This window comes from Lagopus muta, chromosome 4 (genome assembly GCF_023343835.1).
Source record: "Lagopus muta isolate bLagMut1 chromosome 4, bLagMut1 primary, whole genome shotgun sequence".
NCBI lineage: Eukaryota > Metazoa > Chordata > Aves > Galliformes > Phasianidae > Lagopus > Lagopus muta.
In genome coordinates, this window is record NC_064436.1 from 70912426 (window position 1) to 71183129 (window position 270704).

General features: G+C 56.0%; 18 protein-coding genes and 2 long non-coding RNA genes across 46 annotated transcripts; 9 read left to right on the top strand and 11 right to left on the bottom strand.

The window, feature by feature from the left end:
* Positions 1–7888: 7888 nt before the first annotated feature.
* Positions 7889–12211, bottom strand: PCGF1 (polycomb group ring finger 1). 2 transcript variants are annotated; one of them, XM_048941773.1, is made up of 9 exons: positions 11246–12211; positions 10355–10460; positions 10125–10277; positions 9541–9612; positions 9355–9463; positions 8839–8872; positions 8581–8667; positions 8417–8509; positions 7889–8014 (listed from the first exon to the last, which is right to left on the bottom strand). In XM_048941773.1, the coding sequence occupies exons 1-9, from the start codon at positions 11339–11341 to the stop codon at positions 7967–7969; spliced, it is 798 nt and encodes a 265-aa protein (XP_048797730.1). In that variant the 5' UTR covers positions 11342–12211; the 3' UTR covers positions 7889–7966. The 2 variants fall into 2 exon arrangements, with proteins under 2 accessions (XP_048797730.1, XP_048797731.1); XM_048941774.1 differs by having other exon boundaries at positions 8417–8497; positions 11246–11572.
* Positions 12212–19361: 7150 nt separating this feature from the next.
* TLX2 (T cell leukemia homeobox 2) lies at positions 19362–22872 on the top strand. The gene is made up of 3 exons (XM_048943250.1): positions 19362–19764; positions 22139–22376; positions 22521–22872. Exons 1-3 carry the CDS (start codon positions 19362–19364, stop codon positions 22735–22737), a joined length of 858 nt encoding a protein of 285 aa, XP_048799207.1. The 3' UTR covers positions 22738–22872.
* A 1192-nt stretch (positions 22873–24064) lies between these two features.
* Positions 24065–26670, top strand: LOC125692676 (alpha-internexin-like). Its single transcript, XM_048943490.1, has 3 exons — positions 24065–24354; positions 24672–24796; positions 24872–26670. Exons 1-3 carry the CDS (start codon positions 24100–24102, stop codon positions 24921–24923), a joined length of 432 nt encoding a protein of 143 aa, XP_048799447.1. The 5' UTR covers positions 24065–24099; the 3' UTR covers positions 24924–26670.
* LOC125692572 (interleukin-12 subunit beta-like) lies at positions 25707–27620 on the bottom strand. The gene is made up of 6 exons (XM_048943251.1): positions 27551–27620; positions 27146–27367; positions 26710–26818; positions 26463–26644; positions 26213–26361; positions 25707–25865 (listed from the first exon to the last, which is right to left on the bottom strand). The coding sequence occupies exons 1-6, from the start codon at positions 27618–27620 to the stop codon at positions 25707–25709; spliced, it is 891 nt and encodes a 296-aa protein (XP_048799208.1).
* A 1868-nt stretch (positions 27621–29488) lies between these two features.
* Positions 29489–35861, bottom strand: DQX1 (DEAQ-box RNA dependent ATPase 1). Its single transcript, XM_048943482.1, has 12 exons — positions 35744–35861; positions 34927–35218; positions 33123–33316; positions 32557–32932; positions 32031–32270; positions 31732–31831; positions 31466–31624; positions 31128–31319; positions 30912–31037; positions 30537–30727; positions 30262–30452; positions 29489–30022 (listed from the first exon to the last, which is right to left on the bottom strand). The coding sequence occupies exons 2-12, from the start codon at positions 35206–35208 to the stop codon at positions 29842–29844; spliced, it is 2232 nt and encodes a 743-aa protein (XP_048799439.1). The 5' UTR covers positions 35209–35218; positions 35744–35861; the 3' UTR covers positions 29489–29841.
* Positions 35862–37014: 1153 nt separating this feature from the next.
* On the top strand, positions 37015–87937 carry LOC125692664 (dedicator of cytokinesis protein 2-like). Of its 8 annotated transcripts, XM_048943460.1 has the most exons (53): positions 37015–37505; positions 38777–38860; positions 38958–38998; positions 39148–39203; positions 39272–39368; positions 39446–39594; positions 39882–40017; positions 40126–40280; positions 40391–40472; positions 41361–41496; positions 42277–42352; positions 42790–42869; positions 43120–43245; positions 43450–43574; positions 44195–44293; positions 44404–44476; positions 45181–45284; positions 47372–47561; positions 50318–50415; positions 50585–50674; positions 50821–50921; positions 51036–51170; positions 53563–53674; positions 56361–56431; positions 56694–56800; positions 57560–57687; positions 57831–57875; positions 60248–60343; positions 78745–78843; positions 78982–79076; positions 79331–79409; positions 79501–79601; positions 79754–79812; positions 80257–80405; positions 81539–81624; positions 81979–82135; positions 82307–82347; positions 82578–82668; positions 82750–82869; positions 83305–83394; positions 83531–83635; positions 84369–84510; positions 84645–84726; positions 84814–84898; positions 85094–85180; positions 85742–85918; positions 86037–86120; positions 86203–86340; positions 86528–86613; positions 86949–87084; positions 87266–87377; positions 87467–87594; positions 87661–87935. In XM_048943460.1, exons 1-53 carry the CDS (start codon positions 37463–37465, stop codon positions 87745–87747), a joined length of 5451 nt encoding a protein of 1816 aa, XP_048799417.1. In that variant the 5' UTR covers positions 37015–37462; the 3' UTR covers positions 87748–87935. The 8 variants fall into 8 exon arrangements, 5 of the variants coding, with proteins under 5 accessions (XP_048799417.1, XP_048799416.1, XP_048799418.1 ...); XR_007376797.1 differs by lacking the exon at positions 87661–87935 and having other exon boundaries at positions 87274–87377; positions 87467–87578; XM_048943459.1 differs by having other exon boundaries at positions 86528–87084; positions 87274–87377; positions 87661–87937.
* On the bottom strand, positions 60370–68412 carry LOC125692670 (INSYN2B protein-like). The gene is made up of 3 exons (XM_048943484.1): positions 67019–68412; positions 64353–64427; positions 60370–62817 (listed from the first exon to the last, which is right to left on the bottom strand). The coding sequence occupies exons 1-3, from the start codon at positions 68410–68412 to the stop codon at positions 62637–62639; spliced, it is 1650 nt and encodes a 549-aa protein (XP_048799441.1). The 3' UTR covers positions 60370–62636.
* A 389-nt stretch (positions 87938–88326) lies between the features above and the next one.
* Positions 88327–89772, bottom strand: LOC125692675 (BCL2/adenovirus E1B 19 kDa protein-interacting protein 3-like). The gene is made up of 5 exons (XM_048943489.1): positions 89515–89772; positions 89229–89334; positions 88923–89162; positions 88702–88854; positions 88327–88608 (listed from the first exon to the last, which is right to left on the bottom strand). The coding sequence occupies exons 1-5, from the start codon at positions 89534–89536 to the stop codon at positions 88560–88562; spliced, it is 570 nt and encodes a 189-aa protein (XP_048799446.1). The 5' UTR covers positions 89537–89772; the 3' UTR covers positions 88327–88559.
* A 71-nt stretch (positions 89773–89843) lies between these two features.
* AUP1 (AUP1 lipid droplet regulating VLDL assembly factor) lies at positions 89844–100559 on the bottom strand. The gene is made up of 12 exons (XM_048943487.1): positions 100402–100559; positions 100116–100253; positions 99609–99759; positions 98405–98592; positions 98248–98320; positions 95480–95553; positions 94536–94602; positions 93876–93981; positions 93393–93548; positions 93054–93214; positions 92768–92856; positions 89844–89992 (listed from the first exon to the last, which is right to left on the bottom strand). Exons 1-12 carry the CDS (start codon positions 100449–100451, stop codon positions 89944–89946), a joined length of 1302 nt encoding a protein of 433 aa, XP_048799444.1. The 5' UTR covers positions 100452–100559; the 3' UTR covers positions 89844–89943.
* Positions 100560–100585: 26 nt separating this feature from the next.
* On the top strand, positions 100586–107956 carry HTRA2 (HtrA serine peptidase 2). Its single transcript, XM_048943488.1, has 7 exons — positions 100586–101091; positions 101980–102448; positions 102656–102688; positions 102977–103085; positions 103623–103692; positions 107178–107273; positions 107582–107956. Exons 1-7 carry the CDS (start codon positions 100742–100744, stop codon positions 107745–107747), a joined length of 1293 nt encoding a protein of 430 aa, XP_048799445.1. The 5' UTR covers positions 100586–100741; the 3' UTR covers positions 107748–107956.
* A 1665-nt stretch (positions 107957–109621) lies between these two features.
* LOXL3 (lysyl oxidase like 3) lies at positions 109622–124108 on the bottom strand. Of its 7 annotated transcripts, none has more exons than XM_048943475.1 (17): positions 123945–124108; positions 118643–118956; positions 117970–118133; positions 117485–117696; positions 116938–116991; positions 114846–114905; positions 114438–114657; positions 113926–114106; positions 113465–113619; positions 112739–112912; positions 112446–112601; positions 112100–112262; positions 111608–111851; positions 110992–111107; positions 110749–110885; positions 110408–110519; positions 109622–110217 (listed from the first exon to the last, which is right to left on the bottom strand). In XM_048943475.1, the coding sequence occupies exons 2-17, from the start codon at positions 118950–118952 to the stop codon at positions 110144–110146; spliced, it is 2532 nt and encodes an 843-aa protein (XP_048799432.1). In that variant the 5' UTR covers positions 118953–118956; positions 123945–124108; the 3' UTR covers positions 109622–110143. The 7 variants fall into 7 exon arrangements, with proteins under 7 accessions (XP_048799432.1, XP_048799431.1, XP_048799433.1 ...); XM_048943474.1 differs by lacking the exon at positions 123945–124108 and adding an exon at positions 123772–123883 and having other exon boundaries at positions 109623–110217; XM_048943476.1 differs by lacking the exons at positions 116938–116991; positions 123945–124108 and adding an exon at positions 123772–123883 and having other exon boundaries at positions 109624–110217.
* Positions 124109–124243: 135 nt separating this feature from the next.
* Positions 124244–139865, bottom strand: LOC125692665 (protein O-GlcNAcase-like). 9 transcript variants are annotated; one of them, XM_048943473.1, is made up of 17 exons: positions 138240–138494; positions 134752–134803; positions 133305–133402; positions 132865–132995; positions 132328–132499; positions 131967–132065; positions 131565–131849; positions 131168–131293; positions 129497–130326; positions 129251–129425; positions 128923–128979; positions 127887–127972; positions 127558–127662; positions 126397–126488; positions 125841–126021; positions 125599–125770; positions 124244–125399 (listed from the first exon to the last, which is right to left on the bottom strand). In XM_048943473.1, the coding sequence occupies exons 1-17, from the start codon at positions 138277–138279 to the stop codon at positions 125263–125265; spliced, it is 2838 nt and encodes a 945-aa protein (XP_048799430.1). In that variant the 5' UTR covers positions 138280–138494; the 3' UTR covers positions 124244–125262. The 9 variants fall into 9 exon arrangements, with proteins under 9 accessions (XP_048799430.1, XP_048799427.1, XP_048799421.1 ...); XM_048943464.1 differs by lacking the exon at positions 138240–138494 and adding an exon at positions 138758–139865 and having other exon boundaries at positions 124245–125399; positions 133305–134803; XM_048943467.1 differs by having other exon boundaries at positions 124245–125399; positions 127558–127593; positions 133305–134803.
* Positions 139866–139883: 18 nt separating this feature from the next.
* Positions 139884–150601, top strand: DOK1 (docking protein 1). The gene is made up of 5 exons (XM_048943483.1): positions 139884–140134; positions 140353–140652; positions 143906–144017; positions 144114–144286; positions 145816–150601. The coding sequence occupies exons 1-5, from the start codon at positions 140072–140074 to the stop codon at positions 146875–146877; spliced, it is 1710 nt and encodes a 569-aa protein (XP_048799440.1). The 5' UTR covers positions 139884–140071; the 3' UTR covers positions 146878–150601.
* A 126-nt stretch (positions 150602–150727) lies between these two features.
* Positions 150728–171506, bottom strand: LOC125692671 (meiosis 1 associated protein). 2 transcript variants are annotated; one of them, XM_048943486.1, is made up of 10 exons: positions 171393–171506; positions 167972–168264; positions 163156–163338; positions 161644–161821; positions 156276–156449; positions 154803–154953; positions 153564–153705; positions 152867–153073; positions 152190–152345; positions 150728–151895 (listed from the first exon to the last, which is right to left on the bottom strand). In XM_048943486.1, the coding sequence occupies exons 2-10, from the start codon at positions 168218–168220 to the stop codon at positions 151755–151757; spliced, it is 1581 nt and encodes a 526-aa protein (XP_048799443.1). In that variant the 5' UTR covers positions 168221–168264; positions 171393–171506; the 3' UTR covers positions 150728–151754. The 2 variants fall into 2 exon arrangements, with proteins under 2 accessions (XP_048799443.1, XP_048799442.1); XM_048943485.1 differs by having other exon boundaries at positions 151781–152345.
* Positions 171507–179676: 8170 nt separating this feature from the next.
* On the top strand, positions 179677–185528 carry LOC125692254 (uncharacterized). 3 transcript variants are annotated; one of them, XR_007376544.1, is made up of 4 exons: positions 179677–179775; positions 181599–182066; positions 183777–184019; positions 185423–185528. It is a non-coding gene; the product is annotated as an uncharacterized LOC125692254 (long non-coding RNA). The 3 variants fall into 3 exon arrangements; XR_007376545.1 differs by lacking the exon at positions 185423–185528 and having other exon boundaries at positions 181599–181850; positions 181934–182066; positions 183777–185415; XR_007376543.1 differs by lacking the exon at positions 185423–185528 and having other exon boundaries at positions 183777–185415.
* On the bottom strand, positions 185443–193025 carry LOC125692253 (tubulin alpha-3 chain). Its single transcript, XM_048942510.1, has 5 exons — positions 192950–193025; positions 189977–190199; positions 189320–189468; positions 187759–188439; positions 185443–186862 (listed from the first exon to the last, which is right to left on the bottom strand). The coding sequence occupies exons 1-5, from the start codon at positions 192950–192952 to the stop codon at positions 186566–186568; spliced, it is 1353 nt and encodes a 450-aa protein (XP_048798467.1). The 5' UTR covers positions 192953–193025; the 3' UTR covers positions 185443–186565.
* Positions 193026–194124: 1099 nt separating this feature from the next.
* On the bottom strand, positions 194125–206943 carry LOC125692573 (Hermansky-Pudlak syndrome 3 protein-like). The gene is made up of 8 exons (XM_048943252.1): positions 206740–206943; positions 204895–205495; positions 202169–202355; positions 200112–200197; positions 198520–198709; positions 198217–198298; positions 196934–197153; positions 194125–196043 (listed from the first exon to the last, which is right to left on the bottom strand). The coding sequence occupies exons 1-7, from the start codon at positions 206941–206943 to the stop codon at positions 197136–197138; spliced, it is 1368 nt and encodes a 455-aa protein (XP_048799209.1). The 3' UTR covers positions 194125–196043; positions 196934–197135.
* Positions 206944–208844: 1901 nt separating this feature from the next.
* LOC125691896 (ras GTPase-activating-like protein IQGAP1) lies at positions 208845–228042 on the top strand. The gene is given in 19 exon segments (XM_048941837.1): positions 208845–209044; positions 209224–209428; positions 209608–209702; positions 210360–210511; positions 210687–211768; positions 211998–212164; positions 213328–213446; positions 213449–213467; positions 213559–213643; positions 215886–216118; positions 216898–217030; positions 217376–217478; positions 218325–218460; positions 220266–220353; positions 220781–220993; positions 222042–222208; positions 223501–223623; positions 224328–224436; positions 226131–228042. Coding segments are annotated over 15 exon segments (1857 nt in total). The 5' UTR covers positions 208845–209044; positions 209224–209428; positions 209608–209702; positions 210360–210511; positions 210687–211720; the 3' UTR covers positions 226245–228042.
* A 3046-nt stretch (positions 228043–231088) lies between these two features.
* Positions 231089–262293, top strand: LOC125691897 (uncharacterized). 2 transcript variants are annotated; one of them, XR_007376308.1, is made up of 3 exons: positions 231089–231190; positions 261341–261536; positions 261693–262293. It is a non-coding gene; the product is annotated as an uncharacterized LOC125691897 (long non-coding RNA). The 2 variants fall into 2 exon arrangements; XR_007376309.1 differs by having other exon boundaries at positions 261785–262293.
* Positions 231145–250571, top strand: LOC125691895 (ras GTPase-activating-like protein IQGAP1). The gene is given in 20 exon segments (XM_048941836.1): positions 231145–231177; positions 231753–231957; positions 232137–232231; positions 232889–233040; positions 233216–233369; positions 233524–234315; positions 234527–234693; positions 235857–235975; positions 235978–235996; positions 236088–236172; positions 238415–238647; positions 239427–239559; positions 239905–240007; positions 240854–240989; positions 242795–242882; positions 243310–243522; positions 244571–244737; positions 246030–246152; positions 246857–246965; positions 248660–250571. Coding segments are annotated over 15 exon segments (1875 nt in total). The 5' UTR covers positions 231145–231177; positions 231753–231957; positions 232137–232231; positions 232889–233040; positions 233216–233369; positions 233524–234249; the 3' UTR covers positions 248774–250571.
* Positions 262294–270704: the final 8411 nt, after the last annotated feature.

The window sequence follows — 270704 nt, forward strand, 5'->3', positions numbered from 1 at the left end:
GGATCCCCGTCCAGCTGTGGGGCCTGCTGTCACTTCCAGCCCCACCGTGGGGACGGAGGGTGGAGGCAGAGGGGCTCCGTGGGGCTCCCAGCTTCGGCCAGGGGCGTCCCCCACGCTGCGGCAGCCTCGACTGGGGAGCCGGGGGTCCCCCCCGAGGGCTGCGGGGTTGGGAGCCGCGACCCGCGGCCATGCGGATCCAATTAGGGCCGCGCGGGGGGGACGCGATGAGGAAACGCTCCGTCTGAGGCGCTGACAGCCCCGCGCCGCCCGAGATAAGGGAGTGCGGGGTGAGGGCGGGGGGCGATCCGCGGCGGGGCGGGCGGGGGGGGGTCCCGGGCTGCACGTGGGAGGGGGGCCGGCGGCCGCGGGAGGATCCGGGAGCGTCCTCCAGGGCCGGAGAACGGGCGCCGCGTCGGTGCTCAGCGAGGTGCGGGGCTCCCTCTTCCCTGCGGGACGCGGGTGAGCGGGTCGGGCCCCGCAGGCCGCGGGGTCACTTCGGAGCGCCGCTCACGGGCGTAGACGGGGTGTCCTGCGGTTGCCGCGAAAGTCGCGAACACGGCGGGGTTTGGGGGGTTTCTGCCCGCACCACCGGCCGCCCCCCGCCCTGCTGTCCCCCGAGGCCACGCGCAGGTGCCACCCCCGTAGGGTCCCTCCGGTTCTGGGACCGCTCCCCAACGCCGTGACGGTGCTGGGGGAGGGGGCACTGCGGCCGGGACCCAACCCCCGCTTCTCCACGGCCGCGGCACGGTGGGCTCGTTCGCGGGGACGGGGTCGGGAGGTGCAGCCACGCGCCCCCCCGTAGCCCCATCCTCCCCGCCACCCCCCCCCCACCGCAGAGCACCGCCTTCGCCCCGCGGCATTCCCGGTACCCCCGCAACCCCCACGCGCACCGCGGCGCTGCCCCGAGCTGTGGGGCCGGAGAGGAGCGGGGCGCGGCCGGAGGGCGATGCGGGGGAGGCCCCCCCCCCCCCCCCCCCCGGGTGGAGGCAGCGGGGAGAAACGTCCCGGGGAGGGGAACCGTCCTGCGGGGGTGCGGGAGGGGGACGCGTGGCGGCGGAGGGGGTCGCTGGGGGCCGCCACGCCGCGGGTCAGTGATATCATTAACCTCGACGAGGCAGCCGGGCCGCGCCGCCGCGAGGTTAATAAAAAGAAAAGTTCAGGGGAACGCGGCAGCGGTGTCTTGGGGGAGGGGGGGCGGCGCAGCGAGCGGGAGGGGCGCAGTGCCGACGGGGGGGGGGGGGGCGGCCATCGATTGGCCCCCAGCACGGCTGTCATTCAGCTCTGTGGGGGGCGGCGGGGGACGCGGGGCAACGGGGGAGGGAAGGGGAGGCTGCGGGGTGACCCCGTCCCACGGCGCTGCTGATCCGCGGGGGCGAGCGGGGCTGTGCGTGATGGGGCACCCAGCGGGGAGCGGCTCCGGCTGGGGGCTGCGCTGCTGCCTGCCGGCCAGCATCCGCGCCGCATCCCCGTCCCCCATCGCCATCCCCGTCCCCGTCCCCTCCCCATTCCAGTCGCTGCCCCCCAACCCCGACCGCCCCCCAGCCGTGGGGTCACCCGAAGCCGGGCCGAGCCGTGGGGATGTTCTGCACTCAGCTGTGCACAGAGCCCCCCCCGCCCGGTCCGCAGCCCCCAGCCCCGCCTGCTGCGATTCTGTGCTCGGCTGTGAGTTCTGCACGCCGCTGCGCGCACAACGTCGGGCCACGCGTGTGCCGGGCTCGGGGCCGGCTGCGCACCGGGCCCGTGAACGTCTGCGTGAGCGCCGGTCTCCGTGAGCGCCGGTGCGGCGCTGGGTGCGGGCGTCTGAGAAGCGCGTTCTGTCGGTTCTGTGTGCGGAGCCGGGAGCGGATCGCAGCCCCCGGGGATCCCCGCGCCCCCCCGGCCCTGTGCCCCCCCTTCTCCCCCTCCTCAGTGGGGCTCCGCTCCCCGCGCTGCCGCCCCCCGAAATCAATTCTCGGGTTACTGAAACGCCGCGTCTCCGTCTGGCGGCTAATTGCGTGTGAGCCCTAATCATGGCGCGTGGCGGCTGCGCTGCTGCTCCTCCATTGTGCGCCCACCGCGCTGCGGGCATGCGTGGGGCTGCGGGCCGGGGGGGGGGGGGCTGTGGGTTTGCGGGCTGTGGGGTTGTGGGGCCGTCGTGTCCCCCCCCATTTTGTGTGCGGTGACCACACCGCGCCCGGGATGTGGGGTGCGGGGCCGGCCGTCACGCCGCTCTCAACGCCCGCCCGCAGTTCCGCTCTCGAACCCGCGTGTGTCCCGCTCCGCAGCGGCGATTCCAGAGCCGGGGGCTGGGAGTGAGGACGCTGTGACATGAAGAGCTCCGGCCCCGCACTCGGCCACGCCTGTCCCCCTGCTCCATCCCCGCAGTTCCACGGCCCCGTTGTCACCTCTTCCTGCTCACATCCTCCGTGTGGGAGTATGGGGTGGTGTGGGATGGGGATGGGATGGGATGGGATGGAAATGGGGATGGGAATTGAATAGGGATTGAATGGGGATCGAATAGAGATGGGATGGGGGACAGGGCCGGGACAGGTCAGGGTCCACTGGGGTGTGATGGGGGTCTGCAGAGAGGTCAAGGCTGCTGGGCCGGGAGGGTCTGGGGCCGTTTTGGCACAGCAGGGCCCAGCGCAGCGCCCCGGCAGGGTCCCCACGCTCTTTGCCCCCCTTTGGGCAGCACGGGCGGCCCCTGGCTGGGCAAGGAGGATGCAGGACAGACCGGGGCTAAGAATAGAGCCCGGCTGGGAACAGGGAGCGGGAACGGGAGGAAGGATGGGGCTTCCTCTGCGACGGCTCTTCTTCCTCCCTCCCTGCCGCTGCCATGTGGCACAGCCTCGCCCTGCGCCGGGTCGGGGATGTGGGGCAGCCCGGGTGGGCTGCGAGGGGCGGCGGCTCCTGGCCCAGGGGGCCCCCGCTGCGCTGCGCCGCTCCCTGCGTTCTCAGCACCCCCTGCCCAGCGCGGGGCACAGCGCGGCCGGACCCCGTGTGGGGCCGGAGCTGCCCGTGGGAAGAACATCCCGGCGCGATGCCGGGGGTGGGGGAGGCTGGGAGCGGAGCTGCGGGCTCTGTCCCCGCGTCCCCTCACCGCCCGGAGCGCCGTCCTGCTGGGCATGAGCCGTTCCGTTGGGACGGGGCTTCCTGCGGGGAAGGTGGGGACGAGAGGGGCAGACAATAAACCCAGGAAACGCTCTGAATAGCGAAGGTAACCGAGCCGGGAGCCCCCAGCGCTGAGTCACCGCGGAAGCGTCCGGGCCCGGGTCGGGGGGAGCCTGCGGGGCCGCCCCGATCCCACCGCACAGCACCTCGGGGGCTTCCGAGCCCCGCACGGCGCTCACCGCTACCTGCGCTTCCCCAGCGCCTGACCCTCGCGGCCCCTCGTTCAGCGCTGCCCGATTCTTCGCCCCCCCGCCTGCCCCGGGCCGGGCGCTGACAGCCCCTCTCCGTGCCCGCGAGGGGGGGGGACAGGCGGGGTCTCCCCGTGCCCCACTTGGGAGCTGCCCGCGTGTCCCGCAGCTCAGGGCTCCAGACCTCATCCCCGGGGCTCGGACCCCGGCACCGGGCGGCTCGCACGGCAGCGCGGGGCCCGGCGGGTGCCCTCTGCGGGACCGGGGCTCACCGCCCCGACCCCCCCCCCCCCCCGCGTCGAATGATTTACGGGCGAGGGAAGCGCGCGGCGCCAGACAGATCGGGCCATAAAACCTCGGGGGCAGGAAGTCTCGCCAACTTCAAAGGGCCGTGGCCACAACGACGGGGGTCGGCGGGTCCAGCGCCGCGGCGCGGGGCGTTGGGGCGGTGGGTGGCAGCCGACCCTACCGCGCACCCCGCATCTTCCGCGCCTGCGTGCGTCCCGTGTGCGCATCCGTGCGCGCTGCAATGTGCGCAGTGTCGGTGCACCCCGCGTGTCCCCGCTGCGTGCGCGGGGCTGGCGGTGCGGAGCGCAGCGGCGCTCGCTGCCGTCGGAGCCCGGTGAGGCTCTCCGGGGCGGCGGCCCTGCGGCGTCCCCGACGCGTATCCCCCCGCCCCCCCCCCCCCCGCGCCCGGCGGCACGCAGGAAGGCAGGGCGGGGCGGCCGAGCAAACAAAGAGCCGGAGGAAACGCCGCCGTCCAAGATAAACCGGGGAAGGTGAGGGGGTGCCCTCCCGCCCCCCCGGAGCTCCCGCGCGGAGCTGGGAGAGAGCGGCCCGGAGGTGCCGGTCCAGGCGCCCCGTTTCCAGCCCTCCCCCGCCCCCCCCGCCCGCAATTCCGGGGTTCGTTCCCCGCCGGGTCGGGGGGTCCCAGCCCGGGCCGGGGAGGGGGGGGGGAGCCCGGGAGGCTCGGGGTGCCACCACTCCGCGCTGACGCCGCGTGCCGTGAGAGCTCGGAGCCGCATTCCCACGCTCTGCGCCCGCGTCCCACGGGGCTGCGCTGCCCCTCCGTCCGCAGGAAGGTGCCCCCCCGCCCCCCCCGCTCCCCCGGCCCCCCCGCCCCGCATTCCCACGGCGTCCCGGTGCCAACCCCGTGCCCACATCCCGGGGAAGCGGGCGGGAAACTCCGCAGGGCCGGACGGGACCCCCCGGGCCGGGCGCAGCGCGGGGGATCGCGGCACAGCGTGCGGACCCGCCGGAAACCGCTCGGCGTCGTTTAAAAGACGATCAGGCGGTGACAGGAATTAAATTGTGTTTTGATTTTCTCATTAGCCCGATCTGCGGCGCGCCTCGTTACGGGGTAATTTCCCCGCTCCGACGTGACAGCTCATTCCCCCCGTGACAGCCGGGTGCCCGCGGGGGATGTCCGCGCCTCCACGCGTGCGCGCGGGGTGGGCCGCCGTGCGGGATGCGAGAAGGGCGGCCCCCGTTACCCCCCTCCTTTTCTCCCCCCCCCGCGCACCCCGCCGCTTCGCTCTGCCCCCCGTCCGCCCGCAGGAGGCGCCGCCAACCCCGCTGTGTGCGGCGGTGCGTGCGGGCAGCCGGGCCGGCGGTGCGGGGCCGTGCGGGGAGGCGCAGCAGCGAAGCAGCGAAGGGCCCGGTCCTGTAGGATGGGGCGGTGGGACGGGGTCTGAGGGGCTCCCCAGCGCATTGCGTGAGGTCTTTGTTGGAGGCCCCTGCGGCCCCACAGCCGCCCCCGGAGCCCCGCAGGACCCGCTCAGCACCCGGTCAACCGTCTGCCGTGCTGCAGGGAAGGGGCAGCGAGCGCAGAGATGGGGGGAGGGGGGCAGCAGGGGGGGGTGCCCCACAGCCGTGGTACAGAGGGAGCGGTGATGGCACAGAATCAGCGAATATCCCGAGCTGGGAGACCCCCGAGGATCACCGGGTCCAACTCCCGCGCCGCTCAGGACCACCCCAAATCCCTCACCCTCCCTTTGCCCGCAGCACCCCCACGTCCTGCACCCCTCACCCTTAATCCCACACGGTGAGGTGACACCCACAGCCCCGCAGTGGGACACGTGTGGGGACACCCACGTCCGGGTGAACGGACCCCAAAGCTTTTGGGGGCTGCCGTCAGAGCCCCGGGCTGCCCCTAACGAGGCCCAGCCACGCTAACGAAGCAGTGACTGCCACGCAGTGTGGGGGCTGGCTGTGGGCCCAGTTGTGCCCCATCGGTACCGAGGGCAGGGTGCTGCCCCAAAGCTTCTTCAATGCCGCGGGGCGGCGCGGGGCTGTTGGCTCCTGCTTTTGTGGGGGGCACAAAGTGTTGGTGCTGCTGGGTTCTGACTGCGCTGCTCGCGGCTGTTCGCTGGCCCTGGGATCCCTTGGTTTTTCCAAGCCTACCCAGCCTGGATCCTCTGTGATTTGTAGGGATGCCGGGGGGGTCTGTGGGTGCTGCAGCCCCTCCTGCTCGCAGTGCTGGAGGTGGACAGGATGAAGCTGCACCCTCAGCCCGGTCCCGGCGCAGCTGGGGGTGAGGAGGAACGCGAGAGGCTGCTTTAAAAAACAAAGAAACAAAAAAGCCCCTTGAGATCTGTCTCTATACTCGTACATCTCCGTGTATTTCTTTTTCTTTCCCTCGTGTGTCCCCTGTTGCAGGGCGGGGGTTGCAGCGATGATCAGCCCGAACGTGTGAGCAGCTCTGGCAGCGATGGGCCGTGGAGGTGAGCGCTGGGGGGGGTCGCGCACTGCGAGCTCTGAGACAGCGAGGATTCAGCAGAGACCATTAAAAAGCTTCCACAGACCTCACGGGGCTCCGTGCCGCCTTACGGGGGCTCCGTAGTGCTCTTCAGATCACAGATCGAGCCGAACCGCACAGCTTCAGCCTTCCTGCTCCAACAAAGATGCGGGTGGGATCTGTCTGTATCCGCAGGGACCCGGCACTGCTGGGACCCCCCCCCCCGGCTCTGTGTTCCCCCCCCCCCCCCGGCCCAGCCCGGCATCACCGACGGGGGCGGCTGTGGCCACCGACCCCAAATCCCCACCCGGCCCCATCGCCGGCCCCGGCCCCCTCTCGGATCCTCTGGGTTTGGTTCCCCGCCCCCAAGCACCCCGCGCCTTGGGGCGCTGCAGCGGGGTTCGCCTCCCGCCCTGTAACACCGGGGCAGCGCCGGCATCCCCGCGCAGGGCTGCTGGCCCCCGCCGCGCCCCCGGGTTGGGGCCGGGCGGAACGGGGGGCGGGGGGGGTTCAGGTTTCCTCTGTGCCGGGCTGGAGCCGGTGCCATTAAGCCCCCCTCGGAGCATGACGTGCGGGCGGGATATCAAAGCGCCGTGACCGCAGCTCGCAGCCGCCCGACGGCACCGTCCCGGCCCGCGCCCCGTTACTGCGGGGTGCCGTGCGGGGCCTCCCCGTGCAATCCCCGCACCCCCGGGCTCCGCCGCGGCCCCCGCACCCCAACGGGACGGCAGCGCCGCTCCGCAGCCCCCAGCAGCCCTCTCCCCGCCAGCGCGACCCCGCGGCCCCGTTCCCCGTTGGGTGAGACCCCCCCCCCCGCACCCTCCCCACCCTCGGCCGCTTTTTGCCCGCATTTCCCCACGTCCTTCGCGGCGGCCGCGTGAGGGATGGCCGACAGCTGGGGCGGCCGCGCCGGTAACCGGATCCCCCCGCCGCGGCGCGGGGTCAGAGCGGGGCGGGGGCGGCCCCGGCGTTGCGGTGCCCCGACGGGCCGGGACGGGCGGCCGCCCAGCCTCCGTCGCTCTCGGGGCACCGGCACCTGTTCCTCCCGCCCGGCCCCGCGCCGCTCCCCGCCGCCAGCTGAGCACCCCCCCCTTCGCCCCCCACCGGCGGCCGCAGATGGCGGCGAACGCTGCCCCGCCATAGCGGTAATGAGGCGCGATGCGGGGGGGGGGCCGCCCCGCGCGGGCGATCCGAGGGCCCGTGGCTGCATTACGGCTCATTGTGCGCGGGCAGCGGGGGGCAGAGGCGACAGCCGTGCCGCCCCCCCGAACCCCCCCCCCGCCGTTCCTCGGCGGCGTTCTGGCACCGGAGGGGGAGACGGGCCGTGCGCCAGGCGGCCGCGACGGTGATGGATCGGAGCCGCGGCCGAGAGGGGCGGCGGGGGGAGGGAGGGAGGGAAGGGGAGGGGGCTGCGGGCCGTGAGCCCCCCCAGCACCGCCCCGCTTTGCAGCCGCACTATTGACGTCCGAAGCGCGCTGCTGCACCCCGTCCCGCTGCATCACCCCCCACCCCCTGCGGTGCTGCACCCCACCACCGTTCCCTCACCCCCCTGGGCAGAAGCTGCGGTGCATCCTGTGTCTCAGTGCCGTATCCCCCCCTCCACACTGACACTGAGGGGCGCCGACCCCCCCGCAGCCCTACATCCCAAGGTGCGGGTGGAGCGGGGACTCAGTGGGATGCTGCCCCAATTTCCCCCCTGAGGAGCCAGCAGGACCCCCAGCCTCACATGTGCCACCCCCCCTTCCCCACAAAGGAAGCGTGATGGATTTTCAACAGTTTTATTCAAAAAATAAACTTGAGCGGGAGGGGGGCATTAAGTTAAAGAGGGGGAAGGGGGGGCAGGAGCAGGGCTGTGCTGCGGGGGGGGGGGGGCAGCACCCGCCCCCAGCCCCTACCTCCTCTTGTCCTTGATGCTGTAGTGCAGCAGGAGCGGTGCAGGCTGCAGGGCGAGGAAGGGGTGTCAGGGCAGCAGCGACCCCCAGCTCCACTCCCTTCACTCCCTGCCCCCCACCAGCCTCCCCCTCACTCCCTGCCCCCTCGGCATCTCCCCCCCTCACTCCCTGCCCCCCAGCACTCCTGCTGCTCCCCGCCCCTGTGGCCCAGGGCGCTGCGCTCAGTGCTCCATGAACTTGTCCCACCCCTCCTGGGACGCCCCTCTGACCCGCAGCACCGCCGAGCTCCGTCCTGCACAGAGCTGCTGCCCCACCGCGAGCACAACCCGATCGCAGCTACAGCCAGCGGCATCCATCATCCGTGACTGCGCACCTCCCTGCTCCATGGCCTCGGCCCCCGCCCCTCTCCCCCCCTTGCTGCAGGGTGGGGGTCCCCCCCCGACGCCCACCTTGCCAAACCAGCGTGAGAGCCAGAGCTGCTTCATCGTCATGTGGTCAGGGAGCGCCTCGCCGTTGAACAGGATCTGCACCTGTGGGCAGGGCTGCGCCATCATCGGCCTGAGCTCCCGGCCCCCTGCTGCCCCCTGCTGCCCCCCGCCCGGCCCACACTCACGTGCTGCAGCGGCAGCCCCAGGCGGTGGCACAGGACCCTCCGCAGGTGCCGGATCTGCGCCCGCACGGAGCACCTCACGTATTTCTGCTGCAAAGGGCAGAGCCATAGGGGCAGGGTCAGCGCTGTGCGGGGCAGAACTGCTCCCCAAACGTCCAAAGTCTGCAGCAGCCACGGGACGACCCACCAACCCGTGGTCTGGGGGTGCTCCAAAGAACACAGCCAGCCTCAGGGCAGAGCCCGCAGTGCCCAGATGCTTACCTGCAGAACGGCCTTGCTCTTGTCCTTGCTGGAGCTGTGGAGGAAAGAGAAGGGGCAGCCAGGGGGCCATAACCCCGCTGCCATCCCTCTGGGCACAGCCTGGCACACAGCCCTGCTGGCTCTCATCCCACCCTGGAGGCGGGGGCCGCCCTGATCCGAGCGCCCCGTGCTCCCCATGGCGGTCGGGGTGGCAGCAGGGCAGACACGTGGCTGAGCTGGCAGCTGAGCTGCAGCCATCGATCCCAGCACAGCTCCCAGCGCTGCCGCTTATTGACTTTGCTGTCAGGAGTCGGCAGGCAGCTGCTCGGTGCCCTGCACCGCATTTATTAACGCTCAGCCCTCCAGGAAGGGGCGATGGGAAGTGGGGGGGGGGGCAGAGCTTTGCAGGGGGGCTGCGCAGCCCTACAGCCTGGTAACAGCTGGGTAACAAGGGGGGGATACGGGAGCTGCAGTCCCTCTCCTGCTCTCCACTTGTCCCCACAGCGAGGGGCAGCTCAGCAGAACCATAGCACTCACCTCTGCTTCTCCAGGCACAGCGAGACGTGCTCGTCATAGCGGAAGTAGTGGGCACGGGAATGGTCGAAGGTGCTGTAGGGCAGCCCCATGGGGTCACCCCCCACCGTGTCTGGGAGAAGGGAGCAGCAATGAGCCCCCCGCTGCCGTCCCCGTGCCACCCCGCACCCCATCCCCATCCCCACCCACCGTCGCCGCTGGGCTGCGTCACCCGGTCGAGGCCACGGGACTGGTAGAACTCCCGGATCCTCTTCTCTTCACCTGCGGGCGAGAGGAGAGCAGTGCTGAGCCGTGCCCCGAGGCACCCAGGAGTGTTGTGGTGGCCCCTAGCTGCCCTCGCTCATCTCCCAGCTCTGAAGGATGCTTGGCAGAAAACACGAGCTGCCCTGCAGGCCCCCATCCCTGCTCTCAGCATCGCTCACATCCCCTCCTGCGTTCTGGGCTGCAGGGCCCTGGTCCACCCTGTGCACTCCTGTGCTCCCAGCCCAGCACAAGCACGTCCCCATCCTCCGTGACAGCACTCAGAGCCCCTCCGCCCGCACGCTGTGCTGGAATGAGCTGACATTTCCAGACACGTCCCCAGCGCCGTCCCCTTCCCCATCCTGAGTGACGGGGGGCCGATCGGGAGCCCCCCCCCCCTGCATTGCTTTGCATTCATCACAACCACTGCGCTGTCGCTGCGCTGTCACTCAGAGCCCGGCCTGTGGGACGCTGGGCGCAGGGCTGCTCCTGACACCCATCCCTGCAGCACAAACCGTCCTCCAGGCACTCACTCTCCTGCAGGCCGGGCACCAGCTTGTACACGATGTCCTGCATGACGCGGTCCAGCTTCAGGTTGAGCAGCGGCTGCGTCTCGTGGATCTTGGTGTTGCACATGGGGCAGTACTTGCTGGTCTGCAGGTACTTCACGATGCAGCTCTTGCAGACTGAGGGCAGGGAAGGGGAGATGAATGGGGCGGGCCGGGCACAGGGGGACGTCAGCACACGGCCCTGCAGCACTCACAGGTGTGCAGGCACTCGGTGATGGTGGTGGCGTCGATGAAGTACCCGGCGCACAGGCAGCACACGATGTGCTCGTTCAGCTCCTTCATCTTCACCTTCACCTCCTCCTGCAGTCGCACGGCATCATCACCCAGCCACATGCCATGGGTGGCCCGCTGCAGCCCCCAGCCCGCCCCACACCCCCTGCAGCCCACCCTGCAGACTCCAATCTGCCCCACACCTCCTGCAGCCCCCAACCCGCCCCACACCCCCTGCAGTCCCCTGCAGCCCCCAGCCCACCCCACACCCCCTGCAGTCCCCTGCAGCCCCTAGCCCGCCCCACACCTTCTGCAGCCCCCAGCCCACCCTTCAGTCCCCAACCCATCCCACACCCCCTGCAGCCCCCAACCCACCCCACACCTCCTGCAGCCCCCTGCAGCCCCCAGCCTGCCCCACTCCTCCTGCAGCCCCCAGCCTGCCCTGCAACCCCTGATCCGCCCCACACCCCCTGCAGCCCACCCTGCAGACTCGGATCTGCCCCACATCCCCTGCAGCCCCCAGCCTGCCCTTCTGTCCCCAACCTGTCCCACACCCCTGCAGCCCCCAACCCGCCCCACATCCCCTACAGCCCACCCTGCAGACTTGGATCCGCCCCACACCCCCTGCAGCCCCCAGCCCCACCGCGCTGTAGGACTGCCCCCCCCCACGGCCCCATGCCGTCTCGTGCACAGGTGCCGAAGCCCCGCCCCTCTGTGGCCCCGCCCTCACACCTGCTCCAGGCCCCGCCCCCGCCCGAAGCCCCGCCCCCTGCCGCCCGTCCCCACCCGCTGTCCGCATGCGCACAATGCCGAGGACGGCGCCTGCGCGCCTCGCGCCTCCCGCTCCGCCCCCGCGCCCCCCCGCCGCCGCTCGCCTCGTTCCGCAGCGGGTCCATCTTGTAGACGGCCTGCAGCTGGTTCCGTAGCCGCATGGCGATCGCCATCGGGCCCCCCTGAGGAGGCGACGCCATCTTAGAACCTCCTCCGCCCCCGCGCACTTCCGGGTTCGGGCCGGGGGCGGGGCCGGGCGCCGCTCCCTGCGACCACAGCTCCCGGCGTGCCCCGCGCCGCGCCAGGAATGCTGGGACGGGAGGGAACGGCGCCCCCTGCCGGACCCGGCGCGGAGCTACGCAGTGACCGGGCCCAGCCCTCCAATGGCAGCCAATGGGGGCGAGGGGGCGGGGCTTGAGGGCGCAGCCGCTGCCAATAGGTGAGCGCGTAGTGCCGCGGCGGTCGGTCGGTAGGGGGCGCCAGATCACTGCAAGAACGGCGCGGAGGGAAGGGAACGGGGGGGGAGGAATGAATGGGGACCGGGGGGAAAGAACAGAGATTGAGGGGAATTAATGGGGTGAACGGGGCGGAATGAATCTGGGAACAGAGGGGAATGGATGGGGGAATTGGGGGGAATTAATTGGGAAGACGGGCATGGATGGGGTCACTGGGGTGAATGGGATGAAGTGGGGTGAATGGGGGGTAAGTGGGGTGAATGTATGTGTGAGTGAATGAGGGCACTGAATGGGGTGCGAGGGGTAACGGGGACCTGGGGTGAATGGGAGCTGAGGAGGAAAGGATAATGGGGTCCTGGGAAACGGGATATAAGGGGAATATAAGGGGGATATAAGGGTGTCTGAGGGAGTGGGATGGGGGGAAATGGGGAGAGCTGGGATGAGCACGTGAATGAATGGGAGCACTGGGGTGAATGGGGGCTGAGGGGGGATAATGGGGTCCTGGGGAATGGGGTATGAGGGGAATGAGGTGCCTGAGATAATGAGATGGGGGAAAATGAGGGTCTTGGGCATAGGGTGGGTACAGCAGTGTAAGGGCACTGATGGGGGACCACCAGGAATGCCCTGAATGGGATGGGAATGGCCTCAGCGGGGGTGAATGGGGATGGGGAGGGAATGGGGCTGTCAAGGGGGCAGGGAGTGAGGGTTCAGCAGCGTGGTTGCACTGATTGGGCAGGGATGGCCTGAATGCCCAAAGCGACGACCCCCAGGCCCCCCTGCTCTGCCACGTGTGGGGCCGGGGGCTCCGTGGGGCAGCCCTCGTGCTAGCTGTGGGCACGGCAAGCACCTGCCCGGGGCTGCCTGAGGGTTGGGGGGGCAGCGGATGCGAAGGGCCGGGGGTGCGGGGCACGGCGGCTTAGGGGTGGTGTCGAGGAGCGGGGCCGGGGGCGGGGGGCTCTGCCGGGGCCGGGCGGCCTCCTCGGCGCAGCAGCCGGAGCCTGGAGCCGCGCTAATGGGGGTGATTGGATCAGGGCTCTGGAGGGGAAGGAGCGGCCCCGCTAATGCAAAGCAGAAGCTGTTAACGGCCGTAATGGCTCGTTACGGTTACGATTATTGCTGCAATCCCCAGCAACAAGTGCTGCCTGGGGAGCCGCCGGGGCCGGGGCCGGGGGCGGGCAGACGGCGCGGCCCCGTGGGACCCGGAGCGGCGCCCGGCGCTGTTGGGCGGCCCCGGCGCGGTGTGTGGGGTGCAGTCGGGATCGGGGTGCCGTTAAAACTCGAGCAGAGCCGCCGTAACGGCTACCGGGGCCGGGGCTGTGGGGCCGGGCACGGAGCGCACGGGACCTGCAGCGTCTCCGCTTTGTTGCTTCGGTCCGGGCTCGGCTGCGCAGGGCGAGGCTCCGCATCCCCCACGGTGCCCGCAGGAGCCGAGCGAGCTCCGCTCATTGATTGGGCGTGCGGGACCGAGAGCCTTCGGTGGAAGATCCGGACCCCGTCACACCGAGCCCTGCGAGCCGCTGGCCTGGCTGGGTGCTGCTGCTGGTCCTCCCAGCTCCTCCTCATCCCTACCGGATTCCCCGGTCCTGGGCACAGCTCTGGGCTCGGCCTCGGCCACCTCAGCTCCTCCACATCCCAGCCAGCACAATTCGGCCCTATCCCTGGGCTGGATAGAGCTGGCCAGGCTGGCTTGGCTCCTCACATCCGTGTGATGCAGCCCGGCCCTGCCGTGAATCCCCCGCCGTGTCGCTGAGCTGTCAGCCATCCGCCCCCCCCCCCGCCTCCCGCCGTGCTCCATCACCCCCAGCGCAGGAGGGGAATCCGGGCGCTCCAGGGGGCCCATGGGCCCGTGAAAGCCCCTCCACTGCTGGTTGGAGCCTGCCCCATCCCCGACCCCGCCCCATCCCCGACCCCGTCCTTGCTGGGCGGTGAGAAATGAGGCAGGGGCCGGGGTGACCGCCCGTGTCTGGGAGGGCCCGGCCCCATTTGTACTGCCAGGAGCAGTTCCTGGGAGGGACGGCCTGCTGGGGGGCTGCGAGGGTCACAGCTGGGCCAGCACAGCCCTGGGGCCAAGGCAGCATCACTCACTGCCAGCACCGTCCTGCACCACGTGCCGGCACCGGGCTGAGAACCGGCAGCGCACCGACAGCAGCACCGTGCTGAGGATGGGCGCCCAGCACCGAGCGGCGCCGCGGGTCACACGGCCTGGAGCAGCCACGGGCTGAAGGCTGGAACGGGCGATCTCTGTGGTCCTTCCTACCCTACTGACTCCATGAGTGCAGCCTCCTTGCCGTGCAGCTTCCAGCACACGCTCCCTGCACGCTCCCTGGCACATCCAGCCGTGTCTGTAGGGGCCACACGCAGCCTTTCAGCACCGCGACCCAGGCGGTGATGCTGGGGCTGTGGGAGCTCAGCTGGGACAGGACAGGCCCGGAAAGGGGCCGCAGGGTGGGCGCTGAGGGGAGCCCAGCAGCACGTGGGGCGGCTCACCTGGGGATGTGCTGCTCTCTGCCCTCGGGGTGCCCCCTCCCCACACCCTCGTGATGCACTGTGCCGTCTGTGCCCCTGTGTTGCACCCCTCTGTAGCCCGGCATGCTTGGCACCTCACACTGCTCGTGCCCTGGCACAGCAGCAGCGCCACGCCGGGCAGGAACACGGCTGGGGATGGGGATGGGGCCCGGAGGGTCAAGGGCTGCAGTGGGGACCGATGCGCCCCGCAGACCGTTTGCAGCCCGGCACGGCGGGGCCGCGCGGCTCCATCCGCAGATACATAATTAATGCACCCCTGAGCTCCGCGGGGCTGCGGGGCGGGCCGGGGCTTTTAGCGGAGACCTGCTCAAATATTCAGCTCCATTTCCGCCGCGCGGGGCTGGGCGGCTCCTTCTGGTAAGCGCTGCGGGGGCTTTCCCGGCCCTGGGGTGCGGGGCGGGCGGGCCGTGCCCGGCGCGGGGGCACCGTGCTGAGCCCGGAGCAGCTCGGGATGGCACAGAGCAGCAGAGCTCCGGGCCGGGGCCGCCCATCCCGCTGCCGTCCCCGGTGCCATCGGCCCCTTCCCGGCCTCAGCGCGGAGCCCCCAGCCCCACACCAGGACCAACCCCGAGAGTCCCGGTGCTGGGGGGCTCCGGGGATGGCCGGCGCCGGGGGGTTCGTGGCAACGCGGCCGCGGGGCGGGGGGCTGGGGGGGGGCTGGGCACTGGTTATGGACTGAACTCCCTGCCTAATGCACCTGATTGGATTTGCAGAATCCAATTACCTGCCCTCGGCCTTTGATAACGAGGTTCTGAGCGACGGTTTCTGTCAACGGCCCCGCGGCACAGAGAGCTGCGGGCACTCGGCGCCCCCCGGCCCGTTCAGCCCCGGACCGCAGGGCAGAGCCCGCAGCCTCGGGGGAGCGGGGGGACCGAATCCCCCAGAATAACCCGACCCCCGCGGGGATGGGGGCAGCGGGAGCCCGGGATGGGACCCGCGGCACACACTGCAGGGCCGGGGGCCGCGCACCGCCCCCCCCCGCTCTCCCGCTCCTCCAGCACCCCGCACCTTGCTCCACGGCCGCAGCCCCACGCCGTGACCCATCAGCCCCACGGAAGCTTCGGGGCCTCGGCCGTCGACCCCGCTGATTACAGTGGGATCCCCCCGCACCCTTCAGGACAGCGGGGCTGCTCCGCTTCCCCCCCCCGCGCCTCCCGCCTTCCGCTTCCGTCCCATAGAGCGGCCGGAGAGGGACGCGGGGGGACAGCAGCGCCCACGCTGCCCCCGGCCCGGAGTCCCCGCTCCCCAGAGGCCGCCCCGAGCCCCATCTCCGCGTCCCCGCCCCGCTCCGCGGCCGCAGCCCGGCGGGCAGCGCACCGTACAGCACGGGGCCGGCGCACACCGCCGCCCGTGGCGCACAGCTCCTCCCCGAAGGCGCTGCGCAGCCGCCGACGGTCACCGCGGTGACGTCCCGACCGGGGCGGCTTCGGCCGTCGCAGGTCGTCGGGGCGCGGTGTGCGGGGCGCGGTGTGCGGGGCCGTGGCCGCGCGGTGCGGTTGCCCGAGTGCTCGGCCCGGCCCGGCGCTGCCGGTCGTTACCGGGGGGAGCGAAGCGTGCGTGCCACCGCGTCACCCCCGCACCCAGCGGCTGCCAGCGCCCGGCCCGGGGCCGGCGGGTGCGGGGCACCGGGAGTGTTTCATGCGGTTAAGAAGTGTCTGATTGAGGCAGGAGGCGCCAGCAGCTCCCACGGGAGCCGCAAGTCAAGGACTGGAGGACCAAATGCAGGCTAAAGTAATCCAATCTGGGCTGGCTTCATCTAATTAGCCCAGAATTAACCCAGCAGCCAGAGAGGAGCTGACTGTCCCTACAGTTTGCCAGCGGGTTTGGGGGGGAAGCGGGAGGAAGAAGGGGACGTCCAGCGATAATGAGATTAGAGGGGGAGCGGGCGGGAGAGGGCGGCTTGGCAGCAGCTCCCGGTGGTAACGTGGGGCCCGGCCAGGCCTCCGCCGCTTAATTGCCGCGCGCTGGAGCGGCTGGCAGCGGCGAGGGGCGGGCAGCGACCCGCGGTACTCCGTCCTGCCCCCCGGCAGAGCGCCCGAGCCCGGCAGGGAGCCGTGCGGGGCACGGGGACGCCGGCGCGGGGCTGCGGGGCTCCGTGAGCTGCAGAGCGGCAGCTCGGGGGGGGAGGGGACACGCGGGGGTCGGCTGCGGTGATGGAAGAGCCGTGCGAAGGCCGTGGGATCTGTGCATCCATCGTCACGGCTGTGCCGCGGGTTGGGCGCCCTGCGGGGCAGCGGGATGCTGGGGTGCAGCTCTGCTCAGCTCACGGCCCCTGTGCGACCGCTGCGGCTCCGGCAGCAGCAGGGCCTGGTGCTGCGCTCACTGCGGGCAGCGCCGTGGGACTGAAGGCTGATTTTCCACCCTCTGCCCCATCGTTTTGCAGCTGTCAGCGGCAGCGGGTGCTAGCCCACAGGGCAGATCGGTGGGGCCGCGCGTTGGAGACCACAGGGGTGTGAGCTGCGGGGGGGGAACGAGGTGCAGAGTTGTGTCTGAGTGCCGCTGCTCCCAGCCCTGTCTCATCGCAGGTGTGTGCGAGGGTCCCTCAGCGGAGCCCCGCGGTGCCGGGCAGAGCCGTGAGAGGCTCACGGGGCACGGAAGCAGCGAAACTGGGAGATGCCGGTGGGGAGGCTTTGGGGCCTGTGAGGATTCCTGGAAAGAGAACCCCGAGCCGCCGTGGCGCCGGTCTCACCGAGCGCCCTCTGTTCCAGCACTGCCCGAGGCTCGGGCTTCTCCTGGTCCCCCCAGCCCGGGCTGAGCTCCCCGCTCCGTGTGCCCCACCGTCACCAGACCCCGCACGGCCCCCAGCTCTGCCTCCCACCCCGAGTGGGTCGGTGAGCACCGCAGCGGGGCCGGGACGCGCTTTGCAGCTCCCGCGGGCGCGGGGCGGAGGTGGCGGTGACACGGGCGGGTGCCGCGGGGCTCATCCCCTGCCCCCCAATCCATCTCCCGGACCGCGCGGCATTCCAGCCCCTGGGCGCTTGCACACAGCTGCCTCCCGCTTTCGGTTTAATTAACCCGCTGCCGCCCGCTCCCGCCCCCCCCCCGGCGCGAGGAGTTTCCTCCCCCCACCTGAGGGCTGCAGTGCTGCGGGTCGGGCCGCATTTGATGCGTGTCCACGCACGGGACCCGCACCGTTGGCACCGGGGAGCTCCGGGTGCGGGGGGCAGCTCCTGTGTCGGCGCGGGGGGGTCCAGGCTGTGCCGTGTAGGGTGGGGTGAGCCCGGCGTGGGCCAGTGGTGTGTGTGTGTTGTGTGCTGTGTGTTGTGTGCTGTGTGTTGTGTGTTGTGTGTTGTGTGTTGTGTGCTGTGTGTTGTGTGTTGTGTTGCTGTGTGTGTGTACACAGGGAGCTGTGTGGGCACGGGGAGGGGAGCGTGGGGTGCGTGTGCGCACAGGGGGGGGTGGGCGCAGCTGCGGACGGTCCGACTGGGTCCCCCCCCCCCCCCCGCCCCCCGTGTGCACGGTCGCACTGCGCCGTGTGTGGCTGCTCGTGTGCGCAGTGCAGGCGGTGCGGGTGGCTCCGTGGATGCGTGTGCAGCCGTGCTGAGCCGTGGGCTGCGCGTGCCCGCGTGCCGCGGTGGGTGTGCACGCGTGGGGCGGTGCTGCGGAGCTGGGTGTGAGCACCTCCGTGTGTGCGCGTGTGTATCGGCGCTGCATTCTCTGTGCTGCTCTGCAGGGTGTGCAAACGCACGTGTGTGCAGCTGAGTCCCCCCTCGGTGTGTGTGCGTGTGTTTGTGTGTGCGTGTGTTTGTGCCCCCCACGCGGCACCCAATGCGGCCCCACACCGCATGGAGCAGCGCGTCCCGCCGGGCCCGGCTCCGCCCGGTGCCCCCGAGCCCTGCAAAGCCCCCGGGCCGTGCCGTGCCCCCGGGCCGCAGCAGCTGCTGCTCCCGGTGCCGCCGTGATTTACAGGCGCAGCCCCGGTAATGTCATTTGCCCCAGACCGGTGGCGCCAGGGCGGACGGGCGGCCCCTCCCGCTCCGGCCCTCGCCCCGGGGACGTGACCCGCCGCCCTCGCCCTGAACCGGGACCCGGCACCCATCGGCCCTGACCCACCGAACCCGAGGCCGCGGCCAGGCGCTATCGCGACAGTCGTCAAGGGCCCAGTCAGGACCGCACTGCCCCGCTTTGGCCGCGACCTCCCGATGCGTGCCCGGTGTGCGGGTGGGCGCCGAGCCCGGGCCACCCTCCGTGCCAGATCCGAGCCTCGCGGAGGGGCCCGGCTCTGGGCTCCGTGTCACCGAAGCAGACCGGCCGTGGGAGGCGGGTGCGCGCTGTCGGTAACGGCGTATCAGCGGTAACCGGGTCCACGCCGCCGGGAGCGGCGGGTGGGAGCAAACGCAGATCCGTGCTCCGGGAGCGGCGGGCGCCGGATCTGTTTGCTGCGGGGTCGGAGTGGCCGCGGTCGGTACGTGCGGACAGCGGCGGCCGCGGGGAACGAGGCACCGGAGCGCCCCGGGCTCGGGGAGCGGCCCCGCGCGAACGCATAACGGCACCGGGGCCGCTCTGTGCGCCCTGAAACGCGCGGAGGTCTCCGCCCGGAGAACGGGGCGGCTCCGACACGGCGGGGGAAAGCGGGTGGCGGCCCCGGTGCTGCGCTCCGAGCGCCCCGACGGCCCCGGACGGGGCAGGGCGGTGCGAGGAGGTGCGCCGCGTCGCGGCCCGATGTCACGCTGGGACCCCTCCGCCGTTCCACCGCTCCGAGCCCGGCGGCTCTCCGGTCTGCGGGGACCGCGACGCGCCTCCTCCCCCACCGCCGCGCTTCCGACGGACCCCGACAGGAGACCCCGGAGACGCGCTGCCCGCGCCGAGCCGCGGTGGTCCGGGGGATCCCGGCGGGCCGAGGGCCGGGCGGGGGGTGGGGTGGAAGGCCCGGTGCCGAGGCCGGGGAGGGGGCCGGTGCTGGGGCGTGGCCCCGGGATGCGCGAGCCCCCGCCCCAGAGGGCGCGGGCTGTCCATCACGGGGCGCGGCCGCCAATCAGCGGGCGGGCGGCCGAGATTTTGGCAGCTCCAGATGGAGCGGGGCAGAAAAGCGCGTGCAGCCGGGGGGCCCCGCCGCGCCCCGCAGCCCGCAGCCCGCGGCCGCCAGCAGCCGCCTCCGCCGCGGGCCATGCCCCATTCCCTGCCCCGGCCTCGGCCACCGCCCGCTGCCCGCCGCCCCCCCCGCAGCGCCCCGCAGCCCGCGGCCGCCCCCCGCGCCTAGGCGGCCCCGCGATGCCCCGACTCTGAGCGCGGCGGGGCCATGGAGGCGGCGGCGGCGGCGCTGGCGCGGGAGGGCGGCGGCGCGGCTCCCGCTCCCCACGAGCCCATCAGCTTCGGCATCGACCAGATCCTCAGCGGCCCGGAGCCCCCGGGCGGCGCGGGGCCGGCGCGGGCTGCCGGAGAGCCCGACTACCCCGGGCTGTACGGCGGCGGCTACGGCCCCGCCTGCTCGCTCGGGTCCTACAACCTCAACATGAGCATGAACGTGAGCGTGAACGTGACCCCCGCGCCCGCCGCGCCGCCCGCCGGGGTCATCCGCGTCCCCGCGCACCGACCCGCGCCGCCCGCACCTCCCGCCGCGCCGCCGCCGGTGCCGGGGCTGTCGGGGCTCACCTTCCCCTGGATGGAGACGACGCGGCGCATCGCCAAGGATCGGCTCTCAGGTGAGCGCTCCGCTCCGACGGCTCTCGGAGGCACCGACGGCGCGCGGCGCGGAGCGGCGGCTGAACGGGAGCGGGAGCGGAGCGGGGGCAGCGGCTCGGAGCGGGGAACCGTCCGCGCCGGGGAGCTGTGCCGGAACCGGCCGCGCTCCGCCCGTGCCGTGCGTGCGGCTGCTTCCACGGTGCGCCGGAGGCCGCCGATCGCTGCCGTGCCGGGGCCGGGCTCCCTCCGAACCGCCCCGCCCGCCGCAGCACCGCGCACCGGGACACGGCCGCCGTCGGGGACCGCGCGCTGCGGCTCCGAGTGGGCGCTGCCCCCGGCGGCCCCGGGTCCCGGTTCCCGTTGGAGCCGGAGCTTCGCCGCAGCCGCTCCCTGCGAAGTGCCCGGAGGTCCCGCTGTGCTTCGGCCGCGGGCTCCGCAGCACCGACCTGTTACAACCGCGGGGCTGCGGCCCCGGGCCGGCGGGAGGAGGGATGCCGTGCGCGGGAATGGGGAGCGAGGACCCTGTGTGCGGCGCACAGTGATACCCAGCTGTGTGTGGGAGAGGGGCGGTGTGGGGAGAAAACAGCACGCGGTGTCTGCGGGGCTGGAATCCTGGCAGCGGGGCTGTGAGCCCACGTTGTGCAGTGTGTGTGGAACTGGGGCCTGTGCTGCGGGGTGTCTGCATGACTGGGGATGCGGTGGGGACAGTTGTGGGGCTGGGGACGTGACGGGGAGGTGCTGGCGCGGCTGTGAGCCCGTGCTGTGCTGTGGTCGTTGTGCTGGGTTGTGGGATGTGTTGGGAGGAGGACGGGGCTGTGCGGGGTGTGCAGATCCGTGTGTGTGTGTATGGGGATGGATGCGGGGCTGCTGGATGCCGGGTTTGGGGCGAAGCCAGGGCTGGGTTGTGAGGGAGCACTGGGGAGAGCGGTGGGGTGCAGCTGATGGAGCTGTGTGTGGGGTGCGTGCCTGGAGCAGCTCAGGGTGGTTGGTGGGGGTTCTGATCCCCTTTGTGGAGGGTGTGGGGTGCTGGTGCCCGGTGCTGGGGGCCGGTGGGGTGAGCGAGGGGCTGTGAGCTGCGGCTCCTTCCCAAGATGGCGGCTCTGCCACGTCTGCAGCACGGCCCTGTGCGGGGACGAGGGCGGCGGACGAGGCTGCGGGGGCTGTGGGGGCTATGGAGGCTGCAAGGGCTGGGCCCTGTGGGTTGGGAGGTCTGGGGGTATGGGAGCCCATCCCGGCACCATCAGAGCCGGGTTCGCCTCCCGGCCCACCCGTGGGTGATGGAGCGCCGTCCCCGCGCATGGCCGTTGGTGACGTCCCCGTCTCCTGCCTGGCGCCAGCGGTGGGGGGACACGGCGGCCCCTCCCCGGCACGGGGTCTCCCAGCCGTAGCCATCACTCAGCGTTGGAGCCTTGGGGTGATGTTGGGGCTGTCGGCATCTGTTTGCAGTGAGGGGCCGCCCCGCGTGGGGAGGGGGCACGGGGGCGTCCGTCCATCCCCCCGACTGTGCAGCTCCACCTGCGCCGAGCTCTTCCGCCCCCGCCGCGGGCAGACGCCTTCCCACCACACTGCTGGGGTGTGGGGCACGGATGATCCGTCCCTGGGGCCTGCCATAGGGTCTGCCCCATGCCCCACAGCTGTGGGGTGCTGGAGCCCCATGGCAGCCCCGTGGCGGCGCGTTGGCGCAGCGCTGCCCATGTGGTGCAGTGTTGGCGATGGCCGTGGTGTCGCCTACACTGCAAACACACGGCCCGGCTCCGTCCTCCTCCCGGCCCTTTGCTGCCCTGATGCTCCCGTGGCCTCGTCCCCGTGTCCCTATGGGAGGTGGCAGCCCTCTCCCTGCCCCCAGCGGCTGCAGGGCGGTCAACCCAGAGGCTGCTGCGTGCGAAGGGAAGGAGACATCAGCTGCCTCCGATGGCCTCCGGGTCCCATTCCCTCCGCAGGGAGTGCTGGGAGGCGGCGGGGCTTCGGCGCAGCGCGGTGCTGGGAACAGGGCCGGGTTTGTGCTGCCTGGAGCCCTCCATGACCCTGGCGGTGGGACCACTGTGCTCCTTGGTGAGGCCGGGGGTCCTGGCTGCTGGGTCCCCCTGGGGTTCAGGCGCACTCAGAGCCACGGTAGGAGGTGCCATGAGCCCCCTGACCACATTTAGCAGCGCCGCGTCCTCTTAGGATCAGGATGGGGGGAATCCCTCCTCGCCCCCTCCCCACAGCTCCCACAGAGCTCCATTCTGCTCGGCCCACATCCCCCTCTGCGCTCAGTGCTGCCCGAGGGCCGTGCCGTCCCGGCAGCTCCCTGCAGGATGCTCTTGGCCCCATTCCCCGCCGGTGGCTGAAGCGAGGGATGGGGCTGTGCCATGCCGTGCTCCCCACACGCCGCTCGCCCCCTTCTGCCCACAGCCGCGCTTTCGCCCTTCGCGGCAACCCGGCGCATCGGGCACCCCTACCAGAACCGCACGCCGCCCAAGCGGAAGAAGCCGCGCACCTCCTTCAGCCGCGTGCAGATCTGCGAGCTGGAGAAACGCTTCCACCGCCAGAAATACCTGGCGTCGGCCGAGAGAGCCACGCTGGCCAAAGCCCTCAAGATGACGGACGCGCAGGTCAAAACCTGGTTCCAGAACCGCCGCACCAAGTGGAGGTAATGGAGGGGGGGGGGGGGTTCACCTGCGGCTCCTCCCGGTGCTGCTCGGCTGCTTTGCCCGCATCCCGGGGGGGGGGGAGGTGCCGTCCCTGTGCATCCCGCAGCCCAACCCTCACCCTGCGCCCGGGGCCGTGTGTGCAGGAGGCAGACGGCGGAGGAGCGCGAGGCGGAGCGGCAGCAGGCCAACCGGCTGATGCTGCACCTGCAGCAGGAGGCTTTCCAGAAGAGCCTGAGCCAGCCGCTGCCACAGGACCCGCTCTGCATGCACAACTCCTCGCTGTACGCCCTGCAGAACCTGCAGCCCTGGGCCGAGGACAATAAGGTGACGTCCGTCTCGGGGGTGGCCTCCGTGGTCTGAGGGCGCTGTGTGGCGGATGGGAGCCCCTGTGCCCCCGGGGGCCCCGAACTGATGGGAGCTTTGGCCTGGAGGGATGCGAGGCCACCCCGATGCCCAGCGAAGGGGAGGGGAGGGGGCTGCTGCTTCCCGGTGCCACCCTGAGCGGCAGCCCCCTCCCCACACCACATCCGGGCCCCCTCACTGCCCCGGTGGAGCAGCAGCCTTGGGCAGGTGGACTCTGAGCGGGTGGACCCCCCCACCCCCCCAGCTTTCATCCCATGTGCCTCTGCCAGCCCGGAGCCTTTGGGGGGGCCGCCCACCCTGTGCAGCTCCTCGGGGCCCAAACCCCTCCAGCAGCCCCGTGTGCTGGGACAGCCCCTAGGCGCCCATCCTGCCCAGGGAGGGCAGAGCCGGGGGGTGGCATCCCCTGGACTCACACATTCCCGGTGCTGGAAACTCACTGCTGCCCCCGTTCGTTGTGGGGCAGCGTCCCTCTCAAGCGTCCTGGTATCCGGACGAGTCAGAGTCCATCAGCTTTGGCTTCCAGCTGGGGGGTCCCATCGCTGGCCCAGCGTTTCCCGCACACCGGACAGATGGAATTTGTCGGCCACACGGGGGGCTCCCGGTGCTCCCGGCCCCTGTCTGCAGCTCTGGGCCTGGACGATGGGCGCAGGGTCCCCCCACGTGGTGGTGGGCAGCAGCAGCCCCCCAGAAGCTGCTCCCGGGGCCACCTCTGCTTCCTCCCCTCTCTGTGTCTCAGTGTGGGGCTGAACTTTTGGTCTGGCACGATGCAGACAATGGGGGCAGTGGCTCTTCTGGGTCACCCAGTGAACTTCCACCCCCCCGTGTGACCCAGCAGTGGGGTGCAGCCAGGCCGGGACTCAGACAGTGCAGGGCTGGGCCACAGGACCCTCACAGCCAGCTGCAGCCGGGGTCCTGCTGCTAACGGGGCTGAGGCCCCGACCCCAACCCTAATAGCGACCCCGATTTTGACCTTGACCTCCCCGCTGACCCCAACCCGGCCCCGGTTCGTGGTGCTGCCGGGACGCGATGCAGTGGACAGAAAACGGCCCGGGAACGGAGGTCGCACACCGGCATTCACGGGGACCGCGGGGACGGCAGCCCGAACCGGGACCCCTCGGGGCGCACCGGGAGCCTGCGGTGCCGGCGGGACGCTGCCCGCCCCCGTCGGTTCTCGCAGCTCATTGGGTTACGGACCGGGGGGGCGGGCAGCGTCCCGCCGCTCCCGCAACGCTCCCGGGAGGAGGCGGGGCCGCCGGTGCCCGTTTCCCGACGGCGGGATTGGCTGCGACTCGGTGACGCGGCCCGTCGGACCGGGAGGGGGGGAAGCCGCCGCCGCCGCGCCGCCGCAGAGCCGCCGGGATGAGCGCGGGCGGCCCCGGCGGGGGGGAGGACGGCCCGGAAGGCTGCGCGCTGGGCTGGTCCGGGCCCCGCTGCTCTCCCCGCTCCCGGGGCGGCGAGGCCGTGCTCCGCGCCCGCGCAGAGGCTGCGGGGTACCGGCGGCTGCTCCGCGCCCGCGCGGCGGAGGTGGAGGCGCTGCGCGGGGCCGTGGGAGCGCTGCATCGGCAGCTGGAGGGGCTCCGCGACCGGCGCAGCGGGGAGCTCGCCAAGTATCAGGTAATGCGGGAGGGTGTTGGGGGTGCTCGGGGGGCCGGCCGGGAGGTGTGAGCCAGGGGGTGGTGCGCGATGGGGCTGGAACGGCGGGTCCCGGCGGTGTGGGGTCTCAGAGGAAGGGGAGTGGACGCTGGGGTTGGGGGCAGATGAGTGCGAGGATTGGGGGCGCCTCGTTACGGGGGGCGCGGAGTCTGGATGTGGGGAGCGCTGCCGCGGGGTGCGGCCGCAGCTGGGGGACAACGGCGGCCGGGGGGCGGCTGGGCTGGGGGTGTCGGGGTCCGGGTCGGGGTGCCGGGTTGGCGCTGACGGCCCGACCGCAGGAGCGGGTGGCGGAGCTGGAGCGGCAGATCGGCGAAGCGGAACAGGAGATGGCGCGGTGCCTCCGGGAGTACCCCGCGCTGCTGCGGCTGCGGATGGCGCTGGACGCGGAGATCGCCGCGTATCGGTACGGGGAGGGGGCGCGGGTGGGGGCGGGGGGAACGCGGCGGTCGCGGGGCTCAGAGGAACCCCTTTCTTGCAGGGAGATGCTGGAAGGGGAGGAGCTGCGCCTGGGTGCCGTGGTACCGCCGTGACGGGGCGCAAACCCCTTCGCTGCGGACCGGGGACCGCCGGAACCCCCCGGGCTCCCGGCACCGGGCTGCTGCTCTGCGGGGCCCTCCGTGCCCCCCGCCCCCCTGCAGCGCCCTCCATTCCCGAGCCACGGGACCCCCGGACTCCTGGAACCCGGTCCTTCCGGACCCCTTTGCCACGGGAGCCCTGGGCTCCGTCGACGTCCCCGGGAGGCCCCCACTCCCCGGCGGGGCAGCGCCCCGGGCCGCACATCAGTCTCACCAGCCTCTCCAGAGCGGCAGCAGGGCTGCAGTCCCGGCCCTGGTCCACGCGGGTGCGCCTCAATAAACGCCCCGTGGCATTACCCAGCGCCCAGCGCTCCGCGTGATGGGGCCGCGACCCCCGGCAGCTCCGTGTGCGTGGGGCTGCGGCTGAGGCCGTGCCCGGCGCTGCTCCACGGCTGCGTGGTCTGTGGGCCATTTCCTGCCAACGAGGCCTGGCTGCGGGGTCTGTGCTCGTTCTCACCCGCCGCAGCCCCCAGCTGGAGCTGCCGGCTGGATGTCCTGCAGGATGCTGGCAGGATGCTGCAGGCAAAGCGGAGCTGGGAGCTCCAGGGCACAGAGCCCCGCTCTGCCCCACGCGCCCCGACTGAGGTTTTTCACAGAAAAGCCAAGCTCAGCTCTTTTACAGAGGTTAAGAAAAGGCGCCTCAATATAACAGAAGTGGATGGGAATGTCGGCACCGGGCGGCTTTGGGTGCCTCACCCCGGGCTGCTGCCCCTCAGCCCCCTCAACCCCGCGCGCCCCTCAGCCCCGCTGCAGCCAGGCTGCGTCCACCTCCCGCCATCCGCTCCAGGGGCTCCAGGAGCTGTTGGTGTAGCTGTAGGGGTCCTGGCAGCTGATGCGCACCCGTCGCACGCGCTCCTGCAGGCTCGTCTTCTCCGTGCCCTCCACGAAAGCATCAACCTGCAAAGGGGGGTTTGGTCACGGCTTGGGGACGGGCGCCGCGACCACTGGAGGAGGTGGAGGCGCAGCGCCTGAAGCTGGGGGCACAGCAATGGGGAGCCTCAGTTCTTCCCCATCCCAGGCAGTGATGCTGCATCACTTGGGCAGTGCTGGGGGGAAGCAGAGGTGACAGCTGGGAGTGACAATTTCCCAACCCCCCTCCTCCCCACCCCCGGGGGTCACCAAGCACTGCTCCTAACGATGCTGCTGCGCTGAGGGAGAGGCGGGGGGAGGTTTTGGTCGTGTGGGCAGAGGGAAGCTGAGCGCACAGCGGGGCAGGAGGGTGCAGGCACAGCCTGCCCCGTTACCTTGGTGCCGTTGGGGAGCTCGTACTGCAGCCGGTAGAGGAGGGCGAAGTAGGACTTGGGGAGTGGCCAGGAGGCCGGGGGGGCCCAGGCCAGGTGGAGCCGCCCCTCCTGAAGGTGGGCGGTCAGCGCCTGCGGGGGGTCGGGCCGCACTGCGGGCAGCACAGCACAGCGGGGCTCAGCGTGGGGCTGCGGCCCGCCGGGCTTCCCGGCACCCTGACCCCCACCGGGGCCGTCTGTGGGCTGAGCTCACCAATATCACGGACAAAGAAGTGGATGGAGAAGTTGAGGAAGGAGGTGTCTGAGATCCCCTCGAAGCGCAGCTGCAGAGGGCGCAGCTCCTCTGCGAAGGGGCAGAAGGAGGGGTCCGTGAAGTTGGCGTTGAACTGCCCGCCGTGCCCCGCTGCTGGCACCCAGTCCCCGACGGAGCCGTCGCTGTGCAGGAAGGCAGTGTGAGCGTGGGGAGCCCGCGGGGCCGGGCTGGGGGCTGCGATACCCACCTGTGTGTGAGGCGGGCGCGGAAGACGGCAGAGTGGGGCCCCGTCCAGGAGCAGCGGAAGGAGCCGCGGTAGGAGTCGGCCTGGCAGGAGGCGTCCCTGCCCTCCTCTCCTGACAGGACCGGGGACAAAGGGTTGGGGTCTGGGGGCTGAGCTGTGTGTCCCTTCCCCAAACCGTCCCGCACAGCCCTGCCCGCGTGCATCCTCTGTCCTGCAGGCAGCAGCACGGTCTTCCCCATCCCTGTACCGTGTGTCAGTCCCCTGCCTGCCCCCACACTCGTTCCATCCATCCCCACCCTTCCCCATCACTCCACGTCTGTCTCCACCCCATCCCATCACCCCACGTCTGCCCATCCTGCCCCACGTCGCACATCCCTCCCCACTGCTCTCTCCTGTCGCCGTGCCCCCATCATCCCACGTCCCCCCCCTCCCCAGGTACCGCTGTCCCCGACCACCACGTAGGTGCTGTCCAGCAGGACGCCGCCAGCCCAGCAGCTGTAGTTGCCGGTGGCCGGCAGGTCCAAGCCGATGATGGTGAGAGTCTGTCCCTCGGCCACGAGCTCAGCCATGGGCTCCGGCTCCCCGTTCTGCATCCAGGTCACCCGCGGCTTCGAGGTGTTGCATTTCACCACCACGTCCTTGTTCAGGTTCCCCACCAGAACTGGAGGTGAAGTGCAGAGGCTGCGGTCACTCTGTCACCTGTGCTGTGGTGGGTCTGGGTGCCCCCCACCCCAGGTACGATCCACCCGCGGCCCCCAGCCTGCTCCGTCGCCCCCTATCCGCTCCCCATCCCTCCCTGCGCCGTGTCCCTCTCTGAAGCCCCCCCGGCCCCTCTCGCACTCACACTTCGGGGGGAAGGCAGTCAGGGCGTCCGTAAGGGCGATGCACAGCGCCAGGAGCACCGGGACCGGCATCTGTGGGGAGAGGGGCAGCGCGAGGGAACGCGGCGTTGGATCCCGGGAGGAGCGGAGCCGGGGCGCAGCCGTTCCGGGGCGCAGCGGGGGTGGGCAGAGCGAGAGGAGCCGGGGGCAGCGGCTGGGAAAGCACCGCTCGGTGGGCGGTGGGCGCAGCTCCCAGCCCTTCCCGGCACGGCCCCGGGCAGGGAGTGCCCGAGTGGGGCAGCGCCTTTCCGGCTCCCCGTCGCCCCCCAGAGACGCCCCTGCCTACCTCTGCGTGCGCTGCTCCCGCTGGTTCTGAGGGCCGGCAGCTGCCGCGTTTATAGCGAGCCGCGACCCCGCGGGGCTGCCCCAAGGTGAAGGCAAACCGCAGCAGCATCACAGTTCTCAGAAGAGGAGAAAGCGGCGCAGGGCGGAGCTGAGGACCGGCACCCGCCATCGGCTCCAGCCCTGCCGGCCTCGGTGCGAGCCCTGCTTGGAGCGGGGACGCCGCGAGCGCCACGCTGTGCCCTGGGCCGAGCGGCAGTGCGAGGCCGCCCGAGGCGGTGCTGGAGCTCCTCCGGTCCCGGCTCCCACGGGGTGCCCTCCAACACTGGGATCCATAGGGGAGGATTTTAGGGAGGCACGTCCAGGGGAGCGGGGAAGGGACGGCAGAGCCTGCGGCAGAGCCCAGCTCGGGGGTGTGCAACCAGACAACGGCCTGACGATGGCCCCAGCCAACGGGAAAGGGGCAGGGGCACCCCTGGGTGGGAGCATCCCCCACCCTGCCCTGCTCCCCCCCACAAGTGACGGGGAGCCCTGTAGCCCAGGGTGAATGGTCCCCATTCTGACAGCACAGGATGGAGGATGGGTTGGAGCTGCCATCCCCAGACAGGAGCAGGGACGGCTTTCACCACACAAACTGGCTCCAGCTCTGAAAGGGAGGCAGATGTGGGGCAGGAACAGGGGTGGATGGAGACGAGGGGCAGCAGGTGGTGGGGATGGGGATGAGGGGCAGCAGCCCCAGGCAGGGGGTCTCTGCAAGTCCCCATCCTCCATCCTAGGGGCAGAGCAGTGCCAGACTGGGGACAGGGGCAGGGGGCATAGGCTGTCCTCATCACTCCTGGTCACGTACTTTCTGGGGTTCCTAGAAAGTAAGAGGGAAGTCCAGGCACTGATGTGGCTGTGGGGAGGCTCAGTCACCACCCTTCTGCTCAGCCTTCGAGGTGCTGTGATGGAAGATGGAATCCCTGGGCCCCTTCCTGGGAACAGCAGAGCCCCACGCGTGGGCTACAGGCAGGCAGGGGGGCAGACCTGCCTGCTGCTGGGCCACTCAGCCTTTGCTTGCCAGCCCTTTCACTCGGTCCTGTGAAGTGATGCAGGATTTGGACCAGCTGGGGGGCTGGAGAACCCTCAGGGGCAGGAAGGGGGACCTTGAGGACAGGGAAGGAGTGCAGCAGCTCCCCCCAGAGCATCGCCCCATCCTTCCCGAGGGGGAGCAGGGAGCTGGAATAGGGAGCCAACTGCCCGCCTCCCCCACCCACCGCAGCTTCCCCTTCACTTCTGTAGAAGAAGAACTGCAGAGGGGGAACATCTGATGCAAATGCCAGGGCTGCCCCTCACCGTGACCGGGACGGCAGCACGGTACCCAGAATTGGAGGCACGAGGTGAGCAAGGGCACCATGCATCGCGCTTCCAAGCACAGGGCAGGGTGAGTGCTGGGCTCACAGGACGGCCCTCGGGGGCTCACAGCAGTCGTGGTGGGATCCATCGTGGGCAGCCATCCTGGTGGGACAGCAGGGTGCTGGGGAGGGGGAACGGAGCCCACCCTGCTCCAAGCCCTTTGCAGGCAAACGCTACACGAAGCCAGGAGTAAAGGTCACAAAACTTTATACAGGAAAAATTCACAAGCGGCTCCATCGCTCCTGAGGAGCCGCCCCTGCATTCGGGGAGCGAGGCAGGCAGGATCTGCCATCTCAGCCCTGCAGCCCACGGCTCCATCCAGCCTGGCCTTGACCCCCCCCAGGGTCGGGACACCCACAGGCGCTCCGGGCCGCCAATTCCAGCACCTCGCCCCCCTCTCAGGGAGAAGCCCGCAGCTTCGTCCCCGGGGAAAGCAGCAGGGGCCGCTCCTGCAGGCGATGGCAGGGCAGCCCCCGGGCAGGGCTCGGCCCTCGGAGCAGCGCAGCGTCTCCCGGTCACCCCGCCGTCCCGGCCCAACCCGGGCAGCCCCGCGGCGGGGCGCTCCGGCGCCTCCCGTTCATTGCAGAGCGCAGACGTCCCGGTTCTCATCCTCCCCCCCGGCCGCCTCCTCCAGCGGCTCGGCCGCCTCAGGGACGTCCTCTGCCGCCACCACCTTCTCCCGCAGCTCCGTGAGCAGATCGCGGCTCTCGCTGGGCGGCAGGTTGCTCAGGTAGTACTGGGGCGCCAGCTCCACCAGCCTGCGGGGACAAGGGACGGGGGATCAGGGAGGGGAGGCCGGCCCCCGGGGTGGGAGCTGGGGGCCAGACGCCGCAGGGGCAACGCCGGGAGCAGCCTCCACAGATGGGAACCCCACAGATGGGAACCCCTCGTGAACGGGAACGGCCCCCATCTGCCCCCCCCCCCCCAGGCCAGGCGTCGTCCCGGGGCTCCGCCGCAGTGCTGGAGCTGCACACGGGCACGGCTCCCAGATCCTCACATTTGGGGCTGGATCTCCGATGCCACGCGGAGGCAGTTGTCCTGCGAGATGGTGAACTCGTGGTAGAGGACCCAGGGGGGCAGGCGCTGGGGGGGCTGTCGCAGCAGGTAGCAGCAGGAGGAGGGCAGGTGGGCCACGTGTTTGTGCGTCAGCATCACGTAGTTGCCGGAGCCGTCGATGTCCCGGGCCACCTGGGAACGAGAGCGAGGCGGGCGGCGCTGCCGGGCCGTGCCGCTCCCCCCACGCGGCCGGGCCCCTCGCAGCCCCCCGCCCACCTTGAGGAAGTAGCCTGAGATGAGCGCCCTCTGGATGTTGAGCACGTTGGCGTCGGTGCCGAAGGCTGGCGGTGAGACGGGGAGCTCGATGCGCCGCATCACCTCCAGCAGCTCCGCTCGCACGACGCCCGCCAGGCGCAGCGCCTCGCTGCTCAGCGCGTGTTTGCGGCACCAGCCCTCATCCATGTCGTCTGCGGGGAGAGAAGGGTCGGCAATGAGGGATGGGGAGTGCTGAGAGCCCCGTGCTGGGGCTGGGACCCCTCAGAGCCAGGCCGAGGCTCCGGGGTGCTGCGCTGAGCACAGGAGATGCAAAGGAGCTGTGGGATGTGCGCGGGGTTCTGCCCGGCCCCAGTCGCGCCCCTGCCCGGCACTCACGCTGCTGGAAGGCATTGAAGATGTTGATGAGGGTGAAGTGGTCTCCATCCGGGTGCAGCAGGGCCCGTCGGCGTGCGGTCACAGCCTCCTCGAGGCGCGTGGAAGGAGTCACAAAGCAGGGGGGAGCTGGGGACGCACAGACAGGTCCCCACACGGGCTGGATGCCGGGGGCTGCATCGCTCCCCTGGGCAGCAGCAGAGCGGCGCCCACCCCCACCTGTGAGCATGGCAGCCAGGCTGACCATCTCGTCCACGCAGTCGAACTCGCAGGAGGCGATGAGCGCTTTGGCCAGCTGAGGGTCCAGGGGGAACTCCGACATGATGATCCCCACCTCTGACAGGTTCCCGTCATCATCCAGGGCAGCCAGGTAGTCCAGGTCCTCCAGCGCTTGCATCAGCGACTCGGGGGCTGGGGCGGGAGGTCAGACGGCTGGCAGCGCCACCGAGGGCGGGCGCCCCGCTGCTGTGGGCGCTTCCACCCTATCTGGAGGGAGCGTGGACCGCAGCTGGCCCCGGCTCTCCTCCCAGCCCCGCCGCACTCTGTCTCAGCCCCACCTGGCCTGTCAAGGAAGTCGCACTGGCCCATGTCAGCGATGTCCAGGCGCTTCAGCAGCAGCACGAGGCGGCTGAGGCTCGTCTCGCTGACGTGGGGCGCAGGGCTGGGAGGCAGGCGCTGCTCATAGAAGGCCTCCGAGTACAGGCGCAGGCAGGTGCCTGCAGGAGAGGGGCTGTGAGCAGGGGCAGGGCGGCACATCGCCCCGCTGGAGGCACGCACCAGCACCCGTTGCTCCCTGTGTGCCCTGGGGGGGGGGGGGGCTCACCTTGGGGGCTGCCAGCCGCTCGCTGCATGCGTGACTCTGCCTGGCTCCTGCTGATGGGCCGCAGCACCTGGGACTCTGCACGGATCCGGGGGTTGTAGACCTGCAGGGTGAGCCCACGAGAAGGGACCACAGGTCAGCCCCTGCCTGCGCCAAAGCTCCCCCATCCCCGATGGTGCAGAGCGGGGTCTGGGCTGTGTCCCGGGCAGGCAATAGGATGAGCGGATGATCTTGAGCCCAGACCCTCTTCCCACGCTCTCAGCTTGCCTCAGGGCAGAGCCAAGCTCCCCATCCCCACTCACACTGCGCAGCTCCAGCCCCGTGTCGATGACAAAGCCCACAGATCCCAGAGAGAAGGACGAGTCCCCGAGCCAGTGGGTGACGACGACCCGCCGCTCCCAGCCACCCTCCTCCGGTGCCTCATAAACCTTCTGTGCCGCACGACCCACACCGGGGTGCAGGGGCAGCACCAGCAGTGGACCCAGCCCCGGGTTCAGCGCCACGGCTTCGGTCTGGATGGCCCTGCAGCACTCAGTGATCTCCTGCAGGAAGGACGGGGCCGTGAGTGATGTCGCAGCAGTGCCCAGAGGGTCTCCACAGACCCTAAACAGGGCCGTGCCCACCTGGCTGCCCTGAGGAAAGACCTTGGGCCCTACCGTGCCCACAGCTGAGCTGCCCCAGCCCAGGGGACACCCTGAGCTCCCATCTCAGTCAGGGCTTCCCTAAGAACTACAGACAGGGAGCCCCTCCAGCCCTCCTGTCCCCAGCCCCATGCCGGTGGCACCGGGAGGCCCCGAAAGCCCAAGGCAAGGGGTGGTGCAGCCCCACCTGCTCGCTGGCCAGGAAGAGGAGGATGTGGCCGGGCTCCTGCCGCCGGTGGATGTCCAGCACAGCCTGGCAGGCTGCCGCGACGCGGCCGTGGGTTGGGACATCCCTGTAGAGCAGCTGTGGGGGCGGCCCAGCTCCAGGCACCCTCACCACGGGGGGATCCCCGCAGAAGGCGCGCAGCCGCTCCTCCATGGCCGGGGAGGTCACCACCACCACCTTCAGCTCCGGGCGCTGGTGCAGGACGTCCTTCAGCAGCCCCAGCAGCACATCCGTGGGCACCGTGCGCTCCTGGGCCTCGTCCAGCACCACCACCCCGTACTGCCGCAGCAGGGGGTCCGACGTCATCTCCCGCAGCAGCATCTCGTCCGAGCAGAACCTGCGCGGCCCGGGCCCATCAGGGGGTGGCCGTGCCTGCAGACGTCCCCAGGGGAGCGAGCCTCTCCCACCCAGCGCTCGCCCTGCCCGGCTGCCTTAATGAGGCCACGGGGGATTAAACGATTACGCCACGGCCGGGGAGCCGAGCGGGATTAGAACGGCACGGCGGCACGGGGCCCCCATCCCCGCACCTCAGGACGGTCTCCGCCGTGCAGCAGTCCTCGTGGGGGACGCAGTAGCCAACCTCGTGGCCCAGGTTCAGGTCCATCTCATCGGCCACGCGCAGCGACAGGCTGAGGGCGGCCAGGCTGTGGGGCTGGGTGCAGGCCACCAGGCCGTGTGCAAACTGCAGGGACAGGGCGTAATCGGCGCACCACTGCGGGACCTGCAAGGGGACGGCGCTGGTCGGCGGCCTGGGCGCTCCACAGCCATCAGCCAGGGCTCTGCACAAAGCAGGGGCACCCGGCGCCTCTCACAGCCGCTCCTGCCCTGGTGATGCTGCACCCGAACCCACCATGGCCTTTGCAGGGAGCTGCAAGGCCTCACCACCCTCTGCCCAGAGCTTTCTGCCCTGATCCTCGCATTAAAGACACGGGACAACCACCCTCTCCACCTCTACCTCGTCGCTTCTTACTCCCACTCGAGTCTTGGCTGCTCACCTCCTTCCTAGCAGGGAAATCATTCCTCCCCTCATCGCTCCCCATTGCCTGTTTCCACATGTTTCCAGTCCTGCTATGCTCAGTTTGTGACTGGAGAGCACGTGCCCCAGTGCACGTTAGATGGGGCTCCTCCAAACCAGCCCCTTACTCCCCTGCTGTAGCCAGACACGCCTGCCATTTAACTGCAACACAGCAGGCTCCTTGCCCACATCCTGCAGCACGCAGTACCTGCAGTCGGGTGCCCTCGAGCGGCAGGGATCTGCCCCAAAGCCATTTGCAGAGACCCACACACAGCCCTGCAGGGGCCGCAGCCCCCAGCCCTGTGCCTGGCTGTGCCCCCTAGCATCACCGCTGTGCACAGCTCAATGCCCCCTCCTCATAAGGACCGGCACAGAGCGCAGTCAGCCACAGAAACAGCAAAGGGATGCAGCCTGAGCATCAGCTCTTCCCCCTTTGGGCAGCACACCAATCTGCAGTGTGCTGCACACCAAGGCATGGGATCAGACGCTCCGTGTCTCCCCATCTGCTGGAGGTGTGGTGGATCCAGGACCCACATGGTGCCTGCACCCGAGGGCAGCCCAGCCCCAGGGCTACCAAGCACTGGGTGAGGCCCCTAAAGGGGGCTCCTCGCTGGCTGTGCCTCACGCTGAACCTCAGCTGAGCGCTGCCACGGCTGCACCCAGAGCCCTGCAGCCAACGCCCTGATAAACCCAGCGACCGGCAGCTGCTGAGCTTTGATCCAAACAACAGCCGGCCCTGTGGAGGCTCATGGTTACCCCTGCAGCTTCCAGGCGATACCTTCACAGGTCAAAGTCTGCGTGACGACATCCTCAGGTGTTGTGTCAGAGGAGCACAGATGGGACGCGCTACCCCTGCTCCATGGGGAGGCCCGGTCCTGGCACCGTGTGCCAGCTATCGCCCAGACTGACCATCCCTGACCATCGCACCAAGCCAGCAAGAGTCCCAGCCCTCTCCCAACACACGGGTGGCAGTGCCTCCCCAGCTCATGCAAAGGCACTGCCTGAAGCCAGCACTCCTGCCCTGGCACATCCAGCACTGCACTCAGTGCTGTTTGCCCGCCGCAGTGGGGCTGGCAATGCCACCCAGGGGGCCATCCGCTGCATCAAGGCCAAAGCAGAGCCCAGGGCTGCAGGATGTTCATGCAGCAACAGGATCAGTGTGTGGGAAGGCTGCTGCCCCGGCACGGGACGCGGCGTCTCCTGACAGCAGCACCACAGTTGCTCCGTGTAAGGACGGCGCTGTTGAGGGAGCACTGCAGCACAGCACAGCCCTGTGCCCATCTCAGCAGCAGCACAGCCCCAGCCCTCCCGCTCACCTGTGTACTCTTTCCTGTGCCGGGTGGCCCAGACACCAACACAATGCCGCTGCTGCCCTCCAGGTGCTCCATGAAGCTGTACTTGGTGGTCCAGACTGGCAGCTCCCGCCGCTGCCGCAGCAGCTCGTAGTAACGTGAGGAGAAGGGCAGGCCATCGTACGGATTCACCTCCAGGTCCCCGTCGCAGCCCAGGGCTGGGTCCTCATCCTCCTCCTCATCCTCCAGCACTGAACCGGAGCCGTTCTGCTGTGGCGGGGAACTCGAGGCCCCGCCGGTGGCCATGGCGCTTCCACTACAAGGGGCAGGTGGGAGGTGGCACAGGGACACCCTGATGCCTGCAGGGTGTGGGGACATGGGGGACAGCCTGGGGCTGAGCCACCCTCAATGGGACGTGAGGGGGTGGGAGGGCCCAGGACAGGGACCGGCATGGACTGGGTACGGGGACAGATGGGGCCAGGTTGGGACAGAGGGGGGCAGGGGCACGTGGGGATGGGGGCACACAGGATGGGGGCACACCAGATTAGGGCACATGGGATAGGGGCACACGGGGATGGGGTACATGGGATTGGGGGCACACAGGGATGGGGGCACATGGGATTGGGGCGCGGGATGGGGGCACGCGGGGGCGGAGGGCTGAGGAGCTCAGGCCGGGCCAAGCGACCCGGAGCGCAGTGCACGAATGAGGCCGGGGACAGCCGGGGGTCAGCGGACCGCACCGGAGGGGGACGTGGGCAGCGGGTCGGCCCGAAGGAAAGGGGGCACCGCGGGTCCGTTCGGTTCCGGTTCCGGTTCCGGTTCCGGCCCGGCCGCCGCTCACCTGCGCGCGCCGCCGCCACCTCGGCCCTGCCTGGAGCAGGCGTCAGGTGACCGCGGCGTCGTCACGTGGCCTTCGGCAGTCGCCAATCAGCGCCGCCCCTGCCGCCCGGCGGCGCGCGGTCCGTTACTAAGGGCGGCGTCTGCGTGGCAACGGGCGGCTCCGGGGCGGACGGCCAGCACGGAGCGCGGGGCGCGGCGAGAGCCCGTCCCGTCCCGTCCCGTCCCGTCCCGTCCCGTCCCGTCCCGTCCCGCTCCGCTCCGCTCCGCTCCGCTCCGGTGCAGCGTCCCGAGCCCGGCGCCCAGACCGGAGCCCTCGGTTCCCGGCTCGGGGCCGCCAGGTGGGGCTGCGGGGCCGCCGGTCCCCTCCGAGCGGCGGCCGTGGGAACGGCTCGGCCCGGCCGTGCTCGTTTGTGGCGCGGTTCGCCCGCGAGCCGTTCGATTGCGATTAAAGGCCAAAGGTGTTCAGAGCCGCTTTCATTCCGCTCGGCCGCGCCGTACGAACGCGCCGGGTGTTTCGTGGCGAATCTGCGGATGCGTTTCGTGCCGCAGCGGACGGGGCGGGGCGAGAGCGGGGATCCGAGCGGCCGGGATGGCGGGGCTGCGGGGCTGCGGGGAGCCCGGCGTCGGTCTGCCGGGCGCTGCCAGCCTGGGCGGCGCCGGCTGCTGGGTGGGAAACCCTAGGTGCGGCCGGAGGGCAGCGCGGAGCCGCGGGGTGCTGGCAGGCAGGGACGGGGCGATGAGCGATTGTCCTGCGCTGCGCTGCTCCGCGCTGCTCTTGTCCGTCCGTCTGCAGCACTGCATCCAGGTCTGGGCCCTTCGGTACAGGAAGGACAGGAGGGGGTCCAGAGGAGCCACAGAGATGATCGGGGCTGCAGCACCTCCCTGTAAAGCCAGGCTGAGGGAGCTGGGCTCGTTCAGCACGGAGAAGAGAAACTGCGGGGTGACCTCAGTGCAGCCTGCAGCCAGGAGGGGAGGCAGCTCTGTGCAAGGGGAGATGGCAGCAGGACGAGGGGAAACGGCTGGGAGCTGAGGGAGGGCAGCTTGGGGTTGGGTGTGAGGGGAAGTTGTGTGCTGTGAGAGCGGGGAGGGGCTGGAACAGCTGCAGAGAGGCTGTGATGCCCCGTCCATCCGTGGAGGTGTTGGAGGTTGGGTGGGGCCCTGGGCAGCCTGGGCTGCTGTGCAATGGGGAGATTGGTGGCCCTGCGTGTGGCGGGGGTTGGAGCTTCGTGATCCCTGCCGTCCCTTCCAACCCGGGCCGTTCCGTCATTCTGTGAGCTCCCCCGAGCCGGGCAGGCGGGCACCGAGAGCGGAAGGCAGGCGGCGGTGCTGAGCTGTTGCTGCCCCGGCCGCTGGGTGCTGCAGGAGAGCAGCGCCGGGCTCGGTCCTGGGCGCTGCGCTGAGGTTCGGGGGCGGGTTGGCCGCAGCCGGGGGCGCGGAAGGCCCCGTGCTGCTCGCTGTGCCCCGGGCTCCGGCCCGCCGTCCCCGCTCCGGGCACCGCGGCGTCGCTGGGGTTGGGAGGCTCCGAGTCCTGGCGTAGGCGGCGCGGGAGCCGTTGTCCGGTGGGTGCCGGGCTGCGGTTGGGCCCCGAGGCGCCCGGCGGGGTGTTGAGGAAGCAGAGGTTTGCACAAGCCGGTGGGGTGCACGTGACCCGGGGAGCGAGGCGGGAGGAACCGGCAGCGCCCCGCGCAGCGCCTCGGGTCCCGGTGCTGCACGGCTGGCCATGGCCCCCTGGCTGCCCACCAAGGAGGAGAAGTATGGCGTGGGTGAGTGGGGCCTCGGTGGCTGAGCAGGGAGCCGGGGCTGCGGGGTGAGCAGCGCTGGGGCGGGGCGGAGGCGATGCTCGGTAGTGAGAGTTGGGGGCCGGGTCCCCACGGCGCTGCCGCTGGTTTTGGAAGGTCAGGGGCTGCGGGATGAAGCGTGGAGTGGATGGGGGCTGCAGGGCCGGTGGTGGGATGGGTTGGGAGTCGTGGAGCCGGGGGCCGAGCGGCAGGGCAGCGTTGAGGCTGCGCCTTGCCGAGGCTCGGTGCAGGATCTGTCCTCTCCTCTGTGCTGGGCTCAGCCTGGATGTTGAACCATGCTCGGCTCCAGGGCTCTTCAGCTCGTTAGTGACCGGTGCCATGGACTGTGCTCATTTCTGATCTGCCTGTGGGGAGGTGCCTGTGCAGCCCAGAGTCAGCCCTGCCATTTGCCCCTGGGCCGACTTGGGGCTCTGCTCCCAGTCCCTGCTCCTGGTCCCTGCGGCGGCTGTGGCAGAGCCCTGGCAGCCTCAATCCCTGCCCTGGCCCCACTCAGCCTCCCTGCAGCACCATGAGGAACTTCTCTTTACGCCACTCCCGCCCTCCCTGCTCTGTGCCTCTTCCCCTTTCTGGAGGGGCCGTTTCCCAAGCCCCTGTGCTGCAGGGGGGGTCTGCCAGGGACCCTCTGGGCTGCTCTGTGGGAGGGCTGGGCCCGGAAGGGGGGCGAACAGGACTGGGACCAGGGGCTGTGCAGGGTCCTCGTGCAGAGAGCAGGAAGGGTCTGTGGGAAGCTGAGGGCCTTGGAGCTGCGAGGAGCCAGCACGGCCATGGGGCTCCAGCTGGGGGTCCCGGATGAGCCACGCAGGTCTGTGAGCGCTGCAGTCCCTGGGATGCAGGCTGGAGGGCTGAGTGAATGGGGTGAGGTGTGAGCAGGGTCCCAGCAGGGCGCCACCAGCTGCAGGCACATCTGTGGGGACGGTCCCCTGTGCAGGGTGCCGCCCGTCCTGCGGTCAGGGCTGCCCCCTCCCGGAGCCGCAGAGGAGCCGTCGCTGTGCAGAAATAGCAGCAGGAGCAGCGCGGCCGCTGCTGCAGCAGGAAGCACCCCGTGCTGCTGCTCATCCTGCGCAGGGCTGGGACTCTGTGCCGCGACCCCCAAAGCTCAGGGCTGAGCGATGCCCGGAGAGGTGGCTGTACCCCTATGTGGGGGTCGAGTGAGAGGGACATGGCTGCAGGGCCTCCGCTGGGCGGGGGCAGGACGAGGAGCCCCTGCTCACAGCTCCTGGCCCCTGTCTCTGCAGCCGTGTGGAACTTCCCCAGTGCCAACGAGCATCACCTCCCACTGGAGATTGGGGAGACGGTGCACATCCTGCAGGCGTCCGAGGGTAAGGGGTCCCGGCTGGGCTGGGGCTGAGCTGCACTCGGCCGGGGGTTGCCTGGCCCCAAGCCTGGCTCACGGTGAGCTCCTCCCTTCTCTGGCAGGCTGGTACCGCGGGTACTCGCTCAGGAACAGGGCTGCTCGGGTAGGTGAGGGGCACGGGGGGGCTCAGCCAGCCCCGGCTGTGTGGGTACCCGCTGGGGACGCCGAGGGGACGGGGACCCCTGCGGGGCGCTCACTCCTCGGGAAGCCCCCGGCCCGTGCCTACCGACACCGCTGATTGCTGCTCCCCAGGGCATCTTCCCGGCCTCACTGATCCGCCTGAAGGGCGCGGTGGTGGAGCGCAGGGGGTAGGTATGGGGCGGGGGGGCAGCCGCGTGCCGGCAGCGGGCGCTGCAGGGCTCTGTGCCCTCCCCAGGGCGGAGGAGAGCGTGGTGCCCGCCGAGATGCCCATGGTGCAGGAGATCACCACCACGCTGCGGGAGTGGGCCGCCATCTGGAAGCAGCTCTATGTGGTGAGGGGAGGTGAGGGTGGGGGAGAACGGGACGAGGTTGGGGCTGGGGGTGACCCTGCGCACGGCGCTGCCCACAGACGGGGCAGGAGGAGCGGTACTGCAGGGTGAAGCAGATGATGTACGAGCTGATGGAGCAGCGCTCGCAGCTGCTCTCGGGTACGCTGCCCAAGGACGAGCTTCTGCAGCTCAAGAAGGAGGTGACCAGCAAGATCGACTACGGCAACAAGTGAGAGGGGAATGGGGCTGTCCTCATGTCCCCGCTGAGCTGGGGTGGCGGGGACAATGCTGTGCAACCCACCTCGCCAAGAGCTATTGCTGAGGGCCCTGGGTTGGGGCAGAACGCATCCCTGGTGCTGCTGCTGTTCCCGCCCGGCTGCTCTGCTGCTGGCTGTGATCTCCAGGACTGTCCTGCCCCGTGCCGTGCTCACGGCCCCCGCCTGCAGGTCCCGGAGGGACACACAGCCCCACATACAGCCCAGCCGGGCTCTGGGTCCCACCTCACCCCCTCTGCAGGATCCTGGCGCTGGACCTGGTGGTGCGGGACGAGGATGAGAACATCCTGGACCCCGACAGGACCAGCATCATCAGCTTGTTCCAGGCACACAGGAGGGCAGCACAGACCGTCACGCAGCGCATCCAGGAGGAGACGGTGAGGGTGGCGCCGATCCCAACCTGCCACGTGCCCACGGCGCTGCACACAGCCCGTGCCCCACAGCCCTGAGCTGCGTGTGGGGCTGAGCAGCCTCGTGCCCCGCAGAGCTCGCAGCAGAGCCAGCCGGGCTGCAGCGCACGCCTGGCGGCTTCGCCCTCGCACAGCCTCTACCTCTGCGTGCGCAACTTCGTCTGCAATATCGGCGAGGAGGCGCAGCTTTTCATGGCTCTGTACGACCCGGGAGAGCAGCGCATGATCAGGTGCGGTGCTCCCCTGCCCTGTGGGGCCGGGCTCCCGTCCCTCTGTGCCCTCCGTGTCCGTGCGGGGCGCCCCGGCCCCTCTGCGGGCTGCTCACACCGTTCCCTCCCAGCGAGAGCTACGTGATCCACTGGGCCAGTACGGGCGTCCCGCGGGACATCGAGCTGCTCAACAACCTCCGGGCCATCTTCACGGTGAGCCCCGGCCCTCGCCCACCCGCTCTGGGTCTGTGCCTGGGGGATGGCGCACATCCTCCCCACCTTGCTGCGTTGCAACACCCCCTCGATGCGGTGCTTGGGATGCACTGGGGCGCTGTGCGTGCAGGGATCCCCAAGCCTGTCACGGTCCGCATCCCCCCCATGCATCCCACTCCCAGTTCTGCCCCTCTGCACGCTCTCTCCCGCCCCCCTGCGCCCCACTCCATGCCCTCCCCCGGCCCCGTGCCCACCCTCACCCCGCAGTCAGGCTCGTCCCGGTTTCGGTTGCTTGCAGTGAGCCGGGCGAGGAGCAGCTCCTGCTGACTGCGCAGGTTTCTGCTGCTCGAGCGAAGCTGCGCTGACCCTCAGGACGGCCCGAGCCATCGATATGCAGATGAGCCGGGAAATCAATGTAAATGAGCAGCATCAGCACTTCCAGCCGCGCGGTCCAACTCCCCCAGCGCTCGCTCCCCTCCGATCCCTGCCTGCGGCTGGCGCTGCGTCCCTGAGCCGCGTTCCCGTGCCGCAGCCCCGCAGGAGCAGAGCCCATGGGATCTGGCCTGGCCGCGGTGCCTGGGGTTGGGGTGGATGGCTGCTTCCCAGGCCCAGCAACGCGTCAGATCTGTCCCACCTCGAGGTGCTGTCAGTGCCATGGGGACTCCCTGAGGCCATCGTCTCCATCAGCCCATGCTGTGTTGTGCACACAATCCACGGAGCAGCTCTGTGCCCTCTGTGGGGCACAGCAGCAATCCCTGGCCCCAAAAGCAGAGCTCTGCAGCAGCTCTGCACCCCATGAACTGCACCCCCAGTTATCCTCGCAGCTCGCCGTGCCCTCCTGGCAGCAGAGCATCCTCACTCAATTCTCACACCCTGCTGTGCTCCCAGGACCTGGGCAGCAAGGACCTGAAGCGGGAGAGGCTTTTCCTGGTGTGTCAGATCATCCGGGTGGGCCGCATGGACCTGCGTGAGACCCTCAGCCGCAAGCTCAGCACCGGGCTGCGGCGGCCCTTTGGCATCTCGGGTGAGGGGGGCTCAGGGTGGACCCTGACACCACACCAACCCCATGGGCAGCTCCCAGACCCTCACCGCTCTGCCCTGTTCCCTCCATGCTCACTTTTCCCCATCGCCATCACTGCAGTGGCTGGGTCACGCAGGTGGTGCCAGCAGAGCCCCCCCAGAGCAGGGAACCCCATGGAGAGGGGAGTGCAGGAGCTCCCCGCACCCCACCCTGCCCTAACAAATGCTGCTGCTCTGGGTATTGATCCTCTTTGGATGGGCTTGGTAGGAAATTATCGATTTTAATGGGCCAATTAGCGTGCACTAGGATCTTGGCCACGAAGCAATTACCAGGTGAATTATTAACATACCGGCGGCTAATTGCGCTCTGAGCCGAGCGTGTCTCTGGGGAGGGAGCAGATGGATGGTCCTGGTGCAGCGGTGCAGCTCTCTGTCCCTGCTGCCTGTGGCTGCCACAGGGCTGGGGGTGCCACCAGTGTGGCCACACAGACCCCATGGCAGCCCTCCCTGACACGGCATTGGGTCCAACCCCAACAGAACTGCGGGCACAGCATGAGTCCCTGCCCAGAGCCCCGTGTGTCTCAGTGCCACCCAGCACCAGGGGGCAGAGGGGTCCTTGTGGGACATGGTGACATCCCTGGGAGCAGGATCCGTGCTGGGATCCAGGGCAGGGTTGTGGCTGCAGAAGGGGCAAAGCAGTCCCTGGGTGCATGCAGGAGGGTTTGGCACAGGGGTCTGTGGTACCGGGGTTGCATCCATGGCTGCTGTGTCTGTACCACTGCAGTGATGGACATCACTGACATCACCAAGGGGAAGTGCGAGAGTGACGAGGACAAACAGCACTTCATCCCTGTGCACCTGTGAGTCCTGGGGCTGAGGGCAGGCAGCGCTCCGGTGGCTGGGCTGGCGTGGGGACAGTGGTGGCACAGGGACAGCAGGAGTGCCAGAAACAGAGAGCAGATACTGCTGGGAACTTGGGCTTTGCAAAGAGATTGCGCTTCCCTGGAGCACTGTGTAATCAGGATCAGGAGCTCTGTGGGGTTAGGAGAAAGGGCACTGGTATGGCCTGTGGGATACTGAGGGATACGGACCTTCCTGGAGCCCCACTGCAGGCTCCACTTTGTGGGTGTGAGTGCTGTGGTTCACCCCAAACCAGCCCAGGTGCTCTCCTGCACCTCCCTATGGGGGGCCTTTGCAGCAGGTGGGTGGGGAGCCATGGGGTCCGGCTTGTTTTGCTGTGGTGGTGGAGAGCAGCAGTGCTGTGTGAGCCCTCCCAGCTCCTCCTGCTGTCTGGCAGGGCGACCGCCGAAAACGACTTCCTTCACAACATGATCAGGAAAGCAGTGGAGGGGAAGGACATCAACCACAAAGGACAAGGTAGCAGACCCCCCCACACACATACAACCCAGTAAACCTGCAGCAGCCACAGGTCGTGATCACGCTCCTGCATGGAGCAGGGCTGAGCTTGGAGCTGTCCTGGCAGTTGGGATCAGCCCTGTGGGGGCAGGGGGGGATCACTCACCCCAGCACACCTCAGGGCTGTGCCCCGTGGGAGCAGCTCTGGCTGCAGCTTGGGTCGAGCTGGCACCAGCCATGGGGCTGACAGTCCTCACTCTGCTCCCCACAGGGTTCTGGTTGTCCCTGAAGATGCTGTGGGGAGACCTGAACCAGGTGCGCAAGGACCACCCGCACCTCGTGGACCGCAGCACGGTGGTGGCACGCAAGCTGGGCTTCCCGGAGGTCATCATGCCAGGCAAGCAGGGAACAGCAGCGTCCTGCTCCATCCTGCAGCACATCACTGGCTCGGGAGATGGGCGCAGCAGCAGCGCTGTGCAGGGGGAGGGGACGGCAGTGAGCCCGGCGCGCTGTTGGTGCCGACCCCGAGGCAAAGCAGCGCAGGGGGGGCTGGCGGTGCTGGCTGCAGCGGGACCCGGCTCACTGAGTGCATTGCTTCCAGGGGACGTCCGGAACGACATCTACCTGACGTTGGTGCAGGGAGAGTTTGACAAGGGGAACAAGAAGACACAGAAGAACGTGGAGGTGACGGTGTGCGTCTGCGACGAGTCGGGCAGCGTGGTGCAGGTATGGTGAGCAGCGACTGCCCCACGCATCCCTGAGCAGGGGCAGGGCAGCAGCTCTGTGCCTGGAGTGGCCCTGGTGGCAAAGCGGTGCTCCTGAGGTTGTCCTTCAGGATAAAGCCTTGCGAAGGTGGTGGGAAGGGACAGACCCAGCCTCTCCCACCTCCGTGCGCCCGCTGCCTCGTCCCTTTTGCAGGGTGTTTGCTTTCATTGCAAACTGCTCTTATCTGGCCCGTGGGAACAGGTTGTTAATTAGCGAGGCGCCCGCTGGGCTCCTGCAGAGATGCAGTCCCCATCTCTTTCTGCCTGTGATAACGAATTTCCTATGGGGAGGAGGAATTCCAGCCCTGAGCGCTACCGGAGGCGTGTTGTCCCTTCGCACCGCCTCCTGGAGGCTGCGGCAGCGCCGCTGTGGGGCTGTGGCAGATGGGGACGGGGCAGCGTTTGGCTGGGAAGGGATGCTCCAAAGCAGGTCCCCGCACTGCCTGGGCTGCGTGGGAGCAAGGCGGCTGTGGGGGTTCTGGACCCCTCTGGTGCTGTCTGTACTGGGCTGTGCCTTTGCATCCTTTGCTCTGTAAGTCGTGTAAGGCTTGCTGGGAGCTGAGCACGAACATCTCTCTGCAGAATGTGATTTACCACGGGGCAGGGGACAAGCCGGCCAGCGAGTACCGCTCTGTGGTGTACTACCAGCAGCGGCACCAGCGCTGGATGGAGACGGTGAAGGTCTGTGCTGGTCGCACCAAAGCCCCGGCCCCTCACCAAGCAGGGGGTCAGGACTGGCCGAGGGACTCCAGCCCTTCCCTGCTGCGCTCACGTGGGTTCTTCTCCCTCAGATTGCAGTTCCCATTGAGGACGTCCACAAGACCCACCTGCGGTTCACCTTCAGGCACCGCTCCTCCAGTGACAGTAAGCGTTGCTCTGCGCGCTGCTCTGCTCCTGGTGCCGCCGGGCTGTGGTGGAGGGGCTCTGGCCGTGTGTGGGGTTCAGAGGCAGGAGCCACACAAGCAGCCCTTGCCCTGTTCTGCTGTGGAGATGCACAAGGGCTGCTGTGAGACCTGGAGGAAGCGAGCTGCTGTCCCTCGTTTGCTCTGTCCCAGCTGCCGTGCAGAGATACAAACCTCGGGACGACTCCGCCTCTGCACTGCAGCTCCTGGGCTCTGTGCTGGCACTGCCTGGGCCTCGTGGCCATGGGCTGCAGGGAGCAGAGGGGCTGCTGTCAGCTGCTTTGCAGAGCCGAGAATCAGAGGCCATGAGATGGTGCGGCTCTGTGCACCTTCCTGTGGGCTAACGTAGGAGTGGGAGCAACCCACAGCTTCAGAGCTGGGCACGAGGGCAGCCTGGCATGTCCCAGCTGCAGGGAGGGTGCCTGGGGCGGTTGGCTGACCCTACCTGCCCCGAACCCATAGGCACGCAGTCCCCACCTCCCCTCTGCTCCTCTGTTCTTGGTGTTCTCTCCCTCTCTGTCTCATACCTTTGCTGCAGCTGCGTGCATCAGTGCATCTCGTGGTGCTCTGGTGGAAGGCAGCGATGGCCTCAGCACAGCAGCCCTGCACGGCTGCACCCACCCTGCGCTGCCTCCACCTCCATCTCTGTGCCTTTTTCTCTCCCAGCTAAAGACAAAAGCGAGAAGATTTTCTCCATGGCCTTCGTGAAGCTGATGCGCCCTGATGGCACCACGCTACGTGATGGGGAGCACGACCTCATCCTGTACAAGGTAGGGCAGAGCGGCCCAGGACTGCGCCCACAGCCACGTGTGCAGGGTCCCCATGTCCTCCTGTCCTCGTGGGCCCCACCACGGCTCTCTGCACACATCATCTCTAACCCCGCTGTGCGCATCAGCGGTGCCAAGTTTTGTTTAGGAAAAGGAACTTGAATGTGTCAGCCCCAGCAGGGAGCGTCCTCACAGAGGGATTTGCTGCGTTTTACCTGATTTCACCGGGGTTTGTCGGCTTAAAACCGCTGGGTCTGTTTTACTTCTGAGAGCACAGAGGAAATGCGAGGAGGGGAGGCTCGCTGTTGGTCAGGAGAGGTGCAGTTGGCTGATGCTTACAGCCGGTGCTCTCCTGTGCTGCGATGAGCTGAGTCTGCCACGGCCATGGGGAGCAGTGGGGCTGCACCCCGGGCTCCTGCCCTATGCACCCCCAGACCATTGCAGGAGGTGATTCAGCCCCCCAGCGTTTAGCTGAAGTTTTCTGTGGTCTCACCGCTATCCCTGGAGGTCACCGCCACCTCTCTGGGCAGAACCAATTCCCCACACAGGTCCCCGTGGGTTGGGAACGCTCAGCTGCCATCGCTGTGCAGCCTCATCCAGCCTTCCCCATTACTGTCTGCACCACAGAGGGTTCCTCCTCTCCGTGTTCACATCCATCCCTGTCCTTTCCCATTCACTGTCCCAGGGCCTCAGTGCTCCTCCTGTGGAGCGGCGCCCAGCAGCCACCAGACACTGCTGCCACTGCTGCCACTGCTGCTCTCCTGCCCACGGCTGCACATCACTGCCCTGCAGCCCCTACTTGTCCTCCCACCCATCCCCTGTGGCCCAGCCCCCCCCAGCCATGTGCTGCCTGCCCGGAGCTCCGGCCCAGCGCTGCCCTTCTCTCTGCTCACTCATTTTGCTGATTCCTGACCTCCCACCAGAGCTGTGCTTTTCTTCCCCAGAAGAAAAATGCATTTGAGATCTGTTGTCTCACCCTTCCTCTGCACGCTATTTGGGCAGAGCACCCGAATTCGTTCGGCGCTGCTGCAGGCGTGCTCTCCTGGGCCCTGCCCTGCGCCTCCTGCCTCCAGGGCGGCGTGGAGCAGACAAAGCCTCGCACATCTCCCTGCTGTGCGCACTTTCTGCTTTTCAAAGAGTTGCTGCTGCCCTCGCTGACCCCGCTGCTGTCCGCAGCCTCTGAGCAGCGTTGCTGTGCTCTGTGCTGCCCTCCCTGTCCTGCAGCTTTCTGCTCCTCCCAGCAAACAGCGGGCCGGGCTCTGGGAGGCAGAAGATTTCATCTTTGTTTGCCAGAGGAGCGTGAACTCCATCCTCACAGCTCCTCAGAGCTCTTCATCTCGTGCTGGAGGGAGATGTGTGCGTTTGAGCCCACCACCCCTCGGGCTGTGCTGCCCTTGGCCTGCAGCAGGGCGCAGGGTTTACACACCGAGAGGAAAAGCAAACCAACACTTCTGCAATCTTTGACCTTCAGAAGAAGAGAAGTTTGCTGGGCAGGGTGGCAACCAGGGTAAAGACAAATGTTTGCTGCTGAGCTCAGAGCTCTGGGCAGCAGCGGTCCGTGGGACTCCATTGTCCCCATGGGCTGGTGGCACTGCGGGGCCGTGTCCTTGAGGTGGGTAATGGTGACAGCAGCGGTTCCTCAGCCTGTCCCACCTGTGCAGGGCCCTGCTGTGTGCCCAGCCTCCTGGTGCAACTTGTGCACGCAACTCTTCCATTGCTCACTGCTGCTCCAGCCCCGCAGCCCTCACTGCTGCCCGCTCCCTGATCTGCTGACATCTCCCCCTGCTCTCCCACCCGCGTTTTGCCCCCCATCTGCACCAGCTGGAACGCAGCCTCCTCTCCCTGCACGCAGGTCCCCGTGCAGCTCTATGGGAAGCGAGCTGCTCTGTGCATGTTAAGCTCAGAGGAGCCCTCAGAGCGCTGATTCCGGGTTGCAGCAATGCCTCAGAGCCAGGAGCTGCTGACCTCTGGCTCCCTGCCCTGGGATACACGCTCACCTGCAGCTCTGCTTGTTCCCTTGCCCCACAGCCGCCCCACACCCGCCACGCTCCCCAGCTGCGTGCATGTCTGTGAGCCGTGCTGTGTTGCAGGGGGACAGCAGGAAGCTGGAGGACGCGGGCTCGTACCTGGGGCTGCCCTCCACCAGGGGCCCCTCGGAGCCCTGGATCCTCTCTGGGTCCTCGTTCCGCGTGGCTGGGAGCGTGGCAGGCCTGGCCGTGTCAGCCCGGGACAGCTTCCAGATCTCAACACTCGTCTGCTCCACAAAGCTGACCCAGAACGGTGAGTGCTGGATGCGGAGCGGCGCTGGCTGTGCTGCTGGCAGTGGGCACCGATGAACGATGAGCGTAGCTGAGCTCTGTAGTGCTGGAAAAGAAGAAACGTCTTTAAGAGCAAATTCTATAGGAATGGCAGCAGGGAGCACCCCAGGCCGTTGCACCAGGTGTGGAGCAGGTGGTGCTTTGTTCCCTGAGCTCTGATGGGTCGGTGGTGCCAGGGGATGGGGCGGTACATGGCTGCGCCCCACGGCCCAGCTGTGTGTCCCTGTGCTGAGCACGTTGTCCCCGTGCACTGACTCTGCCAGTCCTGGACACCCCCATCTGTCCCTTCCCACCTGTGCCCCACAGCAATGCTGTCCTGGGGAGGGGGTCTGTCTGGCTCTGCTGCCTGTGCTGACTGTGTGTCCTCAGGGGCAGGGAGCAGGACCAGGCCTGCTCTCCTTCCCGAAGAGATGGAATAAATACAGCTTGCACGCCCCTATCCGCAGGGGCTGGTTAGGAAGGGGGCTGCTGTTATCCCCTTGTTACGAGGCAGCAGAGCTGCAGAGTGATTTACAGCCAGGACAGGGGGAGTGCTGGAGCCCTGGGGGTGGCTGGGCTGCGTGCAGCAGGAAGCTCACTGCTGTCACCAGCGGCTGTGGGGATGCTGTGGAGCCAAGAGCGCGGGGAAAGCAGAAGTGCTGAGCGCTGACGTCCTGCTCTGACATCACCAGTGCTCCCAAGGGAAATGGCAGTCCCCGAGCTGCTGTGGTGTCCCGGGCTCCCAAGGCCATGGGGCTGCTGTCCCCCAGGTGGGCAGTGCACACGGTGGCCGCATCTCGCCCTGTGGCTGCCATCCCTGCCACGTGGCACCGCTCGCTGCTGCTCTGTGTGCGCTGAAGGCTCAGGGCTGCCACTCAGCATTGCTCTCTTTGTTTTTATCAAGGCTGTCTTTTGGCTTAGCGCTCTCCTGAGCCCTCCTGGGTTAGCAGTGGGTTGTTTTTCCAAGGCAGGGCGGTGTGAGCAGAGAGCTGCAGGCTGCAGGTAGCTGCACGCACTGTGCTGAGCCCAGCCCTGCCGGCAGCCGCAGGCAGCGAGCAGCTTCTTGGCCTGCACCAAGCCCTGCAGATGGTAATTAATCTGCTCACACCCCTGAGGGAGCCGAGCTGCTGCCTTCAGTTTAGGAGCTGGAAGGAGCTGCTGAGTGCTGCTGCTGAATGCTGTGCTGAAATCATGCTGGGAATTGGGACGCCGTGTTTTGAAGTGCGATCTGTTGCTGTGTAGTTGGAGCTTTCAGCCCCGAGGTCCTTTGCTCGGTGCACTGAAGTCAGGCCCTCTGAGCGCAGACACGTCAGCGTTTAGAGAGGATTTCTGATTCGTACAAAATGGTTTGGGACGCAGCAGCACAGAGCAGTGCGGGCAGCCGTGACTGAGCGCTGCTGGCATGGATGCAAACGGCTCCACGTGTGCATGTGAAGCAAACAGAGCCCAGCTGGCAGTGCTGGGTGCCCGCCCTGACGGCTCAGAGCCAGCTGTGCCCTCAGCAGGGCTCACCTCGGGGGCTGTGCAGTGTGTGTGCAGCTGAGGAGCAGGCAGGGCTGTGCTCTGTGCCCTGTGATGGTGCCAGTGCTCTGCACCAGGTCACTGCAGGTGTCAGCAGCAGGAGCGGCCGCCCATCCCTCCCCAGGGGACACAGGCACACAGATGTGGGTTAAAGCAGACATGGCAGCAGCTGGGCTCTGCATGCACTCGGTCCATGCGGAGGAGCTGCACCTCTGCTTTGCTCCCACACCGCAGTGCCTCCTGTGCAGGGCCGGTGGCTGGGAGCGCTCAGCTGTGCGTGTGCTGCACGCAGTGACACAGCTGGGACACCGCAGCGGGGCTCCCAGTGCTCGGGGTGCTCAGCACAGCACACGGTGACTCAGTGCTGCTGCGCCGATTGGCTTTGGGACCGGTGTGGCTCAGTGCAAGTGGGGTTTGGGGCTGCCGCAGTTCAGCTCATTCTCTTCCTGCAGCGCAAGTGCAGCCCCTGTAGTGCTCAGCCTTCAGTCAGTGGAGTGTGATGTTTCCGTGGGAGTGAAAGCAGGAGGTTTCTGTGCTGAGCAGCCCCTGCACTCAGAGCTGCACGCTGCACATGTGGCAGCTGCAGCCGTGCTTCGCCACTGCAGCGCACAGAGCTGCAACGGTGCTGCTGGCCCTGTGTGCTGCGTGGTGTTGGATTGGTGCTTTGCATACCTGCACCAGGGCTGAGGGCTTGCATGTAATGTGCCCACAGCCCCACTGCGGGTCTGGACCAACCCCCCTCATAGAGAGGAGCGGGAGGCAGCCGCACACTTCCCCTTTTGCTCTGGGTTCTTGTTGTGCAGAAGTTGGGTGCAGGGTGCAAGTTCTGGAAGGGCTGTGGGGCCCCCAGCCATCCTGTGTCTGAGCCTGGGGGGGGCAAGGTGCCCCAAAGGGGTGCTGGCAAAGGTGGCCCAGCTGCAGAGCACAAAAGGGGCAGGGTTAGGGCTGGCACTAGGGTTAGGATTAGGGCTGATGTTTGGATTAGAGTTAGGGCTAGGGGTTGGGGTAGGATGAGCAGGGTGGCTGCTCCATCCCCCTGTGTCCTTTGGCACAGCGCAGTGTTTGGTGCAGGCACAGCTGCGCCCCCCTCCCGCGGCTCTCCATGTCCTTGGGGTGCAGGAGGAGCTGCATCTCACCCCTTGCAGGGCGCTGCCTGGGGCAGGATGTGGAGCCTGGGTGTGCACAAAGCCTGTGCTGATCTTTCCTACCTCCCTGCAGTGAACTTGCTGGGGCTGCTGAAGTGGCGGGCCAAGCCCAGCCTGCTGGCGGGGAACCTGCAGAAGCTGATGCATGTGGATGGAGGGGAGGTCATCAAGGTAGGAGTGGGGCTGCTGGCTCACAGTGCAGCTGGCAGGTCCTGGAAATGGGCCGGACGCCTCCGAAGGAGAAAAGCTGTGAAGGGACAGCAGCGGCTCTGTGCTGGAGGTCCCTCCTTCTCACAGTGCCGGCAGTGCTGGAGCTCTCACTGCCGTCTCCTCCCCGCAGTTCCTCCAGGACACGTTGGATGCTTTGTTCTCCATCATGATGGAGAATGCGGACACTGACGTCTACGACACGCTCATCTTTGATGCCCTGGTAAGCAGCATCCGTTTCCCAGCCGAGCTTTCAGCACAGGACCCAACCAACCAGGGGCGCGCTGCCCACCTCGCGCCCGGGTCCCTCCCCGTGTCTGCGCTGGCGCCTGGCAATGCCCCGTGCTGAGCCACGCGGCCTCTCCGCAGGTATTCATCGTGGGGCTGGTCGCCGACAGGAAGTTCCAGCACTTCAATGCCGTCCTGGAGGCGTACATCCGCCGGCACTTCAGCGCCACGCTCGCCTACAAGTGAGCGTGGAGCACCGGGGCCGCGGCAGGGACGGGGCGGCAGGGGCCGCAGCGGGGCTCAGCACCGGGCGGTGAGGAAGCGCAGCGCTCTCCTGACGCGTCCCCATCCCGCAGGAAGCTGATCGGGGTGCTGACCCAGTACGTGGAGCAGGCGAGCCGCGGGGAGCCCTGCGAGCCCCTCCTGCGCACCTTCAAGGCCCTGGAGTACATCTTCAAGTTCATCGTCCGCTCCCGGCACCTCTTTGCCCAGTAAGTGCCACGTGCGTGGGGACGGCGCTGGGAGGAGCCGGGAGGGTCCCGCGGGGTCTTCGTGCGCTGTGGGTGCACGGCAGGAGCCGGGGAGGCTGAGGGTGGAACCCACGGCTCCGGGTGCTGCCGTGTCCGACTGGCCTCGGCTGCGCGCCGCAGCGCCGCGTCTCCTCCCGCGGAGCTTTCGCCCGTTCTCTGCCACGTGCGGGGCTTCCGCCGCTGGTGCGCGGGTCGGCAGCGCTGTTTGTGCCCGGGGAGGGGGAGGCCGAGAGGCGGTGCTGCGGCAGGACGTGCGCTCACGAAGCCCGCACCCCCCGGTGCTGCGGCCCCGCTCTGCCCTGCGGTGCTCCGTGCGGCTCCTGCCGCGACGGCCTCGGGAAATGACATCTCCTCTCGTGTGCGTAAATCACAGCGTCGTGTAAAGTAGGGCCAGAAGGGACACGCAGAGGTCAGAAGTAAACTCCTGCCCCAGGGCGGCGTTGGCCGCGCTTCCGCCGCTCCTGACAGATGGCTTTTGTCAATGCGCTCTTACAAACCTCCCTGCTGCAGACAGCGATGCTCTCCGGGCAGCCGGCGCATCTCGGGTCCCGGCAGCCCGGCACACAAACCCTGCCGTCCGCCCCGGGCGCTGGGGGGCGGCCCCTCGGGGTCCTCATTCCGGCATCTCGACCCCTCCGCAAAGCGCGGCTCCGTGCCGGCAGCACGAGGGGCTGTGCGGCCCCGCGCCCTCGCGGTGCTGCTGGGAAGCGCACGGCAAGTGGGGGCGGCAGGGCTGTGCAGGACCCGATGTCCTTTGTACCCCGTGGGCGCTGGGTTCCCGTTCTCACCCCTTGGGTTGCGGTGAGACAGACGGCGCCCCCAGCCTGCTGTGCGTGTGGGGGCGCGGATATCAGTGGCGGAAACTTCTGAGAATGCCACCAAGCGGTTGCCAGGAAGGGCAGGTTGTGTTCCTGTTTCATTCCCGGTATGGGGCGCTGAAAGCTCCGCCGCCCCAGCAGCGGGCAGAGGTGATGCGCTCCGTGCAGAGCAGTGCGGGAGGTGGGGAGCACGGTGCTGAGCTGCTGTGCTGGAGGGGCTGCGGGTGGAGGTGGATGCAGTTGGGGGGGTCTGCAAATCAGAGGTGGCTCTGATGCAGGTGGAGGAACCCCCCCCGTTTGCTTTGGGTGGAAGGAGAGGGCAAATCCCCAGCTCGTAAGGCTTCTGGCAAAGCAAATTAATTCTGTGGAGCATTTGCAGACAGCTGCATGAATGAGTTAGCGTTAAAATAAAGACATCCCCAAAGACGTGTAGTTTTTATTCATCTTTCCTTGATCTTTGAGATCTCAGCAGTGGAATAACACGGGCTCTTCAGATCTCCCAAGTTCTTTAAACGGTGCTAAATTCCGTACGCAGCCTGTAATGGGAAGAAATTAGATTGTAATTACAACGAGTTGCTGCGCATTGCTGGGTCTGTTGGGTGACGTCTGCTGCAGCCAGAACCGGGCAGTGGCCCTGCTCTGCTTGGGGGGGGCCGTGGGGGGCACTGCTGCTGCCAGGGCTCCTGGTGAGATGCTCTGAGCCTGTGGGTCAGGGACGGACCCCAGAGCACAGCTGCCTGCCTCCTTCCCTGGCCTCATCTCTGGGTTTGGGCTGAGCTCAGCTCTGAGGTGCAGCTCTGGGCTCCCAAAGGGCGGCAGCTGGGAGCCCCGCAGCCACTGGCTGTAAGGGGTGGGAGGGGGAGCTTCCTTCAGGTGGCCCCAGCTGTGGTTGCACTGCAGTGCTGACCGAGGGCTGCACACAGCAGTCATGCAGTGGCCGCTGTGTTTAAGATCAACCCAGACGCCTCAGCCAAATCGTCAGCGTTATTTCCCTTGGATGCTCCCTTGGGCTCATTTACCAGCAGGGAAAGATGAATCTGAAAGCGGAACAACCCAACTTTAAAAAGCAAAGAAGCAGCATTTTGGCAAAAAGCGGGTTCAGCCAAAAAGCTGGAGAGCAGGAATTGCAATCCGGGTCGCTCTGCTGCTGTGTGGGGTCAGAATGCTGGCTGCCAGTCGTGGAGTCGTAGAACCATGGAGGGTTTGGGATGGAAGGGATCTTTGTAGGACCATGGAAAGGTTTCTGTCGGAAAGGACCCTAAAGGCCACCCAGTCCCACTCCCTGCAGTGAGCAGCGACTCCTGCAGCTTCATCAGTGCTCAGAGCCCCATCCCCTGACCTTGGGGGTCTGCACGGATGGGGCACCATCACCTCTCTGGGCAACCAGTGCCTCACCAGCCTCGGGTTTCCAGCTGAGGTGGAGAAGGTGGTGGAGTCCATCCCTGGGGCTGTTCAGATGGAGCTGCGGCCCTCGGGGACAAGGCTCAGTGTGGGGGGCAGCGGTGGTGGCACAGGGTAACCTTTGGCTGTTGCAGGCTCTACGAGGGGAAGGAGACGGCCGAGTTCCAGCGCTCGCTGCAGCGACTCTTCCAGACCCTGAACCAGCTGATGAAATCCCCTCTGGAGGGGCCCACGCTGCTCTCCCAGGTATGGCGGGGGGGTCCGGCTCTGGTCCAGGTGGTGGGGTGAGGTGGGATGGATGATGGATGGATGGATGGATGGATGGATGGTGGATGGATGGATGGATGGATGGATGGATGGATGGATGGATGGGTGGATGGATGGATGGATGGATGGATGGACGGATGGACGGACGGATGGATGGATGGATGGATGGATGGATGGATGGATGGAAGGATGGATGGATGGATGGTGGATGGATGGATGGATGATGATGGATGGACAGACAGACTGAGGGATGGATGGATGGATGGATGGATGGATGGATGGATGGTGGATGGATGGATGGATGGATGGATGGATGGATGGATGGATGGAAGGATGGATGGACAGACAGACTGAGGGATGGATGGATGGATGGATGGATGGATGGATGGATGGATGGATGGATGGTGGATGGATGGATGGATGGATGGATGGATGGATGGATGGATGGATGGGTGGATGGTTGGGTGGATGGATGGATGGACGGACGGACGGACGGACGGACGGATGGATGGAGGGATGGATGGGTGGGTGGGTGGATGGATGGGTGGATGGATGGATGGATGGATGGGTGGGTGGGTGGGTGGGCAGACAGGCAGTGCGCCCAGCTGGGTGCGTGGTGCTGCAGCCAAAGGTGAGCTGGAGCTCCCACCTGCAGACCTGGCAGCACAGCCTCCCCTTTTGTTTCGCTGCTGTCTCTATGCTGATTCTGTGGTTTCTGTGTTGCACTGCTTCGGGGCATTCTTAGGTAAGGCCGTACAGATTAGCTCATGTTTAAAGCACAAAGTTTGAGGATTGGTAACGAAAGCAGCCTTTGTGAGGAAGGGGGCCGTCCCTCCTCATCCTCGCACCTCGCCCAGCTGCATCCCCTCGCTCCCACCGCAGCCCCGTTGCCCCACGGACGCTCTGTGCTACAGATCCCCAGTCCCTGCAATTTTGCAGTGATTCGTGCATCACTCAGCGCTCTGAGTCGGGCCTGAAGGAAACAAATTTTGCAAACACGTCAGCTGGAGCGGCACCGTCCAGGTGCAGCAGAGGACGACCCGCCTTTGCCTCTCCGGACACGGCGTCCCCACAGCTAAGCTCCCGCTCAGGAACAGCGGCGACGAGAAGAGCAGAACGCAGGAGCGGAGCGGGCCGGGCGGCGATCTGCCCGCGGTCGGGGGCCGCCAGCGGGGACGGCGTTGCTGCTCCGCCCGAGGGGCTGCGCCGCGCGGCTGCGGCTGAATCCCGGCGGCGCTTCTCAGCCGTTCTCCTGCGTTGGGTGCGCAGTTGGTGCGGGCCGCGCTCCGGCGGCGGCACCGGGGCTGATGGCAGCGCTATGGCAACGCGCCCGTCAGACGCAGCTCACCCCGAGATGGGAGCGATTCTTCGGGGAGCTCCTCTGGGCCAATTTCTGCACGAGGAAATTCCTGATGCCGCCTGGCCCCGGCCCGGGGCGCAGCGGCGCTGTTTGGCGTCGGAGCCGCATCGCTGCCCCCAGCCCGGCCCGGAGCGCATCCCCGCGTGTGCAGCTCCAAGGGGAGAACCTGGGCATCGCTCTGTGTGGACGCAGCCGCTGCTCAGAGCCCCCTCCTCACCTGAAGGACCCCCCCCTCCCCATCACTGCCGGCGGTGCCCGCGGGATCTGCCGGCGGCTGACGCAGCTCTGCCTACTCCCGTCGTTAGAGCTGCAATTATCTGATCAGCACAGACAGGGCTGATAATAGCTCATTAGCTGCAGCACTCCCGGGAAGGCCACCTCCTCCGTGAAGGGAGCGCTCCTTTGTTGGAACACTTCAGGCTTTGGGGTTTTGCACTCTTTTGACCCCTCTGTGCCCCTGGAAGGAGCCTCGTTTGGGTCTGACGATGAGTGCTGGGCAGGACGGGGCCAGGGACAAACCTGTGTGCTGCTGGGACAGGGAGCAGTCAGGATCCCCTGGTACCCCAGGCTGGTCCTGCTCCCAGAGCCCTGCTCTGCTCTGCACCGAAGGCAGCTGAGGTCTGAGGTGGGACAGAGCTGCAGGCTGCAGCACAGTCAGATCCCCACGGTGCCTCCCACAGCCGTGCCCCATTGCTGTCCCCACGGCACACGGCCCTTCCCCACAGCCGTGCCTCTCTGGCAGAACCTCTGACCATCGGTTGTGGTTCCACCACAGAGGGTGCAATCAATGCAGAATTAAGGAGTGGCAGAAAAATTAATGTTAATCGGCCCAGCTCGGCTAAGCATGGAGGTTAATAAAGAAATCAAATGTAGGAGATGCTTGTTCTGAAGCTGTGAATGTGACTGAATGAGATAACCAAGGCAGCGTGTGAGACGAGCAGCGGTTCAGCTTTGTACAGTATTCTGGTTTAAAATTAGAGTGGTATGAATGCATTAAAAGAACTGCTTTGTAATCTGTTTAATATGTATCTCCTCAGTAGAGAAAAGGGAACGAAGCAATTAGGGATGGAGAGGCATCCTGCAGGGGTGGGCATTTCTTTGGGTCAGAGCAGCGCTGCTGTGCTGGGAGCATCCCTGGGGCCATTGGAAACAATGACTGCTGTTGAAAAGATGGCAGTGATTTTGGGTGCAGGGTGTGGGCAGCGCAGTGGTCACCGCCCTGTGTGTTTGATGTCTGTCTGTCTGTCCTTCTGTCCATCCACGCTGCCCCACGGGCACGTGGTCAGCAGCCTCATCTCTGCGCAGGGAGCAGCCCTCAAGTATCTGCCTTCCATCCTGGAGGATGTCTTTGGGATCTTGGATGCCTCTATGTTGGGGTAAGTGTCCCGGCCCGCAATGATACCCACCCCAGCCCCCCAGGGTGGGCAGTGCCTCTCAGGCCCTTCCTGTGCAACGTGGGGATTTGGCTCAGTGCTGGCAGGGGTCAGCGGGGGGCAGGGCAGCGCTCTCCTGCTGCCTTCTCCAAAGGAAAGGGGTGGCAGCGCTTGGGGCCGCAGAGCAGCCTGGCCTTGGCCTGGCCTTGGCTGGGTCCTCCAGCTTGATGCTTGGTGCTCATTGATTCCCCTATCTGCACGGCAGGCTCCTGCTGCGCGACTTCATTGGCAACCTGCAGCCCCAGCGCCTGCTGAGGCAGAAGCTGCAGTCCCTGACCAACATCGTCAACAGCAAAATCTTCCAGTCCTACGGTGAGAGCAGCATGGGGTCCTGCAGCACAGCCCGCATTGCTGAGCACAGCACAGCTTGTGTCCCCCCACCCCGCTGCCCCCCTTTGCTCCGGCAGCACCGAGTTGTGCCTGCGGGACCTGAGCTCCCAGAGCTGCTGCCAAAGGCCGCTCGTTGCCGATGCCTGGTGCTGTGGTACTGAGCTCCAGGAACGGCTTTAAAATGTGTTGCAGAAGGAAATTGGGCCTAGAGGGAGGAAAGGGCTGCAGAGGGGTGGCAGCGGTGATTTTCAGGGTGAGGATGTTGGTGGTTTGCTGTCCAACAGGAAGGATGCTGTGTGTGGTTCCACAGCTCACGCTTAGAGCCGTGGCACCACTGAGGTTGAAGGCTCTTAAGACCATCCAGTCCAACTCTTGATAGTAATACAGGTGGTGATTAATATAGGCTTGTTAAGTTTTGCCTGCAAGGAGGAAGGGGCTGCCAGAGCGCGGCTGTAAGGGTATCTCAAAGCTGAGCAGTGCCGTGCGGAGGCAGCGCTGGCCGAGCCCTGGCAGCCAGGGGCTGTTTGAGTGAGAAAGTCTCCATCTGTTGGGTTAAACCCAAAGCACCCTTAGCAGAGCAGCACTGCGGAGTCGCAGAGCCTTTCTGTTAGCATTTAAAGTCTTTCCAGAACTCCAGGCTGCGGCCCAAATGCTTTACGCTCCCTCCGTGCTCTCAGTCCCTCTCAGTGTGGGGAGCTGTGGGTGCCCTCTGCCAGCCCCACACCTCCACCTGCCCCACAGAGTGCCGGGATCTGCTGCTGCGCATGGCCGTGCCCATCCTGCAGGACCTGATAGAGAGGGGCGAGGAGGAGGACGCCTGCGTTGAGCTGCTCAGCACCATCCTGGAGGTGCTGTACGCGGCCCAGAAGGTAGCGCCCAGCTGCTCCCTGCTCTCTGTGTTGGCTTCACCTTGGAAATACGTCTGGCTGCTGTTCGTCGCAGGGGTGGCTGTGGGGGGACTGTGCCGGCCTTGCGGGCTTTGCGCTGATTTGCAGCGCTGTGTTTGTTGCAGAGAGCAGAGGAGGAGCGGCGCAGGGAGCGCGGCGACTCGGAGCTGGTGAGTGGGGTGTGCAGGGGAATTTGGGTACCCAAACCTGGGGGAGCCTCGTGCACCTCCTGCCCAGAGCAGGACTGCGGCGTCTCCTGGGGTCGGTGCAAGGACCGATGGAGGAGCCTCCTGCAGCAGTGCCTGAGGGCAGGGGGCTGCAGGCTGTGCTGCGAGCCCTTGGGGCCCACACCAGCTGGGTGTGTGTACGGGGATGATGCTTTCCCTGCAGTGCTCTGTGCCATGGCCTGTTTTCCACGAGGTTTTCGTTACTTCTCACTGCAAGGAGTTCCCTCAGTGAGGCACTGCAGGTGAGGCGTTGTTCTCTTGACCCACGGCACTGACTGAGACCCTGCTGCTGCTCGGGTCTCTGCCTGCCCAGACAGCCCTATAGCTGCTCCATGAGACCGTAGCATCCAAACAGTTCCCAGATCTGCTGTGGTGGGTGATGAGGCCAGCCCCCCCCACACCTCCAGCAGTGTCTGCCCTGAGACCCACGGTGCTGTAAGCGTGCTCTGCGCTCTGCTTGGCTGCACTGGCTGTGGTACAAGGTACAAAGCAGCCACGCTGTGCACTGGGGCAGCTTTGGGGCTCGGGATGCTGCAGCCATGAAACCTCAGCAGCTTCAGCTCAGCTGCAGCGCCAGGCTGATGCCTTGAGTGCAGCCGTGCCTGTGCCACAGTGGTTGTGCCCTGTCCTTTTGCTGCACGCCACCCCACAGCCCCTGAGGCCTTGTCCTCTGCCACCCTGCAAGCCCTTGGGGTGTCCTGGCAGCTCCTGGTGCTGCTGTTCCTGCAACAGTTTAGGAGAGCACAGAGAGCTGTGCTGCAGCTCAGCAGGACGCTGCCCCTGCCTGCTTTCCTATGCTGGCAGCTGTGCCTGTGCCGTAGCCCAGGCTGTGTCTGGGTGCCCTCCAGGTGTCTGGGACCCCCTCAATGTGTCCCTTGATGGAGCACTGTGTCACTTTCGGAAAGCTGACCTCAGGCACACAGCAGAAGCACTGAGACACCCTGCAGCACTTTGTTGCACTGCTTTCTTGCGGGCATCTCTGAGATTTGAGTAGGATTTCCTACAGGAGATCTCCTCACTACATCTCTGCATTGGGAACAAAGTGCTCTTGTGCTCATATGACATCACCTGGGGCTGCCAGGGGCCAGCGTGTGCCTCGCTGGGAGGACAGGGACAGAAGGCAGCAGGCAGTGAGGGGACACTGAGTCTGAGATGAAAGCAAAAGCTGCAGCGGGTGTGGGCTGCGCTCCTGGTACAGCTGGAGTGGGACTGAAGTTGGGTGGCGGGGATCGTGGCTGCCACCAACTGCACTGCTCTGCACAGCCAGGTGCAAAAAGAGGAGATGTGCATGCTGAGGATGCAAGCTGAGAGGCTGCTGAAAGGATGAGGTCCTTCCTTTCACACAGCCCCAGTCCTGTGCTGGGCAGGAGGTGCACGAGGTTCTCCCCAGCGTTCGGGTGCCACTCTGGATCTGCTGTGCCCAGGGTCGGTTGGGATTTCTGCACTCCGAGGTTTCAGTGTGCAGTTGGAGCAGTGGGGATTTTCGGCTGCTGAGCGGAAGTTTTGGGAAGGATGAATGGATGAAGGAGTGAGCGGAGCCAGCTGGCACAGGAGACACAGGCTGTGCACAGGGGAGCAGCTGGGGGAAGTCTCATAGAACCACAGAATCACAGAACGGCCTGGGTTGCAAAGGAGCACAGCGCTCATCTCATTCCAACCCCTGCTGTGTGCAGGTCGCCAACCAGCAGCCCAGGCTGCCCAGAGCCACATCCAGCCTGGCCTCCGATGCCTGCAGGGCTGGGGCATCCACAGCCTCCTTGGGCAACCTGTGCCAGTGCCTCAGCTGAAGGTGCCCCAGTTCTGCCCCTTCCCAGCTCTCTGTGGGAACTGTGTGGCAGCCACGGGTGTCAGAGCTGCAGCTCAGGAGCACAGAGGCACAGCCTGGGTTGATGTGTGCTCCTTGCCCTGGGCTGTGCTGTGCCCCATGGTGAATTCGGGGCCTCTGCTGGCACTGCCAGTGCCACCAACCCCAACGTCTCCTGAGGGTGGCTCTGTGTTACACATCCCGGCCACCTCGCAGGAGCCAGGGCTGCCCAGCAGCGCTGCAGGGCCCTGCTGAGGGCGTGGGGACAGTTCCTCCTGTGCCCACACGAAGAAAAAGCCCTGCCAACTCTGCAGCTTCCAGCAGGGACCGGTGCTGGGGCTGCTCCCCGTGCCAGCAGCTTCTGCTCATCGGGCTGCAGCTGCCTGTTGCTCTCAGGGGCGCTGTGTTGGCACAAGGGCTGCCCCCGGCCTGGCTCGGGGTCACCTGGGGAGGTGCGCATCGCCCGCACCCCACTGCACCCACTGCGGCCGTGACTCCCCGCGCCTTGCAGGTGAAGGTGAAGAGGCACGTCCAGCTGATCCTGGAGCGGCTGCTGCACACCGTGAACCGGAGGGTGATCGTCCTGGAGAGGGACAACAGCCTCAGGGTGAGTTACCACCGCCTGGCCGGGCGTGGGACAGCTCCGCCGCTCCGCTTCCATGGGGATGAGGAAGTGAGGGAAGGGCTGCGCGGTGTGGGGATGGGGAGCAGGTGGCAAATGTTCCTCGGCGGTGCCGTGGTGTCTGGCAGCAGCTGCTGGGGATGGGTTTGTGGGTATTTAACGCAGCAGGATGCACGAGGAAGCCCAAAAAAGGAAGGAGGAAATGCGGCAGAAGCAGGGCGGAGTAGGGGGAGCGCTGGGAGGAGCGCGCAGGGTGCTTGCGGTGCAGGAGGCTCGTCTGGAAGCAGATGCGGGGGTTTGGGCTGCATTCTCTGGAAAGCAGTGATGGGACCCAACAAACGTTCCTCATTTTACACATGGGAGCAGCACGCTGGGATGCCCACCTCGTGCTGAGCTGTTGGCAGGCTGCAGCACGGCTGAGGCTCTGCGCAGCACAGCTGCACTGGGTGCAGTGGTTTCATCATGCGGGAGGAGGAAATGTGCTCTGTGCAAGTGTGGACAGCCAGGCTGTGTGCAGCAGGCCGGGCACGTGGCTCTGGGCTGTGTGGGGCAAGGGGAAGGGTCTGGTGGTATTTGGGGTGCAGTGCTGTGGGGCCCTGCCATGCTGTGTCATCCCGTGCCGTGCCGTGCATCATGCCTAGGGAGGTTTTGGAGCAAACCTGTAGTTCTGCCATTCCGTGCTTGGCTCTCATTCATAAATACGTGGCTAAACCAAGGTGCTACGGGCAGGATGGGACCCTCCTTCTCACTGGCCATGCTGCTGCTACTGGCAGAGGGACCTGCCTGCTTCAGGAGCCATTCCAGACAGCATCTCTGTGCTCTTGGAGTGACCCCACTGCTGAGATGGTGCAGGGTGCAGTCCTTCCTATACATCTGGCTGCAAGTAGCCCTGTGCTGGGCCGTGTCAGACTGTGCTGGGCTGTGCTGGGCTGTGCTGGCACTGTGTTGGGCTGTATTAGGCTGTGGCAGACTGTGCCAGCAGTCTGGGTGGGTGGGCTCTTGCTGGTTGTGATTCAGGTGGATTCAGGCAGGCGATGCGTGCTGGGTTGGGTTTGGTATCATCTCGCTTTTAGCCTTTGTTCTCAGAATGCATGATTCAGTGCCAGAGGAAGCGAGAGCAAAGAAAGAGCTGTTTGAAGCTACCTGTGGGGCTGTGACAGAGATAACGAGCAGCGCTGGCTGCCGGAGCACGGCCTGATGCGCAGCGCGAGGAGAAGGAGGGCAGTGCTTTGGCTGAGCCTCGCTCTGGCCCTGCTGTGCTCCAGAAATGCTGTCTGGCAGCTTTCTCACCTTAGTTCATCCCTTTCGTGGTGCTGTCACAGTCCCAGGCTTCACCCCACTGCTTGCAGCCCCCAGCCGGGCTGCTGCTGCTGCTGTTGCTGACCGCTCTGATCCAGAGCCATCATTACATCGATGCTGAGCTGCTCCTTTTGCAGGTTGGAATATTTGAGCTGCTGAATTCTGCCCCCACGTAATCAGCTGGTGCATCCTGCAGACAGGGGCCTGGCCTGACACAGAGTGGGGGGGTCGGCTCTTGCCCTGGGCTGTGCAGGGACGGCCAGGCTGCAGGGTGACCCCAGCACACAACGGCCTCAGTGGGCAGAGAGCAGCTCGGGGAGGGGAGGCGGTCTCTCATTGAATCAGGAGAGGCTCAGGTTGGATCTCAGCAATAATTTCTCCTGCAGAGCGGTTGGGTGCCAGCACGGCTGCCAGGGACTGGGGGTCACCATCCCCAGAGGTGTTCAGAACCACAGAGATGTGGCACTGGGGGACAAGGACAGTGGGCATGGTGGGGTGGAGCCGGGCATCTTGGAGGGTTTCTCCAGCCTGGGTGACTGATTCTATGAGAGCAGCCGCACTCCTGGGTCCCAGCCTGCCTGCACTGGGGCTCCTCTCCCCTGCCCTTGTCCACCACCCCTGGCAATGGGTGCAGGGCTCTCACGGTGCTCCCACTGTTCAGTGGGGTCTCTGAGAACCTGCTGGAGCCGCGGGGCTGCTTGGGGCCAGGATGGGATCGCAGCACTGATTTGGGGCCGGGCGGCAGCTTCAGCTGCATCCAGAACAGAAGCGCACAGCCAGGAGAGGGTGTAACAAAAATAGCGTCTCCCTGGAATTTATTGGTTTCTCCATCAATACAGCCGCTGCTCCCCCCCCTCTTATTTACACGGGTTCTTCAGTACGTTAAACGGAACGGTTAAAAATATAAAAGCTGGTGCTACCCAAACCCTAACGTCAGAGGGAAGGGAGAGGAGGCAGGAGCCGGTGTCAGTGCCGGGGCTCACAGGAACCAGAAGCACTTGCGCCGGGATTTCTTGGCGTCCAGCTTAGCAGGGGGCGAAGCCTCCTGCCGGGCGGGGGGGCCGGGCCCCGGTGCAGGGCTGCTGTGTGCCGCGTCGCCCTCCATGTGGCTCAGCACCCGCTGGAAGCGGCCCTCCTGCTGCCGAAAGTCGTGCTCCACGCTGCGGAGAGAAGGGGCGGCGTCACGGCGCTGCTGCGGCGCCGGGGGGCTCGGCTCAGCCTGCGGCCGCTGCCCCCCACCGCCTGCGTGCAGCGCGGCTGTGAGTGGGGTGGGGGCCGGACCCGGGGGCGGCTGTCGTATCGTGCAGAATCGTGTCCTGCCCACACACGGCACCGCGCTGCACCCAGTGGGACCCTCAGTTCTGGAGGGACGGACGGACAGACAGCCCTGACCCAGTGGCGCTTCCCCTTTCATTCCTAGCGTCAAAGCTGCTCTCAGAGCTGCCCCTGGCTGTGGCTCCCCAGCTGGGGAACAGCTTTGAGACCCATGAGAGCCCCTGGAAAGAGGCTGTACAAAGCGCTGGGGTTACAGACCCCCACTGCCCTCGCGCCCCTGAGCCCGGTGCAGCCACAGCACAAGGAGCCGGGGTGAGAGTCTGAAAACAATCCCGATGCAAGGCACGGGGGCACCGTTGGTCCGGGTAGGGAAGGAGGGGACGCATCACCCACCGGCACCACCAGCTCTCCTGCACGTCCCCGGACCCCCCGCTGTCCCCGCAGCAGGCAGGGCGCGGGAGGCCACGTGCTGCGATGCTCCCTCACCCGGAAAGCACTTCCATCTCCGAGCAGCCACCTCCCATCACATCAGCGAGGTGCTGCCGCCGACACCGCACGTGGCTCTGACAGCCGCGCAGCACCCCGTGTCACCACACATCACGAGGGCAGCGTTATCCCCAGCTACCTCTAGCAGAAAGGGCGAGCTCGGACGGACGGCCGAGTGCCGGGCTGCACGGGGAGCCGCTCACAGCGCAGCTGCCGTCCTGCAGCCCCTTCCCGCTGTGCTCTCTGCCCACCCGTCTTCGTTCTGCCCACCCGACCACCGCCGTCCCCCGCAGCCGCGTGCAGCCCTGCACAGCCCCGTGGAGCTGCCCCCGTCCCGCCGCCCCCCGCTCCGCTCCCACCGTGTCCCACCGGAGCCTTTTCCCCTCACGTGGAGGCAGCGGAGCCCGGCGGGAGCCCTCAGCAGGACCCTCCTCCCCAGCGGTGCCATCTCTCCCAGCCGCAGTGCCGCATGGAGACAGCCTCGTCAGACCCAATTAGCGCTGACGGCCCCCACGAGCTACCGCGGGGAGTCGGCTCTGGGCTCGGGTGGCAACGAGCTGCCGCCGAGAGGCAGCGCCAGCAGGGCCCGGCCATGCGAGGGGACGGAGCGCGGGGACGGGGGCGGATCTGGGGCACCTCCAGCCCCGATGCGGCCGAGAAGCGCGCCCTCCGCCCATGGCGCTGCTCAGCGCCGGTTCTGAGCGCATCACCGCTACCGGCGGGAGGAGCCGGGGCACAGCGGAGGTGCCGGCGGGGCTCCCGGATCACCCTGCACTGGGACAGCGCGGGGACCCTGATGGCACCGCACCACTGTGCCGCGTCCCGTCCTCGGGCTCAGGGAGGCGTTTCTGCTACGAACAGGGAGCGCGGCGCCGAGTGACGGGGGAGGAAACGAGTGCAGGAACTTCCCCGGGGCGGCAGCGCTGCCCCGTACCTGTAGATGATGCAGGCGCAGTCCCGGCACGTCCCGCAGTTGGCGATGTCCTGCCCCGTCCGGTACGAGTGCCGCCTGCAACAGAGCGGCAGTGCAGTCAGCCGGGAGACCCGGACCCAGGGCCCTCCTCTGCGCCGGCACCGCGGCCGGGAACCAGGGATGCAGCTCCGCTCCCAGCCCCGCTCCCCGATCCCGGCTCTTCCCCCCTCCTCCCCATGCAGTGCTCTTCGGAGCCGTGCCGAGCGCGGTGAGCACGTATCTCACTCGGTCGCAAACCAGACGAGCGCGGCAGAAGCCCCAAATCCTTTGCACGCCGTCAGCCTCATCTCATCACCACCCCAGAGCTGCACCTCGTGCCCAGGGCCGTCCCAGGACACCCCACACACGGCACGATGGGGGGAGTGGATGGCGGGCAGTGTGGGGTCTGTGTAGGAGCACCGCAGTGCCCAGCGGTGCCCAACAGATGGGCAGGGGGAGAGGTGCCAGCCTAATCACCAGCCTACGCTGGATTTATCTTTTTTTTTTTTTTTGATGTTTTTGTACCAAAGCATCCTCCTCCTCCAGGGAAGGTGCATGGCACTGAAATAAAGCAGAGCTGGCTGATGAGCCCCAAAGGTCAGCTCAGCCCCAGAGCCATCCATCCTCCTCCAGATCTCTGCAGATCCTCTGCTGGTGCTGAGCGCCCCGCGCGGCCCCACACAGCATCAGGCTGATGGTTGCTGTGGGAGCCCAGAGCTCCGTGGGCAGCGCCTCGGGCACTGGGGGGAAAGTGCCCCAATAAAGGCGTTTGGGCCCCCAGCAGATGCCCCCTCCCCACCTCCCCTCAGGCAGCCAAGAAAACAGCCCCTGTCCCACAAACCCGTCACATTTCCCTGCTTAAACCGTTTCCCTGTTCCTCGACCTTGATCACGGTTGTTCTCAGCCCGCAGAAACTGGGTCTCGTAGTGCACCAAATTGCACCTTGCAGTTGGGATTCTAGCGGCACATAAATTAGATCAGGATACCTTTTATATACATACATTGAAAGCACGGAAATACGCACGTGCACAGCTGGTGCTCTGTAAGTGGCACTGTGGGGGATGCGGGGATGCTGTGGGGCACTGTGGGGCTGGTGGCCAAACCCCTGACACTGACCCACGGCAATGGGGCCAGAGGAAGGACACTGGGATCACCTTTATGGGATTTCCTACTCCTCTCCTTGTATCTCTGGGCGTCTTGTTTGCTCATTTGACTGTGGCAGCCTATGGAGCTGAGATCTTAATTGAGCTGCCCACGGTGAAGCTCCATCAGCGTCAGCAGGCAAACTCATCCCGGCAGCAGGAGCGCGGCAGCCCTTCCGACCGGCTCAGCTCTGCGCTTCACAGCCAGGCTGTGGGCAGAGATGGCGGCGGGTGGGAGCTGCGCTGCGGAGAGGGCGCTGTCAGCCGCGTCCCGTGCACGACACACAGGGCAGCGGACCCTCAGCAGCCCTGGAAGGTGAGGGCCGGGCGGATGCTGCGCTGGGGAAGGGGCTCAGCACCGTGCCCTGCTTCTGCGCTCGCTAACGCTTCTGTGGGATCCCCCATTAGCCCTGCCTGGGAGGAGGCACTTAGCGGCAGTTTAATTTGGTTAAACAATTAAGCGTGCTCTCGGGCAGGAGGGCCAGGGCTCCAGCAGGTGCCCATCTGGCAGGGCAGAGCTCGCCACGGGAGCCGCCCGAGCGCGGTGCCAGACGCAACGTGCGCGCGGTGCTGTGCACACAGCCGGCTCAGCGCCTGCAGCACCGACAGCTCTGCCAGTGTGAGGACAAACTAACGAGCTGCCAAGCTAATGAGCCGCCCCGTCGCAGGGCCTCAGGCTGTTCCCACAGTGTGGCTGCAATGCCACCTGCAGCCGGCGCAGGTCGTGGTCCCCATCAGCGCCGTCACTGCTGCTCTTGGGCCACGTTAGACACAGGCAGTTCATTTGGCAGGTCATGTGTGCCAAACCCTGCTCAGCCCCACCGACCCTGCCAAGCCCTGCCAAACCACGGCAGACCGTGCCCAACCGTGCCAAACCTGACAAGTCATGCCAAATCCTTCCAAGCCCTGCCAAAACGTGTCCCCTGGGCAGTCCTCCCAGCATAGATGCCCACGCAAAGGCTCTGCTTCACTGATAGCCGAGCCAGCGAAATTCTCACAGGTCATTAAAGGGAACATCCTGTGCCATGGCCAGGGCAAACCAGACGGGCCGTGGGGCCTCTCCTGTGGTGCACACAAGGCAGCTCAGAGACCGACCCCTGGATACGGCCCTACGCTTCCCAGGGAGAGAGCAGGCAAGAGGAGCAGTTTGCACCTCATGCAGGAGGGCAGGCACAGCAGGGGCTGTCCACAGGGCATCGGCAGCACCAGAGCCCATAGCTGGGACACACTGTGCCAGGTCTCTGCTCTCACTGACCGATGGGCACAGCAGAACCAAGGGGTCCCTGCTCCCCTCGTCCTCTGGCTGGCACAGGAGGAACAAGCCAAAGGTTGGCAGACCACTACCCCAAGTCACCGTGCCAAGCAGATCAGGATGGCAGCTCTGAGCTGCTCAGAGGGAAGCACGTCCAGAAGGTGACATGGCTCCCATCTTTGGCGTGGCCACCCCTACCATCACCAGACCCCCATAGAGCCCAAACCCCCCCAGACGCCGCCCCATCTACTCACCCATCGCGCTGGGCCTCCTTCTTCTCCAGGTCCTGGATGACGTCCAGCAGCACACGGATGGTTTGCTGGCTGGTCTCCAGCACTCCTTCCAGGGACTGCAGCTGGGACTGCAGGTCCCCCTGTGCCCCCTGTCCCTGAGATGTGTGGCCATGCTCATCCCCTGCTGCGGCTCCCGGTGTCCCCTTGGCTGCCACCACCATCTGCAGCAGGTCCTGCACGTGGCGTAGCGTCTCTGATTGCTGGGTGCTGAGGCAGGGCTGCCCATGCTGGGGGGGCTCCGGTGTGCGCCCACCGGGCTGCACCACTGCACTGACGCCGTGTGGGGGTCCCTCGTGCCTCTCCGGAGCTGCCTGCTCGTGGCCGGGCTCGGCAGCCCGCAGCTGGCTGCAGATGTCCTGCGTGTCCGGATGGCCAAGTGCAGCTGGCGCGGTCTCCGGTGCAGCGGTGGCAGAGCTGTGCCAGCCCGGCGCCGGTGGGATGGGTGCCGGGGTGCAGCAGGGCCTCCCCCAGGGCGAGCCGCAGAGCCGGTGCTGGGGTGGCGAGGGGTCGCGGGGGGGGTTGCCCTGAGCTGGCTGGTGGAGGAGGGGCAGCTGGCGGTGCCCGCGGGGCAGGCTGCGCTCCGAGTCGCTGCGGCCGAGCACCCACAGCTCGGAGGAAGGCTGAGAGCGGGCGCAGGGCACGGAGGCCGGACGCTGGGGGGGCTCCCGCCCATCCCGGAGGGTCCCGCCGGGCCGGGCGCAGGGCTCGGTGGAGCAGCTCCTGGCCGAGGGGGTGCAGCTGGCAGCGGGGCACCCGGCCGTGCCCGGGTACGGGGGGCGGGGATCCCTGGGCGGTGGCGGCGGCACGCGGCACGCTGCGGGGCGCGGGGCGAGGGAGGGGGCGCGCTCGGCTGCGGGCGCCCGCGGGGGAACGGCTCGCATCGAGGCGGTGGGCGCAGCTCCCCCCGGGCAGCGGGCGCTCCCCAGGGCGGCGAGCAGCCCCGTGTCCGCGGCCGCATCGCAGACGCTCCCGCCGTGGGGCCGGGGGGCCGGGAAGGGCTTCTGGAGGCTGGGGGAGGTTTGGATGGCAGCGCTGGCGCGGGCCTTCCCGGGCACGGGCAGCGTCAGCGAGCACGGCTGGGCCTGGGGCCAGCTGCGCCGCGAGGCACAGAGAGCCGCCGGCTCAGGGGGGGCCCTGGGGGGCGGCGAGGCACGTGGGGTGTTGGGGCCGGGGGCGGGCGCCGGGGGGGGGCTGCCCTCCACCAGGTCCTTGAAGCGCACCTGCTGCGTGCGGTTGCGCCGGCGCTGCAGGCGGCTCTCGATGTCGGGCGAGTCGCGGTTGAGCAGCACCGAGCGCACCGTCATGGCTTTCTCCTGGCCGCCCTCGCCGGAGGGCAGGGGATCCCGGCTGAGCATGGCTCACAGCCCCGCCGCCGCGGCCCCTGCGCCGTGCCCGTCCCCGGAGCTGCCCGGGGCGGCGGGCGGCCTCATCCCGCACCGCCGCGCAGAGGGGATGCCGCGCAGGAGGCGGGCGCGGGGCTGCAGGGCATGCTGCCCACCTCCCGCACCTACGGCCCCCGGCACGCGGGCGGCCCGAGCGCCCCGCCCCGCATCGTGCCTCCGCGCTGGCAGCCCATGGTCCCGCCGACGTCCGCTGCGCTCAGAGCTCTCTGCGCTGAGCTCCGCGGAGCTCCGGACGCCGTCTGGCCCCGTGCATGGCTCCCGGCTCCCTGACCTGCGGGGACAGAGAGAGGCGGCTGACCCGGCCCTGCGCCCGCCGTTCCTGCGGCCCGGGATGTCTCCCGCTGCCCCGCGGAGCTCCCGGCCCCCGTGCACCCTCCCACCCTCCATCCCGCGTGGCCATCACCAAACGCAAAGAGACAAGCTTTGATCTCTGGCACTGCCTCCTCAGCACAAAGGGAGAAGGGAAAAAAAGAAACCCCTTTAGCATAAACACGTTACAAGTTCACAGCTCAAATCAAGCAGAAGCAGCCGTTAAAAATAGCTCTGCCTTGCTGGGACTCGGTACCTCGTGTTCGGATGGTGCGGGGAGCGCAGCAGGACGGGACGGGCACAGCCCTGGGGCACGGGGAGCTCAGACGTGGGGACGGGCGGACTGCATCGCTATCCTGCCATCACTGGCACACAGATATGCGTGGCTCCCATCCCCGAGCAGGGAGGACGCAGCCCCTTCCAAGCCCTGCACCCGCTGTGCCCCCTCACCAGCGCTGAGCCCCCGTGCCAATCCGGCTCTCCTGCCCATACTAATTACCCACCACTGCCTGGCCTGTTGCCCTGCTGGGGCACACAGCACCACGCAGAGCCCCGTGGCACCATGCAGTGCCTGCATTCTGCTCCTGGCACCCACTCGCCGCAGCCAGCAGAGCCCTCAGCCCCACAGAGGCCTGCAGGGACAGTTGCTTTGCTCGCCCTCCTGCCCTCCTGCCGTCCTGCACCGCCGTGCCTGGTTCTCACTGTAACAGAGCAGCTGTCTCAGCACTGAGGCCCGGAGTCCCCGTGCGCCGGTCATGAGCTGATGGTGCTGGCTTCCATGCCTGTCCTGGCACCCAGCAGGAGCTCAGGGAGCACCCAGCTGTGCCAAAGCAGTGCAGGTGCCACACACTGCATGTCTCCGCACCCATCTCTGCTGCCCCTTGCCCAGTGCCGTCAGGATGCTGCTCCATGCACCGCTGCCTCCCAGCTGTGCCAGCACCGGAGGTGTTTGTGAGGCAGGAGGTGATGGGGCATCTGTTGGTATGGACAGGCTGAGCTGGGGAGTGGGATCACTGCTGCACGAGGCTGGCGCGTGGCAGGGAGGAGCGGACCCGTGCTCAGCCCTGGTCTGGGTGGCAGACTGAGATGGGGCAGACCCACCGGGACCACAGGACCCGCTGCAGCCCCACGGTGTGGGAGTGGTGTCCAGCGACAGCCGTGCCAGTGCACTGCCACCGAGTGCATCTCCTGCATGGACTCGTGGCACGTCCCTGTGCTGCGCCCACCTCCTGCACGTGGGCCGGCTCCAGCACAGCCGGGGGGCGCTCCCAGAGGACGGAGTGCCAGGAGGGTGCCAGGACCTCCCACAGCCCGGCACGGGGCGAGAGCACGGTGGGCACACACAGCCCTGCAAAACCACAGAGCAGCCCCAGCTCGCTCCACTGCCCACGCAGCCGACGCGGTGCTGTCAGTCAGCAGCGCTGTGCCGAGGCGCCCCGCGCCTCCGAACCGAGCACCGCTGGAGATCTGAGGCACGGCACAAGGACAAAGAGAAAGCCCATAAATTATACATGCGCTGACTGCATTTGGAGAACAGTTCTGAGGCTGTCAGACACCAAAAGCTTGGACCCTCCCGCTCGTCCTTCTGCATATGCATTACGGTGCGGCCAGGTTTAGTGCTGTGCCCAGGCTCTGCTTCTGGCACTCCTGCATCTCCCACTGCTAATAACGAACCCTGATGGGGGCTGAACCAGGACCACGCGACCAAGCGGCTGCTGCATCTCACGCACCCCCTGTACCAGAGCTGAATACGAAGGAAACATCTCTGCTGACAGATCCAGCTGGAAGCACAGCTCCAGGGACATTTTGGATGCGCAGAAAAGGCCACTGGGAGAGGCTGTGCAGGAAGCACAGGCACCCAGCGCTCAGCACATCGGGGCTCTCCAGCTGCTCTCTTCCAGCATGTTTGCAGGGAGGTGGTGCCCACGCACGCCGATGCACCGTATCCAACCTGCCTTCCTGTGCCCACCACTCCTGCACCAAGGCACCCTATGCAAGGCCTGAGCTCCCAGACTGAGGGCACAGGAGTAGAAGTGTCCCTTGTTAACGTCACCCTCCCCAGAACAAGGCACAGACGGCTCTGCTCATTGCTGAACAACACGGTGAAGCCTTTCTGGGGTCCTAAAACCACATCAGCCCCTTCAGGGCCGAGCCCAGGGCTGCAGCTGTTCCAGCTGTTCCTCTCTGCAGGAGGATGGCCAGGACCACGGGAATGGGCAGACGGGAGGGGGCAGCTGAAGGATGAGAGCCACATGGTGGCTGAGCTGTCCTCAGGCGCCCCGTGCCTGCAGCCCTCCAACAGTCCCTGCTCCAGAGCGAGCGTGGGGGCTGCTCACGCCATCACCCCGACCCCGTGCCCAGCACACACAGACACTGGTGTCAAACCCTCGGGCTGCGCGGTGCCCAAAGCCGCAGCAGGAGGCAGAGAGGACTGAGCCATCCCAGCGCTCTGCTTCTATCCGTGCTCTGCAGGCACGGCGCACAAGGGGCTGGGAGTCCCTGTGCCCGGCTGTGCCAGCAGAGCCGTGCTGAGGAGGGCAGGCTGGCTCTGCCCACCCTGCCTGCTTGTCCGACCAGACCGACGTGCACAAACACAGAGCAGCCACTCCTGGAGGTGAGGCACCACCGGAGCCACGGCACTGCCGTGCAGCGGAGCAACCCAGCAGGGAAGCCTCAGTGCCACAGGGCCTTCTCCTCTCCCAGACCCGGGTGTGATGGTGGCATCCAGACCTCAGGAGAGCTGTGGGACGATGCATTGGAGGCGGAGGGGCACGGGGAGCAGCAGCACAGCAGCACCGAGGGCAGCAGCTCAGAGCCTGATGAATGACGGCTGAAGGACGGCGGCGCACACCAGCAGTGCCAGCCTGCACTGGGAAACACGGCTCATCAAACCCATTTGCTGTCTGTTTTGATGAGATTCCCAGTTTGGTCAACGGAGGTAAAAGCCTCCTTAGATCTCTGTAAGGCATTTGACATTTTCATGGAGAAACCGGAAAGATATGAAAGCGATGTGCCACGCGTTAAATGGATTAAAGCCAGGCCAACCAGCGTGTCTCAAGACATAACCATCCAGCACCCAGCACCAAACGGCCGTGCTGCTGGCCAGGTCCCTCAGAGGGGCATTGAGCCCCACGGTGATGCTGGAGTCAGTGACCTCAAAGAGGAAAAGCCCGCACTGGCAGAATTTGGATGATGCGGAGACTGAGGGAAGGATAAGGAATGAGAATGACAAATGTGGTGTCGTGTGGGCATCAAGGAAAGAGCGCTGCAGGAAAGCAGTTCAGCGGTGGGAAGCGGCTCTGCTCTGCAGCCCCACAGATCAGTGCAACAGAACAGTGCCTGAGAGCCAGAGGTCAGCGCTTCCAGATGGGGAAGGGCCTTCCTGAAAGGTGAGGCCATTCGGTGCCGGAGCAACTTGGACAAGATTCAGGTGGTGATGGATGCTCTCCTGACAATTATTTAAGGTCTGAGTGTTTTCCTCCTCTTGTTCAATTACAAGCAGTAGATCATATCAAGTGATTTACGGACAAAACCAGATGACGCCACCATAATGCAGTAAATGACAGGAGCACCTCAGCGTGGGCTGCGCTGGCTGCTCGGGGCAGTGGGGATGGGTGCCGTGGGCTGATCGGCACCTGGAGCCATGGAGGCACTGGGGGTGGGATCCCCATCTCCTGGCCACCACCACCGAACTGCAGCATTGGATCCCACCCTGCAGTCACACTGCCTGGCACACCGTGGACCCCTGCTGCCCAGTGCCACCCTGCCCGGCACGCTGTGGGTCCCAGCTCCAGGCTCCTCGGGCAGGACGCCAAGGACAGGACACCCTGCCAGCCCTGCTGGGGGCCCTTCTGCACCCATCCTCCACCTCCTCTTCCTGGCGACGTCTGTGGAAGAAGGAAAACCAGAGCAGACACATAAATCTTCTCCTCAAGACGCAGGAAGCCAGGAGATTAGATTTATGAGAGAGGAAATCATCTACTTCTGGAGCTGCAGAGGAGGGTAGCTAATTACCCACCCCTACTACGGGGTGCGATGGCTCCTCCTGGGACGGAGCCTTTGCTGCCCCTGAGCTCAGCACGGCGCGAGGTGCTGCGGCACTGGGAGGCAGCAGGGTGAGCTGTGTGCTCACAGCCCACGGCCGGGCAGCAGCCAGGTGCACAGCGCAGTCAGCAGCAGGACTTCATCCCAACTCGGCTCCAGGAGCATCCACGGCGCTCAAGGGTGGATGACGGCGCGTTGCTCAGCAATGGCAGCACGCAGCTCCTCACAGAGGCAGTGCCAGCACGAAGCCAGCACGTGCCCTGCCCTCACAGCTGCTCTTGGAGGCCCTTCCATCACCCCATCTTTGGAGGCGTGCAGACCTCCTGCTTTCCTGCAGGCTCCTCATCACGGCCACTTTATCTCCCCCATCTGTGCCTGGGCCAGTGCCGTGCCTTCTCTCCAGCAGCTCTGCTCCCCCTCAGCACAGAGCCCCTTTGTGCCACATCCCAGCCCTTTGTGCTCTCATGGCGAGGGCGCGCACCCCCCCACGGCAACGGCCCCCAGGTCCCAGCAGCACCCGTCGCTCCCATTACCCCATACCTGCAGTGTTCACAGCACCGTCTCATGCTGCTCCTGCACCTCCGTGGCCCAACCCAAACCCTGTCAGTCTGAGGATGGCCACAGAGTGCCGCGATGGAGCCGTGCACACTCACAGCTGACACCACATGGGTGCTGTGGAGGAGCCCCACCAGCACAGCGGCCCCTTTTTGGCTGCAGGTGCCTGGTGGAAGTGGCAGCTCGCATGAGCCGAGTGATCTGCGTGCATCCATCTTTATTTAGGTCACTGGCTGAAGGGCCCTGCAGGAAAATGAGTCACACTCCCAGCCCCGGGGCCAGGAGAAGGCAGGTGCTCCCTGTGCCCCAGTGCCAACTGCAGGGTCCTGCAGCCCTGAGATGGGAGCCCAACGACCAGGGAAGAGGCAACGACGTCCTCCCGGCACCTCCTGTCATCGCAGCATCACATCCTTTCTTTCAGCCTCACGTGTGTGGGTGCAGTTGGACGGGGACTCGCTGTGGCTTGGAGTGCAGCAACATACGAAGCCTTTGCAGGAGGTTTTTAGGGGCCCACGGAGGCCGAATCGTTCTGTCTCCAAGGCTAACGCAGCTGTTGTGGCAGCAGCGCCGCTGCCCTCGCTGGGACTGCCTTCACCGCCACCTCTTTGCAGTGCAGAGGAGCGCGGCTGTCACCATTTCAGATGAGAGGTGTGGAGGAAGTGAGCTGCCCGGAGGAGCATGGAGGAGCACAGACTGCACGGACGGCGTGTGTGGAGCAGGGAGAGGGGAGGAGGTGGCTTCCCATCCCAAGGCTGTGCTTAATGAGAGCATCGCTGCAGTACTGCTCGGCCGCCCCTCCTGGGGGTATGGAAGAACGAGGGATGGCGTGGCTGCTGCCTTCCCAGCACATGGTGTGGGCAATACGATGTTCCTCCAGTCCCAGACACGGCCCTGCAGGTACAGGGATGTGGGGAATCACCTGACGTGAGACCTGGCCGGAGATCCTGCAGGCTGGGCTGGCTCTGCCCCGAAGTAATTACAGGACAAATGAAACAGGACGTGGCCTGGAGGCTCGTGGTCATGGGAGGCTCAGTGCACTGCGAGGCATCTCACAGCTTCCATGGAGGGATGCGCTGCCCCTCACAGAGCCGGGATGGGGCTGCATCCGGAGCCACAGCATCAGCAGCAGCCTGCAGGCTGGGGAGCCCCGCAGCTCCTCTCCACACCAGGATGTTTTCAGACAGCCGCAAGCTGCCTGCAAAGGACATTTCTGGAAGGAGCTGGAAAGGTTCTGCTGCCCCGCATTCACAGGCAGATGGTCACAATGCTGTGCTTTGTGTGTGCCTGTCCAGGGGGGCTCAGCCCCCCAGGGGGCTGCACGGCCCCATTGCAGCTCCGAGCACACAGCCCTGCATGGAGCAGTGCCCCGTGCCAATGCCACTCACACACTGCAGCCCCAAGAGCAGCCACTGCTGTGCGGGCAGTGGGAGCTGAGGCTGCTGCGGCTGCAGCTCCCATCACCGGTGCGGAGAACGTTGTCTCAGAATACAAATTCCTGCCTTTAAGTGGATTCCCATTGCCATCCAGCAGGAACCCCCCCCCCCTTTATCTTTATGTGCCTTAGACAACACTCGCTGCCAGGGGAATTTGGGAATTAGTGAGTGTCTTTCTGCGCCACGTGCCTCGGTTTCCCCACCCACAATACAGCCAGGAAGATTTGGATCACAGCTATAAGCACACGAGCCACACACCGTCCAGAAGCACCGGTTACGACTGAAGCATTGTTACTGCAGATGGAAATGAACCCACTCATTATTTGTGGCCTCTGAGCACTACCATACTATTAAGCAATTATAATAATTGTAATTCGTCACGAAGATAACCTCTGTCTAAAGGAGTTCCCGTGTTTAAACCTGTTCTGCTGCTCCGCATGCACTGGATGGATTCAGAGTGCTGCAGACACGACCCCCACCAGGAGCTGACTGGGACCACCAGGCTGTGCCCACCGCTGCCTGGAGCCGCCTGCCGGGCTCAGAGGGATGCAGGCAGCGCACAGCTCGCAGCCGGCATTGCCAGGGTCCGGGAGGGCGCATCCCTGCAGGCCAGCAGAGCTGAGCACCGCGGGCTGACACACCGCTCTCTGCCCCGCCACGAGCGCGCAGCCACTCACCAGCCCCGCGCGGGCGCAGCTGCACGGCCGGCTCTCAGCCATCGCCCTGCGCACCCGCCTGCGCTCTGACCGAAACGACGGCTCCGCGCAGAGCCTCCTGCTGACCCCCGCGGCCCTGCGAGGGGCTGCAGCCCGCGCCGCGGGAGGGGGGAGCCAAGCAGCCCCGGAGCGCGGTGCCCTCACGTCTCACCCCGCCCGGCTGCTCGCGCGAAGGCCTTGAGCTGAGCGCACGGCGCCGGGAGCAACGTGGGCTGCATCCCTCCCTCCGGCGCCGGCGGCCGTCCCCGCGTCAGCGCGGCGTGCGGTACCCGAAGTGACAGCCCCGGCATCGCGTGTGCGCGTGTCAAACACAGCCCGGCTCCGCTGACGGACGTGTCTGCTAACGAGGGGCAGCAGCGAGGCGGGCGCTGCCGGAGCCCTCCCTGCCCGTGTGCCCCCCGGGACCGTTCTGCCAGCGGCGGTGCCCCGCGCTCCGGGCGGCAGCGAGGAGGGGCTGCGGCGCGGGGCAGAACCCGGGGGGCTCCGGCGCTTCTCACGCGGCGAATCCCAGCGCCGCGGAATCGCCTCCCCCAAGCACACTCTACTGCCTCCGGCGTGGCCGTGCGCCCCCCGGAGACCCCCGCCCGGTGGCCCCGCGCCCCCCGCACTTCCCGGGGAGCTCCGGCGCGGCGGCGGAGCAGAGGAGCCCGGGGGGTCCCTGACCCCAATGACACCCGGGGCTGCTCGGCGCTCAGCATCGCGCCGCTGCCTCGGGGAGAATCGGGAAACGCCGCCCGAGCACCGCAGCTCCTCCCCGGGCATCCCGGCCCCGCGCCCCTCCGAGCACCGCGCATCCCGCGCCGCCCCTGGGTCCCGGTCCCGGCCCTGCGTTTCCCGTAACGCTCCGGCCCAGGGGTTCCCCGCACCGCCCCGGCCCCCACGCGCTGCGGGGCCGATCCCCGCGGGGCTGAGCCCGGTCCCGGCCCGGCCGCCCCTCCCCGGGCTCCCCGCTCCCAGCCCCGTACCTGGCGCTCGGCGGCGGCGGTGCAGGGCGGTGTGCGCGGAGCACGGCCGGGGCGGAGCCGCGCGGGCTCGCCGGTATCGGGAGGAGGAGCCGGAGGGGCGGGGCGGCGACGTGCCCGCCCGCTGTTAGCGGCGGGGCTGGGAGATGCGGGGAACCCCGCCGGACCCGCGCTGAACGCCGTCCGCGCAGCACGCGGGGACGCACCGCCGTCTGCCCAACCCGGGTGCGGGCAGCGCGCACCGGGCACCTCCTCTGTCCCGTCCCCGTGCGGCTCCCGCAGGTCGCGCCGCCGGACTTTGCTGTTTTGCCCCGTTACTTCCAACCTCTCGGCCTGCCCCGACCGGGGGCAGCGGGTGTTTGCACCGAGCGGGCCGAAGGGGAGCAGGAGGTGGGAAAGCGCCGTCACGGAGCGGCCAAAAGGAGCTCGGCGTCCCGCGGCCGCCACAAGCCCTCTCCTGCTCCGATGCTGCCCAGTCTGCGGCCGCTGGGCTGAGCGGCGGCTCCGGGTGCTGCTGCTCTCGCGGTGGCTTTGCTGAGGAGTATTTGAGAGCTGAGTCCTTTCTGTCTGTGGCCAGCGGTGGGTCTGCGGGCTGCTGCAAGGGTGGACGTGCCGTGTGCTGTGCCGGGCTGCTGCTGGGTCGGTTCCCCACACATTTGCCATCTGCCAGCTGAATATCTGTACGTGCAGCAGCACCCGGCTGTGGCTCACCAGTAATGTAATTTAAATGTAAATGCAGCTTCTCCTGAACAAGGTGTAGCAGGCCGTGCAGGGAGTTCACCTGGATCTAATTCCAGCTGCCACCAGAACAGCTGCTTTCAGGTGGCTGAGCTGATCTCATCACATCCCCGGCACATTCTGCCTTGCAGAGAACTTTCCTCCTGCTCTTCCTCCTTGCTGCCAGGGGGCTGTGCTGGCTTGGGCCGCCCATGCTGGTGGTGGGTAACATCCACACTGTTGGGTGCATGAGAAATTCCCCCCAGACCTCCATGAAGGTGTGAACTGCTGCTGCTCCCCAGTGCACAGCGTGTCGCACAGCCCGGCACACACTGTGCCACTGCTCTTGTGGATGCTCAGGGATGTGGGTGGATTTGTGGCAACCCCTGCTTCACCAACGAGTGCTTACTCTGGAGCAGGCCTTGCTGGGATGATGGCCGTGCACGTCGAGCAGAGCTCATCCCCAGCTCTGCCTCTGCAGCTCCACGTGCAGCTGCTGTGGCCGTGCCGTGTGCTGTCCTTCAGCTTCAGGTCTGCAGCTCCACACTGATGAGAGCAGGACTGGCATTCATGGGGTCATCATTCATCTGCTCACGGGATACCTGCCGAGCTGCCTCCATCCCCAGCTCCAGCTGCTCCTGTCCCAGGGCTGCCCATAGCACCGATGTGCCCACAGGCAGCCCAGGCCTTGCCCGGCCCCCACACAGAGGCACATCCTGGGCACCTGGGCTGCTTTATGTTCCCCCTGTGAGCGTGCTGCTCTCCTGGTCTGCAGCCAAATGCCCCGAGCTCAGACCTGAGGCTGAGCAGAGCCCGTCTTCAGGGGCCAGGAGCGCCGACCCTGCAGCTCTCAGGCTTCAGATGCCCATCGGGGAGTTCCCAAGAGCTTTGTCCCATCACCAAAGCTTCCTCTTAACAAGTTAATATTCAAAGCACTTCAAAGTCTGCTGCAGACTCAGATTTTATGTTAGAAGCATCATCAATAATGGGCTGCACTAACAGGCTAAAGGGGAGATGAAAGAGAGGGGTGAGCAGCAGGTGGTCCCTGCTCTGCCAGCTGCTCCTCTCCCATTCCATGAACAATGCAGACCTGAGATCAGCATGGCTGGTCCTGCTGTGCAGAAGGGAGTCCTGGGCAGCGCGCTGCGCCTGCCCCCCTCACCCTGGTTCAGAGACACAGGCACACAGGGCAGAGCTGGAGCTGATGGCTCGAACTGGGACTCTTATTAAAGGCAGCCTGGATACACTGGCCTCCAGAAGGAAGCTGTGAGCCACTTCCACGATGCACTTACAGCCACATATTACTTAAATGATCTTAAAATCCACAGGTTTATGCTAGCAAAAGGGTTGAGCTTCTGTCCATGTCCCCTGCTGCAGTGTGGTGGGTCTCACCTCTGTCCCACCCCAGAAGCAGAGAAGGAGCACAGCACAGGCAGAGCTGGGAAGCAGGCAGGGCTACCAGGGCAGCAGAGCCTTGGGGGGGAGGAGGGGGTACACGGCCCTCCTGGTGCCAGCCCTGCAGCCCCTGACCCAGCTGCTCTCTGCCAGAGTCACTACGTGGCGTGCATGGCCGCCATCCTGAGCCAGATGGACGCAGACCATTACCACTCCTACATCCAGGCCTTCCCCTCCCGGCCCGAGCTGATGGTGAGTGCCCGCCGTGTCACCACCCCGCTGCCGGCACCTCCTGCGCCCCTGGGTGCTCCCAGCCCTGGTGCTCAGCACAGCACTGCATCAGGACGGCTCTGTGGCTGTGCCCCAGCCCCTGACGTCTCCTCCTCACAGGACTTCCTCATGGAGACTTTCATCCTCTTCAAGGACCTCATTGGCAAGACGGTGTACCCCCCCGACTGGATGGTGATGAACATGGTGCAGAACCGGTGAGGAGCCCCGAGCTGGGAGGGACCCACAGAGGGGTCTGGGGCCGCAGCCTGGGATGCCTGGCCCCATGCTGGGCTGCACCATGAGGGCCGAGGGATGAGGGGCCGTGGGGCTGTGAGCTCCGACCCCAGCGCCCCAACCCTCACCTCACCGTGATGGGGGCTGCCAGCCTCGCTCCCCCTCTGCTGTGTGCTGTGGGCCGTGGGCTGGCTGTGCCCTCTGCTCGGCACCCACACCTACACCAATCCTGCAGGGAGTTCCTGCGTGCCATCAACCAGTTTGCCAGCACCCTGACAGAGATGTTCCTGAGCAGCAGCAGCTTCGAACTGCAGGTGAGGGGACACCGACCCCTGACAGGGTGGCAGGGATGTGCCAGACGCTGTGTTGCTCTGCCTGCCGTTTGTCCCTCTCTTCTCACCGCAGCTTTGGAACAACTATTTCCACCTGGCCGTGGCTTTCCTCACCCAGGACTCCCTGCAGCTGGAGAACTTCTCGCAGGCCAAGCGCACCGCAATCCTGGCCAAGTGAGTGGCCCTCCCCCCTCAGGTCAGGGCCCCGGCCCCAGCTGTGCTTGCAGATGGGGATTCTGGAATGTGTTCTGCTGGGGCTCCTGTCCTGGAAGCTGTGCCATGGGCTGTGCCCATGGAGTGATGCTGAACTGACACCGTCCTGACAGGTATGGGGACATGAGAGCCAAGATTGGAGCAGCCATCCGGGACATGTGGTACAACCTAGGTGAGCTGTGGTGTTACCAGCAAGGAGGAGGCTTGGAGAGTGCCTGCAGCCTGGTGTCCATCAGCAGCGGCCCCAGAACGGGTGCTGGGGACTGAGAGATTACTGGTGTGGGGCATGGGAGTCTGTGGTGTGTGCACCCTGTGGTGTGTGCGCCCTGTGAGTGTGCACCATGTGAGTGTGCACCCTGTGAGTGTGCACCATGTGAGTGTGCACCATGTGGTGTGTGCACCATGTGAGATGCTGTTGGATGTGCCAGCCCATGGTGCTGAGCTTGCTCTTCCAGCTGCAGGCTCCCCTGTGCCCAGCATGCAGCGCTGGGCATGGACTGGGGAAGCCCTGCTGAAGCTGCATAGGGCTTGCAGAGCTCTGCTGCCACCACTCCTCAGCCTCTCGCAGGCATTGCTGCCTGTTCCTGTGTGCCCCAGCCTTCCCTGTTGTCCTCAGGCCACCACAAGATCGAGTTCATCCCAGGCATGGTGGGCCCCATCCTGGAGATGACCCTTGTGCCTGAGCTGGAGCTGCGCAAGTCCACCATCCCCATCTTCTTTGACATGATGCTCTGCGAGTACCAGCTGACTGCCAGCTTCAGCCGGGTGAGCACCAGCACTGGGCTGGGAGGGCGGTGGAGGTGAGGGTCTTGCCTGTCATGGGGTGACCACCCCTATCGTGTGGGGGGAGGCACTGCTTGCCCTCCTCCCCCCTCTCCCCCTGCACTCCTGGGGTGTGGGGATGCAGCAGGGAGGGATGGGAACAAGTGAGAGGGGTGAGGGACGGAGATGAGGGACAGCAATGAGGGATGGCGATCTGCTGGGGCCCTGGAGTAGGAGGGAGTCTCGGAGCAATGCCAAGTGTTTCCCAGGGACCAGCAGGCTGCACACACTCAGCAGGTCCCAGCACTGGCTGAACACAGCAGCACAGTGGTAGGGGAGAGGTCTGTACAAGCTTCCTGCATTGCCACTCTTGCCAAGCTGCTGTGAGCTTTCCTTGTGCAAAAGACTTTTCCACCCCATGCGGTGTCCCTGGGAGAAGGGCTGGGATCTCTCAGAGCCCAGCTGCTGCTGGATCTTTGCCCCTTGTCCACACTGGACACTGCAGTTCAGAGGACTCAAGAGCTTTGCAGGTGGCATCTCCACACCATTCCATGCTGCTCAGGCCTGGGGAGATGCTGTGCATCACTCAGGGGATGTGCAGACCCAGAGAACTCAGTGCGGAGCTGAGGGGCATCAGATGTGACCCAGAGCCCCCATATCCTGTGCTGCACACATTGCAGGACCTGCCAGGCTTTGTGGTCCATCTGGTACACCTAGAGCACAAACCCTGTGGATCTCAAGGCTGAGCATCAGCTGGGAGGTGGGAGGGTCCTGGGCAGGACGGGTGGCTTTAAGAGGCACAGAGCACAGCCCAGTGATTCCTGGGCTGCCTGGGCTGCAGGACGCAGCCCTTCCTGCAGAAGCCGCATCGGTCATCTGGGCTGCTGGGAGATGGCAATGCAGCAGAAGCAGAACGGGGAGCTGGGGAGCAATGGGGGCTGTGTCTGAGCAGGGGAATGGGAATGTCCAGGTGACGTGGGAGGAAGGTCTGCAGGAGCAGAGCCCAGGCTGCTGCTGGGGCTGCCATCAGCCTTCCTGCAGCGCCTGTTGCCCAGTGTCCCATGGAACTGTGGCCGTGCAGCCTTGGGGCCGAGCTCCGCACATCCTCAGCTGTGCTCACGTGCATCTCTTTGCAGTTTGAGGATGAGATCCTGCGCAAGCTAGACAGCGAGGTGGAGGGCGGCCGGGGCGACGAGCAGTACAAGCAGCTTTTTGAAAGCATGTGAGCGTGCAGCACAACACTGTTCCCTTCCTCTGGGCATCACCCCTGCTTTGTGCCCTGCCCCCACAGAGCCGAATCTCGGCCATCCTCCTCCTCCCTGCTGTGCTTTGGCCCAGAGCGCAGCTCCAGAGGGGGGTCTGATAGGAAGGGGCTGTGCCCAGGGAGCGCCATGCTGCCCATCACTGCCTGGTCTGTGCCTCACGCCTGCTGGAGAGCAGCACAGGGACGGCTCTCGCTGCTGGCCTGGTGCCGCTTTTTGTCCTTGGCTGGGGTGATTGGGGTCCCACACCTCAGGGCAGCTGAGTTGGGTCGGCGTGGAGCCCGGCGTGCAGCCGCGCTCCATCTGCTCCACAGTCTGCTCAGCTGCTGCCGGGCGCACCCTGAGCTGTCCCAGCCTGGGGAGAGCTTCGTGGCGTTGGTGACGGGGCTCCTGGAGCGGCTCCTCGACTACCGGGCGGTGATGAACGATGAGAACAAAACCTACAGCATGAGCTGCACAGTCAACCTCCTGGTGAGTGCCTGCACCACATCCCCCATCTGTGGGGCCTGCAGCATCCCCACGCAGCTGCCCAGCAGCCCTGTGCCCGTGTGCCGTGGTGGCAGCAGGACTCAGGGTCAGGGATGGTGGGGGCTGCAGGAGAAGCCCTTTCCTGGGGCTGCCTCAATGCTTGCTCCTCCCCAGAACTTCTACAAGGAGATCGACCGCCAGGCCATGTACATCAGGTGAGCGCTGCCTCATCGAGGCCCCCGCACCGTCAGCACACCCAGACCGTGCTGTGGTCCCGGCCCAGCGTGGGAAGGTGCCAGCATCATTCAGGAGGGTCCCCAGCCCTGAGCTGCTCCCACCCCACCTGCTGTGACCCTGCATGGGGCGGGGATGGGGGAGCGGGCAGGGGGCACGGTGCCAGATCCCCCCCAGCACCACATCCAGCAAACCCTGCCCTGCCCCCCAGGTACCTGTACAAGCTGAAGGACCTGCACATCAGCTATGAGAACTACACAGAGGGTGCCTACACGCTGCTGCTGCACGCACGGCTCCTCAAGGTGAGGCACGGCTGGGGGGGGGGAGCACAGCGCCCCCCCGTGGCTCAGTGTGACGCATGGCATTCCCGCTGCCCCACACAGTGGTCCGACGAGGCAAACACAGCACCCATGCAGGGCCTGCACAGCCCCAGCCTGCACACCCAGCGCCAGCTGAAGGAGGCTCTGTACAACCAGATCATCAACTACTTTGATCAAGGCAAGGTGAGCACAGCCCCGTGCAGCACAGACCGTAGGACCCAGCTCCCCCACCTCTGCCTTCCGCTCCGAGCCCCCACCTTGGCACCGCTCACCATCCCCGTTGCCATGATGGGGGCAGAGTTGCTCTGTGCCGGGCAGGGTGCTGAGATCCTGTGCTGAGCAGTTCATCCCTGCAGCCACTACAACTCCCAGTTGCCTGTTCTGCCCCTACTTCTGGGGAGATGCGGGGAGCTTGGACACCCCAGAGAGGGCTGGGCTGTGGAGGCCTGGCAGGGGCTGCGTGGTTGCAGACAGCAGGCAATGAACCCTGCTGCAGCCCTCCAGGGGCCCGTCCTGCTCCTCGCACAGGAGTGAGGCTGCAGGAGCCCTGCAGGAGGGGCAGGGCCCCCTTGGAGGTGCCCAGACCCCTTCCTGCCCTGCTCACCCTGCACTGTGCAGATGTGGGAGGAGGCCATCCATATCTGCAAGGAGCTGGCAGAGCAGTACGAGAGTGAGATCTTTGACTATGAGATGCTGAGCGAGATCCTGGTGAGTGCCAGCTGGTCTGGGCTGCGTAGTGGGGCAGAGCGGGGGCTGAAGGCACTGCACAGTGCAGTGTGAGCCATGGGGCAGAGCGGGGGCTGCGTGGCTCCTGCCCTTTCCAGCGTGTCACCTCCCCCTGCAGCAGCGAGAAGCCAAATTCTATGAGAAGATCCTGAAGGTGCTGCGTCCCAGCCCAGACTACTTCGCCGTCGGCTACTATGGGCAAGGCTTCCCCACCTTCCTGAGGGTGAGAGGCTCCTGCTGCTGCCTGCAGCCCACGCTGCTCCTGTGCTGCTGTGCTGCACCCTGCACAGCTCTGCCTGGCAGCTGTGACCATCTCAGGGCATCTCCTGTGAGCGGAGCCCCAGGGCTGTCCTTCCTCCTTGCTGGGTCCCCGTGGTCTGAGTGCTCCAGCCCCAGTAGGGAGAACTGGTGGAGGCTGGACAGCATGCAGGATGGAGCAGCCCTGAGGGATGGGGCAATGGGGAGCTGGTAGGGAGCAGCCCAGCGTGCCTTTGGGTGCAGCACTTATGGAAGGAAAACACGGAAACTGGTGATTCGCTATAAAAAATGATGGAGAGGAGCCCAGGTGGTGTTCCTGCACACAGGGATGTGGTGTCTGCAGGCCTCCTGGCCCTGAGCACTGGGCTGTGCTCTACCTGCAGTGCACGGCTGCAGCTGCACTGCTCCGTGGCTGCACCACGTCCCGCTTGGGGTGCAGAGCCGGATGGATGCCCTGTACGAGCTGCAGGGATGTGCTTGTGCTGACTGGGCTATGAATGCATTTGGGAATCTCCTGGAGCTTCCCTTCAGTGCCCCACGGCTCGCTGCCCGTTAATCCATCTACCTTTCTGTTGTTGGGCTCGGGGAAGGCTTTTGCAAGAAGGGGTTCCCCCTCGGTTGGCACCTCAGTCTGCCACGACCCCCGCGGCACGCAGAGCTCAGCGCAGGGCTCGCAGCGCCGCCCCTTCCTCCCGCAGAACAAAGTCTTCATCTACCGCGGCAAAGAGTACGAACGCCGGGAGGACTTCGAGATGCGGCTGCTCAGCCCCTTCCCCAACGCCGAGAAGCTGCAGACTACGTCCCCGCCCGGCCCCGACATCACGGAGTCCCCGGGGCAGTGTATCCTTACGGCGTGGGGACGGGCAGGGCCGGGGGGGTTCCCTGAGCCCGTGGGTCCCGCACAGCCCCAGCCCCGGGGCCCCGCTCTCCCGACAGCCCCGCGGTGTGCGCCCGAGGCTCCTTCACTCCCGCAGACATTCAGTGCTTCACTGTGCAGCCGGTGGAGGAGTCCAGGATCCGGCTCAGGGACCGCAGCATCCCGGAGCAGATCACCAAGTGCGTGCCTGCGGCGCTGGGCGCTGCTCGGTGTGGGGCTGCGTCTCCTCTGCATGCAGCCCATCCTCTGCCCCTTCTCTCCTGCAGTTTCTACAAAGCCAATCACGTCCAGAAGTTCAGCTACTCACGGCCCTTCAAGAAAGGCCCGAAGGATCCAGACAATGAATTTGCAGTGAGTGCTGATGGGGACCCCGGGGTGGGCAGAGCTGCAGGGTCCTGTGGAGCACCGGGTGTCCAGAGGAGGGCAATGCAGAGAGACTCGTCTGGGCGCTGGGGTGGGAAAGGCAGCACTGCCATGCCCCACAGGCAGGGGAGGTGGGACGTTGCGGTGATGGGAGCTGTGGGACTGATTGTGTCCTGCCTGCAGAACATGTGGATCGAGCGGACCACCTTTGTGACAGCCTACCCACTGCCCGGCATCCTGCGCTGGTTTGCAGTGACCTCCACCACCACGGTGAGGAGAGGGTGGGAGGGGAGGGGGCTCTGCTGGTACCCGGCCCTGTGCTGCCCCTGCCCACCCAGCAGCTCCGTGGGGGGGTCCCACACCGCAGTCAGAAGGGGGGGTTGGGCATCGCTGAGGCTCTGGGTGCTGCAGCAGTGCAGGAGATGGGTCATCACTGCTCTGGTGACAGTTGTGCTGCAGAGCAATGTACAGCAGTGCTGCCACACGTGCCTGTGCCTGGACCACGCGTGCTGCTGCTGCATGGCTGCTCCTGCAGTGCAATGACATTTACTTGGCTTCCCACAAGCTCTGCACTGCACTGCTGCTGTCACACAGCTGCATGAGGCTGTGGTCCCTCGTGCAAGGCATTGACCTTGCAGGCAGCCTGGAGTCAGGGAGCAGAACGATACATCCCCTTGGGCCCCAACTCAGCTCCATGCACACGACTCATGGGTTTGAGGGGCTCCGTAGGGGTCCTGGGCTCCGGGGATGGGGAGAAATCACCCACTGGCCCCAAGCAGAAGGGGCAGTGTTCTTTGCCGAGCAGCTGCTGACCTCCTTCCCCTGGCACAGACCACCATCTCCCCCCTGGAGAACGCCATAGAGACCATGATGAAAACAAATGAGAAGATTCTGAGTGAGATCAACCGGCACCAGAACGACCCCGGCCTGCCCATCAACCCGCTCTCCATGCTGCTCAATGGCATCGTGGACCCCGCCGTCATGGGCGGCTTCGCCAAGTACGAGACGGTGAGGAAGCGCTGCACCAGGGCTGGGACTGAGCACAGGGAGCAGATTGAGGGGCACCGCTCCTTTCCCTGCCCGACCCACAGGGGTCAGCCATCAGGTGCTGAGCAGCTCGCTGCAGGCTTTCTTCCAGGAGCCGTACCTGGAGGAGCACCCCGAGGACCGGGGCAACATCGAGAGGCTGAAGGACCTGATTGCCTGGCAGGTACTGCCCACAGCCCCGTGGGGAGCCCCTCACCCCTGCATCCAAAGGGGAGCCCGGGCAGCTCCATCCCCCCCTCCTGCAGATCCCACTGCTGTCAGAGGGAATCCGGATCCACGGACAGAAGGTGACGGAGGATCTGCGGCCCTTCCACGAGCGCATGGAGCAGTGCTTCGTGCAGCTGCGGGCCAAGGTGGAGAGCCAGTATGGGGTGCGTGAGATGGTGAGTGCTGGGTGGGGAGCAGGGCACGGCAGTGTGTGTGGGGGAGCTCAGCTTGACCCTGCTTGACCCTGCTGTGGGATGGTGGCACATGGCCAGGACAGGCAGGGAGGCACTGCTGAGCAGAAGGGAGCAGAGTGGCACTCGATGCCTTCACCTTTCCTGGCTGCTTCTCCCCCTGTGCTCCCAGATCTCCTTCGAGGACCGGCGGAGCGGACGACCCCGGTCTGTGACCTGGGCACCAGACTGGGAGCGGCTGAGCCAGGCCAGAGACAGGCGAGTGCAGCAGGAGAGGCACCACCTCATCCCCACACCCAGGAGCCACTCGTTCCCCTGCACCCTGTGCACTCCCCTCCCACCTGCCCCATTCCGATGCCCTCTGTTTCCCACTCTGGTGTTTTGCACCAAGCCCCACTTCTGCATCCATTCCGCCATCCGTCACGGCAGCCCCGTCCAGTGGGAGGACGTGGAGCAGAGACACCCAGTGCAGCCAGCACTGCGCTCACCTGAACCACTCACACCTGTTCTGTGGGTCCCTGCTAAGCTTTGCCATGGGCTCTGCCTGGCACAGCTCAGCTCCCCACCCCTCACCAGTCGCAGTTGCTCTGCAGCATGGAGGCATCCCCGATCCAGAAGCCCAACCCACGGAGCGCCGAGGACGAGCGCAGGGAGAACCGCTCCAGCACGTTCTTCTCCTACCGCCGGCCGGAGCCGCGCCAGTCCGCCTCGGAGCTGCCGGAGCCAAAGGTGATGCGGTGATGCCACCCGCACGGCCCTCCGCTCGCCGTCGCCGGCCGATGGTGAAGAACGGCGCTGGGGCTCGGGGGTCACAAAGCCCAGAGCTGGAGAGCATCGCGACCCGCATCGCTTCTGGGACCTGCAGCCCGGCTGAGCCGCCCCGGGAGGTGACGCCTTTTCTCTGCTCCAGGACGACAGGCGGAGACGCTCCTGCAGCGTGAGTGAGAGCGGCCCGGGCAGCCCCGATGGAAAGCTGCCACCCCAGAGCCGTGACTCGGCGGGCGCTCAGCCCGGCCCCACAGGTACCGGCAGACCCCCTGCCCCGCACCCCCCGCACCTCCCGGCCCCGCGTGGGTTGCGCTGCCCGACCCGACCCGACCCCTCCGCGCAGTGCTGTCCCCCACCGGGTTCTGCGGCCGCGTGAAGAGCGCCAGCAAAGCCCCACCGCTGCCGCGCAGGATCAGCCCCGCGGTGTACGAGACCTTCCTGGAGGGGAGCGATGCTGCCAACGGGGGAAAGGTACCGCCCGGCCCCGCTGCCCCCGCCCGCGGAGCCGTCCGTCTGTAACTGTCCGTCTGTCTGCAGGCGCTGCCGTCGCTCGCAGATGGGAGCAAAGGGCTGAAGTCTCCTCCGCCTCCGCCCCCGAAGTCTAAACGGCTGTCCCAGCTCTGAACCCAGGACGGGAGCGGCGGGCCGCAGCTCGAGCGGCTCCCGGACAAATCCCCCCTCTTACCCCCCCCGCAGCTCCTGCACAGCCGCGGACTCCCGAGCGCTCCGGAGCACTGCCGTTCCGCGAGCGTCGGCCGTCACCGCCCGCTGCCCCCCGCACTGCAGCGCTCCGGTTCGCAGCCCCCCGCCCGCCCGGCGTTGCGGCCCCCCGTGGCCGACGGGACCGTCGCCCTCACTGCCGGCGCAGTGTGACAGCGGTCCGCGCCTGCCCTGACCCCTTTCCCCGCTCCTGCTCCCCCCCCCCCCAGTGCCTCCATCCCGCAGCTGCTCCCGGCCCGAGCCCCGCACGGGATTCGTTCGGGCTGTGAGCGCATGTGAGCAGCGCAGCGCGTTGTGCGGTGTTCGCTCCCGCATCTCTCCGGCTTCCCAGCCGCACCGCACCGCCCAATAAAGGAGCCCCGCAGCAGCCGTCCGTGCGGCGGGGTCGGTCGGTCGGTCGGACGCTCAGCGCTCGCCCCGGGCCGGGCGGCTGGCACAGCTCCGCACTGCGGGTCCACCGCTGGTGCTGACCGCACGCGGTTCCGCTCTTTATTTCCACGCGGCCCCGCGGGTTCAGGGCCGTACGTACAGTCCACCGTGATAACGAGGAGCCCGGCGAGACGGGGGGAGAAGGGGGGGTGGAGGGCGGAGCGGGGGCCGCCAGCGGCGGTGGGCTCCGGTGGGGCGAGGAAGGGACGGGGGGAGACGGCGCCGCACCGAGCACCGGGCTGACCCCGCAGAGCGGAACGGAGGCCGCTCCTCGCTGGGCCCGGCGCTCACAGCGGGTTTGCCGAGGAGGCCGCCAGCCGCTTCCCGATGTAGATCCTGGAGGGCAGAGAGGCGGCGTCGGACTGCGCGGGGGCAGCCCGCTACGAACGCCGAGCACGGCGGCCCCGCAGGAGCCCCGCAGTCACTCACCCCAGCCCCAGGGTCAGCGCGTGGCTGAGCAGCAGCGGGGGGATGACGAGCAGCAGCAGCTCGGAGCCGAAGAGCCGCTTCTTCCTCAGCACCGCGCCGTCCCGCAGCGCCCACCGCACCGGCGGGGTGGGACACGCGAAGGGGAGGTGATCCCTGCGGGGAGCGGGGTTAGGGCCGGGGCGAGGGGCTGGCGGGGGGACGCGGGGGGGCGGGCGGCTCACTTCGCACAGCGGTGCTCGGGGCAGCGGGCGCAGCTCCGGCTGAGCGCTGCGGGCGGACGGCGCTCGGTCCGCTCGGCGTCCTGCGGGGGGTCCCGCGGCGCGGACGGCTCCGGGCGGGACTTCGGCGCTTCCTCCCGTTCCGGCGGGGTCTGCGGGCGGCCCGGGGGGGGCGGGAGCCGCTCGCTCACCTTCGCGGCGCTTTCCTCGTCCCGGGCCGGGGAGCCGCGCGCCGGCAGCGCCCTGAGAACAGCCCCGCGTCGGTGCACCGCACGGCAGGGCGCGGTGCGGGGACGCTCCGGGACTCACCACCCGTCGGCGCCGTCCGGCTCCAGCTGCGCGTCCAGCAGCATCCGCTCCACGTCGGCGTGGCACGAGAAGGGCGCGGGGTCGCAGCGCAGCTCCACCCAGGAGCCTGCGGGCGGCCGTCAGCCCCGCACCGCCCGGGGACGCGCCGCACCCCCCCGCCCGGGAGCGCTACCGGAGACCGCGGGCCGGCCCCTCTGTCCCCCGTGGCTCCCGGTGCCCCCCGGCCCGCCCGGCCCCCGCCGCACCCCGAGCCCCCACCGCCTCCCTCCTTCCCCGCCCCGCACACCGTCGTCGCCGCCGCCCGCCATGGCCCCGCGCTTCCCGCCGTTCTCAGCCCCCGCCCGGTGCCGCGGCTCCTTCGGTCACGTGACAGCCGCGAGCCCCCATGTAAATAAAACCGCCGGCACCGGCGGCCCGCGCCTTAAAAGGGCACCGGCCCCTCCCGTCGGGCCCGCACGCCGACGCCCGCCGCTCCCGCCCCTCGACAGACGCGGGCGGCGCTCCGCGCTCGCGTCGCCCCTTTAAGCGGCGCCTACGTGCGGGCAGCGGGCGGGCGGCGGCCGCGGCGCGTGCAGAGCCGCACGGAGCAGCGCGGCCCCGCCCCGCCCCCCCGGACACCGCCGTTTGCTTCCAGCGCCGTTTATTGCCGCTCCGCCGCTCCCGGCCGCGCCGCCCCAGCCCCGCGACGCCGCCGTTGCCGCTCCGCTCCGGTCACTCAGGGGCTGCCCCCGGCCCGCGCCGCGCCGTGCTTCTCGGCGAACCTCCTGCGGAGAGACGGGCAGACGGTACCGCACGGCACGGCGCGGCCGCAGCGGGACCCCCGGCGGGGACAGCCGCGGAGCCGCAGCGCCAGGAGCACCGAACGAACGGAGCCGGGAAAGCGAAGCCCCCCCCGGCCCCGTCTGCGTTCGGCAGCCCCAACGCGGGCGCCCTGCCGAGCGTGAAGAAACTCCTCGGGTTCGGCTGCAACCAGCGCGAGCCCCGCGCCCCTCCAGTGCCGCACTGCGAGGCGGCGGAGCCCAGGAAACAGAGCGGAGGACCGAGAGCGGCACAGGGGGGGTGGGAAAGGCCAGGAAGGGCTTCGCAGCCCCTGCAGCCCCTGCAGCCCTTCCCTCTGCAGGACAGATCCCAGTGCCGGGCTGAGCATCTCGGCCCGCAGCAAAAGGCATTGGAGCAGCGGAGGGAAAAGGAAGATGGGGGAAAACGTGGGTGTGGGAGCTTTGTAGCTTCAGGTTCTGGCAGCGAGATGGGCCTGCAGGAATCCCACATCCCTGAGGGTGAAAGGTTGGAGCTGAGATGGACTCGGGGATCGGGTCGGGCAATGGCCCCGACGGGAGGGAACTGCACGATGTGGGTGAGGCTGCTCTGTGATCTCTGGCTGGGAGAGGAGCCCAAAGGAAGCAAACGTCCCTGCTGTGTTCAGTTAGGGCAAGCAGGGGCTGAAGGAAGCAGGGCAGTCAGCCTCACCTCCATCTGCGCCCCCAGTCCTGCAAGCCACTTCCTAACACACGGGGGAAAAGAGATCAGGAGCAGTTAGCATGGATCACCAAGGGAAATATCACCCACAGCCCTGACACAGCGCAGCGAAACGACTGGCCTGGCTCTGACACTGCTGGAATGGGGGCTGGATGGGCAGTGAGAGATCAAATGCCACCTGGTTGGCTGGGCCCAGAGGTGGCAGCCAGGGGTGAGAGGAGAAGCCCAAGGTCAACAAGGGGTCCAGCCCTGTCTGCCATCTGCACTAACAATCTGGACAGTGGCACTGACTGCATCCTCAGGAAGTCTGCAGGTGACACAAAGCTGGGGTGAGCAGCAGGTACAGCAGTGTCACACTGCCACGGGAACCCGGCCTGACAGGCTGGAAGAACTGCAGGAACCTCAGCAAGAAGTGCAGATCCCTGCATGTGGGAAGGAGCAGCCGCAGCACTGGGCTGGAGGCACAGCAGCTTAGCAAAAAACAGACCTGCATAACGCAAAGCACGGCCAGCAGGTGAAGGGAGGTGATTTATTCAGCACCACAAAGGCCATCAGGGATGCTGGGTTCAGTTCTGGGCTCCCCAAAGCAAGAAACAGTGACAGAGTCAGGGCCACAAAGGCAGTGAAAGGACTGGAGCTTACTTCCCATAAGGAAAGGCTGAGAGAGCAGGGGCTGTTCACCCTGGGGAAGGCCGAAGGGAAAGCTCATCACAGTTATCACAGAATCACAGAACAGTCTGGGCTGCAAAGGAGCACAGCGCTCATCCAGCTCCAACCCCTGCTGTGTGCAGGTCAACCAGCAGCCCAGGCTGCCCAGAGCCACATCCAGCCTGGCCTTGAAACCTGGGGCATCCACAGCCTCCTTGGGCAACCTGTAACAGTGCCTCACCACCCTCTGGGTGAAAAACTTCCTCCTGATATCCAACCTAAACCTCCCCTGTCTCAGTTTAAGACCTTTCCTCCTTATCCTATCACTGACAACCCATGTAAGCAGTCCTTCCCCCTCCTGTTTATGCGCTCCCTTCAAGTACTGGAAGTGCTGCATCAACGTCAATAAATACCTGACAGGTGGCACAAGGAGGACAGAGTCAGGCTCTTCTCCTTGGTGCCCAGTGCCAGGCCTAGGGGCTCAGGCTGCAGCTGAGCTTGGCACCAGATGGCTTCTCCTGCTCACTGTAAGACTCCTGCACAAGGTGGGGACTCCACTCTGTAGCAGTTCTGTGCCACTTTGGATTGAACCAAAGCCTCTGTGATCTCTGCCATCTTCTAAGGTGTCAGCCAGGCTCCCCTCCAGACACGCAGGCACCACGAAAACATCAGCTCCTTTGGGAGCTTATTCCACTGATTGAATAGATTTCCTCTACAGAAATAAGCTTACAACTTCTGACCATCAGTTACTATTCTGCATTTCTTTGACAGATTGAAAAGCCCGATTCCTGCACCCAGAAAAATAATCACATACAGCGAGCCACCTCAGTTACTGTCAGTTTAACAGACTTCACTTCCTCTCCTATAATTTTACGGCTCCTCTCCAAATTCATCCTGAATTTTCTGCATCTTTTCTAAAAAAAAAAAGAAAAAAAAAAGAAAAAAGCACCACGTGCCAGAAGTGGGCACTCACTCCACTATTTGCATCATCTGAACTGCACACAGAGGTCAAACTCCCTCCCTGTCCCCTGTCAGCATTCTCCTCTTTCACTGAGGAAGATTAATGGCAGCATCCCTTTGCCAAACAGCGAAGTCCCTCTTCTAACATGAGTGTTCCACAGCATCAGTACTTATTTCAAAGACGTCCACAGCCTCACAGTGGCTCCTATCAGTCAAATCTGTTACACCAGAGAACAAAACCACTTTTTTTGCTAAGCTCTGTCCCTCAGAGATCGCGGTTCTGGCAAATAGCTTCTATCCCACTCAGTGCTCACAAACAGAAACCCGGCGGCAGCTGAAGGCAAACAGAGATTTCCAAGATGACAACAGGCTGCACGCCTGGGAGAGGTGAAGCAGAAAAGCGTGGGCAAAGTATGGGGCAGAGCGTGGTGGGATGGGGCTGGGGCTGCACTCACCTCCTGGCATAGTCGTACAGCGCGCGCTTCCTCTCCTGCAGGGACAGGTGCCGTTCCACGGGGGACTTTGCAAACTGCTTTGTAGCTGGCTGGAACAGAAAGCACAAAAGTCAACTGGAAACAAAGCCAGGAAACCTCCTGATTGGCCCTGTAAGCACCCAGCATGCTGATTTAACCTCCAGTTTAAAACGCTCGGTTCCCCTCACGTGGCTGGCCCCAAACACAGGCCATCATGCTCTGTCTGCGAGCCATCAGTGCAGGGGAGACATTACAACCCTCAAAGTACCTTGGAAGAAGGCAAAGCCACGGAGCCCTGGATGCCAGAAGCTGATGCAGCCCAGGAGGTAGATGGAGCAGGCAGGTCAGCACCAGCCTCACTTTCAGGGAAGAAAGGCACTCTCCCCTCCAGCAAGTTGGCAATAGTGGTATCCACACAGTTTGACTGGGCTGTAGGAGCACAGGAGATGCGTTAAGAGAAGGAGCTGCCACAGCTAGGAAGCTCATTTTCTTTCTACTGTTGTGCTTCACAGTGCAACAAGGATGAGGGGCTTTTGCTTCCAGGTGTCACCATCACATGGCACAGAGGGTGATCCTGTGTCCCTGCTAATACTGGGTCTAAGCTTACCCAGGTCTGTCCTGATGACCTCCAGAGGCACGTGAGGCAGAACCTCCTTGACCTGCTGAGCCATCGTTGTGATCCGTGCATCCTCAGGAGCAAAGGATCCAATACCAGACAGGCTGGAAGGCATCCTGAGCCTGGCTGCCAGGGGCTGGCTTGAGGCTGCAGGAAAAGAAACGGGGTACAGGAGGGTGGCCTAAAGGCACACGGCCTTAACACGTTGCAGCAGCCCCATTTCTCATGTCCAAATGGGAACATTAAGAAACCAGGACCTCCTGCACACCACCACCATGTCTGTGCTGAGGAGTGGAGATCCTCTCCCTTCCAGCAAGCTACATCTGCAGCATAGAGCATGCAGGCACCCCTCGTCCCTAGGAGGATGTCTCACATCTTCTCCTCTTCTTCTACACATGAGAAACCAAGAGCAGACTGAAGTGTCCCCAAAGGCAGAGCCTAAGTTGCCGCTCCACACTCGGGATGTGTGCCTACCTGGGGCAAGGGGAAGATGGGACGAATGTCTCAGCCTCTTCATGTGCTCAGCTTTATCTGCTGCAGTGAGCCGTGTGGATACCACACCCAGCTCCATGGCCAAGAGCTGCAGAAACACAGAGAGGACGCACAGCACGCATGACCCAGGCATTCCCATCTTGCAGGGAACGCATCAGATGTACAGAGCCTGTTTGGAGCCACACTGAGGGGAAGAGGCCTGGGAGCTGATTTCTCCAAGGCCTCAGTGATGCCTTTCAGTGTTGCACGGAGCACACAAAGGACCAGGAGCGTGCAGTATAAAACAGGCTGACACAGAGACCACATCTTTGGTACAGGACCTCCGAAGTACCCAGCAGTAATGGGAAGCTGGAGGAACAATCACTGTTTATTTGACTTGTGATATTGTGAAAGGGGACTTTTTAGCACATAGATTTGAGCTGGATGGGGAGAGCTTTGATAAGTGGCAGAGAGGATTGAAACGCCTGCGGCAAACAGGCCATGGAAAAACAGAATTACAAGGGGCAATAAATACAGGCCAGAGCTCCCATAACACGAATATGCCCAGCCAGGAACGGCCTTTGCAGCTCTGCCTGCACCCCGCTCTCCTCTGTGGCCATCCCAGACTTGTCCTACACATCCCCTCCCACGTTACCCTCCTACCTCCTGAACACGGAGCGCAAAATCCTCACTCAGCTCTTCAGCTCGTCTGGGGACAGACGGCATCCACCTGAATGGGGACAACAGCACTGGGCTGACTGCTTCCCGGGCTGCTGCAGGAGCCAGCCCCATCTGGGACCAGCAGTGCAGTGGTGCCATCCCACCTCAGCTCGCCCCACATCTCTTCCCACAGGACGAGTGTCAAACCTGCCCCCCATCGTGCAAAGTTAGGGGAAGGTATGATTCAATAACAAAACTGGCTCACCTGATCTTTATTAACACCCAAGCATAACAAAGTACCTCCTAATGAAGCTCCCCGAGAGGCTCCAAATAACAAAGTGCTGCCATTTATGCGGGAGCACAAAACAGACCAGCAAAACACGAGCCAGGTACAGCTGGGAAGCTGCAGCACGGAGACTTTATTGAGATATCCCAACCCCTAAAGGCACACTGGAAAGAATTTATCTCCAAGCCCCTCTTGCCTGCCTCTGGACCTTTATTACACCAAAGCTACTCAGCCAGCCTGGGCTCAGTTGGACCTCAGACAGCTGATCTGAATCCTCTCTGCAATTCACGAGGGACTGCAGGGAAGAGAAGGATGCCAGAGGACTGAGCCGCCTGCACAGCATCACTCATGAGACCCGAGCAGCTCTCGAGTGAATTACAACAGAGGAGCTGGCTTCAAAAATACACTCATCAAACTTTAGGTGAAAGCCCTGCAAAACTCCTCTCCTGTCAGTGAATGACAGCAGGAACCAAAAGCCCTCTGCAGTTCTGAAGCTGGCTGAGAGGAGCACGGATCAGCAGCACTGAACAAAGCCGTGCTGCAGGATCAACAATCAGTGCATACCAGAAGATCCCTCACTTCAGTGGTGAAAATGTCAGTCTTACTGCCCACCCCAAACCCTCACCCAACAAAAGAGAGAGAGAGAGAGAGAAGATAGTACCTTACTTGATAAACTGTGAAGGGAACAAAGAAGGTCCAGAACAGCTCCGTAATCCAGGAGGAGTCAGCTACACTCTGGGGAAGAGAGAGAATGAGGTTACAGCCAGCACAACACAAACCAGTCAGGTCTTTGTGGGGAAAACAGGCTGCAGAACAGAGCCAAGGGCTGGCAGTGAGTAACAGACATGCAGCAGAGATGCAGAGGGTGGGCAAGAGGGGAGGCTCACCTTCGTCAGGCCTCACCGTGCAGAACAAGAGAGTTAAATTTTTCACTGCTCCAAGCTGCCTTTTCCTCTCCCAGGATAGAAGATTTTCTCTCAGTATCTCCACATTCTCTTACAGATAATGCCTTTAGAAAGGACTTAAAATGCTCTAAGACATAATGCTCCCTTGGAATCTGAGGGGAATCATATGCGGATGGGAACAGCCTGTGTAATGACTCAGCTCCCAGCAGCTGTACTTACACACTATGAAGCCTCAAAGAACTCCTCCTTTTGAAAAGAAATCATTAAGGGTGAACCATAATTTATTTCTGTCCTCTATTTCTAAAAATTCATAAATAATCTCCCTAAGGATTGCAATGCCTCCCAGAAGAGAGCTGCTGAAGACTGGAAGAGCCGCACAGAGTGGTGGGCTGTGCAACCTCAGCAGGACGCAGCTCAGCCCAGACCAGGAGTATTCTGACCGTGAGCACACAGCTGAACTCCAGAGAACCCCCCCACCTACACTTTCCAATGGTTCTACCCAATTTTCAATTGAACAATTGCTGCTCCTAGGATTTTTTAAAGCTGGTTTCTTTTGTCCTGCAGGTGATAAAGCTTTCCCCAAGCTGGTGGGAACGCCATCTCAACATCTACAGCTTGCAACACCGCTCCCTCAGCTTCTTTCACACATGACTTTATCCTCAACCAAAGCCTTGCACGTGGTTTGTTCAGTCACGTAGGGCAACACAAAGAAGCCTCATCTCCTGATAAACAGAGCTGAGACCTGAGAAAACCAGGATCAAATGCCTTGTAGTGATTCCAACACTCAGCTTCACGGTGCCCCCACTGCACAGCACAAACTTACACCTTCCCTCTGGGCTTCCAGCTAATTGCAGCTACAGCAAATTCCTCCTGAAGCCCAGCCTGGCGTCACACACACCAGGTGAGCAGCTGCGTGAGCCTTCTGTACAGCACTGACTGAAACATTCAAAGCATTCCATCTCCTCACCCAGGAAGTTCTTGATTATGTAAAGCAACGCAAGAAATTCTACACTGCATTTACAAGAAGTCCTGCTCAGCTCCTGAAGGTAAACACCTGAGACAAGAAGTGATCACAGCCATCACCTCCAAGCAGGCCGGCAGTTCTGTGCATGCCATCCTCCCCAGTGTTCACCAAGGAAAAAGGCACACAGGCCTCCCACAACGTGTCACATCACACGGAGCTTCCATGAGGAACCAAACCACAACAGACCGCTGACTCACCCCGAGCCATGCAGAACAAGGCAGCTCTCCCACTTCACTGGAGCATTCATTCAAACACTTCCTCGCAGTTTGAAACCTTCATCCTAACCCAAAACTAAGCTCATGTCTTACCAAGATCTGGGCTCAGCACCTGCTAAGACTGCTGTGTGTTTTGTCAAAAAGGAAGAAGTTTCTCCACTTTTAAGCCACTTCTCCACTGCGCAAGCAGCTGCCCACCACCACCTCTGTGCCTTATCCCTGATAAGCTGATTAAACTGAGCACCTTTAAATCCTGCTCTCTGGATCCTGTATCACACTGACAGCCTTCCTGAGCTCTCTCTACTGCTGCCCCACTTTCTCAGCAGCTGGGCTACCAGAGCTTCACACCGTAATTTAGAAGCGGCTGCCACCATGGCACATGTGCAGCTTGCACTGCATTCCTTGCTCTGCCACACATTCCTCCTGCTGTGCACCCACAGACCACATCAGATTTGCAGGTATCAGCACAATCCCATCAGTATTCCAGACAGTTCATTATTCACCAACTCCAAGGACCTCAACACTGTGGCCCGTGGACAAAAGCAGCAAACACCAAGTGGCAAAGAGCTAATTCCTAATAGAATATCACGTGAAAAGTGTCTGTGTGGGCAGTGAAGTTTTATGGCCTCTTTGTACGTGGCTTTAAACCCACACAGTGCATCCTGCCCCCTTAAACAGACGGAAAAATAAAAAGAATCTAAAATGTCTGACAGACATAAAACACATCTTCTAATCATGCAGATCTATTAACTGTATCTTGAGAGGAGGAAACCGCACTCTGCAAACGAAGTGAGAGCAGTGTGACTGCAATCTGCTCAGCAGCACCAGCACCCTAACTATGAACTTTGCCACTTTGGTGCAGCTGGTGTTGCATCACGTTACACAGCAGGACCTGGGAGCTGTGAGTTCAAGAACCTCATCCAGAGAGCATTGAGTAACTCTGGAGCGTCGTCCAAACCCCACGGGGGTTGCAGTTATTCTTTCAAAATGCTTTAAAAGAAGGGAACTCATGAAGAGGGTATGAGGTGCTGATGCTACAAGCATAGAAGCCAGACTAAGAACAAGTACTAAAACTGTGAGCGTAAAGAAAAGAACGATTTAGCCAAAGGTCTCTGAGAGAGGCAGTTGAAAAGCCAACTACAAGCACGCAGAAACTCATCCTCGGGATGACAGGAACAAGGCCAGGCTGCTCTCTCCACGGGTTTCAAAGCAGAAGCAAAATGAACGACACGACGGAGACCCTCTCGGGCTTTCAGAACTCTTCCTTGCCCTGCGTCAGACTCACCACAGTGATCAAAGGCCTCTGAACCTGCAGGGCAACCGGCTGCACCACATCCAGGATGGAGAACGGCCAGGAGCTGCAAAGGAGGAGTACAGCTGTCAGCAACTTCCAAAGCTGAGCCAACCCCGAGGACGGCCAGCTCAGGACCCGACTGCAGCACCTGAAGCGGAGCAGGCCGGCCCGGCCATTGGTGGCAGCTTCCTCTGGGAAGAGCAGCAGCGGTGGGTTTCCTCTGTGAGACGAATATGCCTTCAAGGAATCGACCAGCTCAGCTCGGCTCCCTGTCACTCCCAGCTCCATGAAGCCCCGCGACCAGCAGATGAAGCCAGGGGCACCATTCAGTGCGGGCTGCAAGGAAAAAAAACAAGACAAAGGAAGAAATGTCACCTCGTTCTCCCTTCAAGGCCTACTTGCTCAGGTGTAAATGGGAAACAAAATTTCTGCTTGCTAGCAAAAATGCCTCTGGGAGTTGAGGGAACAACCCATATGCTAACAATGCTAGCAGCAGAGAATGTGCTACTTCCACCCAGGCTTCGGTGGTGGCTCTGGCCCCAGTTCCCTGGGAATTTGACTCCTGACCCACAATTCAGATCATATCCCATCCACCTGAGCAATGAATTCCTCTGCCTTGAATGTCAGTCACATTCCCCATAGTTTCTCTCGGAATTCCCAACATGCTTGGCAAGGGATACTTCCAAGTGCTGGCTCTTCCAGCCCAGTCTACGGCCATTCAGGACACACTGTACCACTCAACTCCCAGGAACATCTGGTGCCTGTGAATTCAGGAACTCCACACCCCAGGGAATTTTCTGAGTGCAGGGAAAGTCACACAGCTGTCAGCCCGGCACAACAGCCTGAGCACAGCATCCTGCTTGCCCTTGGTGCTGCCAACAGGTATAAAAAGCACCCAGCGCTGTAAGGAAACCCCACACACAATGCTGCTTCTGACACAAAGGTACACATGTCCAAGGAGGCTGTGGATGCCCCATCCCTGCAGGCATTCAAGGCCAGGCTGGATGTGGCTCCGGGCAGCCTGGTCTGCTGGCTGGAGACCCTGCACACAGCAGGGGTTGGGACTGGAAGAGCATTGTGCTCCTTTGCAACCCAGGGCATTTAATGATTTTGCAATCTTATCCACTCAATAAAACCAATCCTCACTGTAACCCTTATTGTTACCTCTCACATTCAGTTTTTCATGCAAGCATGAAACTGAACCACAGAAAAAACTACTTCAGGCTTGCACAATCCTAGGTTAATAAATAAGAACTAAAAACGGTCAGAGCAACATCTAAACTCTGAAAGAGCCATCTGTGTGCTTAGAAAGGTCCGTACAGCCCCGCCATGCCCTGCAAGGCACCACTCACCGTGTTACACGAGGTCAGCAGGTTGACAACATTGTGATCAAAGTGTGTGACGTGGTTGGCAATGTACACCTGCACAGCGGCATCGCGGGGACGGGGACCGCTCTGCTGCACAAAGAGCCCCAGCACCGAGCACATCACACGCACAATAAGGCTGGGGGGAGAAAAAGGGTTCCTTCAGATCCTGCAGTCCGAGCCGCGGCGGCCTCAGAGAGCCAACAAAGCAAGAAGCCAGGACTCGGGGTGGTTTAGGGAAGGACACGGGTACAAAAGGGGCCGATACGACAGACTGGAACCGTTCGGGGCCGCAGACCAGGGCTGCCTGCAGAGCTGCCAGTATAGCAGGACGCGCAGGGCAGGAGGCTGAGAGCGCCGGGGCTGACAGCAGCGTTTGAGGGCACGGCCCGGCCCTCAGCGCGGCGGCGGTGGAGCCGCAGGGCGCAGAACGGCCCCAAAGCCGCCCGGGAACCCCGGCCCGGCCCGCCGGAACCCCGCCCGGCCCGCACGCACCGCCGCAGCATCCCGTCGGGCAGGATGCAGCTGACCAGGAAGACGTGCACGCCGATGAAGAGCCGCAGGACGAGCAGACACAGCCCGACGGGGGCGTACAGCAGCAGCGCCAGCAGCACGAAGCCGTCGTTGGGAAACCTGCGGGAGAAGAACCGCGCGGATGGGCGCCGGGGCTCGGGGCGGCCGCTCGGCCCTCGGCCCTCCGCCCGGCCCGGCCCGGCCCGCCGAGCCCCCCGGCCGCTCCCGGCCCCTCCGAGCGGAGCGCGCCCGGCGCCGCGTCCCTCACCGCTGCGAGTCGAAGAGCCGCTCCGGGCCCGGCGCCGCGCTCCGCTCCATGCCGCGCCCGTCCGCTCAGCGCCGCCAGCCGCCAGCCGCCATCTTGCGCCGCCCGCCCGGACCGCGCGGGGCGCCTGGGAGGAGCGCGGCCTTCCCGGCGGGCACCGCGCCCGGCCGGGGCTGTGAGGCTCCGAGGTTGCCGGGCTGCGAGGGCGGCCCGCAGCGCCCGCGGATACCGGCGGGGCCCGGGGACGGCGGCTCCGAGCGCGCCCCGCTCCTCCCTGCGGGCCCGAACCGGCCGCGAGCACCGCCGCTCCCGGCTCTCCCCGCTCTCCCCGCAGCACGGCGCTATGGCTGCCCTGGCACGGTGGCTCCGCGCTCCGCCGGGCGGGACGCGCTGTTGCCGGGCGCTGTGCGTGGCCGCCGCCGCCGTCCCCCGCGTGCCGCCGCCGCCCCCTCCGCCTCCCCCCGCCCCTCCCGCCGGCTCCCGGCTGCTTGCCGCGGCTCTGGGCGCCGGGGCGGCGGCGCTGCTGCTGCTGTGGGCCCGGGAAAGCCGCCGTTCCGCGCTGCGCGCCGCCGTGCCCGCCCCGCCCGCGCCGCCCGCGCCGCCGCCCGCCTCGCCCCGCGCTGCCTTCAACTTCATCGCCGACGTCGTGGAGAAGACGGCGCCCGCCCTGGTCTACGTGGAGATCGTGGGCAGGTACCCCGGCCCGCCGCCGTTCGGCGCCCTCGGCTCCCCCCGGCCCCGTGGCGCGGCTTCGCGGCTGCTGTCGTTGCGCTCGGGGCCTCCGGCAGCCCTGAGGTGCCGCGGCGCTGCCGCTCAGCTGGCCTTACGCTCAGCTTGCATGCCGCCCGCGTGGGCGCTGCTGAGATGCTGCTATATTACTGTTTGTAATATTGCAAAATTGCCCCGTTACCTCCTGATCTGCGCCACCGCTCATCACAGCAGCTGGTCGGGTTAGTGCCCGTGGTTCGACCCGCGGTGGATCTGTGCTGCTGCTCCCGGCCCCTTTTGCTTGCTGTGTGCATGGAAGTGCTTTCCTGCAGAATATCCCCAAAGGCAGGGTGAAACTAGCCGGTACTTTGGCCTCCATATCCTCACAGGTTGCTTTGATGCCTTTTTTCAGCAGTTGGGAACCACCTTGAGCCACTGTGACTTTTTAAAGGTCACTGATAGACTCACAGGGACATTAGCTCATCCTGTTTGGTCCTCGTGGCAAAGCTCCATGTGTTCAGGTTATATCTCTCCATAGGTCTGTGCTTGTCTTTCCTAAAGACTGCAGTGTCTATTGCAGCTCTCTGTTACTGTGCGCTTCCCAGTGCGCTTCCATGGTCCTTGTGAGGTGACACTTTTGCCATTGCACGTGGATTTCTGGTTCCTCCTGCTTGCTGCCCCATTGCATGCAGGGTTGTGCTATCTCTTGTGATGGACACCATCACAGAGCATCCGGGCATCCCCTTGCGGTCCCCCGTTACTACCCGGACCACCGGGCTGAGCCATGCGGCTGCCAGCTGCCCCGGCCTCCCACATCCCCACCTGTCCCCTCCAGGTCCCCACACCCTCCTGTGACCTTTGTCCACCTTGCAGGCACCCGTTCTCAGGCCGTGAGGTGCCCATCTCGAACGGCTCTGGATTCCTGGTGTCTCCCGATGGGCTCATTGTGACCAACGCACACGTGGTGGCCAACCGGCGGCGCGTGCGGGTGAAGCTGGCCAGCGGGGAGCAGTACGACGCCGTGGTGCAGGATGTGGACCAGGTCGCAGACATCGCCACCATCAAGATCAAGCCTAAGGTGCGTGCCACGTGGTGGAGGGGCTCCCTTCCTCGCCTGCCTTCTGCTAACCCGGATCCTCTCTTCCAGCGCCCGCTGCCCACGTTGCCCCTCGGGCGCTCCTCTGAGGTGCGGCAGGGGGAGTTCGTGGTGGCCATGGGCAGCCCCTTCGCCTTGCAGAACACCATCACCTCCGGCATCGTCAGCTCCGCGCAGCGCGGCAGCCGGGAGCTGGGCCTGGCCGCCTCCGACATGGAGTACATCCAGACGGACGCCGCTATTGACGTAAGGCACCTCTGCTCTGGGGAAGGGCTCTGGGTGCCGCGAGGCGCAGGGAGGCTGGGCACAGCAACCTGGGAGAGGGGTGTTTCTGGTTGGTGGTCTGGCTCTTTCTCGGCCTGAGCCCTGTTCTCTGGGCTCTGCCTCCTTGCTGTGGGTTAGTGCTTGAGGTTTGCTTTCGTGGCCTCATTGCTGCTCTCTCTGCTGTTTCAGTTTGGGAACTCTGGTGGTCCCCTCGTCAACTTGGTAAGTTCTTGTGCATGTGTCCCAGCGGACCTTTTCTCCTGGGGCTGAGTGCCTTCAGTGCAAGCGTTCTCACCTGTGAGGTGGGAAGGAGGAACTGTGTGTGCTCTAGGCATCTTAAGGGGTGGGATCAAGGAATTGGCTTGGAGTGAGAGCCCTGCTTAGTAGGACTCTTCCCTGCCCAGCCTCAGCAAGATCAGACTGCCTGGATGGGACGGGTGCACAGGCTTCAGGTTTTGCAGAGCTCCATAAAGGTGCAGGTTGGAGAATGCAGTACCCTTTTCCGTGCAGGATGGCGAAGTGATTGGGGTGAACACCATGAAGGTGACGTCAGGCATCTCCTTTGCCATCCCCTCAGACCGGCTGCGGAAGTTCCTGCAGAAGGAGGAACAGCGCAAAAGTGAGTTGGAAGCCTCTCTGCTTGGGTGCTGGGGAACGAGGCCAGAATGAGGGTGATGAAAGAAGGAAGAAGCTGTGGGCAAAGCTGAGCTCCCTGCACTTCTTCAGAGAAGTGGGCAAACACAGAAGAGGAAGAACCTTTGGGGACTAGGAAGATTCTCCCATTGGGCATGAAGCAGTGAGCCCCTCTGCCATAGGAAATCCATATGCCATAGATAAGGCTTCCAGGATTTCCAAGAACTCTGCCTTTTGTTCCTTTGTGTTTGTGGTAAGTTGTTTAATGCAGATTCTTGCTGCCTGGTTCTCACGTTGACATCATGGACTGATATTCTCAAGCAAAACAGTGATATCCTAAACAAAGAAAAGAAACTGTGCAGTAGCTATAAAGCCAGTAACTGAAACTGAAATCTTCTGTTGGTAGGGAACCAGAATCACTGCCTTGAGGTGTGCGGGCTCTGTGATTTGCTGGCTCAGCCCTGTGCTTTTTGGGTGCATGTCTGTTTTCAACACTGTTGTTAGAGGTCCTTTCTGCCCACAGGCTCCTGGTTTGGCAACGCAGAGACGAAGCGCCGTTACATCGGGGTGATGATGCTGACTCTCACACCCAGGTAAGCGCTGTGAGCTCAGCGGGACCGGTCTTGTTGGGAGCTTTTGGGAGGATTGCCTTCACAAGGTTAAGCGTTCACATTCAAAAGTCTCTTTGCTGATATGGTGTTCAGACTCTTGTGTGCCTGGGGTAAGTTAGAAGCTTGCAAATTTCTGTTTGTGGCAGAATCTGCAAGCAGATAAAACGTCCCTAAATCTGCTGCATCAGTGTGTAATTTCATTGGGAGTTCCATAAAGAGGCCTTGAAACGCAACCTGAACAAAGAGCCACCAGAAGTGTTGTGTAATTAGCAGATAAGCATTGTGCCAACTGAAAGCTTTTGTGCAAAATGTGTGAATTGTACTCCTGGGAGGAGCAGTCTGGCAGGTGAACTGCTGTGGTACTGAATTCCTGGCAGAATGTGGGACTTTCAGAATAAGAAAGTGCACGTTTGGCTGCAGGAGAGTCGGCTGCTGGGGAAGGAGGCAGGCAGGTTGCAGAGCGGGCTGTGTGGGCACACAGCACGGCTGCCTCTCAGTGCTGTGAGGCTCCTGGCTGGCAGGAGGAAGGTTGGGTGCTGCCTCTGGAAAGGAATGGTGGTGCTGAGCAGGACAGCACTGGAAAATGGGAAGGGGGTGACCTGCAGGCCTGAGGCTCTTCGCCCTCCTCTCTGTAGCCTGGCAAGAGCACTGTGTTTCCTCTGCATCTGAAGAAATGCTCTGGGTGGCAAAGAGGATTGCAGCCAGACTGCTTGCTTCGGTTCTGCTGGCCTCCAAGACACGGGAGCCAAACCCGGTGCCCGGGGCAGATGCCCTGCGTGCTGTGTTAATGTGCCTTGCTGAGTGCTGGGAGCCCTGCTCAGGACTTTGAAGAGCTCTGCGTGCCCTGGGACAGCGTTGCCACTGCTTCACACAGTGTGTTTGCAGCTCCAAGGTGCAGCAAGCACAGCCGTTCGGGGAGCAGCGGACCTGCAGGCTCCCCTCTATGAGCAGCCCTCCTTCTCAAAGGTTTTGTGCCTGAGCGGCTCTTGAGAGATCCCCGCGGCGCAGTGTTGGTGGCTGCCGTGTGCCTGGCAGAATCGCGTTTCAGGGCCAGAGTTCTGGCGGCTCCTGTACGGTTGGTTGTGTTTGTGGACCGGATGCCGTGAGCGGTGCTGGCTCCTTGCTGGTGCGCAGACAGGGGGAGCCGCTCTGCGCTTCGGATGTCGGGCGGCGGGGTGAGCGGGGGGCGCTGCCGGCACCGCAGGCCCAGCAGATGGCGCTCGTGCTCGCCGTTGGCGCCTGGGGAGCGGGCGGGGCGGCGGGCGGCGTGAGGTGGCGGCACGGAAATGAGGCGGTGCGGAGGCTCAGAGCCACCAGTGCCAACAGAACAGGAGCCGGGGGCGGAGAACGGAGCCCATGTAGGCACCCTATTGCTGCCTACGGAAAGTTGTTACTGAGATTCAAATGATTCTGTGGGGAGGAGAGGAAAAAAAGCTGGGAAATGTCTTCTCAGATGCTATTTAGTATCAAGCTGAGGAAGGGTTGAGCTCCCACTGCCCTGCGTTACAGCATGCAGTATGTGGGGAGGGAGAAAAGGGCTCTGAAAACAGAGGTGCTGGTGGTTGGAAATGAGTTCTACGTAAAACATGCAGTGCTGGTGAGGCGTGTTAGCAGGGAAACATTAAAACACATGAGGCGCTTCTCTGTGCTGTGTGATGGGACTTGCTGGTGTAGGGTTCAAAAGAGCAAGTGGGAAACCTAACAGAAGCAGAGCCTTGCTGCTGTCACGTGCGCAGGAGCAGCAGGCATGAGGCGCAGTCTCGGCTGCACGGTGTGTGTAGATGTGGCCCTGGTCTGAGCGAGCTGTCGGGGGGCCTTGCTGGCATGGAGATCATTGCTTTTTTAGAGTCTTGTATGATTTTGTGTTTTGGATTTGTGACCAAAGCAGTGTTGATAACAGAATCATGGCATGGCCGGGGTTGGAAGGGACCTCAAGGATCACAGAGCTCCAAACCCCACCAATGCAGGGCCACCAACCTCCCCGTTGCACAGCAGCCCAGGCTGCCCAGGGCCCCATCCAACCTCCAACACCTCCAGGGATGGACGGGGCATCACAGCCTCTCTGCAGCTGTTCCAGCCCCTCCCCGCTCTCACAGCACACAACTTCCCCTGACATCCAACCTCAATCTTCCCCCCTTCAACTTCAAACCAATTCCCCTTAACATACAACATCCCAATGCTTTAGCTTCAACTGAGCAGCGCTTATGCAGCGTCCAGGCCTTCACTGATTCTCATACTGCTCCACACAGGGAGTGGGCTGAGGGTGGGCAGGAGGTGGGGACAGGATGCAGTGGGGACTTGGCCCCAGCGATGGCCCAGGCTGCACAATGGTATGCTTAGCACTAAAACTGGGGAGAAGCTTTTCCACAGCAGCTGCTCAGGGACTGGGAGGCAGTTACTGTGTTTGTACAGAGACTGCAGAAGGGCACATATGGTTCTGTGTTAGCGAGTGGAGTGAAGAAGGAGATTAGTTGTTGTAAATGTGAGCAGTAGCCCTGGTAGTTCTGATAGTTCCCTCTGGCAGGACAAGGGGCAATGGCACAAACTGAAATGTGTGAGATTCCAACTGAACACAACAGACCCATGGTTTTAACTGTCAGAGTGGTCAAACCCTGCAGCCTGAGGGGTTGTGAGTCTCTGTCCTTGGAGATACTCAGCACCAGTATCAGCCTTGGGCAGCCTGCTCTGGCTGGTGTAGGACCAGCTCCCTTCCAACCTCATCTGTGCCGTAATACTGCAACATCGAGAAGAGATGGCAGCTTGCAAAGCTCAGTGAAAAAAGGTACAGTGCAGTTCAGCAGCAAAGCAAGGAGCCGTAACCAGTGGGGAGCAAGGAGCTGGGTGCTGTATTTCCTGGGGTTACAGTGGATCTGAACTGGTGCTGAGGCTGTTTACATTATGCACAGCTGTGAGAACCAGCTGGAGTGTTGTATCCAGTGCTGGATGTGTTGGAGAGAATCCAGAAAGGAGAAGAGAGAGGAGAGGAATTGAGAGCTGGGGCTAGAAAAGCTGATCTGGGGGAACACTGCAGGAACTGGGATTATTTAGTCTAGACTCCAGCAGAGAGATAGAGGTATGCTTCTGCTTGACATTTCTAGCAAAATCAAAAGGATGTAGCTTTTCTTCTGTGAAGAAGAGGGAAGTGAAACTTCAGGATGGGAGCTGCAAGTCCGATACCAGGAAAGCTGTCTGAAGTGGGGCTGCTCAGACACAGGACGTGCATCACCAGCAGCTGGGATCCAGCTGGCAGCAGTGCTGGTAGTTTCCAGTTCTCCCTAGCACAGTCAGGACTAGTTTTTGTCAGAAGGGTGGTGGCATTCGAGTGACCCCAGAGTTTGCAGCTGGTCACTTGTGCAAGGGCACAGCAGGAGAATTCTGCAGCATTTTCCCCAAGCGTGGTCCTGGCTGGATGGGAGCCCTGCTCTGCTTCCCGCCTCACTACTGTGATGCTCATTTTTCCTCTGCAGCATCCTAGCTGAGCTGAAGCTGCGTGACCCCAGCTTCCCTGATGTCTCCTATGGAGTGCTAATCCACAAAGTGATCATCGGGTCCCCAGCCCACCAGTAAGTGCTGCCTGGTGCCTCGGGGTGGGAGAGCGAGTACACAGGGCGGGATGGGTTTAGCTCTGAGGGCTTTGCTGCAGAGCAGCAGGGGTTGGGGCCCGCAGAGCAGCAATCTGCAGCAGGAGCTGAGTGGAGGAATGTGCTTGGGCTTGGCATCCCTTTGACCAAGCTACCTGTGGAGCTGAAGGAATGCCTGGCACAACAGCCCCAGCTTCCTGAAGTGCCTGGCTCTCCTTCCTTCCTGGAAGACGAAGCCGCAGACAAGCGTCTGCTTCACTTGCCATGAATTTCTTTCCTTCTCCCCTCAGGGCAGGGCTGAAGGCTGGCGATGTGGTGCTGGAGATTAATGGGCAGGCGACGCGCCGTGCCGAGGATGTGTACGAGGCAGTGAGGACTCAGCAGAGCTTGGCCCTGTTGGTGCGGCGCAGCTACGACACCTTGCTGGTGAGCGTCGTCCCTGAGGTCACAGAGTAGCTGTGCTGCAGAGCAGGTCGCTCTGACTGCTGGCTGACTGCGCCGGCCAGGAGCCGAGGACGCAGGACTGAGGCACATCTGTGTGCCATCGGGGAGAGACTGGGAGCTTGCGAGGGCCTGGAGGGGCCAGGCAGGGGGCAAGGCACTGGGGCAGACTCGGTGTGAAACCACTCCCCTCTGTGCGCAAATAAAGTGCTTTTCTAGGTGCCGTGTGGCCTCCTTTCCCTGGCACACGGTGTCCCAAGTATGACCTGCGAGCAGCTGGGCTGTGAGAGCCGCCTCCTCCTGCCATTGGGAGGAGCGGTGATCTCCTCGGTGCTAGGGGAGATGTGTCCTGTCATCTCCTCAGCATCTGTGGTCTGGGCTGTGGTCTGATTCCTCCATCCGTAACGTGTGGCTCCTGGGGGCACCTTCTCTGCAGGTGAGAGCGGCCCTGGAGCTGCAGAGGGGCTCCCTGGGGAGAGCCGTCACTGCCTCCCTCCCTGCGCAGGCTGAGCTGCTCCTAGCCAGATCTCACTGCTGTGGCTGCTCCCAGAAGCCTTGTCCTCTGGGTCAAATCACTTCCACGTGGAGCAAGGACTCCAGTGTCAGTGCCCGCGTCTGCACGCTGAGCTCAGCTCTCTGGGTCGCACAGGGAGGATCTTCAGTGTGATGGCTGAGCCAACCTCGGATCTGGCCGGGGCAGCGTATGGCCAGCCGGAGGTGCAGGAGGACCTGTGGGAGCTGTGCGCGCTGCCCTGGCGCCGTCTGTCTCTTCCCCCTCCCGCCCCCCATCCCTCCCCCAGTTGTCTGTCAGCACCAGAGCGCCGCGCTCCCACGCACGGAGGCGTCCCGGGGGACCCGACCGGCCCTTCCCCGCTGCCTTCCTCGCTTGCTCCCTCCCCGTCCTCTGCAGCTGGCGGCCAAGAGCTGTGCTGAGAGGGAGCAGCTCGGGCCGTCCTTGCTTTCCTGGAAGAGCCCCGCTCCGCTCCGCTCCAGCCCCAGCGCTCTGCCAGCGGCCGTGGGAGGTGGGGAGCGGGGAGCGGCGCTGCCCGGGGCGCTGCAGTGACCCGACTCCAGCGGCAGGAATGCGAGCAGCGGCCGGGCTGTGCCCGCGGAGGGGCTTTTGCCCCCCGTTGGTGCTTTTAGATGAAAGCAGCACAGTTCCTTGGGGGGCTGTGGCGGAGGGCAGCTCCCAGCGCCGCTCCCGGCGTTCCCCTTCTGCCGCCCAGAGAACAGAACAGGGCTCCTTTCAGGCTGGCCCTGGCCTCGCCGCTGGAATTTGTTCCCCGGCGAAGCCCAGCCGCGGGAGGGGCGGCAGCGCACAGGGGAAATAGCTGGGACGTTTCTCACATAGCTGCTCCGGCAGCGCTGACCGCAGCGCTTTCCAGGGCCGCGGCCAGGGCCTGCCCTGCTGCGTGCCGACGGCCCGAGCTGCTCCTCCGTGCTGCTCTGCAGACGGCTGAGGGATGAGGGCTGCGGGAAGTGAGGTGGCTCCCGCTTACCTGAACCTCGTACCCCACATCTGTCCAGTCTCGTCGGCTCAGAGGGGCTTTGCGCCACCCACGCCGCTCCCTGTGGGGTTGCTCCCTTTGGAGGCAGCCCGGAGCTGCAGTCCCTGCGGGGCTGTTGGGAGTTCGTACTGCTTGGGATTCCTGCCGCATAACATCTGTGTTGCATCTGGCGCGGGGCAATCTGTGCTGCACTGCATCAGGGCTGAGCCAGGGTGGCCCCATCTGCTCCCGCTGCTGTGGGCCTCCTGCAGCCCCAAGAGCTGCTCTGGGGCATCTCTGGGCTCCCGCAGCCCCTTCTTCTGCCCTGCAGAGGGGCAGCTCCTCTACCCCGTGCAAAGCAGCCCCCCGGGCCATGCTTCCTCGCTCTCCCTCCCACCCTGGAGAGGAGTCAGCAGGATACAGAACTGACATCTTTATCAAGAAAATAAAATTACAACTAAGACACGGGTGTGGGAACCGCTGCCGGGCAGCCAATGGCAGCACTGCTGTGCAGGGCAGCCACACTGTCTGGAGATGGGGCTGCTGGAGCGCGAGGGCGGCCAGCCCTGAGCAGGGATGGGGGTCCCTGGGTGGGGTCCTGCTGCCTGAGGCGGGCAGAGCCCCAGAGAGGGTGGAGCAAGGTGAGGGGAGCTGGGGCTGGGGAGCAGGAGAGGCACAGCTGGGGTGGTGGGGCCTCCCCGGATCGTACCCTTGTGCTGCAGCCTGACTGGGGTGCAGCGTCTGGCCAGTGGTCGAGGGCTGGAGGTGCGTTGCTCAGGGCCCCCAGCCCCGGCAGTGAGTCCTGGGCAGTCCCTCGCGCAGTGCAGGCTGTGATGGGGCTGTGTGAGCCCCCGCCAGCCCCACAGCAGCTTCCTCCTGCACGCAGGGTGAAAGAGGGAGATGGCGTCTCCCTGGGCCCGGGCCCTATGAGATCTGGTTGTTCAGCTGCCCTGGGTACTGCTCGAACCGCCGGCTGGCCTCTTCGCTGAGCGCATCACCTGTGTGATAGGGTGAGAGCTGTGGCTCCAGTGCTGCCTTGCCACCATCTCTGCTTGTCCCCAGCACTCCCAGCTCCTTCCTCTGCACCTGCCCACACCCCACTGCCTGCTCAACCCCACACCCTGCCCATGGCTCTAATTATTCCCAGCCCCGATGTGCCTCAGCCTGTGCCACGTCCCCAGTTGTTACCAATGTGACAGCTGTGCACCCAAATGCGGTGCCCATCGTATTTGCAGTTGCATTTCATGGCGTTGTTGGTGAAGTCGCTCTCTGCCACCTCAAAGTTGGGGTTGATCACCACCTGTGGGGCAAGCGTGAGTGGGTCACACAGCCCTGCACATCTCCAGGCAGCGGGGCAGGCACAGTCTCCCCATGCTGCAGCTCCTGGGGCTGTGCATCCTGTGAGGACCACGGGGCAGAGGCGAGCTCCAGAGCCTGCCCAGCCCCGCGGCACAGCCCACTCTGTGCACTCTCAGCACATCCTATGCATTGCCACTAAGGGTGTGAGGGGCTGGGCACAGCTGCAGCACCTGCAGGATGTAGTTGCCTGGCTTGACGTCAGTGATGTCAATCCACTGGCAGTCGATGTCATGCCGGTACAGGTCCCAGCAGCCCACCGTGATGCCCTGCTCCCCAAAGTTGGCACACTCGTACCGCTTGGCCACATCTGAAGGCAGGAAAAGAACACGGCTTGTCCCTCCTGCAGCCCCTGCATGGGGGGGACGCAGCGGGGACCCAGAGCTTCGTGGTGCCCCGCAGCCTCACAGCCCCACCTTCCTCGCACTCGGTGTCCTCAAGGCAGAAGCTGGCTTTGTGGCCCTCAGCCACCTTGGTGCCGTTGGGAGTCAGGATGTCATAGTGGGTGAAGATGTCCATGCTGTGATAGTGCCTGTGAGACAGTCCACAGCGCCCGCTGCCCCAGAGCCAGCCCCTCAGGGAGGGCAGAGGGGCGGAGGGGTTGTGGAGGAAACCCCCAGAGTCGCGTGCCCATCCCTGCTGCTCAGGAAGGTCTGCACGGCCCCTGCTCTGGACGCAGCACAGCAAGGCTGAGGCACAGCTCAGCCTCACCCAGGGCTGGGATACGGCTGCCACCAGTCAGACGGCCCAGACAGGGGAGGTTTCCCCAGGGCGCAGCCTGCAGCCCAGCCTTAGCGCCGCTCCTCCAGAGACAGCCCTGAGCCAAACTGGGGAGAACAGCATTAGAGCCCTCACCCAGGCTCTGTGCCTTGCGCAGCGCCGCTGTGACCTGGCATCACCCTCACCCTGTGGCATTGCTCTCATCCTGTCGCATTACCCTCAGCTTGTGTCACCAAGCCCGGCACAGCACCATCGACCCAGCCCAGGCCATTCCCAACCCGCCCGCCTTCCCTGCCCCTGCCACGCACGCACCGGTGACACTCGTGCCAGACCCAGGAGTGCCGCCCAGCCTTGGGGCGAAAGTCAGCGCGGCCGTTGTTGTGGATCTGGGAGGAGAAGCGGAGCAGACGGCGGTGCCCATAGGGCCAGTTGGCATGGCGGGCTGAGCTGGACAGGCAGTTCTCCTCGGCGGCGCAGTACAGCATGTGCAGCGGGCGGTCCTCGATGTACGCCGTCTCCTGCACCAGCGGGGCGTGCAGCAGCAGGTCGGAGGCGGCTGGGGACAGATGGCAGCTCAGGGCTGTATGGCCGCCCCAGGCAGCGCAGTGCGGGGCTGAGCCAGCTGGGAGAATGCACGGCCATCCCTTCATTGGGGCACAAATCGAGCCTACGGCCCCACCCCCTGCAGCTTACAGGCTCTCAATCATCATCCCCTGGACCCACAGCCACGGTGCCTGCAGACACCACGGCCCGCAGCCCCATGGCTGGTTGCCCCCATTGCCCGCAGCCCCCACAGTCGCTCACTTTCAGAGCAGATGACGCCCGCAGCGAAGCGCGTTCCCGTGTTCCTGCAGTTCAGGCTGCTGCCGTGGTGCTGGCAGTGGTTCAGGGACAGCTCGTGGCCGGCGCACTTCACCCCACTCAGCACCATCTCCGTCACGTTGCTGGCATCCCAGTACCACGTTTCCTGGGGTGGGTAAGAAGGCCGGGCAGGAAGCCATTCATGCTGTAGTACCCCGGCCTTGCACCCACACACCCACAGAGACCCCATCCCAGGCACGGATCAGCCGCATCCCATCGCCCCACGCAGCCCCATGGCGGTCAGGGCAGCACCAGGGATGGCCACCGCACCGCAGCGCCCCGGACCTACCGTCACTGCGTGCAGGGAGTAGCCCAGGCCCAGCTGGCGACAGACCACCATCGCCTCCTTGGTGGTCCAGCCGTCGCTGCACACAGTGCCCCACTTACTGCCACGCTTCACCTCCACGCGGCCCTCGAACTCCGTCCTCCCCCCGGCCAGGCGGATCTGCGGGAAGCCCTGGGGCCGTCATCACCCCGCAGCGCCCAGCAGCGCCCCATACCGCCGCCCCCCCACATCTCCATCCCCGCAGAGCAGTGGTGCTGCTGTCTCGCCTCCCCGGCCGTGCTGGCTCTGGCACCTACTTGCAAGCCGTGGTTAGCGAATCCCAGCCCCAGCTGGCGACAGGCGACCATCGCCTCCAGCGTACCCCAGCCTTCGCCGCACACCAGGCCCCAGCGCGGCTCGTCCCCTTCTGCAGCCCCCACCGCCACCTCCACGCGCCCCTCGAAGCGGCTCCGGCCCCCGCTCAGCCGAATCTGCGGAGAGACGCAGCGGCTGCAGCGCCGTCACCGCGAGCAGCGCCCCAGTGCAGCAGCAATGCCCAAAGCGGGCAGAAAGACCCATTTCAGAATGGCATTCCCATTTCTGAAATGACGGGCGTGGGAGTGTTAGAACGGTTAAGAAGCCCAAAGTGGATGAGATGAGGGGGCGCAGCACGCTGAAAGGCGCCGATCCGTTCGCTCATTTCATCAGCAGTCCCCCAAAAAATCTCTCACAGCAATTTTTTTTGGGGGTGCTTCAGGTGCGGATGTGGCAGCGGCAGGCAGAGCTGCACAGTGTGAGGGGTGTTGCTGAGCCCCACAGCCCCCTCCCATCCTGCCTCCTCACAGGGCAGCGTGCGACCCCTGAGATCCCCACCCCCAAGGGCAGCCCTCGTCCCAGACCAGGGGGAAACAAGGGAGCCAAAAGGGTTCAGCAGGGAACATCCTACATTGGGTCCCATGTGACCCCACGCTCTCTAAGTGCCACGGACACCACTGCCATCCCTCAGTCCCCCTGCAGACTTGAAGCCCCCCCATGGCACGTACCAGGTTCTCGTAGCCCATGTAGGGGATGTTGCAGCGCACGGCTGCATCCTCCGTGTGCTTGCAGTCCTCCTGCGTGATGTTCTTGAAGGGGCAGCTCCAGAGGGACTTCTCAGTGCCCAGGCACTGCACCTCGTTCAGGTGGATGGGCCCCGTCCCTGCAGAGGAACGGCAAGGCTCAGTGAAGCAGCACAGGGATGCTGTAGCCCTCCCATCCCCACAGCCCAGCCCTGCCCTCCCAGCTGCCACCAGGGGCAGACCGGCCCAGCCTTTCCCTTCCCCTGCCATGCTCGCGCCGGTGACGCTTGAGCCAGACCCAGGAGTGCCACCCAGCATTGGGACGAAAGCCCCAGCTCTGGAGATGCTCAGGGCAAAACCCACACCCTGCATCCAGGCGCCCACAGGGCATGTCCAGCACAGAGGGCTGAAGGCAGTGCCTGACCCCCCTGCCTCAGCACGCTCACCTTGGCCCATGCGTGCCCCGGTGAGGGCCTCCTTGGCGCTGCCGAAGCCCAGCTCACGGCAAACCACGCTGGCAGACAGCAGATTCCAGCGGTCATCGCAGATTGTGCCCCACTCGTTGTTCTTCAGCACCTCTACACGGCCCTCTCCAGCCTTGGCACCGCCTTTCAGCCGGATCCGTGGCTGTGGGGCAGAAGGGTCAGGGCACAGCATGGCACGGCACGGTGCAGCACGGCACAGCACGGCACAGCACAGCATGGCACGCCACAGCACAGCATGGCATGGCACAGCAAGGCGCAGTGGAGCACATGATGCAGCACAGCATGGCACTGCATGGTTAGCACAACACAGAAGTGGCTGCCACGACTCTGTGACGTTCAGGGGCAGGACACCATCCCCACCTCCTGCCCTATGGGTTCCCTGCACCCTTGCTCAGCCAACTGAAGGCACAGAGGGACAAAGCCCTGTGCAGGGCAGCAGCTGTGGTCCACCCCAGGACCCACCCGAGGCTCACCTGGCTTTGCTGCTGCTGGCGCTGCTTCTTCTTCTGGGCGCTGCCAGTGGCAAAGAGGGGCCCGGGCAGGCAGCTGACAACAGCGGGCATGCCAGTGCTGCAGGCTGCCGAGGAGTTGCCCCGGTAGAACTGGAAGGTGCACATGGAGATGTGCACCTCTGTCCCTGTACAGGACACCGAGTGCAGGCGGTAGTTGAGCTGCTGCCGCTCTGCAAACAGCCTGCAAGGAGAGAGCAGAGCCTGAGGCGCAGCCAGCAGAGCAGAGGTGTCACCTGCCTGCAGCTGTACTGTCCCTGGGTGCCCACCCCTGCCTGCTCCATGCTCACGTCCCAGCAGCACAGGGGCACACAGCCTCAGCAGTGCTGAGCTGGGATCCTGGCACTCAGGCTCTCCGCTGGAGCCATTTACCTCTTCCTGGACCCTAAGTCCTCCCTGCGCTTTTGTTTAGGCTGAGATTTGGAGGCCAGCCTGGAAAACAGAAAACAACCATGAAGGTGGCCCAGATCAAGCAGGCCGCTCGGGAGCCTCACGCGTTCCCCTTCACGTCATGTGTGGATACAAAGCATCATCTGCTGCCAGCAATGTGACACAGCTGTCCTCCACAGCAGTGATGCAGTTTCCGGCCCACATCTCACCAGGAAACTGTGACACATGCAGCAACATCCTGTGCTGCTTTGGCAACAGCAAAAGATCAAACAGCAGCGCAACAATTTGATCTGTTGGGTGCAAGTGAGATGTGCCCCTGTCCTCATCTGGACTGCAGGCAATGTCACTGTGTGCTCCAAGGGGAGCAGCACACCCAGCGAGTTCGGCAGGAAAGAAGTGTGATGGGAGCACAGACTCTGCACAGACTCTTTGTTTTTGTCCTGCTTGGTGGGAGGGAGATGCTGAGCAGAGCTGCAGCTCCAGGGAGCAGGAGAGCAGAGCCCCAGAATGGGGCAAGGGATGGGCAGCACCCAGAGACCAGGGGCCAGGCACAGCCAGCCCCATGGCAGCTCTGTGTCAGCCTGCATGGCCCCAGGGCACTGCGCAGGCAGCCAGGAACCTGAGGCACAAGAACAGCCAGAGGACATCAGCTCCCATCTGCACTTATGGGACCACAGCTGGATCCTGTGCCCCCACACAGAAGGACATCTGCAGAGGGCGCAGGGACAGACGGGGCTGGGAGAGGTGGGTGCAGTACTGCTGTGAGGAGGAATAACCAGAGGACAGTTTGGTGCTCGGGCAGTGCTGAACCTGCACTGACACGGGGCTGCCAGGGAGCTCTGCAGAGCTGACAGAGGTGCACAAGAGGAAGTGGGCATAATTTGCAAGAAAAGGGTCGTATTGGATGCAAGGTGAATATTTTCCCACTGAGGGTCATTCAGCACTGCAGCAGAGGACTGTGAGATCTCTGTCCTCAGAGGCTTTCAGAAGCCAAATGTATAAAGACCTGAGTGCTGTGGGAGAGGATGGACCAGAACCCTGAGCCCCCTTCCAGCTGGGATTATCCTGTGGCCCCGCAGCCTGAGATCAGCCCAAAGCTGCTCCTGTGCCAGGCACAGTGCACTCCACCCACATGGGAAATGCCCACACAACAGGCACCAACCACCCAGACAAAGGAAAAAGAGCAAATTGCAGCAAAGGACATTGATGAGAGCTTGAGGAGATGCTGCAGTCTGACCCCCCTGGATTTCCATCAACAGAGCAGGCAGAGCTGCAGGAGCTGCACTGGTGACACAGAGCTGGACAGCATCACAGCAAAGGGCCCAGGATTGGGGCAGAGTGCCTTTGGCACCACAGGAAGTGGTGAGACCAGGGCGAAGCTGTTTGCTGGGGGCAGAGCAGCTGCCCCACGTGCTGCTGGGATTAAGCAGGAGGTGCCACACATTGCCCAGGCTGTGGCTGCAGCCTGCATCTCTGCCTCCACCACCAAGTCTGGCAGCAGCAGTGCAGGGTCAGAGGGAAAGAGCAGCTAGGCCTTCCCTGGGGTCATGCAGGATGGCAGCAAAACGATGGTGAAAGAGACCCAAGATGGATGCAGATCTTGGGACAAGGGCTGCCACACTGTGCCAGCACTACCAGCAATGCTGAGCAAGCTCCTCATCCATGTGAGCTCAGGCAAATGGGAGGTACACGGCCTTTCCAGCTTCCCCACTGCAGAGATAGCTCCTTCCCAAGGCCTCCTTGTCCCCAAAGGGCACAGCACATGGTGCTCCAGGCCTCTCTATGCCTTCCACTCAGACCCTGCATCTCCAGCACCTGCCCAGTGCATGGGATGAGGCTGCTCTGCCTGGGGAATGACCGGCCTGGGAAAAGAGCATCTCTTCAGGGGGACAAGGGACCACGTGTACCAGACAGGTCCCACCAGGATGGACTCATCCCGCTCAGCACAGCCCAGGCCCTCAATCTGTTCTAAGCAGATCCACATTTGTAGGATCCACTCAGACAGCAGAGAACGGTGGGGCAGGACAGCCCAGCTCTGCCCAGGGCACAGCAAGGCTCAATCCCAGCCCCTTACCTCCTGCCTGGCCTCGTGCTCCGGCCCCTCTTCCTGGCTGCACGCTTCAGCCGCCTGCAGGGCAACACCGTGGCTGCACCGTCAGCAATGCACACAGCACTGACCCACGCTGTGGGCAGCACAGCCACAGCCACACACTGCGCAGCACACCCACAGCTGTGCCCAGGGCAGCACACCCACAGCTGTGCCCAGGGCAGCCCACTCATGGCCAAACCCCAGGACAATGCGCAGTGGTGCTTTGGCAGCGACCCTTCCCAGCTGAGCACAAACCACCCCTCAGCACAGGGTTCCCCACACTTCCCACCAGAGGGAAACATGGGGATGCATGACTGCCAGAGACCAAACCCAGCCATCTTGGGCAGAGATGTACAGGGAGGACCAACAGCCGTAACTCCCAGCTGTGCCATGGCCCCCAGCTGGGTTAGCAGTGCACACATGCCCTGTGAGACCTGGGCAGGCCAGGGGGATGCTGAACAGCACAGCCTGCTGTGCCTCAGGAGCGCTCCTGCATCCCCGGTCCCACAGGCTCCCAGCCAGCCCCACTTACTTGTAGAAGTTCCTGTTCACCTTCTTCTCACTGGGGAAGCCCATCATGCCGCAGATGACGCGGCTGTTCTTGCTGTCCCAGCCCTCATCACAGATCTGTGCCCAGCCATCCTTGTAGCGCACCTCCACGATGCCCTCTGTCACTGGCAGCCGCCGCTGGGCCCCTGACACCACGGCACGCAGACGGACCTCCTCCACGTGGCTCTGCTCCGTCTGCAAGGCATGTCAGCCCCAGCAGCTGGCACCCGGCGCCCAGCACTCTGCCAGCCCCTCCCCAGGGTGTCCCACAGAAGAGGTCCTCCATCCCTGGGGAGGAGCAGGGACAGGCAGGTCCCACAGCCCTGCAGGAAACCTCCAGTGGCACTGAGAAGCCGAGTGCCCAACTCCATCCCACGCAACCCTGGTTACAGGGTGCATCTCTGGGAGCGCAGCAGGACACGGCTGCCATCCCTTCGCTGCAGGGCAGGCCGTCTACAGCCCCCTCACCTCGATGACATTGGAGTCTTTGAAGCCTGGGATGCGCTCATCCTTGCAGATGACGCCCGCATCCTCCTCGTGGCTGCAGTCGCTGTTCCCCCAGCCGCGGTGTTTGCAGTCCCTGATGCTGTTCTCGTTCCCCGCACAGTTCACATTGTCCAACCAGATCCGCCCTGCCGCACATCGGGGATGGGGTGAGGGGGGACAGAGCCCATGCAGCAGCCCCCAGAGCAGAGGAGGTGCCGCTACACACAGCAGTGTGGGGGCATGGACTGGGGCAGCACAAAACTGGGGCCAGGCACACAAAAAAAGAAGGCTGGAAGGTGGAGGGAGTTTCCAGCAGACACAGAACATGAGCAGCAGGGGGACTGTATGGCACCTGGCACCTCGTCTGCGCTCAGCATGCCGCACCACTCAACGCACCCTCACAAGCACAGCCCTGCAGCCACCCGCAGCACCCAGAGAGGTGCACAGCCCCACAGTGCAGCGCACACAGCCTCCCTGAGCATGGGATGGACACACATATGAATGCACATGTAGAGGTTCCCGTTCTGCTCTGCACATACACACGCATGCAGGCACACACATGCGCACATTCATGCTGCAGGCACCGTGCAGACAGAGCCCTGCTCGGCTCCAGCGCTGCACGCGCAGACCCACGGCCTGGTGACCCCCATCTTACCAACTCCTTTGCCATACTTGGCGCTGTGGGCCCAGCCGGTGGCCCCCACGAAGCCGAGCTGCCGGCACAGCACCTGCGCGTTGGCCAGCGTGAAGTCATCGTCGCAGATGGTGCCCCACTCCTCATTGTAGAACACCTCAATCCGGCCCTCATTGTGCTTGCGGGGATACCCAGCCAGACGGAACTTCAGCGGCGGCACGGAGCTGTGCGTGGGGCTGGGGGGGGTGGGCTGCGCGCCGCTGCCCCACATGCACAGCCCGCCCAGCAGCACCAGCAGCTCCTGCCAGGCCCTCGCGCCGCAGCGTCCCATGGCCCTGCGGGGAAACGGCATCAGGGTGTGCGGGAGAGCCGCGCCGCGCGGAAACAGCCGCTCAGCACGCGGCTCTGCTCATTGCCAGCACACCTGCGCGGCCCCAGCCAGGGCCAGCCCTGCCGTCGCCCGCCCGCTGCGCCAGAGCTGCTGCTGAGCAGCGCCGCCCGGTGCCCCCCGCGCCTCATCCCCTGAACGCGGCCGCTGCTACCGAAACCGCGCTGTCGGACCGCACCGAGAGACGGCGATGGCAGCAGCGCCCAACAGCCCTCGTCACCCAGAGGAGAGGCAGCGGGAAAAGGAGGAGGAGCTGGAACAGGAGCGGGGCAGCCCAGGGGGCTCGGAGCACCGCGAGCCCTGCAGCCCGGACGGAGCTGCCGGTGGCGAAGAGCTGCCAAGCCGCGCTCCCACCCGCTGTCAGCAGCGCAGCAACCGGAGCGCGCTGCATTTCACCTGGGAGGCGTTTTCTTCAGCCTTTCAGTAACGGCTGGGCTCCTCAGATACCCGCGGGAGATGGCGGCATTTCTGCATCGGCCCCGGCGGCAAACAGCGCTGCCGGCATTTCTCTGTGCACCACCGGAGCGCGCCCCGTCCGCCCGCCCGGCTCCGGGATCAACTCAGCCCCGCGCAGCGCCGCACGGGCGGCCCCAGCCCCGCTCCGGCCCCGGGCGCTCCGCAGCTCAGCCGTCGCGGCGGGCCGACGCCAACCCCTGCAGGGCGCTCACATCAGCTCCGGCCCCGCCGTCCTCTGTCACGGCCCGGGCCGTGGGGGACGCACTGCGCTGACGGGGACGGCGCCGGGGGGGGGCAGAACCCCGTGAGCCCCGGGCTTGGCGGTGCTGCCCGCTCTGGTACTGCGAGAACAAAGCGCGGCCCAGCGGGAAGCGACTTTGCGGACAGGCAGCAGGGAAATGCTTTGCTGAACTTTTTAATCGGCCTTAAGGCAGGAGGGCAGAGCCGAGGGCCGGCCCGGCCCGCTCGGGGAAGGCGCCGGGGTTTGCCGGGGGCGGGCGGGGAGGGGACGCGTTTCTTATTTTGCCCACGGGTCAAGGGGACGCCCCGACCCTCCCGAGTAAAGCAGTGTAAATCTGCAGAACTGCATGCATGCACGTGCCGACCAAAAAGTGCCCATTTCAGCACGCCCGGTCGAGGCGGCGCACGCTGAATGCACGGAGACCAAAACCTCACCTGCGTATGCAATGAACGAGAGGCGAGCTCTGCTGCGGCTGACTGCAGGCTGCTTTGCAACGGGGCCAACACGACACCGAAGGGCAGCAGTACAGTTAACACCAATCTCTACAATTCTTCAGAAATGGCCCATGTCACAAAGCTGCTGCGACCCTTTATGAGATCACAGGTCTGGTTAATTGGAGTAACTGTGTTGATATAACAGGCAGAGACTGGAAGGCATTTGATTCATCCTGCGTGACCTTTTAATGAATAATTAGCACTCAACAAAATCAGTGCACCTTCCTCTAAGTGGATTAAAACCGGTCACCTGCTGGAACTAAAATGCGGCTACAGCTGGGAAGCCCCCCATCAGTGGGGGACTGGAGGGGATCACATGCTTTTCCAAAACAAAACTTCGTCTGGAAGAGGAAAGATGTTCTCTCTCAGTTCGCAAAGATGGAAATGGTGAAAGCACACAGAGCCGCAATGGACCAATGTGGGCTGATGCAGCCACATCACTGCCCTCGGCCAGAAGGGACACTGAACAGCCTTCAGTCAGGAACAAAGCATGCAGGCAGAGACCAGAACACAACGCCGGGGAAAACACCCAGTGTTTGTGCGGCCACAGAAACCACCCCGTGCCCACAGTCACAGTCACTATGGGCACAGGGCTTGGTACACTGCTACGGACTGGAAAGAACCACCAGCGCATGCAGGGCTGCCAGCCCATGGCCAACAGCCCCAGCCCACACCCTGACACCACCGGTGAAGGAGGGAGCCGTGCAGCAGCGCCAGCCCACAGCAAACACCCCCAGCCACTCCCTGACACCCAGCTGGTGCTGCCCTGGGACACAACCCTGGTGTCGCCCTGCTCTGCACCCACAGCTCAGACAGCCCAGCCCTTGCATTCGGCAGCTCTGTTATTTCTTCTCTTCACAGTCCTTAGTTGCTCCTGAATCTGCACAAAACCCCCCATCTCTCTGCATGAACCCCACTCAGCCCTGCCATGCATCCCGCTACCTGAGGAATGCCCTGGTGAGGTCTGTGCAGGACTGCAGCACATCTCACGCCGTATCCAGACTGTGGCAGCAGACAAATCCCCTTTCTGAGGGGTTGTGCAGAGCACTCCTGCCACCCCCCAGCACAGTGATGGGGCTCGGACGCATCCCGTTGGGCAGAGCAGGCTGTCCTCAGCAGACACATCCGTGGAGCTGGAGAGCAGCCCTGCTCCTTGCGCCTGCCCAGGAAACCTCAGGAATGTCCCAGCCAGGTGTGCGCTGGGCCTCTGTCACCTCCTGGTGGACACGGGGCTGGGGTTGGCAGTGGGCACCTGAGAGCACCACAGACTTGGGGCACTCTGCATCCCCTGCCCCACTGCAGCGTCCCCGTGGTGCAGCACTGCTCAGTTTGCTCCCAACCAGCCCCACCGCTCTGCTCTTCCCGGCGGACTGCGAGGGCTCCCATTCCCAACACCTCTGTAGGAACTGCATCCTACAGCCAGCCAGCCTGCTGCCCTCATTGCTCCACTCCCCTGACAGAGGGGCTGCTTCCTCTGGGGCCTTGGCCGTGCCATGGGGGAGAACTAAGAGACAGTGACAATGGGGCAGGGACTGAGCACGGGGGATGCTGGCCCCAAGGATTGCCATCCAGCACCCACAAGTGGAACAGGCTCAAGAAGGGGCAGCTGGAGCAGATCTCCCTGCAGCTCAGTGTATTGGCTATGTGTGCACATCAGCAGCCAGGCACACATCATTTCTGCAGCGCAGGGACTCAGCAGTGCTGCTCAGGAGGCCTGCAGCATGCATGGGCAGACAGAGCAAAGCAGGCCCTGATGCGTGGAAGGGCTCAGAGACGACCGACTGGGGACACCCATCTGCAGAAGGAGGAAGTGGCTCCCTCTGTTTATCTTTCCTTGGGAGGTCAAGAGGTGACACGATCACACTCTTCCAGGGCCACGCTGGGGCATCTCTGGGAGCTGGGGTCACGTCCCCAGCAGAAGGTCTGGTGGGTCTCATGGTTCCAGGCACCAGGTTCTGCTCCCTCCCCATCTCCTGGGGCCTCAGAGCCTGGCTTCCTGCGCCAGCCCTGTCGCAATCCGGGCTGCCTGGAAGGCCTCCATCATCCTCCCACACTTCGGCAGTCCAGGGGGGCTGGAGCAGAGGTCCATGACAGCTCCTGCTCAGCTGCCTGCAGGGACCCCACGGGACAGGAGGAGCAGGGGACGCAGAGCCACGGCTAGGGCAGGGAGGAATGAGCTGAAGTGCTCCTAGGAGTGCTGGGGAGCAGCCCAACACCACCATGGCAGCCCTGCACACTACTGGCACTCCTCACACCACCACCTCCCCATGCAGTGAGCTGGGGGCTCCCTGTCCTTTGCTGCTCAGGAGGCAGAGTGCCGAATCCTTGCCCTAGCGCTGTGTACCTCCATCCCAAGCAGTGACAAGGACAGCCTCAGATGGGGATAGAGCACTCTGCTGCACTTGGGGCTGCACCTTCCTTCCCCTCCAACTCTGAGCCCTCTGGACTGCCCGATGTCCCCCATTCTGCTGTCACCCTCTAAGTCAGGGCATAACAGATCATTGCAGATCCCGATACCACTCTGTTTCCCTGGGACACAGCAGGGCCTCCAGCTTTGCCTGCTCTACTCTGGGCTCCCCTGGGTTCCTCGGGGCAGGCAGGAAGGGGAGACCTCAGAGGAATGTGTAGTTTCTGGGGAGCAAGCAGTGAGCTGGGAGGCAGAGCTGCTGGGAGGGAGAAGTCCGGCTCTGCACAGGAGGATGGCTGGGAGGATGCAGTACCACCACCACCATCTGACCCAGGCCCCCCAGCCCTCACACCTCACATCTCTCCATCCATCCTCTCTTCCAAGAGCCACAGCAAATTCCACCTTCGCTAAAATTCTGTCTTTCCTCTGCCCTTTGTAAGCCGCAGATCAGCAAACGAGCATCCTGAAGCCAGGACACTCTCAGGGATACATGCAGCACCCTCTGACCCGCTGGATCCTCTGGGCATCCCTTCCCAGCAAGCACATGCAAAGCGCAGGCAGTCTGCGTGACATAAATCCTCTCACCCTGCCAGACACGGACGCACAACTAAAACATTACACAGTTCCCCCATCCACTGCTGCCGGCACAGCACACAAAGCGAGCTTTCTGCAGCGGACACGAGGCGCTCTCCTTACAACCACAGACGGGGAAAGTCCATCTCACCGCCCCGCGCAGACGTGCGCTGACATCCGGAGCTCTGAGGCAGTAAGGACACGTCGTGCCCCGCACGCAGCCCCCGCGGCCCCATTCATTCCCCGGCGGCAGCCGAACCGCACCCCGAGTCTCACTCCGCGCTCCCGGCCGTGCCCCTCCCGCACAGCGCTCCGTGCGAGCCGCGAACCCCCACCGCGCGGCCCGCAAAGCGCACCCACGCGGGACGGCCCCACTCCGCGCCGGCGGTATCGGCGGTATCGGCGGTATCGGCGGTATCGGCGGTATCGGCGGTATCGGCGGTATCGGCGGTATCGGCGGTATCGTCTCCCGCACTCGCCCCGCGCCGCAGCCCCAGCACTGCCCTGCGCTCCGGCACGGCCCGGCGCGCCCACTGCCCCCTTCCCCCCGGACCGGTTCCGCTCCGGTCACCCCGGCAGCCCCGGCCGTACTTCTCTCGTTCCCTCGGCTACACGGCGGCGAGAGGCAAAGTCCGTCCGCCCGTCCGTCCGTCCGAGCGCTGCGGAGCCGGGCTGTGCCGGGCCGCGCTGAGCCGCTCCCTCCTCCCCGGCCCGCCCCGCGCACTGCCCGTGTCAGGGGCCGCCCCCCACCCCCCGGCCCGCACCGAGCAGCCCCGGCTCCCAGCCCGCAGCTCTCGTGGCGGAGACGTCCGGCGGGAGGGGTACGGCCGCTCCGGAACCCCGCACTCCCGAGCTGCTTCTTTCCCCCGGCGGCTCCGCTGCACGGCTGCTGCTGCCCCCGGGACGGAGCCCCTGCACGGGACCAACACCGCGGCCCTCCCCTGCAGGATCCCCGTCTCTCTCCGCCCCGGGACCCACGGTCGTCCCGGGACCAGAACCGGCTGCAGCCCCCCCTCGGAGCCGCTCTCAGACACAGAGCAGCGCGTCCTGGCCAGGCACGGGGAAAGCAGGGACTGCCCGTGTCCCCACTGCTCCGGGTACCTCGGCCACTCTTTAGCCTCTTCCCTGCCGTACGGGTACGGGGCAGCTACGGAGAGGCAGCCTCCCGTGAGCCCTTCGTCCCTCCATCCCTCCTTCCAAACTCTTTCCCCACGACCGTGGCAGGACAGACAGACGTTCATTCTACAGCCCTGCTGGCATGAGGAGCCCCCAGAGACCCATAACGGAGCCATTGCCACAGGAGACCCCATCTTGCAGAGGAGGTGCGGGGACCCTGGCTGAGCACACGCTGCCAGCACTGGGGCCATTCCTCATTGTGGTGAGGGGTCCCAGGCCGGGGAGCAGCTGGAGGCAGAGCTGTGGCTGCCACTGTAGCCGAAGTCCCACTGTGCTGGCTGCAAGCACGGGGCTGGGTGGCTGGCAGCTATGGATTGCTGGAAGGAGTCGGTGGTATCCCAATGCTCTCCCCATGAGATGACCAACAACAAGGCCAGCAAATGCTTTATTACCAGGGATAGAACTTTCATCAGTCCTTGGGCAGCAGAATTGTGTCTGCCTCACTGTGCCCCGTGCAAGCTTGATCCAAGGCAGCTCCTGGGTGCTGAGAACCAGCCCCAGCCCCAGCCTCCCAGCCTGGGTCCACACGGGAATGGAGAGCTGGGCAGCCCCACCCGCAGGACTGGCACACTATCGTGCTGTGCTCCAGGACCACCACCCCACACTTGCAGGCTGGGAGCTCTTCACAGCCCAGGGATGCCCTGCATCAGGGTGCTCAGGGTGCTCAGCCAGCAAGAGTGAAGGTTCCCAGTACCCATATCTCCCAAAAGGGCAGAAATGCTTCTCTCTTGCCAAAAAGCCCACAGCCTGGTGCACTGCACACACCCCACGAGCACCTCGCTCACCCCCAGCCCACGCTCCCACATCCCTGCCTGGCCCGAGAAGCTCCACGCTCCTGATTCCTCCAGTGATCCCGTGTGGGATGGGGCCCCGTGGTGCTGCCCCATGGCTGCCCCTGATGCTCGCTCAGAGAAGACGTCCCAGGAGCTGCGTTCCAGGGGAGCTGGGACAGGGCAAGGGCAGCGCGACGAAGCCCAGCTTGCTGTAGAAGCTCAGCTGCCGGTGGTCTGCAGCACTGACTTGGCAAAACACTCCCCGTGAGCCTGGAGGGAGAGAGGAGAGCTCAGACCATGGTCTGGGTCCCTCGTGTCCCCTTGTGCAACTCATGGTGCTGGGGGCAGAGCCAGGATGCAGACAAGGAGCCCCAGTGAGGGCTGCCCCGGTTCCGAAGTGGGCAGGGAGCAGACAGGATGTGGTTGGGGTGGGTCAGGGGTGCCTCAGCCCCACCAGCACGGAGCTCACCGTTGGCTCTGAGGGCGCTCAGCAGGCTTACAGCCAGACTGCGGCTGGCACCCACATCCTGCACCCGCGGGGCCGTGTCCAGCTGCACCAGGGAAGGGAAGCGTCGCAGCACGGGCAGCGGCACAGCCACCGGCTTCGTGTGGAAGAAGAGCAGTGCTTCTTCCAGGACACCCTGCAGGCGATACACAGTGAGGGAACCCTCCCTCCCCAACCCCATCCCAGCACCACAGTCACACCCTCACCTGTCCCAGGACCCCCAGCTCCCGGGGGTACCTGCGCTGCATGGCCGGCAGCCAGCTGCTGTCGCGCTCTTGCAGGAATCGTTCAGCACAGAGCGCTCCAGCTGCATAGCCGCAGGGGCCGCCCTCATCCTCCAGCACGAAGGTGTACTCAGGGCTGAGGCTCAGGAAGCTGCCCAGCACCCTGCCAGACAGAGCAGGGCACCGCTAAGCTGGGGCCGAGCGCAGCACAGACGGAGCACAGAGCTGCCGGCTGCCTCCACTCCTGGGACGCAGCACCCAGCGTCCCCCAACCCACTGAGGTCCTAATGATGCCTTCTGCCAGTGTAAACACTGCAGCCCTCACAGGGACCAGTGGGGACAGAGCATCTCTATCCCCATGGCAGCTACCAGGACCCCCCTGGACGCACCCTCCCTGCCCCACATCTGACACCACAGTCCCACAGTGGCTGTGGCACAGGCAGTGTTGCTCCCTGCAGGGATGAGAGGAGGGCCCTGGCTGGCTGCTTCCATGCTGCCTGGGCACACATCCAGGGGGTCCCCGCGGATCAGGTCTCACCTATCACCCAGCAGGTCAGGGTGGGACGCGAGGACCTCCACAGTGCTGGGCTCACCATCCAGACCCTCCCGGAACATTTGGTACAGCTTGCCCTGGAAGAGCCCAACCCAGCTCAGTCCCAATCCTGCCCCACTGCAACCCTTCAGCTTCTGCTGCTCTGCCACAGCCCCTTTGGAGTGTGATTTCAGGCAGCACTCACAGCTGCCTGAAATGTCCCCAGAGAGGAACACGACCAGAGCCCCAGCCCTCGGCACCAGGGGAGGTGGGTGCTGCAGTGCTGGGGGTGCTGGCGCTGAGCGACGCGATGCATGCAGCCATTGTGTGCTGCGTCCTGCTGCCACAGCACAGCGTGCTTTAAAATGAGCCATTGCCATTCCAGTCAGGCACCCCCTCGCAGCAGCTCCTGAGAAAATGCTGCTCAGCCCAGCCCAGAGCATGCTCAGAGAAGCTGAACAGCAGCAAAACACGCTCTCCATGGAGCACGTGCGAAGGGGAACCCTCTCATGAATTCCTGCCTTGGTCACATTAGAGCTCACAGGGTCAGCACAAAGGACAACAAAGGACATCCTGGCAAGAACATGTTTTTCTCAGAGGAAGGCTCGGGGAGCAGCAGAGGCAGAGAAAGGCACTCCTCAGCTCTGCTCCCACTGCTGGCCAAAGTGCTCGGCCGAGTTTTTCCCACAAAGTTCCAGTGGAAAGATGCATTCAGACGTAATCTGACAACTGGCAATTGAAAACAAGCTCTTGCACTGGGAATTGCTGGCAGTCACAGTCTGACATTATAATCTGCTCTCATGTGCCTGCAACTCCTCCTCTGTTATTTATAAGCACTAGCTGTGCCTTGCAGGGCACTGTGTTCAGCAGGGATGTGTGTGCTGTGCCCATGATGGTGGATTCGCACTGTTAGCATTTTTAGCCTGGCGGGGCGGCAGAGCAGACAGAGCTGTGTGACCACTGCAGGCTGCATCCCATGGGACACAGCCCTGTGCAGTTAACCCCACACTGGCCTGATCCTGGGGTTTGCTTCCCACTGTCGTCGTCCTGTGCTGTGACCTCAGCTCCGCGGCTGGGAGTCAGCATGCACTTTTCTTCTTATGCCATGCAGGGTGTGATGCAGGGTGAGGGGCAGGAGGGGCTGCAGGGTGGCATGTTCCATCTCACCTTGTCCTGGGGCAGCAGCGGGCGCAGGAGGTACAGCTGTCGGGATGGGAAGAGCGGAGGTGGATGGCAGAAGAGGTCACAGCTGTTCCCCACGGGCAGCAGTGCCTGGAGGAGGCAGTCTGTCAAGGAGCAGCTTGCTCTGCCCCCCACACCTGCCCTGGAGCAGCAGGAGAAACGTCTCCATGTTCCACCCCAAGCCCCAGCACCAGCACCCAAGCAGCTCTGCCTCTCAAGCACACAGGAACTCAATGGCAGGGCAGGAACAGCAGCTATGGTCCTGGCTTCCCAAGGGCTCCTCCAGCCCCCAGTATTCAAGGGCATGGTCTCACCTGCAGGTCTCCAAAGAGGCCCCCACGGCGCACCCAGGGCTCAGCGTCCTCCCCTGGGAAGAGCGGGGCAGTGATGCTCTGGCACCCTGCAGGCAGCAGGAGACAGATGTGTGTGTGACACAGCTCCTGGCACAGCCAGAAAGCTGCAGCCCAGGGCAGAACTCAGCACACTGCTTTGCAGCCCGGCCATTGGCTGGGACATCTTTCATTAGGTCATGCTGCCAAAATCCCCATCCAATAGAGCACCCACAGCTTTTTTGTTCCAGTGTCTCACCACCCCCATGCTAAAGACTTTCTTCCATGCATCCCTCCTACCAGAGAGGTGGTCCTGGGATAAAAAATGGCCAAGAAACTGACCTAGTAATAGACATGCCCTCTAAATCACAACAGACAGCAAAGTGCTGCTGCAATGTGTGCCCCCTCCCTGAAGCATGATGCTGCTTCCCCTCCAGGCTGCTTCACTTCAGTTCCCCTTCAGTGGCTGCTCCCTCCTGACCAGGTCAGGAGCCGTCTGCAGGGATGGTGCCTCAGAGCTAACAGCTGCTCACAAACCACTGAGCTGGGAGTTATGTCATGGTGTCCTCCTCAGAGGCAAAGGAACTGCACCAGATGACTTCTCCCTGCTGATGGCTGTGGGTGCGGGGCAGGGGCTCAGCCACTTGCGTGGTGAGGTGGGTGCGCAGCACTGGGACACTGTTGGGTCCCTGGGTGCAGAGATGCAGGGCTGGGATGCTGAGGGCAATGATCTCACTGTTTTGCAGAGAGCCCGTAGCCCACATCTGGCTTCAGCACAGAGAGCCTTCACCCTCAGCTAGGCAGGGCAGACCCTCACGAGCCCTGTACCAATGGTGTCCTGAGCCCGCTGCCCTCTCCCCAGCAGCCATTCTCTCAGCACATAAGGATGTGCACTGTGCCAGCCTTCCCAGGCCCTTCACACCAGCAGGCAGCATGTGGGGAAGGGCAGCCCACTGGTGAGGACCCGAGGGCAGCAGCCCTTTGAGGGGGAGGGAAGAGAAAAAGTCAGCGCCATACTTACAGCTGAAGCAGCTTCCCCAGGTGCCCTTGTGCTCAGGGTCACACAGGAGGCGGCCATCTGCAAGGGAGGAGCACAGGGCATGGGATGCACACAGGGGTCAAAGGGAAATGCTCCCACCAGAGACCCTGGCATCTTGGCCAGACCCCAGGACTGCTGGGAGGGCTCCCAGACATTTTCACTTCTTTAGGCAGAATAACAAAGCGAGATTAAGGTGCTCTAGCTGTTCCACTGTGCCCAGGGGCCCCTTTGGGAGCTGGGCTGGGTTTGGCGAGGTGTGGATAAGTGGCCCAGGGTGGAGAACTGTCCCCATGTGCCCTCATTCACGTACCCAACCACAGCACAAAGGCGCTGGCAGCCAGCAGCAGGTTGCGGATGTCCCACAGGTAGGGGTGCAGGTCGTAGAGCAGCGCCTGCCCCGCACTGCGGACGAAGCGGCTGTGCAGGCAGCACACCTGGGCACAGAGCTGCCCGAAGGAACGGGCCCGGCTGCGCCACTGTGCAACCTGCAGACAGGGCAGGCGTCAGAGCAGCTGCAAAGGGCACTGTGCTGCAGCAGCGCCCACATTAGCCTTACCACACAGGAGTCTGGTGATCTGCTGGGGACTCCCATGCTGGGACCGTTGGCCCGGAGCCACCGAAGGTCTTCCAAGAGATGCTGTGCCTGTGGCCCGTGATGGTAGGGCAGGTAGAAGAGCTCCACCAGCATCCACACCTCCTCCACAGTCAGTGGGGCACCGGAGTCTGACCCAGCCTCTTCTGAGATCAGTGGCACAGAGGGGACAGGGCTTATGGCAGTCCCATTAGCAAGCAGTGCTGTGGGGACAGGGCTGGTGGTGGCCCCATCAACAAGCTGTGAGATGGGGCCAGGGCTGGGGTCAGCCCTAGACCCTGAGGGTATCTGGAGCACATCAGCAGTGCTGGCCCCAGGCTGGGGACTGCCAGGAGGGCTGCTGCCCCTTTCCCTGACATCACCGCTGTCCAGGGGAGCGCTCTGGCAGGTGCTGGCCCTGCTGCTGCAGCACACTGCTGTCCCCAGGCTGTGGAGGGTCTCATCAGCCACAGGAGCTCCTGCCGACCTGTCACTCCCTGCTGTGATGGGCAGAGCAGAGGAGGGCTCACAGCTCGCTCTGCTACCTGAAGCGAGCCGGCCCCGATCCTCTGCAGGGCTCCATGGACCACCGGTGGAGGCCCTGCTCCCATTGCCCTCTTCAGGCACTGAGGTTGCCTTCCTCTTTCTGTTCCCCGGTGTCACGTCACAGGGCTCCGGTTCGTGCTGGTCTGCCCCACTGGGAGCAGTGTCACAAGGCTGCGGGCCAAGCAGGGCCTCCTGCCCTCCTGCTGTGCCAGGATGCAGCCCTGCCTCTTCCTCGCAGCCAGTGCTGGATTGCAGTGGAGTCCTTCCTCCTAGCAAGAGAGCAAAGGGGCGGCCCCACTGGCACCTGCACCAGGATGGCTGTGCCCCGGGGCAGCTGTGCCGGGAGCTCAGAGCAGTGCTGGCACCGACCAGGGTCTGCCCAGACCATGGGCTCTGAATTGTTCAGGACTTCGCAGCTGGGGAGGCTTTGCAGAGGTAAATAGTGCAAAGCAACAAACTTGTACCATGCTTAACCCCCACCTCCAGAGCTCTGTCCTTGTTCCTAGCCTTCTACTGAGCCCATGGTTTGAGGAGACAAGAATGGGGAAAGCAGGAAGCATGCTTTGCTCTCCATCCTTGCAGCAAATGCCACATAATCCTCCTTCGGGCAGCTGGGCACTACCCAGAGCTGTTTACAGCCCAAAGCTGTTCCTGAACCACGCTGCGGGGTCACAGACTCATGCACATCTCCTGCACATGGTCACGCTGTCATGCTGCCCCCGGCTCTCAGACACCTCTCCCTATCAGCCTTCTCCCCCAGCACACCATCTTCTCTCAACATCTATTTCTCTCATAATGCAGACAGGGTCACTACTACATCTGCTGGTAGTACCTCCTGGGGCTCACCATCCTGCATCCCATGGCTTGCTCACTTCTGGAGCAGGAGAGTGAGCCCAGCACACGACTACCCATGGAACCAAAGCTTCAAACTCTTCTACCTCACCTTTCAGCTGCAAATCCCTCCTTTTCCCAGTGCTACTCACAGAGACTCCCCCAAGCAGACCCTGAGCACACGATGACCCCCCTGCAGCTCCCTCAGCCCACAGAGCTCCCTGCAGAGCTGGTCCATGCTTGGGACCGAGGGATGCTGCACAGTACCGGTTCACCTACCTGCCTCCAGCACCTGCTGCTTTATCTCAGCCACCCAGTCGAGCAGTGCCAACTCCAGAGCCTCCTGAGGGCTGTAACCTTCCTGCAGGCCCTGACCATCCCCCAGCTCTGCTGAAACTTCTGTTCCTAAGGAACAGAGCTCATCAGCTTGGGCAGTTTCACACACTGCTTCACCAAGCCAACACATGTGACACCAGTGAAGGGCAGCTCATCACCTGGGGGGACCCCGTGTCCACAATGAAGGTGGAGGGTCACCTCTCCCAGGCTGGTGGGCAGGGGGGCCACAGGGCTATTGCAAGGCCGGGCAGAGTCATCCTGGGTCCTATCCCATGCACGCAACCTCACTGTGGCCGTGGTGCCCCGTGCACGGAGTGTCCCAGGGCGTGGAGCCACATACCTGTGCTGTCGGTGCAGGCACAGCCCTGCAGCTCACTGTGGAACCAAGTGCCCAGAGTGTGGATGGGGATGAAGTTGGCCTGGAGCTCGCAGTTGGGGTTGAGGAGCAGCCCACAGAGCCGGGGCATAAGGCCAGGGGCACGGCCCGTGTAGGGGCCCAGGAAAATACGTCGGCAGTCGTAGTCATTGGCAAAGAGGTTGTCCCAGATGAGGAGGCGACGCTGCAGGACGTGCTCCACCTCCTCCACCAATGCAACCGAGAGCTCCTGGGACACCACCTTTGGGCCTGGAGCATCGAGGCACAGACATGTGTGGGATCACAGGTGGTGCACTTCTCCATGCACAGTGCACATCTGAGCACCAAGTGCAGAGCTGCGTGCAGCCATTGAGACAGGGCACCCACCTGTCCAGATGACCCCAATCTCTGGGAGCAGCTCCCGGCCGAGGGTCTGTAGGTAACGGGACTGAGCAGGGCTGGGGGAGCAGAGTGAGCTGCAGTACTCTGCAGAGACAGCAGACAGCGGTTGCAGCAGGCAGGGACGTGGAGAGGAGCTGGGCAGGGGAGGTGGCACAGCCCTTCAGTGGGGCCTACTGCTGTCTGCCCCACTGCCTGCTCCTGTCCCCACCCTGAGGTCTCCCTGGCTGTCCCAAAACGTGGTGGAGCCCACAGGCTGCCAGGACAATCAGCCTGCAGGGGGAAGAAGGGCTGGGAGCAGCGTAGTGAGCACAGTGTGGCTGCCAAGCACCTGCAGCTGGTGGGGTACCTGTGGGGCAGAAGAGGAAGGTGGCAGGCAGGCCCAGCTCCCGGTACGCCTCGTTGGCCACAGACGCCTGTGCCTGTGCCAGGGAGGGGAAGACGTCTGTGTCAGCGCGGCACAAGCAGGGATCGATGTCGTCAAAAAGCAGCGCGAAGGCACCGCAGCCCAGGGCAGCCACCTGCGGGCACAGGACAGGCGCTAGGAGGGCGGCAGCAGGAGGATCTGGGGAGCCGGGTGAGCTCCAGGCAGGGACGGCAGAGCACTGCAGCACCCCAACAGACGATGCCCACATCGTGATACCCGCTGGGATGGGGCTGCTCCCTCTCTGCAGCTCTTGCATGCCGCCTGCAGGCATTGCAGCACCCACAGCTGCCGGCTCTGCTGCTCTGAGCAGACACTGGGGCTGCGTGAGGCGCCCAGAGCTGCCCTGGGGTCAGAAGGAGCTCACAGCCCCACACAGACGTTTGGTGTGGGCATGGGGCCGCACATGAGCATCTGTGACCCTTGCCAGGAGCCGTGGGGCGAAGGAATGGCCCACGGTACCTGCCTGAGTTTTTGCTGCAGCAGGAGCCTGTCCCCAGCACTTGAGAACACGATGTCCTGGCCAGCAGAAATGGCGAAAATGAACTCCACGCCGTGCTCCTGGGCAGTTTTGATGAGAGACTGCATCTGGGCTGGGGACAGAGAAGAGGGATGCAGTGAGACCTTGAAGGCACAGGAGGGGCAGAAGGGAGGCTGCAGCCTCAAGGATCAGAGGGAGAGAAGGGCTCTGGGGAGGTGGTGCTCAGGCCCTGAGACACACAGGAGCTCTGTAGCTGTTGGGATCCCCGGGGAGAACCCATAATGGGGAGGCTCTGGAGCTCCTACACCACACAGGGTTCCGTCAGGGGGAGCATAGCTGCAGCCTGAGCCTGGCTGAGATGCAGAACGGTGGGACCAGAATGACTGCAGCCCCCCACACTGGGGCCCAGCAGAGCCACTACCTGCCTCATGCTGTGTGTAAGGCTCTCGCCAGAGCAGCCGGTGCTTCAGCTCGTCTTTGGGTGCATACATGTAGCAGTTCAGGCCCCAGCGCTTCAACCTGCAGCAAGGAAAAGGAGTCATCCGGGGCTGCAGATGGGCTCTTTGCAAGGCAGTCTGCAGGCAGGCATGCCAGCCCTCTCCTCACTGTGCCTGCAGGCTCCCAACCACTGCTTGCAGCCCCCACTGTGCAGCCACAGCCCATCCTCAGCTCTCTGGATGCTGCACCGCAGTTGGAGTTGAAGGAGTGCAGGTTGGAGCTAAAGCAGGGCCTGGCTGTTTTGGGAGATGAGGCCATGCTGTCGTAAGGCTCTCCCTGGCCTCAAAAAGCACAGTTCTGTCCAGAATCTGCACAGCAATCCAACATTCACTGGAGATCATCAGAACAGGACTGACACTTCCCTGGGCAGTTCTTTCTGCACTCCTGCATGAAAGCCATCTGATTTACTCATCTGTTCTATTTATCCTCCCAAGTGGATGATGTTTTACATTTTCCGACAGTGAACAGACTGTCATGGACTGCATGACACCATCACATCATCTTATTTCTTCCCAGAGAAGGAAAACTCTGCTCACATATGGGAACACATGAACGCACACACCGATTTGACTGGGCCATCACCAGTGCTCCTCCCTAATATCATTTAAAACATATCTCTTGCTTTCTTTTATCTCAGCCGCAGGTTTTCCAAGTTTTTCTAAGTTCCATTTTTCTGCGTTCACATCTCCCAACGCTCCCCCATTACAGCACATCTCCCACTTTGAGCACAGCACCAGCGCTGTTGCCGGCGCACAGCGATCGCTCACAGCCCCCGGACCCTCCGTTCCAGCCACCACCAGCACGCAGCTCCCCGCACCGCGCCGACCGCTCCGCCCGCGGCGCCCCGCGCTGCTCCCCGAGCCCGGCCCGGCGCGTCCAGCGGCCGCAGAGCCACAGCGCCACCTGGTGGGCACGGCCGGCACCGCCGGCTCCTGTCAGCTCCGTCCGCCGCCCCCCCCATCCCGCGGTCTCCGCACTTCGGCTCGGGGCAGCACAGGGGCTTTTCCCCTTGACCGGCCCTGGGAGCAGCGGGGACTGTCATGCGCCATTGGATTCCACCTTGTCTACCTTCCTAGTGACTGCAGAGAGCAAAATTCGTAGAATCATAGAATCACAGGGATGGCCTGGGTTGCAAAGGAGCACAATGCTCATCTCATTCCAACCCCCTGCTGTATGCAGGGTCACCAACCAGCAGCCCAGGCTGCCCAGAGCCACATCCAGCCTGGCCTCGAATGCCTGCAGGGATGGGGCATCCACAGCCTCCTTGGGCAACCTGTTCCAGTGCCTCACCACCCTCTGGGTGAAAAACTTCCTCCTGATATCCAACCTAAACCTCCCATCTCAGTTTAAAACCAATTCGGGATACTTGCCATCTGAAGAGAAGTTTCCTCTGTTCCATGGACCATGGCCTCCCATAGAAACCTGTGAAAGAGCAAAGCAGGTAAAAAGAGGGGCAATGAAAGGTGCTCCCTCTGCCTTTAAACACTGCAGCAACTCAGACTACAGCTGAAATGCGGCGATGCAGCTCAGTCCTCATTTGGAGGATGCACGCCTTGCAGTGGGGCACGACTTGGAGGCACATCGTGGTTTACCCCAGCAGGCAGCCATGCACCACACAGCAAAGGGATGGGGAGAGAACTGGGGGAAAAAAATTAAAAAATAGAAGTAAAAAATTGTGGATTGAGATAAAGGTAGTACGTAAGACAGAGAAGGAAGGAGGAATGATGAAATAATACTAAAAACAAAAGAATACACAAAACAAGTGATGCACAATGCAATTGCTCACCACCCACTGATGGCCAGCCCCCCCCTTCCTCCCCCTGGCAGCACAGCCATTCCCAGCCAACCCCTCCAGTCCTATTGCACAGCACAGTGCCACACAGTGCCAACATCCCTTTGGCAGGTGGGATCAGCTGTCCTGGCTGTGCCTTCTCTCAGCTCCCAATGCTCCCCAGCCCCTCATTGAGAGTCCTTAACTCAGTGTGTGTGCTGATAAAAAACAACAGTGGTGTGCTATCAGCACTATCCTCATCCTAAACCCAAAGCACAGCACCATGCCTGCTACCAGGAAGAAAATTAACTCCATCCCAGCTGAGCCCAGGACGAGGCAGCATCGCCGCCAGCGGCCGTGATCAGGAGCACACAATCTGTGGGGATGCCCTGATGGCACAGACCATTTCACAGAGACCTCGTGTGGCCTCCACTGGGAAACACCAACCCCACAGCCTTGTAAAGGGAAAGTCCAGACAAAGAAAGCACTGAGCAGCCCCGAGGGCTGTCTGCTGACAGGAATGCTCACCAGTGAGCCGGGGAATTGCCCTTCCCACGGCTCATACAACAGAACTGAATGCAGGAAATGCAGATCTGTTGTCAGCAAGATCCGTGGTGTCTCTGAGCATTTCTACTTCTGCCACTTGCAGGTTTGGGAGGCTGCTGGGCACCGGTGTGTGACACGAGCTGGAGGCTGCAGTGTCACTCAGCCTGCCCTGTGCGGCCTGGGTGCAGCCAGGGGCTGCTGGTCCTGCAGCACCTCTCCCCACTGGGACCACTGTCAAGCATAGGGCCTTCCTACTTCTGCTCATAGGAAGATCTGGGAGGCACAGAGCTGCTTGCAAAGCCAGTGGGTAAAAAAAACAGGGGAGAGCAAGTTCACCTGGAACAACGGGCGAACGGGCAGAAACGTGCATTGAGGAGATGCAGATTTGATTGCTTCTTAAAGAGCAAGTTAAGAGAAACACTTAAATGCCCAAGCTGAAATCTAGCAAGAAATGGTATTTCAGCCATACAGTCAAGTCTCAGAATCACAGAATCACCAAATGGTTGAGGTTGGAATGGACCTCAGGACATCATCTGGTCCAATCTCTGCTCAAATAGAGCACCTACACCTACCTGCCCAGGTATGAAGCCTCACAGACAATACATTGTGTCTTGAACAGCGATGGCAGTTAGCCGTTAGGGCAGCTTCCTAGTGTCAGATGGGCTCAGTATCACCGGCAGCTTTTAAATTAGTCAAGTACTTTCCAGCAGTCGAACCAGAACAGGGATTGAGAGAAGTGAATGCATTTGTTGTGCACCAGGGCAGACTGTAAGGACTCTGCCCATGCAGCAGAATGGATTGGCTCTGCGTGCTGCAACGAGGCCAGTGCTGCCCTGAGGTGTGCACTGCCTGCCAGTACCCCACATCCCTGCTGCCCCACAGCAGCCAGCACAAAGCATGGCAGCCTGCTGGGCTGCACTGCAGCATGCGCTGAGCGCTGTTGTTTGCCAGTGGATCCTTTAACAGCTTGAACATCTACATACCTGCTCCATTGGTTTTGAAGGAATATAGATTTGCTTTGCTAGCCATACCCCGTGCATGGGGCCAAATCTAGAGTCACCCAAAGATCCCAGCAAGTATTTCATCTGAAGAACGTATTTCCATGAAAAAGAGATTTTTCTGTTACCCACCCCATGGGAAGCCCTGCTCAGCCCACAGCTTAGGAGGCCCTGGGGTCTGCACAGCCTTTGCCTGCAAGGGCCTCACTGTGAGCTGACACTGCCTCACAGAAGTGACATTCCTTTCTTACACACGCCATGCCAGCAGCAGCACAGTCGAAAACTCTCCAAGAGTATTCTGCCCAGAAAAAAAATGATTAAACTGTACCAACAGAAACCTGTTGGCTCCTGCGGTGGCATCTCCATAGGAAGGATGCTCGTGCCCCGCTCTTTTAGGAACAGGTGAGCAGTGATGAGTATTGCAGTGTTTGCCCCTTGGCTCTCCCGTGGCCCAGAAGATGACAGCAGTACCCAGCCAGCAGCACTGTTTGCCATCCTCTGTGCTGTCAGTGAATGCTGGAGATGTGGGAAAGCAAAGTCCCAAGGCTGCAGCCATTCTCCACCACCTACTCTGTCCCAGATTTGCAGACATGGTCACCCAGCCACAAGACTGCCTGTGCCCTCTGGCTGCCTCCAGCACAGCTCAAGTGTCAGAAGGGAGCAGGGCTGTGTAGGACATGCTGGCCCAGCAGTGCCCAGCTCAGCACTCTGCCTGCAGCACCAGCGCTTCCCACCAGTGTCAGTGCTACTGCATGGTGAGGGATGCTCTTCCTCCTTCACTTTCTAGAAATCTCCTCCTCCTGGAGCAGCTCTGCTGACAGCATCTCTTGTCTTTCCCAGGTCAGCTTTCCTACACTAACTATTCTTGTCTGACTCATATTCCTCCTTGCGATCAGCTTCTCCATTTCTACACTTTTTGTTTGATTTATGTTTATTTGTAGTGTTTTTGCCCCAGGCAAGGCAGCAGGCAGTGGGCTGCACTGTGGTGATGCTCTGCCAGGAAAGGAGGAGATGCTTCTGACCAGCAGGTGCCAGGCATCGCCCAGCCGCAGAGGTGCGGAGCTGCATGCAGGAACAGCAGCTGAGGGGGGCAGAGCTACACGGAACTGCCACAAGAGCAGCACTCCCTGGGCAGTGCCAGGCACAGCGCTGTGCTGCAGGCAGCGAGGCAGGAGAAGCGCACCCCAGGGTTTGGGCCCCGTGCCAAAAGAGAAAGAGCCACCGCAGTGTGCTGGAGCCAGAGCAGCGCATCCCTGTGCCGCGCCGTGATGCTGGGAGGGGGCTGCGCTGGGGCTGCGAGGGACGCATCCGTGCTCTATGAGATTGCTGGGGACCTTCGCCAGGGGCTGCCGGTTCCACACCCTCGGGCGCAGAGTGCCGTGCCGTGCAGGGCTGGGGCTGCCTCCCCCGTTCCCGGGATACGGGCCTCGGCGAGTTTCCCGGGAAGCGGCCCTTCCCGGCCGCAGCGCGCTCCTGGGGGGCCGGGACAGCCCCTGCAGCGCCCCGGAGAGGCACCGGCCCCGTGGGGACCGGCAGGACCTACCTTCCACCACGCCGCAGAGGAAACGCGGCCGCTCGGCCATGACCGCGCAGGAACGGCCCTGCGGTGGTGGGGCGGGCGGAAGGGTGCGGGGAGGGATGGGGCGGTGCGGGGAGGGTACGAGGGTACACGGGTACACGGAAGGATGTGGGGAGGGATGGAGAGGAAAGTCGAGGGACGGAGAGGAACCGAGGAGGGGCGCGGACGGACCCGCGCAAGGATACCGCGTGCCCGCCCCGCACAGACGCGGCCGCCGCAGCGCAGGGGGCGGCCCCGGCAGGTGGGGCCGCAGAGGGGCCGGGCGCGGGGCGGGGAGCTCGCGCAGCTCGCGGGCAGAGGTCCGGCGGCTTCGGACGGCCGCGGGCGGTGCCACGGGAGGAGCGGTGCGAGCCGCCGCCGTGCGGGGCGCCTCCGCAGCTCCGGCGCCCCGCGCCGCTTCCCTCGTGCTGTGCGGGCTGCGATGCCTCCCCCGCCCACCGCGTCCGCAGAGATCGGACTGTTTCGCCTTGCACGTGGTTTACCTGCCCGCAAACATCTGGCCTCGTCACGCTGCTCTGGGCTGTTGACGCAGTTTGGCTCGTGATCCTCGCCGTCGCGCAGGTTCTGGTTTGCAGAAGTGCTGCCACGTCAGTACTTCCCTGGTCTGCAGCTGCACGGACACCGGTACCTGCGTGCGTGCAGAACCTCGTGTTCGTCATCACTGCGCTACTCTGCTCTATTTCTGGCTGCTTTTCCTGTTTGTCAGATGAATAGTGAGGCAGATCTGTGTCCTGCAGCCTCTCTGAGCCACAAGACTTTGTAATGGGAAGCAAGCACGTGGCTTTGTTACTGTGGTCCATTTGTGTGTGGGGGGTGAGGCCAGGAGAAGCACTGGTGCACTCCTGCATGCAGGGCTGAGGGCCCTCCTAGCGGCTATCACCACCGGTAGTGCCTCCATCTAACCCGCCTGCATGGCTTTGCATAGGAAAAACGGGTGTCAGGGGCCAACAGAGCCAGGGTCTGTGGCATCTCCCTTTCCCCCTTGCAGGTTCAGGCAGTGCTAGGAAGCCAGGTGATGCTGCCTGGGCCATCTGGGGAGTGAGGAGCCTACAAGCGACTGACCGGCCACAGCCCGACAGTCAGAGTGCACTGTGGGCCACCAAAGTGTGCTCAGAGCGCAGTGACATGGCATGTAGGCAGCTGCAGAATGCAAGGAGTGCTCAAAGCATGTGAAGATTCAGCCCCTGGGACAGGCATGATGCTGCTCGTAACCAGAATTATGCTCGTCAATATGCATCAGTGCAGACAATTATACCCCATGAAAGCCAGCTCTGTGCTGCCAGGCTGGGTTACTTGAGCAAGCAGCAACTACCGGGGCTGGCTGGACACAGGCCACGCTCGCTCACCTTCTGCACAAGCCTGCACTGCAGGGACAGGCTGGGCTCCAGGTTGGCCCCTAGGCTGGGCGGGCTGTGGTGGCCAGGCGCAGCTCTGGGCTGGGAGCGCTGGGTGCCCAAGCTCCATCCTGCACCAGCAGCCAGATCCCAGTGCCACCATCCACTGGGGATGCCAGGCTGTGTGGAGCCCTTCAGTGAGGGGACAAGGACAGTGCTCCTGGGCACTCGCGCGCACACACACACGCGCGCACACGCGCACTCACACGCACACGCTCGCTCTCTCTCTCTCTGTCTCTCTCTCTCTCCCCGCTCACCCACGCACCCGCGCGCTCCCCGCTCTCCACGCGCTCCGCGCCTCTCGCCCCCCCGCGCGTCCCCGACACGTGCGCGCCCCGCCCCGCCCCGTCCCGCCTCTCAGCCCTGGAGCGGCGGCGGAAGCGCTGCGAGCGGCGGCGCGGGATGGAGCCGCCGGCCAAGGAGGGGCCGATGTTCGTGCAGCACAGCAACAAGTTCGGCGCCAAGGTGGGCTCCGCGCGGGGCCGGGCCGTGGGGTGGGAGGGGGCCGGGGTCGGACGGTTTCCGGGCCGTGGGTCGAGCCGAGGCGAGCGTTCTGCGGGCGCTGCCGAACGATGGGGGCCGCCGATCGCTCTGCACAGGCGGCCGCAGGGCCAGGGTGGGTGGCGGCCGCGCTCGGCGACGGGACGGGACGGGGCGTCCCGCGCTGACTCCGTGCCTTGCAGCGGTGGAAGCGGGGCTGGTTCGCGCTGTTCCCGGCCAGCCAACACGGCGTCGCTCGCCTGGAGTTCTTCGATTGCAAAGACGCGGCGGGTCCAGCCGGGCGGTTGGGTACGCGGCGCCTGGACAAGACGGTGGTGCGCCTGGCGGACTGCACCAGCGTCACCCCCGCGCCCTCCGAGAGCGGCCCCCGGGCCGGCACCGCCGCCTTCCGCCTGGAGACCAGCGGCCGCAGCTACCTCCTGGCGGCCGAGCAGCAGCAGAGCGAGGAGTGGGTGGCCAAGCTGTGCGAGATCGCCTTCCCGGTGAGCGGGGCGGGGTCGGGGTCCTCGCGTCTCGGCGTCGCGGCCCCTCGGAGCGGCTCCGGCCTCAGCGGCTGCCCGGGTTGGGCTCGTGGGACCGCAGGGCTGCTCAGCACGCTGTCCCCAGGGTTCCTGCCTGTGCCCTGCACTCTGTGACATCCGCTGTGCTGCTGTGCTGCTGCACGGAGCCCTGCTCAGAGCTGGGGGTGTTTCCTCCGGACCCAGCTGGCTTTGCCTTTCCTGCAGAGGCAGAAGTGGAACCCTTAGCATGGTGCAGTACTTGGCTCTGGGACCCATCAGGCTCCTGGGAAGCACAAGCAGCTCTGGGAACAGGGCAGCCCCTTACCGAGCCTAGGGGTCACTCCCCAGTGCCAGTGTCCGTGCTGGCCCACGGCACAACCTTCCAGCTTCCCTGCCCTTCCCCAGGCTGGCTGTCAGCCATGTACTGCGTCCTTGTGAAGGCAGTTCACAGGGCAGTGGTGGCCCACGCATGTGGGCATCCGTGTCTCCATGAGGGTGGTCCCTGCCTGCCTGGTCCCACGTGTGTTCTGTGCTCCTTTTGGGGTGGGAGGGTTCTTTGCTGCTAGGTGGTGCTCACCAGACTCAGGCTATGGATGCAAGGCTGGGCTTCTCTGCAGGGCCTCCCTGCAGCTGTCAGTGACTGGCCCAGCTCAGAGGCACTGGTATGGCACTGGGTGTCATTCCATGTCTGTGGCCCTGCGTCATGCAGACGGTGTTGCAGACTTTGTCCTAGGCAAGGCTCCTGGGACTCAGCTGGGAGCCCACCCCCCACATTCAGTATGGTGGGAGCAGTGGTAAGGCAGGGAGTGCTTGCTTGGATCAGTGCTGTGCTAACACCTTTGTTCACCTGGTAGCTGCCAGTTGCATGCTTAGGGTCCAGAAGCTGGTCAGCAGCTTAAGGATGTGTTTGGCAAGGTGCTGTGAGATCAAGGGGCTGTACTGAAGGCCTGCCCTGGAGCACAAGGCGTAGGAGCTGCTGCATATGGTCTCTGCAAGAAAGCATAGGTGCTTGGTTGTAATTTCTGCTCATCTGCTTGGAGAGTGAGATTTTGTGTTGTGTTAATTGCTGTCCAGAAGGTGAGCAGCTTGGGAATGGGCTGGGGAGATGATTTGAGATCAGGATGGGATTTCTTTCAAGGTCCTACAATGGAGGTGGGGCAATTCCAAGCACAGATATTTGTTGGACAGAGAATGGCTTGAGAGCAGCTCTGAGGAAAAGGATTTAGGGGTGTCAGTTGATGAAAGACTCAATGTGAGCTGTCAGTGTGTCCTTGCAGTCCAGAAGGCCAGCTGTGTCCTGTGTTCCATGTAGAGAAGTGTGAGCAGCAAGTTGAGCACTTGCACTGCTCTGCTCTTGTGAGACCTGGAGCACTGCATCCAGTCCTGGAGCCTCCAGCACAAAAAGGACGTGGAGCTGTTGGAGCAGGCCCAGAGAAGGGCCACAGAGATAATCAGAGGGCTGGAGCACCTCCCCTGCAGGGCCAGGGTGAGGGAGCTGAGGGTTTTCAGCCTGGAGAAGAGAAGGTTCAGAGCAGACCAGATAGTGACCTTCCAGGACCTGAAGGGGACTACAGGAAAGACGGGGGTGGCTTTTTATAAGAGCAGGTAGTGACAGGATGAGGGGAAATAGCTTTAAACTTAAAGAGGAGGTAGATTTAGACTAGGGAATAAAAAGAAATTCTTTCCTGTGAGGATGGTGAGGTACAGGAACAGGTTGCCCACTGAGGCTGTGAACATCCCCGCCCTGGAGGCATTCCAGGCCAGGTGAATGGGGCTGTGAGCACCTGACCCCGTGGGAGATGCATCAACCCTGTGTAGCACAGGGTTGGGACTACAGGATCTTAAAGGTCACTTCCAACCCAAACCTTTCTGATTCTTTTTCTTTTGAAGATGAGGAAAGGCACAGTCCAACAAAGCCAGGGTTCTTGGCTGCCTGATTCCAGGTTGAGCTCTGCTGCGTTGGATACTTCAGGAGAGCAGAAGCTGCTGCTGTCAGCTCTTGGACTTTGGGTTTTAGCAGTGTGCATCCTGTTTAGAAGCCAGAGAGAATCTGTTGGCCTTGTTTGGGCCTTAGAGCTTGCAGGGGAGCTCATGTGACTAGTTTTAAACTGAAACTGCAGCAGCTTGCCTTCTGCAAGATGTGCCGCAAGCCCGGCCACGTGACCCTGGGAAAGTTTCCTGCTTGGTCTGAGCTCGGACCCTCGTGCAGCAGCACAAAATCCGCTGGAAGGGCTGTTGCAGGACATCAGCGGGCCCCTGGTTTGCATGGGGCTGCCCCAGAGGAGGGTCCCTGGGGGCACCGAGGGTGCGTCTACCATGTGGGTCCTCGGGGGACTCTGCTGTGGAGATGTGGCCTCGGGCAGAGTGCTTGTGTTGCACTTTCAGTTCTGCATATGCTAAAAGTAGAAGTGCTCGCTTCCCTCTGCAGTCTGTGCACTAATCCTGGTGCTGTCTTCCTGGCTGTGCAGAAGCAGGACACGGGCTGCTGTGGCTGGGTCATGGCATCTGCTCCCTCTCCTGTTTGTGTAGCTAGGAGAGCAGCCGGGCCTGCGCTGTGCTTTGGGTGCTGATATCTGCCATACTGGAGCATGTCTGCGTGGAAGTGGGGCTGCTTTTGGCCTCCACAGCATGCGCCTGTGTGCCAAGCCTGAGCTACCCCAGTGGTCAAGTGGGCAGTGGTGCCATGGGCACAGGGCTCCCACGAGGGGGCTGTGTCAGTGCTGTCTTTGCTCAAGGCAGGGTCTGGAGGGAGGCCTGCTGGAAGGGCAGGGAGAAATTCCTATTTGAAAGAGTGGTCAGACATTGGGACGGGGAGGTGGTGGGGTCACGTCCCTGGAGGTGTTCAAGAGCTGCGGAGATGTGGCATTGAGAGACATGGTCAATGGGCACGGTGGAGATGAGTTGGGGTTGAGCTTGATGATCTTAGAGGGCTTTTTTATCCTCTATGGTTGTGTGATCTGCTTCCTGTCCCATGCACCGGGTTGAGGGCCATGCTAGGGTTTCCGTGCAGCCCCTCCTTCCCAGTCCTGTCTCTTTCTGTCCCTGTCACTCTGGGTGGGTATGGTCTGTGGCGCTGGGTGGGAGGGGGCTTGGCTGAGCTGTGCTGGGCTGGGTGGGCCCCTTGCAGAGGGCAGTGGGGCCTGGGGGAAATGGGGCAGGGGACAGTGATGGCAAGGTGTCCTTGCAAAGCTGGTGCAGGCAGAAGGGCTGGCACTGATCCTATCTCTCTCATCAGAGGAATGGCTCCAGAAATGCTACTGTGGCACTCCAGTGTTGTGGAGAGGGCAGCAGGGAGGCGCCAGTCCTGGAGATGGCTGTGAACTCTATCTACTATTCGAGAGATGAAGGTGGGGTCTACTGCTGCCCTTGGTGGGCTCCTACAGGCAGTGCTGAGAGCAGGGGTGGGATATCTTTGCCTCCCCTGAGCACTCCTCTTCCTGCAGTGAATGCCTTCTGGGTGACGGTGCAGCGGACTGAGGCTGCGGAGCGGTGTGAGCTGCGCGGTTCCTACGTGCTCAAGGCTGAACGTGACAGCCTCATCCTGAAGGACCCACGGACCAGTGAGATCCTCTACGTCTGGCCCTACCGGCTACTCCGGAGATACGGCCGGGACAAGGTGGGTGTGTGGATGGCAGCCAAGGATGCTGCTCATTTCCCACTGGCTGTCCCTGGCTGCTGTGGCGTTGGTGCTGTGGACTCTGCCAAGTGCTGCGGCTGCTGCAGCCCTCAGTGACCACAGCAGCATCTCTGGGGCATCTGTGTCCCTTGGTCTGTTCCCAGCTCCTCAGTGGTGTCACTGTAGGAGCGTGAGCTGTGGTGTTCCCACCCCTCTGGAGGCCTACCTGCACAGCCCTGCTCCACGTAGTCCTTTCCCAGCTCCCACTGAGGCCATCGCAGCCACTGCCCACCCTTGTTCTCTCTCTCTGCACTCCAAACCCATGCTGCTCGGGAGGAGCTCGGCACTCTGATGGCTCCCAGCATGTGGTCATTCCTCTTGGGGGCAGTACTTGGAGCAGGATGGGCTGTTTGAGACACCTGTTCTGCTCTGGATATGTTCACCTTTTGGGGCACACAGCTGTGAGCCTGACTGACCTGTGTGGGCCTGTGCTTCCCCAATGTCCTGCAGCAGCGGGTTCCCCATCTATCCTGCTGCTACACAGACTGCAAGCTGTACCTGCTATGCTGGGGAGGAAGAAAGTGGCCTCCCTGGGGCTGTTTACAGAAGTGATGCCATCAGCTGCAGCTTGCCAGCAGCATGTTCTGTGGCACTTCACCAAAACAGAAGCAGAAACTAAGCTGTTCTCAGGATGGCAGTGCCTGAGGCAGCAGTGCTGAGTCACTGCAGGAGCAGGTGGCTGCACTCCCGGGTCCCCTGGTGGGGATGAGTTGGCTGTGCTTTTGCTTAGCATGGCTGACCCACAGAAACAAGTCTGTCCTCAAAGGCTCTTACAGGAATCACAGACAGTTGCTACATGCCAGACAACACCAGAAAGACTTTTGGTCTCTCCTGGGTTCAGAGGTTTGAGAAGGGTCTGTGCATTTGCCAATGGGAAGTTATGCACGAATGTGCTCAGCCTGAGAAGTACAGCCTTGGTCAAGGCTTCTCTTTACTGTTAATGACATAAAGTACTTCAATGCTTGCAAGACATGCTTTGCTTGCTGTTGGTAACCAAACTGCTGTTTCTGGCCTTTCTCCCATGGAAAGTTGCACTCCTCTCTTGGATTCCTTATCTTCTTGCTTCCCTTCTGCCTGACTGATGCTGACTTAGCCTAGATACCCACAGCATTTTCTCCTGCTGAACTGTTTCCTTCTTGCCCTACTCAGTTCCCAGTGTGTGCTGTGGTACCAGTTGTTGAACCTGCTGACAGAGCTCAGGGAAGAGGACAGCCTTCAGCAGGGCCTGCAGCTGTGTCCTTGGGTGACTGCAGCACTGTCCCCTCAGCTGTGTGCCCCATTTCACAGCTGTTCCAGTTCTGCTGGGTGCTGTGCAGCCACTGAGCGAAGCACAACCTCAGTGCTCACAGCAGGGTGCTCAGTTGTGCTGTGCGCAGCCCGACGCTGCAGCCACGTGTGCATCAGGGGGGCACGGCCTGCATGGCTCTGGGTGTTGCTGAGCAGAACATGACTGCTGGCTTCTCTTGCAGGTAATGTTCTCCTTTGAAGCTGGCAGGCGCTGTGATTCTGGACCAGGGAACTTCACCTTCGAGACCAAGCAGGGCAATGAGATCTTCCGCTTGGTGGAAGCCTCCATCCGGGAACAGAAAGCTCAGGTGGAGGAGAACCAGCAGAGCTGTGACTCGTTGGAATCTGACAGCGCCAGTGTGGTGCTGCTCCGCCAGGCCTTGGCTGATGCACTGAGCCTGGAGCAGCCCACGGAAGGAGATGACGCTGCAGCAGCCAAGGCAGGCCTGGCACCCCGGCCTTCTGCTGCAGCAGAGGAGAGAGATGCGATATCACTGCTGAAGACCCGGATGCTGCCAGAGCCACCCGTGGTGCAGGCCAAGCCCCCGCTCACCAGCACCCCTCCACGCTCCCCTCTGCCCAAGGCACCGCGGGCCGTCCTGCCAGACAAGGATCCCTCCAGCCTCTACTCAGAGCCTCTGGACTCCGTGAAGAGCTTCCGACCCAGGCCGGACCCACTGTACGCAGACCCCATTGACAGCAAGGCCGCGGGGACTGCGGAGGGGGCGAATCTCCGGGTGCTGTTCCCGGGTTCCTGTGAGCAGCTGCGTGCCGAGGGCTGCGGCCTGCCGCGGAAGGAGCACATCTACGACGAGCCCGAGGGCTGCGCACCCCGCATGCTGCCCGCCGCCGCCGGCATCTACGACGAGGCACGGCCCATAGGCGAGGCCTGGCGCACGCAGGGCCACGATGGCAAGAGCGGCTACGAGTTCCCCTACAGCCCCAGTACTGATGACTATTCAGTTCCTGCCTTCAAGACCAAGGGCCCCAAGCCAGTGCCTGCTCCCAAGCCCCCGGCAACGTTCATCTCCAAATGTGCTGAAAGAAGTGAGGACCCTGGCAAGCGGCGAGGGAATCTTGCTCCTGAGAAGGCGGCCGTCAAACCTGGCCTGAACAGCAGCAACAACAACAACACGGAGGTGCTGTACTGCCGGGTGATGAAGCCCCAGCTTGGGCAGAGGAAGGAGCAGAGTGTGGATGAGTGTAGCTTGTCTCCTGTCTATGAGGACCTAGGAGAGATATAACTCTGTTCTGCTCTGCATCTGCCTGGGGGGCTTTGAGGCCCAAACTCAACAAGGAGTGGCACAGGCGGCTGTGTTCCATGGCCTGGCACAGGGCTGGGGGCTGTGTGGGACGGGGCAGAGCCCCTCCCGCTCGTCAGCTCTGAGGGGCTTTGTCTCCTTGGGGCTGTCCCACACTCCCAGGCTCAGAGTGCACTGGTGCTGGTGCTGCTTGGCTCCAGAGCCAGCCTCGCTGACACCTGGTGGGGCAGGAGGGTGAGCTCTGCACTGTGCCTGCTGCTTTGACTCCAGAGGCTCTGGCTGTGCTATGCCTTCCTCTCTAGGCCAGCCATGGGACTAAGAGGCTCACTGCAGTGCCTGGGGGGCTGCTTGCCATCAGTCTCCAAAAGTATTTTTATACCAAATTATTTTGATATTAAAATTTGTATGTCTTATGATGAAGTGTTTGCATGTGGCATGTTAGGCACGTAGCTGGGGAGATGCTGGTGCAGTGCTGTGGTGTGTGATGCCCTGTGGAGCAGTGCTCGCGCTCACGCTGTCTGTGCCAAAGCTGCTGAGCTAAGAGCAAACCATAGAGACAGTGGGTGGCAGCTCCAGCAGTGGCTGGGATGCCCTGATGCCAAGGGATTGAGGGATGTGAGAATCAGCCCCACTGAGGCTCTAGTGTGCTAGTCAGGATGAGACATGGGATGACCTGAAAAAATGCAGGACTCTCTTGGTCAGGGCCAGGCTCAAGGTCTGTGCTGGAGCTCAGTGGCTGTTGATCGGTCACAGGTTCTCTGCTTAACCTGGTGCATTCCTCTGCTGATTTCCCCTTTTATCCTCACGTGCTTGTGGGAGGCTGAGGATGGCCCAGTCTGAGTCCCGTTGATTTTGATGGTAAATACTGTGATTGTGCTGCTTACAAGGCGAAAGGTTTGGCTATGATTTCTGCGTGCCTTGGGCAGAAACCTGCACAGGGAAAAAATACGTTGATCTTTTGGTGTTGGTAATGGTTGTGAGAGATTTTGTCTCCTCTGTGTGGGGCTGTGCCAGGCACCTTGGTGCTGCCTGTCCCTCAGTCTTGTGCTGCTGATGGCTTCTGCAGGTTCACCAGCCTGCTGATGGAGGTGGAAGCAGAAGTCTAATATTCCTGTGCAGAGGACTAAGCATGAATTCAGTAGCCCAAGCTCACACCCAGAGAGCCACAAGCTGGTAGCAAGGTGTGCAGGGCTGTGTTCACATTCCCAAACTGGTGAGATGGAAGCGAGCAGTGGTTTCTGACTGGGTGTGTGATGTCTGGGTTGCAGGAGGAGCTTCTGTAAAAGTGCAGCAACAACTTGAACCAGTTTGTTGTTGTTGTCTTGTGCTCCATACTCTTTTCTGCTGGGGTTTTGCTGCAGTAAACTGGAGAAACACCTCAGAGGTGTTTTGGGAACCAGAGAGAGGCTGATATTGTTCCTGCCCAGGACAGGGGTGTGCCTGCTCCCTGTGCACAGCTGGGGTGGGGTGACCCCATGCAGGTGCTTCAAGTCCTAGGAATTCTCAGGGAAGAGCTCTGGGCATTGCATTGGGGGGCACCTGCCCATAAACCTTCTTTGTGACTGCAGTGTAGGGCTCTAACACTGGAGTGGTGAAGTGCAGCCTCCAAGGAGCTGAGCTTTGGGCTCCACCTTGCACACTGTGGTGGGTACTCGCACATCTGCATCACTGCAGTTGCTGTGTCTGAGGATACTGAGTGTGTCTGACCCAGCTTTCACTGTAAAGAATGCCAGAGAAGAGGGAAAGTGCTCCAGTATCTGTGCTAGATTCAGTGCTCTCCCTGCAGCCCTGCACTCCTCCTGGATGGGATGTTTGCTCTTCTTGCTTCAACAGTGACATCTTCTCTCCATTAACTGGCCTGAAACTAAAAGGTAGGCGCACAAGGCAACATTTGTCTTCTGCATTTGTCCTGCTTTGCCACATGTCAACAGTGCGTGCAGCACAGAAAGCTCTTGCAGATGTGGAGAGCAATCCTTTTTCTGGCTCACTGTTGTAGATCAGGCTTGCCATCTCCCTCAGGCTGCTGCTCTGCACTCCAACTTTTCTCCTTTCTGAAAGCAGGTTAGGGTGCCATAAGTGCTTTGAGAAAGCATAAGAAATAAGGCAAATAAAGAGTGAGCTTTTGGCTGGTCATCCTGTAGCCAAAGTTGCAGTGAATTCTAGGAGCAGATGACCTTGCTGAATTTTGGTCTGGATTAGGTTTATTCGGTCTGCTTTCTTTTGTTTCCTGTTATTTCCACGTGTTGAACAGTGAAGCAGCTGGGTGAGGCTCACAGATAGCCCTGGCACATCACAGTCACTGTGTCATGACTGAATGCAGTCTGCTTACTTGGGGAACAGCATCCTGCATCTTCTGCCTTGTCTGTGTGCTCGGAGGATGGCTGCGTGGTGCACAGAATGTCATTTGGATATCAGGCTTCCTTGTATGTGGGCAGCCTATGAGCCTTCCTGTTCTGTTTGCTAAAAGCCCAAACTCCAGCTGAGAAATGTTACTGAGTACAGCAGGTCTAGCAGCCACGGCTGAGATGAAGCAGCATTCGTGGTCTCTGTAGGCCAGTTGGCAGTTTTTATCAGGAGAAAAATACTTGGGAACTGCCAAAGCCCAGCCACATTCTTCCCCTTTGTACCACCTTTTTCTGTTTCTCGTTCTGGAAAACGTCCTTTTATAACCACTTCCTCCTCCCATATGGGGTCCTAGCATGGTGCAGGTGTGAGACAGCTGTTCTGCCATTAGGGAGAGCACTCAAAAACACACTGGCTGTGGGGTTATTGCCCTGCTTCACACTGGTGACCAGGCAGAAGGCTTCAGAAGGAACCCCCAGACGCTCCCAGAGCTGTGATTTCTTTCCCCTTTTCCCTCTTTGTGAGTTTCTCCTTTGTCAGCCTCCTTTCGTTCACAGCAAACCATCAGCTGCTGTTGATGTACCCTTTCCTACTGATAGAATTACCCGAGTAATTTCTAAATGAGTCATCAGATCAGATAAGGAGGGAGGGGATTGTTTTATCTGCTTGGTTTTTCATATTATCAGGTTAGCATGCTGGAGGTGAAACCACTTTTGTGTGCATTACTGCCATTTGTTTCTGGCCACTTCTCATTTCCTCACCCTCTGAGCTTGTTTGTTAAGGACTGGTGAGGACTGGCCATCTGCATGCACGCACACCCCAGGAAATGCATCTCCCTGTGCTGCTAGGGATGTCTACCCTTCCCTCCAGGTACTGCCCCGAGCAGCTGCCTGCATACTGCCACCTGCCCAGGCATGGGGAGCTGCCAGGGCATGGGAAGCTCAGATGCACGCAGCAGAAACCAGCAGCAAAGGCACAGAGCAAGATGGGGAGTGGTGTGTCTGGGCTTTGTGCCGTGCTTGAGTCAGGCTGTGTGCAGTTGTTGATGGCACAGCTCCCACACGGACACAGAAAGCAGCGTCTGGTTCATCTCAGTCTCAGCAGCAACTGTGTGGTGCCCTTCCTTGGCCTCAATGCTTGGAGGGGTCCTGGTGCTCTCATCTACAGCACGCATTGTACTGTAGGGATTCAGGTATCAGATGAGAACACGACTACTAGAGGTAAATAGGGTCTTGGCACCTTTTCTTCCATTGGGTGCTTTACCATCTCAGTGCACATCTCATGAGTGGGTGGAAAATAGGTAGCAATCAGAGCCTGCTCGTGAGCTGTGATCCTGGAACAAACAGCTGGCTCTGTCCTGCCGCTGCAGTCCTTGAGGAAGCACGGTGCTGCACTGCGCCCTTGGTCAACAGCAGCTGTTTCTCAGGAAACAGAGGTCAGTGCTACGATTGCCACACACTGTAAGCACTGTAGACCACAAGCAGTAAGGTAACATTTAGCAAGAGGACTTTATTTTGAAACAGAACGTTAGAACAAACTACGTGGAACACAAATCCCTGTTTGTGAGCAGTATCCAGGAAGCCCAGTGATGCTGCCCCACATTGGTTAAGTTGCACTGTCCTCAGCTCCTGCTCTGGCAGGGGCAGCTGTCCTATGGATGCACTGAAAAACTGGGGCTCACTCAGCTCTCTGGAAAGCTGCGGGCTAACTCCCTGTATCTGCTAAGCCTTGCCAAGATGTATGGCCACGCCAGCTTGCAGAACAGTCTCTTTTGTGCAGATGGGCCATAAGATGGTGTGCTTCAAGCAACAACTGGCAGTGAGAAAGGTACTGTTCTGAGGTGCAGCTGCAGTGGGTTACTGCACTGTGCAGGAGTCGGCCAGGACACGGCTGCTAGCCTGGCACTTGCTGCAAACTATCCATGAGCTCAGGAGAGGGACACAGAAACCACTGTGGAAGTCGGCAAATCAGCATTGGAACAGATAGTGCTGCTGTGGGAGACAGCATTCCCCAAAAGCCCTGTTTTATGCTATTCAGAACACTCCTTGGAACCTTCTGCAGGATGAGGGTGGCTTGACGTTGACGTTGCTGTACAGCCCAACTTCCCCACCACGCTACCTTGCAGTTTTTCTGCATTCACTGACGGCAATCTGTGGTTTGTGGGCTGCACTTGTCTATTCTAGAGAACGTAATTTGAGGCTTGTTGGTGATGTGTGCTGAAATATCAGGTATTGTAGGGAACAGCTGAACAGCAAGAGGCCAAGAAACCCTGCATACTGCCACCTGCCCAGGCATGGGGAGCTGCCAGGGCATGGGAAGCTTCACCAGGGAATGGTGAAGCAAGCTTCCTGCCAACTGATTTAGTGACAAACAAAACCATAAAACGAGGAGCAACAAACAATGGGAAGCACCCATCTGACCTCAGCCAGGCTTCAGTGTCTTGCCTGTCTGCTTCTGGCTCAGAAGCCAAACCATTAACTGCTTGAGACAGGTGTTAGCAGTGCCATGGGGTATCTTCAGTGCAGGATCTTGTCATCCTCTTTGGGAAGGAAGGAGAGTGCACAGGAATCTCTCCTCACTCCTGCTGGTCTGAACAGTTGGGCAGGAGAAGGAGCCATCAGCAGGGGTGCCACTGTGGCTTTGGCTCTGCTCTGATGCTGCAATGCAGGGATGAAATATTAATGTACCTTGTGGAAGGAGGGGTCAGCTTGTCCAACACTTGGCTGCATGCTGCCTCAGTGTGTTTGCCAGCTGTTCAGCACGCATCTTTTCAACAGCACAAGCTCTACTCACCTCGCTGCTTCTGCAGCTGTAAGTGAATGCTGCCCCTGCCATCTGTGGCCTCCCTGTCCCATCAGGGCAGCGGGGAGCTGCCCTCTTCCCTTCTGCAGGAAGCAGATCGGGAGCACAAGATGGAGGCTGTCTGTGGTGGTCAGAGACAAAAGCCGTACCTGCTTTGGCTGATGCCGCTCTGGTCGCTGCTCCCTGGGCTGGGGCTGCTGCCTGTGCAGCGGTCTGTACAGCATACTTTTCAGGTATTTATAGAGGTTGCTTTTCAGGTGTAAGGGATTATAAGTAACTTCCACTTCTAAGCTGTTCAGGGCACTCTGCTTGGACAGAAAAAAGGCAATTAGATGTGCCAAGTGGAGGACTTATTATTAGTGGCTGTCTTTTTTTTTCTGGGGGAGCATCTTTTGCAGGGATGGCTTTGTTGTTTGGAGGAAAATCGTAGAATATATTGCCTGCTGAAAAGAATGTTTGGAGTGCTACATCATATTCCACCTGTCAGTGGACATTTTCACAGCTGTTCTCTCCTCTGTTCACCTGCTAAGACCTATAGCAAGAGCCCTGCCCTTCCTGACATCACCTGAAGCAGAGCCAGAAAACTCAGAAGAACATGTGGATGCACAGCATGAATTGCAGAGATTTGAATCTATCAGAAGAAACAGAGATACCTTATGTGTTGATTTATCTTGTGTACAAAGGACCTACTGTAGTAAGGGACATAAATACATCTTCAGTAGCATTTGCATGTTCTGTGCAAGCAGGCTGACTATAAGCCTGATTCCCTGCTTCTATAGCTGGCATTTCTGCCACAGGTTTTTGTGTAGGGTCATCGATGACTTACCTCTATAGCTCCCTGTACTCTCTCAGGATGCTCAGCAGAGAGGGCTGGGAAGGCTGATGGCATCAAGAGCTCTCTGACAGCCACTGGTTTGACAAGCAGAGTGGCAGAGTCAGAAGGGACAATGATGTAGTAGGAATGCACCACAATGTTCCAGCTTGGACAAGTGTTCTGTGGCTCATGTTTGGCCAAAAGCATCCACTTCCTTTTCTAAACAGCAAAAGCCAAAACCAACATGTAAAATGGGTAACAGCTGCTTCCTTCAGCACGTTCACTGTGAATCACTGCTACTACACAGCCACTGCATGGTGGCAGAGGAAAACCCAACTTTCTTCAATGAATGCAAGACAATTCTTAAGAAAACATCCACGTTTAATTTAAGACTTGTCAGTAATGGGAAGTCCTCCACATCTCAGAGCAGTTAAAAATACAGTTAAAAATACTTGCCCAACTCCAGCCCTGATTTTGCACTTTCTAGCCCCATTTCTGATAGGTGAGAGTGCCTGTTTGATGTGTTGCAGGTTCTTTGCCATAGTCATGGTGACTGGAAGGACTTACAGGCCCAACCCTGGCACATGAGAAGAAGCCATATATTTTGAACATATTTTCAGGCACAGGCTTGAAAGACCTTACTGGGTGCACACCAACAATTCCTTTCTGTGCCAATCCCTCCCCACGAGACTGCGATTTTTACACTCACCAAAAGACTGTGACATAGAGCATGGAAGCTGTGCTGGTTTAGCTCCAGTTCGTCCCAGTCCAGCTGCCAGCAGCTCGTGGGCTTGATGATGAAAGGCAGTCCGTACAGAACAGACTCACAGACCCCTTCAGACTTCAGAGCTCTATAAACAAACAGGTCGTCTTAAGCACAGCCAGTGTGAAACTGCCAAGACTCCGCAGGGGGGAGATGAGCTCAAGCAGCCGTGGTTGTAACAGCTGCAATCCTGCTACAAACAACATCTGTAGCCACAATGAAGCCCAACTGAAGTAGAGAAAAGTCCAATTGCAGTGGAAAGCCTGCAGGGCTTTGTTGCTGATGGACACTGAGTTTGGCACCCTCCAGCATGCTGCCAGGTCCCACTGTATGTCTTTGGTCAGGAGTATGCCCTGCAGCATATTCAGTCTTCACACATTTTGAATACAAAGCAGACTAGTAATTTGGCCTCTTGGGCAATAGATCACCCTGGCAGTTACATCTCTCCCTAAATGATTTTAGCATATTATGGTTTTCCTTCCCTTCAAATGCTCCTGCACACAGCTAGCGTCCCACTTTAAGGTCCCTTCCGACCCCAGCTATTCTGTGACTCTGTGATTCACAATTACTAAGACCCTTCTAACACTGATGAGCTGAGAATCATTTCAGGAACAACCATACAGGAAGAAGTTCAAAAATCACACCACATTTTTACTAAAAACAAATCTTCCTGTTATTTTCTGTGCCTACCAGCAGAGCCTGCTGATGGGAAGACAAATTCTTATCTGAAGTCCCGCAGAACTGTGAAGCTTTCACTGCTTTTTTGCCTAATAGTCAAGTAAAGAGATCAAGCTCTAGCAGCCAGTTAATTGCTGCAGCCTCATTTAGGTAGTTCTTTCACTACCTAAAGCATATATGGAACAATGGCCACAACCTGAAGGGCTTCACCCTGGAAGGAATCAACTGTTGCATGAATAAAGTCTATGCTTTTAAACTCATGAAGAGCTAGCATTATGGTGACATCTTTTTAGACTTTGCACACCTGTCAGCATGTATGGGATGTGCAAATGCATCCTGCCAAGAGGTACAGCTGCTGGAAATGTTTTAGCCCAGAGTTTTCCTTGCTCTTTGAGTCCCAGGCACTTTATGTTGACATTTCTGACCCCTAGTTGAAATTGCACTGAAAGCATGAACACTGTTATACCAGCATTCCAGCTATCGAGCAGAAGATGCAACAGCACTTACTTTACAACCTGCAGTTTATACAGCATCGTCGCTGGCCAGGCTGTCATCTGGCAGGGTGAGTTTAAATCAGCTGTTCTCAGGGTGCCATCAGTTGTTCCAGAAAGCAGAGCTGGGTCGAGCAATCTTTCTTGCAAATCACACTTCAGACACACTGGGAGAGGGAGATGGGTTTAGATTGGTGGAAACAGCATTGTGTAGCACACGACATGCTCAAGCCACTTACAAACAATAAGTTAATATTATCTAGCAACTGCAACTATGGAGTGAATAATAAAATCACAAAAATCCCTGTCTGGAAGCGACCCACAAGGACTTTTACTGCAGGCTCTGCTCAGCACTACCTAAAAATCAAGCCATGTCTCCCTGGAAGAACAATGATAAATCCTGTGAAACAAGGCAACAAGTTTTGCCATTGGATAAGCTGTCATCACATAGTTTGGGGAGAAATACTCCACACTGAAGGTAGCAACTCTACTGTCACAGGATGTACAGCTGCATAATAGATTTCTCTGGCCTTCCAAAGAGTTCTTCACTGTGGGAAGGTGAAAACAACCTGCTGTAACTTGGTTTTGTCACCAGCTATAACAATTCAGCACATCAAATGTGAAATTAAATGTTATGATGAAGAAACATTCACCTTTCAGAAACAAAAGCCACAATAATGTGTGCTCTGGAGGCCATTATGGTGGCTACTGCACAAATAAAGTCACACTAAGCCTTCTGACCTGCTTGCTAAGCATGTATCTGCAAGAGCCCCACCACCTCCGTGCTTCTTTTCCAGACCAGAGCCAGCTTGCAGAGCATTAGAAAACAAGTGTGCTTCTGCTGCCTGGCAGTGAGAGGCAACACATTAGAGACAGTGGAGCAGCATGGAAGGGCTGCTGGAAGAGCACATGCAGATTGCCACGGCAGCACAATGGTGGCAACACAGCCAACAAACCCTTATGGGAAGCATCTATGTCTGCTTACTTACCTGAGTGTTAGGAATTGTTAGGAATTTGGACTTAAAGGGGAAAAAACACATACACACAAAAAGCCTCAAACACCAATAGATAAAAATATGTGCTGAGCCCCTTTAAAAACAACCTTTATTTAAGTGCTCTGGCACGGACAAGCATAAGGAACATAATTTTAGAGCCATAAAGCTGAGACAGAAGGTCTCTGGCACTCAGTAAGGCCCCTTTTACTTTGACCCAGTGGCCATAAAGTCACATCCTCTCCAAAGCACATGTTTGCTGCAGAATGGAGGTGAATTGTTGCATCAACAGTCATGGGACACAGCAGCCCTGACACACACTCTGAGCAGGTGCCTAAGAGCCTGACACAACAGAAACTACGGAGAGCTTTCAGCGTCACCCCGAGACCTTACTTGAGTCTAAAAATGAAGAGGAACTTGTCCAGAACGGGCCTGGATAATCGTTAAGGTTGTGGGAGTCAGGAGCAATCTGCAGAGAGGGAGAGAAAATGCCGTACTTAGGGTTGGCTTGGGTGCAGTGCCACAGCTGAGGCCTCCAGACGGAAGAAGGAGATGCAGATGTTCCCTCTCTGAGCCACAGTCATGGAGCCACGTTTTAAACAGCATCTCCAAGCTGATGACATTATCCTCTATGGTTTGCAGATCAATGTCCATTCCAAGGATTGCAATATCTGCAGGGAAACATGGGGAAATGCACGCAGACGTATTTTCAGTCATAAAAATGAACATTCTTCTGCATTTTGCACTGCACTTTACCCCTCTTCAAATGCCTTCAAACAGAAATCACACAAATCTCAGCACAGCACTGCGACACCTGCCCTCTTAGAAGAGCTTTGCTATAAGCTGAAGGTTTGTATAAGAAATCAGAGAAACTGCAAAACAGAAATGCTACTGTAGTTAGGAATTTTGTAGAGTGACATACGACTCCTCATAAAGAAGATGAACGTTGCTTTGCAATGCAGACACAACTAAATTGCTAAACACCATCAATACTAGGAGTATCTAGTCACAGAACAGAAGCAAAACTTGACCTGGAACTGAAAGACAGAGAGGATGTGGTTCAGTACATTACTGCTGAAGTGCTGCTTGGTAACAGCAATCACAAAGCAGGAGATCTTTGCAGATAAAAATACACAATTCTTCAAAATAAATTAAAAGGAGGTGTTAACAAACAACAACAACAAACCCCATAACACTCCCAAATAATAACCCAAAGTGGTGTCAAAGAAGCTGTCATAAAGTCTGGCATATTCAATTAATTTAAAAAAGATAAAAAATTGGAAAAAGTGGGAAAAAACAGAGTCTGATAACCAACTTGCAAAACGTGCATGATGTGTCTGTAACACAGCCTTCATAACCACAGGAGAAACAGCCTGGTAGCATCAATGGTGCACAGAACTGAGGTGTGAAACCAGTATTCCAGGACAAGGAGCGGGGAGCAGGAAAAGCCCTTTGCTGCAAATGTCTATTAGTTCAGCTGACGATTGAAATGCAGCTCTACGTTCATGTGCAATGGGAAATCTTTTCCTGATGCATTTGTATTTATGGGTTGCAAACATAACACTGCGCATCCTCTCCTGCATTAAGAAAAATGAGATGGAAATTTATTAACCTCCCCTACATGATGAATAGTATAAAATCGATTAAAGGGCTAAAATAATGGCTGTAAAGTAATTCCTCAGCTGTCTGCAAACTGCAGCTCGCAGTGTAGCCATCAGATCATGATGGCCAACTCACTGCTTCCCCTTGCAGCCCTGAGGGAGGCACTGGGTTCATGCAGGCTGTACTTCTGCAGCCCCCCCCACGGGAGGTGCCTCACACTGCCTTTGGTGCTGAGAGCTTTTCCTTTTCAAGTCCCAGTCTGGCTGCCCTGGGCTGCAAGGTCTTTTTTTTCCTGTAGCAGCTCTTGTATACGTATGTATCACAGCATCACAGCATCACAGAACTGTAGGGGTTGGAAGGGAGCTGCAGAGCTCATGGAGTCCAACCCCCTGCCCAAGCCGTTCCTACAGCAGGTCGCACAGCTTGGCATGCAGGCAGGTCTGGAACATCTCCAGAGCTGGAGACTCCACCACCTCCCTGGGCAGCCTGTTCCAGTGAACAGTGGGACCATAGAGACACGTTGGGACCCATAGAGACACATTGGGACCCATAGACTCCCCCACCTCCCTGCAGCCTGTTCCAGCACTCCTCCCCTCACTGTACAGCCGTTCCTTCGCACATTGGTGCAGAACTTCCTATGCTGCAGTTCCCGGCCGTTTCCCCTTGTCCTGTCTCCACTCCCCACTGAACAGAGTCCGGCCTCACCATTCTGCCCCCCACACCTCAGATATTTACAGACCTGGATCAGGTCCCCTCTCAGCCTTCTTTCCTCCAGGCTGAACAGACCCAGTTCACTCAGCCTTTCCTCATAGCAGAGATGCTCCAGGCCCCTCACCATCTTGGTGGCCCTCCGCTGGACTCTTCCCAAGAGATCCCTGTGCTTTTTGTACTGGGGAGCCCAGAACTGGATGCAGTGCTCCAGATGAGGCCTCAGCAGGGCAGAGCAGAGGGGGAGGATCGCCTCCCACCATGCCTTGTCCCAGTCTTCTCAATGCTTGTGGAAATTCGAGTTCCTCCCTGGAGCAGTGCTGGAGGATACCCCAGGCGGAGGAAATTCCTCACTGTTCTCTGGAGACAGCTCCACGTGAGCAGTTATCACCTGTCAGTCTCTGGCCCGATGGTAGGATTCGAGTTCCAGTTTCCCTGCAGAGTGCATTGATGTGGAACATGCACTTGGGAGAGCCTGCTGGCTGTGCTTCAGCTGTGATTGATTTCTATCCATAGTTTTCTTAGGCTTCGCTGATGCAGATGGTATCAGCAGTACAGAAGACAAAGCACCCGGAAATTGTGTCATTCAATTTGACAAACAACGTGTACAAGTGACAAGGGGAATTACCTGTGTTTTGAATGACAGTGTCTTGGGGCTGGTAAATATTCTAGTTCTTTACTCAGTAAATATAAATATATATACATGTATTACATTTCTCTAATGCATGTGTAGCCACTTACACATCTTAAGTTAGCACAATAGATGGCAACTGTAAAAATAAATTCATTGGCCAGGTTGGACGGGGTCCTGGGCAACCTGATCTAAATGTGTATGTTTGGTGGCCCTGCTAGGCAGGGGGGTTGGAACTACATGATCCTTGAGGTCCCTTCCAACCCGGGTGATTCTGTGATTCTGTGGATTCACTGTGTCTGCAGGAAGATGGGGGTGGGATGCTGACCCCTATGTGTGATGGCTGCAGAAGTCCCCGAACGCTGGGTATGCAGTGTCATTTATTGGCCAGCTGTCTGCAGAGAGCAGATAAAAAAGGTTCCTGGGCCTTGCAGCAGATGGACTGCGTCCATAAAAAAGGTATCGGTGCTTTAGCTTCAGTGCTTGTTTTTTGCTTTCTCAAAAGACAGAACCAGCATCTCATAAATATTAGCTGCCATTTGCAAATGGTTTGGCAACATCCAGACGCTTTAAGTGTTCATAATGGGGTGGAGGAAAGAAAGACACAGCAGTAATTCCCGTCTTATCCATTAGAGATCAGTTCACTGCATCCCACTGATTACAGCCACACACTACTCCCATTGCAAAAGCTTTATGTTTTGGTCTCCTTGTGGGATTTATAGTCTTTGTTCCAGTCTGCAGTCTGCTAAGCCCTAATGTTCTATCACTGAAGAAACACCATCGGTTTGGTCGCCGTCCCACAGAAGATTTGCTTTGCTGAAAACCTAATCCTTACTTCTTGTCAGATGGTCTTCATGTGGAATTGCTACGTTCTATATCTGTTTATTTTTTCACTCCAGATATTGAAAAGGGCTGCACAACTTCACTTTCAGAAACAACAGTGGGAGTTTGCATGCTAGAGCAGTCTTGTGGTCAAGAGGCAAAGAACATCTCATTTTTTGGTGACTCCTTTTTCAAGGTCTCCCTGCACAGCTCTGTGCAGCATCAGCACATTGCAAAGCCCTGCCAATAATGCGCCTCACCTAAGAAGTCAGCATCTGCAGCCACCTGAAATGATCCCTTCTGTCCATATGGACTGGAGCAGTGTTTGCTAAGAACACCTCAGCCTCAGAGCTGTGGGCAACAGTTTCTTCAGAACCGTTTTGTAACTCACAGTTCTGGTGCCCTTGGGGCTCAGACATACTGAAGTAATTGTAAAGCCATGTCAGAGTGACAGAGCCTTGGTCCTCTTCCTTGTGACCCAGAGGTGGTGGTGCTGATCAGGTAAAACAGACCTGCCCTTCTGGCAGCAATGAGGAGAGCTCTCTCCAAAGCCCCTGGTCCAAGCAGGCAGCGTAGAATAAGCAGCTCAGCCTCTCTGATTGAGTCCTTCCTTTCCAGGAAGAAAGATTTCAGCAGGTAGGAAAAAGCCTGCTGTGTGTCTCAGAACGTGGTTATAAAGCTCAGTACTGGATTAAGTCTAGCCAGCAGGCTAGTGGGAAGCAGAGGTGGCACAGAGCAATCGTTGCCTGTGGCAAAATGCATCTGGTATGTGCTATGAGGAGGGAAAAGCAGCAAAGCTCCTGCTATTCAGGAGTTACTTTATCAGCCTCGAGAAAGAGCTGAAGTAACTGAAGAGATTTGAAAGTTAGATAAAAAGCAGTATAGAAAATAAAAGTGGCACTGTATGCACTGTACAGGCTTCTGCCAGTTAACTGCTGCAGTACAGGACTTCTGGGTACCACCTCACAGGTTTATGGAGCTCAGCATCATTTGGTGTACAACAAAAGGCTCATAACAGCACCTCATAGTAATTTCTTGCTTTGAATTTCTCATTACTATAGCTTAAATTCTTTCTGCTGAAAACTCTGAGATTAGTGGAAGCATTCTATAAAGATACAGCCAGGAAAAACAGCACCTAGGGCCTGAGGTGAACTGCCTTTCATTAATGAAACACGGGGTCATGTATGCAGTGGGCAGCACCAAAAGGCATCTGTGACCTGCCTCAAACAGTCCCAACCCCTGCTCTGCCACAGGACCAGAAATGTGCCACTGCAACCTGGAAAGAACAGCTAGAGGCAGTCAAGGCAGCAACATCCAGCGCTGCTTATCGCTGCATAGAAAAGTGCTGCCATTGCTGGTAACTGGCCATGCTCTAACTCTGCAAGGCACCGGGTCCAGGTTTATGGAGCTTGTTATCAACCTGCTGTGAGAACCTGCTGTGTGAATCAAGGCTTGTTGGTCTGGACTTTAAGTGTGAATTAGCAGCAATGGCCTTAAAATGGAGACCTGGACTGAGAAATAGAAGCTGTTGGCTATAAGGAACTCATTGATGAGTGCTTTCACTGTTTACTCAACAAGTATAACCTTAAGAGCCTGGGAAAAGCTGCCTTAAGCATTGGAAAAAAAAAGGGGAAAAAAAAAAGCAGCAGCAAAGCAAAGACAACAGCAACAAAAAAAGCTAATCAACAGTACATTACTTGATGTGGTTTGGAAATGTAACTCCTCCAGGCATACTGCAGTATGCAGTCTGGGGGCAGAACCTGAAGGTTAATGCTCAGCAGTATGAGTGTCTCAGTGTGTGCTGTTCTCACAGATTCTGCACTTACTCTCTTTAATTCCTCAATAAAGCTCTACTGCACAGGAAGTCAATTTTTAGTAAAGAGAATGAAACCTCAAGAGAAGAGGTGCATGAAATCTACATGCTAAGTCTACCCAAATGCAAGAAGGCACCCTGAGAAATGCTGTGGTACAAGTTTATTGTTGTTCTCCAGTCTCAGCAGCTCCCACTTGAGTGACACCAAATGGCACAAAGGAAAATGGTAGGTATTGGACAAAGGCATGAAGCAGTGCTGTCCAAAGCCATGAGTTTTGCAAGTACTCACCACTGCTGCTGGGCTCTTCTGCTGGTGTGCACTGTTCCACGTCCTCTGGTTCCAAAAAGTCTCTCTTCAAAACCTCAATGACTTGTATTCTTCTGAGACTCACAAGGTCTACATCTTTTAGCTTCCTTTCCAGCTGCTCAACAATTTCTTTACCTGACTGGCTCGTCAAAATTGTGATCTGAAACACAAATCACAGGGCAACAGCTGCCTCTGACTCTACTCCTCCGTTGGTAAGCAATGATGTTGGGCTGCCTCCTGTTTGAATAAGGCGCCAATTCGATGGAAGAAGCATATAATCTGTTTGTAAAGAAGACCTAAACACATCGGTTTTTTAGCCTTAGCTCTTGTGTGAGCTGCATGTAAAGGGCAATGAGAGACAATGTATGCATAGGAGGGCTTCTCCCTAAGCTATCCTGAGGGAAAGCACCACTTCCCATTACAGCACCAATCCATATTTCAAGTAGATCAAATCTGGCTGTCTAACTTAAAGGCTGAATAGGAATATAGATGTGTATATCAATACTAAAACGTGTTTCCATAGCAAAGAACATCTTCTCTTTCCAAAAGCATCTCTGCTGTTTGGCTCTGAAGTACTGAAAGAGAAGAAGGATTGTGGTCTCCTTTCGGGATATACTGAAAATGGTTAACAGGGACTGTCCTTGAAGTGGAGGGAAGCTGAACTGTCAACAAGAGACCACTGTCTTCTGCTGAGCTATAGACAAACCGTTTGTTACACTAATACACCTTTATCTAATTAAAACCATGGATGCATTTCATCTACAGACTATCACATCCCCTTTGCCCTTTTCAGAACCTGAGAAACATAAGCAAAGGCCAGTGAGAGGCCAGGAGAAATACGTCCCTCAAAAAAAGCTACTGTGACTTCTCTTCACATTACTACACTTCCTCAAAATAATCTCTTAATGCTAGTATACTTAACCATACAAAAAAAACAACAGTCTGCTGGGGACTTGAAAAATGCTTTCCATCCTAATGCAGACTGCCCATGTTTCCTGTCCCCATTGCTGTGGCTTCACTGATACTCCTGCTTTTGTCCTTCTGAAGTCATGAGACTTCCATCCCATCTTCCATGAGACTCCCTCTGTTTACAAGCAACAAATCTAGGAGGGCATATTTCCTGCTCGGCTCTCCTGGCACCTGCACCAGAAACAGCTTGTTATCAATGTATCTATGTGTACAAACACCCGAAAGGAGGGTGCAAAGAGGATGGAGTCAGGCACTTGTCAGTGGTGCCCAGTGCCAGGACAAGAGGAAACAGACAGAAACTGGAATACAAGATGTTTCATCTAAGCATCAGAAAGCACTTCTTTACTGTGCAGGTGATGGAGCACTGGCACTGTGCTTTAAAGCCTCCCTCTGCATGTGAGTCCTGGGTACCCCTGCTCCAGCACAGGAGATGGACTAGACAACCTCCAGAGGTGCCTTTCAACCTCAACCATCCCATGATAGGCCGAAAGGAAAATCACCACCATCTTCCCAATGTTGTCTTACCTCAACAGAGCTATTTGCTGAGCCTCCTGCTGCTGTGTGCCTGCTGTATTGTTTGAACTGCTGCAATCCATCCTGCACGGCCTGTACCACTCCATGTCCCCCCTGGGGGAAGCAGCCTTCTCTTGACAGTGAGCGGAGCTCTGAAATACAGGCTTGAACTCGTGCAAAGTTCTCCTTCAAGTGCTGCAAAACAAAACTCAGTGACATCGGAAGACTGGAAATGTCAAAGTTATCATATGAACTGGTTTTCTATGATGTGCAAAGAAGCTTTTGCATTACCTGCAGTGAGATGAGACTGGGGTCAGGAGTTTTGTACTTCAACATGGCTTTGTAAAGCCATGAACAGTGATGTGAATCTAAACCAGCTGACTGCAGCAGCACGCATGAATGTTCCCCACATTATCAGCTGTCTACATTGCCCACTGAGAGCCAAAATGCTGGAATTCTGGCCCTCTCCTCTGACTGGATAATACAGAGGCAGAACTTGCAATGATGAATGTGAGCACAGAAATACCTGGATAGTCTGGCAACCCCTGACAATTACAACAGGTCACCACTGCCATATCCACAGTCCTTGCCATATCCATAGTCCTTCACTTATCAGACTCTGGCCCTCTGGGACCTGCACACAAATGCTTGGTTTCAGACTGCACCAACATGCTCAGGAGGTGGCTCCACACACCCTTGGGTAGCAGGTCCAGAGCTGACACCAATGGGAACAGCCTCAAATGTGTCCTTTATCATTCTTATGGTATCATTCTATAGAGCAGCTGTGTGAGGGGAAAGAACTGCAGAAAGCGATGGGGTTTTTCCACAGGACTTCTTCTCTTGGGAATGCACGACTGGGCTGCTGGTATGACCCAGTAAGACATGTGTTAAGCTTTCCTAATTCTGTATCTGCACATGCACCACAATAATGCAAATCATTTTTCCCAAAAGATTCCCAAAAGAGCAAATCATAGAATCATAGAATAATTTGGGTTGGAAGGGACCTTTAAGATCATGTAGTTCCAACCCCATTGCAATTGGCAGGGACTCCTACAGGTGACCAGGCTGCCCACAGCCCCATCCAGCCTGGCCTTGAATGCCTACAGGAAGGGGCAGCCACAACCTTCCATCAAATGTTGATGGAAGGTCCTGCTTTAAAAAGGAGCTACCAGAGCAAGTGTTAGAAGACAAAATATATCCCAGAGTTGACATTTGTAAATGTTTGATTCCTTCAAGCTGCTGCACCAGGGTCAGCTCGTTAGACTCCTAATGGAAGATGAACACCATGCATGCACAGATTATTAACCTCATGGCTCCACTATGCTTCCTGTCGTTATTGTGTACTGGAGAATACTGGGCCATATTCTCTCTGCCTGACTTAAATTACCTATAGGCCATGGCTGCCAAACCCTTATCTCACACATCACAGTGAAGAATGATAACGAATGATAGCAAAACTATTTGTAGCAATACAAAGCACTGCTGCTAGAAGTCACTTTCATTCAGCAGCTCCTGAGCATTATGGCTTACAGCACGGCCTCTCAGGATGTGCAATGCACCACGTGGGCAAAGGTGTGATCACAGGCAGCTCAGAGGGCTCTGCAAACAGGGTGGAGCAGAAAGGTGGGGCGACCCAAACCTCTCTTTGGAAAGGTGATGAGCAGGTTTAAAGCAAATCACCACGCTTTGTACTGGCTGTACTCTAAATGGCAGTAAATGCCTGAACCATTATCTCAGCTCTTCTGTGGGCTGGTAACCATGGGTACATGCACACAACAGGGAGCCCTTCACAGCGCTGTAACAAAATTCCCTGCAGTTCAGATGCCTGCCCTGCCACCCTGGGAGGTGGCTGCAGCTCACAAAGGTGCAGAGAAGCTGTCTCAGCTCCAGTACTGCTCCTGACTGTGTCAGAGCAGGGCTCAGCTGCTGGGCAGCCAAAGTCCATGTACTTGACTCCCTGACACCCGCAGAGCTGCATTTTTTCTGCATCTGCACAGTACTTCAAATGTGAACTTGGGCAGGTGTAAGCAAGCTGCAGTTTCAACTCTGGAACACGCCTGGGACATAAGCTTGCAAACTCCAACTGGGATGGCTAACTCCATTCTAACTACACCCCTCTTCCAGTCAAACGACACTCAGCTCAGTGCCAAACGCTCTGAGATGTGTCTTGCCATGTGATATTGCCCCTTTGTTACACAACTCCAAAGACTCACAGTTTCACAATGTGCAGCAAAACATTTTCATCTGCACCACTGTGCTACTTCCAGAGAAAAAGTACCAAAACCAGGGAACAAACCTGGCTGCAAGCCAGGGGAGCACTTCCTCCCATCTCCCCTCACACGTCATACCCTCACTCGCTTCACCTTCTTAATCTGACTGTCCTGCAGTGGATGTCTTTCTCTTGTTTCTTTTCCAGTACTTTCAGTGATGCTCTGGATGCAGTGCTGGTCTGCTGCCCGCCTTCTAGGAAAACTGTGGGAACAGCACCCAGCGGGTGGAGGTGCTCCCAGTCCTTACTGACTTGTACATCTAACATTTCTGTCCCTTTAATGATCACTTCCCCACATGTCAACATCTGCTGTCCTCCATGGTATTTACTTTAGTTCTGGTCTTTCTCCCTTTGGCATTACCTCCCCCTTCCCAGGGACTTGGTGGCATTTGGCTTCTACAGGTGAACAGTAGGAACATGTGCCTTAAGGGCACTCCCAGGTAAGACCAAGAAAAGAGCAACCTTGTATGACACTTCCTTATGTACTCTCCCAGCCTCTATTTTCAGCTCTGGAGGTTCTCTGACCTCATAAGATTTGCCTAATAAGCAACCTTCGACACAGCTCTATCTTGGTTTCTCATTGAGAACAAGCAAGCTGTTCTCTAGCTAGATCAGAAAATCATCAGCAGTACGTGTTGTTGGCAGTACAGAAAAAGCAATGGAGCCTCAGTATTTCTAGATGAGGGCGAAATGCAACGGATATTTAGCAGACAGATATAAATCTGCTCCTGTTATCAGAGGCTGCAGAGGAACAGATTATTAACAAAAATAGATCCATCAAAGATAGCCATCCTACTGTACTTTGCTGTCCTAAATACAAAAAAGACAGGCGTCTCCTGGGTCCAGCAGGGGGCCACACAGATGACAAAGGGCCTGGAGCATCTCCCTGCGACGAAAGGCTGAGCGAGCTGGGCCTGTTCAGCCCTGAGAAAAGAAGGCTTGGGGATGATCTTATTAACATCTATGAGCATTTTAAGTGTGGGAGTCAAAGGGATGTAGCCAACCTCTTTCAGCAGTCTGTGGGGACAGGACCAGGGGAAACAGCCATTATCTGGAGCACAGCAAGTTCTGCACCAATATAAGAAGGAACTTCTTCCCAGTGAGGACGATGGAGCACTGGAACAGGCTGCCCAGGGAGGCTGTGGATTCTCCTTCTCCAGAGAATTCAAGTCCCGAGAGACAGCTCAGCAGGCAGAACTAAGCAAAGCTGGGGAGAAGGGAGCAGGATTTCCTCCTGCAGTCATAGAGTCCATGCCTGGAGCCACGGGGTCTCACTCCTACCAGTGGTGTGCAGCACTGCTCAGGTCTTTGGCTGAGAACTGCCTGCACCACAGCGCAAACTTTGCCAGCAAGTCTCAGAGGAACACAACATGATGGCAAAAGAGTTGATGGCGTTACCAAGCAAGCAGGAAGAGGCATTTTTAGCCCACCATACAGCATTGCTGAGGATGGTACCAAAATGTAGCATGAAATCTCAGCGACCACATTCTGAATTGACTTTGAAGAAGCCAGGAGAGTGAATACAGATAAGGGCTTGGGAGTTAAGGGGATGTAAAAATGTGTCACACTTATATTTTGCTCGCTTCCATTTTCCAGTTAGAAGATTACAAGGAAAGCTATTTGAGGAAGAAAGAATATGGTACAAGCAGGTTCTTCAATCTAACCAAAAGAGGAAATACATGAACAAACCCCTGGAAGCAAAAGCCAATAAATGCAAATTAGTTACCAGGTGCAAGTTTCACAGTGACAACGATTAACTAACGGGAGAAATAATTAACAGAAGTAGCTCATTCTCCATCTTGTAATCTGCATCAATGACCTGAATGTAGGGACAGGGTTCACCTCCAGCAAGTTTGCTGGTGGCACACAGCTGAGGGAAGTGGCCAGCACACCAGAAGGCCATGCTGACATTCAGTGAGACCTGGGCAGGCTGTGAGTTGGGTGGAGAGGAACCTGCTGGGGTTCAACATAGGCAGTACAGGGCCCTGCACCCGTGGATGAGCAGTCACAGAGCCTGCAGGCTGGGAATGGGCTGCTGGAGAGGAGCTCTGCGGAGAAGAACCTGAGGGTTTTGATGGCCAATGGCTGACCACGAGCCAGCAGTGTCTCCTGGTGGACACGAAGGCCAATTGGACGCTGGGGTGCATGCACAGAGTGTGGCAGCAGGGCAGGGAGGAGCTCGGCCCCTCTGCTCTGCCATGGGGAGACTACATCTGGAGTACTGGGAACTGCTTCATTGGGGTGGCTGGACTGAGGAAGCCTTGCAGCCCCCACGGTTGTGTGACCGTGTGACTCTTGGAGAAGTACAGCAGTACAGAAGGGAACAGTACAAAAACTCATTTATGCACAAGAGCAACTTCATGGATTGAAAACATGGGACTCCTCCTTACAAACATCATTCTTTCAGAAAACTGACCTCTTCCATTAAGTCTATGAAGCTTTGCTCTTTGAGAATGATTAATTATTTAGACATAAATGAGCAGTAAATCAGAACCACCTTCACCGAACTGCACTGCACTCATGTTTGTGAGATCCCAAGGGACATAATTTCACACGTACCACAAAGGGAAGCAAACACTCCTGCTGGTTCTGCACCAGATAGAGGCTCAGCAAGGGAATGCGGCAGGGACCCGTCAGACTGCATGCCAAACACAGAGAGTTTTCCAGGGCTTCGGAGAGCACAGAGCAAGTGTTGGCCCAGGAAGGTGATGTGACGTCCACAATGAGAATCCGTGACGGCTGCTGGCTGCACGCTTTAGGAGCTGGAAACGTCCTCTGTGTTTCTGAGAGTAATCTTCTGGAATTCATGGCTTCTGTGTGCTGGCAGTGGATGAGCACTTATCCGTCAGCATCTGAGCAGAAAAAGCAACAAACCATAGCAAAGAGTGAGACTTCCCATTCACCAGAAAGTGACCTGAGATCACAGCAGATAACAGCGAATTGCGCTTCTGTGCCTTTCGTCACAGCATTTGTCCGCAATATAAACCCACACAAAGGAAAAGGAACGTGCATAAAGTCAGGAAACAAAAGGGCTCAACTAGAAAATAAAGAAGCACAGAAAATATGCAGATGTAATGGAAGCAGTCAAAAACATTGCTAGCAGAGCTCCCCAGGCCCGTGGGTGAGCTGTGTGACACCATCCCACCACACAGCTCAGGTTCATGGCAGGAAATCTCCAGCACAGCAGTGATCTCCAGAAGCTGCTGAGTAAAACTCTGAACTTGCTGCTCCCTTTTCTGCAGTGGCTGTATAACTGCCCATACATTTCAATATGAATTAGGACAAATTCCTCTTTCTCGTGGCTGCGCAACCCCCCAGAAGGTTCTCCAAATCTTGAAACTGCCCCTCGTGTGCATGGCAAGGCTCTGGTCAGACCCCAGGGCTGTGTGCATGGCTCCTAACTGGTGTGCTGTATTCAGCCACGACGTGCAGCTCTCCTCTGTTTGCCAAGGAGAAAAGCTGCGTATCTCTGACTGCCCCCAGAACTTCACAGTAAGAACTTCTGCAGGCCTTGAAAACAGCAAGAAATGCATTTCCATCTGACTGAGGCGTCATCAGAACAACAACTGTATCTCTGGGCTGCTTGTCAGTGATGGCAAAACAGAGAGGTCACCAATTTCATTTAAAAACTGGGGCTAACAATTCAGAACTGGTGGAAATGTTTTCTCTTTCGCGTGCAAATGTGCACATGTTGCTGTGACTGGTGATCTGACACAACATACTGGAAAGTGAAAAGCTGTCGGACACCACTCCAATCACTGTCTCTCCTGCAGCTGTGCAATATGCTGTAGAGTTTACTAAATTACCTCACTGATTCTGGAAAAACATTTGGCTGTCTGTATTTATTTGTGTGAAGATTTGTGTCTCTGCAAGCCACCAGCACCTCCTCAAACAACAAAACAAAGCTCATCCCACAGTCACAAATGCACAAAAGTTGGCGCTTCGGTTTGCCTTCATTTCAGACGGAGAACGGAGCCTCGATGCAGAAAAACGCTCCATTTTCCTGACTGGAAATGAAGTCTCTCATTCTCAACCTCACAGCACTGCGCTTGTTTTAATCCGCCCCAGTTAAACGGACCCTCGGCAGCTGCAGGCTTTGTCAGCTGAAGGAGCTGTGCTTCTCCAGGCCGCGCCGCCTCAGTCTGTGCTGGCACTGCTCCCAGCACCACGTGCAGCTCTGCGCAGCGCCTGACGCGCAGTGGAAGCTGCCATCGCTCACAGCTCTGCTCTGCTGGGCCGCGCTGGGCTGGGGAATGGAAGAACTCTGCACAACAGCCTGCAGTTTGTGGCAAAACATCATTGAAATAGCAAATAATGGACAGGGAGCCGCGCCGAAGGCACTGCGCCGTGATTCGGTGTGCTGAGTGACAAGCGCTACCTCCAGCATCTGCTGTGACGTCAACTTACTGCTTAATGAAACAGCTCATTAACTGCCATGGCTAATTGCTGAGGTTAATGCACATTCCGCTCAATGCAGGAAGACATACGTTTTTCAAGGGCAGAAAGAAAATGGTGCCATGTTGGGAGAGCTGTGGTTACTGACAACACTCTGTTGTTGTGCATCATCCTGTGGGCCACACTTGCTTCACTCATGCAAAACCATCAAACAATATCCAAGTCCACAAGAGCGTGAGTGGGAGCACTCGAGATTGCAGAACATGAAAAGGATCAATCTCAGTCTTCTTTCTAAGGTATAAGGAAGTAAAATGCTCGGATTTGCTTTATTCTACATGGCAAGGAAAACCCCACAGAAATGTGAATGAGTTTAAGTGAATAATGGCATAAAGGGTAATGAAGCCCAAAGGACTCGCTCTGACAGTGGTCTGTTTACAGAGAAGCAGACACTGAAACCAAGAAAACCTCAGAATGTGATACTAATGAGTACAAACTGTTGGCAAGGACAAGCATAGAGAGTGGAGAACAGAAGGCACCAACAGTGACAGCCAACAGGTCTAAGAAACATAAAAACTTCCCTACGCTGCAACAGAGGAAAAGACAAACTGGAAGTAGTATACATCTGGTATTAATTTATAAGCATAATATTTGATTTAATTTAGCAGGAAAAGTGTTCAGTCAATATTTTGATGTGCATTTAGAAAAATGTACTGATGACTGATTAGTCTTTCTGCCATTCGTGGCTACAGAGGACACTACGTGCAGCTGCAGTTTATCTGCCATGCCTGGACAGGAAGACATTCATTTATTACGGTTCTACTTGTACTTAATGGTCTTTTCCCACCATGATGATTCTGTGGTTCTATTTAAAAAGGTCAGCACAAACAGAAGAACAAATCAAAATACAGAAAGAGTCAGCAAATAGTCAAGCTGCTGAAATTATTCAAGATCCTATGTATCAGGAGAACACCATCACAGAATGCCCTGGGTTGAAGAAGACCACAATGCTCACCTCGTTCCAACCCCCTGCTGTGTGCAGGGTCACCAAGGGACACACAGGGACCCACAGATCCCCTTAGAGACCCATAGATCCCCCACAGGGACACACAGATCCCCACAGATCCCCATACAGACCCAGAGATCCCCATGCAGATCCATAGAGACCCACTGAACCACAGAGCGGCTTGGGTTGAAAAGGACCACAGTGCTCATTCCAACCAGCAGCCCAGGCTGCCCAGAGCCACGTCCAGCCTGGCCTCGAATGCCTGCAGGGACGGAGCATCCACAGCCTCCTTGGGCAACCTGTGCCAGTGCCTCACCACCCTCTGGGGGAAAAACTGCCTCCTGATATCCAACCTAAACTCCCCTGGCTGTTTAAGACCGTTCCCCCTTGTCCCATCACCATCCCAACGCCCGGCCGCGGGCGGTGGGGGCAGCAGTAAGGGCGGGGACTCTGGGGGCTGTGGGGACTCGCCACGCGCTGGGCGCCGCACGGGGCCGGCCTGTGGCAGCAGTGTGAGGCGCTGAGCCGGGTCAGCACGCCGGGCTGGGGCACAGGAGCCCCGCGCGGAGCTGCGTAGGATACCTGCACCGCCGTCCTGCGAGCGCAGCGGGCGGCTCCCGGTGCTCATTGCGTCCGGAGCTGTGACGCCGGGCTGGGCCAGAGCGCACACGGCGCCCGCTAAGCACACTACGCACACAGCGCCCGCTACGCACACTGCGCTCATAGAGCACGCTGCGCAAACTGCGCCCGCTACGCACACTGCGCTCATAGCGCACACTGCGCCGGTTGCGTACAGCTCCGCACGGTGCGTGTGAGCAGACCGGCAGTTGTGCGTGACGGAGCGGCTGTTCTGTCCGTCTCTTTTGCCCCGTTAGGAAATGCATGTTGAATGGAAAATACACGCTTTGTTCAGAAGGAATTTCAGTCTAAGAATGCTGGAGACAGCGTGAATCAGACTGAAGAAGAGCAGATCAATGACTGGAAGCTGCAAAATGATTTAACTGCTGAATGTCTTCTCAAGGAATGCCTGCTGGAGTCTCTGAATCTGAGCTGCTACCACTAGTGAAGCTGTATTCTTATTTAGATTTATCACAGGCTGGTAGTTTCCTGAGTCATTCTTTTTACAGGTATTAAAAACGGCTCCGATGTTTTGCTTCTGCTCTCTGGGAACTTCACCCAATTGCCACAACTTTTCAAATATCATTGAGAGCAGCTTGGTGACAACATCAGCGAAATCCCCCAGGACTCTGTGTTGTGTCTCGTAGGGACACACAGACTTGTGGATGTTCAGGTTCCTCAGAAGGTCCTGCAGCTGATCTTTGCTCACACTGTGTGTGTGGGGAGGTATTGCAACCCCAACCCCTTCTTAGCAAACATAACATTTGAGGGCTATGTGACGAGCAGTTAACAGAGAAGACAGAAGTGAAGAAGTTGCTGCATCCCACAGACTCTGTGTCTGTTGTTAGCAGCTAGAGCGCTGCCAGCAAGCAGCAGCACAGCACACAGCCACGCTGCTCTGAGAAAGGAGCATTACAGTGCATGCCTGCGAAAGAGGCACCACTTCCAGGGCTCATGAGTGGGAAGTGCACTGCTGGGAGAGCAGCAGACTGAACTGAAGCCAGCGGCACTCAGCACAGAGAGCTCCTGGCCTCAGGGCTCAGCTGTTCTGACTTGCTAGAAAATACTCCCCCAGATTTACAGTTTTGCTCCCAGTAAGTTGGTACCCTGTTCTGCTTACTTAGTGTGTGTGCCGAGAAGGATGGTTGAAGAAGAGACAAAATCTGAGGCATTAAAAAAAAAAAAAAAAAAAAAAAAAAAGCAGAAAAGAAAACCCACACCTACCTGCATTGACCCCATGAAGGCAGCAGATCGGATGGTGAAAAGTTTTGAGAACTCTTTTGTTGTTCGCTTGTGGTTCCATTGGTCACGAACTTGCACACCTTGATTTCTCACACTTCGGATGCTGTAGCAGAGGGTGGAGGTGATTTCAGAGCAGGAAATGAACTCAGGCCGCTTGTTTGTTGGCTGATGGAAGCCCCCTCTGTCTCTTGGCTGATGATCAATTTCACAAAAAAGCAACAGCATCATTGATGCAGCAGTGCCTTTGCTCATTCAAGCTGAAGTTCTGGTCACCTTTTCCTTTGGTCCTCAGTAGTGTGGCGCCAGGCTTTACCCAGTGTGAAATCCAAACCGTGGCAGTAAAGCTGATTTCCCAAGGAGGCTCCAACTCTCGGGCTGATGCTGGCAGCACAAAGTGCCATCGCTCTCGGAGGATGCAGAGGCAGTGAGGCAGCAAAAGGCTGGGGTTTAAGCCCGGTTTGGAAAGAAAGGCATTCTCAAGCATCTTGAGGATGCTACCAGCTCTGATAGTAATCCCTGCTCAGAGCAATTAGTCCTTCTAAAGTTTTCAACAAATTTGGGGACAACTGGAGAGCTCACCGCTGTAACAAATGATGTTCCTTCAGCAGCCCCAGATGGACCTCGCTTCTGACTTTTCCACACTCAAGAAAGCAGCTTCTCAGGTGCATCTTTTTCCAGCGTTGCTTGTTGTGGAATGTTTAAGTGTGGGATCCGTCCCTCTCTGTTCTTTGCAGGATGCCGTTTCTCACAGCGAAATGCTTTCTAAGGAGAACAAGCAGCAGCTCTCTGACACGACGATGCTGAACAAGCAAAAGGGAGGTTTGAAAGCTTTGAGCAAAGAGAAGAGAGGGGAAAAAGTGCTGGAAGGCTGTTGGCATCTTTCCTACTTCCCGCAGGTACGCAGCTTCTTGTGCTGCTCCTGGAGCACTCCTCTCGCCATGGAGGCTGCCCTGTGTCGGCGCAGTCTTTGTGACATGCTGCAGTGCTGGGGCATCATAGCTCTTTGTGGCGCTGGCCTTTGTGGACACATGCATGGAGCAGCTTTTCTTCTTGCTGTAGACCAGCCCGGTGTACTTGAGCAAGCTGATTTTCCAGATGCCTCACAGCAAACCTGCTCATGGATTCGGTCGTCCTCACGCTGTGTAACTGTGCATCAGAGAGAGCAATATCTGCTGTGTCAGCTTTCCCAGACAGCGCTGCTGGAGGAGATCAGGCATGTTGTGGCACAGGACACAGCCTTGCTGTTGCCTCCATTTGGATGGTTTCTAGAATTGAGGCTGTTCTCATGTGATGTCCCGTGCTAATTTGCAGATAAACTGTCCCTGCTTTCTGCTCATCCTGTTTCACGTTGGTCCTTTCTGTAATCTAGAAAGGAGGAATTAACTTTGTTCTTGAGGAAGTAAGCCATTTTTATTTAGCCCCTACTTTGTCTCTCAGGGCGGCGCTGTTTTTGATCTAATGCAAAAGCTTCCTAACATTCACTCCAATCTAAACTCTCTGCTGTCCAGTAACAAGGATTGCCAACAGCCTGTGAGCTCGGCGTTACAGCCCAGAGGTGGAGCTAACATGGAGACCTCGGGATTTTCAACAAGGAACGAGAAGGCTGAGAATCGGGGGCTTTGTTGGACATTTTTACAGGCTGTCCTACTTAAGGATTCTGCCTGTTTCGTTGGTTTGGCTGGAGCTGAGGAGCTCGGTGCTCACGACTTCAGTTCTTTGTGATACGGAGCAGTGCCACTTGCTGCCCAGACCAAACACACGTATTGGTGGAGGAGATTGCTCTATGCATTTTATTTTTTTCTTTAATGCTTTTGAAGTGTGAGAGTGGTATATGCCTTCAAACAGGTAACATCTAAAATAAACTGATTTTCCTTTTTTCCTTAGAGCAGTGCTTCAGAGAAACGTGGATGCTTTCTTCCCTGCTGCTATGTTTCCCATCTCAGAATTCTAGGAAGGCTTCTGTTGTTGACTGCTTACTTTCTTATTTTCAGTACTGATAGAAACACAACATTCTTTTTATGCTGCCTGCATACAATTCCCTTTGTTTCCTTTGTAGTTTTGAGCTGTGCTCTGGAACAGAACGTACAGCTGGATCTAGAACAGTTGCCAAAGAGGAGTCTGAGGGCAAATGGTGCTGGATTCCCAGACAGAGGTCATAAAGCTCCTTGCTTCCTTGCGAAGTGTTCCTGTATTATTCTTACATATCTTTGTATGTTACTGCTGTGCTGAGACTTTTATGGCAAATCCATTCTCTGTTTCCCAGAGGTGATGCTGAGAAGCTCACCTCACGATGACTTATGCAGTCCTCTCGTTTCATGTTAATGCTTCCTTTGGGTCCAAAGAAGACCAACTCCTTGAAACCATGCCTGGGAATCCCACTTGTTCAAATGGTTGAGCTTTGTGCCGTGGTCAGAACGCCCTGCCGCAGATCCTGGCACTGGTTGGGAATGGAAGAACTGACGGCAAATCTCTCGATATCAAAATTGATCCGGTGGATATTTACAAGCCTCGGGCGACCCAGGTGGGATCTCAGAGTTGTGAGGCCAGGTACCGAAGTTGTTATATGTTTCTTCTAAGAGTTGCTCGGCTGTTTTGCATTGCTCTGTTAATCGTTCCAAGCCACCCTTGGCTTCGCTGTGCTTTTTCATCACCTCAGACGCTGGCCAAAAAAAGAAAAAAAGAACAAGAGAAAGCAAGACAGCATCATTTTGTTGGTAATTTACCTATTCACAGATATTCACAACCACTTAGCGCACATTTGGTGGGTTTGTCCAAGTTCTTCTTCGTCTTATTTAGTTCACATTATTGTCTGTTCCCCCCCCCGCCCCCAATCCAACTTTGCGCTTTTCCTCTGCCCTCACGAGAAACAGAGAACGGAGCGCCAGAAGCTGTGGCGCAGCTGCCCGTCAATCGGGTCGCAGTTGTTCCCGCGGTCTCTGCCGCCCCCACGTGGCCAATAGGTGGAATTGTGGCCATGTATGTTTGGTGCCGCAGGACGCATGCGCGCAGGCACACGGAAGTGGTGTACGGACGTTCTTGTCGCTCTGCGCAGCAAATCCGCCGAACTTTGTTATACCTAGTCCTCCAAGTAGTAGTGCGCATGTGCCAAAGACTTTTAAAGAAGGATCAGTTTCTACGAAATCCTGTGGTGCGGGTGAGCAGCCAATTCCTGGACCACTGGCACAGAAATGCTTTCTCCTCTTTCTGTCTACTGTGCTCCTTGTCTATTTTCTTGAGCGGTCTGAGAAGCCTGCCTCTACAGCAGACTATTTTGGCTCCCAGCGGACCCTGCGCCCGTTGCATGCGTAATGAGGAGTCAAAAACAACGCATGCGTAGGTGCATACACGAAAATGCGCATGCGAAGTAATCTCTGCACATTGCCGCATGCGCAGTGCTTTCCAGAGTCTTGCACATGCGCAGTGCTGTGCAAGAGAGGCGCATGCGCACTGTGGCGCGGCAAAAAGCGCATGCGCAGTGCCGTGCCGGGACTGGCGCATGCGTAGTGAGGTTTTGAGACTGGGACATGCGCAGTGCGTTCCAGACAATGGCACATGCGCAATATGCTGCCAAGATCGGCACATGCGTAGTGCTGTCTCCAGATTCGCACATGCGCACTGCGCTGCCGAGAGCGGCGCTTTCGGATTGCGTTATAGAATCTCGGGCATGCGCAGTGCACTGGCAGGACGGGCGCATGCGCAGTACGGTGCCAAGAGTTGCTCATGCGCAGTGCAGTGCCATTACTGGTGCAAGCGTAATGCAGCGCCCAGATTCGCGCATGCGTACCGCTTCCCCGAGATTTGCGCGTCCCAGGTTGCTGCCGTGTCGGTGCTGCTGCACGCCAGAACCACGACCGCAAATCTCCGAGCTGCTCCTTTCCACTGACGCTGAGAGGGCTTTTAAACGGCTGGGGGATGGTGCAGGGCTGGGGCGGGAAGGGGACGTCTGCTAGTTCATCGTGGCGACAAGCAAATTGGATGCCACGAGGAGCTGAGGGGCAGCTGTGAGCCGAACCGTTCCGTTCCCGGGTGGGCTCGGGCATAAAACGGCGGAAATAGACGACGGGCATCCCGGATTAGAAAGGGAAGAATATCGCTAAGCTGGCGGTCCAAGAATCGACTGCTTGCCTGTACGGGCGCGCGTCCGCTATTACCTGGAGGACTCACCATAGAGAGCGGCGGATTAGCTGCGCAGAGCGGTTAAAACGCCACTTCCGGATTTGTAGGCGCATGCGTTATGCTGCTGGCGGGACTCCGTGGGAGACGGCAGCAGTTCCGCGCTTTGGCCACGAGGTGGCAGCAGAGACCGCGGAAAGAACTCTGACGGCATTGACGGGGACCCGCGGCGCTGTCCTCGGCGATCCGTTCTGTCTTGCGATGACGGGGGAAGAACACGAAGTTAGAAGCGGGGGGAAAAGACAAAGAAAACAGAGGGAAATTACTCCAGACCCTGGAAAGCCGTGCTAAGTGCTTATGAATATCTGTTAAAAAAAAAAACCAAAACTTGTTTTTGCCAGTATCTGTTGCATTGTTTTTAAAGATTCACAAACCAAAATGTAACTGCCCAGCAAATTTAATGATAACAAAATAAAGCACTTTGGCAGAAAGCACAGGGCCGTATTAATGCTTGCTCAGCCTCTGTCTTGTTCATATTTTAATGTATCTGTTTCCATGGGCCTTTCTTCAACTCCAGGTTTCATTTTTGGCTTTTTTTTCTTTTCAATGCCATAAAATGGGTAGTTTTAGGCCCTAGGAGGTCTACACAGGCAGACACAAAGTCACAGTTTTGATATTCATGGGGGTTTTTACATCCTTACCACAAAGATTGACAAAACCTAAGTGTCCGCAGTTCTCCACCTATGTTTACAGATGGAAAAAATTAATTCCCCTGCAGAGAAAGAATTGATGTCACAGCTGCCATTGGCAAGATGGCCTGAGAGTTGTGCAGGTCCATCAGGCTCAGCTGCAGCTTTCCATCTGCCCTTCTCTGGTCCTCCTGCAGCTGGACACATAGCCCAGAAGGGCACGGGGTATGCAGACCCTGCCCGGCCAGCTGCAGCAGTCGCTCCTGCCAGCACTCCATTTCTCTGAGACCATTCTCATTTTGCTGGCTGGAGCCCTGTGTGGCAGAGGAGAGGAGAGCTGCAGGCAGAAGGAAAACAGGGTGCTGGGATTCCTGCAGCTCGCTGCCAGCTGTCTTCTCTGACATTTTGGGGGTGGGCAGGGGACTGTGGGAGCACCCTCAAGGCTCTGGGCAGAAGGGAAGGAAGCAAAGATGCAGCTGCAGGCTCTGAGCTGCAGTGTGGCCGGGCACTGTACAGCTCACAGTCTGGGTACACGGAGCAAGTTTGTCCAGCTGAGGGCTGCAGGGCTGTCCTTACCAAGCCCCATCCTACAGGTCTGCAGCGACTGCACCAGTTGCTCGAGCTCTTCCCACTGCAGGAGCTCAGAAGCAACAACAACCCTGGCCCAAGCAGGTAATGACAACACGCACACACAAACACACCCGATACAGAATCTGGCATTCTACAGTCCTCCCAGAGCTTCTTGCTGCTTTTTAGGCTGCTCTACAGCTATTCTGTCCTTTTCCCCCTCATTCCCCTATGTCTTGCCCCCTTTCTTTGTCCATTCCTTTTTCAGGTTTTCTCCTTTCTTTCCTCACTTCCTTCCCCATGCCTTCTCCCTGCAATGGCCCCATGTTCTGCTGCTCTTCTCAACTGACGATCCTTAAACCACACTTTTCAAAGACATGGGATCAGACCGCATACTATCACTGATTTTAAAACAGCTAAAGAAGTACAGTGTTACGTATAGATAACAAACTCCTACCTGCTGGAAGACCAATATCAGCTCCTCATCCTGGAGCATCACCATCACCCCCAGGTTGGGCTGGTGCTGCTCATCTGCCCTGCAGTGCTGCTCAAATGGCACCGGCACCTCTTGGCACGGCCTGCCACCTCCCTCTGTCACCTCTACGTGTCACCTCATCTCACCTCTGTAGTTCTGACCCCACACATCAAACCCATGTCCCCAAATGTCCTCACGCGTCCCTGTGTCCCCATGTGCCCTCTCATGTCCCCTCAAGTTCCCCCGTGTCCCCTGCCCTGCTTTGCTCCTTGCTGATGTCACCGTGGGGTTGAGGATGGGGACAGGGATGCCTGTGGGATGCGTGGAGTCCTGGGACGAGTTGATGGCCGTGCGCAGTGGGGTGATGGTGCCCTCGGCACACAGCTGTGACATTGGGGGGGTAGTGCCCCACAAGTGGGGGTCATTGCCCCCAAAATGGGTCTGGTGCCCCACACACGTGGGCAAGTTGTATGGGCAGTGCTTTCTGGAGATGATCTGTCTTTTCTCCAAATCTGCAGTGACTTCAGCAATCCTGCGTTGAGCCGCAGCAGCAATGGGGCACTGCAGCACGTCAGCGATCTCTGGCTCGAGGAGCGCAGGGCTGCACGAAGGACGCACTGCAGCCTCCCTGTTTCTGTGGGGTTTGCATTGCTGTTGGAGCCCAAAGGCCACACGCTGCCATACAGGCAGGTGCCGGGTTCACTCACTGAGGACACCAAACCCTCCAATAACATCACAGTGGCCTTTAACTGCTGTGCGAGGAGATGACGCGCGTTTCTCCCTGGGAAGCCATAAGCTGAGCCCGGCAGCTGGGCAGCCAGCACTCGCTCCATTGACGCTGCTCATCTCAGCCCTTGTGCTGCATGTGCAGCTTCTCAGCACCTCGCTGTATCAGCACTGAAATCTGTGCTCCCCTATCTATTAGAAATGTCACCAATTGCTGTTGAGGACAGACTGGAAGCAAAATATGTGGGCTATCTTAGCTCGTCCATCAATAAAGCTCCCCTTGCCAGACAGGCAGACCCAATTGGCTGCTGGAACTTTGAGATCCCAGCCTGAAGCAGTGATGGAGCACCTGGTGAGGGGTGCAGCCCTGCCTGCACAGGTGGAAGCAACGCAGCTGTGGGAGCAGATGGGGCTGAGCCTGGCTCCAGCCCTCCCTCGCTTCATCTGAGAGCTGGCAGCCCCACAGGCAGCGTCTCTTCCCAGTGACCCCCCCCCCTCCTATGGGTTGTTGGGGGGCTCTGGTTCTTGGAAAGAGGTAAGCAATTCTTTCTTCATTGTAGGGTTTTGGTCTTTCCTTTTCTGTGGGGATTCCAAGCCGGTTTAGAGCAGCTCTATCTGCTTTGCCTGTCTTTATGATGCCCTTCAATTGTTTTCTGGGGGAAGTGAAGGGGGTATCTCCCTTTCTCTGAACTGGTAATGCAGGGACTGATGTTCATTCCTTTCTTTTGCTCTTATCTCATTTCTGGAATGCACCGATCAGCCCCAAGGTAACGCTGGTTGGCTGTGCATTGCAACTCTGGAAATGCCTGGAGCTGATGCCCTTTTCCATAAAGGGATTCTGTGTTCTCCAGATCTTTTTTGTGGCTCTTTTTAAACTCAATACTTCTCATGAAGTCTCTGGTCCCTCTTTTGTGGGCACATATTTAAATTATGTTCTGTGTCTCTTTGGATCTTGTTCTGTTTTGCAGCTCGATGGGGTTTAAGGGTTTCTGGGGCTCCTCTGGTTAGTGGTTTAAGCTCTGTGAAATCTGTGGAGCAGGCAATGGAGCCCTTCATGAGCCCCCTGTTCATGCATCACCTGTATGCAGGTGGGTTTTGAGATGGCTGTTGGAAGCTCACTTACAGATGGAGTGGGGGGTCACAAGGGGCTCCCTGGGGTCTGTTCTTACAGCCCAATAAGCGATGTGACTGGTGATAGAGTGCTGTGCATCCATCAGCCTGGGACCTGAGCTTAAGAAAATCTCTGGGCCCCAGAGGCCCTTTTCTTCATCCTCACTTAGTGCAATGCAGGCTCCACTACTTGAGCACACTGAACACAAGTGTTCTGTTCCTGTTTTGTCTGGTTCTCTCCTAGATCTCCCTTACGAATTTGTCAGTAGTAACAGATGCCAGGGCATGGAGCTCAGAGCATGCTGTGGCTGACCACCCTGGGGTCCTATGTTTTTTTCTGTTTCTTGCAGATCTTGCTTTGTATTTATAGGAAACGTATTTAGAGGAAGGATTGCCCTTTTCTGGACCACTTTGTCAGGATCAGCCCAGATCTCCATCCCAATTATTAGGGGATGCTCTTAGTTTCCTAATCTGTATGATACCCAGCGCCTCCCTTCCTTCCACCCCCTGGCTCCCGTTAAATAGCTACCTCTGCAGCTATGGGACCCAGCAGTGTGATGAAGCAAGTCCTCTGGTCTGCTGAATACTGGGACTGCCATGGACAGGCTCTGTGCTGATGTGGATCTTCCTGGTTGGACTGCTTGCTGAGTATCCCCAGAGCTGCTGAGCACTCAGGCTTCCCTGCCTGCCCTGACTGCTCACCAGGCCATCGATGTCCTTTGTGTCGCCGTTCCTCATGGCATCAGCTGTCACACCATAGACTCCTTGGAGTCGGAAGGAAACATTTGTGATGATCTAGTCCGACTCCCCACAAGGAACAGGGATGTTCACAGCTAGATCAGAGCCCGATCCAACCTCACCTTGGAAGGGACAGGGCATCCAGCACATCTCTGGGCAACCTGTTCCACTGCCTCACCACCCCTACTGTAAAAGATATTTTCCTTACATCTAACCCAAATTTTCCCTTGTTCTTTCCTTTTGCTCCCCTTTAGGTATTGAACAGCTGTTACCAGGCCACCTTGGAGCCCTCACTTCTCTGTGCTGAACAGCCCCAGCTCTCTCAGCCTGTCCTTGGAGGAGAGCTGTTTGATCCCTTGGTTCTTTTTTTTTTTTTTGTGGCCATCCTCTGATGTGATCCAACAGGTCCATATCTCTTCTGCACTGAGGACTCTACATTCTGACACAATCTCTAGATGTGGGATTGTGTGGAATATAGACTCAGATAAGGGAAGCCTCTTTACTTCACAGGTCCTACAGGAGCTGATGAGAACTTCAGAAATGAAGTGGGAGCTCCATACTCCGTGGCACCCTCCTTCTTCAGGGAAAGTAGAATGAATCAATCAGATGCTGAAGAAGCACTTGTCAAAATTGGTTTCAGTGACCAAATTACCATGGACAAAGTGTTTGCCTGTAGCCCTTGTCAGAATACGAACCACTCACAGAAAAGGCTTAGGAGTATCGCCATACGAAGTGCTGTTTGGGTGGCCGTACTTGGGAATGGTGAGATGCCCGCTCTTGAAACCAAGGATAAGTTTCTCCAGAACTGTGTACTCAGGTTGTCTGCTGCTCTGTTATTCCTTAAGGAATGTGGACTGTTGGCTCAAACTCCACCTCTGGAATTTCCAGTGCACTCATCCCGTGTTGGAGGCTGGTCCTAATATGCACCTGGAAGGAATAAAGGCTTCAGCCTGAGTGGGATGGAATGGACTATTTCAGGTACTGCAGTGGATGTTGTCTACCTTGACTTCAGCAACGTTTTGTTACAGTCTCCTGTGACATCCTGGTAATGAAGCTGAGAAAGTGTGGGATAGATGAGTGGATGATGAGGTGGGCTGAGAACTGGTTTACTGGCTGAGCTCAGTGGTGGTGATGGGCAGCACACAGTGCGGCTGGAGAGCTGTGAGTGGCGGTGCTCCTGGGGGTTGGTGCTGGGTCGGGTTGTGAAAGGTAGATTGTGTTTGTGCTGTAGAAGCTTTGAGTATTTTCTGTATGTAGTACTGGCTTTACTGAACTTACAGCCCTCTTGTGAAAGAGCCGTTTGCCTTCTACTAAGAAAGGTGCTGAGCAGAGTTAAAAAGTTAAAGATTCGGGGTGTTCTGATTGGGGTGGAATTGAGGTGGGAAAGAAAGACCATATAAAGGGAAATTGCATGTACCCGCTCTCTGTTTCACGCTTTCCACGAGGTTCGTGAATGCAGAATGAAGCTGTACTTGCTAAACGTTGTGCTGTTTTTTTGCTGTTGCCGTAGTGGGGCAGTGACCAGGGAGTATTACATTGGGATTATAGAGACAGCATGGGACTATGCTCCTGGTAGTACTGATATCATATCTGGACAACGTTTTGCAGAAGAAGAGTAAGTAATGTAGTTCGTACTGATGGAGTTTTATTTAATAGCATTGTCTGCTTTAGATGCTAGGACCAGGACCTGGTGAAGTTGGTGAAATGAATTGTGCTAGTGTCAGTGAACCTGGTGGCTGACATGTAAGGGAGTATTTACTTTTTCCTGACTTGCTTAAGAACTAAATTGCGACTCTCTGCTGATGGAAAATGTTGTACAATGTAATGTTCTTTTTGTGACTTTATTGTAATGAAACGTTTATTAACTAGAGGTAGGGAAATGATCATGTGAATGCCTACTGTTATTTTGAATTAGCCAAGTGGCAGTGATGAAGGGAAGGCTTCTGCTTTTACATTTTTAAACTCAGAAGTTTAACATGTTTTTTCTGTTCTGATTTTTCTGTTGGGCACAATTTTCCTTTTTAAATGTTTGTTGTTGGCAGTGGTCTCTTTCTTGTGGAGATGCAGCAGCTGGAGTGTTTCATGCAAGAAAGGCTTTGTGCAGTTTGAGAAATAGAGGATAAGTGTGGTGAGGAGAAAGGTGATACCTTGAAGACATAAATAATAAATAAAGAAAACTCAGATATCGGAGGCACCAAAGAAAGTATTGGACAGGAAAAAAAAATAGTCATCCTCTCTATTTTTTCAGTGCTTTTAAAATGAAGTAGAACTATACTAAATGAAGAGTGAAGAAGTATATCACTAGTAAGAAGAGTCTTCTCCTTGCTGACTGTGAAGTCAACATAACATGATACTTGTTGGTTTTAACTGGCTTTGGAAGATTATGCAGAACTTGAAGCACGTACAAAAATGTTGAGCAGGAAGACCTGTTGTTTGACTTATAAGCAGCAGAAAATTGTGTCAAGTATCCTTATCTTCAGTCTACAAAATAGATAGAAAAAATTCATAGTTGGTGTGTAGCATTTAGTCTCTATCTGAGTGCCTGTACTCTTCAGAAATGTGAATGTATTTGCTTCTAAAGGCAGATTGTGCACAGTGCTACAGAGGCTTGGCTTTTGTTTGAGATCTGCTAATTAGCACTGTTCAAGTATAAAGTGAATATCTGATATTGTGTATTTTTCTTTACAGGCAAGCTGAAGTCTTCCTTAAAAGAGGACCGCAAAGGATAGGAAGCATTTATAAGGAGGCTGTCTACACTCCGTACACTGATGTTATATGATGTGATAGTTGAGAAACCTTCCTGGCTGGGTTTTTTAGGCCCTATCATTAAAGGAGAAGTTGGTGATTCCATTGTTGTTCACTTGAAAAACTTTGCTTCCAGAAACTACACACTGCATCCACATGGTGTAAAATATACAAAGGAAAACGAAGGTAAGCTTGAGTCCATTTTGTGTCAGAATTGAACAAAAGCTTTGTCATCAAAGATACAACTGCCTAAGCGAATTATCTTCTGAAACAAGACACACTCAGTTTAAAATAGGAGCTGATTAAGAACTTCTGGTATTTGTTCAAGAGTGAAATACTGAGCCAAAAGTGGGGTTCGTGTAGAAGGCAATTTTAGATCAACGTTCCATCTGAAATAAGGGTAATGTAGGGATGTCTGAAGGAAAAAAAAACGATGCTGTTGTAAAGAAAATACTGTTTGTATAAGTTATAACTCTTAATGGTATTAAGAATTCTGAATTATACACAAGATATAAGATACACAAGTTCCTTAAAACAGGCAAATGCCTTCAGCTTAGATAAATTAGCCATCACTCTTTCAGATGTACTGTAACCATGCTACTGGTATTAGTGAAGACAATAGTTGTTGGCAATAGGGGAGACTTTCAAGCTGTGAAACACTGCTGCAGTTTCACTGAAATTAGTGGAGTCCTTGCATATTGACAGGTAGAAGAGTCGCGTTCTCTTCTGGACAATCTATGGAGTGTTTTTGTAGCATCTTTTATGCATACAGCAACCCATGAATGTGCCATCTGTCAGAAAGAGCAGCGTGTCCCTCCTGAGGAAATACTGTGATTCCAGTTTCCTCCTTGAAAACTACTGAATGTAGTATGATGACATCTAAACCTGAGGCTGTAGCCTGACAATTCACTCTGCCAGATGCACCTCACTGGGTAGTTTTCCATACTATTATCTGCAAGAAAGACTGCACTGGAATATAGCCACTGAAAGTTTTATTAAGATGCCTTAAAGACTGTGTGAATTATTGAGTAGATACTGTCAAAAGTAGTCTTTGAAAATTTTTCAGTGGGGAAAAAAATTGTGAAATATTAGTTTAACATCTAATATTTTTAAAGGGTTTTCATTACATCAAATATGTGACTTGGCATTGACGCACTATGGGAGCAGAACAGCATGTTGTATGGTAATATATAGAACAATATTTGCAATTTTACCACTGTTGCTCTTATTTGAGGCACACCTGTGTTCCTTGGAGAGGAATGCAATGTTTTAGAATAGATTCCAAGATCAATATTTAGCAAATGTTTTACAAATATTTTAGCTGTTGTCTCTTTAGCAGAAGTACACTGTGCCCTCTTAATAAAGAACTCAATTTAAAGTTATTTGTCAAAGCGCACCTGCAGAACTCAAAGTCAAGTAAAGGAATTCTAGCAGAAGGGAGAGCTCTATCCATCTGAGTTAAAATTTGTTTTACCTCTATTTGAGTATTCAATCCCTGTTATTGCAGCATGTAGTCAACTTGAAAGCACTGTTCTGACACCGTATTGTGAAATGCGTTATGTTAATGTTGGCCGTGTGCCATTCCTCAGGTGCTTTTTATCCAGACTATACCAAAGGTTTTGAAAAAAGAGATGATGCTGTGAAGCCTGGAGGCCAGTACACTTATATGTGGGATGTGACAGAAGATCAAGGTCCTGCTGAAGGAGATGCAGACTGCATTACCAGGGTTTACCACTCTCACATAGATGCTCCAAGAGATGTTGCCTCAGGGCTTGTTGGGCCTTTAATCATTTGCAGGAAAGGTAAAACGTGGATTAACTACTACATATGCAAGTTGATTGATAATGGCACTTGATAAATATAAATGAACTAATTTTCTGGAAGAGGAAATTAAGAGTTCATTTTGAAATAGTGGATTTTGTCTTGTCAGTTATCTGCCATGTAATAATAGGATGGGATTTGATTTTTGTGTGCTAGGCAAATGAGTGAAATGTGTTCATGCTAGTAATGCAAAAGTGTGACATTGATATGTAGAACAAATGTTTTACATTATCATCACATACAATATTTATTCTTAGCAAAGTTATTTTACAGCGTCTGTTAAAACCAACCTTTGTTTTCCCAATATGGCTGTAAGTTTATACATACAGTCACACTCAAGATAAACAACAAAATGTCAAGTAAACAGCCATCATCCTTACCAATACTGTGCTTAAAACTGAACAGTTTTTTTCCCCAGTTTTAATTATTTACTAACTATACTTGTTACTACTAGTATACTATCTAAGGTGGAACTGAGTGTAAGGGGGCACGCTGGTTGGAAAATTTTACCTTTTGTCTGCTGAGTCTCCCCATTTTTTTTTTTTAATTTTATTTTTTTAAGTAGCAAGTTTGGTGCTTTTGGCAAATATTCTAGTTCAGACCAAAAGTGTAATGGCACTTACCCTTACTACAGTTAGATAAACTGATAAATAGATAAATAGATAAATACAGCGTTACAGACACGTACACAAGTTTGTAATTTAATCTTTACGTTGTGCAAGACTAGATGCTACCAAAAACTGTAATTTCAAATGGTTCTTACGCAGCAACTGTGTGTGTAAACAGTAACAAAGAAAAAAATGAACAGTACAACATTTAAAACTGCATCTGAAAACAAGCAAGCAAGCGAACAGGATTCTGCAATTCATTTGCTGCTGTTACAGAACACACTTTCTATTACTTCCGCATTTTCAGTATTCATCCTCTTCTTCAGCCTCTGCTTCTACAGAGTCTATCCCAACTTCTTCATAATCTTTTTCAAGGGCAGCCAGATCTTCCCGGGCTTCGGAAAATTCTCCTTCCTCCATTCCTTCCCCAACGTACCAATGTACAAAGGCACGTTTGGCATACATCAAATCGAATTTATGGTCGAGACGAGCCCATGCTTCAGCAATGGCAGTGGTATTACTCAGCATACATACAGCTCGCTGCACCTTTGCAAGGTCGCCACCTGGCACCACAGTTGGAGGCTGGTAGTTAATGCCCACCTTCAAGAAAACAAGTGAGAACGTCTTTAATTACTGGGAAGCACTGAAGACTTATTTCTGTTAACAACAACAGTAGCCACAACTGTGAACAATTAAATAAAATTATTTTGCGCTTCATCAAAATATTTAACTAAATCCTAAATTCAGGATCTGGTCAAACTGGTCCAGCGTTAGCTACATTGGCCTAGAGGTTATTTTTCCAAGATCATAAGAGCTTACTGGACTCTACAAAGAACATAAGAATCTAGGTCTTTGCAAGTCCTGAATGCATGGACAGTAGCTGGAAGGATGGACCTCTTGTCCGGAAGGTGACACTGCCAGTCAACTGAGAACAAGCAGAAGTAGCTGAACAACTTGATATTCATCTAGTAAAAAGGCGACTTACAGGAGCCTATGTTTAAATGAATCACAACGAAAAAAATAGGTTTGCTCTAGTGATAGCAGTCAGGCTCCACATGTCCGGAAACTGATAGCGTCTACCACTTCAAGGTATCTCAAAACCATTGTTGGGAAATTACTGCACTGAATTCAATAACTTCATGTAGTGTTTCTACATTTGCTTGGGGCTTGCCTATATTCCTTCTGTACAAAGCTCCCGAGATTTCTGAAGACTTGCAGTAAAACCTGGCATTGCTTTTCAGTACTACCTGCTTGTAAATTATTTTCAGACACTCAGTACTGCCTGTTCCTACAAAAACCGTGACTGCTATTCTGTAACTTGTTTTAGAATTTTCATCTGAGTTAAAATATCAGGGAATTATATTTAAGAATATAATCTGAAATGTAAGCAGTTCAGTAACAGGAACGTTACAGTACAGTACAATGACCGCTACCTCCAAATATCATGTAATTCCTACTATTTCCAAGATCAAGCACTTCAGAAGTTATCAAAGTACCTTGAATCCAGTTGGGCACCAATCCACAAACTGAATGGTACGTTTAGTCTTGATAGTAGCGATAGCTGCGTTGACATCTTTAGGGACAACATCACCTCTGTATAACATACAGCAGGCCATGTATTTACCATGACGTGGGTCACATTTTACCATCTGGTTGGCTGGTTCAAAGCAAGCATTGGTAATTTCAGCCACGGATAACTGCTCATGGTAGGCTTTTTCAGCAGAGATGATAGGGGCATATGTTACCAAGGGGAAATGGATTCGTGGGTACGGAACAAGGTTAGTTTGAAATTCTGTCAGATCTACATTAAGGGCTCCATCAAAACGTAGTGAAGCTGTGATGGATGAAACAATTTGCGCAATTAGTCGATTTAAATTGGTATAAGTGGGACGTTCTATGTCCAGGTTGCGACGACATATATCATAAGCGGCTTCATTATCTACCATGAATGCGCAGTCTGAATGCTCCAGTGTTGTATGTGTAGTTAAAACTGAATTGTAAGGTTCCACTACAGCAGTAGAAACCTGTGGTGCTGGATAAATTGCAAATTCTAGTTTAGATTTTTTGCCATAGTCAACAGAGAGCCTTTCCATGAGCAGAGATGTAAACCCTGAACCAGTGCCTCCTCCAAAACTGTGAAAGATAAGGAAACCTTGCAGCCCAGTGCACAGATCAGCCTATAATAGGATGGAAAAAAGCAAGAGAGAAAAAACATACATTTATTATTACCTTTTCCAAAATCATCAACATTAAAATAAACACTCAAAAGCAATTATTTCCTCATCGTTTCTTTTAAAAGGTAACTTTTTTCTTGCATATCTTTTACTTAAAACCACCACAGCACACCTTGTTCTGAATATGAGTATTTTCTCATTTGAATGTAGCATTTTCCTTTATGCATTTTTTATCCTACTAAAAGCAAGAGCAGTTGTGCACCACTGTGAAAGGTTATTAGAAATTACAGCAGGCTTGCAGCTTTTAAACTACTATTGTACTCTGTATGGCAGCAAGTATCAATTTGGTTTGGAAAAAAAGTATTTTTACAACTTCAGATAGGCAATCACTACTTCACTTTGATTCACATCATGCTAAGTGAATTTCTTACATTACACCAGGTTATGGAAACCTGGAAAGACATGTGAAATTACTGAACGTCCAACCAAAATCTGAGTTTCAGGGTACTGGAAATATTTTGAATGACACATAATGGTGCGATTCAGGTTAAAAATAACAAACAAGTGCTTACAGTCTAAAGATTTTATAACGCACTTCTGAGGTATCCTTAAAATATCTTCAAATAATGATGTTCCACATCACAAGAACTTTCAAGTTTTACTGACTGAATTTTTATTTAACTCAAGAGGGGGGAGGCATGGGACCAAGTTCCCGGTTTTTTGTTTTTCATAATCTATGCATAAAATTCCTAAAAACAAACAACTCCCTCCCCCCCCAGAAAAAAAACAAACAACACAAGTGTCATAACAAATTGTAACTACAGGTAGCTCTAGAGCTGTATCTTACTTATTTTAAATATTGATCTGCAGCACGAATTCTTACCACTTTGCGCGTGCGGTCTAACACTAGATCAACAATCTCTTTTCCAATGGTGTAATGGCCTCTGGCATAATTATTAGCTGCATCTTCTTTCCCAGTAATGAGCTGCTCAGGGTGGAACAACTGCCTATATGTGCCTGTACGTACTTCATCTACAAGTGAAAAAATACATATTCCAACATAAAATTTATCTGCTGAGTTCTGCATGTGGTGCCTAGGGATGACATACTACGTAAAAGGAAATGTCAAAAACCTACAGACAGCTTCCATGAACAAACGCAGCAAGAAGTTGGTACAACTTCAGTGTCTTTCTTTAGGGGAAAACATCGGATGCTCACAAAGCAGTATTTGCATCCTGGAACATGGAGGCAACTCAAGAGAACTACACTGCAGGCACAGGCATTCTGGATAGCAATTAAATGAAGCTGTGGATGTAGTGCAGTGACTTGGAAAGATTATCCAAAATCTGCAAAGAAGTTTAATGTTTTCCAAACATTACCCATAGACCATCAGTTCATCTCTTTCAAATAACACGAACCAAAAATGTCAAAACATCATCCAGCTATACACCTTTCAGAACCCCTAGTGTTTTGAAAACGCACAAAAGTCTGAAAGGAAAGGAGTAGTTTTACATTGAAGATGTGCATCTTGTGTACGTACCGACTACCGTTGGCTCCAGGTCCACAAACACTGCTCTGGGAACATGTTTACCAGCTCCCGTCTCACTGAAGAAAGTGTTAAATGAATCATCTCCGCCTCCAATAGTTTTGTCACTGGGCATGTGACCATCAGGCTGGATCCCGTGTTCAAGACAATACAATTCCCAGCATGCATTGCCAATCTGAACACCAGCCTGACCAACATGGATGGATATGCATTCACGCTGCAAACAAAAAAAAGGACAATGATAACGTGAGATCTGGGGCTATCCGTCACTTAGATTTCACTCTCAAAATAACTTGCTATCTGTGGGTTATACTGTAGTGATCTTTCCCTGCTGCATTATTACCTCGGCTGCTTGAGTGACAATTAAAATGACCCAACAGTCTGCTGCTAGCATGAATCTACTCACTGCTGCTGATCTACGCTGTCAGGAAAGGAAGGCAAGAGACAGGCGTGGCTGAACCAGGACCTGCTGGTCAAATGGAAGAGCAAGAAGAAAACGTACAGGCAGTGCAAACAGGTACCATGGGAAGACTACAAAGAAGCTGCAAGTCTGTGCAGGGAGGGGGTCAGGAAAGCCAAGGCTCAGCTTGGCCTAACTTTGGCAAGGGATACCAAGAAGGACAAGAAAGGCTTCTACAGGTACCTCATCCAGAAAAGGAAAGTCCAGGAATGCATACCATGCCTAGTAAGTGACACAGGTGATCTGGTAACAACAGACAAGGAGAAGGCTGAGGTACTTAACAACTGCTTTGCTTCAATCTTCTCTGATAACTGCTCGCCAAACAGCCCTCAAATGTTTGGTTTAGCAGGAGGGAACTGGGGAAGCAACGTCCCTCCCACTGTAAGCAAAGATGACATTTTTGACCACCTGAGGAACCTGAACATCTGCCAGTTTATGAGTCCCGATGAAATGCATCCCAGAGTCCTTAGGGAATTAGCTGATGTGGTCACCAAGCCACTCTCCATGACATCTGCAAAGTCCTGGCAATCAGTCTCTGGTGACTGGAAAAAGTCAACAGCACACCCACTTCTAAGAAGGATAATATGATGACCCTCAAAACTACCAACCCATCAGTCTCACCTCTGTGAGCTAAGGCACATGGAAGGCAGGGAGAACCAGCATGGCTTCACCAAGGCCAAATCCTGCTTGACCAACCTAGCAGCCTTTTATGGCAGTGTCACTGCATCAACGGACAACAGAAGAGCCACATGTATTTCCAATTTGGAGAGAAGGATGTTGTGGGGTATTGTGTCAGAGTCCTTCAATCACAGTCCTTAAATATATGGAAATATATGAAAATATATATGAAATATATGGATTTGATGAGTGGACTGTTCAATGGATGAACAACTGGCTGCAGAATCGAGTCCAGAGAGCAGTGGCCAATGGCTCAGTGTCCGGATGAAGATCGGTGACAAGCAGCGTCCCCCAGGGATCAGTGCTGGGACTGGTACTCTTTGATACCACCTTCATCAGCAACATCAAAAGTGGGGTCAAGTGCACCCTCAGCAAGTTTGCTAATGACACCAAGCTGTGGGCTGCAGTTGACACACCAGAGGAACAGGATGCCATCCAGAGGGACCTAAGCAGGCTTGAGCAGTGGGTACAGGCGAACGTCACAAAGTAAAACACATTTAGGTTGGATAGAAGGAAACAGTTTTTTTACAGCAAGGGTGGCAAAGCACTGGAACAGGCTGCCTAGAGTTGTGGTTGATGCCTCATTCCTGGAGACTTACAAGGCAAGGTGGGATCAAGCCCTGGGCAATCTAATCTAGCTGTGCTTTTCCCTAATCATTGCCGGGGAGTTTGACCAGATGACCAACTGTAAAGATTCTAGGATTTAACGTTGAGAATGTTGGAGGATCTTAGATACCACGTGGTCACGCAGGATGAATGCAGTATCATCATTCCTTACCACAGAGCACGTATATCCTGTGTATAATATTCCGTTTAGTCTCTTTTTCACCTTTCTTTGGTTTTAGAAGCCTTCTTTATATAATAACCCCCTATTTCCTTGATCTGTTGACAATAATGTACTGAGTAATGTTGCAAGGATCTTTTCTGCACAAGACCTCTAAGTATGTTTTCCTTTACAATAAGCACATAACTAGTGCCAGGCAATCCACTCATATTTGGGTTCCTCTACTAAATCATCTGGGTGAGGAAGCATGGCACTTACGTTTAAATCACTCAAAACCCCAATTTTGTTTTACATCTGAGACTGAAACTCTTATTCTAGCCTATTATTATATACTATACATATATTATATACTATTACTGTGTATTTAGCTGATCTAGGAAAACACAGAGGTAGAGAGCATCTTTAAAGCTTCATCAAAACTCTCATCTTCAACTACATGTTTGAATTCTCACCCTCGTGGTTCTGTCACTAGCCTTTTGCCAGTGAGGCTCACTCTGCATTTATCTGCACTTCTATTGGGTTGGCAATGAGCTTCCAACGCTTTCACACCACCCCAGGCTCTCGTTCCCCAGCGCGCAGCCCCGCGCAGTCTGGGGCGGGAGCAGAGGCGCAGACACCGCCGCACAGCCGCGCCCCTTCACGGCACGGTGGCACGCCATTGGCCGCCGGACACACGCCTCTCCTCTGCTTGGCTGCGTGCAGCCCCCAATCGTTTTAGGCACCACAAGAAATGCCGCCGCCGATGCGGTAGGCGTTTTTGTCCCCCAGCCGTCGTCCTTCGCACTGCAAAGCCGGTTTCGTTGCTTTTCCACCTGTTTTGTCTCATTTACCACCAGACAACTTCTACACATCACCTCCCTCGAACTCTCAGTTCTCATGTTAATTTCTCCACTCCCACACACGGCCTTACGCCACCGCAGGGCCGCAAGCGGCAGCGCTCCGCGAGCTCCGCCGCAGCACAGGTAACTCTCGACTCCCCAAACCCGCCGCGGCAAAAGCCATCCCAGGTTCCCTTCCTCTCCCCAACCCGAGTTCCCACTCCCACCATGGCGCCTCGTTAGGCTCAGGAGCCTCGACTGCACGGCACTCCACACGAACACGTCCGCAGCCGAAGAGACGCAACGGCCGTCAGGTAACGGTCCGGAGAGCCCTTGCGCGCTGCTTTCCCATTGGCTGTCACCCGGGCCAGAGGCGAACGGCGGCCACCGATTCGCCAGTGCGCTCTTCTCCTCACGTGGGGTGCTAACTGCCGCTAACTGAGTTAACTGAAGGAATCCAAAATATGTGGCTTAACAAGCTGATGCACTTTTATGGAGCTAGTTTCTTAGCCTCGAGGAAAACGTGCTGTGATGCTTTGAGTTTGGTAGACAAAGAATTAACAAGACATGGGCAGTGGAATAATGTGCCCTGGTAGCTGGTTACAGTCCTGGAAGTCTGACAAAAAAGCAGGAAAGCAGAGGTACAACCAAATGAATTGTCAGGTTTTTGCATAGTTTATGTAAAACAAACTTTCAGGTTTAGATGTAAGCTGGAGAAACAATTCCTGACTACGAATGAGAGATTTAACTTTGTTTCCTTTTTCAAGCTAAAATTCCATTGGCAAGGGACCCATTTCAACGGCTAGCCAAGCTACATCACTGCTTGTTTTAAAAAATAATGTATATTTTGCAGAGTGGCTGAGTTAAAAAATGATTATGAAACTAACCACCAGTATTGTTTTCTCTTAACTAGATGATGGTTCAGTGTTCCAAAGCCAAATAAAAAACTTAACTGAGTTAGTGGCAAGTTGTACAGTGACTTGAGCTTCTGAGTTTCTCGGTGGTGCTTTTTTTTAATGATTATTTTTTGCTTTTCACAAGGTATAAGCAGGCTTTGGATATTGTTCTTTCTTGGAGTGTGGCATGGTCTGCAAGTGAGGTTCTGCAGTCATGAACTTTAGCATCTTTAATTCCAAAGACAAAGCTATTAGCCACCTTTGTCCCCTGCATTAAAAGCTTCTGAATTATCGTTTTGAGTACAGCAGTGATTCAGTTATTACACTGACTACAAACTTCACAAAAAAGTCTTTGTATCAAATTATACTGATGGGGTGATTTAAAGAGGCCTGTACAGTTCTGCTAATGCTGCCTGTTAATTATGGAGAAAATAATGGCAGAAAATGACAATGTTAATTTATTGAACATTATAATGTGAGTCAAGGGTTAGTGTAAATTTTTTTTTTCCCCAGTTTTAATTATTTACTAACTATACTTGTTAATCTGAAACATACAGGTTTTATCTTATTCAGCATCTTATCTTCTGGAATGTAATAAAACTTACATGCTAAACCAAATTTTCAGGTTGGTGGAGTCTCATGCTTTTTACACTTACAGTTGTCTGCAACTGAAAGTCAAAGAACCTGCTGATTCTCTAGTAAGTGTACAGAAAAGGGGAGCAAAACTAAGACTGTTCAGCTGACCTCGAGAGTACTTTTAAGTTACCCAGAGAATATTTGTGTGCATGCCAAACTTCAGTGTTTGTACTTGCTGGGTAAAGTATATTTTGTAACTGTAGATTGTAATTACTAACTCTTCCTGCTTCCAAACAACTTCAAATAATTTAAAAAAAAAAAAAAAAAGTGGTTAGTTGTAACATTATGACTGAGAGTTCAAATGCTATTAACTTTTAAATAGCTGTAAGTTACTTTGACCTGGACCTCCTTTTTACCATTTTTTTGCTGAACAATGACCAGGACCTCAATTAACTCTCACATGCAGATCATAGCTTCTCCTTACCAGCAAACAGTAGCAGGTTGCTAATTGTTTATCTCCAGGATTAAAGCTGAACAACCCTTACTAGCTTCCTGCCAAAATCCTCCTTTATAAAGATATAAGAAAATACATGTCTCTGGACTAATACAGATTACAGGTACCACACTGAATGCTAAGTAATTCGGTTCTGTTTACACTTGTAGCTAAAGGATGGATCTGAACTAATGGCAAACAGCAGCCACCCTCTCTTCAGAAGGCTGTTACTGTGAGTTTTGTCTTGTACTTTTACTACTTTTCTCTGTCTCAAAATATAGCGCGTGGCATGATGGTGGCCATGCACACAAGGAAGAGAGTTTTCCTAACCCGTGTAGGTACAGCTACTTCATCTTTACTTGCCAAGATAGCATCACTACTGCTTGTTTTAAAAACAGTATCACGTTACAGATTGTTCTTCAGTAACCAAAATACAGATTCTCTTAGCTCCATTCTGCAGGTACTTCTTCCAGCAGCAACCTGGCACTTGATTACATACTCCATTAAAAATTACAGAACTAGAAGCTGGACATTTGTTAATGACAGCTAGAATGGAATGAACAAAGTTGGGTTATTTTAGATTGCTCCAAAGATCTCTTTTTTATTTTCTCAAGAGTTTACAAAAAAAACCAGAAAAGCATGACAAGTTTTTATTTTTGCACGAAGATTTCAAGTAACAGAAAAACTCCGTTTACTAAGCCTGAAGAATACAGAAGTGAACAAATGCATCCTGCCACGCTGTAGGCACTATGTGTAAAAACCTGGTCAAAACATCAGTGCAATTGGGACTAGAAGATCAAAGCAGTGCTATTACTTTTATCTCTCACTAATGGTAAAGCAGAATGGCAATCATTTAGTGTATGAGCAATCTCACAAATCACATTTGAGACCTAAAATAGCAAGCAAAGGAGTCACTGCTAATCACCTTAATGAGCTAAGGTGCAAACCCAGTTTCAATGAATACATTGAGCCAGCTGATCACAACATAAGGAAAATGAATTCTGCTTCCTAGCTCTTGCTTTACCTGTAGCACTGTCTTTATCTGTAGCACTGCAGAGGCCTTCAGCCAAGAATTTTTTCCATCAAGCTACTCGCAAGCATAATTGTCCATCATCTACAACCTTTCCTAGCTGTTAGTTCTGGAACAAGTCCTTGTAGTGCCAGTGTTTGAAAATGGCACTTCGACTGAAGGTAGGAGTCCAGTTTCTTCTTGATGTTATCAAAAGAATCCACTCCCATACAGTCAGCTTGGCCTTGTTCCCACCGAGCCTTGCGTTCTTCTGAAGATATGGTTGGTAATACTGGTGGTGGTGGTGCCGATACCGACATATGGGACACTGCCTCTGTAACCTCTGCCTAAAATAAAAGGCAGACTAAAAAATACAGACAGATTTTGCATACTTTAAGCAAGCAACAGGCCACATAAGAGGGCAACCAAGTAGATGTTCTCATGCATAGCACCAAGCATCACCAACAAGCAGGGACTGTGCAGCAGCTTTCCTAGCAAAATAAAGCAGAGTAACAAATCATTCAAGGAAAGAGGTGGGGGAGGGAGGGTCAGGGGTTTAGTTCCTCATACTTCTCTACAAAAGCCACAAGAGAAAGCCAGAGTATAGATCAAGCCTGATAGCTGCAAACAGCTCATTAGAAAAAGTGTACAAGAGATAGAGCACATCTCCAAAGTTCTGTAACTTTAGGCTGAGAAGGATTAAAAACTTGAATCAGTCACTGTACTAATCTGACACTAAAGTTTGCAGACATACTACTGAATTCTGTTTAACAACTAGAATAAGAAGCATTATTTTGGTTTTGCAAGTATCAACATTTATTACTGCAAATCTATTTAAGTAGCCTATTCTCTAATTATTGCAGGCCTACCTAGGTAGGTTGTACCATGCAAGACTGCAAGTGTATGTATACTGCATGCTCAACTGGGGGTTCTCATGTTTGAATAGCTGCAGCACATTAAGGATGAGTTTACTGACGTTACTACACTGTCATTTCTGGTGCATCATTCTGCACTTAATTTTAAGCATAGCAATCAACTATGCTCAAGACCACTTAATATTCTTCTAATCTGCATTATTCCTTATTCCAGAAATGAAAGAAGAAAAAAAACCAAGAATCTCTGCATCTCACTAATCCACACCCACGCTTTCAGTTGCACAGGAGGGGAAACAAGTGAGATCACACAAAGTCTATTCTGTTTGCATAGGTAGTTTCCACAGGAATATTAAGATACATACCAGGTTTGCACTTGTGGTATTTTCTTCATCAACTTCTTTCTGTTCTAGTAAGGGTAAAATATTAACTGTATAGGTGTCCCACCACATGTTGAGGAATTCTGGGTGAACAATTTTAGGGTCATTGATATTGCCTTCTACACTTTTTGGTCTGGAGTCATACGTATAGTTCCATGGCTTTGTGCTTCCCAGAAAATGCACCGCTTCAGTACTTGAACCAAACCTGTTGGAAAGAGAAAGTCAGAGCCCATAATTTGGAAGTATCTAGAAAACAAGTGCTTTGACTATCAGACAAGAAAAATTAACCTGTGTTTTTGTAAGTATCCAGAAAATAGAAACAGGAATATATTTAGGAGACTAAACACTAAAGGTAGGATTGTCAATGCCTACTGGGGCTGAAAGCATCACTACTTAAAACGCAAACAATTCTACATTACACAGGTCAGAATACAGCTTAAACCTAATGAACTATTTAAGTACTCACAGCCAACTCTTTAGGTAGTGATGATCACAGCTCAGGAGACAGCAGTCTCAAGCAGCCACTGCAATCAGAGCTAGTTTTAAAAGTGAAAGAAAGTCTACTGCAAAGTCAGTGATCCAGCTAGCTAAGCATTACAAGCATTATATAGTCAATGTATTAGAGAAACCCTAAATCTTTCCATAGAAGGGAACACCAGAAGAGCCTTCTACAAGAAGGCTGCCTCTGCAAAATAAAGCCTTTTATAATCAAGGCATTTCAGAACTTCTGAACTTCAGAACTTCTTCAAAAAAAAAAAAAAAAAAAAGAAAGAAAGAAAAAAGAACCAACACACAAACCAACACATTATCAGGTAGGCAGACATGTTCAAATGTTTACACTCCTCTTAAGAAAACTGCCAGTTCAAAGACACCCGAGAAAAGGAACAAAAATAAAAAAGAAGAAAGAGAGAAAAGACCAAAGTTTAAGTTTCAAGACAGGCCGGTTCTGCAAACATCGTCAGCCGCAATATGGGAAATCTCTGCTCCCTCCATTCAGATTTATACAGGAGAGTATGATTTTTGTTCTAAGTGTACATGATTTTACAGGTTTTTAAAATATTCTATTAATCCTCTAGAATCTTAAACAGCAATAACAGATTGCAGCGATACACCTGCAGACCATTAAATGAGAATATGCCACAGGCTGATGTAAAATATTAATTTTGGATGTTATTTGTCATAGCTAATAGAAACAAATGGGATTTTGGTATGAAACACAACTGCCATATTGCTGCCCCATTCTTTTAGAAAAAATATGAGATATGCACCTTCACAGTTGCATCAATGCATGGATCTTCATCGCGAGCTGCTGCTGCACTGCACCGCACTGTGTAACACTGCAGGCTCTCACTAGAAGGAAAGAAGAAACACTGATGAAGAAAAAAAGTGAAAACTTGAATTAATCCAGGACAAAAACTAGACAGAATCAGCTCTGTGATGCAGACAGATGGGCATTCTGCACTAAAACATTAATCCACCCAGAATGACCGAAGAGGCTGCGAAGGACTCATAAATGAGCCAAAGAGGAAAATATATTTAAAAAAAAAAAAAAAAAAAGAAAAGAAAGTTACCTTGTAATGACATGCAGGAACTGTGGAGTAAGAACTGCCTGCTCTGACCTCTCCGAGCACTGGTAAGTAGAAATCAGTTCTACTAACTTCCCAACAGAGTAGAGATATCCAACATGAGGCAAAGAAAAAAAGCAGAAGAGACTCAGTAGTTCTCTCTTCTCAGTTTCCTCATTTGCTGTCATAGAACTCCCTAGACATAACGATAAAAAAGGCATCTCATATACTTCATAAATCAAAACCATTCTGTTTCTTTGTGACCTGATGCCTAAACTACACTCTCAGACGTGCCCAAGTTCCAGACCAGTTTTATTAGTAGCTATTGAAAAGAATATGAACAACAGCATATCAGCAGGTAACAATCAATTTGTTATCTCATCGGAAGTAATTTACAACAGAAGCATGGATGTACTCACAAGTGAAGAATTTCCATAGATCGAACAGCACATGGAAACTGGGAAAAAAGAAACTGGGAAAAAGAGGGGAGATCTAGATGAGATATAAAGAAGTTTTTACAGTAAGGTTGGTGAGGTACTGACACAGGCTGGCCAGAGAGGTGCCCTGTCCCTGCAGACGTGCAAGGTAATGCTGGATGGGGCTGTAAGCACCTGATCGACCTGTGGGCATCTCCATTCACTGCAGGGGAGTTGGACCAAATGACTTTTAAGTGTCCCTTCCAACTCAAGCAATTCTATGATTCTATAATTCCAGGCAGAGTCTTTAGAACTAAATGTCCATGAATGGAACGAGCAGCCTGATCATTCTTAGGTAGGCAAAGCCTGTGTTCAGATTCTACAGACTTCCTTGTTGAAGTCTATAAATCACAAGGGAAAAGTTAGCTGGAATTGAATAACAAGCATCAACTCTTGGAAAGGGTAGATAACTGCAGGACAAGGGGAAATGGTTTGAAGTCCAGGGAGGGAAAATGTAGGGTTGGATGTCAGGGGGAAATTCTTTACTGTGAGAGTGGTGAGGTGCTGGAGAAGCTGCCCAGACAGACTGCGAATGCCCCATCCATCCCTGGAGGTGCTCAAGGCCAGGTTGGATGGGGCCCTGGGCAGCCTGGTCTGGTATGAAATGGGGAGGTTGGTGGCCCTGCACGTGGCAGGGGGGTTGGAGATTCGTGATCCTTGAGGTCCCTTCTGACCCTGACCATTCTGTGAAGTAGCTTCTTCATTTCAGACACCTGCAGCTTAAATATGGCTTTGCTACCAGAAAACTAGAAACTGGGTGAGCAGGAAAGACGATCTGACATAAAGCATTTTTCCATGGTTATGTTGAGGCTTGAGTGAGTGCATCTTAGTGAAGCCTAAAATTAGTTTTCGCTCCCTTCTATTTTAAAGCTTGAAATAGAGATAACCTGTACCTTAATATTAAGATTTACTTCTCTGATGTCTGCTATTAACTCTGAGAGGCATCCTAATATCATACAATAACACTGAGGATAACTTTATTTATGCGACACAAAAAGTGTCTCTTTCGTGATACAAAATCAGTCACTGAGAACCACTGAGAGTTGTCTTTGAATAGACTTCCTCCTTCAGTGTTGCTAACTGGTATTTTAACTCATACTGCTCCCCCACATGTGCGCTTACCTGCCTGGTAAACAGGGTGGAACTGAACAGAGTGCAGCTTCGTCTCTTCACAAAAGCCAAAAGGGGACTGGTCTGGTGTAAAACGCCTGGAGGGAAAAAACACAACATGGGAAGTCAGTAAGAAGCTATCATCTACTCCAAGCAAGTAAACAGCAACCGCTGTAACACCCAGAGTTGATGTCTTTATACTCAACTATCCTTCATTCCTATTGCTAATACAGTTATCTTAGCAAGGCCAAGAAACACGTAGCACAGCTAGAGGCAACTACCTCAAGTTTTTGCAACCAAAAATCCTTTCTTTGCTCCTCCACAAGTCATGCATTCAATGCTGGGATCTGATGAATGTCACGGAGTTATCTCTAGATCTGTGTCCATGACAGGAGGAGACAGGCCCACAGGCCCAGAAAAGAGGAGGGGAGTGTCAATGGTTTTGGGCCGTTTCAGCCCAATTCTGCGACTAATGGGGCTGGGGACCCAGAGACCAACACCTTAAGAAAGGGAATAGGGGGAAGGGCAGGGAGACGGGCCTACAAATGAACAGTGGCAACGATCTGAGGAGGAAAGTTAACTTACTATATTTGATATTGGAATGCAAGATAACACAATATAATACAATGTATAATTAGAACCGAGGCTAAGAAATCAAATAAAATGAGACAGAGAGAGTGTCCAAAACCAAAGGCCTTATTGAAATTGAATTGAAAGCGAAATGGCTGGGGAGCAAGCCACACACGCCGCCAGGCAGCAAAAAAAACGAGACCAGTTCCGTGACCTGCAAGGAGTTTTATCTCCCCCTCTGAATGCAAAGTCCTCTGGGGTATGCAATTCTTCTCTTCTGAGAATCGGGTACCTGGAAAATTGGCAGTCCACAGAAATGGGGCATTAACTCCTTAACTCCCAGTGCTTTTCATGATATTATGATGTGGAGTACCGATAACAAAAATGGTAAAGCCATGACAGTGCTGAACACACACTAAAATGGATCTGAACCATTATTTAACTTCTTTTTTTTCCCCATCCCTTCTTCAACTGAACACAATGTAACATGGCGCAGCCCTCAGTCCTACTTGTCTTTCCTATTGCATCTCATCCTTTTCCTTGCTTTGCTTTCGAATTCACAGCTGGACTGCAATACCAATGCTTCAACAGTTTTAGATAAAAGTTTAAAGGATTTGATTACTAACAAAACCAAAGGTGTTGTTTTTTAGGGCTGAAGATACTTAGTAAACTCCCCGTTCCCAGCTGCACAAAGGGTGAACTTTTTTTTGGGTAAAAAGTACTTAAGTAACCATCGCTTCAGCTGGAGTTGAACCCCACAGAACAAACAAGCAGAAGGCAGTGCCTTGATCGCTGTCAGGACTGGTGATTATTTCTGACTGTCACATTTCGTAGTAGGCTTGTTGTAAATATTAAGAAAACTGCACACAAGTTACTCCAGAATAAGGTGTGTAAAACTGCTCTGCTAGTTTGGCATGAAAGTATAAGAACTGTGGGTGGCCAAATGCTGGAAAAAGCTGCCCAGTAAGGAGCTACTCGAACTCAGCTGGATCGAGTCCTGGAAAGCCTAGTCCAGCTGATCCTGCCCAAGCAGGGAGATGTTAAGGAGAGGGACTCAGCAAGTCCCTTCCAATCTAAAGGATTTTGTCATCCAGTATGCTGAGAAAATACCATCCCTCCTGATACATCACAAGCGAAGCTGTCATGTGTGCCCTTCCTGGAATACAAGGATGTACAATGAAAACCGGTATTAAACATCACCAATACTGCAAAATCACCAGTTAAATCGCATTTAACTGTACTAACTAGCCTCTTTCACAACATCAAATAAACCTTAGGATTCGCAAGGCCAAGTAAGGATCTTCATTTGCATCACAGTTATCTTCACAGCAGACAAAAAAAAAAAAAAAAAGCAACAACATAAAAAATACACAGCACACAAACATCCCAGAAGCCAAAACACCAGGATTTTCCTTTCAGCAAGATGTGAGCTCATTTTGGTTACATGGAATTACTAACATAGCAGTTAACCCTTGCAGGGGAAAATGCATTTGTAATACCTGAAAAGGAGATACTGCACTTGAAAGTGCTTCTTGCCTTCTGTAGACAACTCTGTGGACTCAAGTGTGATGGGTATCTTACAAAGCTTACTTTCTTCCCCAAGCAGTTCCACTGGCTTCCGACATATGACAAACCCATCTAATTCAAGCTGCAAACTATGAGCTGCAAGGTCTTCATCTTTTATACCTAAACAATGGAAATGTATCAAAGTGTTCAAACAATTCCATTTAGCAACAAGAAAACACTGACACTGATGCAATATCGACTAAAAACTGCAACTACAGGAAACCAATTAGCATTGGCTTCCACAAACTATGACGTTTTGAGACGAGCTACACTAGAAAACAAGAACAATCGACTTTTCACATAAACCATACCCTGGGCTGCCTCAGAAATGAAGCCAGCAGGGCAAAGGAGGTGGTTCTCACCCTCTGCTCCCCCAGTCCTTCACAGAGCTACATTCAGCTCCGGGCCCCAGCACAGGAACACAGGCCTGTAGGAGTGGGGACACAGGAGCCCGCAGGGATGCCCAGAAGCTGAGTGCCTCTGCTGCAGGGACAGGCTGACAGCCGGGGTTGCTGGAGAAGGCTCCGGGGAAAAATGATCGTGGCCTTCCAATAGCTAAACAGGGCTTATGAAAAAGATGAAGAGACTTTTTCCAAGCGCATGGAGAGACGTGACGTGGTGTAATGGCTTTAAACCGAGACAGAGCAGAGTTACATCAGACATAAGAAAGAAATTCTTCTCTCAGAGGGCAGCGAGGGCCTGGCACTGCTGCCCAGGGCAGCTGTAGGTGCCCTATCCCTGGGGGCAGTCAGGGCCAGGCTGGATGGGTTTGGGCACCTTGTCTATGGGAGGTGCCCCTGCCCACAGCAGGGGTTGGAACTGGACGGACTCTGAGGTCCCTACCAACCCACCCATTTTGTGACTCTATTAAAAGGCAAGCTGCTCAGTATAAGGCAAATCCAAAGCAACCTGTGCTGTAAACAGCCAAATAACAAATAAAAAAAATGTTGTCATTTGGTTGAAAAGGTTTTCAGAAAGAAAAAGGTAGCTATGATACAAGGTTGTGTGATCTTCAACACACCTAAGTTCCAGAAAACAAATCCTAATTGCACCCAAAAATGTTTTGAACTTTTCTATTTGGCTTTAAGTATTGAAAACAACCCAGTGTGAGTTGTCTGCGCTAAAATCCATTGTCCACCAATGAAGAAAACTCCATTTGATATCTTTCCCATCTGAAATTTTATTGACCTCTGTTTTTTTTTTAAGGTGTAGTTTCCATTTCAAGAAGCACAAACCTTTTAAAATTTCTTAAATTATAAATGAAAGATTTTCTAACAGCTTTCTGCTTGGATAACCAAGATGTTATAATCACAATATAATTGTGTATAATCAATAGATATCAAGATGTTATAATCGCAATATAATCAAGAGAGAAAGGCAAAGCAGACAACGATCACAAAAAGAGAGTAAGTGGAAGAGCTTACCCTTGGGTTGAGCTCACCAGAAGACACCAAAAGAGGGGATCTCCAGAAGAGATCCTTCCCCTCTGGTAGCCAGCTCTTAAATAGGTCCAGCAGGGGTGAATTGCCTTCACCTGTGCTCCTCTGGCTGACTCATGGCTCACCTCAGGTGATTAATCAGAGGTTCAGGCCGTGACTCAGCAGTTCCCATACACTGCTGTTGATCTGATTTTTAGGTGGGAGCTAATCAGGTTAATTCCCACACATTGCAAGCAGGCAGTATGGAATGACATCACGTTTGAGCCTTCTTTATGAATGACAGTAATCAGCAGATTGTCAGTCTGAAAAAGTTCAGTATCTGTACTTACCTCTATCCACCAGCTTTTCTGTTGTACTAACTTGATATGCCCATTGCTCTCCCCTGTCTGCACTATGCTGGACCAGGTCCAGTTTCAGGATTAGAACATCCAACTCTGTTGTTATCGCTATGTGCCTAGCGCAAAATGTAACTTCGGCAGGAATGAAGTTATCAGTGTGTAAAATCAAGGAGCGTTCAAAGTCCAATACTGTCAAATTCTGGTTTATGACCAGGTATTTCAAACAGAACATGACTAGCTTGTTTATGACCAGGTATTTCAAACAGAACATGACTAGCTTATTCCTGCAGCCCACAAGAAGATCTCCATTTACAGGACAACATGAAATACACAGCGGAGGATCTGAAAGTGCCATTTCCACTATTGACATCTGCTCTTTTAAGGTTTCAGTGTACGACTCCTTCATCTTGTGACCCACCATCCGGACACAAACACGAGAACTGCCTGCAGACATGCATCGCCAGTTCACATAAGCTCTTAGGAAAGTTGCTTTGCTTTTCTCTTCAATCGTCACCAAATAGTCTCCTTAAGGGAAAGCAGAAGGACTGTTAAGTCGTTAAAGAACACACGACAGCGTTTGAGCTGCTTACCTGCGAACCCAATAAAATACATTACAAAAAGTATCTTAAATTCTCAGCTCTCACATAGCGTTCCAGAGTACAGCCTTTACCGGGTTTTCTTCAATGAGAGATCTCGAGCGCAAATTAATTCGCTAGGTAAACGTACTTCACGTACTGTTAAAGGAAAACACACGGCTCCAGAGCTCCGACGCTACTTCGACGTGGGCCCACTGTAAGAGCAGCGCTCTTCTCAGAGGAGACGCCGCGGCCAGGCAGCAGCTCCGGGCTCCGCGCTCGCAGAGGCCACCCGCCCGGCACTGACCTGCACGGCTGTGCGCCATGCGCAGCACGGGGCCCAGGGTGGCGAAAGAGCCCAAGGGCTCGCAGCGGCCCTCGCGGCGTACGGCGAACACCTCCACCCCGCAGCTGGCCGCCGCGCTGGCAACGAACAGCACGTCGCGGCCGCGGCAGAACTGCGCCGGCTCCTGCTTGCAGGGCACTACTCTCTGCGACCCGAACGGACACGCCCCCTGGACACGCTTCCGCGCCGTCACACGCCGCTTTGTACGGGTTGCGTTATCGGGTTGCGGCGTCGGTGCTTTCAGGCGTGCTCTTGCATCGCAGCGTGTTGTGCCGTAAGCGGCACCAGCTCCTCGCGCTGCGGATTTCGCGAGCGGGAGGCAAACCCGGAACGGAGCGCTGAAGGGAGGCAGGCGGCGCGAGGAGCGGCGCCGTGGGAGCGGGAAGTGCCGCTGTGCGGTGAGGACGGCGAGTGCTGTTTCTGAGCGGCTCTCCAGCTGCCCATCTGCCAAGCTGGCCGGCGTCGCTCCGAGCCAGATGTAGAAGCCGGCGTTTACCTTTGTTGAATTGCATGCCGTTGATGATTGTCCATTGCTCCCGTAGATCCAGGACCCCCCCCAAGGCTGTCATCCCCAGTGTTAACAGCACCTTCCTCCTGTCAATCAGCGCGCTTCTAAGGATGGATTCAATTAATACAAAGATGAAGTAATAATGCTGTCAGTGATGCTGATTCTTCATCCATCCTGAGGCTTGAGCAATGTAACTAAGGAGCCTGTTCGAGGTAGAATTCAGTGTGTGATTTTCGAAAGCCACGATAGTGCTCAAATGGCAGGCTACTCACGAGAGAGCCCTTCCTTGCTTATTAGGTGCAGGTAAGTGCTCAACTGTTAAACTTAAGATGGACCTAGACGGCACTGGTTACTGGTTTATTGCTAGAATCCTCAGCTCCTCCTGTACCTGTACGAGAGACGACAGCAGCAGAAGACTCAGTTTGTAGTTACGAACAGGACCAGTGTTTGGGCTGGCACTATCTGAATTCAAGGAACCAGTAGCTCTGTACTTTGTAATACTGTGGTTTCCTGCTCTGAAGATTGTTTTGAAGCTGCTTCTGATGTTGTGATGATGTGCATCCCTTTCAACAGCAAGTATAATTTAGAATTCAGTTGCAGGCTTTCAGTAATACTTTCTCGAGTATTCAAAGTCATCCATCTCTTTCTTTTTTCCTACTAGCGTACAAGGAAGTTCCATGTTAAGAAAGTAAAATGTAAAAGCTTAGAAATTGTTACAGGCATGAGACAGAAGGTCATCCTTTGGTAAAGTAAAAATAGCACGTACATCACTATATACTTTTTTGGTATTTTTTAAATTACAAAAGCAGAATACTCAGCAAATAAATCAGATCTGGTGCATTAGCTTTAATTTAGATTTTAAAATGTCTGCTGCAGAATACTATTCTAGTTAGTAGAGAATTAACTGTTACATTAAAAGCACGAAGATATATTCTCCTTCTCTTTTTCCAGAGATATCCCTATTAACTTTAACCAGAAATACTAGCTGAAACAGTGTAGCTAGATTGGACTAAAACTGAAGGCTTTTGGGATGTGTACTGTTACTATCAGACAGTGTAAAATTACAGCACTACAAAGCAGGTTTTGTAGAGGTTGCCTCAAATGACATTCCACCTAGAAAAAAAAAAAAAGAACACACAATCTGTGAAGAGAAGCATCTGCTACTTAACACCAGTCAGTTGCATCCAGTCCTTTTCACTGAAAACCATACGGCTTTTCTGAAAAACCAAACCCAACCCACCCAAGAAAACCCAGCCAGAAACAAAAAAACCACACCACAAAATAACTGCCCGCCGCACTGCATGTGGAGAGTCGCACGCGCAGTGGAATGACCGAGTAGGCGCATGCGCAGTGCGGAGAATGTGGCGCATGCGCCGTGCGAATTCGGCCGAAGACGCATGCGCAGTGCAGAGGTGGGAACGGCGCGTGTGTAGTGCGCTGCGAATGGACTGCGCGTGCGTCCCGATGAGCGCATGCGCATTGCCGCTGCGAGATCGGCGCATGCGTCGCACTGCATGTAGAGGGGCGCACGCGCAGTGCGGTGATCATGCAGGCGTATGTGCAGTGCGGAGAAAGTGGCGCATGCGCCGTGCTGATTCGGCCGAAGACGCATGCGTAGTGCAGAGGTGGGAACGGCGCGTGCGCATTGCGCTGCGAATGGACTGCGCGTGCGTTGGGATGAGCGCATGCGCCATGCCGCTGCGGGAGTGGCGCATGCGCTGTTCTGCACTTTGAGAGGTGCACGCCCAGTAGTGTGACCGTGTAGGCGCATGCGCAGTGCGGAGAAACAGGCGCATGCGCCGTGCGATCTCGGCCGAAGACGCATGCGCAGTGCAGCGTGACGAATTGCTTTCCGCTTTCTGCACTGCCCTCGTGTGGCCGATATGCGGAACTGCAACGAAATTTTTTCCGCTCTCTTCGCTGGCCTCGTGTGGCCGATATGCGGAAATGCAACGAATTTTTTTCTGCTCTGTTCGCTGCCCTCGTGTGGCCGATATGCGGAACTGCAACGAAGTTTTTTCCGCCGTCTCTGCGCTGCCCTCGTGTGGCCGATATGCGGAACTGCGTCCAGCTTTTTTCCGCGGTCTCTGGTGTCCCCGCGTAACCAATCCGTGCCCAACAACGCGCATGGGAAAGCAGATGTGAATTTTGCACGAAAGAGTGCTGTCTGAACTTGCCTCATGCGCGCTGCGGCGAGGAGAATTGCGCATGCGCTCTGCGGTGAGGAAACTGACGCATGCACAGCGCGATGTCCAGGAAGGCGCATGGGTACTGCCTGCATGAAGTCGGCGCATGCGGGCTGCACGCAATGACCGACGCATGCGCAGTGCTGTGAGAAGAAGCCGCATACGCTGTTCGGTGCTGAGCTGGCGCATGCGTATTACCATGCCGCGGTTGGCGTATGCGCCTCGCGTGGCAGAATCTGGCGCGTATATATAGCGCGTTACAGAGCCCGGATTTGCTCAGATGTATTGCTTTCCCGAGACATGCTCGTGTCGGTTCTGCTGCACACCGGTAACGCGATCGAGAATCCCCGAGCTGCTGCGAGTCGCTCCGAGCCCCTCCGAGCAACTCCAAGCCGCTCCGAGTCTCTCCGAGCCCTTCCGAGCAGCTCCGAGCCGCTGCGAATTGCTCCAAGCAGCTCCGAGCCCCTCCGAGCTGCTCCGAGCCCTTCCGAGTAGCTCCGAGCCCTTCCGAGTAGCTCCCAGCTGCTGCGAGTCGTTCCGAGCCGCTCCGAGCCGCTTTCGCGCCACTCCGAGTCCCTCCAAGTAGCTCCGAGCCGCTGCGAGTCGTTCTGAGCCCCTCCGAGGAGCTCCGAGCCCCACCGAGCCGCTCCGAGAACCTCGGAGAAGTTCCGCGCCGCTTTCGTGCCGCTCCAAGTCCTTCCAAGCAGCTTCGAGCCCCTCCAAGTCGTTCTGAGCCCTTATGAGCAGCTCCGAGCCGGTCGCTCCGAGCCGCTTCCATGCCGCTCCGAGCCGCTTTCGTGCCATTCCGAGCCGCTCCGAGTCCTTCCGAGCAGCTCCGAGCCGCTCTGAGTCCTTCCGAGCAGCTCCGAGCCCCTCCGAGCAGCTCCGAGCAGCATTGCACTGCTGTTGCGGGGGCTTTTAAGCGGCTGGGGGACGATGCAGGGCTAGGGTTGGAAGGGGACGTTTGCTGGTTCACCGGGAGGCGAGCGAGTTGGATGCCACGAGGCGCTGAGGGGCAGCGGTGAGCCGAACCGGTCCGTTTCCGTTCCCGGGTGGGCTCGGGCATCAAACGGCGGAAATAGACGAGGGGCACCCCGGATTAGCGGGGGAGAATATATCGCTGAGCCGGCGGTCCGGAATCGGCTGCTTGCCCGTAGCCGTAGTTGTTTGTCGAGACAGTTGCTGTTTTGAAGGTGACGGGCGTATATTCGCTGTTAGCCGGAGGACTAATCACCATAGAGAGCGGCGGATGAGCCGCGCAGAGCGGTTAGATCAGCACTTCCGCATTTCTGGGCGCATGTGTTTTGCCGCTGGCGGGACTCGGCGGCAGGCAGCGGCAGTTCCGCGCGTTGGCCACGCGGTGGCAGCAGAGACCACGGCAAGAACTTTCCTGCCGGATCGATGCCGGGATTCGGCGGTAGGCGGCGGCAGTTCCGCGCATTGGGGGCTGCCCGTGGGGCGCGTGGAGTCCTGGGAGGAGTTGATGGCCGTGCGCAGGGGGGTGATGGTGCCCTCGGCGCACGGCTGTGACAGCAGGGTGGGGGTCGGTGCATTAATTTGTTTCCTGTCCTCTGATGTTTTGTCACTTGTTTTTAGTTAATGCTGAAAACCCACCTATGGCTGTGGTTGGGAAATTTGTTCACTTGCTCGATCGGACCCAGATTTTCAGGAGGAGCTGGAGCTAATGAAACTGTGTGAGGAAGTTGTGACCTTGTTCCGATCTAATCAACAGCTTGAAAATGACCTCAATCTCATGGACATCAAGATTGGACTGCTAGTGAAGAACAGAATGACACTGCAGGTAGGAAATGCTGTGCTGGGAGACTAGGAGAGTGAATTGAGGCCAATGGCAGTTAGCATGAGGACCTTCGGAGCCTGGATCTCACTTACTCAGATTCAGTGGGAACTATTTCCCCCAGAGTTACAGGTTTTCCTCCCAGTAAGTTCCTAACTGTTCCACTAATTACTATGTATCCCTAGAAAGATAACTGCAGAAGAAACATCAAGACTTGAAGCATTGTAAAAACAAAGCACCAGAAAAGAACCCACTCGGGACCAAGGGAAAGCAATAGATGGTATGCTTGAAGGCTCTGAGAACTGTTTGTCTGTTCACTTGTGGTTACATGAGTCATGGACTTGCACACCTTAATTTCTTCTCACGTTTTGTGTGCTGTATCAGAAGGGGGAGGTGATTTTGGAGCAGGAAATGTACTCAGGCTGCTTGGTGTTGGTTGGCTGATGGAAGCCCCCTCTGTCACTTTGCTGACGATTGATTGCCTGCAAGAACAACATTGCTGATACAGCGGTGCCTTTTTTAATTCAAGCTGAAGTTACAGTCACCTTTTCCTTTGGTCCTGAATAGCGTAGTGCTAGGCTTGACCTTGTGTAAAATCTGAACCATGGCAGCAGTAAAGTTCAGTTCCAAAGGAGGCTCCAGCTGTTGGGCTGATGCTGGCAGCAAAAAGTATCATCGTTATCAGAGCAGTGGAGGCAGTGAGTCAGCAAAATGGAAACAGTCCCTGCTCAAAGCAATTAGTCCTTGTAGGTTCTCAACAAATTCTGGAATGTGGGGACGAGACAGAAATCGCTGCTATAACAGATAATGTTTCACTTCATGATCTCCTGATGTACCTTGACTGCCTTATCCACACAAAAGGAAGTGCTATCGTGCAGCTTTTTCCCATATTGCGTGTTATTTAAATGTGGAATCTGTCCCTCTGTGTTCTTTGCAGGATGTTGTTTCTCATAGCAAAAATCTTAGCAGGAAGAACAAGGAACAGCTCTGTGACGTGATGACGATGAACGAGCAAAAGGGAGATTTGAAAGCTTGGAGCAAAGAGGAGAGGGAAAAGCTGGAAGCCTATCAGCATCTTTTCTACTTGAGGTATGCAGCTTTTCATTCACTGCTCTTGTCATAGATGCTTACCTGTATTGGAACAGTCTGTGCTTCTGCACTGCAGTGTTGAGGCGCTGTCTGTCTTTGTGGTGTTGGCTTTTGTGGACACGTGCTGTATGGGAACTGCTGAGTCATGGCCTGAACCTCTGATTGATCACCTCAGGCGAGCAGTGAGTCAGGCAGAGGAGCACAGGTGAAGGCAATGCAGCTGTGCTGCTGGAAGGGGTGCAGCCAGGCTACAGCCCTCCTAGACCTGTTTAAGAGCTGGCTACCAGTGGGGAAGGATCTTGTCTGGAGATCTGCTCTGCTGGAGTTTTGTAAGTGAGCCCAGGATAGGGGTAAGCCTTCTATTTATTCTCCTTTTGTTAGCTTAGTCTGCTTTGTCAAACTCTCTTGTTTATTTCATAATGACAACATCTTAATAGTCATTGATTATACACGTGCACTAAGTACTTTTTCTTCTTGTTTTAGACTACTCCAACGTACTTGGCCAAGCTGCTTTTGCAGATGCCTCAAAACAAACCCACAAAGTTCATGGATTCAGCCATCTTCACGCTGCATAACTACGCATCCAGTCAGAGAGAGGAATCTCTGCTGTTGAGGCTGTTGCAAACAGCATTGCAGGAAGAGATCAAGTACGTTGTAGCGTAGGACACAGCCTTGCTGTTGCCTCAGTTTGGGCCGCTGCTAAAATTGAAGCTGATGTTGTGTGATGTCCCGTGCTCATTTGCTGATAATGCTGAACTGTCCCTGCCTTCTGCTCATGCTGTTTCACGTCAGTCCTTTCTGTAACCTGGAAGGAGGAGGAATTACCTTTGTTCTTTAGGATTAAAGCCATTTTTCTTTAGCCAATGCTTTGTTGCTCAGGGAGGCACTATTTTTGATCTACTGCAGTGCTTTCCTAAGATTCAGTCCCATCTAAGTTCTCTGCTGTCTAGTAAGAAGGACTTGGCACAGACTGTGAGCTTGGGCTTTACAGGCCAGAGTGAAGCTGATGCGAAGGTCACTGTTTTCCAAAACTGATGAGGAGGCTGAAAATCGGATGCTGTCTGGTTTGGGTTTTTTACTGGCTGTCAGTCTTAAGGATTCTGGCTGTCTGTCGGCATAATGGAGTTGATTGTCACTTAGGAGTTTGGTGTTTATGACTTCTGGCTGATACGGAGCTTCACAACTTGCTAGGAAGACCAAATACATATAATGTTGGAGGCAGTCATGCCTTTTTTGATGCTTTTAAGTATGAGGATGGTATGTGCCCTCAAACAGGTAATGTCTGAAAGGTTTGTTTAATTATTATTATCTTTTCTTGGAGTAGTAGTTCAGGAAAGTGCATGTATGTGCTTTATTCTCTGCTGCTGGATTTCCCATAGCGGCATACTGTGAATGGCTTTTGTTGCTGATTGCTTACTTGTTGAAATACTGAAAGAAAATAGTTGTGCCTGTGTAGAACTCCCTTTGTTTCCTCTGTGTTTTTGAGATGCGCTCTTTCAACCGTGGTGCCCGTGGTCAGAACACACTGAGGCAGATCTTGGCCCCAGTTGTGAAGGAAATAACTGAGGACGAATCGCTCAACGTCAGAACGGATCCAGTGGATATTTACAAGTCCTGGGTTAACCAGATGGGATGTCAGAATGGTGAGGCCGGGTATGGAAGCTGTTGCTACAGTTTTTTTTCTACAAGTTGCTCAGCTGCTTTGCATTGCTCTGTTAATCGTTCCAAACCATCCCTGGATTCATTGCATGCATCTGTCCAATTGCTACCAGCTTTTTTCCATCAGCTCGAGATGGCTTTCTTCTGAAAGGTGTAAAGATCATCTTGTGACAGGGGTGTTGAGACTATTGGAAGTGAATCTCATGAAGAGATAGGCCAAGAAAAGCCCCAAAGCATTTCTTCTGTGTTAACTCATAGATACAGATACTGTAGATCTTACTCTACCAAGCCAATCTCTGCCCACAACTCGGGCAGGCTGCCTAAGGAGGCTGTGGATGCCCCATCCCTGGAGGCATTCGAGGCCTGGCTGGATGTGGCTCTGGGCAGCCTGGGCTGGCGGTTGGTGAACCTGCACACAGCGGGGGGTTGGAACGAGATGAGCATTGTGGTCCTTGTCAACACAGGCTGTGTTCATAGAATCACAGCATGCAGCTGTTCCTGTCTGCCCATGAGAAGGTTTCATCCACCTGGTCATCCTGGTTGGTTGGCCTGTAGATCCCCCGCTACGTCATCTGTCCCTGTCCTCCCTTTAATCTGTGTCTATAAACTCTTGATCGGCTCCCATCCGTCCCCAGTCAGAGTTCTGTGTTTCTTCCAGTGCTTGATGTTCACCAGATTTTGAGGATTCTGTTGTTGGTTGTTTTTGTTTTGTTTTTAACACACTTCAAGGGAAGTGGTGGAAAAGCAATGCTATGAAGTAAAAGACAACTCTCCCAGCGCAGCACGCTGCGTGAGTTACTATCTTAACACTGCAATGTGCAGCTTGTGTTTTCACTGAATCATTTGCGACCTGAGGTACTACTGCATATTGCAGGTGACCTTCTTGACTCTAGAGAGCGTGTCTGCATGTGGTACAGAAAGATACAGTTTAGAGTTAGCTGGGCCTTTTCTCACAGCGACTGCTGCAGGGACAGCAGAGGACATGAGAAGTCCTTTGCTCTTTCAGTGCTAGCATTCTAATGAAAGTGAACGTGCAGCTCTTTGCAGCCAGGTGAGTGTGGATCTGTTTCTGGGTCAAGCCAAAAATTCTGCCTGGCACTGACAAAAGTATATTAGGCTGAGGAGTGCTCACCTTCACATCTGACTTTTCCAAATAGCAAGTTGCCGTACGATGTTACACCTGAACAAGCTCTTCATCATGGTGAGGTGAGGACGCACCTGGATGCCTCAATCTGAGATGTGAAGGCAGTGACAGACAAGTTCCTGTCTGCCATCGTTGTTCAGCTGACCAAATCCCGTAAGTCTGGTGTGTCACCGCATTATCCTGCAGCAGTTAATAGTGGGTTCATCCGTGAGGAATTCTCACTTGCCTTTTATTTCCTTCAAAGTTATGGGATGCGTTTCATCGCCAAGGTACTGAAAGACTCCCGGCATGACAAGTTTCCTGATGCTGGCGAGGATGAGCTTCTGAAGGTAAGGAGCTGAGCAGCTCTGTGAATAATTGTCTGCCCCGCTGACTGCAGCAGATGCATCTCAGTGTCCTTTGTTGGGTGTACGTGTGCAGAGAAGTTTCAAAGCTGCAGTTTAAGTAGACAGGCTATTTGTTGTTATGGGTATAAAGTACTTTGCCCTGTGCTTTGGATTGCTGGGTACATGTTTGTCAAAGGAGACATAATACAGCATTCAGAAGAAGTCACCCTATTGCTTTTCCTTTTGCTTTTAATATCTTGGGCATTGTGCCCCCTAGGTTTCTTGGTTTTGGGATGCTCTTGCTGCTGAATGGTGCACCTTGGTTTTGCTGGTGTTATCTGAGTCAGTTGCTCTTTTTTTAAAGAGACAGTGCCAAGTTGAAAAGGCCCGTGTGCACAATTCTACTATTCTCACTTTCCTTACAATATTCTAGGGCATTACAGTAGCTGCAACAAAGTATATGGTGTCATTTTTCATGAGGTGTGGGCAGTTTTGTACTGTACATTTCCGTACTTTTGGAGAACGAAAAGGATGTTAGTAAATGCTTCCAAATGAGCACAGCACTGTGGCTTTCATTGGAATTGTCCTGGCTTTTGTTATTTTAAAGGTCTTTCTGTCTGTGAGTGCTCTTCTTCTTAATAAAACAAAGAGTGGCTTTGACATTACTTGCCACAGTCTCTTTAAGCTTTTCTGTCTCTGCTTCATTACGAAGTAATTACCAATCTGAATGCCGTTTTCTTCTCTCTTCTGGTTCCGTGCTTTCCCGTTCTGAGGCATCGATTCTTTCTGTGCAGGTGAATTCATTTTTTCCATCTGTAAATTTAGGTGGAAAGCTGCAGTTTTTATTAATCCTTGTGGAAACAATGTCACGGTCCATGCCGCACTCAGAACTGCAGCTGTGTGCAGTGACTGCCTGTAGATTTATTAGGGCCTAAAACTACTCCTACAGTGTACTGTTCTTGTTTTCCTACTGCAAGTTTTAATATTATTAATATGATTTCTCTCACAAATGTATTTCTTATGACTGGTAGTGAACAGTTTTGTCTGTTGTGACCATGTGCCGTAATCTGGGGTAGTACAGCAAGAACTGAAACAGCTGTCAAAACCATGACCTCTCTGAAAGCAGTTAATTTCTGGGGCAGCTTAGCAATGGCGAAGCTTTTTCTTTCTGTTTTTGCCATTTCTTCATGCCTCTGATCTCTTCTGTGCATTCAAATCGCACGTGAAGCAGGAGAAGCCCAGATTCTGTGACTTGGCTCTGCGCAGCTTTATGTGGAACACCAGGAAATACTGAAGTATGTGGCGTGGGAACTTTTGCTGCATGTCAGCATGCTGGGCCAATGCCTTTTTGTTGTGGGAATTACTGCGGGCAAATAGCCAATACGGGTTAGAAGTAGATGGATGAGCACGTGGATAACGGGCTGTCTTTATCTTTGGGGCCTCAGCGTTCATTGCTGCTCACTTAGCTGGGTGAATTGGACTTCTTTTGAAATGTCAAATACCGCTCATCTTTGGTACTTCTGAGTTTCTTACTTCTGGATTAAATGTTTATGAGTTCCTCTCAGTTGTTTTTAATTGGGGATCTGTAGCTAAAAATGTTGCTGATTAATCAAAGAGGCATTCTGAGAGAGAGAGAAGTGCTCTGGAAAAGGGGCAGAAAGTAGCTGCTGTTTTCTCAGCTTAGCTCCTTGGTTTGCCACGCTTCACCATTTTTGCTTTGTTGGAGATGGTGGTCAATTCTGCACACCTGTGTTAGGAATTGGCTCCTATCCCTTAATGAGACTGCAGTACCAGGTTTCTCTGTAGTGTAGTTGTTCTGCCTTCTGTTAGACTAAGCTTTGTTTAATTCTCAGAGTAACTTTTACGCTTGTATGAGCAATTCTTTGGTAACTTCTAAAAATATAGAGACAGGTGGTATTAAAAGTTAAATTTGAAAACCTTTGTGTGTAGGAATATCTGCAGTTGTGTTGTTCTGGAGCTAGTAGTGGTCAGTCTTACCACTTCTGTGTTGACAGTTGTGCATTTATTTAGTGTATGTATATATGTTACAGTGTGAAACTAAGATTCTTTGGGATGGCACGTGCTTATTAATGGCAGCGCAGTAGACCCTGCATCTTGAACAGGGCCCACAGTTCACAGGAAAGTAATTTGTCAGAACTCACTCAGAGTAGTGTCAGTAAAACTCAGTGGAGGTCTGTGCCATTGCTTTTTCACGTGTTGTTTTTCTTTCCTCAATTTCTCCTAGATTGTTGGCAACTTACTCTGTTACCGCTACATGAATCCAGCCATTGTTGCACCAGATGCATTTGACATAATTGATCTTTCAGCTGGAGGGCAGCTGACTACAGATCAACGAAGAAACCTTGGTTCTATTGCAAAGATGCTGCAGCACGCTGCGTCCAATAAGATGTTCATGGGAGACAATGCGCATCTGAGCATCATTAATGAATACTTGTCACAGTCATACCAGAAATTCAGGTAGAAGACTTCAGCTGATTGTGTTGAGGAGTTTGGCGGAGGACAATGTTGCAAACAAAAAGGAGCGATGAATTTTAAATGTAATAAATTCCATCTCTGTCAAATAGGAAGTCTGTTGAAAATGAGAGATTAAACTTCAGACTTCCATAATCATTGGTAATGATGGCATATAAAATACGTACCTGGAATTTACAAACTAGATATAGTATATTAATGAGCTGGTCAAAACAATTGGCTTTGCCATACAAGCCTTCAGAGTAAAGGCTGTTTTTCTATGTGTTTATTATGATATTCTGGCCGTTGAAAACTAGAGTGTGCATGCGTTCTTTCCCATATGAACCCTAGTTCTCTGTATGCAAACTAGATGGCACTTTGGATTAAAACAGGCTGGAATTTAGTGGTCTGTATAATAAGGTAACTTTTGAATGAAGAGCTTATTTATATCTTTCATCTTTTGTAAGAAAGAAAACTGGAAATGTCTGGGAGTGAGGATTATTCTTGCAGCTAAGACAGAAGGATGGGTGCACAAGGTCATTCGGTCCACAGACTTGTCCTGCAGATGCTTACAGTGAGCTGATGCCGACATGGCCAGTACCAATAACTGAACCTTCTAGATAGCTTTTGATGTGATAAGCTATAGCTTGTCCAATATGTAGTATGTAGTATATATGTAGTATATAAACCATAGTTTAAAGAAGAACAGCTGCTGGTATGCTGATTACCTTTTTCTCCCTTTTTTTTTTTTTTTTTTTTTTTTTTTTTTTTTCATGTTTTTTCAGACGCTTTTTTCAGGTTGCTTGTGAGGTTCCTGAATTGCAGGATAAATTCAGTATTGATGAATATTCTGACTTGGTGACTCTCACTAAACCAGTTATTTATATTTCTATTGGTGAAATCATCAGTACACACGCTGTAAGTATACGTCAGTCACAGCTGCTCCTTCTTAAGCAGTTCTTACACAGAAAATGCTGCTTCTGTTGAAACCTCAAGTAGCCAAATCTGAATGTGATTTCATTTGACTGTAGAGCTCAAGGGTTTGTAAGCTTTTAGAATTTAGTAAGTTGCTGGTGTTTGAAGCTTATTTTGGAAGTGTCTGAGTATATGCAGATGGTACGACTTTTGGCCGTGATATTGCAGCTTTAGAGTTCAGTGAAGTTAAGATTTTTTTCTAAAAGATATTAGCATAAAGGAATATAATTTCAATGTGTAGGGAAGGATTTATGATTAACAACGCAATTTATTCTTCTGTTCGTTTAGCTGCTCTTAGACCATCAAGATGCAATTGCTCCTGAGCATAATGATCCAATTCATGAATTGCTGGATGACCTTGGAGAAGTTCCTTCAACTGAGTCCTTAATAGGTGATCTGTTTTACTTCAGAATTATGTAGTATTACTTTAGATGGTTTGAAGTGTAGTGAAGAAACTATCAAAGGAATAATCAGCGGCCGTTTGGAAGTTGGTGCTCTAAAAAAGCCGTGTACTTATTCCAGTTTATTCTTCTGAGAATAAAGTTATTCTCAGAATTTATAATCCTGTGGAAAAAAATACGCCTGGCTTCTCTCTTGTCTCCAAACACCTTGTGTCACACCACTTCAGTTTCTAGGAGATGAACAAAGCTTGTGCAATGTGTTCTTTGTTCCCTTGTGTCAGAGCCGTTGCTTTGTGTATCCTGGCATATTTGCAAAGGTCTGTCCACTGTCTCGAGATCAGTGCTCCTTAGGAGTTCAGTAGTAAATATATGAGGTTACATGCATCATGCAGGAGAAGTGCAATTTTTGGCATGTGGACAATTAACTTTTTTCCCTCCTTTTGGGTGCACCCATCAGTGAATGTCTGATAAAGGAACAATAGGGGCAGGAGAAAAAACCTTTGAGTTGGAGGGAGGCAGGATCTAACTTCTCCGTTACTAATCCATGGCAGTATTCTAGGAACGGGATCTGAGTCAAAGTTTAGTCCCTCACCGTATACAAAATGAAAAAGTTGCACAAGTCTGTGTCTCTTTGGTTTCTGTATTCCTGCTGTTGCAAGCATGAAATCTAGTCTGCAGGTCTTGGGGGATGGATGGAAGGACACAGCTTTCAGGAGGATGCTTTGACATCAAAATAGTTCCCTGGGTGTTGCTCCTCAAGAAAAGTAAGAACTTTTTAAAGGAATGATTGCCGGCATGTTTTACCCTAATGTATAAAATCTTTTTCTACTTGGCAGGCGAAGGGTCTGGCAACATTAATGACCCAAACAGGGAGATGCTGGCAAAGACAGAGGTTTCTCTCACACTCACTAATAAATTTGATGTTCCTGGAGATGAAAATGCGGAGATGGATGCTAGGACAATTCTGCTGAAGTAAGTGAGAGATGAACTGGCTGATGTATTTCTTAAGAGAAGAGGGAGACCAGAACCTGGATTTTCTTGCTGTTCTGTTTGTGCAAGTAGGAGAACTGAAGTTTAAATTGAGCAAAGGTGGTGCTGTGACTCAAAGTACATTGAGGTTGTAGCCATTTCTTTCAAATGCTGTAGCTGTTAAATTTGTGCTTGCTAGTTCTTTGTCAGTGAAGAACTTGTCACTCTGTAGAAGTGTATGTGTGATGATTCTGGAGGAGAAAAATTACCAGAAAAGAAAATATTTCCAGTGTGAGCAGGTCTGATGGCAGCAGTTAAACTTACTTTCATATGGATGATTTGTTGGGATTATTGTAAATAACCCATGGCATTCATCACAATGTAGTTTTAACTCTGATTGATGTGAAATGAAGATGTAGTCCTATTTGTGATGCCTAAATGATGCCCTGTGCAAATACTCTCAGTAGAATACGTGCGACACGAGGAAATTCCCTGAGTAACAGTGTCTAGCGTAAGGGATGCTGTACTGCTAAAAACTGCTGGCTCTTAGAGGGCCAGCTGATTTATTTAGCCTGTGAGCAGAATGTGTCTGTATCCTGTTAGTGGAGCAGGAGGCAGTGATGGTAATTTATGATGTTCTGCCTGTAGCTTTTTCCGTGCTGTGAGAAATACCTCCTGGTTCCCACCTTGCCTTGCTTCACGATGCACTTCTGTTCCCTCTGCACTCTCTGTCCCCCACACTTGACTGAGATAAACAGCTTTTTGGGTAGCAGTGTAAGCCTGATGTGAAGAGTGTGATGGACAGACGGTGACTTGGTTTTTGTCAGACTCTCTTTGTCTGGGAGAACTCGGGGCCAACACCGCCTCTTGGCCACTTGTCAGCAAGTTCCTCTTGCTGGGCTGCAGAGAGCAGCTACCTGATGTCGTGTGCTCTGATGCACTCTTGCTCTGATGCCAGGTGGCATAGCTGAGAGTTCATGAGGTCAGCTTATGCTTGGCGAAGATGGAGCAATGACCTCTCAGAAGAAAGTGGGATATCTAAAAATATTCTTACACTGAGTTGCTTGAAATATATGCCAGGATTGCCCTACCCTGCGGAAGGTGACACTGATCTTGGAAGCATTTACCAGATGTACCTGAAATCACCTAAGATGTGGATGGTCAGCAGGGTGTTGATGCAATTTGTTGTGCCAGAAGTAATTCTAGCTTGATTGCAAAGTACTGAAGGCACCCTTTGGTGTCATTTGGCTCAGGGCCCCACTTGCTTCAAACTGAACACTGACTATGCAGTTAAGCTACAGATCTTGATTCTGAGATCAAAGAATGACCCTATTTGTCACTGGATTGGAAGCAGATCCCTCCTTTGGCTAAGTTAGTGTACATGTAAGAAAGTGGTCCACTTCATTTGTTTATTTCTTAACCCCTGTTAGAAAGCATTGAAGTGCACTTTGAATGGATAACATTGGACTTTTTCTGGCTGTGTGAAATTGCTGTTGCTGCTAACTGCTTTATCTTTGACCTCTAAGTGTGCAGCGTCTGTGGTCCAGGTGGCAGTACTGAGACGGCCTTAATATGCATGGGGGGAAGTTCCAGCTTTTTGAGAAGGTGTTAAGGAGCCATGCTGTGCACTGTACAGATGTGTCTTTTGGGGAATCGGTTTCTGATAAAAGGGTGTCAAACAAAGTGAATTGGTTCTCGGAGTTCTGGTCGCAGTTAAAATCAGTAACGCTGCTCTTATTGCAGAATAGCAATATTGAAGGTATCTTGGCTTAAATTTTTACCTCCTATTCTACATGGTTTCTCTGCAGCACCAAACGCTTAATTGTTGATGTGATCCGCTTCCAACCTGGGGAGACGCAGACTGAAATCTTGGACACTTCAGCTACTTCGGAGCAAGTATGAAGATTTTTTCCCTGTGTTCTTTTTAGACTGAGAATTTGTTGTTTAGATGCATGTGGGTATTGTTGGGAATCTGCATTATTATAGCATAGTGAAGCTGTCTGCACTGGTTTTGGAGCTGCATGTAGCACAAATGATGAGGGGATATGATGGAAATAAAGAGTGCGTGTGAGTCTAGCTCTTTGATAGCTATTAGAAAATACTTATTCAGAAGACTGTTTTGAACAGTAGGTTGGTGTCTGCCAGTTCCTGTATTGGCAGGACAGTTCTGCCAGTTTTCATCCAGTGTATCATAAGTCGGCTCTGGAATGACTGAGCAAAATTCTGTGTCCTGTTATGCTGGGGTCAGATGATCTTCTAGTTTTTTATCACCTTAAAAATAATCAATTTATGAACTTGTAACTTTCTTGTTGTCTTTTTCTAGGAAGCAGAGCATCAAAGAGCTATGCAGAAACGGGCCATTCGTGATGCTAAAACTCCTGATAAGATGAAAAAATCTGTGTCTGTAAAGGAAGATGGCAACTTAAATCTTCAGGGTAAAAAAGAGAAAATCAAGACAGGCCTGAAGAAGCTGACAGAACTAGGGGTAGTGAATGCAAAAAATAAATACCAGGAACTAATCAATGATATTGCAAAGGTATGCCAGTTAGTGGTTTTTCTAGTAATTACAGAGAAGGAGTTTGTTTTTTTTATGGCTTGCAGTGTTGTGAAGCTGGTGTGAGTTTTCAGGAGTAAGTTTTGCAGTAGTTAGAGATCTGAAATAGATAATTTGCTTCTACATCTTTGCATTTGCAAAGTCTCTTATTTTTATCGGAAGTTTGTGTTTTCACAAATAATTCTGTTGCCAGAATCTCAGGCACCTTAAGTATTAGACATTGGAGGAAATCCCTGGTGTGTGATCTCTTCTGCTAGTCCTTTTCCTGGTGTAAATAGTGCCTTTACAAACACACTGCCACATGGAAGTTTTGTCCATAACTTAAAGAAAAATAAAGCGTTGCTTTTATTTGAATACACTCACTGATTCAAGAGCAACTGAAACACTTTAGGGAGGACCTAAGAAAAACTTAGGCAAGTGAAATAACGCCACTGCACATTGAAACACATTATCAGCACAGCATGTCATACATTTGCCAACGTAATACGTGGGAAAAGATGATGTGTATGAAGTGAATGAATTACCACTTTCAGAAGTGAGATTAAAACTGATCATTCGGTCATTAATAAATATCAGAAATGAAAATGACTTGAAGATACTGTATTTTTTTGTTCAGTTATTAATATAGCATGTTTAAAAATGGCTGACTAGCAAAGACAGACTGTCCCATTTATGCATTTTTGTGGTTATAGCTCTTGATTTTTAATGTACTCCTGCTACCCAGTGAAAGCAAAAATTGCTGTCTTCCTTAAATCACATACTCCAGTCACTGCAATTATGACAGCACTGAAGATTGAGAAAGCAGCAGAATGTTTAAAAGAACTGCTGTGTGGGGCTGGTTAGGTCCAAAAACAGTCAACAAAGAAATGATGACACTTAAACTGGGGCAGGTGTGACTGAGGAGTCCTAATACAGCTTGTTGCCTGAAGCAAGGCTAATCAGAATTGAGCAGAGCTTCTCAGCCTGTCTCTGCACTCTGAGAGCTCTTCAATAACCAGTGGGTCTCTGCGTGTTTCACTCTGTGCTGTAGGATATCCGAAATCAGCGCAGATACCGTCAGAGAAGAAAGGCAGAGCTGGTGAAGCTGCAGCAGACATACAGTGCCTTGAACTCCAAAGCTACCTTTTATGGGGAACAAGTTGATTACTACAAAAGCTACATCAAAACCTGCTTGGATAACCTGGCCAGCAAGGGCAAGTAAGTATCTCTGAACTGTGCTGTGGTTCTATAAATAAATGCTTGTTTCAGAAAAAAATGGGTAGGTCACTGCTAAGAACAAATTGTAGTACCATCTGCACAAAGCTAAGGGAGAGTGAGACCCCTGACTGGGGTCAGAGAGACACAGTGAAAGGAATTTTGGTCCTTTGGAGAGAGAGGAATGGAGAAAGACCAGAGGTGATGGTTGGGTTGCTCAGGTAATTGACACACTGCTTGGTTAGTCCCTCCCATAATTCTTTCTTGCAGCAGAGAATGAAAGCATCCTTTGTACTTATAGTGACAGCACTGATCCTGATTTGTCCTCTCTTTGTCCCAGAGGCAGTTTGTACAGTGGAAGGCAGTTCAGGTTTTCCTGTAAGAAAAGCTGTGTCTTTCCACCCTGAGTTTGGTTCTTCTCTTTCCTTTGGCAGGCAGCACAGCATAGTCCTCAGCAGCCTTAGGAAATGTTTCAGCGTAACTGGGTGTGTTTTCCCTGTTTCTTTTTTAATCTGAACACAGTGTGGAAAATACCTGTCTGCTCTGGAGAAATGCCAGAGTTGGGTTTGCATGCGTGTGGCATGCTGTTGGAAAGAGCGGAGCACCAATGTGGGAAAGGGAAATGGAGTAGGCATGAAGCCTGAAACGGCTGGCGTCAGAGATTGTGGTTTGGAGCAGAGTCTGATGCGTGACGCAGTCCTGGTCTCTGCTTTCTCAAGCAGGTGCACAGGATTGAACTCTGCTGCAGCGCTGTGGGGTGGGCAGCAGGGCAGCGATTGGCCGGACAGGGCAAGCAGGGGAGCTGCACTGGCATGTCCTTGGACAGGTGATCAGTGCACTGAGTGTGCAGAGATGAGGAAGTCCAGATCTACCAGGGCAACGGGCTGTACACAAATAGACCTGATGTGTGTAATTTTGGGGCATCTAAATAATCGGTGGCTTTTTAAAATTTTGTTAATTGTCACTGTGGCTCTTACGGGTCTGTGTTCAGAGCACCAGTGGAAACAACTTGTTAACCATAAGAGCTTTTGCCTAGCTATATAAGTAGCGGTGTTTTTTATGAAGTGCTGTTGTTTGTGTTCTGCTTCTGTTGTATAAGTTACTGGTAAATAATAGGAAGTCAGAGATCTGACCTGAGCTACCAGTGCTGTGCAGATAAACTTGGTAGTGAAATATATCAGCTCTGTTAGTTGAACCATCTATTCTGGTTCTAGCCATGCATCCACCTAGTATAAACTGTTTATTGTATTTTGTTTGCTCTCTGTTGTGTTCTTTTAACCCCTTCTTCCTTCCAGAGTCTCTAAGAAGCCTCGAGAGATAAAAGGCAAAAACAGTAAAAAGATTTCTCTAAAATACACTGCAGCTCGACTTCATGAGAAGGGAGTGCTTTTAGAGATTGAGGACCTGCAAGTTAACCAGTGAGTGTTCCTTAAAAACTCATTAGAGCTAAGTAGCTTTCCTAGAGAAATAGGGAAATGTTGCACACTGTTCTTGACTACTTGGGCTGGCAGGAGCTGAGAAACTTCACAAACTGCTGACGTGCTGTTCTCTATTTCTGGTGAAATGGGAGCAGATCTCTGGTAGATGAGTTCCATGTGCTTTAGGAATGACGCCCTCTTTCTCCCTGTTCCCCCACAGCCCTGTCACGGAAGGATTCCTCCTTGAGTGCCTTGCTACTGTGGCTAGTGAACTTTCAAGGCTGACCTGAGCTTGCTCAGCTGCCTCTTGCTGGCCTTGAGTAACTGATCTATCTTTCACACTATAGACAGAAGCTGCTTGCTGCTGGAATTTTTATCGGCGTTGTGCTTTGCACTCAGTGCAGTGGGGATGTCTAGGAGCAGAGGTGGGCTGCTGATTCACGTGGGCTGGAGTGCTGTGTGTGCTTACTGTGCTTGTGGGAAGGTGCAACCTAGCAGCACAACCTACAACAATGTTAGGCTACATTGTTGTAGCCTACTATTCATTTTTCTACTGAGTCTCATTCCGAATGAGAATATAGAATTTAGGAGTAGGATTAGACATTTATCTTCAGCTTTCATCTGATGTGTTGTTTCCCTGTCGTTAGGAACTGCATGTTCAATTATGGTTTTCATATGTGGTTTTCAATTTCTTAAATTTACAGATTTAAAAATGTAATATTTGAAATCAGTCCAACAGAAGAAGTAGGAGATTTTGAGGTAAAAGCAAAATTCATGGGGGTACAGGTGGAAACCTTTATGTTACATTATCAGGTAAGAACAATCCTATTTAATAATGACAGCCACGGCATATGAGTTTCATGGGATGTACATGAATAGCAAATATCTATTCTGCTTGCCAGACCTTTTATCAAAATACTAATTACATGTTTTTTGCCTGAACAGTGTGAAAATGAGGGAGCATCTTTAAACGGATAGAAGGCAGACTTAGATTAAGTATGAGGAGGAAAATGTTGACCTTGGGGCAGTGAGGCCCTGGCACAGGCTACTCCGAGAACTGTGGGTGCCCCATCCCTGGAGGTGCCCAAGGCCAGGCTGAACAGGGCCCCGGGGAGCTGGGAGGTGTTGGAGTCCCTTCCAACATCAGCCCGTACTGCGGTTCTGTGAGCAGCTATTGTGACAGCAGGAGATTTGTTGCAGACAAAACGTACAGTGCCAACGGGGGACTGAGGCTAATTTGTTTCTTTACTAATGAAAGCTTTGTGTCAGTCTGTGTCTTAGTTACACTTACATAAGTATGCACGCTACTTGTGTGAGTCTGTTGGAACAGACTTACAGGCTAGCTTTCCCAAATGGTCCCCATTCTTCTTACCGTACCACTGCTGTTATGCCTGGCAGCTCTGTGCACGTGTGTCTACCAAAACTTGGTTGCCAAGTATTGCTAGGTATGGTAACAGCGGATGTCCCAGGCATATTGAAACAAATTGCATACAGGAGCACTCTGTGCAGAGATATGTCTGCATTGCAGTCCCTGACTGACTGCTAGGAGAGATAGCTGCCTTACATGTCCCATCTGCTCTGGGAGCTGCTGTAGTTCATTCCAGCGCTGATCTGTTGGAGCTGGTCGCAGACTTCTTGGTGTGGCTACTCGAGGTCACTTGGTTCTCAAGCACGTGTGGTAAAACCACTCTGAACAAACTGCCACTGCTCGTCCAAGTGTAGTGTTGGCAATGGCTTCAGTTAAAAAGTCTCACGTTGCCAGAGTTTTTATAGAAGACTATAGAAACAGCTGTTTGGTGTTTGTTCTGGTGCCAGGAGCAAGATTCACCATTTGGAATACATGCAGTATTCCTTGCAGTAGCAGTACATGAATGCTTTCTCTAAGATGCACTGTTCTAGAGAGGAGACTGTGGGAAGGAATTGTTGCTGAGATGAATCGGTGCAGGGAGTCGTACAGCTTTGTCGGGTGCATCACTGATGAGAAGAAATTGTAACTGGAGCCAGTGCCTATGTGAATACAGGGGAAACTGAATTGGCATAATGTAATTAGTCCTAATGGAGAAGTTGTTTCTTTCTGTGACATACATTGTATTCTAAACCGCCTCTGTCTCCTCTATGACAGATGAGGTTTTTAGAGAGTCGTGCTGTGGAATATTGTAATGCTTACACAATAAGATTAGGCAAACGGGAGAGAGATTCTAAACATTACAGCTTTACATCTGTTATGTGAATGAAAAGCCTGGTATGGTCTAGAGCTGAAATTTGACTTTCTATTTATGAGTTGTGTAATTCTTTTAAACCACAGATTAAGACAAACATCTGAGAAATCTTAGTGCAGCTTATTTGTTCCTGTGCTGTGAGTGGATCCTTAACCCTCTCATTTTTCTAGCTTATGCTATGTATTTTGTGATAGATATTCCACAAAACCCCACCTTATCACAATGTCTTGTATAAGTTTGTATGCACTGTTGAGGATTCCTCGCTCATAACTGTTTTCCCTTTGGTAGGATCTTCTGCAGCTGCAGTATGAAGGTGTTGCAGTTATGAAGTTATTTGACCGAGCAAAAGTAAACGTTAATCTTCTGATCTTCCTTCTGAACAAGAAGTTTTATGGGAAGTAACTGACCTTTGCTGGCAAATCTGTGAGAGGGGAGATGAATAGAAGCCTTGCATATGTGACTTCTAATGACTTTGCTGTGCATCACTATGTGCCCGTGCCTTGCTGAAATATATCAAGTCTGTTACAATTAAGGCCTAAGAACTTCTTGTGAATTGACAGTGCTGACTGACGCTGCAGGGAGCTCTTTCTTGTACCTTTATGATGTTTATGTTCAACTTGATGTAATAATTTACAGATGGCCTCTTGCGTAGAGGTGCTGCAGTATCCATTTAACGCTTAAGGATGGGGAGTGAAACAGACAAATTCTTGGCAAGTTAGCTTTTGATGTTGCTTGCAAAGGTTTTGAAGGGTAAAACTAAGTTCTTTTCTCCCCAGTTTTAGATCAATGTTTCATATATCTTTACCAGATTCAATAAACGTTAGGCTCTACTTTTGCAGACTTACCAAAAGAAGACAATTATCTTAAATAGGTTGGCTTTTTAAAAGTTTAATTTTTCTAGCTCTGTCAAACCCCTCATTTCCTCATCTGTAGTGGATTTTTCACCGTGGTGATTGTGCTGCTGTTCTGCTATATCCAGTAAAAATGCAGAGACTCTTGAATAAATCCCACCAAAAATTGTTTGCCCTGCCCCCTCCTTTTTTTTTTTTTTTTTTTTTTTTAAGAAACATCGCTAATTACAAATGTCATTTTTGCAGGTTTTTTTTGTTTAGATTACTGTGTTGTAGAACTGCCTTATCTCTGAGCTCACACACCGTATTGCTATTGCTCCATTGGCATAGATTTTTTGCTAATGAGAGCCACTCACAGAATTGGAGTTGGGTGCATCCTTGAGGTGAGTTTTCCGTAGTCCTTTAGTAAGTATCTGCTGGTGTCTGGTCTGCATGAAATGCTTGTTACTGGCATGCACCAACATTACAGCATCACCTGGTAAGATATTTCTGTATTTTATAACAAGATATTTTAATGTTGGTGCATGCCAATAAAATAATATTTTAATGTTTGTCCAGCACAATGCATTAACAGAAATTCCTTTTCATACCATACCAACCAAAAAAGATATGTGCGGTGTAGGTCATCTGAAAGAGAGTGACCTCAGAACTAGATTTTCACTAATATCTGAAGAAGTGATGTGAAATGAGTTAAAGATCTTGCCTTGATTTTTTTAGTTCTATCTAGCTACATGCGAATTTGCTGTATCATAGAGGGACTTGAGAATTGTATTACTTTGATTTGGGAGTGATGAGAATAACGGTAGAAAATTCTTAAATATTGTTAACAAAATGCAGCTGTACTCTGCAGGCTCTTGAGCTACAGAGATGAATCCCCTCTCTCCCTTTTAATTTTTTTTTAATTGAAAGCTTTTAATATTTTTCAGCGTCTGGCAGTCTTTAAACCACAACCCAGGTGGGATCAGGGAAAATGCAGTGAGGTGTTAGCGGTGATTGTACACTGCTCAAGGAAAATATGCTTACCAGGTGATTTACAATAATTGTTACCTATGCTTAATGACAAAAATTTTTGACAAAAATTGAAAACAAACAAAAAACAAGAGAATTAACTGGAGGAGTTTGTTCAGAGACAGAGCTTTTTTTTTTTTTTTTTAAGGGAAAAACTGTTAATAAAGACAGTCTCAGCAGTGAATTATATGTATTCTATAATTTATTGGTGACTTAGCTTTGCTTATTTCCTGTACACCACTGTATTTACAATTGGAGCAGCTATAAGTAGAAGGCATGTCTTTCCTTGTTAGTAAAGTTTGCCTCTGTAACTCACATATAAGTAAAAAGCCATTTGTGTCCATGGATGCTGTGTGTGACCTTGACTGGAAGTAGCCCTGACCATGCCGTTAGGCCCTGGGTGCAGTGTGGCGGTGCTGGATAGACTCTGTGCACAGGAAGCGTGGTTCAGCAGCTGCATTGCTGGTGTGTCGTGAGCCAGCCTTCCCTTTAAAGTCAGAGTAGCACTGGGGGAGCTGTGGGATGGTCTCACTGTGAAGGGTTTGGGGCAGGAGAGCAGTGCTAAGGGATGCCCTGGAGAGGAGTGTGGGATGCGGGCTGTTTGGGGCCACGGGGCGCGCGTTGGGAGGGAGGAAGGTGGGACGAGGTAGTATTGAAATAGATCAGCCCCAGTTGTTAACACCTCGTTTTGGCCGTTAACGTGGACTGCATGGGGCTGTGGGTGATGGGCTGCACACACGCCGTGTGCCCTAGATGTACACTGTGCGCTATCTCGATTATCCCTGCGGTGTATTCTGCAACCATTTTGTGGTGCTTTTATGCTTGGAGAATTTCCCAGCTTCCTATCTTGTTCCCACACTCTGAAGTCCCTCACCCAGCCCATAGATTTCTCAAAATTTTCGTGATGGCATGTTCAGCTATGTGGAAAGTTCCTCCGATGCCTTGTTCAGCAGTGTCATGCTATGGTATTGTTTCTCTTTGTCTTGAAGCTTGTTTGTATGACTTGACATCCCATTCACCTGGCTTTTCATCTGAGAGGTTTCACTTTATGCAAACTCGGAAATTCAAACACTCCAAACCCATTTAACAGCTTAAAGCAGTGGTAAAAACAGGTATTTTATCTGCTATATGTAGAATGGCAGACTGTATTTATTGCAGAATCTGAGATGTTAGTTCAGTTTGTAGAGGATTTTACTAGGAGTCAACCCTTTTTCTTTACCATGACTTCTGAAACACAGAAAACTATATTTGAACCCCAGAAAAATGAAGTATTTCAGGTGTTTTAAGAAACGATGTGAAAGTGTCCTTTTTTTTTTTTTTTTTGTGTTACTCAAGACTAAAAACTGTGGGTTCTGAGAAACTCAGACCTAACTCTTAATGATGACTTATTCAAGGTGATATGGGATGAAAACCAGACCTAGGCAAAGTGTAGACTGGGTTTTCTGAATCTTAGGCTACGGTATGTAAGAGTCCTCCTTAAACTTTTGTCAGAACAGAGTAGTTGTTCACTTAGAAAGCTTTTGTGCAGTTTTCCCATGTAGAATATGTGCGAGCTCCCTCTGTTTTCAGGTGCTGATGTGAGTTGTCAGGGCTGTCAGACGACAAATAGCTGTTCAGATCCTTAGAGGTAGAAGTCAACAGAACATCATGTGCTTGATATTGTGCCAGATGCTCATTTCAGTTTTGTGTCCAGACTCTATTCATGTAGTCACTCTTCTGACTATAAAAAACTAGCAGTGGTTTACTGAGTTCTGGATCCAGTTAACAAAAGGTAATATATTTCATGAAAATAAACAGTCTGATGACAAGACGCGTATCATAGACTGACAAGTAGTTCCAGCAGATGTTTTCAGGCATTCTGAATCATGACTGATACAGCAAGTAGTAGCTTTCTCAGCAGCAATATGTGCATATTCCTGCCTGCTGTTCTCCCCTCCACTGCGGTTATCTTGATAGAGGCATTGGTCAGGAGAACCTAGCATTCCGTTCTTTCCTGACAGCGAAAAACTGCACGCTCAACAAGTTGTAGCCTGCAAAACTGTGCTCATGCCTTGACCACGAAATTTCCTGAACCAGTTTGGATTGGTGTTCTTCTAGAAACAGCAGGCTTTCAAAGGGAGTTCATAAGTGGACCTAAGTTGCAGCAAATTATGTAGTTGTAATATATTTTACTTGGTTCTTCAGGAACTACCCAAAATGTGGGGCGTTTCATGGACGCAAAGAACTGGCCAGCTTTTTCAGGAGAGAACCGCAGTGTGCAGCGCTCAGTGCAAACCACTGAAGACAAAGTGACTGATGGCAGGCACTGCTATGGGAGTGTGGCTGCGTGCTGTGAAGCTGCTCTGTGCTCCACCGCGTCTCAGTGCCAGCACCAGTGCAGTTCCCAGCACTGAAGGCAACACGCATCTTCACAGATCTAACCCACAGGTCTGCATCCCAAATTTCTCACGGCACTTTTACTCCCTCTCATTCTTGCCTCTCAAAAAGACAAAGTGCTGAACACTGCTCTTGATGTAGAAACAGTTTGCAAGACTCGTTTAGAAATCTTATAGGCAGTTCTTTCACTCCCCAAGTCTCAAATAGCTTTGAAGATTTTTATCTTTTTCACATGTCACAAAATCACAGAATTGCAGGGGTTAGGAAGGGGACCTCTTAGGAACGGGACCTCAAGAGAACAAGCCCATCCCCTCTGCTAAAGCAGGTTCTCTATAGTAGGTCGCACAGGTAGGCATCCACTTGGGTCTTGAAACAGTCCCAGAACTGTGGTAGGATGTGGTAAATGAGGTTTCAGGTCCACTTATTTCTGGAACTGTTTTTTTTTTTTTTCTTCTTCTTCTTCTTCCTGGAACAACTGGCAGTGGGGCAGAGGAGTCCCAGAAGGCTTTTTTCTCTCTGCTTTAAGCTCTCAATCTCTGCCCCACAGGGCTCCTGCCTGAGAAGTGGAAATGGTGGAGGTAAGAGAGAGCTGGCAGAAGAGACTGCTGCAGCTGCCTGGGCAGGGTCTGCGTGTATGCCATGGCCTCGTGCTCTCTCTCCAGATGCAGCCGTGTGGGACAAACAAAGACATGATGAACAGAAGACCGAGCTAATGAATAAATGAGCTCTGCAGCTACTTGCACCAGGTGTAAGCACACATGAAGCACCTGGCTGGTACATGTGAGCAAGAGGTGGTTGGGGGGGATGGGAACTGCTGAATCAGGGCCTGAACCTCTGATTGATCACCTGAGGCAAGCCATGGGTCAGCCATGGGAGCACAGTGAAAGCAATTCACCTGTGCTGCTGGAAGGGGTGCACCTCTCCCAGACCCATTTAAGAGCTGACTACCAGTGGGGAAGGAGCTCCGAGCAGCATTGCACTGCTGTTGCGGGGGCTTTTAAGCGGCTGGGGGACGATGCAGGGCTAGGGTTGGAAGGGGACGTTTGCTGGTTCACCGGGAGGCGAGCGAGTTGGATGCCACGAGGCGCTGAGGGGCAGCGGTGAGCCGAACCGGTCCGTTTCCGTTCCCGGGTGGGCTCGGGCATCAAACGGCGGAAATAGACGAGGGGCACCCCGGATTAGCGGGGGAGAATATATCGCTGAGCCGGCGGTCCGGAATCGGCTGCTTGCCCGTAGCCGTAGTTGTTTGTCGAGACAGTTGCTGTTTTGAAGGTGACGGGCGTATATTCGCTGTTAGCCGGAGGACTAATCACCATAGAGAGCGGCGGATGAGCCGCGCAGAGCGGTTAGATCAGCACTTCCGCATTTCTGGGCGCATGTGTTTTGCCGCTGGCGGGACTCGGCGGCAGGCAGCGGCAGTTCCGCGCGTTGGCCACGCGGTGGCAGCAGAGACCACGGCAAGAACTTTCCTGCCGGATCGATGCCGGGATTCGGCGGTAGGCGGCGGCAGTTCCGCGCATTGGGGGCTGCCCGTGGGGCGCGTGGAGTCCTGGGAGGAGTTGATGGCCGTGCGCAGGGGGGTGATGGTGCCCTCGGCGCACGGCTGTGACAGCAGGGTGGGGGTCGGTGCATTAATTTGTTTCCTGTCCTCTGATGTTTTGTCACTTGTTTTTAGTTAATGCTGAAAACCCACCTATGGCTGTGGTTGGGAAATTTGTTCACTTGCTCGATCGGACCCAGATTTTCAGGAGGAGCTGGAGCTAATGAAACTGTGTGAGGAAGTTGTGACCTTGTTCCGATCTAATCAACAGCTTGAAAATGACCTCAATCTCATGGACATCAAGATTGGACTGCTAGTGAAGAACAGAATGACACTGCAGGTAGGAAATGCTGTGCTGGGAGACTAGGAGAGTGAATTGAGGCCAATGGCAGTTAGCATGAGGACCTTCGGAGCCTGGATCTCACTTACTCAGATTCAGTGGGAACTATTTCCCCCAGAGTTACAGGTTTTCCTCCCAGTAAGTTCCTAACTGTTCCACTAATTACTATGTATCCCTAGAAAGATAACTGCAGAAGAAACATCAAGACTTGAAGCATTGTAAAAACAAAGCACCAGAAAAGAACCCACTCGGGACCAAGGGAAAGCAATAGATGGTATGCTTGAAGGCTCTGAGAACTGTTTGTCTGTTCACTTGTGGTTACATGAGTCATGGACTTGCACACCTTAATTTCTTCTCACGTTTTGTGTGCTGTATCAGAAGGGGGAGGTGATTTTGGAGCAGGAAATGTACTCAGGCTGCTTGGTGTTGGTTGGCTGATGGAAGCCCCCTCTGTCACTTTGCTGACGATTGATTGCCTGCAAGAACAACATTGCTGATACAGCGGTGCCTTTTTTAATTCAAGCTGAAGTTACAGTCACCTTTTCCTTTGGTCCTGAATAGCGTAGTGCTAGGCTTGACCTTGTGTAAAATCTGAACCATGGCAGCAGTAAAGTTCAGTTCCAAAGGAGGCTCCAGCTGTTGGGCTGATGCTGGCAGCAAAAAGTATCATCGTTATCAGAGCAGTGGAGGCAGTGAGTCAGCAAAATGGAAACAGTCCCTGCTCAAAGCAATTAGTCCTTGTAGGTTCTCAACAAATTCTGGAATGTGGGGACGAGACAGAAATCGCTGCTATAACAGATAATGTTTCACTTCATGATCTCCTGATGTACCTTGACTGCCTTATCCACACAAAAGGAAGTGCTATCGTGCAGCTTTTTCCCATATTGCGTGTTATTTAAATGTGGAATCTGTCCCTCTGTGTTCTTTGCAGGATGTTGTTTCTCATAGCAAAAATCTTAGCAGGAAGAACAAGGAACAGCTCTGTGACGTGATGACGATGAACGAGCAAAAGGGAGATTTGAAAGCTTGGAGCAAAGAGGAGAGGGAAAAGCTGGAAGCCTATCAGCATCTTTTCTACTTGAGGTATGCAGCTTTTCATTCACTGCTCTTGTCATAGATGCTTACCTGTATTGGAACAGTCTGTGCTTCTGCACTGCAGTGTTGAGGCGCTGTCTGTCTTTGTGGTGTTGGCTTTTGTGGACACGTGCTGTATGGGAACTGCTGAGTCATGGCCTGAACCTCTGATTGATCACCTCAGGCGAGCAGTGAGTCAGGCAGAGGAGCACAGGTGAAGGCAATGCAGCTGTGCTGCTGGAAGGGGTGCAGCCAGGCTACAGCCCTCCTAGACCTGTTTAAGAGCTGGCTACCAGTGGGGAAGGATCTTGTCTGGAGATCTGCTCTGCTGGAGTTTTGTAAGTGAGCCCAGGATAGGGGTAAGCCTTCTATTTATTCTCCTTTTGTTAGCTTAGTCTGCTTTGTCAAACTCTCTTGTTTATTTCATAATGACAACATCTTAATAGTCATTGATTATACACGTGCACTAAGTACTTTTTCTTCTTGTTTTAGACTACTCCAACGTACTTGGCCAAGCTGCTTTTGCAGATGCCTCAAAACAAACCCACAAAGTTCATGGATTCAGCCATCTTCACGCTGCATAACTACGCATCCAGTCAGAGAGAGGAATCTCTGCTGTTGAGGCTGTTGCAAACAGCATTGCAGGAAGAGATCAAGTACGTTGTAGCGTAGGACACAGCCTTGCTGTTGCCTCAGTTTGGGCCGCTGCTAAAATTGAAGCTGATGTTGTGTGATGTCCCGTGCTCATTTGCTGATAATGCTGAACTGTCCCTGCCTTCTGCTCATGCTGTTTCACGTCAGTCCTTTCTGTAACCTGGAAGGAGGAGGAATTACCTTTGTTCTTTAGGATTAAAGCCATTTTTCTTTAGCCAATGCTTTGTTGCTCAGGGAGGCACTATTTTTGATCTACTGCAGTGCTTTCCTAAGATTCAGTCCCATCTAAGTTCTCTGCTGTCTAGTAAGAAGGACTTGGCACAGACTGTGAGCTTGGGCTTTACAGGCCAGAGTGAAGCTGATGCGAAGGTCACTGTTTTCCAAAACTGATGAGGAGGCTGAAAATCGGATGCTGTCTGGTTTGGGTTTTTTACTGGCTGTCAGTCTTAAGGATTCTGGCTGTCTGTCGGCATAATGGAGTTGATTGTCACTTAGGAGTTTGGTGTTTATGACTTCTGGCTGATACGGAGCTTCACAACTTGCTAGGAAGACCAAATACATATAATGTTGGAGGCAGTCATGCCTTTTTTGATGCTTTTAAGTATGAGGATGGTATGTGCCCTCAAACAGGTAATGTCTGAAAGGTTTGTTTAATTATTATTATCTTTTCTTGGAGTAGTAGTTCAGGAAAGTGCATGTATGTGCTTTATTCTCTGCTGCTGGATTTCCCATAGCGGCATACTGTGAATGGCTTTTGTTGCTGATTGCTTACTTGTTGAAATACTGAAAGAAAATAGTTGTGCCTGTGTAGAACTCCCTTTGTTTCCTCTGTGTTTTTGAGATGCGCTCTTTCAACCGTGGTGCCCGTGGTCAGAACACACTGAGGCAGATCTTGGCCCCAGTTGTGAAGGAAATAACTGAGGACGAATCGCTCAACGTCAGAACGGATCCAGTGGATATTTACAAGTCCTGGGTTAACCAGATGGGATGTCAGAATGGTGAGGCCGGGTATGGAAGCTGTTGCTACAGTTTTTTTTCTACAAGTTGCTCAGCTGCTTTGCATTGCTCTGTTAATCGTTCCAAACCATCCCTGGATTCATTGCATGCATCTGTCCAATTGCTACCAGCTTTTTTCCATCAGCTCGAGATGGCTTTCTTCTGAAAGGTGTAAAGATCATCTTGTGACAGGGGTGTTGAGACTATTGGAAGTGAATCTCATGAAGAGATAGGCCAAGAAAAGCCCCAAAGCATTTCTTCTGTGTTAACTCATAGATACAGATACTGTAGATCTTACTCTACCAAGCCAATCTCTGCCCACAACTCGGGCAGGCTGCCTAAGGAGGCTGTGGATGCCCCATCCCTGGAGGCATTCGAGGCCTGGCTGGATGTGGCTCTGGGCAGCCTGGGCTGGCGGTTGGTGAACCTGCACACAGCGGGGGGTTGGAACGAGATGAGCATTGTGGTCCTTGTCAACACAGGCTGTGTTCATAGAATCACAGCATGCAGCTGTTCCTGTCTGCCCATGAGAAGGTTTCATCCACCTGGTCATCCTGGTTGGTTGGCCTGTAGATCCCCCGCTACGTCATCTGTCCCTGTCCTCCCTTTAATCTGTGTCTATAAACTCTTGATCGGCTCCCATCCGTCCCCAGTCAGAGTTCTGTGTTTCTTCCAGTGCTTGATGTTCACCAGATTTTGAGGATTCTGTTGTTGGTTGTTTTTGTTTTGTTTTTAACACACTTCAAGGGAAGTGGTGGAAAAGCAATGCTATGAAGTAAAAGACAACTCTCCCAGCGCAGCACGCTGCGTGAGTTACTATCTTAACACTGCAATGTGCAGCTTGTGTTTTCACTGAATCATTTGCGACCTGAGGTACTACTGCATATTGCAGGTGACCTTCTTGACTCTAGAGAGCGTGTCTGCATGTGGTACAGAAAGATACAGTTTAGAGTTAGCTGGGCCTTTTCTCACAGCGACTGCTGCAGGGACAGCAGAGGACATGAGAAGTCCTTTGCTCTTTCAGTGCTAGCATTCTAATGAAAGTGAACGTGCAGCTCTTTGCAGCCAGGTGAGTGTGGATCTGTTTCTGGGTCAAGCCAAAAATTCTGCCTGGCACTGACAAAAGTATATTAGGCTGAGGAGTGCTCACCTTCACATCTGACTTTTCCAAATAGCAAGTTGCCGTACGATGTTACACCTGAACAAGCTCTTCATCATGGTGAGGTGAGGACGCACCTGGATGCCTCAATCTGAGATGTGAAGGCAGTGACAGACAAGTTCCTGTCTGCCATCGTTGTTCAGCTGACCAAATCCCGTAAGTCTGGTGTGTCACCGCATTATCCTGCAGCAGTTAATAGTGGGTTCATCCGTGAGGAATTCTCACTTGCCTTTTATTTCCTTCAAAGTTATGGGATGCGTTTCATCGCCAAGGTACTGAAAGACTCCCGGCATGACAAGTTTCCTGATGCTGGCGAGGATGAGCTTCTGAAGGTAAGGAGCTGAGCAGCTCTGTGAATAATTGTCTGCCCCGCTGACTGCAGCAGATGCATCTCAGTGTCCTTTGTTGGGTGTACGTGTGCAGAGAAGTTTCAAAGCTGCAGTTTAAGTAGACAGGCTATTTGTTGTTATGGGTATAAAGTACTTTGCCCTGTGCTTTGGATTGCTGGGTACATGTTTGTCAAAGGAGACATAATACAGCATTCAGAAGAAGTCACCCTATTGCTTTTCCTTTTGCTTTTAATATCTTGGGCATTGTGCCCCCTAGGTTTCTTGGTTTTGGGATGCTCTTGCTGCTGAATGGTGCACCTTGGTTTTGCTGGTGTTATCTGAGTCAGTTGCTCTTTTTTTAAAGAGACAGTGCCAAGTTGAAAAGGCCCGTGTGCACAATTCTACTATTCTCACTTTCCTTACAATATTCTAGGGCATTACAGTAGCTGCAACAAAGTATATGGTGTCATTTTTCATGAGGTGTGGGCAGTTTTGTACTGTACATTTCCGTACTTTTGGAGAACGAAAAGGATGTTAGTAAATGCTTCCAAATGAGCACAGCACTGTGGCTTTCATTGGAATTGTCCTGGCTTTTGTTATTTTAAAGGTCTTTCTGTCTGTGAGTGCTCTTCTTCTTAATAAAACAAAGAGTGGCTTTGACATTACTTGCCACAGTCTCTTTAAGCTTTTCTGTCTCTGCTTCATTACGAAGTAATTACCAATCTGAATGCCGTTTTCTTCTCTCTTCTGGTTCCGTGCTTTCCCGTTCTGAGGCATCGATTCTTTCTGTGCAGGTGAATTCATTTTTTCCATCTGTAAATTTAGGTGGAAAGCTGCAGTTTTTATTAATCCTTGTGGAAACAATGTCACGGTCCATGCCGCACTCAGAACTGCAGCTGTGTGCAGTGACTGCCTGTAGATTTATTAGGGCCTAAAACTACTCCTACAGTGTACTGTTCTTGTTTTCCTACTGCAAGTTTTAATATTATTAATATGATTTCTCTCACAAATGTATTTCTTATGACTGGTAGTGAACAGTTTTGTCTGTTGTGACCATGTGCCGTAATCTGGGGTAGTACAGCAAGAACTGAAACAGCTGTCAAAACCATGACCTCTCTGAAAGCAGTTAATTTCTGGGGCAGCTTAGCAATGGCGAAGCTTTTTCTTTCTGTTTTTGCCATTTCTTCATGCCTCTGATCTCTTCTGTGCATTCAAATCGCACGTGAAGCAGGAGAAGCCCAGATTCTGTGACTTGGCTCTGCGCAGCTTTATGTGGAACACCAGGAAATACTGAAGTATGTGGCGTGGGAACTTTTGCTGCATGTCAGCATGCTGGGCCAATGCCTTTTTGTTGTGGGAATTACTGCGGGCAAATAGCCAATACGGGTTAGAAGTAGATGGATGAGCACGTGGATAACGGGCTGTCTTTATCTTTGGGGCCTCAGCGTTCATTGCTGCTCACTTAGCTGGGTGAATTGGACTTCTTTTGAAATGTCAAATACCGCTCATCTTTGGTACTTCTGAGTTTCTTACTTCTGGATTAAATGTTTATGAGTTCCTCTCAGTTGTTTTTAATTGGGGATCTGTAGCTAAAAATGTTGCTGATTAATCAAAGAGGCATTCTGAGAGAGAGAGAAGTGCTCTGGAAAAGGGGCAGAAAGTAGCTGCTGTTTTCTCAGCTTAGCTCCTTGGTTTGCCACGCTTCACCATTTTTGCTTTGTTGGAGATGGTGGTCAATTCTGCACACCTGTGTTAGGAATTGGCTCCTATCCCTTAATGAGACTGCAGTACCAGGTTTCTCTGTAGTGTAGTTGTTCTGCCTTCTGTTAGACTAAGCTTTGTTTAATTCTCAGAGTAACTTTTACGCTTGTATGAGCAATTCTTTGGTAACTTCTAAAAATATAGAGACAGGTGGTATTAAAAGTTAAATTTGAAAACCTTTGTGTGTAGGAATATCTGCAGTTGTGTTGTTCTGGAGCTAGTAGTGGTCAGTCTTACCACTTCTGTGTTGACAGTTGTGCATTTATTTAGTGTATGTATATATGTTACAGTGTGAAACTAAGATTCTTTGGGATGGCACGTGCTTATTAATGGCAGCGCAGTAGACCCTGCATCTTGAACAGGGCCCACAGTTCACAGGAAAGTAATTTGTCAGAACTCACTCAGAGTAGTGTCAGTAAAACTCAGTGGAGGTCTGTGCCATTGCTTTTTCACGTGTTGTTTTTCTTTCCTCAATTTCTCCTAGATTGTTGGCAACTTACTCTGTTACCGCTACATGAATCCAGCCATTGTTGCACCAGATGCATTTGACATAATTGATCTTTCAGCTGGAGGGCAGCTGACTACAGATCAACGAAGAAACCTTGGTTCTATTGCAAAGATGCTGCAGCACGCTGCGTCCAATAAGATGTTCATGGGAGACAATGCGCATCTGAGCATCATTAATGAATACTTGTCACAGTCATACCAGAAATTCAGGTAGAAGACTTCAGCTGATTGTGTTGAGGAGTTTGGCGGAGGACAATGTTGCAAACAAAAAGGAGCGATGAATTTTAAATGTAATAAATTCCATCTCTGTCAAATAGGAAGTCTGTTGAAAATGAGAGATTAAACTTCAGACTTCCATAATCATTGGTAATGATGGCATATAAAATACGTACCTGGAATTTACAAACTAGATATAGTATATTAATGAGCTGGTCAAAACAATTGGCTTTGCCATACAAGCCTTCAGAGTAAAGGCTGTTTTTCTATGTGTTTATTATGATATTCTGGCCGTTGAAAACTAGAGTGTGCATGCGTTCTTTCCCATATGAACCCTAGTTCTCTGTATGCAAACTAGATGGCACTTTGGATTAAAACAGGCTGGAATTTAGTGGTCTGTATAATAAGGTAACTTTTGAATGAAGAGCTTATTTATATCTTTCATCTTTTGTAAGAAAGAAAACTGGAAATGTCTGGGAGTGAGGATTATTCTTGCAGCTAAGACAGAAGGATGGGTGCACAAGGTCATTCGGTCCACAGACTTGTCCTGCAGATGCTTACAGTGAGCTGATGCCGACATGGCCAGTACCAATAACTGAACCTTCTAGATAGCTTTTGATGTGATAAGCTATAGCTTGTCCAATATGTAGTATGTAGTATATATGTAGTATATAAACCATAGTTTAAAGAAGAACAGCTGCTGGTATGCTGATTACCTTTTTCTCCCTTTTTTTTTTTTTTTTTTTTTTTTTTTTTTTTTCATGTTTTTTCAGACGCTTTTTTCAGGTTGCTTGTGAGGTTCCTGAATTGCAGGATAAATTCAGTATTGATGAATATTCTGACTTGGTGACTCTCACTAAACCAGTTATTTATATTTCTATTGGTGAAATCATCAGTACACACGCTGTAAGTATACGTCAGTCACAGCTGCTCCTTCTTAAGCAGTTCTTACACAGAAAATGCTGCTTCTGTTGAAACCTCAAGTAGCCAAATCTGAATGTGATTTCATTTGACTGTAGAGCTCAAGGGTTTGTAAGCTTTTAGAATTTAGTAAGTTGCTGGTGTTTGAAGCTTATTTTGGAAGTGTCTGAGTATATGCAGATGGTACGACTTTTGGCCGTGATATTGCAGCTTTAGAGTTCAGTGAAGTTAAGATTTTTTTCTAAAAGATATTAGCATAAAGGAATATAATTTCAATGTGTAGGGAAGGATTTATGATTAACAACGCAATTTATTCTTCTGTTCGTTTAGCTGCTCTTAGACCATCAAGATGCAATTGCTCCTGAGCATAATGATCCAATTCATGAATTGCTGGATGACCTTGGAGAAGTTCCTTCAACTGAGTCCTTAATAGGTGATCTGTTTTACTTCAGAATTATGTAGTATTACTTTAGATGGTTTGAAGTGTAGTGAAGAAACTATCAAAGGAATAATCAGCGGCCGTTTGGAAGTTGGTGCTCTAAAAAAGCCGTGTACTTATTCCAGTTTATTCTTCTGAGAATAAAGTTATTCTCAGAATTTATAATCCTGTGGAAAAAAATACGCCTGGCTTCTCTCTTGTCTCCAAACACCTTGTGTCACACCACTTCAGTTTCTAGGAGATGAACAAAGCTTGTGCAATGTGTTCTTTGTTCCCTTGTGTCAGAGCCGTTGCTTTGTGTATCCTGGCATATTTGCAAAGGTCTGTCCACTGTCTCGAGATCAGTGCTCCTTAGGAGTTCAGTAGTAAATATATGAGGTTACATGCATCATGCAGGAGAAGTGCAATTTTTGGCATGTGGACAATTAACTTTTTTCCCTCCTTTTGGGTGCACCCATCAGTGAATGTCTGATAAAGGAACAATAGGGGCAGGAGAAAAAACCTTTGAGTTGGAGGGAGGCAGGATCTAACTTCTCCGTTACTAATCCATGGCAGTATTCTAGGAACGGGATCTGAGTCAAAGTTTAGTCCCTCACCGTATACAAAATGAAAAAGTTGCACAAGTCTGTGTCTCTTTGGTTTCTGTATTCCTGCTGTTGCAAGCATGAAATCTAGTCTGCAGGTCTTGGGGGATGGATGGAAGGACACAGCTTTCAGGAGGATGCTTTGACATCAAAATAGTTCCCTGGGTGTTGCTCCTCAAGAAAAGTAAGAACTTTTTAAAGGAATGATTGCCGGCATGTTTTACCCTAATGTATAAAATCTTTTTCTACTTGGCAGGCGAAGGGTCTGGCAACATTAATGACCCAAACAGGGAGATGCTGGCAAAGACAGAGGTTTCTCTCACACTCACTAATAAATTTGATGTTCCTGGAGATGAAAATGCGGAGATGGATGCTAGGACAATTCTGCTGAAGTAAGTGAGAGATGAACTGGCTGATGTATTTCTTAAGAGAAGAGGGAGACCAGAACCTGGATTTTCTTGCTGTTCTGTTTGTGCAAGTAGGAGAACTGAAGTTTAAATTGAGCAAAGGTGGTGCTGTGACTCAAAGTACATTGAGGTTGTAGCCATTTCTTTCAAATGCTGTAGCTGTTAAATTTGTGCTTGCTAGTTCTTTGTCAGTGAAGAACTTGTCACTCTGTAGAAGTGTATGTGTGATGATTCTGGAGGAGAAAAATTACCAGAAAAGAAAATATTTCCAGTGTGAGCAGGTCTGATGGCAGCAGTTAAACTTACTTTCATATGGATGATTTGTTGGGATTATTGTAAATAACCCATGGCATTCATCACAATGTAGTTTTAACTCTGATTGATGTGAAATGAAGATGTAGTCCTATTTGTGATGCCTAAATGATGCCCTGTGCAAATACTCTCAGTAGAATACGTGCGACACGAGGAAATTCCCTGAGTAACAGTGTCTAGCGTAAGGGATGCTGTACTGCTAAAAACTGCTGGCTCTTAGAGGGCCAGCTGATTTATTTAGCCTGTGAGCAGAATGTGTCTGTATCCTGTTAGTGGAGCAGGAGGCAGTGATGGTAATTTATGATGTTCTGCCTGTAGCTTTTTCCGTGCTGTGAGAAATACCTCCTGGTTCCCACCTTGCCTTGCTTCACGATGCACTTCTGTTCCCTCTGCACTCTCTGTCCCCCACACTTGACTGAGATAAACAGCTTTTTGGGTAGCAGTGTAAGCCTGATGTGAAGAGTGTGATGGACAGACGGTGACTTGGTTTTTGTCAGACTCTCTTTGTCTGGGAGAACTCGGGGCCAACACCGCCTCTTGGCCACTTGTCAGCAAGTTCCTCTTGCTGGGCTGCAGAGAGCAGCTACCTGATGTCGTGTGCTCTGATGCACTCTTGCTCTGATGCCAGGTGGCATAGCTGAGAGTTCATGAGGTCAGCTTATGCTTGGCGAAGATGGAGCAATGACCTCTCAGAAGAAAGTGGGATATCTAAAAATATTCTTACACTGAGTTGCTTGAAATATATGCCAGGATTGCCCTACCCTGCGGAAGGTGACACTGATCTTGGAAGCATTTACCAGATGTACCTGAAATCACCTAAGATGTGGATGGTCAGCAGGGTGTTGATGCAATTTGTTGTGCCAGAAGTAATTCTAGCTTGATTGCAAAGTACTGAAGGCACCCTTTGGTGTCATTTGGCTCAGGGCCCCACTTGCTTCAAACTGAACACTGACTATGCAGTTAAGCTACAGATCTTGATTCTGAGATCAAAGAATGACCCTATTTGTCACTGGATTGGAAGCAGATCCCTCCTTTGGCTAAGTTAGTGTACATGTAAGAAAGTGGTCCACTTCATTTGTTTATTTCTTAACCCCTGTTAGAAAGCATTGAAGTGCACTTTGAATGGATAACATTGGACTTTTTCTGGCTGTGTGAAATTGCTGTTGCTGCTAACTGCTTTATCTTTGACCTCTAAGTGTGCAGCGTCTGTGGTCCAGGTGGCAGTACTGAGACGGCCTTAATATGCATGGGGGGAAGTTCCAGCTTTTTGAGAAGGTGTTAAGGAGCCATGCTGTGCACTGTACAGATGTGTCTTTTGGGGAATCGGTTTCTGATAAAAGGGTGTCAAACAAAGTGAATTGGTTCTCGGAGTTCTGGTCGCAGTTAAAATCAGTAACGCTGCTCTTATTGCAGAATAGCAATATTGAAGGTATCTTGGCTTAAATTTTTACCTCCTATTCTACATGGTTTCTCTGCAGCACCAAACGCTTAATTGTTGATGTGATCCGCTTCCAACCTGGGGAGACGCAGACTGAAATCTTGGACACTTCAGCTACTTCGGAGCAAGTATGAAGATTTTTTCCCTGTGTTCTTTTTAGACTGAGAATTTGTTGTTTAGATGCATGTGGGTATTGTTGGGAATCTGCATTATTATAGCATAGTGAAGCTGTCTGCACTGGTTTTGGAGCTGCATGTAGCACAAATGATGAGGGGATATGATGGAAATAAAGAGTGCGTGTGAGTCTAGCTCTTTGATAGCTATTAGAAAATACTTATTCAGAAGACTGTTTTGAACAGTAGGTTGGTGTCTGCCAGTTCCTGTATTGGCAGGACAGTTCTGCCAGTTTTCATCCAGTGTATCATAAGTCGGCTCTGGAATGACTGAGCAAAATTCTGTGTCCTGTTATGCTGGGGTCAGATGATCTTCTAGTTTTTTATCACCTTAAAAATAATCAATTTATGAACTTGTAACTTTCTTGTTGTCTTTTTCTAGGAAGCAGAGCATCAAAGAGCTATGCAGAAACGGGCCATTCGTGATGCTAAAACTCCTGATAAGATGAAAAAATCTGTGTCTGTAAAGGAAGATGGCAACTTAAATCTTCAGGGTAAAAAAGAGAAAATCAAGACAGGCCTGAAGAAGCTGACAGAACTAGGGGTAGTGAATGCAAAAAATAAATACCAGGAACTAATCAATGATATTGCAAAGGTATGCCAGTTAGTGGTTTTTCTAGTAATTACAGAGAAGGAGTTTGTTTTTTTTATGGCTTGCAGTGTTGTGAAGCTGGTGTGAGTTTTCAGGAGTAAGTTTTGCAGTAGTTAGAGATCTGAAATAGATAATTTGCTTCTACATCTTTGCATTTGCAAAGTCTCTTATTTTTATCGGAAGTTTGTGTTTTCACAAATAATTCTGTTGCCAGAATCTCAGGCACCTTAAGTATTAGACATTGGAGGAAATCCCTGGTGTGTGATCTCTTCTGCTAGTCCTTTTCCTGGTGTAAATAGTGCCTTTACAAACACACTGCCACATGGAAGTTTTGTCCATAACTTAAAGAAAAATAAAGCGTTGCTTTTATTTGAATACACTCACTGATTCAAGAGCAACTGAAACACTTTAGGGAGGACCTAAGAAAAACTTAGGCAAGTGAAATAACGCCACTGCACATTGAAACACATTATCAGCACAGCATGTCATACATTTGCCAACGTAATACGTGGGAAAAGATGATGTGTATGAAGTGAATGAATTACCACTTTCAGAAGTGAGATTAAAACTGATCATTCGGTCATTAATAAATATCAGAAATGAAAATGACTTGAAGATACTGTATTTTTTTGTTCAGTTATTAATATAGCATGTTTAAAAATGGCTGACTAGCAAAGACAGACTGTCCCATTTATGCATTTTTGTGGTTATAGCTCTTGATTTTTAATGTACTCCTGCTACCCAGTGAAAGCAAAAATTGCTGTCTTCCTTAAATCACATACTCCAGTCACTGCAATTATGACAGCACTGAAGATTGAGAAAGCAGCAGAATGTTTAAAAGAACTGCTGTGTGGGGCTGGTTAGGTCCAAAAACAGTCAACAAAGAAATGATGACACTTAAACTGGGGCAGGTGTGACTGAGGAGTCCTAATACAGCTTGTTGCCTGAAGCAAGGCTAATCAGAATTGAGCAGAGCTTCTCAGCCTGTCTCTGCACTCTGAGAGCTCTTCAATAACCAGTGGGTCTCTGCGTGTTTCACTCTGTGCTGTAGGATATCCGAAATCAGCGCAGATACCGTCAGAGAAGAAAGGCAGAGCTGGTGAAGCTGCAGCAGACATACAGTGCCTTGAACTCCAAAGCTACCTTTTATGGGGAACAAGTTGATTACTACAAAAGCTACATCAAAACCTGCTTGGATAACCTGGCCAGCAAGGGCAAGTAAGTATCTCTGAACTGTGCTGTGGTTCTATAAATAAATGCTTGTTTCAGAAAAAAATGGGTAGGTCACTGCTAAGAACAAATTGTAGTACCATCTGCACAAAGCTAAGGGAGAGTGAGACCCCTGACTGGGGTCAGAGAGACACAGTGAAAGGAATTTTGGTCCTTTGGAGAGAGAGGAATGGAGAAAGACCAGAGGTGATGGTTGGGTTGCTCAGGTAATTGACACACTGCTTGGTTAGTCCCTCCCATAATTCTTTCTTGCAGCAGAGAATGAAAGCATCCTTTGTACTTATAGTGACAGCACTGATCCTGATTTGTCCTCTCTTTGTCCCAGAGGCAGTTTGTACAGTGGAAGGCAGTTCAGGTTTTCCTGTAAGAAAAGCTGTGTCTTTCCACCCTGAGTTTGGTTCTTCTCTTTCCTTTGGCAGGCAGCACAGCATAGTCCTCAGCAGCCTTAGGAAATGTTTCAGCGTAACTGGGTGTGTTTTCCCTGTTTCTTTTTTAATCTGAACACAGTGTGGAAAATACCTGTCTGCTCTGGAGAAATGCCAGAGTTGGGTTTGCATGCGTGTGGCATGCTGTTGGAAAGAGCGGAGCACCAATGTGGGAAAGGGAAATGGAGTAGGCATGAAGCCTGAAACGGCTGGCGTCAGAGATTGTGGTTTGGAGCAGAGTCTGATGCGTGACGCAGTCCTGGTCTCTGCTTTCTCAAGCAGGTGCACAGGATTGAACTCTGCTGCAGCGCTGTGGGGTGGGCAGCAGGGCAGCGATTGGCCGGACAGGGCAAGCAGGGGAGCTGCACTGGCATGTCCTTGGACAGGTGATCAGTGCACTGAGTGTGCAGAGATGAGGAAGTCCAGATCTACCAGGGCAACGGGCTGTACACAAATAGACCTGATGTGTGTAATTTTGGGGCATCTAAATAATCGGTGGCTTTTTAAAATTTTGTTAATTGTCACTGTGGCTCTTACGGGTCTGTGTTCAGAGCACCAGTGGAAACAACTTGTTAACCATAAGAGCTTTTGCCTAGCTATATAAGTAGCGGTGTTTTTTATGAAGTGCTGTTGTTTGTGTTCTGCTTCTGTTGTATAAGTTACTGGTAAATAATAGGAAGTCAGAGATCTGACCTGAGCTACCAGTGCTGTGCAGATAAACTTGGTAGTGAAATATATCAGCTCTGTTAGTTGAACCATCTATTCTGGTTCTAGCCATGCATCCACCTAGTATAAACTGTTTATTGTATTTTGTTTGCTCTCTGTTGTGTTCTTTTAACCCCTTCTTCCTTCCAGAGTCTCTAAGAAGCCTCGAGAGATAAAAGGCAAAAACAGTAAAAAGATTTCTCTAAAATACACTGCAGCTCGACTTCATGAGAAGGGAGTGCTTTTAGAGATTGAGGACCTGCAAGTTAACCAGTGAGTGTTCCTTAAAAACTCATTAGAGCTAAGTAGCTTTCCTAGAGAAATAGGGAAATGTTGCACACTGTTCTTGACTACTTGGGCTGGCAGGAGCTGAGAAACTTCACAAACTGCTGACGTGCTGTTCTCTATTTCTGGTGAAATGGGAGCAGATCTCTGGTAGATGAGTTCCATGTGCTTTAGGAATGACGCCCTCTTTCTCCCTGTTCCCCCACAGCCCTGTCACGGAAGGATTCCTCCTTGAGTGCCTTGCTACTGTGGCTAGTGAACTTTCAAGGCTGACCTGAGCTTGCTCAGCTGCCTCTTGCTGGCCTTGAGTAACTGATCTATCTTTCACACTATAGACAGAAGCTGCTTGCTGCTGGAATTTTTATCGGCGTTGTGCTTTGCACTCAGTGCAGTGGGGATGTCTAGGAGCAGAGGTGGGCTGCTGATTCACGTGGGCTGGAGTGCTGTGTGTGCTTACTGTGCTTGTGGGAAGGTGCAACCTAGCAGCACAACCTACAACAATGTTAGGCTACATTGTTGTAGCCTACTATTCATTTTTCTACTGAGTCTCATTCCGAATGAGAATATAGAATTTAGGAGTAGGATTAGACATTTATCTTCAGCTTTCATCTGATGTGTTGTTTCCCTGTCGTTAGGAACTGCATGTTCAATTATGGTTTTCATATGTGGTTTTCAATTTCTTAAATTTACAGATTTAAAAATGTAATATTTGAAATCAGTCCAACAGAAGAAGTAGGAGATTTTGAGGTAAAAGCAAAATTCATGGGGGTACAGGTGGAAACCTTTATGTTACATTATCAGGTAAGAACAATCCTATTTAATAATGACAGCCACGGCATATGAGTTTCATGGGATGTACATGAATAGCAAATATCTATTCTGCTTGCCAGACCTTTTATCAAAATACTAATTACATGTTTTTTGCCTGAACAGTGTGAAAATGAGGGAGCATCTTTAAACGGATAGAAGGCAGACTTAGATTAAGTATGAGGAGGAAAATGTTGACCTTGGGGCAGTGAGGCCCTGGCACAGGCTACTCCGAGAACTGTGGGTGCCCCATCCCTGGAGGTGCCCAAGGCCAGGCTGAACAGGGCCCCGGGGAGCTGGGAGGTGTTGGAGTCCCTTCCAACATCAGCCCGTACTGCGGTTCTGTGAGCAGCTATTGTGACAGCAGGAGATTTGTTGCAGACAAAACGTACAGTGCCAACGGGGGACTGAGGCTAATTTGTTTCTTTACTAATGAAAGCTTTGTGTCAGTCTGTGTCTTAGTTACACTTACATAAGTATGCACGCTACTTGTGTGAGTCTGTTGGAACAGACTTACAGGCTAGCTTTCCCAAATGGTCCCCATTCTTCTTACCGTACCACTGCTGTTATGCCTGGCAGCTCTGTGCACGTGTGTCTACCAAAACTTGGTTGCCAAGTATTGCTAGGTATGGTAACAGCGGATGTCCCAGGCATATTGAAACAAATTGCATACAGGAGCACTCTGTGCAGAGATATGTCTGCATTGCAGTCCCTGACTGACTGCTAGGAGAGATAGCTGCCTTACATGTCCCATCTGCTCTGGGAGCTGCTGTAGTTCATTCCAGCGCTGATCTGTTGGAGCTGGTCGCAGACTTCTTGGTGTGGCTACTCGAGGTCACTTGGTTCTCAAGCACGTGTGGTAAAACCACTCTGAACAAACTGCCACTGCTCGTCCAAGTGTAGTGTTGGCAATGGCTTCAGTTAAAAAGTCTCACGTTGCCAGAGTTTTTATAGAAGACTATAGAAACAGCTGTTTGGTGTTTGTTCTGGTGCCAGGAGCAAGATTCACCATTTGGAATACATGCAGTATTCCTTGCAGTAGCAGTACATGAATGCTTTCTCTAAGATGCACTGTTCTAGAGAGGAGACTGTGGGAAGGAATTGTTGCTGAGATGAATCGGTGCAGGGAGTCGTACAGCTTTGTCGGGTGCATCACTGATGAGAAGAAATTGTAACTGGAGCCAGTGCCTATGTGAATACAGGGGAAACTGAATTGGCATAATGTAATTAGTCCTAATGGAGAAGTTGTTTCTTTCTGTGACATACATTGTATTCTAAACCGCCTCTGTCTCCTCTATGACAGATGAGGTTTTTAGAGAGTCGTGCTGTGGAATATTGTAATGCTTACACAATAAGATTAGGCAAACGGGAGAGAGATTCTAAACATTACAGCTTTACATCTGTTATGTGAATGAAAAGCCTGGTATGGTCTAGAGCTGAAATTTGACTTTCTATTTATGAGTTGTGTAATTCTTTTAAACCACAGATTAAGACAAACATCTGAGAAATCTTAGTGCAGCTTATTTGTTCCTGTGCTGTGAGTGGATCCTTAACCCTCTCATTTTTCTAGCTTATGCTATGTATTTTGTGATAGATATTCCACAAAACCCCACCTTATCACAATGTCTTGTATAAGTTTGTATGCACTGTTGAGGATTCCTCGCTCATAACTGTTTTCCCTTTGGTAGGATCTTCTGCAGCTGCAGTATGAAGGTGTTGCAGTTATGAAGTTATTTGACCGAGCAAAAGTAAACGTTAATCTTCTGATCTTCCTTCTGAACAAGAAGTTTTATGGGAAGTAACTGACCTTTGCTGGCAAATCTGTGAGAGGGGAGATGAATAGAAGCCTTGCATATGTGACTTCTAATGACTTTGCTGTGCATCACTATGTGCCCGTGCCTTGCTGAAATATATCAAGTCTGTTACAATTAAGGCCTAAGAACTTCTTGTGAATTGACAGTGCTGACTGACGCTGCAGGGAGCTCTTTCTTGTACCTTTATGATGTTTATGTTCAACTTGATGTAATAATTTACAGATGGCCTCTTGCGTAGAGGTGCTGCAGTATCCATTTAACGCTTAAGGATGGGGAGTGAAACAGACAAATTCTTGGCAAGTTAGCTTTTGATGTTGCTTGCAAAGGTTTTGAAGGGTAAAACTAAGTTCTTTTCTCCCCAGTTTTAGATCAATGTTTCATATATCTTTACCAGATTCAATAAACGTTAGGCTCTACTTTTGCAGACTTACCAAAAGAAGACAATTATCTTAAATAGGTTGGCTTTTTAAAAGTTTAATTTTTCTAGCTCTGTCAAACCCCTCATTTCCTCATCTGTAGTGGATTTTTCACCGTGGTGATTGTGCTGCTGTTCTGCTATATCCAGTAAAAATGCAGAGACTCTTGAATAAATCCCACCAAAAATTGTTTGCCCTGCCCCCTCCTTTTTTTTTTTTTTTTTTTTTTTTAAGAAACATCGCTAATTACAAATGTCATTTTTGCAGGTTTTTTTTGTTTAGATTACTGTGTTGTAGAACTGCCTTATCTCTGAGCTCACACACCGTATTGCTATTGCTCCATTGGCATAGATTTTTTGCTAATGAGAGCCACTCACAGAATTGGAGTTGGGTGCATCCTTGAGGTGAGTTTTCCGTAGTCCTTTAGTAAGTATCTGCTGGTGTCTGGTCTGCATGAAATGCTTGTTACTGGCATGCACCAACATTACAGCATCACCTGGTAAGATATTTCTGTATTTTATAACAAGATATTTTAATGTTGGTGCATGCCAATAAAATAATATTTTAATGTTTGTCCAGCACAATGCATTAACAGAAATTCCTTTTCATACCATACCAACCAAAAAAGATATGTGCGGTGTAGGTCATCTGAAAGAGAGTGACCTCAGAACTAGATTTTCACTAATATCTGAAGAAGTGATGTGAAATGAGTTAAAGATCTTGCCTTGATTTTTTTAGTTCTATCTAGCTACATGCGAATTTGCTGTATCATAGAGGGACTTGAGAATTGTATTACTTTGATTTGGGAGTGATGAGAATAACGGTAGAAAATTCTTAAATATTGTTAACAAAATGCAGCTGTACTCTGCAGGCTCTTGAGCTACAGAGATGAATCCCCTCTCTCCCTTTTAATTTTTTTTTAATTGAAAGCTTTTAATATTTTTCAGCGTCTGGCAGTCTTTAAACCACAACCCAGGTGGGATCAGGGAAAATGCAGTGAGGTGTTAGCGGTGATTGTACACTGCTCAAGGAAAATATGCTTACCAGGTGATTTACAATAATTGTTACCTATGCTTAATGACAAAAATTTTTGACAAAAATTGAAAACAAACAAAAAACAAGAGAATTAACTGGAGGAGTTTGTTCAGAGACAGAGCTTTTTTTTTTTTTTTTTAAGGGAAAAACTGTTAATAAAGACAGTCTCAGCAGTGAATTATATGTATTCTATAATTTATTGGTGACTTAGCTTTGCTTATTTCCTGTACACCACTGTATTTACAATTGGAGCAGCTATAAGTAGAAGGCATGTCTTTCCTTGTTAGTAAAGTTTGCCTCTGTAACTCACATATAAGTAAAAAGCCATTTGTGTCCATGGATGCTGTGTGTGACCTTGACTGGAAGTAGCCCTGACCATGCCGTTAGGCCCTGGGTGCAGTGTGGCGGTGCTGGATAGACTCTGTGCACAGGAAGCGTGGTTCAGCAGCTGCATTGCTGGTGTGTCGTGAGCCAGCCTTCCCTTTAAAGTCAGAGTAGCACTGGGGGAGCTGTGGGATGGTCTCACTGTGAAGGGTTTGGGGCAGGAGAGCAGTGCTAAGGGATGCCCTGGAGAGGAGTGTGGGATGCGGGCTGTTTGGGGCCACGGGGCGCGCGTTGGGAGGGAGGAAGGTGGGACGAGGTAGTATTGAAATAGATCAGCCCCAGTTGTTAACACCTCGTTTTGGCCGTTAACGTGGACTGCATGGGGCTGTGGGTGATGGGCTGCACACACGCCGTGTGCCCTAGATGTACACTGTGCGCTATCTCGATTATCCCTGCGGTGTATTCTGCAACCATTTTGTGGTGCTTTTATGCTTGGAGAATTTCCCAGCTTCCTATCTTGTTCCCACACTCTGAAGTCCCTCACCCAGCCCATAGATTTCTCAAAATTTTCGTGATGGCATGTTCAGCTATGTGGAAAGTTCCTCCGATGCCTTGTTCAGCAGTGTCATGCTATGGTATTGTTTCTCTTTGTCTTGAAGCTTGTTTGTATGACTTGACATCCCATTCACCTGGCTTTTCATCTGAGAGGTTTCACTTTATGCAAACTCGGAAATTCAAACACTCCAAACCCATTTAACAGCTTAAAGCAGTGGTAAAAACAGGTATTTTATCTGCTATATGTAGAATGGCAGACTGTATTTATTGCAGAATCTGAGATGTTAGTTCAGTTTGTAGAGGATTTTACTAGGAGTCAACCCTTTTTCTTTACCATGACTTCTGAAACACAGAAAACTATATTTGAACCCCAGAAAAATGAAGTATTTCAGGTGTTTTAAGAAACGATGTGAAAGTGTCCTTTTTTTTTTTTTTTTTGTGTTACTCAAGACTAAAAACTGTGGGTTCTGAGAAACTCAGACCTAACTCTTAATGATGACTTATTCAAGGTGATATGGGATGAAAACCAGACCTAGGCAAAGTGTAGACTGGGTTTTCTGAATCTTAGGCTACGGTATGTAAGAGTCCTCCTTAAACTTTTGTCAGAACAGAGTAGTTGTTCACTTAGAAAGCTTTTGTGCAGTTTTCCCATGTAGAATATGTGCGAGCTCCCTCTGTTTTCAGGTGCTGATGTGAGTTGTCAGGGCTGTCAGACGACAAATAGCTGTTCAGATCCTTAGAGGTAGAAGTCAACAGAACATCATGTGCTTGATATTGTGCCAGATGCTCATTTCAGTTTTGTGTCCAGACTCTATTCATGTAGTCACTCTTCTGACTATAAAAAACTAGCAGTGGTTTACTGAGTTCTGGATCCAGTTAACAAAAGGTAATATATTTCATGAAAATAAACAGTCTGATGACAAGACGCGTATCATAGACTGACAAGTAGTTCCAGCAGATGTTTTCAGGCATTCTGAATCATGACTGATACAGCAAGTAGTAGCTTTCTCAGCAGCAATATGTGCATATTCCTGCCTGCTGTTCTCCCCTCCACTGCGGTTATCTTGATAGAGGCATTGGTCAGGAGAACCTAGCATTCCGTTCTTTCCTGACAGCGAAAAACTGCACGCTCAACAAGTTGTAGCCTGCAAAACTGTGCTCATGCCTTGACCACGAAATTTCCTGAACCAGTTTGGATTGGTGTTCTTCTAGAAACAGCAGGCTTTCAAAGGGAGTTCATAAGTGGACCTAAGTTGCAGCAAATTATGTAGTTGTAATATATTTTACTTGGTTCTTCAGGAACTACCCAAAATGTGGGGCGTTTCATGGACGCAAAGAACTGGCCAGCTTTTTCAGGAGAGAACCGCAGTGTGCAGCGCTCAGTGCAAACCACTGAAGACAAAGTGACTGATGGCAGGCACTGCTATGGGAGTGTGGCTGCGTGCTGTGAAGCTGCTCTGTGCTCCACCGCGTCTCAGTGCCAGCACCAGTGCAGTTCCCAGCACTGAAGGCAACACGCATCTTCACAGATCTAACCCACAGGTCTGCATCCCAAATTTCTCACGGCACTTTTACTCCCTCTCATTCTTGCCTCTCAAAAAGACAAAGTGCTGAACACTGCTCTTGATGTAGAAACAGTTTGCAAGACTCGTTTAGAAATCTTATAGGCAGTTCTTTCACTCCCCAAGTCTCAAATAGCTTTGAAGATTTTTATCTTTTTCACATGTCACAAAATCACAGAATTGCAGGGGTTAGGAAGGGGACCTCTTAGGAACGGGACCTCAAGAGAACAAGCCCATCCCCTCTGCTAAAGCAGGTTCTCTATAGTAGGTCGCACAGGTAGGCATCCACTTGGGTCTTGAAACAGTCCCAGAACTGTGGTAGGATGTGGTAAATGAGGTTTCAGGTCCACTTATTTCTGGAACTGTTTTTTTTTTTTTTCTTCTTCTTCTTCTTCCTGGAACAACTGGCAGTGGGGCAGAGGAGTCCCAGAAGGCTTTTTTCTCTCTGCTTTAAGCTCTCAATCTCTGCCCCACAGGGCTCCTGCCTGAGAAGTGGAAATGGTGGAGGTAAGAGAGAGCTGGCAGAAGAGACTGCTGCAGCTGCCTGGGCAGGGTCTGCGTGTATGCCATGGCCTCGTGCTCTCTCTCCAGATGCAGCCGTGTGGGACAAACAAAGACATGATGAACAGAAGACCGAGCTAATGAATAAATGAGCTCTGCAGCTACTTGCACCAGGTGTAAGCACACATGAAGCACCTGGCTGGTACATGTGAGCAAGAGGTGGTTGGGGGGGATGGGAACTGCTGAATCAGGGCCTGAACCTCTGATTGATCACCTGAGGCAAGCCATGGGTCAGCCATGGGAGCACAGTGAAAGCAATTCACCTGTGCTGCTGGAAGGGGTGCACCTCTCCCAGACCCATTTAAGAGCTGACTACCAGTGGGGAAGGATCTCTGCTGGTGATCTCCTCTGCAGTTTCATAGCAAGCCCAGGACACGGGTAAGCATCCTATCTGTTCTGTTTGGTATAACAACTGCATAGCCAAGCTTTCTGGCATATCTCATAACTATAGCATCTGTGCATTCATTGACTACACAGGGGATATAAAAGGTAAGCACCTACGCTAAAGGTCTTCGTTCTGCTCCAGCAATGGAGTCTGTGCATCACTTGCCACCAATGGTGCCCGAACAGGGGCCCCATATCAGGATCAGCTTTGGGAGATCACCTGCTATTAAGCTGACCGGTGGCAAGGAATTAGGGCTGCTGAAAGGAAAAATGACCCAAGGGTCATTGAAAGGAAGCTGGACTCAAAAAACTGCTGAAAGGAAGCAGGACTAGGCTGCACGGCCACAATCATTTCTGCAGGACAAAGGTGAGCAATGGGGAACGATGGGAACAAGTATTACAAAGGAGCAGGAGGCGGTTTGCGAAATCGTGGAAACGATTTTGCAGAAGCAGCACGCTGAAGGAGGAAGCGTAGAGGTAAGGTGACTTTTGGTGCGGGTCTCTCGTAACTTAGAAGCAGATGGGGCTGCGATCCATGGCACAGAAACGTGGGACAAAGCTGCAGTGAGGCTGTGGCACGTAGCCGAGCGCTCTGACTCCGTGGGTGAAGCAATACGTATGCGCGAGTCTCGATATCCCCCCCTCCCCCCCACGCGCTACGCATGCGTCCTGCTGCTTACGGAAATAAATATACATGGCCGCAATGCCACCGATTGGCCACGAGGTGGTGCCGTCGTGTGGCCGATATGCGGAACTACAAAGAAGTGTTTTCCGCTCTCTGCACTGCCCCCGTGTGGCCAATATGCGGAACTGCAACGAAGTGTTCTCTGCTCTGAGCTGCCCCCGTGTGGCCGATATGCGGAATTGCAACGAAGTTTTTTCCGCTGTCTCTCCTGCCCTCGTGTGGCCGATATGCGGAACTGCAACGAAATTTTTTCCGCTCTCTGGGCTGCCCCCGTGTGGCCGATATGCGGAACTGCAACGAAAATTTTTCCGTTCTCTGGGCTGCCCCCGTGTGGCCGATATGCGGAACTGCAACGAAATTTTTCCGCCGTCTCTGGGCTGCCCCCGCGTGGCCGATATGCGGAACTGCAATGATGTGCTCTCCGGTCTTTGGGCTGCCCCCGTGTGGCCAATATGCGGAACTGCAACGAGATTTTTTCCGCCGTCTCTGGGCTGCCCCCGTGTGGCCGATATGCGGAACTGCAACGAAATTTTTTCCTCTCTCTGGGCTGCCCCCGTGTGGCCGATATGCGGAACTGCAACGAAATTTTTTCCGCTCTCTGGGCTGCCCCCGTGTGGCCGATATGCGGAACTGCAACGAGATTTTTTCCGCCGTCTCTGGGCTGCCCCCGTGTGGCCGATATGCGGAACTGCAACGAAGTTTTTTCCGCCGTCTCTGGGCTGCCCTCGTGTGGCCGATATGCGGAACTGCGTCCAGCTTTTTTCCGCGGTCTCTGGCGTCCCCGCGTAACCAATCCGTGCCCAACAACGCGCATGGGAAAGCAGATGTGAATTTTGCACGAAAGAGTCCGGTCCAGACTTGCCTCATGCGCGCTGCGGCGAGGAGAATTGCGCATGCGCTCTGCGGTGAGGAAACTGACGCATGCACAGTGCGATGTCCAGGAAGGCGCATGGGTACTGCCTGCATGAAGTCGGCACATGCGGGCTGCACGCAATGACCCACGCACGTGCAGTGCTGTGCCAAGAAGCCGCATACGCTGTTCGGTGCTGAGCTGGCGCATGCGTATTACCATGACGCGGCTGGCGTATGCGCCTCGCGTTGCAGAAACCGGCGCGTATATATAAAGCGTGTTACAGAGCCCGGATTTGCTCAGATATATTGCTTTCCCGAGACATGCTCGTGTCGGTGCTGCTGCACACCGGTAACGCGACCGAGAATCCCCGAGCCGCTGCGAGTCGCTGCGAGCCCCTCCGAGCGACTCCAAGCCGCTCCGAGTCACTCCGAGCCCTTCTGAGCAGCTCCGAGCCGCTGCGAATTGCTCCCAGCAGCTCCGAGCCCCTCCGAGCCTCTCCGAGCTGCTACGAGCCCTTCCGCTGCAAATCGACTGCGCGTGCGCCCCGATGAGCGCACGAGCAGTGCCGCTGCGAGAGCGGCGCATGCGCCGCACCGCATGTAGAGAGGCGCACGCGCAGTGCAGTCACCCTATACGCGCATGCACAAAGCCGAGAAAGTGGCGCATGCGCCGTGCGAACTCGGCCGAAGACACATGCGCAGTGCAGAGCTGGGAACGGCGCGTGCGCAGTGCGCTGGGAATTGACTGCGCGTGCGTCCGGATAAGAGCATGCGCATTGCCGCTGCGAGAGAAGCGCACGCGCAGTGCAGTCACCCACTAGGCGCATGCGCAGTGCCGAGAAAGTGGCGCATGCGCCATGCGAACACGGCCGAATACGCATGCGCAGTGCAGATGTGAAAACGGCGCGTGCGCAGTGCTCTGCGTATCGACTGCGTGTGCGTCCGGATGAGCGCATGCGCAGTACCGCTGCGAGAGCGGCGCATGCGCAGCGCCGCATGTAGAGAGGCGCATGCGCAGTGCAGTCACCGTGTAGGCGCATGCGCAGTGAAGAGCTGGGAACGGGCTGCCCCCGTGTGGCCGATATGGGGAACTGCAACGAAATTTTTTCCGCTGTCTCTGATGTCCCCGCGTAACCAATCCGTGCCCAACAACGCGCCGTTAACGCGATCGAGAATCCCCGAGCCGCTGCGAGCCCCTCCGAGCGACTCCAAGCCGCTCCGAGTCTCTCCGAGCCATTCCAAGCTGCTCCGAGCCGCTGTGAATTGCTCCCAGCAGCTCCGAGCCCCTCCGAACCTCTCCGAGCAGCTCCGAGCCCTTCCGCTGCGAATCGACTGCGCGTGCGCCCCGATGAGCGCACGAGCAGCGCCGCTGCGAGAGCGGCGCATGCGGCGCACCGCATGTAGAGAGGCGCACGCGCAGTGCAGTCACCGAGTAGGCGCATGCGCAGTGCCGAGAAAGTGGCGCATGCGCAGTGCGAACTCGACCGAAGACGCATGCGCAGTGCAGACGTGAAAACGGCGTGTGCGGCGTGCGCTGCGAATCCACTACGCATGCGTCCGGATAAGAGCATGCGCATTGCCGCTGCGAGAGCGGCGCATGCGCCGCACCGCATCTAGAGAGGCGCACGCGCAGTGCCGTCACCGAGTAGGCGCATGCGCAGTGCGGGGAAACAAGCGCATGCGCCGTGCGATCTCGGGCGAAGACGCATGCGCCGTGCAGAGCTGTGATCGGCGCGTGCGCAGTGCGCTGCGAATCGACTGCGCGTGCGTCCGGATAGGAGCATGCGCATTGCCGCCGCTAGAGAGGCGCATGCGCCGCACCGCATGTAGAGAGGCGCACGCGCAGTGCCGTCACCGAGTAGGCGCATGCGCAGTGCGGGGAAAAAGGCGCATGCGCCCTGCGAACTCGGGCGAAGACGCATGCGCAGTGCAGAGCTGGGAACGGGCTGCCCCCGTGTGGCTGATATGCGGAACTGCAACAAAATTTTTTCCGCCGTCTCTGGGCTGCCCCCGTGTGGCCGATATGCGGAACTGCAACGATGTGCTCTCCGGTCTTTGGGCTGCCCCCGTGTGGCCGATATGCGGAACTGCAACGAAGTTTTTTCCGCCGTCTCTGCGCTGCCCCCGTGTGGCCGATATGCGGAACTGCAACGATGTGCTCTCCGCTCTCTGGGCTGCCCCCGTGTGGCCGGTATCCGGAACTGCAACGAAATTTTTTCCTCTCTCTGGGCTGCCCCCTTGTGGCCGATATGCGGAACTGCAACGAAATTTTTTCCGCTCTCTGGGCTGCCCCCCTGTGGCCGATATGCGGAACTGCAACGATGTGCTCTCCGGTCTTTGGGATGCCCTCGTGTGGCCGATATGCGGAACTGCAACGATGTGCTCTCCGGTCTTTGGCTGCCTCCGTGTGGCCGATATGGGGAATTGCAACGATGTGCTCTCCGGTCTTTGGACTGCCCCCGTGTGGCCGGTATCCGGAACTGCAACGAAATTTTTTCCGCTCTCTGGGCTGCCCCCTTGTGGCCGATATGCGGAACTGCAACGATGTGCTCTCCGGTCTCTGCGCTGCCCCCGTGTGGCCGATATGCGGAACTGCAACGAAGTTTTTTCCGCCGTCTCTGGGCTGCCCTCGTGTGGCCGATATGCGGAACTGCCTCCAACTTTCTTCTGCAGTCTCTGGTGTCCCCGCGTAACCATTCCGTGCCCAACAACGCGCATGGGAAAGCAGATGTGAATTTTGCACGAAAGAGTTCTGTCTGGGCTTGCCTCACGCGCGCTGCGGAGAGGAGAATTGCGCATGCGCCCTGCGGTGAGGAAACTGATGCATGCACAGTGCGATGTCCAGGAAGGCGCATGGGTACTGCCTGCATGAAGTCGGCGCATGCGGGCTGCACGCAGTGACCGACGCATGCGCAGTGCTGTGCCAAGAAGCCGCAGACGCTGTTCGCTGCTGAGCTGGCGCAAGCGTATTACCATGCCGCGGCTGGCGTATGCGCCTCGCCTGGCAGAAACCGGCGCGTATATATAGCGTGTTACAGAGCCCGGATTTGCTCAGATGTATTGCTTTCCTGAGACACGCTCGTGTCGGTGCTGCTGCTGCACGCCGGTAAGGCGATCGAGAATCCCCGAGCCGCTGCGAGTCGCTCCGAGCCCCTCCGAGCAACTCCAAGCCGCTCCGAGCCCCTCCGAGCCCTTCTGAGCAGCTCCGAGCCACTGCGAATTGCTCCAAGCAGCTCAGAGCTCCTCCGAGCCCTTCCGAGCAGCTCCGAGCCGCTGCGAATTGCTCCAAGCAGCTCCGAGCTCCTCCGAGCCCTTCCGAGCAGCTCCGAGCCCTTCCGCTGCAAATCGACTACGCGTGCGTCCGGCTGAGCGCACGCGCAGTGCCGCCGCTAGAGAGGCGCATGCGCTGCACCGCATGTAGAGAGGCGCACGCGCAGTGCCGTCACCGAGTAGGCGCATGCGCAGTGCGGGGGAAAAGGCGCATGCGCCCTGCGAACTCGGGCGAAGACGCATGCGCAGTGCAGAGCTGGGAACGGGCTGCCCCCGTGTGGCTGATATACGGAACTGCAACAAAATTTTTTCCGCCGTCTCTGGGCTGCCCCCGTGTGGCCGATATACGGAACTGCAACGAAATTTTTCCGCCGTCTCTGGGCTGCCCCCGTGTGGCCGATATGCGGAACTGCAACGAAATTTTTTCCGCCGTCTCTGCGCTGCCCCCGTGTGGCCGATATGCGGAACTGCGTCCAACTTTTTTCCGCGGTCTCTGGCGTCCCCGCGTAACCAATCCGTGCCCAACAACGCGCCGGTAACGCGATCGAGAATCCCCGAGCCGCTGCGAGCCCCTCCGTGTGACTCCAAGCCGCTCCGAGTCTCTCCGAGCCCTTCCGAGCAGCTCCGAGCCGCTGCGAATTGCTCCCAGCAGCTCCGAGCTCCTCCGAGCCCCTCCGAGCAGCTCCGAGCCCTTCCGCTGCAAATCGACTACGCGTGCGTCCGGCTGAGCGCACGCGCAGTGCCGCCGCTAGAGAGGCGCATGCGCTGCACCGCATGTAGAGAGGCGCACGCGCAGTGCCGTCACCGAGTAGGCGCATGCGCAGTGCGGGGGAAAAGGCGCATGCGCCCTGCGAACTCGGGCGAAGACGCATGCGCAGTGCAGAGCTGGGAACGGGCTGCCCCCGTGTGGCTGATATGCGGAACTGCAACAAAATTTTTTCCGCCGTCTCTGGGCTGCCCCCGTGTGGCCGATATGCGGAACTGCAACGAAGTTTTTTCCGCTGCCTCTGGGCTGCCCCCGTGTGGCCGATATGCGGAACTGCGTCCAACTTTTTTCCGCGGTCTCTGGCGTCCCCGCGTAACCAATCCGTGCCCAACAACGCGCATGGGAAAGCAGATGTGAATTTTGCACGAAAGAGTCCTGTCTGGACTTGCCCCACGCGCGCTGCGCACTGCGCACGTGCCGTTCCCAGCTCTTCACAGCGCATGCGTCTTCGGTCGAGTTCGCACGGCGCATGCGCCACTTTCTCAGCACTGCGCGTGCGCCTCTCTACATGCGGTGCGGCGCATGCGCCGCTCTCGCAGCGGCACTGCTCGTGCGCTCATCGGGGTGCACGCGCAGTCGATTTGCAGCGGAAGGGCTCGGAGCAGCTCGGAGGGGCTCGGAGCTGCTGGAAGCAATTCGCAGCGGCTCGGAGCTGCTCGGAAGGGCTCGGAGAGACTCGGAGCGGCTTGGAGTCGCTCGGAGGCGCTCGCAGCGGCTCGGGGATTCTCGATCGCTTTACCGGCGCGTTGTTGGGCACGGATTGGTTACGCGGGGACGCCAGAGACCGCGGAAAAAAGTTGGACGCAGTTCCGCATATCGGCCACACGAGGGCAGCGCAGAGACGGCGGAAAAAACTTCGTTGCAGTTCCGCATATCGGCCACACCGGGGCAGCCCAGAGACGGCGGAAAAAATTTCGTTGCAGTTCCGCATATCGGCCACACGGGGGCAGCCTGTTCCCAGCTCTTCACTGCGCATGCGCCTACTCGGTGACTGCACTGCGCATGCGCCTCTCTTCATGCGGTGTTGCGCATGCGACTCTCTACATGCGGCGCTGCGCATGCGCCGCTCTCGCAGCGGCACTGCGCATGCGCCGCTCTCGCAGCGCCTTTCTGCCACCAGTTGTATGGGGAGTGCATGTGAAGCAGTGCTGGAGCAGCTGGTGAAGAGTGCAGCCCTGTGAGCACAGGTGGAAGCAAGGCAGCCGTGGGAGCAGATGTGGGACCTGTGGGTCACTTATGCGTCGCTTGTGGGGCGCTGATGTGTCACTTTTGGGGCCCAGGCTGCTGTCAGTCATTTGTGGGTCCCTGCTGCCCCACTTGTGGGGGTACTTATGGGTCAATTCCTGGTCCCTTTGCCAGTTAACGGTCCCAGGCTGCTGTGGGGCACTTCTGGGGCTGTGTCTCACTTGTGGGTCCATGCTGTGCCACTTGTGAGTCACTTGTGGGGCACTGGGGGGCACTTGTTGGTGACAGGACACTTGTGGGGCACTTATGGGACGCTGATGGGTCAATTATGGGGCACTTATGGGGCACTTGTGGTTCAGTTGTTTGTCCCTTGCGGGGCACTTGTGGGTCCCTGTGGGTCACTTGTGGGTCACAGGCTGCTGTGGGTCATTTGTGGGTCCCTGCGGTGCCACCTGTGGGGCCCTTGTGGCTCCCAAGTCACTGAGGGGCTCTCTGGGTCCCTCCCTGTTTCTGTGGGGTTTGGATTGCTGTTGGAGCCAAAAGGCCACATGCTGCCATACAGGCAGGTGCCAGGTTCACCCCCTGAGGACACCAAACCCTCCAATAACGTCACAGCAGCCTTTAATTGCTGTGTGAGGAGATGACGCGCATTTCTCCCTGGGGAGCCGTAAGCTGAGCCTGGCAGCTGGGCAGCCAGCACTCGCTCCATTGACGCTGCTCATCTCAGCCCTTGTGCTGCACGTGCAGCTTCTCAGCACCTCGCTGTATCAGCACTGAAATCTGTGCTCCCCTATTTATTACAAATGTCACCAATTGCCATTGAGGACAGACTGGAAGCAAAGTACTCTACTCAAAGTACTAGCTCATCCATGGATAAACCTCCCCTTGCCAGACAGGCAGACCCAATTGGCTGCCGGTCATTACTTTTTTTTTTTTACTTTTTTTCCTTCCTGCTTTTAGGGGAACTTTGAGATCACAGCCTGAAGCAGTGATGGAGCACCTGGTGAGGGGTGCAGCCCTGCCTGCACAGGTGGAAGCAATGCAGCCATGGGGCAGATGGGGCTGAGCCTGGCTCCACCCCTCCCTCACCTCATTGAAGGGCTGGCAGCCCCACAGGCAGGGTTTCTTCCTGGAGATGCCTCTTGTGGATTGCTGGGTGAGCTCTGGTTCGGGGGAAGAGGTCAGCGATTCTTTCTTGATGGCTGTTGGGGTTTTGATCTCTGCCTTTCTGTGGGGATTGTAAGCTGGTTTACGGTAGCTCTGTCAGCTCTGCCTCTGCTTCTGATGCCTTCCACTTGTTCTCTGAGGGCAGTCAAGGGGTTCTTTGCCTTTCTCTGAACTGGTAACGGAGGGACTGATGGACGTTCCTTTCTTTTGCTCTCATCTGTTTCGGGAATGCTTCAGTCAGCCCCAAGGTGACGCTGGTTGGGTGACTGAGCGTTGCGACTCCAGAAATGCCTGGAGCTGATGCACTGTTCTGTAAAGGGATTCTGTGTTCTGCAGAGTTCCTCTGCAACTCTTTCTAAGCTCAACACCTTCTTGTGACGTCTCTGTTCCCTCTTTCGTGATTCTCATTGTGGGATCTCCAACCTGGGCCTCCAAACTCACTCCGTCTGCTCCCACGTTGCCGCAGCCCATTTTATGACACGTTCCCTCTGCGTCCTCGCGTCCTCCCTGCGTCCTCTGCCTGTGTCCCCTCTGCGTCTCCTGTGCCACGCATTCATTCCACCTGTGCTGAGTGTTGTTTGAGGGCACGCATTTCAATTCCGTTCCATGTCTCGTTGGATCTCCTTCTGTTTTGCGGCTCAATGGGGTCGAAGGGTTTCTGGGGCTCCTCTGGTTAGTGGTTCCAGCGCTGTGCAATCTGTGGGGCGGACGCTGGAACGGCAGGAACCCCTTGTTCATGCGTTGCTTGTATGCGGGTGGGTTTTGGGCCAGCTGTGGGCAGCTCCCTTGGAGATGCAATGGGGGTTGGTCCCCAGAGCTTGCCCTGCTCCCTGCCCTTTGTCCTTGCAGCCCCATGAGCTCCGTGGCTGGCGATAGAGCAAGGTGTGTGAATGTGGCTGGGAGCTGAGCTGCAGGAAAGCCCTGGGCCCCAGCGGCCGTTTGCTTCATCCTCACCCAGCGCCGTCTGCTCTGCGCTGCTCGAGCGCACTGAGCACAAGGATTCAGTTCCTGTTTGGCCTGGTTCTCTCCCAGATCTCCCTTAGGAATTGGTCGGCAGCAACAGGTGTCAGGGCACGGCTCTGCGAGCGCCTTGTGGCCAACCCCCCCAGGCTCTCAGGGCTCTTTCTGTCGTGCTGGCAGATGTGGCTTTGTATTGATAGGAAACAAAGGGCCGTCCTCTGCTGGAGCGCTGTGTCTGGATCACCGCAGATATCTCCATCCCGGCCATCAGGGGATGCTGTCGGTTTCCCAGTCTGGATGCCACCCAACCTCCCCAGCCCTCTTCCTTCCATCCCTGCCCCCCGTTCCATAGCAGCCCTGCAGCCATGGCACCCAGCAGTGCAATGCAGCAATACCTCTGGTGCGCTGAATGCTGGGGCCGGCACAGGGAGGCTCTGTGGCCGACGTGGATCTTCCTGGTTGGGCTGCTTGTGAGTTTCCTGGAGCTGTTGAGCACACGGGGTTCCCCGCCTGCCCTGATTGCTTACGAGGCCATCAATGTCCTTTGTGTCATCGTGCCTCACGGCTTCGGGTATCGTGCCATAGACTCCTTAGAGTCGGAAGGGACCGTTTGTGATGATCTAGTGCAACTCCCCACAAGGAACAGGGACATCCACAGCTCGATCGGGCTGATCCCGCCTCACCTTGGAAGGGACAGGGCATCCACCGCCTCTCTGTGAGCCTGCTGTAGGAGCCCGTTTTGCAGGGGGTTGGACTCAGTGATCCCTGGAGGTCCTTCCAGGCCCAGTTCTGTGCTTCTGTGATTTTACTCCTTGCTTCTTGCAGCAGCACGGTGTTTCAGAAGAGAGAAAAGCACAGCAGGCATCAACTGGGTTTCTGTGGCTGCTAAAGCTGTGCTGAGAACTGGGCTGACTGCTGCCCCTGGCAATGTGTGCAAAGTCTGCAGAGGCAGAGGAATAACTTTTCTCTCAAAAGTTGAGCTTGTCTAAGGTAGGTCACTGCTGGGAGAGCTTCTGCTTTAAAGCATCAAGTTGTATAGTAAGGAAATTTTTAAAGCAAGCTTGCCAGTTCTTTTTCACCTAAGTGATTTTTTAGCAAGGAAAGATTGGAGATACTGCTTGCTAATGGAAGATGGAGAGAGGAAAAGCAAGTGAAAGGCACGCTGTGCATAGCTGCTGCATACCATCTGCACTGCTCTCCCCTTTGTGAGAGGTAGGTTGTGTTTTTGCAGTGGAAGTTTCCAGTAGTTCTGTATGTAGCACAGGATAATTTGCCTTTCACAAAGAAAGCTGCTGAACAGCTCTAGGATTGCAGTTGAAAACTTGTGAAACAGGTATAAAGGTGTCAATGAATCTATTAATAACTGCTAATGAAAAAGAAATAAATCCAAAGGTGCGAGCAGGGGAAGGAAACTGGGTGGACTCGGAATTACTTCCTTAACAATAACTGTCCAAGGAGGGAGTGATGCTGCAAAACAGGGACAGTTATCCCCCCATGCCTTTAGAAAGGATAATGGGTCTAAAGGCTGTAATACAAACATTGGTTAAGATGGTTTTCTGGGACTCTATGTCACCCTATAACACTCCAGTTTTGCCATTACAGAAAGCAAATAGCACCTATCGACTGGTACAAGATCCAAGAGAAATTAATGAAATAGTTCTCAAGTGACCCCCCTGCTTCCTAACCCCTATACTTTAATGAGTCAAATCCCACACAGACACAAATGGTTCAGTGTAACAGACCTCAAAGATGCTTTCGGGACCTGTATTTTAGACTCAGAGAGTCAAGATCTTTTTGCCCTTGAATGAGAGGATCCAAAAATGCAACAAAAATAGCAAGAGAGGTGGATTGCTTTACCCCAAGGGTACACAGAATCGCCTAATTTATTTTTATTATATTTTATGTATTATATTATTATAGATATTATATATTGTATTATTATGTATTATTTTATATACATTATATATTTTATATTTTATTTTTGTTTTAACTAATTCAGTGCTGGAGAAAGTTTTGGAAAAGTTTCAGGTTGAAGAGGAGGTGAAGCTGTTTCAGTATGTAGATGATTTGCTGAGTTGTGGAAAAGAGGAGTCTAAAGTAAGAGACTAAGTAAAACTCCGAATTTCTTGGGAATATGGGCTAGGGCTGTTTGAACTGTAGTATGTGGGAAAAGAAGTCATATACCTTGGGCATGTGATTTCTGAAGGGAAATGGAGAGTTCTGAAGGAATTCAGGGCACTGTGCAGCTTCATTTGCCCAGGACAAAGAGGGAGCGGCAAAAGTTTCTAGGTTTGATTGCATTCTGTATTTTGTGAATAGAAGAATATGTACAAGAAACAAAGATTGTATCTCCAACTATCACAGGGAGAACCCAACATATTAAAATGGACAAAAGAGGGAAAAGAATTAGTAGAAGTATTGAAACAGGACTTAATCACAGCACCTGTGTTAGAGCTGCCTGCCTTAAAGGAACCATTTCACCTTTTGATAACTGTCAGTGAAAGAGCTGTTTTAGGCATTCTAACACAAAAATAGGGAGACAAAAGAAAACCTATTCATAGTTGTTCAAGGTATTAGACCCTGTATCTCAGGGTTGGCCTGAACGTGTGGCTGTGACCAGGTGGTATCAGCAACTGCCTTACTGGTAGAAGAGTGTGCGTGTACACTTTGGGAGTGTAAGGAGCAAGTTGTTGACGGTACATGTTCCCCCCCCTACCCTTCCATCACAGAATCACAGAATCACAGAATCACCCGGGTTGGAAGGGACCCCAAGGATCATGTAGTTCCAACCCCCCTGCCTAGCAGGGCCATCAAACATACACATTCAGATCAGGTTGCCCAGGACCCCGTCCAACCTGGCCTTAAACACGTCCAAGGACGGGGCATCCACAACCTCCCTGGGCAGCCCGTTCCAGGGCCTAACCACTCTCCTAGTAAAGAACTTCCCCCTAACATCCAACCTAAATCTTCCCTCCTTCAACTTAAAACCATTTCCCCTAGTCCTGCTGTTGTCAGCCCTTTTGAAGAGTTTACTCCCCTCCTGGGTGTAGGTTCCCTTCAGGTATTGATAGGCTGCAATGAGGTCACCCCGCAGCCTTCTCTTCTCTAGGCTGAACAAGGTAAATGACATCGGTCGCCTTCCCTTCGTCCACCAATGCCATCACTCCATCATAGAAGGCCACAAGATTAGTTAGGCATGACCTTCCTTTGGTGAAGCCGTGCTGGCTGTCTCGGATCACATGCTCATTCTTTATGTGACCGAGCATGTTGTCCAGGAGGATCTGTTCCATGAAGAGATTGCTCCACATTTTGAGGCATGATGGTTACAAAAAAAAAAAAATAAATAGAGCAGGAATCTGCTCCTCAGTCTCTTAAAAAAGCATAGTGCCAAACTCTCCCCCGTGGAGATGAAATGGGCATGGAATAATTGGTCCAACTTCGAGGGAGTCATGGGTCATATTAAATTCCCTCCACAAGCAAATTTGTATGGGGGAGGAAAAGGGAATATCAATCATTTGTGCAGTTCCAGGAGCTGCTCTTAGTGCTGCCATAGAGATCCGCAATGAACAGCACATGGTAGAAACCCAAATTATAAAGTCCTTTCAGGAATTGGTGACATACCTGCAGTACCAAGTAGAAGATCTTAGGGGACAGAAAAAGAAGAACATTCAAAAGGCCTCCCTCAGCAAGCCCTTAGAGAACAGTTGGTAAATGACAGGGAGATAGATGCTAGTTCCCCAGGTAGTGACTTTCCTCCAGGAGAAAATCTTGAGGATGTGAGAGTCCAAAAAGACAAGTTGGGAAACCTGTGATCCTTCCCTGCCTTTAGATAGAAACTGGGCGTGCATGGGAAGAGACTGGCAGTGGGTATTCTGATGTTCGTACTGACAAAGTTCCCTGTTTGCTACGGAGCCGGCCAAAGTAAGGAAGGATTTTGGTGACCCTTAGGAAATCAGTATGTGTGGAAAGTGCCATTAACAGAGGGAGGTAAGATCTTGCTGACTGAAAAGAAATCACAGGGTTATTGGGGACCTGGAATATTTTTCACCACGGGCAACCACTGCCAGTGGTCCTTTACTCCAAGAGCTGCTTATTGGGATGATTACTCCCCAGGACAACTGCTGTTGATTGATTTGCCCCACTGTGGTCCTGTCCCTTTAACCCTCAGGGAGACTCTTCACAAATACTTGTGGAAGCCTCAAGATGATCAGGAGGAACTGTACAAAATTAACCATCTGGATTTCACCTCCCTTCTAACTTTGGTTCATTTAGGACCAGGAAGTCTTATTTTTGTTTTGTTTTCTTTTCCAGTTTTGCTTCTTATAACCTTGGTTTCTTTGGAACCAGGAAGTTCTCTCTTGTTTTCCAGATGCTAACAAATGCTGATACTGTTGCTGTAGCTCACATGTTCCCTTCTCACTCTGCTCCTTTCTCTGGGATCCCTGTGGTATCATTGGTGTTACTGCTTTGGACAGGAATCTTCTTCAGATTAATTTTTGTAATTGCTTATGATGACCTTAACACAGTCACTGGCTGGTCACAGTCCCATGCCCATATTGGCAGTACTGGGCATCTAGTTAGTTTTACTTATGATCCTGTCACTAACTCTCCCGCAGCTTGTGTTCTAATACACAATGCTTCAGTACATACCATACACCTAATCATTGTGCTGGGACTGAATCACAATGGAGTTTTTTTGTTTATTTTTTTCCCTGCAGAGGAGAAAGAATCACAAATGCTTGTGGAGAAAAAAGACTCAGGGATTTCTTCTTCTTTCTTGCTAGCAGATCTTGATGCTCTCCTCTTCCTGCCAGTGGGCTGCGTGTCATGCCATAGTCCTGCAGTCTCCAGAAGTGACCCCACATGCTACCAAAACAGATCACAGACCTGGATTCAGGCATTCTTCATTCTCCCACTGCACGAGCTGTCATGGAGCAACGTGCTCCTCAAACGTAGTCATTTTGTGAGGTTACACAGTGTTTGTGTACTTATGTAGGAATGGAATGTTGTTTCTGCATTAGAACTAAAACGTGAGTATTTTACGTCATTGTCTCTGCTCCAGTCTTGTTTGTTTACTACTACTAATTACTACTTAGTACTACTAAATACTAACAGCTCTTTTTGGGAGTGTTTTTATTTCATCAGGAGTCTCTGAGGGTCTCCTTCACTTGCCTGTTAGATGAATTTTCCACATTGGTGCTTGCTCTGTAGGTAGATGGAGTAATGAATGTATGGGTACAAGGACTGCTGCTGTTATCTGTCCAGCCATCTGGAATACCTCTGAGCCTTGAGTTCCAGACAACATAGACATTGCGCTCCTAAACATTACGATAATGCCTTTAGAAATCCAAAACCCTTGACAATGATATCAGTAGGCTCATTATGTTGCAAGACTACTGATTTTTGATGCTGGTCAGACAGGACCTCAGTGATGATAGAAAATTTAAGGAGGAGAATGTAAGCCATTAGCAATAGATAAACATTTAGCTAGCAACAGTTTCTATTTAGCCAGTATGCCCATGTGCAGTTAAGCATCAGGAAGGTCTGTGAACCTGAAATACTCAGGCAATGAGGAATCAGGGGAAAAGGTGAGCATCAAGGTAATAGAGCATGTTCTTTGCTTTGTAATAGGGTTTTGTTTGCTTTTCATTCAGTATCATTTCTTACCATTACGCAGCGTTTGTCTTGTCTTGTTTTTCATGTTGCCAATCAACATTTAGTTGGAGCTTGGGTGACCCGAATGCATACAACTAAGTGTTGACCAAGTGTGATGTGAAATGAAGAGTTAGGCTCCAAAACAGGCTTCTAGTGAGTGCTGTGTACGACATGGAGTATCGAGAACTACCTCTGTTTCTCCCTGCCCCATGTTGTTCAGTACCAGACGTGAAGGTTTCTTCTTTCCTTCTAGGGTTGGAGACTCCACTATCAGATGGCATTGGCCTTTCAAGCCTCCCCGGGTTGTAGCGCTGGTTGTGCCCTGATTCTTGGAAAGGGGAACTGATTCCTTCATCATTACCTGATGGTGACGTCTACTTATCTTGTGTCCAGTGAGCGGTGGTGGAAAAACTGCGGCTCTCCCGAGTGGTGCAAGGACTCTACTGAGGCTCATTGTGTTTATAGTAGAAAACTACAGCCATAGATGGATGCCAATATCCACTCCTTACTCTGTCTGGCAAGCTGTGTTGATCTCTGAAGTTGCTCCCACACTTGTAGAAGTTCTTTGGGCTCAGCATCAGTTGTCTCTTGCACTCACATGGCTTTCACCAGGTATTCTTTCTTTTCCCCCATCTTTAGGGCTCGCAAGTACTGATGTGATGTCTCTGCCTTCTGTCGCTCCCACCAAACATGGGTTTGTTCTTTTTAGGTTCAATATCATTTCTTGACGTTATGCAATGTTTCTCATTTTTCTTGTGTTTCATGTTGCCAATCTATGCCTAGTTGGATCTACAGTGAGCCCAAATGGTGACTGCTCTGCTTTGACCAAGTGAGATGCAAAAAGAAGAGGTAGGTTGCAAAACAGGCTTCTAGTGCGTGCCATGTAAGACTTGGGGTATCCAGAGTTAACTTCTTGTCTTTCTCCTTTTCCAGTTCCTTTTCCAGTTCCCTTTGATTTTTCCCCCCTTTTTATAATTTATTTTCATTTCCTAATCCACTTTCTAATTCTACTGCTTTTCTTTTTTCCAATTCTTTTTCCAATTCCTTTTCCAATTCCTTTTCCGAATAGTTTTCTGCTTCGTTTTTTTATTTTTACCTTTTTCTTTTCTCTCCTTGTTCTTTTATTTCCTTTTCTTTCTCTTTCTAATTTGTTTTCTTAAGACTTTTTCAAATTCTTTTTTGTTTTGAATTTTTTCTATTTCTTTATAATTCTTTATCTTTTGATAATTCTGTTTCCAATTCTGTTTGTTTCCAATTGTTTTTCTTTTTCTTCATGTTCCTTTTCTTAGTCATATTCCTTTCCATATTTTATTTTCTTCAACATATTACAATTCCCATTCCAATTCTTTTTCCTTTATTAATTATTTTTCCATTCCCTTTTCTAAATCTTTCTCTCTTTCTAAATCTGTTTCTTCTTTCCTGTTTCTAATTGTGAGAATCCTTTGTTTTTTGGCTCAAAGCTTGCTTCCTGAGGTTTTTCTTGTGATAAGACTCTCAATGATTTGTTAAGGAGGCAAGTGATGGGTGCTAACCGTGTGACAATTGGTATCACTTTGGGAACATTTGAAAGCCCCTTCCTCCAGAGCTGCTTGCCTCCGGAATAGAGTGCTCAGGAGTGTTCACTGGCAGAAGATCTGGCCTGTGACTAAACAGCTCCAGCTTGGTATGGGAAAATTGGGGAATTATACCATCGTGTTCTGTGAAAAACAAGATGCAGATGGGCATCCCTGTTCCCTCTTGTCTGCTGGCAAGGCCCAGAAGATGGGAACAAAGGAGTTTCTGCTGAGATCCCAGAGCCAGAAGCTGCTACTCCAAGGAGAGCTGACTCAACCACATTGGATTTGAGCTGTCACTCCAAAGACAGCTGACTCGACCACTTTGAAACTATTGAAAAGGGGCCGTCATCACCATGGTCATGGCTGTCGTTCTCATCATTCTCCTCGTCGTCAACAGAACAATGCCTGACGACCCACCACTACTGAAGATCAAAGACTGAACTACAAACCACGCTAGATCCATGGTGGTGACTGTCTCCCTCTTGCTTCCTATAAAGACTCCTTGCTTCTTCTTCTCTATCTTTTCTATCTTTCCTATCGCCCTCCTTCCCTTCCCCATTACCCTAATTCGTAATAGCCTCCGTCCTCCCCTTCCCCATTTCCCTAATTATGATTTGTAATAAATTGGTCGGACCAACATTTGAACTATTGTTTCTTAATCTCACGCCGGGTATATAGATAATAAAAGAACCTCCTCTCCCTCCTATAAATTGGAGCAAGACACTAATCTGCTTTGTTTTTCTAATTTTTTTTCCTAATTCTTTTCCTATTTCTTTTTCCTGTTGCAAGTTTTTCTTTTCATTGCAAGTCTTTTTCCTTTTTCTATTTCATTTTTTTTTTCTTTTTTGAATCCCAATTCTTTTTCAAATTGTAGTTCTTGTGTTCTCTTTCTGGATCATTTTCTATTTTTTTTTTTCCTAATTCTTTGTCTAATTCAAACTATTTGTCTAATTCTTTTTCTATTTTTTTCTTTTTCTCATTCTTTT

Bases quoted from the DNA above. Each gene is read 5' to 3' on its own strand.
- TLX2 (XM_048943250.1), top strand. From the start codon at position 19,362: ATGGAGGCGGCGGCGGCGGCGCTGGCGCGGGAGGGCGGCGGCGCGGCT. The intron at 19,765-22,138 runs GTGAGCGCTCCG...TTCTGCCCACAG, and splicing joins CGCCAAGGATCGGCTCTCAG to CCGCGCTTTCGCCCTTCGCG. The intron at 22,377-22,520 runs GTAATGGAGGGG...CCGTGTGTGCAG, and splicing joins AACCGCCGCACCAAGTGGAG to GAGGCAGACGGCGGAGGAGC.
- LOC125692675 (XM_048943489.1), bottom strand. From the start codon at position 89,536: ATGGCGGGCGGCGGCGACGACG. The intron at 89,335-89,514 runs GTGTGCGGGGCG...GGCCGCCCGCAG, and splicing joins GGCGGGCGGCGGCGACGACG to GCTCCTGGGTGGAGCTGCGC. The intron at 88,609-88,701 runs GTGAGTGACTGC...TCTGCCCTCCAG, and splicing joins GCGCTGACCCTGGGGCTGGG to GATCTACATCGGGAAGCGGC.
- LOC125692664 (XM_048943459.1), top strand. From the start codon at position 37,463: ATGGCCCCCTGGCTGCCCACCAAGGAGGAGAAGTATGGCGTGG. The intron at 86,341-86,527 runs GTGAGTGCTGGG...CTGTGCTCCCAG, and splicing joins AGTATGGGGTGCGTGAGATG to ATCTCCTTCGAGGACCGGCG. The intron at 87,595-87,660 runs GTACCGCCCGGC...GTCTGTCTGCAG, and splicing joins ATGCTGCCAACGGGGGAAAG to GCGCTGCCGTCGCTCGCAGA.
- LOC125692572 (XM_048943251.1), bottom strand. From the start codon at position 27,620: ATGCCGGTCCCGGTGCTCCTGGCGCTGTGCATCGCCCTTACGGACGCC. The intron at 26,819-27,145 runs GTACCTGGGGAG...CGGTCCTGTCAG, and splicing joins CGTGGTGGTCGGGGACAGCG to GAGAGGAGGGCAGGGACGCC. The intron at 26,362-26,462 runs GTGAGCTCAGCC...TGCTGCCCGCAG, and splicing joins CTTCTTTGTCCGTGATATTG to TGCGGCCCGACCCCCCGCAG.
- LOC125692665 (XM_048943473.1), bottom strand. From the start codon at position 138,279: ATGGCCGAGCGGCCGCGTTTCCTCTGCGGCGTGGTGGAAG. The intron at 132,996-133,304 runs GTAGTGGCTCTG...CTCTGTCCCCAG, and splicing joins TTACACACAGCATGAGGCAG to CCCAGATGCAGTCTCTCATC. The intron at 125,771-125,840 runs GTGAGGGTGTGA...TATCGCCTGCAG, and splicing joins AGCTGGGGGTCCTGGGACAG to GGTGTCCTGGAAGAAGCACT.
- LOC125692253 (XM_048942510.1), bottom strand. The intron at 188,440-189,319 runs GTAAGAATTCGT...ATCCTATTATAG, and splicing joins TAGACCGCACGCGCAAAGTG to GCTGATCTGTGCACTGGGCT. The intron at 186,863-187,758 runs GTACTTTGATAA...GTTTTCTTGAAG, and splicing joins GGTGCCCAACTGGATTCAAG to GTGGGCATTAACTACCAGCC.
- DOK1 (XM_048943483.1), top strand. From the start codon at position 140,072: ATGGAGCCGCCGGCCAAGGAGGGGCCGATGTTCGTGCAGCACAGCAAC. The intron at 144,018-144,113 runs GTGGGGTCTACT...CTCTTCCTGCAG, and splicing joins CTACTATTCGAGAGATGAAG to TGAATGCCTTCTGGGTGACG. The intron at 144,287-145,815 runs GTGGGTGTGTGG...CTTCTCTTGCAG, and splicing joins GGAGATACGGCCGGGACAAG to GTAATGTTCTCCTTTGAAGC.
- LOC125692676 (XM_048943490.1), top strand. From the start codon at position 24,100: ATGAGCGCGGGCGGCCCCGGCGGGGGGGAGGACGGCCCGGAAGGCTGC. The intron at 24,355-24,671 runs GTAATGCGGGAG...GCCCGACCGCAG, and splicing joins GGGAGCTCGCCAAGTATCAG to GAGCGGGTGGCGGAGCTGGA. The intron at 24,797-24,871 runs GTACGGGGAGGG...CCTTTCTTGCAG, and splicing joins GCGGAGATCGCCGCGTATCG to GGAGATGCTGGAAGGGGAGG.
- LOC125692670 (XM_048943484.1), bottom strand. From the start codon at position 68,412: ATGCTCAGCCGGGATCCCCTGCCCTCCGGCGAGGGCGGCCAGGAGAAA. The intron at 64,428-67,018 runs GTGAGTAGATGG...GCTCTGTTGCAG, and splicing joins AAGGAGGCCCAGCGCGATGG to GCGGCACTCGTACCGGACGG. The intron at 62,818-64,352 runs GTACGGGGCAGC...TTCTCTCCGCAG, and splicing joins TGCGCCTGCATCATCTACAG to CGTGGAGCACGACTTTCGGC.
- DQX1 (XM_048943482.1), bottom strand. From the start codon at position 35,208: ATGGCCACCGGCGGGGCCTCGAGTTCCCCGCCACAGCAGAACGGCTCC. The intron at 31,832-32,030 runs GTGAGTGGGGAT...CTCACCCTGCAG, and splicing joins CGGGGCTGGAGCTGCGCAGT to GTCTACAACCCCCGGATCCG. The intron at 31,320-31,465 runs GTGGGGCTGAGA...CTCCCGCCCCAG, and splicing joins CGACTTCCTTGACAGGCCAG to CCCCCGAGTCGCTGATGCAA.
- LOC125692573 (XM_048943252.1), bottom strand. From the start codon at position 206,943: ATGCGCCGATCTCGCAGCGGCAATGCGCATGCGCTCATCGGGACGCAC. The intron at 205,496-206,739 runs GTGCGGCGGGCA...TGGGGATGACAG, and splicing joins CGTGCGACTCTCCACATGCA to CCTTGGGGGGGGTCCTGGAT. The intron at 202,356-204,894 runs GTCAGTGCCGGG...TCCATTGTTTAG, and splicing joins CATGGCGCACAGCCGTGCAG to GTATAAAAGATGAAGACCTT.
- AUP1 (XM_048943487.1), bottom strand. From the start codon at position 100,451: ATGGAGCGGAGCGCGGCGCCGGGCCCGGAGCGGCTCTTCGACTCGCAG. The intron at 94,603-95,479 runs GTACTATCTTCT...GTCCCCATTCAG, and splicing joins TTCACAGTTTATCAAGTAAG to GTGGATGCCGTCTGTCCCCA. The intron at 93,982-94,535 runs GTAGGAGGGTAA...GTGTTTCTGCAG, and splicing joins TTGCGCTCCGTGTTCAGGAG to CTCTTGGCCATGGAGCTGGG.
- LOC125692671 (XM_048943485.1), bottom strand. From the start codon at position 168,220: ATGAATTCCAGAAGATTACTCTCAGAAACACAGAGGACGTTTCCAGCT. The intron at 161,822-163,155 runs GTAAGACAACAT...TTTGTGTTTCAG, and splicing joins CAGCAAATAGCTCTGTTGAG to ATCACAATTTTGACGAGCCA. The intron at 153,074-153,563 runs GTGAGTGTAAAA...TTTGCTGTTTAG, and splicing joins CTCTATGTCACAGTCTTTTG to AAAAGGAAGTGGATGCTTTT.
- LOXL3 (XM_048943475.1), bottom strand. From the start codon at position 118,952: ATGGGACGCTGCGGCGCGAGGGCCTGGCAGGAGCTGCTGGTGCTGCTG. The intron at 118,134-118,642 runs GTAAGATGGGGG...GATGTGCGGCAG, and splicing joins CAAGTATGGCAAAGGAGTTG to GGCGGATCTGGTTGGACAAT. The intron at 113,620-113,925 runs GTGAGCGTGCTG...GTTCCTCTGCAG, and splicing joins CGGGGCACGCATGGGCCAAG to GGACGGGGCCCATCCACCTG.
- PCGF1 (XM_048941773.1), bottom strand. From the start codon at position 11,341: ATGGCGTCGCCTCCTCAGGGGGGCCCGATGGCGATCGCCATGCGGCTA. The intron at 10,278-10,354 runs GTGAGTGCTGCA...CCCTGCCCTCAG, and splicing joins CACCGAGTGCCTGCACACCT to TCTGCAAGAGCTGCATCGTG. The intron at 9,464-9,540 runs GTGGGTGGGGAT...CCCTTCTCCCAG, and splicing joins GACGCAGCCCAGCGGCGACG to ACACGGTGGGGGGTGACCCC.
- HTRA2 (XM_048943488.1), top strand. From the start codon at position 100,742: ATGGCTGCCCTGGCACGGTGGCTCCGCGCTCCGCCGGGCGGGACGCGC. The intron at 101,092-101,979 runs GTACCCCGGCCC...TCCACCTTGCAG, and splicing joins TACGTGGAGATCGTGGGCAG to GCACCCGTTCTCAGGCCGTG. The intron at 102,689-102,976 runs GTAAGTTCTTGT...TTTTCCGTGCAG, and splicing joins GTGGTCCCCTCGTCAACTTG to GATGGCGAAGTGATTGGGGT.